General features: G+C 37.5%; 2 protein-coding genes, 1 long non-coding RNA gene and 1 pseudogene across 8 annotated transcripts; 1 reads left to right on the top strand and 3 right to left on the bottom strand.

Annotated features, from left to right (window-relative positions):
* Positions 1-50,019: 50,019 nt before the first annotated feature.
* Positions 50,020-79,605, bottom strand: LOC132489060 (pseudouridylate synthase TRUB2, mitochondrial-like; annotated as a pseudogene).
* A 30,866-nt stretch (positions 79,606-110,471) lies between these two features.
* Positions 110,472-127,709, bottom strand: LOC132487111 (uncharacterized). 4 transcript variants are annotated; one of them, XR_009531516.1, is made up of 6 exons: positions 127,538-127,709; positions 119,455-119,593; positions 115,487-115,564; positions 113,654-113,729; positions 113,251-113,570; positions 110,472-112,069 (listed from the first exon to the last, which is right to left on the bottom strand). It is a non-coding gene; the product is annotated as an uncharacterized LOC132487111 (long non-coding RNA). The 4 variants fall into 4 exon arrangements; XR_009531514.1 differs by lacking the exon at positions 113,654-113,729 and adding an exon at positions 115,216-115,253 and having other exon boundaries at positions 127,546-127,709; XR_009531513.1 differs by having other exon boundaries at positions 127,546-127,709.
* HPGDS (hematopoietic prostaglandin D synthase) lies at positions 127,005-156,566 on the top strand. Its single transcript, XM_060094780.1, has 5 exons — positions 127,005-127,137; positions 134,807-134,899; positions 138,898-139,007; positions 144,289-144,387; positions 156,402-156,566. Exons 1-5 carry the CDS (start codon positions 127,005-127,007, stop codon positions 156,564-156,566), a joined length of 600 nt encoding a protein of 199 aa, XP_059950763.1.
* A 4,645-nt stretch (positions 156,567-161,211) lies between these two features.
* On the bottom strand, positions 161,212-232,909 carry SMARCAD1 (SWI/SNF-related, matrix-associated actin-dependent regulator of chromatin, subfamily a, containing DEAD/H box 1). 3 transcript variants are annotated; one of them, XM_060115172.1, is made up of 24 exons: positions 232,787-232,909; positions 231,941-232,179; positions 216,307-216,484; positions 208,667-208,838; positions 205,579-205,645; positions 200,723-200,826; positions 193,479-193,580; positions 192,425-192,506; positions 190,517-190,908; positions 181,288-181,487; positions 175,632-175,722; positions 172,787-172,886; positions 172,007-172,066; positions 171,825-171,900; positions 170,947-171,082; positions 170,044-170,181; positions 168,773-168,868; positions 168,559-168,676; positions 168,237-168,358; positions 167,016-167,204; positions 166,330-166,448; positions 165,242-165,424; positions 164,002-164,111; positions 161,212-162,499 (listed from the first exon to the last, which is right to left on the bottom strand). In XM_060115172.1, the coding sequence occupies exons 2-24, from the start codon at positions 232,128-232,130 to the stop codon at positions 162,438-162,440; spliced, it is 3,087 nt and encodes a 1,028-aa protein (XP_059971155.1). In that variant the 5' UTR covers positions 232,131-232,179; positions 232,787-232,909; the 3' UTR covers positions 161,212-162,437. The 3 variants fall into 3 exon arrangements, with proteins under 3 accessions (XP_059971155.1, XP_059971149.1, XP_059971164.1); XM_060115166.1 differs by lacking the exon at positions 232,787-232,909 and adding an exon at positions 232,454-232,643; XM_060115181.1 differs by lacking the exon at positions 232,787-232,909 and adding an exon at positions 232,454-232,643 and having other exon boundaries at positions 200,723-200,823.
* Between the last annotated feature and the right edge of the window lie 2,316 nt (positions 232,910-235,225).

The raw sequence follows: 235,225 nt of genomic DNA, 5'->3' as shown, positions 1-235,225 counted from the left end.
ACCACTGAAAATGTAGTGCCCAAACTGAGCTATAATTGAAGTAGATTTTGAAGACTTATTATGAAAAATATAATGTAAAATGTAATAATTTTATATTGATTACATGTTGAAATGATAAAATTTTTATATTTGGTTAAACATATAATCAAAATTAATTTTGCCTGTTTTTTAACGTGGGTAAGGAGACATATTTTATTTTATTTTATGTGCAGTAACCATTGCTGTCTTTTTTTTTGAAATTTTGAATTTTATTGACTTTTTTATACAGCAGGCTCTTATTAGTTATCCATTTTATACATATTAGTGTATATATCTCAATCCCAATCTCCCAAATCATCACACGACCAACCCCCGACACCCACCACTTTTCCCCCTTGGTGTCCGTACATTTGTTCTCTGCATCTGTGTCTCAATTTCTGCCATGCTGACCAGTTCATCTATACCATTTTTCTAGCTTCCACATATATGCGTTAATATACGATATTTGCTTTTCTCTTTCTGACTTACGTCACTCTGTATCACAGTCGCTAGGTCCATCCACGTCTCTACAAATGACCCAATTTCATTCCTTTTTATGGCTGACTAATATTCCATTGTATACATGTACCACATCTTCTTTATCCATTAGCCTGTCGATGGGCATTTAGATTGCTTCCATAACCTGGCTATTGTAAATAGTGCTGCAATGAACATTGGGGTGTATGTGTCTTTTTGAATTATGGTTTTCTCTGGGTATATGCCCAGTAGTAGGATTGCTGGATCATATGGTAATTCTATTTTTAGTTTTTTAAGGAACCTCCATACTGTTGTCCATAGTGGCTGTATCAATGTACATTCCCACCAACAGTGCAAGAGGGTTCCCTTTTCTCCACACCCTCTCCAACATTTGTTGTTTATAGATTTTCTGATGATGCCCATTCTAACTGGTGTGAGGTGATACCTCATTGTAGTTTTGATTTGCATTTCTCTAACAATTAGTGATGTTGAACAGCTTTTCATGTACTTCTTGACCATCTGTATGTCTTCTTTGGAGAAATGTCTATTTAGGTCTTCTGCCCATTTTTGCATTGGGTTCTTTGTTTTTTAAATATTGAGCTGCGTGAGCTCTTTATATATTTTGGAGATTAATCCTTTGTCCGTTGATTCATTTGCAAATATTTTCTCCCATTCTGAGGGTTGTCTTTTTGTCTTGTTTATTGTTTCCTTTGCTGTGCAAAAGCTTTGAAGTTTCATTAGGTCCCATTTGTTTATTTTTGGTTTTATTTCCATTACTCTAGGAGGTGGATCAAAAAAGATCTTGCTGTGATTTATGTCAAAGAGTGTTCTTCCTATGTTTTCCTCTAAGAGTTTTATAGTGTCCGGTCTTACATTTAGGTCTCGAATCCATTTTGAGTTTATTTTTGTGTATGGTGTTAGGGAGTATTCTAATTTCATTCTTTTACATGTAGCTGTCCAGTTTTCTCAGCACCACTTATTGAAGAGACTGTCTTTTCTCCATTGTATATCCCTGCCTCCTTTGTCATAGATTAGTTGACCATAGGTGCATGGGTTTATCTCTGGGCTTTCTATCTTTTTCCATTGATCTGTGTTTCTGTTTTTGTGCCAGTACCATATTGTCTTGATTACTATAGCTTTGTAGTATAGTCTGAAGTCAGGGAGTCTGATTCCTCCAGCTCCGTTTTTTTCCCTCAAGACTGCTTTGGCTATTCGGGGTCTTTTGTGTCTCCATACAAATTATAAGAATTTTTGTTCTAGTTCTGTAAAAAATGTCATTGGTAATTTAATAGGAATTGCATTGAATCTGTAGATTGCTTTGGGTAGTATAGTCATTTTCAAATGTTGATTCTTCCAATCCAAGAACATGGTATATCTTTCCATATGTTTGTATCATCTTTCTTTCATCAATGTCTTACAGCTTTCTGCATACAGGTCTTTTGTCTCCTTAGGTAGGTTTATCCCTAGGTATTTTATTTTTTTGTTGCAATGGTAAATGGGAGTGTTTCCTTAATTTCTCTTTCAGATTTTTCATCATTAGTGTATAGGAATGCAAGAGATTTCTGTGGCATTAATTTTTTTTTCCTGCAACATTACCAAGTTCATTGATTTGCTCCAGTAGTTTTCTGGTGGCAATTTAGGATTCTCTATGTATAGTAACTTGTCACCTGCAAACAGTGACAGTTTTACTTCTTCTTTTCCAATTTGTATTCCTTTTATTTCTTTTTCTTCTCTGATTGCCATGGCTAGGACTTCCAAGACTATGTTAAATAATAGTGGTGAGAGTAGGCATCACTGACTTGTTCCTGATCTTAGAGGAAATGCTTTCAGTTTTTCACCATTGAGAATGATGTTTGCTGTGGGTTTGTCGTATATGGCCTTTATTAAGTTGAGGTACGTTCCCTCTATGCCCACTTTCTGGAGAGTTTTTATCATAAATGGGTGTTGAATTTTCTCAACAGCTTTTTCTGCATCTATTGAGATGATCATATGGTTTTTCTTCTTCAATTTGTTAATATGGTGTATCACATTGTTGATTTGCGTATATTGAAGGATCCTTGGGATGAATCCTACTTGATCATGGTGTATGATCCTTTTAATTTTAATATGTTGTTGGATTCTGTTTGCTAGTATTTTGTTGAGGATTTTTGCATCTATATTCATCAGTGATATTGGTCTGTAATTTTCTCTTTTTTGTAGTATTTTTTTCTGTTTTTGGTATCAGGGTGATGGTGGCCTCCTAGAATGAGTTTGGGAGTGTTCCTTCCTCTGCAATTTTTTGGAAGAGTTTGAGAAGGATGGGTGTTAGCTCTTCTCTAAATGTTTGATAGAATTCACCTGTGAAGCCACCTGGTCCTGGACTTTTGTTTGTTGGAAGGTTTTTAATCACAGTTTCAATTTCATTACTTCTGACTGGTCTGTTCATGTTTTCTATTTCTTCCTTGTTCAGTCTTGGAAGGTTGTACCTTTCTAAGAATCTATGCATTTCTTCCAGGTTATCCGGTTTATTGCCATAGAGTTGCTTGTAGCAGTCTCTTAGGATGCTTCGTATTTCTGAGGTGTCTGTTGTAACTTCTCCTTTTTCATTTCTAACTTTATTGATTTGAGTCCTCTCCCTCTTTTTCTTGATGAGTCTGGCTAATGGTTTAGCAATTTTGTTTATCTCCTCAAAGAAGCAGCTTTTAGTTTTATTGATCTTTGCTATTGCTTTCTTTGTTTCTATTTCATTTATTTCTGCTCTGAACTTTATGATTTATTTTCTTCTACTAACTTTGGGTTTTGTTTGTTCTTCTTTCTCTAGTTCCTTTAGGTGTACAGTTAGATTGTTTATTTGAGATGTTTGTTGTTTCTTGAGGTAGGATTGTATTGCTATAAACTTCCTTCTTAGAACTGCTTTTGCCGCATCCCATAGGTTTTGGATCATCATGTTTTCATTGTCATTTTTCTCTAGGTATTTTTTGATTTCCTCTTTGATTTCTTCAGTGATGTCCTGGTTATTTAGTAACGTATTGTTTAGCCCCCACATCTTTGTGTTTTTTACGTTTTTTTCCCTGTAATTGATTTCTAATCTCATAGCATTGTGGTCACAAAAGATGCTTGATATGATTTCAGTTTTCTTAGATTTACTGAGGCTTGGTTTGTGACCCAAGATGTGATCTATCCTGGAGAATGTTCCGTACGCACTTGAGAAGAAAGTGTAATCTTCTGTTTTTGGATGGAATGTCCTATAAATATCAATTACATCTATCTGGTTTATTGTGTCATTTAAAGCTTGTGTTTCCTTATTAACTTTCTGTTTGGACGGTCTGTCCATTTGTGTCAGTGAGGTGTTAAAGGCCCCCAGTGTTATTGTGCTATTGTCAATTTCCTCTTTTATAGCTGTTAGCAGTTGCCTTATGTGTTGAAGTGCTCGTATGTTGGGTGCATATATATTTATAATTGTTATATTTTCTTCTTGGATTGATCCCTTGATCATTATGTAGTGTCCTTCCTTGTCTCTTGTAACATTCCTTATTTTAAATTCTATTTTATCTGATATGAGTATTGCTACTCCAGCTTTCTTTCGATTTCCATTTGCATGGAATACCTTTTTCCATCCCCTCACTCTCAGTCTGTATGTGACCCTAGGTCTGAAGTGGGTCTCTTGCAGACAGCATATATATGGGTCTTGTTTTTGTATCCATTCAGTGTCTTTTGGTTGGAGCATTTAATCCACTCATGTTTAAGGTAATTATTGATATGTATGTTCCTATGACCATTTTCCTAATTGTTTTGGGTTTGTTTTTGTAGGTCCTTTTCTTCTCTTGTGTTTCCCACTTAGAGACGTTCCTTTAGCATTTGTTGTAGAACCGGTTTGGTGGTGCTGAATTCTCTTAGCTTTTGCTTGTGTGTAAAGCTTTTGATTTCTCCATTGAATCTGAATGAGATCCTTGCCAGGTAGAGTAATCTTGGTTGTAGGTTATTCCCTTTCATCACTTTAAATATGTCATGCCACTCCCTTCTGGCTTGTAGAGTTTCTGCTGAGAAATCAGCTGTTAACCTTATGGGAGTTCCCTTATATATTATTTGTCATTTTTCCCTTGCTGCTTTCAGTAATTTTTCTTTGTCTTTAATTTTTGCCAATTTGATTACTCTGTGTCTTGGCATGTTTCTCCTTGGGTTTATCCTGTATGGGACTCTCTGTGCTTCCTGGACTTGGGTGGCTACTTCCGTTCCCATGTTTGGGAAGTTTTCAACTATAATCTCTTCAAATATTTTCTCTGGTCCTTTCTCTCTCTCTTCTCCTTCTGGGACCCCTATAATGTGAATATTGTTGCGTTTAATGTTGTCCCAGAGGTCTCTTAGGCTGTCTTCATTTCTTTTCATTCTTTTTTCTTTATTCTGTTGTGCAGCAATGAATTTCACCATTCTGTCTTCCAGGTCACTTATCCATTCTTCTGCCTCAGTTATTCTGCTATTGATTCCTTCTAGTCTAGTTTTCATTTCAGTTATTGTACTGTTCATGTCTGTTTGTTTGTTCTTTAATTCTTCTAGGTCTTTGTTAAACATTTCTTGCATCTTCTCAATCTTTGCCTCCATTCTTTTCCCGAGGCCCTGGATCATCTTCACTATCATTATTCTGAATTCTTTTTTTGGAAGGTTGCCTATCTCCACTTCATTTAGTTGTTTTTCTGGGGTTTTATCGTGTTCCTTCATCTAGTACATAGCCCTCTGCCTTTTCATCTTGTCTATCTTTCTGTGAATGTGGTTTTTGTTCCACACGCTGCAGAATTGTAGTTCTTCTTGCTTCTGCTGTCTGTCCTCTGGTGCATCAGGCTATCTAAGAGGCTTGTGCAAGTTTCCTGATGGGAGGGACTGGTGGTGCGTAGAGCTGACTGTTGTTCTGTTGGGCAGAGCTCAGTAAAACTTTAATCCACTTGACTGCTGATGGGTGGGGCTGGGTTCCCTCCCTGTTGGTTGTTTAACCTGAGGCGACCCAACACTGGAGCCTACCCCAGGCTCTTTGGTGCGGCTAATAGTGGACTCTGGGAGGGCTCATGCCAAGGAGTACTTCCCGGAACTTCTGCTGCCAGTGTCCTTATCCCTTGGTGAGCCACAGCTACCCCCTGCCTCTGCAGGAGACCCTCCAACACTAACAGGTAGGTCTGGTTCAGTCTCCTATGGGGTCACTGCTCCTTCCTCTGGGTCCTGATGTGCACACTACTTTGTGTGTACCCTCCAGGAGTGGAGTCTCTGTTTCCCCCAGTCCTGTTGAAGTCCTGCAATCAAATCCTGCTAGCCTTCAAAGTCTGATTCTCTAGGAATTCCTCCTCCCATTGCCGGACCCCCAGGTTGGGAAGCCTGACGTGGGGCTCAGAACCTTCACTCCAGTGGGTGGACTTCTGTGGTATAATTGTTCTCCAGTTTGTGAGTCACCCACCCAGCAGTTATGGGATTTGATTTTACTGTGATTGCACCCTTCCTACCGTCTCAGTGTGGCTTCTGCTTTGTCTTTGGATGTGGGATATCTTTTTTGGTGAGTTCCAGTGTCTTCCTGTTGATGACTGTTCCGCAGTTAGTTGTGATTCCGGAGCTCTTGCAAGAGGGAGAGCATGTCCTTCTACTCTGCCATCTTGAACCAAATCTGAGACATTTTAAATTATCTATGTTGACTGGCATTATTATATTTTCACTGGATGGCTATAGTTCACAGTTTTCTTCACATTCTCCAAAAGATTATGTTGGAGGGAAGGGTTTCCTAGTGGGAGCTGGTTTATAGAGTGCTTTAATATATGTCATCATGTTTGATATCTCACAAAAATAAATAAATAAATAAATAAATAATAATACCTGCCATTTATAATACCTGCCATGTGCTAGACAGTGTAGTAATCCTTACAATAACTTTATAAAACAAGTGTCATCCCATTTACAGTCAAGAAAATTGAAGTTGCAAAAGATTGCAGCTTGTAACAGTTCCACAGGGCAATGACTGGAATTACCCCGTAACAGTTCCATCTCTGCTTCTCCTCATCTGTTTGATGCTAATACAGTTAGAGCCTGAATGAATCCAGGTTGACAAGACATCAAGAACTGCAGGCACTGTATAGAGGTATCACTAGAGGGTGAGCATCTTTAGGTAATGAAGAGTTGAGAGTGTTATTTACCTATGCAAATTAGTGTTATCCTACAGGCGATAGCCTCCTCTGGATTCTCCTCCTCCTCTGACCACAGTTTAAAGCGGGGGGTGTAAGGGAAATGAACCAAATTCAAGAATGATGCATAGGTTGATATTTATTTAAGTGCCCTCCAAAGAACCAACTGTATCAAAATGGCACAGACAGCTTGTTAAAACTGCAATTTCCTGGGCTCCAGACCCAGGATCCTTGCAGATGGGCCCCAAGAGTCTGCCTTTTAAACAAACGACCCCTCCAGGTAATCATTCAACTATAATGCTTAAAAACCACTTCCCTAGAAATATCCCTATATCCCCAATTTACTGTGTCCTGTGCTTCAGAGAAAACCATGCATCCCAGATAGCAGCAACTTATCTCAGTTTCCTCATCTTAAAAGAAATAACTGTAAATTACCTTTTGAGGTTATCATGAGGAGTAGAGATAATATATATATAAAGCATGCTTGGCACTAAGTAGGCGTTAAATAAATGGTAGCCTCAAATGTAAAATAGCTAGTGGGAAGCAGCCGCATAGCACAGGGAGATCAGCTCGGTGCTTTGTGTCCACCTAGAGGGGTGGGATAGGGAGGGTGGGAGGGAGACACAAGAGGGAAGAGGTACGGGGATATATGTATATGTATAGCTGATTCACTTTGTTATACAGCAGAAACTAACGCACCATTGTAAAGCAATTATACTCCAATAAAGATGTTAAAAAAAAAAGGTAGCCATATGAAACTTTCCTAACCAATTGCTTAGATTTATTTATGTATCACAAAAGACAATTAGAGAACTTTAGCATTTATTATGCAGGTACTATTTCTTGACTTATGTATATTATTTTATTCTTACAACCATATAAATTAGGTATTTTTTTCCAAGGAAGAATCAGAAAGTTGGAGATTAAGAAATTTAACCAAGGGCACACAACTAAATAGTGATAGAAGTAGAGCAGGGGGTCTGACTCCAAAAACCATGCCCTTTTCATCTCAACACACTGCATCTCAGTAAATTCAGTAAGCCATCCAGCTGAAAGACGAGAGAAAGAAGGTGGAAAGCTATAGCAACTAACATTGTTGAGGGCCCTAGAGGTGCAATCTGTAGCAAATTAAATAAATGCTGAGTTACTTCTAAACAAGAGAAGACAAAACTCCTAAACCACTTTTGGTAGGGCATCTGCCTTAACTTGCTTTAGACTGAATTGACACTGAGCCATTCTGACTCCCCTACTCTGTCTCCCTCATGACTAACATTTATGAAATGGTTGGCCATGGTTTGAGGGTCAGTCTGTGACTACAGACTTGCAGGAAGATAACTGAACCATTGGGAAATCAGACCAATGTCCTTAACCTCTTTAACACTATGGCCTAAGCAATGAGGCACTCACCACAAAGAAAACCATATTAGCATCACTTTATCAAAACCAGTGCACAAAAAGCTAAATTAGAGGGGCTTCCCTGATGGCGCAGTGGTTGAGAATCTGCCTGCCAATGCAGGGGACACGGGTTCGAGCCCTGGTCTGGGAGGATCCCACATGCCGCGGAGCAACTAGGCCCGTGAGCCACAACTACTGAGCCTGCGCGTCTGGAGCCTGTGCTCCACAACAAGAGAGGCCGCGATAGTGAGAGGCCTGTGCACCGTGATGAAGAGTGGCCCCCACTTGCCACAACTAGAGAAAGCCCTCGCACAGAAATGAAGACCCAACACAGCAAAAATAAATTAATTAATTAATAAACTCCTACCCCCAACATCTTGTTTAAAAAAAAAAAGCTAAATTAGAAAAGTAGATCAAAAGATTCACTAATTTAGCAGGAAGAGTTTTTAAGAATATTCCACCTAAACAGTATTTACCTCCATGTATAACTGTTTGCTCCAACATTTTATTATCCAATGTATGACTCAGAATCCTCTTGCAGTACTTCAAAAATAACAGAAACTTTAAATTATAAGATGGCATGGCTGTGATGAGCTTTTGCAGTTGCACCCAATAAACTATAAAGTGCCAGACTTTAAGAAGTTCCTACATTACTCTAAGTCAATTTACCTTTTAAGTCCTAATCCTGAAAGATAAATAAACCACTCATAGGTGTGAGTATTTAACGTTTGATATCTGGAATGGAGAGGAAGTATTAACTATTTTAATACCTAAAGAAAGGCATACTGTCATTCTAAAGCTTCCTACTGACTCCTGGGAGAAGGGTCAGAGCTAAAACAGGCCCAGAGAGTGGAAAGAAATAAATGGATGAGAAAGACTCTAAGAACAGATCCATGAAGCTTCGGTAACTGAGTAAAGGTATGCTTGAGGAAGAAGTTAAAAAGAAGTTTAAACTTGTTAAAACTAGCTTTCAAGTTTCAAGTCTGGGCTTTGGGGGTGGTATTAATAACTGACTGATATTGAAGAAAGAGCAGCAAGTATTAAAATGAATATGCATTTCACTGGCAATTTCCAGTAAGCAAAACAATCCAATTGGTAAGTGAGGGGTATCAATAAGAAGGGTAGATAGTAAAGATACTGAAAAAAGTCCTTAGGAGCTCCAAGTTTGAGATTGCAGAAGGGAAGGAATATTCCTCATGATAAGATCCAGGTTTAGCTAGTCTGATGTTTTGCTCAGATAAAATCATTTCTTTAAGGAGTCTGGGGGAGTTTGAAAGGATAGACCAATATATGATTTTGGAGACGAGATAGAAACAAAACATGTAGGTCAATCACTGAAAAAGCTGAAGAAGAACGTTATTTGAAGAAAGCCAAGAAAGTAAGAAATGGGCCTGGAGCATAACTTCCCTATTAGTTGGTACTACCAAGAAATCAATCTCCCTGGCCTGGGAGGCAAGACAGGCTGGGAAGAAACCTTATTCATTTTCCTATTTCCAATTTACCTTCATGTAAAAAGAGTTTAGAAGAAGTGTCTTAGGAAACCAAAAAGAGATAAATTTGAACATTGTCAGCTTTCCATATATAACATCTTGCACATTTGTACTAAATGAGTTAAGGAAAATGTGAAGAAAGAAGGTTTAGAATGCACACTGAGTGCTCACTTAGAAAGATTTTACTTATAAAAGGTATTAGGTCATTTTTGGAGAATACACTGTGCCTACACCTCTATACAGTGTCCCTTTGTTAAGTCATTTTCAATTAAATACCTTTGAGGGTACCATCTGTTTCCTCTCAGGATACTGACTGATAACATTGTTGGTGATTCTTTTTATCATCACCACCCTGGATAAATCATTAAAATGCTATGCATGCTTACTTATTGAGCATTTACCATGTCTCATATTCTGTTCATATAAGTGATTTTAAAAGCAAACTCATTTGGGGGAAAATATTAGATTTTGCTTTTTGGATTTTTTTAATGGATGACTTTATATTAAGCATTTTCAGTTTTTTAGAAGTATTCCCATTATTAAAATGTTGTGTGATGACTCACTGTCACTTAAAATCTGGAAATAAATATTTTCTTTCTATATTGTCAATTTTCTAACCAGTAAAAGAGCTAGTAAAAATTGCAATTATTTATCACAAATAAAATACTTCTTAAATCAAGATCTTGTCTATGTATATATAATAAAGTATATACAGTGGTCATCTTTGGGAGATGGGATTATGAGGCTGTTATTTTTTTCCTTTATAATTTTCTAAATTTCAGATTTTTATGGAATATTTAATATATCTATAATGAAAATAAAGCAGCACACGCTTGTTTTTTTTGAAACTACATGAATTAACTAAATTCATAATAATAATATAAACTTATATTAGCCCCAAATTAATTTTAATTTAATTGGTGTTTAAATCTAAATTTCTTTAAGTATGGTTTTGTCCCAAACCACTGATGTAATCTTTACTGATCCATTAGGTAGTTTTTCACATTGTCTGGGTTTAGAATTTCTCATGCTTTTCCATGTGTCTCTCCCATCAATGGTGGAGCTATGAGGACATAATTATTAACAAGACTAGTGTACAAATAAGGTCATTTAAGCAAGTGGTATTTTGGATTGGAAAGATCCTTGCGGAAATCTAATCATAGCAAGCTTTATTTACAGTAAAATCTCTCCACCCAAAAAATAGTACCTCTACTAAGTACTTTTAAAATCCATTTACATACTCTGGGAAAAGCAAAGAAACCAATATTTTCATTGGAATGTGTCCACATGTGTAGTCATAGTGGAATACATGAAAGCATGTCATTCCTAGCCAAAATGTAAGGGCTGCTGTACTAAGAATGATGAATCAATTCATCAAAAATCTGATTAAAGCATAGAATTATTTTTAAGATAAAGAACGATATGAAGGAATAAATATGGATCAATAACATAAACCAAAACTATACTTAATTCCACTGAAAATGGACTATACATCACATCAAATTCTGCCAGTATGTAATATTATGCACATATTTATTGGCATTTAATTTCTAAAACTAATTCTAGGAAATTACTCAAAGCCATTTTCTGCCAACTGTGGAAAGGTTAACTAATGAAGAAAGTAAACAAGACATTTAAAAAAATCTATGAGATGTGAAACTGGAATCTTTAATTATCTTCATAATCTGATTATTTCATACGACAATATATCTTTAAACCATTCTTTAGCCAAAGTTCAATGCCTGCTTCATCTCAGAATTAAAAGCTTTAACAAAATAGCTGCAGTTTTTGATATATAAATAACAAAATTCATCCATTTTTGACTTAAATATTATTACTTTAGACATTAAATCTTATATTTTAAAAATTATGGAAAAAGTATAGATATAAATGCTATCAGTGGTTGCCTCTGGATAGTGAAACTTGGCGTAATTATATTTTACTTTTATTTGCTTTTTGTGCTTTTCAAATTTTCTCTGAAAACATTTTACTTTTCTAATAAACTGAAAATTAAGAGTAGCATTTTTTGTATATATTAATACACATAACATTGTTATATACATTGGCATATACACATAACAAATATAGTTGGAACAAATTAAAATTATGAACAATAACTCTTACTTATTAAATACTAGTGGCTAGATACTCTTCTGAATCCTTTATATGTATTTCATCCTCATAGCAACCACAGGAGTTAGGTACTATTATTTTCAGATAAGGAAATGAAAGTACAGAGTTAATATAACTTACAGTCATACAGCTGGCTAGTATAGGCAGAGCTAGATTTTGAGACCAAAATATTTGACTATAGAGCACATGTAAAATAAGTGGGTGCTTTTACAGAGTCTATTATGAAAGTTTGTATCTCTGAAAATTTCTTTTCAAGCAAGTCTGATTCAGCTCAGTGTGGGTCTAATTCAGTTTGTAAACTTGATGATTTTTATGTCTTCGCATAACTATTAGGTGAATAAGTTACAATAAGATAAAAAGATTGATCATAATAAAAGTCATTTCAGGATTAAGAGAGAAAACTCTAAACTTGATCATGAGGAAAATTTTCTTCAAATATTTTAATCTGAAACCATTATTTCTATGAAGATTTATAGCTTTCCCTACAGAAAAAGGCCTCGTAATAATAACATATCTTTCAATATGTGAAAAAGAGTTTAAAAAACGTCAAATTAAAATCTCCACAGAACCTAAATGAATTTCTTCTAGGTGAGACAGGCTGGGACCCAGGACGCTCTGCTGCAGTGCTTGCACCTGGACACACCTCTTCTCGAGCTACAAAATACAAGGAAACTATATGGGACTAAAAGTAACTGCATGCATGCACAGTTAGGACAAATTCTGGACAAAAGACACAAAGAGGCCAAAAAACCCAGCTGCCACCTTGGAAGAGCCTGGAGCAAAGCAGGGTACTGCGCATGCCCCCTGCACACAACACGACCTAAGGGGTGGGCAAAACACCTAAGCCACTCCTCCCTGGGGAAAGCAAGCAAGGGAACCTGTTGTTCTCACTCCCCACTGCTGCAGCAGGGGCCCCAGTAAAGCCTTGCCTGAATTTCTTATCTGGCCTCTGATCAATTTCTATTGATTAAGGAGGCCAAGAACCCTGGTCAGTCCCATACGTTGTGGCGCCCAACATGGGGCACTTGTCCCATTCTGGGGAGAGGCTCTGGGCATCTCCGGGACCACCGAACGCAGCTTCCTTGTGGGTGACAAGCAGCGGCCTGAACCTCTTGTTTCAGCATTACCACTTTTCGTTAAGTCCACCTTCCTGGCCCCTGTGGGGCTTCAGTACCCTCATTCGGGCAACACTTCCCCCTCCCCTTTGTCCTCACCATTTTCCCTTTCCCCTTTGTCCCTTTCCCTCTCCTGAAATCTCTCTACTTCTCTGTCCTCTCCTCTCTCTGTCCCCTCTCACTTCTGTCCTGTCCTTCCGAGAGAGGGGACATCGGGCAGCTACAGCATCGCTCCTCTCAGCTTGTGAGACCTGCTCCCTCTGGCCGGCAGTGGCTCACCTTGACAGGTGACAAGCAGAGGCGGGAGAGGCTCACCTCACATGGTGCAGACCTTGGTCCAGCGGGCTCTTCTTGAGAGATTTATGAGAGTGATAGAGGTTCAAACCTCATGTCATGTAGTAGCTGGAAGGCCGATCATTCCAGTAGTCTCACCTGTATTTTCCTGCCACCAAGAGAAGTCCCGTTGGGAAAGGGCTGAAACGGCAGATTTCTGTATACTGGTGTACCCGTGGGTGAGGGTCCCACCTGTTGCTTGGGGACCCACAGACAACTTATAACTGGCTGGTTTCTGGGCTTGATCACCCCGGTGGGCAGTGGACAGGGTGCTTTATCCTTCACTGGCCCTTTCTGGAAGCACGCAGGTTGGTGCCTAAATAGACACCCGCAGGGGAGGGGTTGAAAAGGCAATCTCTCTCTTTCTGTCTCTTTCTCTTTTCCAGTCTTTTCTGTCCCCCCTCCCTTTACCTCTCCCTTGGTCCTTGCACCTGCACTCCCGTTCCCTTTATCCTGAAAACTTCTTGCGTGTGTCTTTAAGTTTTGTGATTGGCGTCTTTGTTTGTGTTGTAGTTCTGTCTGTCCCACTGCTCGTGCAAGTCTCTGCTGACATTATGGTCATGGTGGAGCACGTCAGCCTTGAAATACAAACGCAGCCCGCATTGTCTGAGACTCCAGCCTTGGGTTACTTAGTGGGATTTTAAAGAACAAAAAGAAAAGACAGGAGCTTGCATTCTTCCTGCCTCTGCTCTTGCAATATAACTATTCTGCCTGAGCTGGAGGGGCTTGCATCTCTCTCCTCCACCTTTGCAATGTAACTATTCTGCCTGGGCTCTCAGGAACTACCTGATTCATCTGCAGTCCCCAGACTGAGGAAAAAAAAAAAAGGACCATTTTAAATTCAAGCGAGGCGGGTGGAGGGGGGTGGGGGGGAAGGCTTCCCTGGTGGCTCAGTGGTTAAGAATCCGCCTGCCAATGCAACAGACATGGGTTCGAGCCCTGGTCTGGGAAGATCCCACATGCCGCAGAGCAACTAAGCCCGTGCACCACAACTACTGAGCCTGCACTCTAGAGCCCATGCGCCACAACTAGTGAGCCCACGTGCCACAACTACTGAGCCTGAGCTCTAGAGCCTGCAAGCCGTAACTACTGAGCCCGCGTGCCACAGCTACTGAAGCCCGTGCACCTAGAGCCTGTGCTCCGCAACAAGACAAGCCACCACAATGAGAAGCCCGTGCACCGCAACAAAGAGTAGACCCTGCTCACCACAACTAGAGAAAGCCCACGCACAGTAACGAAGACCCAACACAGCCAAAAATAAATTAATTAATTTAAAAAAGATTTTTAAATAAATAAATAAATTCAAGCGGGAAAACTATGAGATCTCTGGTTGTATAGAAATTAACTTGTCTAGGGCTTCCCTGGTGGCGCAGTGGTTGAGAGTCCACCTGCTGATGCAGGGGACACGGGTTCGTGCCCCGGTCCAGGAAGATCCCACATGCCGCGGAGCGGCTGGGCCCGTGGGCCTTGGGCGCTGAGCCTGCGCGTCCGGAGCCTGTGCTCCGCAACGGGAGAGGCCACAGCAGTGAGAGGCCCGCGAACCGCAAAAAAACAAAACAAAACAGAAATTAACTTGTCTAGCTTAAACTTGTGGATTTAATTAATACAGACCTGCCTTTAGGGTCATCAACATAAAGTACAATACTTTCATTGTACCTAGGGTTCCTGGAAGTCAATAAGTACATATTGTTTCTGTTATAAAATCTGTCAACAGGGAAAAAAATCTGATATGATTACATTTTTAAGTAAATGTAACTGGAATAAGAACATTTTGGTAAACTCTATAGGAATAATTATGTTTTGGAAACATCCATCTAAACCAGTCTCTCCAAATTTTGGTAATTTGAAGCTAAATTAAGTCAAATGATAGGAATTAATTGAATATCCAGGCCATATCAAATAAGATAAAATGTTGGAACATTAATTGCTAAACAGGTCAAAATTTACCTACTTTTGTCTTCTTGTGAGAGAGAAACTAAAACCGTTTGATGCTGCCTTGAGATGTTCTCTACCAGTTTACGGAATGTTAATGTAAAAGACAAGAGAAAAAGAGTGATTTTGTCCTAGAGCTGGCTATTTCTGAATGGGAAAAGAATAAGGGACAAAGTATGGCTACAGAAAGTTGTGGAAGGTTTGTGGAAGAGGGACATTGAGAAAAGAATTTTGTATGTGGTCAGGATTTTCTAGGGTTGGATTAAATTTAATTAGGTAAATGGATTTTATTAAAAGTAGGCTGATGCAAGACTGGATTTGGTTTCTCTCTCTCATAAGGGAACAAAGTTGTCCTGGAATGCTGCTTTTGATAACAGATTGTGTGAGTTTCCGTGCCTTTAAGTGATCTCTTAACCTGGCAGGACATCACGGTTATTCTGGCCCACTGTTGCACCCCGGATGACAAGGAGCACATACTGAGAAGGGCCAGGGAACACCTAGATGACCTCCTGGCTGCCAATCTACACCACCAAATTTATCAGGTGGGTGGGGATGCTATCCAAGAACATGACCCACGCTGGGACTGTGAAGATCATGTAGGCCAGGCTAGGATGAGACATTATATTACTTGTCTATCCAAAGGAATGAAAAGGTGTATAGTGAAGCCTGTAAATTATGATACGGTCTGAGAGGTTACACAGGAAAAAGATGAAAACCCAGCAGTCTTCCTGAGCCGGGTGACAGAGACATTTAGGAACTACACCAATACAGACCCTGAGTCCACAGAAGGGAGGGCACAATTGGCCATACATTTTATCACCCAGGCTACTCCTGATATCAGGAGAAAATTACAAAAGCTTGAGGTTGGGCCCCAAACTCTGTTGTCAACATGGGTAGAAGAGGCCTTCAAGGTCGATAACAACCTGGACTTAACAGAGAAAGCCAATAAGGATAAGAGGCTAATAAAGAAAACAGCTTTTCGCAGCTCGGATTCACCCACCATCTTGAGGGCACCCTGGAGGGCCAAGAAGCCTGGACAGACCACCAAGAAGCTGCCTGAGCCCGAACCAGCCCGAACCTTCTGTCGGAAGGAGGGCCACTGCGAGGGGGAATGTCCTGAGCGCCCTCCTGTGGGATGCCCGAGGGGCAACCCCAACCGGCCCCAGTTCCTTGACAATCTCTCGGATGAGAGATTCCCCTACACTGACTGATGGGGCCCGATTGCCTGTCCGGCTCCAGGTCCCGCTCAGTCCATCCTCATTAATCCAGCGGAGCCTTGGGGCACCCTCAGTGTGGCAGGTAAGAGAGCTGAATTTCTGATAGACACTGGAGGCACCTGCTCTGTTCTGACTTGGCCAGCTGGCCCCCTCTCCAACCATGACTGTACTGTGACAGGAGTTGATGGACAGCCAAAGGTAAGGAGATTTACGTCTCCCCTTGCCTGCAGAATCAGGCCCATTATAATTACTCCTTTTTGTATATGCCAGAATGCCCTGTCCCTCTCCTTAGGAGAGATTTGCTAAATAAGTTACGAGCTAGTATATTCTTAGGAGAGGGTGAAGTCCAAGGAGGTAAAGGATTCAGACAGAGAATGCATGTCTTAGTAGCCCCAGATGACCCACCTGTTGGGCATCAGAATATTCCCCAAGACATCCCTCAAGAAGTGAGAGAACAAGTAGATCCTGCAGTTTGGGATACCTCAGTGCCAGGAAGGGCAAAACGTGTTCCCCCAATAAAAGACAAGGTTAAGGCATGGGGAAATTACCCCTGGAAAAGACTATATCCTTTAAAGCCTGAGGCCCTAAGGGGAATCCAACCGCTGCTCAGCAAATTCCTAAAACACAGACTCATTAGGCCCTGCCAATCCCCTTGCACCACCCCGATCCTCTACATTCAGAAGCCTAATGGGGAGTATCGGTTTGTGCAAGCCTTACGAGCAGTGAATGAGACAGTCATCCCTAGTCACCCACTGGTGCCAAACCCACACACATTCTCACCCAAGTGCCAGGGAGCACCCAGTATTTCTCTGTTTTGGCCCTCAGAGATGCATTTTTCTGTATTCCCGTCCATCCAGACTCTCAATACCTTTTTGCCTTTGAATGGAGGGACCCTGACACCCTGAAGGCTACCCGATATGCGTGGACAGTGCTTCCGCAGGGTTTTCAGGACAGCCCCCATCTTTTTGGGAATGCATTAGCAAGGGAACTGAGGGAATTGAGCCTTGAAAAGGGAACTCTGCTACAGTATGTTGATGATTTATTGATAATTAGTGAGACCAAACAAGATTCAGATCAAAATAGTTTAGGGTCCTAAATTTTCTGGCTAAAAGGGGATATAAAGCCTCTACTTCCAAGGCTCAGATCTCACAACAATGGCTTCAATATTTAGGATTTGTTTTGACCCCAGGGGCACGGGCCCTGGCCATAGATAGGAAAACAGCCATTAGTGCATTACCATCTTCAACCACAAAGAGGCAACTCCGAGGCTTTCTTGGGCTGGCTGGGTTCTGTCCTATCTGAATTCCAAAGTATGGCCTTAGGGCAAACCCCTATATGAGGCTCTAAAGGGAGGAGAAAGGGAACCCCTTCAATGGAATAAGGACCGCCAGCAGGGCTTTGAGACTCTAAAGCTTGAGTTGAGTCGAGCACCAGCACTGGGGCTTCCAAATTTGGACAAGCCCTTTACACTATACGTTCACGAGAGGTCAGGGATGGAACAAGGGGTCCTGACCCAAAAGCTGGGACCGGATCAGAGACCAGTGGCTTACTTTTCAAAATGACTGGACTCAGTGGCCCTGGGATGGCCAAGCTGCCTGTGGGGAGTAGCAGCCACAGCCCTGGTGGTTAATGAGTCTTCTAAGCTCATTCTGGGACACTTAGATGTGTGAACCCCTCATCAGGTACAGTCTGTGCTGGAGGTCAAAGGACATCATTGGTTGACTGGGGGAAGGTTAACAAGATATCAGGCCCTCCTAATGGACACCCCCGACATTACCTTAAAGGTATACCAAACCCTGAACCCAGAGACTCTACTTCTGGCAGTCGAGAGTGGAGACTTACTGCATCAGTGTATAGAGACCATAGAACAAACTTGCTCCAGCAGGACTGCTCTAGATGAGCCTCTTGATAGCCCTGAGGTCAAATGATTTACTGATGGGAGCAGTTTTGTAGAAATGGGAACCCAAAAGGCGGGGTATGCCAACAGTTAGTCCAGATGAAGTCATAGAAGTCAAGACCCTGCCACCCCAGACATCAGCCCAGGAGGCTGAACTAATTGCATGAATGAGAGCTTTGCAATTAGCAAAGGATAAGAAATTAAATATTTTTACTGACTCTCAATATGGGTTCCACGTGCTACATGTTCACGCTGCCATTTGGAAAGAAAGAGGAATGTTAACCACTAGAAATTCCCCCATAAAACATGAAGATTTGATTCTGGCTCTTTTAGAAGCAGTGCAGCCTCTGACCCAGGTGGCAGTAATCCACTGTAGAGGCCATCAGAGGGATGGCTCTTTTGCGAGCCAAGGGAACAGCAAAGCTGATCAAATTGCAAAACAGGCAGTTCGACTGCAGGAACCTGCACAAGTTATGGCTCTAGTAATTGGCCCCCCTGAACTCCCTAGCCTTTCCCAGTATTCCCCACAGGAACAAGAAAATGCTGAGAAGTGGGGCTATGAGAAGGGAAGCACAGGCTGGTATAAAAAGGAGGATAAAGTTCTAATACCTGAAGCCCAACAATGGAAACTCACTAAGAGTTACATGATGCCACCCACTATGGGGGGATGCACTATGGGACTTGATGCAAAAGGCTTTTTCAGGGAAGGGGCTTGAAAGGACAGTAAAACAAATAACGCTTGCCAGTGATTTATGTGCCATTAATAACCCACAGACCCATCCAATCCCTCCTTCATTTCTCAGACCAATTCAACACCGAGGGACATATCTGGGGGAAGAATGGCAGTTAGATTTCACCCAAATTCCCCCACAATCAGGTTATAAATATGTTCTGGTGTTTGTTGATTCTTTCACAGGATGGGTTGAAGCCTACCTGACCCGATCTGAAAAGGCTATGGAAGTCTATAAGTCCCTCTTAAAAGAAATAATTCCTTGGTTTGGACTTCCAAAGTCCCTGCAGAGCAATAACGGGCCCTCTTTTATAGCCAAAATCACACAGGGGTTCACAGTGGCCCTAGGGATAGACTTACAAGCTACACACCTCTTGGCACCCCCAGTTTTCAGGGAAGGTAGAGAAAATGGACCATACTTTAAAGAAAACCTTAGCAAAGCTCTGCCAAGAAACTCATGAACTCTGGACCAACTCGCTTCCTATCACACCCTTCAGGGTCCGTGTAGCTCCCAGAAGTGGTCCGAGACTTAGCCCATTTGAAATGACCTAAGGGAGGCCTTTTCTTACTACTGACATTCTACTGGATGAGGAAGTGAACCAGGCTCTGAGATATATTATTAATCTAGGACAAGTTCAGAAGGCAATCCAGGACTATGCCCACAAGGAACTGCCAGCTCCCACTAAAAATACAGAGGAAGGAGTATTCCCTTCACAAATAAACCCCAGGGACCAAGTTCTTCTTAAAACCTGGAAAGAGCCCCCCCCCACCAAGACCAACTATTGCCAAAATGGAAGGGCCCCTATAAAGTTATTTTAACCACCCCTACTGCTGTCAAACTGTAAGGGGAATCTAGTTGGGTACATTTGTCCAGACTAAAGCTTTTACCTCCAGAAACCCCACAGGTCACAACAGAAGAACAATACACCTCTGAGCCAGTGGAAGATCTGAGATACGCATTCAAAAGACAGGCACCCTCAACAGATAAGTAAAATGATGTAGTGGGTTGGTCCCTATTTGAAGCCCTAAGGGGACTTGGGACTTCTCTTATTTCCTTGGCTGATGTGGTTCTTGACAATTGTCTGGCCCTTGAGTACCTTCCGGCAGAACAAGGTAGAGTTTGTGAGATAGTTGATACTTCCTGCTGCACTTGGATCAATGGGACAGGACAGGTAAAAGTTAATATGAAGGAAATATATGCCCAGGAAGTGTGGCTTCACAATTTTGGTGGGGCGATATCGCCTCCCTTGTCTGGTCAACAATTAAGGAAGCCCAAAGTTAACCTGGTTCCTTCCCTTTCTGGCCCTTTAATGGCTATTGTTGTTCTCCTTCTTAGCCCTTCTTTGTTTAACCTTTTGGTTAAGTTTGTGTCTTTTAAGCTCCAACAGTTTGAAGTAAGGCTCATGATGGCCCAAGAAGTTCAGCCCATTCCAGTGGAAAGTGGCCCAGGTCCCTACAGGTCCTTGGAACAGTCAGCGAGGGACTTCCACAGCTCTAGGGTAGGCTAGGGTCTGCAGCCCCTGTCCAGTAGGAAGAAGTTTCAGAAGAGACCTTCGGCCCCTTACCCCTTAAGAATAAGTGTGTAGAGTCTCTCATAGGGTGATGAGATAGGCTGGGACCCGGGACCCTTTGCTGCAGTGCTGCAGTGCTTGTACCTGGACACACCTCTCCTCGAGCTACAAACACAAGGAAACTATATGGGACCAAAAATAACTGCATGCATGTGCGGTTAGAGCAAATTCTGGACAAAAGATACAAAGAGGCCAAAAAACCTAATGGCCACTTTGGAAGAGCCTGGAGCAAAGCAGGGTACTGTGCATGCCCCCTGCACACAACACGACCTAAGGGGTGGGCAAAACACCTAAGCCACTCCTCCAGCTGACCCCTGAACATGCCCCTACCCTCACCCCACATAAGGAACAAGCTCGCCCCTCCGCCCCTGGGAGTGCCAACAAGGGAACCTGTTGTTCTTACTCCCCTCTGCTGCAGCAGGGGCCCCAGTAAAGCCTTGCCTGAATTTCTTATCTGGCTTCTTCTTTTTTCTTTTTGTAGTCTTTCAAATTTTGTTCTTTTATATTTATTTATTTACTTTGGCTGTGCTGGGTCTCAGTTGCAGCACGTGGGATCTACGTTGTGGCATGCAGGCTTCTTTTGTTGTGGCATGGGGTCTTCTTAGTGCGGGATCTAGTTCCCTGACCAGGGATCAAACCCAGGTCCCCTGCACTGGGAGCGTGGAGTCTTACCCACTGGACCACGAGGGAAGTCCCTTGTCTGGCTTCTGATTAATTCTATTGATTAAGGAGGCCAAGAGTCCTTAACATAGGAAAATGTTGGTAACATAGGAAGAAAAATTTGAGAACATGTATATGGTTGTTCCATCAATACAAAGTCAAACATCCAAATTAAATCTGAAAAATAAAATATTCACAAATTTTGTTTAGATAAAACCAAACTTTTAGATATTTTTAATATCTAATTTTATTTTATTTTTTAATTTAACCAAGGCACTTGATATAGGTACACCTTAATCAATTTTAATAGAGCCATCTTAATCAAAGCTACATACAACAGTAAAAGAAAATGTTGATAATTTTTTAAACAAACACATTCAACATACCATAGTATTAAAGTAATATGACAAAAAATACTGTGAAAAACACAGGCAAAATGAAAACCACAATGAGATAAACGAGGCACATTTTCCAAATTAACATCAGTTGAACATCTTTAATGAAATTTATTAGGCTGATAAGTCTTTCTACATAGGATTTAATCTTTAGGGGAAAAAACAGGGCATCTCTAGTTTTCTATCTGGTCAGATTTCTTGAAAAGTGCTTGGAGCCTCACTGTTATATTTAATATAATTTTATATTACTTAAAAGTATATTATTTATACTATTTATTCAATTTATACTGAACTTATACAATATTATATAGTATAATATAATATGTGAATTGTACATATAATAATTAAATTAGTGTCGTCATTTCCGAACTTAGCCTCTGAAACACTTAAGCATTTCTGACCTAACGACAAGAGCATATTTCAGTTTTGAATAAGAGATCCTGTTGCTGTACAAGGGGACAGAGACCTTAGAGTACAAGGAGAACGTCTAGTTATTTTAAGAGAAAACAGAAACACCCCTAGGAAAATCAAAATCCTATCTATTTCACAGATAGTTTATCTATTTCACAGATAGCTCAATGTGATCCACAGGAGCAAACAAGTATGAACCTCTCCTGGAAGAGAAATGAGTCGGTTCATTCCACCTTGAGCCAAAGTATCACCTGTTACAGACAAATCCAAATATAGTACCTCCTGGCAAAGAAAGAGCAGAGGCAAAGCTGGTGGACGCCTGAGAGCACTGCCCCAGCAACTTGAGCTCAAGTTTTTCTTGTTATGGAGACAAATACACTGAAAATCCAGGCAGTGAACAAATCATGTTACCTCAATTTTAGAGAGTTCTTTGAAGATGAATTGAAATCTCCTGATATGTCTTTTTGTTTGTTTTTGTTTTACTTTTTATTGTAGAATATTCAAACATGCACAAAATAGAAAGAATAATATAAAAAATTCCCAGTGTATCCATTACCCAGCCTCAGTGATTACCAACAATAATATAATTTTAAAGTTTTACATATAGTTTTAAACAAAAATAAGTTTCATACATGATAAGATTTCCCAAACTATTTTTCAGGTTCAGTGAAAGAATGTGAATTTTAGTTCATCCATGTTACTCTTAAAGAGTTAGTAAAAAAAAGAAAACAATTGCAGGTTTTTTCAGATTGAAACTCTCAGGGTAAATAAATCTTCGTGAGGTGGCCAACGATGAAACTGAGCATGTTTAGAATTCACTTTTATTAGTCCAACTATGGAACGGACAGACTTTCAGGGACACATTCGTGCTAAAAGTAATCTCACTAGAAGCTGATGAAAAACCCAGAAGTTCAGTTTATTAATTTATAATAAAGGATACTTGTGAAGCAATCTGGAAGGTCCTGGTCATTTCACTTCTAGGAAAGTCTAATTGAAAAATAAAATTTAGGTTAGAAGTTTGCTCAACAAGAATTGGGCTTCCCTGGTGGTGCAGTGTTTGAGAGTCCACCTGCCGATGCAGGGGACGTGGGTTCGTGCCCCGGTCGGGGAAGATCCCACATGCCGCGGAGCGGCTGGGCCCGTGAGCCATGGCCGCTGAGCCTGCGCGTCCGGAGCCTGTGCTCCGCAACGGGAGAGGCCACAAAAAAAAAAAAAAAAAGAATAGAATCAGAGTAAAATGAGGTGAATGAACTTAGGGAGAGCCTCACCCTATTGGGGTGACCAGATGGACTTTTCCCTTGCTGGGGACTACTTCAGTAAGTCACTTATGATGCTCATATCACACCTTCCCCAGTCCAGGGTGGGAGAGCACTAACAAAGACTTGCTTTCAAACTTCCTAAAGCGGAAAGTTACTAATTTCCGCTTTTTTTCCCATTACTAAAACGCTTCACTATGAAGATATCCAATTTCTAAGCTTGTAGCTTACCTACCTGAGTAGCATTTTAGATTAACGTCTTCCAGTGGAAGGAAACTCCTAGCCCCGTTGCTGACGTTTAGGAAGCAATCTACTTAGAAACTATTGACTGCTGGGTGTGCCATCTACCACCCCTCAGGTCATTTAGACGACTACAGGCAAAACACAAATACAGATTTTTCCTGTTTTTCCAGCTTTCAGAGAAAGGACTCTGGCTTTTTTCTGGGATTGTTAAAGAAAGACTAGCCTATAACTCAATCTCTATGGGATGGCTTCCCAAAGAATCAAAGTTCTCGCTTAGATTTTCAACTTGAACACCCCCAAAATTTTTTTTCTCACCTTTTTACAAGCTTATTGATTCTATTAATATTTGTTTGTCTATAACATTAATAAAACATACTCTTTGTTTCTCCTTTGTGCATGCACTAGCTATCAGTTTGTTATTACTATCTTAGCTTTTCCTTATCAAAGGGTTGAGAATTTAAACAATCTCAAAGAGCTCTCAGATAATAGGTTTAGACTTTCTGTTTCATTAGCTCTCTGTTTCTCACAGTAAGTAACAAATGAGACACTTTAGTTAACAGAGCCAGAGGTTTTGGACTTCTTTCATTTGTTCTAAGTAGCTTCCTTTCTAACCCAACCCTAGCCAATCCATAAGAATTTGACTAGATCAAACAGCCTGTCCACTGACTTTTTTTTTTTTTTTTTTTTTTGGCTGCGCCCCGCGGCATGTGGGATTGTAGTTCCCCGACCAGAGAGTGAACCCGTGCCCCCTGCATTGGAAGCACTGAACCGCCAGGGAAGTTCCTGACATGAATCCTTAAAAATCAATTCCAGGGCTTCCCTGGTGGTGCAGTGGTTAAGAATCCGCCTGCCAATGCAGGGCACACGGGTTTGAGCCCTGCTCCGGGAAGATCCCACATGCCGCAGAGCAACTAAGCCCGTGCGCCACAACTACTGAGCCTGCGCTCTAGAGCCTGCAAGCCACAACTACTGAAGCCCATGCACCTAGAGCCCATGCTCCGCAACAAGAGAAGCCACCACAATGAGAAGCCTGTGCAGTGCAACGAAGAGTAGCCCCCGCTCTCCGCAACTAGAGAAAAGCCCGTGTGCAGCAACAAAGACCCAATGCAGCCAAAAAAAAAAAAAAAAAAAAAAAATCAATTCCAACCCAAAGAATAATATTGGAGAGCACTCCATTGTACCCTTAAGGGTTGCCAACACATTCTGACTCTGGCATTTATAAAGAGCAGTTTCCTTCTCTGCTAGTCTGTTCCAAGATGGTTGGCTAGTAGACCATGTAGTAACAAATGGTGGAGATGCTGAGGAATTTCTTGGGCTATAGCATTATCAGTAAGAGCTCCAAAATAATGACATTTGGTTATCTTTATGCAAATATAATGTTGAATGTAAATAATTTCACCAAAAATAATTCACTTCTTAGTTTTGAAGATAAAAAAATACCCTGGTGAGTTCCACAAAATCTAAAGCAATCTATTCTTTTTTTTCCTTCAGGTTTATTTACCTGTGTTTATTTTCTTATCTATATAACTATAACCACGATTTGCATTGGATTGACAAATAATTTCTTTGAAGAGCCCACCTGCAAAATAACAATAACATTATCTGACAATACCAGAGCATAATATGTTTAGCTCAGACTGGCCTACACATTGAGCATAAATGTAGTGCTTACTCTTCACATTTTTTCCCCTTAAAAAACATAAGTGCCACCATGTGAGTGGGAGGATACTCTCTTGCAAATGAAACCTTGCAAGTAGTGCATGGGCAACATGAGGAATGACCTTTCTATGTTATTTGTTTGACAAGTTTGCTATTGTTCTATGTAGTTATAACAACTGATTATAACTGTTAAGGTTTTTATTGAAAGGCATTTTTTCTTCAGGGAATTTTAATTAACGATTGTGTTTTTGTGGGATGAAGCAATAGAAAGCGGAAAGTAGAAGGAACAGGGAAAAGAGTATGAGAGAGAAAGCAAAGAAAACAAAGGAGAAGAGATAAGGAAACTGAAAAAGAAAGTGTGGAATGGGGGAAGGCAGAAATTTGCTTAGGAAAAAGAGCAAGATGGAGAAAAAACATTCTGAGAGAAGAGGAATAGTTTGGTTGGTTCTCATGGTAGTAAGATTATTTCTGGCAACAGGACCCCAAGCACGCTCAGAAGATAAAAGACTGCCATGTAGCTGCAGTGATAAATTTTCAGTTCCCATCATGTCCTCTTTACACTTGTTAACTTTTTTTTTTTTTTTTTTTGTGGTACGCAGGCCTCTCACTGTTGTGGCCTCTCCCGTTGCGGAGCACAGGCTCCGGACGCGCAGGCTCAGCGGCCATGGCTCACGGACCCAGCCGCTCCGTGGCATGTGGGATCTTCCTGGACCGGGGCACGAACCCGTGTCTCCTGCATCGGCAGGTGGACTCTCAACCACTGCGCCACCAGGGAAGCCCTACACTTGTTAACTTTTGCTCGTATTAATTTTTTCCATTGCTGCTACCAAAAGCTGCTGGTGTTTTCTTTTCTCTCACTTTCCTTTCAATCTTAAGATAATGAGACACCTGATCTTTTACTGTCATAAAGCCAGAAAAGAGGAGCAAACAGATGTTTAGGTGAAAGAAGAATGAGGTTTCAGGAACCTTCTGACCCTAATCCGTAACATCAGGTCATCTCCTAAACTAACAGTGCTGCTCTGCTAGGCTTCTGTCATGCAAGGCTTTTGTAAGTAATACCTCCAAGGAAGCAGTAGTTTAAATGCCTTGCCTATGGCTCCCCAGTGAGCAAATAAGTCAGAAATAGAACCCAGACCTCCTGACGTCAGATCCAATGTTCTTTCCATTTCACGATGCCTAAAAATACAAACAAATAAAAAACTCCCCAAAGCAAATAAAACCTTATCCACTTCCAAGTTGCGCCTTAGAAGCCTGGCAAATAAAACCTTATCCACTTGCAAGTCGCACCTTAGAAGCCTGAAATTTAGTAAGATTGAGTTTTAAAATTCTAGCTTTTTAAATATAAGACACCTGACTTTGTAACAAATCAATCCATTTAAATGTATTTTCCTAATAAAATGTTCTTAATATTCATGTTTAGTCTAATAATCTAGTAATACCCTATAATAATAGTTTCCAACTGTAAGGACCCTGAGGAAATTTTCTCCTATCACTTTTAAATAAAAATGTCTTCAGCGGAAATGAGATCTTTTTTGTGGCTTTATTTATACATTTGAATGACTTCACTATATTCTGTCAGTGTCACCCCTCCAAATCTGTCTTGTTGACTCTAGATCTCATTTTAAATCTCAATTTCCTGGGGCAGCATTCTCTGACTCTTCAGAGTAAGTTATCCACCTCCTCACACTGCATTTGTTACTTCTAAAGCACCTGCACTTCCCATTCACAGCCCTTGTTATGATAGTAGTTACACAATAATATGAGTAATTATTGTTTAATGTCACCCTTGCCTTCCAGACCATAAGCAGCATGAGGGCAGAATTTGTCTTGTTCACCAATATATCCCTAGCACCTATCACAGTGATTGACACATAGTAGGTGTTCAATAAATATTTATGTAATAAGTGTATTTCTCTTATGGGATGGAGCAATAGAAAAGGGATAAGTGTGTTTCTCAGTATAATTGCATGAAGTTTTTGCTTACTTAGTTTAAGAAGAATAACAAATAATAATAATCCTCTTTCTTCTGTGCCTACTGCTTACAATGCACTAGGTTAGATGTTTTGTGTGCATATTCTCTCAACAACCCTAAGAGGCAGCAACAATTTTAAATCATACTTCTGATGAGGACACAGATGTTTAGAAAGATTAAGTAACTTGTTCAAGGTTACCTAGCTAGTGGTTGAAGTTTGGCTGATATACGAACTTAGGAAATAAAAATGCAAAGAAAACATTATGCCTTTTTTTTTTTTTAAAGAGTAATCTCTTCTTCTGTTTTTGTTTTGTTTTGTTTTGTTTTTTAATTGAAGTATAGTTGATTTCTCTCCTGTTTTTTCATTAACATTATACCAACACTGGGGAGGTGGTGGGAAAGGGAAATGCCCACTTCCGTTAATAATCATTCAATGTCAGATTTTTCCACTTTGCTTCCTGTTTAACAGATTCCAAACTTGTCATTCCTACCTTCATGTATTACCTATATAACTATTCAAAATGGTATCTGAGGGAATTCCCTGGAAGTCCAGTGGTTAGGACTCAGCGCTTTTACTGCCATGGCCCAGGTTCAATCCCTGGTCGGGGAACTGAGAACCCGCAGGGCACTCAGGGCGCCCCCCCACCAAAAAAAGAAATGGTATCTGAAAGAAGATGTGGTACATATATACAATGGAATACTACTCAACCATAAAGAAGAATGAAATAATGCCATTTGCAGCAACATGGATGGACCTAGAGATTATTATACTAAGTGAAGTAAGTCAGAAAGAGAAAGACAAATACCGTATGATAACACTTATATGTGGAATCTAAAATATGACACAAATAAACTTGTTTATGAAATAGAAACAGACTCACAGACATAGAGGACAGACTTGTGGTTGCCCCAGGGGGTGGGGGAGGGAGGGAGTGGAAGTTTGGGATGAGCAGATGCAAACTATTATCTATAGGATGGATAAAGAACAAGGTCCTACTGCATAGCACAGGGAACTATATTCAATATCCTGTAATAAACCATAATGGAAAAGAATATGAAAAATAATATATCTATGTATCTATATTTATATCTATATCTAAATCTATATCTTTATCTGTATATAGCTGAAACACTTTGCTGTACACCAGAAACGAAACAACATTGTAAACCAACCATACTTCAGTAAAAAATAAATTTTTAAAAAATGGTGTGTGATGTTGGCAACCCCCAGACATGGGAGTGAAGGGGCTTCCAGATGATTCCAGTGCCCAGCCAACAAGCTTTCCCAGCTGAGGCCACAGACATGGTAGAGAAATGACAAGCCAACCCCACTGTGCCCTGTCTGAATTCCTAACTCACAGAATCTATGAGCATAACAAAATAGCTCTATGGTAAGTCACTAAGTTTTGGAGAGCTTGTTACAAAACAATAACTAAAACAGAGGGATTGCTAGATGGATAGAGGTCTGGAGAAATGACCAGATACGTGATAAAGCAAGTATAGTAAAATATTAATTGGAGCATCTAGGTGGAACATACATGGGTGTTCACTATACAATTTATGTGTGTGAGGACCTGTGCCACGCACTTCTATGTTCATTATCTCACTTAATTTTCTCAGCCCCATATTACTACTTTCTGGTGCTATTATTTCCTCCATCTTATAAATAAATCCGAGGCTCAGAGGTTAAGTCACTTTTCTGTTGTAACAATGCTTGTAAATAGTAGAGGTGGAATTCCAGTTTGGGTACGTGTGATTCCATAAATGACGCTCTTAACTCCCTCAGATTTAGAGCACTGCTGTTCCAGTCTACCCTCCATCCATTTCTTTGATATAAAGATAAAGTTAAAACTACTCAAAACAAACAAATAAAATGGTACGTGAATTTCTACAAAGAGATAAATACTTTTGCTGCTGTTTGTTTTCTCCTAAGAGTACAAAGAAAAAGAGAGAAGGAATTAATAATAGTGAATGAGGTTATAGGGAGAGCCAAGAAGGCGGTTAGGAACCAAGGAAAGTGTTGTATATCTTTTAACAGTAATATACCAAATTATAACAATGGTGATTGGTTTATAAAATTAGTTTATAGTGTAATTACTTTTACTCACACGGAAGAAGAAGCATTTTCATATTTACCCATAGGTGCCTAAATAAACAACAATAAATACAGTCATGAATAGACTAAACCAAATTTTTCTTTATCTTTCAGACTGATTCCTTTTTCTGAGGCCTGCCCAAGAATTCCAAGTCATCCCCACTACTTGATCTCTATAAACTGTGAGATCCCTTGAGATACGAAGAACAGTATAACCATGTTGAAAGAGAGGTAATGTGCTATATGGTGGAAAGTAGCTATTTATTTGGCTAAACATGAGTGCTTTTCTGTATGGAATTACTTTTTATTTTTGGTTAGGAATTATTTTTATTCTTCAAAATAACATTGCCGAGAATCTCTTAAACTCTACCACTCCACTACTCACTGAGTAATTTTTCCTTTTATTTCCTTTGAAAGTTATAAACAAGTTCTTAATGAAAGCTATATATGCAGTAACAGATACTCAAGGATAAAAGCTTTTCTACATGTGCTATTTATTTCATGGTCCTGTCTAGCAAATATAAGACAATATAGAATCCAAACCTGAATACAAGCATCATTTCAGAAATTAGACAACATGGCATAAAAATGAAAGAAAATTGAATTTATTGAGTGCCTACTGCATGCTTAGCTCAGGGAGAAGCCCTTAATTTTGTTACAGTTTCATCAAAACCCTAGAATATTTTCCCGTTTAAAGAACAGTCTACGTAGGTCACTATCAGGAGAAAGATGATTAAAGAAGACATCCAAGCTGACCTCGCTACAAATGAGAGGACTAAAGAAGTACAATAGAACTTAGTTTTAATAAGGCCTATTATTACATGGATCAATTGACAATTCCACAAATATAACAACTATATCTGGAAAGCAGTCTGGTATTTTTTAATTGACTTTTAAGGCGATTATGGGTAATCCCCATGGATTTTCAACCATGTCACCTTGTTTCCCATCAGTACCATCACAATCGCCACTTTAGACAGATTTCATTATATTTTAAACTCAAGATAAGTTTATAATCCAATTTTTGGTAAGTCCATTTTTTCTGTTCTAGTCCCTTCCTATCTAAGGGTTTCAAATATTATGGATTTATGTCAATACCTGATTACTAGATTAAATTACTAGCCTATTTGAGACTTTATTATTTTCCTGATTAAATGAGGACCACTTAAGTGTGTGAAACCTACAAGCAACATTCAAATCAAGACATCTTTTCATTAAGGCAGGCTTAGCAATATTTTAGACTAATGTCCTAAATTTATTTTAACATCATCTGTATTTCACTGGAAACCATGAACAGAGTAAGATTTTCCCCTTTAATTGGCTGTTTTACTTAATTACTAGATACTCTCTTGCCAGATGTATGATGGGACCAGAGAAATGGATTAAATTGTTACATATGCTGGGGGAGCAAACTGAGGGTGCTTTGGATCTCATTTGTTTAAATTGGGGGATGTAAAGAGTGATTCAAATTTTCCTTTTCGTTGTGTTGTGTATTCCTGTAGATGTAAATAGATAGAAACCATCTATTAACAATGTTGTCCAAAGTTAAGAAAGATCATCATCTCAGTCATGAAGAACACAAACTCTCAGAGAATACAGTTCTACCCTGCAATTTTAAAAAGGCCTTTGAAGATGTCCCTAGCTTTGGCAGTATTCCAGAACCAGCTGGATCAGAGTGATCCAGCTTAATATAGAACACTGCAGCCCTGAAGACTCGTGAAAGCCAGTATAGTGTCTGGAGCAAATGAATGTGTGATTAATGCTGATGAATCCAACCTTCACTGGGAGACATCTGTCAAGACTTCTTGAGGAATGAGATTGTGGGTCTAAAAAGAATAGATCAAATAACTAGCCTCTGAAATACATAAACGTTAACACTATTTTTTCATTTTTTTCTTTACCTTGAGGCAAAGATCCGAAGACATAATTAATCACCAGTCTAGTGTGTTTGATTATTGATAATATATTAAAAGTCAGCAATGGACTTAGTTCAGTTATTTTTGGTTAGCTCTTTTTTTGCATCTCAGATAGAGAAAAACAACAGATACTTCTAATTGATCTGTACTTGGTGATCACAGTAATTATTATATTTTAATGAAGTAGGAAGAATTTCATTAAACAATCTAGATAGCTAAGATGCTGAAGGTTCATTAATTCATTCAAAAAACATTTATTGAGTGTCTGTTCTATGACAGACACTGTTCCAGGTAGAGATGTAACTATTGTTAAAAGTAAACTGTCTGTTTCCTCATGGAGTTAACGTTTTAGTGTATCTGATGGGCAATAAAACTGGTACATACAGTATTTCAAGTGGTGATAAATGCCATAGAGATTGATAAAGCAGGTAAGGATAAGTGAGTAATGACATGATGGGATGGGGTAAGAGCTTTTGGAGGAGGTGACATTTAAGTAGACTGCTGAGTGATACAAAAGAGTGAGCCACACAAATATCTGAGGAAAAGAATTTCAGGTAGAATAAAAAGCATAAAACAAACAAAAGAGATCTTGAGACAGAAATGCATTGAATTTGTTTTCGGAACAGCAAGGAGGCAGGTTTTACTGGAGTGAGATGAACTAGAAGGAGAGAAGTCTGATGTGAGATCAGGGAAGTAGCCAAAGGCAAGATGACAGGCTGTATAGCCCACAAAGAAGTCTGGATTTCATTCCAGTATTCAGAAAGTCATTGGAAGGTTTCTAATATGGGTCGGACATAATTCCATAAGTTACCCAAACTTTAAAAGGTAAAAGTAGAATCAGGGAAACCAGTTAGGAGAAGATGGTGGCTTGAATCTAGGTGTGATAATGGTAGATACAGTAGGAAGTTGTAGAATACTGCAATAATTTAGGAGTGGATCTGAAGGTATTTGCTTGTGGCTTAAATATGGAGTGTAATTTTTAAGATAAAGAGGAATCAAGAATGATCCCAATATTTTTGCCTTAAGCATATGAGTGAGGATGCTGTTAACTGAGATGCAGAGGGGGTCAAGGTAAACAGGAGAGCAAAGGTTCTTAAGGAAAATCAGAGTGATGCTTGATGATATAAATATGTATAGCATGAGAAATAAGAAATCTCTAAATCTTAAGTGCCACAGCATAAAGATCACATTTATACAAAAATCGGGAGACTTTAACATTACTTATGTTTCTAGAAGGGAATAGACATGAGTAATGGGAAGAGATGGTTTCATTTTTTAAAATACATTTCTGTGCATGTTCAAGGCTGTTTTTAAAATCTTGTTCATGTATTATTTTTATTTAAAATTTTTAATATGTCAAAAAGTTAATAAGAATTAAGTAGTTAATGAGAGATTATATGGTAAACAGAATGAAAATTCAATTGCATTTACCTGCTTAGAGAGATTTTAAAACTATCCAACCTCTAAACCCTTTAATGAGCCTTAGAAGCAGACAGGTGCATCTTTGGCTCTCCCTTCTAACTTGACATTTGGCATTAACGTCACATTGCTCCTTAGATTAAAGTTTGCTTTCTTTCCCAGCTATGCCTTCTGCTGTTCCACTTGTAGTATGATATGCCCTGCCTCAGGCTCTAAAATGGTTTATACACATCTATCTCAAAAGCATTTGTCATCTGTCCTAATCCAGTGCCTGCTTAAGACCAAAACCAGCTGGCCTCAATTAGTCAAATGAGGCTTGTTTGTTTGCTCTTTGGAGCTAGGTAGAAAATACAAGGGTATTCCAACTTGCCATATTACCTGATGCTTCTGACATGAAATCAGTTAGCATAGTAGCTGTCATGAAGTCACTCTTTCTGTTTAGATAAGAGAGTTGCCAAAGCTCTCAGGGACATTTTAACAGATTTCTGTAGAGAAGGGATTAGGGCCTCTATTAATATACTCAGTCCCGGGATTCCTGGAACATGGGTTATTCTGCTAATCTTTTCCACTCACATTCTTCCAGTGAGTTACCCTTCTCTCCACAGTGGGGTCTTATTTCAAGGGCGTTCACTAGCTCACTTATAATGTCAACTTACTATTTTTAAAATGTGATTGTCAAATCATTAATTCACTTTAATGCCAGCTTTATTGAGGGGTAGCTTTAAAAGTACAATTCAACAAGTCTTGACAAATATACACAGTTGTGAAACCACTATCACGATCAAGATATAGAACAATTCCATCACCCCCTAAAGGTTCCTCCACTGCCCCTTTGTAGTGAATCCTCATCCTGACACTCCAGCTTCTGGCAACCACTGATCTGCTTTCTGTTGCTGTATTTTTGCCTTTTCTAGAACTTCATATAAATGGAATCATATAGTGTGTAGTTTTTTCATGGATGGCTTCTTTCCCTTAGCATAATATGTTGAGATTCATCCCTGTCTTTGCATGTTTAAGTAGTTTTTTCCTTTTTAGTGTTGTATTTCATCATATGGATATACCATGTTCTATTTATTCATTCAGCAGTTAATGGGTATTTGAATTGTTTCACTTTTATAAACTTATAAAAAGGTGCTTACAAATTTTTGTGTGGACATATGTTTCTGTTCCATTTGGGTGGATGCCAAGAAGTAGGATTGCTGAGTTGGATTTAAATCTACTACTTTACTATTTGTTTTCTATTTGTCCCATTTATTTCCAGCTCTTTCACCCCACCCTGTCCCCTGCCCCTTTCCTGCATTCTTTTGGATTAATTATTTTTAGTATTCCATTTTGTCTCCACTATCGGTTTATTAGCCTAAGCTTTTTGTTGTATTTTCTCATGGTTTCTCAAAGGATCTACAATATGTTTTTAAACTTATCATGGTGTTCATTCAAATACTGTTATACCACTTCACACGTAAGAAACTTAAAAACAGGGCCTCCCTGGTGGCGCAGTGGTTGAGAGTCCGCCTGCCGATGCAGGGGATACGGGTTCGTGCCCCGGTCTGGGAGGATCCCACATGCCGCGGAGCGGCTGGGCCCGTGAGCCATGGCCGCTGAGCCTGCGCATCCGGAGCCTGTGCTCCGCAACGGGAGAGGCCACAACAGTGAGAGGCCCGCATACCGCAAAAAGAAAAAAAAAGAAGAAAAAAAAAAAAGAAACTTAAAAACAGTATTCTTCCATTTCCCATTTTTCTTTGTGCTTTTTTTGTCATATACCTGACTTCTACATATATTATACACTGTGCAATGCACTATTGTTATTTTTGCTTTAAACAGTCCATAGTCTTTTAAAGGGATTTAAAATAAAAGAAAAATACCTTTTATATTCCATCTTTTACCCATGTCTGGGCATCTTTACTTTTTGTGTGAATCCAAATTTCCATCTGGTCTCATTTTATTTTTGTTTTTCCTATTACTTTTTTTTTTGTAGTGTAGGTCTGCTGCTGATGAATTTTCAATTTTTATTTGCCTGTATTTCACCTTCATTTTAAAAGAGATTTTCACTGAATTTCAGTTCCAGGTTGGCAGGGGTTTTTTTTCCCCCCCTTTCAGTACTGTAAAGATATTGTTCCCTGTCTTCTGGTTTGCATAGTTTCTGACAACAAGTTCCTGTTGTTTTTGGTTTTGTTCCCCTGTATTTTCTTTTTTTCTCTATCTCAGGCTGCCTTTAAGATTTTTGTCTTCATCAGGACTTGTCAGCAATGCATTTATGATGTGCTTTGGAGTGGTTTTCTTCATGTTTATTTTGCTTGGGTTTTGTTGATGTTCTTTGATCCATGGGTTTATATTTTTAATTAACTTTGGAAATTTCTCAGCCATTGCTTTTACAGTTTTTTGTGCTTCTCTTCCCATTCTGAGACACAAATACATGTATGTCAGAACACTTGATACTGTCCTTTCTGTCATGATGCTTTCTCTGTTCATTATTATTATTATTATTATTAATTTTATTTATTTATTTATTTTTGGCTGTGTTGGGTCTTCCTTTCTGTGCGAGGGCTTTCTCTAGTTGTGGCAAGCGGGGGCCACTCTTCATCGCGGTGCACGGGCCTCTCACTGTTGCGGCCTCTCTTGTTGCGGAGCACAGGCTCCAGACGCGCAGGCTCAGTAGTTGTGGCTCACGGGCTTAGTTGCTCCATGGCATGTGGGATCTTCCCAGCCCAGGGCTCGAACCCGTGTCCCCTGCATTGGCAGGCAGATTCTCAACCACTGCACCACCAGGGAAGCCCCTGTTCATTATTTTTTGATCTTCTTTTCCTCCATGTTTGTCATTTTGGATAGTTTCTATTGCTGTGTCTTCAAGTTCACAAATCTTTTCTGTGGTGTCTAATCTGCTTTTAATCACACCTAGTACAATTTCTATTCAGATATATATTTAATCTCTAGAAATTTCATGTGGATCTTTAAAAATATTTTCCATTTCTCTCTGCATCATGTTCATGTTTTCTTTTACCTCCTTGAACATAGAAAATATGTTTTGATCTTCTTATCTCTTAATTCCATCATCTCTTTCATTTCTGGGTCTGTTTCTGTTGATTGAATTTTCTCCTGGTTATGGGTCATATTTTCCTGCTTCTTTGCATGCCTAGAAATTTTTGATAGGATGCTGAACTTTGAGAATTTTACACTGATGGGCACTATATTTTGTTGTATTCTTTTAAGTAGTATAGGAATTTGTTCTGAGACACAGTTAAATTACTGGGAATTAGTTTAATCCCTTCAAGCTTGCTTTTAAAGCTTTGTTAGGATGTGTCCAGAGCAGCCTTTAGTCTGAGTTCTAAGTTTTCTCACTCCTAAGGTAATATCTTTCCAATCACTCTATCCTATCTGTATATTACAAGATTTTTCTGCTCTGGCTGGTGGGAACACAAACTATTCTCAGCTCTGTCTGAATCCCAGGAATTATTTGGTTTGCTGCTTTCTGATGGTTCTTTCCCAAGCTATGAGTAAGTAGTTTCTTCTCACACATGTGCAGATCAGTAGCCAGCCAAAAGTTCAGGAGAGCCTTCTGCATATCTCTGGAGCTCTCTCTTTCTCTGTGCAGCTGACTCCTGTCTTGTAAATTTAACTGCCTTGACTTCCCAGAACTCTGATCTCTGTTTCTTCAGTGCATTGAGAACTCTGGGCTCTCCTTCGGTTTCACTCCCTGTGCTATGGTGTGGAAAACGCCTCCAAACCTTAGGGTGGGGCAATTATAGGGCTCTCCTTGTTTGTTTTCTTCTGTTGGGATGACAGTGTTACACTGCCAGTTGTCCAGTGTTGAAAGGCATTGTTTCATATAGACTGTCCATTTGTTAGTTAAGATGGAAAGTAAACTTGGTCCCTGTTACTCCATCGTATCCAGAAGACTAAATCCCATTCAACCTTTTATTGTTATAAAATAATTCAATACATTTACAATTAATATATTTACAAGTCATGTGTAAAAGAAAAACCCTGCAATAATCAAGTACAAAACAGGTCTTTATACTCTTTCTGAAACTCTGACAAACTCAAATATACAAGCCTGTGCACATATACATGGCCCTTGTGCATTTCATTATTTTGAAATTAGTTTGTGGCTCCCTCACAGTATCTAAAAAGCAAAAATTAAATGCTGCAAAAGAGGGGAACATTAACAAGAATAAGTAAAGAAAAGAGAATTAAAGATAATGGTGGCTTCACTTTGTTATACAGCAGAAACTAACACACCATTGTAAAGCGATTATACTCCAATAAAGATGTTAAAAACAAACAAACAAACAAACAAAAAGAGATAATGGTGGCTTAACTGTGCAAGTGGTTAATAGTTTTTCTTTACCAAATAGCTGATGTACTTCCAGAACACCAAGCCATAGCACCAAACTTGGTCTCTTTTCTTTTTTTCTGATCACATGTCTAGACTATTTCTCAGCCTCCCTTGGAGTTACATGTAACAATGTGACTGAACATTTGCCAGTGAAAAATGAGGAGAAGAGATAAGTGCCACTACCAGGCCCAGGCCATGCAAACCTCCCATACACAACCCACTGTGTCCTTCCATTTGTTGGGGTGTCCCTGAAAGTCACATATGGAAGATGGCAAAGGCACAAGAAGGACGGAACCAAATTACCACTTGCAGTAAAGCTGTAAAGTTGTCCACTTATCAGAAATCCCTATTTTGACTTTATGTGAGCAAGAAAATTAAAACAAAACACATCATATTAAAGACACTGATTTGGGGGAATCTATCTGGCTTAAAAAGTGTTCTATTATGCCTCAGATATGCCATCACTAAAGAGTACCTGTAGTTTAAAATTTTTTATTAATCATTTCTTCCTGAAGATATACCAGAATATTTTCTACACAGATTTTAACAGGGTTAAATTTTAGATGAATCATTAGTAATGTAAAGAAATAAAATCTCCTTTCCATAGAAACCCCTAGGTATTATCAATTTTAAGATAAAGAGGAAAGTTCAGAAGTATTCATAATCCTGTGGTTTGCAATCTGACTTGTGGTTCAAGGCAGAGGATAACTTAAGCCCCCAAAAGTCCACCTAATCTTGTCAGAGAAGATATAACCAGAGTGAAGAAGTGTTTTTTTTCTGTGCCTTCACCTTTAAGTTATACTGCTACTAATGTGTCTTATCTTACAGATAGTCTGCTAAAGTGCCTAGTATTTAAGATTAAAGTCCTATGGGATGTTTGAAAACTCCAGATTAGAGTTAAATGGTCCTAATATTTTTCTAAACTCTCTCTCCAATTGAGCTTTGTGTCTAGGCCTCCAGTCCCACATTAAAAAAAATGGTTTTTAGTATCAAGCATATAACTCTGTTCCTATCAATCACATAGTAAAAGGCTCGTTTCATTTCAATCCTGGACCCATTCCTCAGTGACTAGAGGAGGCATCAAATTCTAAGCTAATGAACTAGAGTAATTATTTAAGCCACTTTCTTACTTACGCTGAACACCACACAAAACAGCTTAGAAGGAAAATTACAGCCTTGTCCTTGGCACGCACATACATGCACATAAGTGCTTTTAAATGCTGCTATAAAGTTTTTATTTAACTATTCCTTGAGACTTGCAAATGAAAAACAACTTAGTTACATAGGTTATAAAGTAAACAAATCGCACCAGAAGGAAAATGCAGTTTTGAAAGGATATGCTCTGAAGATAAGGTTAAATTCAGGATGTGACTTTTTCTTTTTGGGGCGTGGGAGGAAAGAGGTTGGAGGGAGAAAATAAGAGAGACTGTGAATGAATTATAAAGGAATCACATCCTGAAAATATGTTACTGAAAGAAAATAAGAGCACACTGAAGATTACATCCTTAATACTGAACACAAATTTCCTATAACTCCCGTATGGAGTGAATGAAATACTAAATTAATCAACTAGTAACAATGGAAAATTATGTAATTTGGATTCCTTTGTAGTACACAATAATTAGCAAGGCTGAATAAGATATCCCTACCCCCAAATAATTGGGGAATCATTCAGATAAATCAGCAGTTAAGTAGATTTTAAAATTTTAATATTACATTTTTATCGGACTGATCTCATCTATTTTCAACTATCAATTAAACAGTTATATATGTTTAAAATTTTATAAAGTAGTTCAGACACGTGAGTATAAGATTAAGAAAACTCACCAATCCAGGGTAGGCCCAACCAACTGTGTAGAATGTTGCTGTTTAGCAGCATAGAAACAGGATTTTATTTCTACCTTCTCAGACATTAAAGTAATTAACACAATTCTATTGACTGATCCTAGTTGTTTTAACCTCTACTTTATAATGTCAAGCAATCCCTTTGCTTTGAACTCCTGTTAGGAGGGGAGGAGAGAATCTAAATGTTTCAAGATCTAAGAAAAAACTTTAATTTTATTTCATTAAAAAAAACATAAAGATGAGAGTAAACAGAGCTAATGAGGTTCCCAATTTATGAGTATTATTGTATAAAAAATTTAGGAAACCATAAGTATATTATCTTATATTCTTGAAGAGTTTCATTTTTAATTTTTTGATTGGGATTTGTCTAGTCTTCATGTTCCAAACAACAATTTTTAATAAGCCGTAAAGTAAAGGAAATAACTGGTCTTTTATCTAATTTGGACTTCAGAATGCTCACCATGAAAGAACAAGTTCCATGTCAAAACTTGCTTATCAGTAGGAGGAAATGAGTACCTTGAAATAACTACAAAAGGAACTAAATCATAGGTTGTTGAAATTGGAGATGCTGTTTCAACCTGAGATTGTAATTTGATCAATTATCTGCATGAATGCACAACTCCCAAGTAAAAGATATCTAATTTGAAAAATTAACTACAAAAGCTCATGTGGCAATCAAACCTGGAAATAAAAACTGCAAAGTGAGTGGGAATAGTTGAGACTTGCTCAAGAAGAAAAAAACTGAGTGCAATATTTCCATTTGGGACAAAGAGCAAAGTCAAAATACAGACAAATAGATTAACTATTTTAGAGGAAGGGCATAGTGAGTGAAAAAAGAACTTTTCCTTTTAAAATGGACTGCTATACATTGACAGCTAAAAATCCTAAATTATTTCTACATTTTAGTAGACTTAGATCACAACAGATCAGTACAAAAATTGGGTTTCTAGAGTGTTCATTATGTGACTAAATTGAAATATGAATATCCATTGCTCAGCTGCTAAGTATTATATTTAAGTTGACCGCTTGAAAACTAAAGTTCAAAGTCATTGTTCCTGTGAACATCTAAGACCTTTCATCTCAAGCAGTAGGTTATATCATAAGGTAATGTAAATAATGTCTTTACATTTTAAGGGAATGATAATGAAACAGTTTCCTCATGAGAAAACCTAAGGATCTCAAAAAAGAACCTCATTTCTTCATGGAAGCACATAGATATAGCTTGTGTTAGTCAGGGTTCTTCAGAGAAACAAAAGTAATAGGATGTGTGTGTGTGTGTGTGTGTGTGTGTGTGTGTGTGTGTTTATTATAATGAAGTGGTTGACATAATTATGGAGTCTAGTAAGTCCCAAGATCTGCAGGGTGAGTGAGCAAGCTGGAGACCCAGGAGAACTGACGGTGTAGTTCCAGTCCAGAAGCCAGCAGGCTGGAGGCTCAGGAAGAGCCAATGTCCCAGTTGAGACAGGAGGAACTCTCTCTTTCTCAGGGGCAGGGGCAGCCTTTTTGTTCTATTAGGCCCATCCATATCAGGTGGGGCAGTCTGCTTTACTCAGTTTATTTAAATGCTAATCTCATCCAAAAATACCCTCACAGAAACATCCAGAAAAATATTTGACCAAATATTTGGGCACCCTGTGGCCCAGTCAAGTAGAAACATAAAATTAAATCATCACAAGTATGATGATTGGAGTCATTGGTCACACTTTCTCCACTCAAGGGTCCTCTGCATTGAAGAGGTAGTGCGTGGGGGAGTTATAACATGGGCTAAGTGTCAACGTGCCTGTGTTAGAATCCTGTTTCCATAACTTATTCCCTGTGTGACCTTGAACAAGCTAATGTTATGTGCTTCTGATTTTTGATTAGCAAATTAGGGATAATAATAGTCCTTAATTCAAACTGTTATTATTGTTGTGAAGATTAAATGAAATGAGATATCACATGTAAAGCACCTAGAAGAATAACTAGAACACAGTAGGAATTTGCCAATAATATATTACACAAAATTCCTTGAAATAAAATTCTTCTAAAAATCATTCCTTCATGTATTTTTCCTTTTCTACTTGACTTTTTCAGTTGCATACATAAACCCATGGTTTTCACCTACTCCAACTGCTTTTCCTGTTAAGTGTTCAGTAGCACATATCATAAAATTTTGCTAAACATTTTGACACAATCATAACACAAGTATATCTCATATGTATATTGATTAACCAGCATTGAATGGTTATTAACTGCCATTAAGAGAATAAAAGAAAAGTAAGAAGAGTAAAATGTGTTCCTTTTTCTCAAAGAATCTTTAGCCCAATTGAAATAAAATAATAAATGGGACTTGAAAAAAGATAAAAAACAATTCTAGATGTTATTATAGTACAATGGGGACAAGAATTCCCGTTGTGTTAGAGGGGAACAAGGATTCCCAGCCTTCTCTCTTCCTCTCCATCTCAGAAGAGCAAAACTGTTTGCAAAACTGAATTTTGGGTTTTGTTTATGTACAGTAAGGAGAATGAGTAAAGCCAACAGAAAACTTTAAAAAAAAAAAAAGGCAGACAAGTTGGTAGATCAACATAATAAAGAGGAGGGAAAGGGACAAAGAAAGAAAGTGAGGAGAAACAAAATTCTTTGGGCTGAGTGTTCTGGGTGAGTGGGTAGTAGTGAGACAAGGTTTAGAGTTGCTATAAAGTGCAGGGTATTTATATGGATAGGCTGGCTATTCTTTTAAATTTCTTCCCATCTTTTCCTGCTTTTGGTTCACCCCTTGTTTCATCCTACTCTTTGATTTTGCCAAAGCCTGAGCTCAGGTTTTGAGACCTTGCTCTACTTGCATTTGTCCCCTCATTTCTTTGAGCAGGCTCCTGGCCGGACTCCCTCCTGGCCCAGAACTGTCACTGATCTGTGTTATTGAGTGAACCATCTCTGCTGTGACCCCAGAAACAATCTTCTTCTTATGACTCCTTCTCTAGGGCCAACAGCCTGGGCTGGGAGAGGAGTGCTCAGCCCTCACCTGCCAAGCTGTGGCCTCAGGTGTGTTGAGTGTCAGAAAATAAGAACAAAGGTTAGCTGGTGCTAATTACTTAATACAATTGTACAAACTTTTCTTACGTATTACTATGAGGCAAGTAGCATTTAGGGTGATTAAAGGGGAGAGAAACCGAGGGGCAAGAGATTATAAGAGTCAACTGGTGAATTACAAAGGCTTGTAAAAATAACTGCTTTGAGTCAAAGAGATGCCTAAAAAGAGAACCAGCAAGCTCTGGTAACCACAAAGGTAAGGGAGGCAAAATATAATTGGGGCAGTCAGAGTGACTTTGAGATCTTATTATGGGATAATGTGGCAGGACAGTCATGAAACTGTCAAATGTGATGGTAGAGAGTGGTAGATTTGAGGGGTAGACACTGATACAACAGCATTTGTGTTTGCCAAGGTCAACTTGACTCAGAGATGGTAATATCTTGCTGAATTTGAGTTATGTTGGAGATGGGAAACAAGACAATATTTCTGAGTATCTTCCTAAATGTTCGTTGAAACTATAGGATGAAAATTGCTCCCTTGATAGAGAGAAAGTGAAAACAATTTAATCACATCAATGCAATGCCTCTAAAGAGACATCCAAACAATTCCTGATTTATGAAGAGCTACATGAAGACTTTTTTAAAAAGCTATGATGGTTTCTAAAAAAGGGAAGAAAGTAAAATTAACTCTAAGTTGACCTTTTTGCAGGTACTGTCACATAAATGTATTTCTGGACTTCTTAGTTGAAGGCAGTTTTCTTGTTTGTTTTTTGTTTGTTTGTTTTTTTTTATAAAGGAAACGATTGGCACTTACTGTGTGAGTTAATATTTACTTTTTATCATATTTCAAGAATAAACTTCTGCTCATGCCTTATAATGTCTCCTACAAAGTTCAATAATCTACGTTGGGGAAGGATCAATTTCACAAACTAAGTCAAAGTTTCTGCCAAATCAGGACCAACTTTTCTGAAGTGCTGAAAATGATTCCGGGCATCACAGGACTGAGTAAACTGTGTGTTAATTAAGGTAAAAACTTCAAGAGTTTAAATCTTGTACTCGGGTTCCAGAGCAATATGACAGTAGCAATTTTATTTTTTTTCTGTTTTTTTTAACATCTTTATTGGAGTATAATTGCTTTACAATGGTGTGCTAGTTTCTGCTGTATAACAAAGTGAATCAGCTATATGTATACATATATCCCCATATCTCCTCCCTCTTGCGTCTCCCTCCCACCCTCCCTATCCCACCCCTCTAGGTGGCACAAAGCACCAAGCTGATCTCCCTGTGCTATGCGGCTGCTTCCCACTAGCCATTTATTTTACAATTGGTCGTGTATATATGCCCATGTCACCCTCTCACTTCGTCCCAGCTTACGCTTCCCCCTCCCTGTGTCCTCAAGTCCATTCTCTATGTCTGCGTCTTTATTCCTGTCCTGCCCCTAGGTTCTTCAGAAACTTTTTTTTCTTTTTTTTAGATACCATACATATGTTAGCATATGGTATTTGTTTTTCTCTTTCTGACTTACTTCACTCTGTATGACAGACTCTAGGCCCATCCACCTCACTACTAATAACTCAATTTCATTTCTTTTTATGGCTGAGTAATATTCCATCATATATATGTGCCTTATCTTCTTTATCTATTCATCTGTTGATGGACATTTAAGTTGCTTCCATGTCCTGGCTATCGTAAACACAGCTGCAATGAACGTTGTGGTACGTGACTCTTTTTGAATTATGGTTTTCTCAGGGTATATGCCCCATAGTGTGAGTGCTGGATCATATGGTAGTTCTATTTTTAGTTTTTAAAGGAACCTCCATACTGTTCTCCATAGTGGCTGTATCAATTTACATTCCCACCAACAGTGCAAGAGGGTTCCCTTTTCTCCACACCCTCTGCAGCATTTATTGTTTGTAGATTTTTTGATGATGGCCATTCTGACTGGTGTGAGGTGATACCTCATTGTAGTTTTGATTTGCATTTCTCTAATGATTAGTGATGTTGAGCATCCTTTCATGTGTTTGTTGGCAATCTGTATATCTTCTTCAGAAAAATGTCTATTTAGGTCTTCTGCCCATATTTAGATTGGGTTGTTTGTTTTTTTTGCTACTGAGCTGCATGAGCAGCTTGTAAATTTTGGAGATGAATCCTTTGTCCGTTTCTTCATTTGCAAATATTGTCTCCCATTCTGAGGGTTGTCTTATGTCTTATTTATGGTTTCCTTTGCTGTGCAAAAGCTTTGAAGTTTCATTAGGTCCCATTTGTTTATTTTTGTTCTTATTTCCATTCCTCTAGGAGCTGGGTCAAAAAGGATCTTGCTGTGATTTATGTCCTAGTGTGTTCTGGCCTTACATTTAGGTCTTTAATCCATTTTGAGTTTATTTTTGTGTATGGTGTTAGGGAGTATTCTAATTTCATTCTTTTACATGTAGCTGTCCAGTTTTCCCAGCACCACTTATTGAAGAGCCTGTCTTTTCTCCATCGTATATTCTTGCCTCCTTTATCAAAGATAAGGTGACCATACATGCATGGGTTTAACTCTGGGCTTTCTATCCTGTTCCATTGATCTATATTTCTGTTTTTGTGCCAGTACCATACTGTCTTGATTACTGTAGCTTTGTAGTACAGTCTGAAGTCAGAGAGCCTGATTCCTCCAGCTCCATTCTTCTTTCTCAAGATTGCTTTGGCTATTCGGGGTCTTTTGTGTTTCCATATATTTTGTGAAAATTTTTTTTCTAGTTCTGTGATAAATGCCATTGGTAGTTTGATAGAGATTGCATTGAATCTGTAGATTGCTTTGGGTAGTATAGTCATTTTCAAATGTTGATTCTTCCAATCCAAGAACATGGTATATCATTCCATATGTTTGTATCATCTTTAATTTCTTTCATCAATGTCTTACAGCTTTCTGCATACAGGTCTTTTGTCTCCTTAGGTAGGTTTATCCCTAGGTATTTTATTTTTTTGTTGCAATGGTAAATGGGAGTGTTTCCTTAATTTCTCTTTCAGATTTTTCATCATTAGTGTATAGGAATGCAAGAGATTTCTGTGCATTAATTTTGTATCCTGCTACTTTTCCAAATTCATTGATTAGCTTTAGTTTTCTGGTAGCATCTTTAGGATTCTGTATGTATAGTATCATGTCATCTGCAGACAGTGACACTTTTACTTCTTTTCCAACTTGGATTCCTTTTATTTCTTTTTCGTCTCTGATTGCTGTGGCTAAAACTTCCAAAACTATGTTGAATAAGAGTGGTGAGAGTGGACAACCTTGTCTTGTTCCTGGTCTTAGAGGTAATGTTTTCAGTCTTTCATGATTGAGAATCACGTTGGCTGTGCTTTGTCATATATGGCCTTTATTATGTTGAGGTAAGTTCCCTCTATGCCTACGTTCTGAAGGGTTTTTATCATAAATGTGTGTTGAATTTTGCCAAAAGCTTTTTCTGAATCTATTGAGATGATCATATGGTTTTTCTCCTTCAATTTGTTAATATGGTGTATCACATTGATTGATTTGCGTATATTGAAGAATCCTTGCATTCCAGGGGTAAACCCCACTTGATCATGGTGTATCATCCTTATAATGTGCTGTTGGATTCTGTTTGCTAGTATTTTGTTGAGAATTTTTTAATCTATGTTCATCAGTGATACTGGCCTGTAGTTTTCTTTCTTTGTGACATGTTTGTCTGGTTTTGGTATCAGGGTGATGGTGGCCTCGTAGAATGAATTTGGGAGTATTCCTGCCTCTACTATATTTTGGAAGAGTTTGAGAAGGATAGGTGTTAGCGCTTCTCTAAATGTTTGATAGAATTCACCTGTGAAACCATCTGGTCCTGGGTTTTTGTTTGTTGGAAGATATTTACTCACAGTCTCAATTTCAGTGCTTGTGATTAGTCTGTTCATATTTTCTATTTCTTCCTAGTTCAGTCTCAGAATATTGTGCTTTTCTAAGAATTTGTTAATTTCTTCCAGGTTTTCCATTTTATTGGCATATTGTTGCTTGTAGTCATCTCTCATGATCTTCTGTATTTTCCAGAGTCAGTTGTTACTTCTCCTTTTTCATTTCTAATTCTATTGATTTGAGTCTTCTCCCTTTTTTTCTTGATGAGTCTGGCAAATGGTTTATGAATTTTGTTTATCTTCTCAAAGAACCAGCTTTTAGGTTTCTTGATCTTTTCTATTGTTTTCTTCATTTCTTTTTCATTTATGTCTGACCTGATCTTTATGATTTTTTCCTTCTTCTAACTTTGGGATTTTTTTGTTCTTCTTTCTCTAATTGCTTTAGTTGTAAGGTTAGGTTGTTTATTTGATTTGTTTCTTGTTTTTTGAGGTAAGATTGTAGTGCTATAAACTTCCCTCTTAGAACTGCTTTTGCTGCATCCCATAGGTTTTGGGTCATCATGTTTTCATTGTCTTTTGTTTCTAGGTATTTTTTGATGTTGTCTTTGATTTCTTCAGTGATCTCTTGGTTATTTAGTACTGTATTGTTTAGCCTCCACGTGTTTGTATCTTTTACAGATTTTCTTCCTGTAATTGACATCTAGTCTCATAGCGTTGTGGTCAGAAAAGATACCTGATACAATTTCGATTTTCCTAAATTTACCGAGGCTTGATTTGTGACCCAAGGTATTATCTATCCTGGAGAAGGTTCCATGAGCACTTGAGAAGAAAGTGTATTCTGTTGTTTTTGGATGGAATGTCCTATAGATATCAATTAAGTTCATCTTTTTAAATGTTTCATTTAAAGCTTGTGTTTCCTTATTTATTTTCATTTTGGTTGATCTGTCCATTGGTGAAAGTGGGGTGTTAAAGTCCCCTACTATTATTGTGTTACTGTTAATTTCCCCTTTTATGGCTGTTAGCATTTGCCTTATGTATTGAGGTGCTCCTATGTTGGGTGTATAAATATTTACAATTGTTATATCTTCTTCTTGGATTGATCCCTTGATCATTATGTAGTATCCTTCTTTGTGTCTTGTAGTAGTCTTTATTTTAAAATATTTTGTCTGAAATGAGAATTGCTACTCCAGCTTTCTTTTTATTTCCATGTGTATGGAATATCTTTTTCCATCCTCTCACTTTCAGTCTGTATGTGTGCCTAGGTCTGAAGTGGGTCTCTTGTAGACTGCATATATACAGGCCTTGTTTTTGTATCCATTCAGCCAGTCTATGTCTTTTGGTTGGAGCATTTAGTCCACTTACATTTAAGGTAATTATCAACATGTATGTTCCTATTACCATTTTCTTAATTGTTTTGGGTTTGTTTTTGTAAGTCTTTTCCTTCTCTTGTGTTTCCTGCCTAGAGAAGTTCCTTTAGAATTTGTTGTAAAGCTGGTTTTGTGGTGCTGAATTCCGTTAACTTCTGCTTGTCTGTAAAGGTTTTAATTTCTCCGTCAAATGTGAATGAGATCCTTGCTGGCTAGTGTAATCTTGGTTGTAAGTTTTTCCCTTTCATCACTTTAAATATGTTCTGCCACTCCCCTCTGGCTTGCAGAGTTTCTGCTAAAAGATCAGCTGTTAACCTTATGGAGATTCCCTTGTATGTTATTTGTTGTTTTTCCCTTGCTGCTTTTAATATTTTTTCTTTGTATTTAATTTTTGATAGTTTGATTAATATGTGTCTTTGCGTGTTTCTCCTTGGATTTATCCTGTATGGGACTCTCTGTGCTTCCTGAGCTTGATTGACTATTTCCTTTCCCATATTAGGGAAGTTTTCAATGATAATCTCTTCAAATATTTTCTCAGTCCCTTTCTTTTTCTCTTCTTTGTCTGGGACCCCTATAATGTGAATGTTGGTGTGTTTAATGTTGTCCCAGAGGTCTCTGAGACTGTCCTCAAGTCTTTTCATTCTTTTTTCTTTATTCTGCTCTGTGGTGGTTATTTCCACTATTTTATCTTCCAGGTCACTCTTGTGTTCTTCTATCTCAGTTATTCTGCTATTGATTCCTTGTAAAGAATTTTTAATTTCACGTATTGTGTTGTTTATCATTGTTTGCTCTTTAGTTCTTCTACATCCTTGTTAAATGTTTCTTGTATTTTCTCCATTCTATTTCCAAGATTTTGGATCATCTTTACTATCATTACTCTGAATTCTTTTTCAGGTAGACTGCCTATTTTCTCTTCATTTGTTTGGTCTGGTGGGTTTTACCTTGCTCCTTCATCTGTTGTATGTTTCCCTGTCTTCTCATTTTCCTTAAGTTACTGTGTTTAGGGTCTCCATTTCGCAGGCTGCAGGTTCATAGTTCCTGTTGTTTTTGGTGTCTGCCCCCAGTGGCTAAGGTTGATTCAGTGGCTTGTGTAGGCTTCCCGTTGGAGGGGCCTGGTGCCTGTGTTCTGGAGGATGAGGCTGGGTCTTGTCTTTCTCGTGGGCAGGAATGCATCCAGTGGTGTGTTTTGTGTGTCTGTGAACTTATAGTGATATTCAGCAGCCTCTCTGCTAATGGGTGGGGTTGTGTTCCTGTCTTACTAGTTGTTTGGCATAGGGTGTCCAGCACTGGAGCTTGCTGGTCGTTTAGTAGAATTGGGTTTTAGCATTGAGATGGAGATCTCTGGGAGAGCTTTTGTCATTTGATATTACATGGAGCTGGGAGGTCTCTGGTGGACCAGTGTCCTGAACTTGGCTCTCCCACCTTAGAGGCACAGGCCTGACACCCAGCCAGAGCACCAAGACCCTGTCAGCCACACAGCCAGTTGGGCCCCGAAGTCTCTGGTCAGGACTCGGTGGCATGGCAGTAACTTCCACTCACTCCCCCACACCACCTCCCTGCAGCAGCAGCGGGGGTGGCTCCTTGGTTCCTTTCAATTATGAGCAATTTTATAATGGAGAGTCTGTTGCTGGGTTTAGCTTTGAGTTATTTATTTTCATGATCTATGACATTCATAAAAGAATATCCATTTTAAAAGATTTTCAAAATGACCTTTATTACATGTCCCTATGTGCAAAGCTTTGTTGGGTACTTTTGCCAAGGGGTGTTTTTTTAAATACCATTCTTTCACAGTGTAAACATGAAAGATTTGGAGTGGGTAGATTAGTCAGAGGATGGAACTGGGGAAGTATTGGGGGATGGAGGCTTATCATGGAAGTATAAAGTGAGAAAAATGACATTTCTTGGCTCAGTTCCCAGTATTGTTTGCCAGACATGTTTTGCCTGTTAAACAAGCAGCATTCACACCCGATAGTACCACTTTCTAATCAACTGGTAGTGAATTTAAGCTTATAAGTGACAGTGTTTTGGAAATTAAAATTCCAAAGGATTAATTAAAGTTAACCTTTGGTACACTTGCCAAAGGCAAACAAAGAACAGAAGCAGCACTGAGGAGCCTCACTAGTTTCGCTCCTGTCATTGTGTAAGGCGAATAAGCTTTGCCAAAAGCAAAGTTGTCCTTACTCTGTTTTGAAGACTAACACAGCTCACTCTAAGACAGTGAATGTGTCCCAGAATAACTGGCAGTGAGTTGTGAAATGGTCTTCTTCAACGGGGTAAGGGTCATCTGGGCAGTGTTGCCAAATCATAAGGCTAGTTTTCCATGTCCCTAGACCTCAACCTTTTAAAGTTAGGATACAGAAGAAAAAAAATGTGGGAAATAAATTAAATCCAGCTGTGATCATTCTGCATACCTCTACATAACCCTAGTGGTGTTTAAGAGGCTCCGGGGTTTCAAGGAACATGTTAGAAAATCACTGCAAACTCTTTCTTGTTTACATTGAAATTCTCAGGAAGAATTTGAAACTTCAGTAACTCTGAGGAAAACAGGAAAAGGGGCCTTTGGTCAACACTTAACCTCAGTTGTTGCTTTCAGTGGCAGAGTATCAGAAGAAATGACACGGGTCATCTGTTGGAAGAATTTGGGGAAGGATGTTTTTATATTAAAATTTAACATATTCTCTAAAATTGCTAGCTAAGAGGACCTCTATTGTAGTAACTAGTAAAGAGCTGTGAGAGTGAGGGGCATAGACATTGGAATGTAAGAGAGAATCGGCAAGTTTAATAACTTAAAAATTCTGTTAGTGAGGACAAGAAGGTACACTTTTAGACATGGGAAAATACTGTCTGTGTCTAAAGAAAATCTACATGAGGTAGCTTTTAAAAATCAAAAGACTAGGGAGTTTGTTCACATTAAGCCCTGATCCTGATTCTGAACTCCAGCCCTGTTCTTCTTTCTGTTCCTTGTTTCATTCCCAAGCCAAGGCATAAATGAAGGGTTAAAGTGATTCTTCTAAATTCTTCACATGAGGGAGTTGAAACACCTAAGACTTTGATTTAAGAAACTTTCTAATTTTTAAACTTATAACCAGTTAGGTAACTGTCCAATTAATTGGTTTTTCATATATATAAATATTTATCACTTTTAATAAGTTAGAAGTCACCATGAATCAGACTGTCTTTCTGAAATATTGTCGGAAATGTTTAACATGTTTCCTTTTCGTTTTTTCTCAAACTGACACGGGAGAAGGCTATCAGAGGGAGGTTCCAGAGTCTTCCCCTCGCTCTCAGGGCTGCTACTGAATGAGGAGGAGCTGCCTTGACCAAGGACCGTATTCCTTACATGGACTTGAGCAGCGTGCTCTTCAAAGATCTGTGCTTGCTTGTATTGTGCCAGCTCAGCATTGGCTGTTCTCAAGGGAAAAAGTTGTGAAACCTCACAAACCTGAGTTAGGATTAGAGATCATAGCAGCCAAGTCATAGTTCATGGTCGAGTGCAGACAGCTGACACTCAGGAAGTCAGGATGGAGGGCATCTTATTGATATGGATTGCCAGTGTAAGAAAGAAGAAGTTCTCCCTCCCAACTCACCACACCCATTTAAAAAGAAATTGATTGGCACTGAAGATTTGAAATGCAGAAGAGAAAGTTGCTGGGATAAGGTTTAAAAAAAAATCCAGGGCCTCCCTGGTGGCGCAGTGGTTGAGAGTCCGCCTGCCGATGCAGGGGATACGGGTTCGTGCCCCCGTCTGGGAGGATCCCATATGCCACGGAGCGGCTGGGCCCGTGAGCCATGGCCGCTGAGCCTGTGCATCCGGAGCCTGTGCTCCGCGACGGGAGAGGCCACAACAGTGAGAGGCCCGCGTACCACAAAAAAAAAAAAAAAAAAAAAAAAAAAAAAAAAAAAAATCCACACTTTGGAACAGAAAATAAATAAAACAGTTAAATCAGTGATGAATAAAAATAAAATTGGGGGGCTTCCCTGGTGGTTCAGTGGTTAAGAATCCACCTGCCAATGCAGGGGACACAGGTTCGATCCCTGGTCTGGGAAGATACCACATGCAGCAGAACAACTAAGCCTGTGAGCCACAACTACTGAGCCTGTGCTCTAGAGCCTGCGAGCCACAGCTACTGAGCCCAAGTGCTGCAACTACTGAAGCCTGTGTGCTTAGAGCCCATGATCCACAACAAGAGAAGCCATCACAATGAGAAGCCCATGCACGCAACGAAGAGTAGCCCCCACTCACCGCAACTAGAGAATGCCTGCACACAGCAATGAAGACCCAACGCAGCCAAAAATAAATAAATAAGAATTTATAAATAAAAACATAAAACTGGGGATGAAGAAAATCTTATGATGTGAAAATGGAGGAAAAAAATAGAAAAATACAACATAAGAGACAAGGTAATGCTACAAACTTAAAAACTGCAGTAATTCCGTTTCTTATTATGTTTGCCTTTTAAGTATTAACTAAATTTGAAATATTTCTAATGATGGTCAATTTAATATTTTTACTGGCAACTTAAGATCTTGGCTAAACTTCCTAGAGCTATTTATATACAATTTTCCCTTGCCTGCCTATAAAAATACATCACTGTAGTATTTTTAACAGCAAAGCCTGTATGAGACAATTTACTTTCATGACCTGTCAGATTCTTATGGCTGCTTCTAAGTAGGCTCATTTGGAGACCCTTGTTTGTGGATTTTTTTTTAGTCCCAAATTGGTGTCATTTTTTACTAAAAAAAAAAAAATGTAGTAGTGTATTCATTAAGCATTCACTACATACAGCTACAACTTCATTTTATATAATTTCACACCACTGCAGGTATTTTGGTTACTTCCAGAAATAATTTTTAGATCTAGGTGACCCTGAAGAAGGATCTGCTTTCTCTGTAATACAAACCAAAGCTGCTGCTATGTTATTTTTCTTTAAGCTTCCACATGGTTTATAAGTAACAAGAAGTAGGGAGCAAAAAAAGAAAATCATTTTTTATAAAATGAGCTATAGGGAGGGGGTGTTTTTGAGAAGTTGTAAAATACCATTCTTTACCTCCAACCAGGAATATACTCACATCATATAGATCAGAAATGGCAACTAAGTTTCCTTGCATGTGCCAATCAGTTGTAATTGATCACTTGCTAGTTGCTGCTTGGAGAATCATATGGAGAAGAGTTTAGAAGTTTAGTTCAGGCTCAGCAAGAGAAAGTGATGTGATTTTGAAATCTTCAAGAATTTTTTCAAAAATGTTAATGAGTTCAGAGGAATTATGGTTATTTTTGGCAAGAAGAAATGTTCTTTTCAGTAAGCAGCACAGAGATGCTTACCTCCACCCACTACTACTACTAGAATACTACTAGTATTCTTCTGGATGAATAAACTAATTTTAAAAAAATTAAAGATCTCCAAGGCATTTGGAAGAGCACTATATTAGTTGCTCATAGCTTAGCGGTAATTAATTAAATAATCTAACCCCTAGGTGAGGTCAGTTGAGCTGTGGGAATGAAATGGAACTTGATTATGGGAGAAGAGAAGGAGTGATAATTTGTGGGCAGGAGACATCAGAAGACTTCCTAAAATGTAAAGTATTTTTGAGAGATTTTGGCTCTCTGGGTTGCCAATGTCTTATCTAGGTCACTGATGAAAATGTCAAATAGAGCCAGGCCTTGGTTTGACACCTGCTAAACATTATTTATGTCTTAAGACCACATCAAGCCATTTGTAACCATTCTATTTATAAGTTTCCTCAGCACCCTTCTGAGTTTCCAGATATAAACTATAGCAGTGTTCTTGGCACTTAGTTGATAGATTTGCCTGAAAATACAGTTCTCTGATTTAGCATAAGAATCTTCTTTTCATGGTTTTACTTTCCTCTGTAATTCTGGGATGGTGGAAATTGTATGTGACAAAGTTTGAAAAGACTTGTATTTTAACTCGAGAGTCCTAGCTCTAGTTAATTGTGTAATTTTGTACAAACTGGTTAATCTCTTTGGACCTCAGAAATGAACGTTAGCCCAGATCAGCATTTCCCAACTGATGGGCCTCAAATTCCAGAATGTCCTATCTATTGACAAGGGCCTGCAAATGCATATGCAGTCCAGAATTGTCTGACTGAGTACCGCAACCACATGAGAAAGGTTGTGGAATTACTGTCTCCAAAGAAGACTTTTGAAAGGGGTGGAAAACACTGCCATAGATTATGAACAAGCTTCTCTCTCTCTCTTAGCTTTTAACTCATGGACCCCTCCTCTATATTTGACAAGGATAAGAATAATCACTTCTATTTTATAGTAAAATAACCTTGAGGCATAGAAAAGTATAATCAATTAAGTTCTCCCATATTATATGATGGCTTTTTCATTGATGTAGGAATTGAATGCTGTATTTTGAGTATGTTTGTTTTCCTCAGCTAAGTACCACATATGATCTTTACTATATTTGGTTCCTTTCTCTGATAATAATTAAACAAGCATGGATTTGTGATTACATACTTGATTTAATTAAAATGTCCTCTGGGTGATAGATTCCAATGAGAAGCAGAAGCAGAGTATGCAATGAGTTACTTTCATAAAAGATGCAATTTGACTTTTGCCAGAATTGACTGGTGGAGTTTCACTGTCAGCTAACATGAGCTATGGAAACTTGGCTCTCTGCAGAGCTAGCCACATGGTGCCAGATAGTCTTTTCACAGTGCCAGGAGACATCTATGATGTCAAAACTTACAGGATAGTTGAGCTCAGAATGTAGGCTATGTACTCAGTAGGACACCAAAGAAAGTTGCTTGCGTCATACAGACAAACTGTATTTGGAATTGACGTCTTTGAGAGATCAAACTTCCACTGATATTTTAAAAACTTTAAGCTTAACAAATCTTCACAGGGAGAACACATGTCGGGAGCTACAGACACACTTACGTCGGGTGTCTTAATTGATGAATGCCAGGAATTGTGGCATTTCTTAATTGTATGTAGAAAGATACACATTTTCCATTTCCAAGAGTTGGTGAGGTTAAAAAAAAATCTAACCCCAAAAATATGATGTTTCCATCTTAAAAGTGGAGGTTTAGTGGGATAACACATAAATTCAATGATTCTCTTCTTCCAGAACCCAGACCTTATGCTACAGGTAAGGAGTACACTGTGTGTTTACTTCAAGGGATTCATGAACTTGCTTAGGCAAAGAGCCTTAACTGTTGGCTGATTAAATAATATATTTTGTGTATTTGTACTGCTATGTACACTACTGTGGCTAATACAATATTAATTCATTAAAAGGTATTATTGACATTATATCTTTTTACAGTATTGTTTTTATGTTTATATGTGTGTGTGCATATATATATATTTATTTAATCTACTGATCTTAAGAGTTCAAGAGTTATCACATGGGGGTCTATGATATTTTGCTTGTAAAGGGCCCTCACTTTGAAAAGGTTGGGATCCACTGTCTTAATGGATTTCAGGTAGAGTGACAGGCTGATGGAGAGGTATTTTTGGCAAAGGGGCTCTCTGGCTGTAGCTGCCTGTATGCTAGGATAAAGGGCAAAACGTGTCTAGAGAAGAAGCAACCTTAACTAGTATTCTACAGGCCACAGAATAAATTTTACTTGTAAGAATAACGCTTAGTGTGAGAAGTGATTTCTCTCCCAAATCCAAGATGTCACCTTATTTCTAAGTTATGGGACCAAAATAACAATAAAAACAACAGATTCTAAATGTTTTATTCGATCTCATGCTCCCAGGTATTATACCTCTAAATCACTGGTATTTTAAAGTTAGTTCAACTACATAACAGATATTTTCTGTAAGAGGAAGAAAATGATAAAGTATTAGTTAGAAGAAATATTAAACTGCTATAGGTATAGGGGTTATGCTTGAGTGAAGCTAGTTATGGCAAGTGAGATGGCTGCCGCCCTCTAGTGGTTAGTGGCTCTCTCTCTCCCTCTCTTTCTAGATGTCTCTCTCTCACCTCAAGTGCCCTAGACATTTCCCTGAGAAGTTTCCTGTTTCCTCTTATTCAATCAAAGCACCATAAAAACAAAAAAGAGTTTGCAGTCTATTGCCACTCTCATCTTCAAATCCCAAGAGATTTTATCCCCCTGGCTTAAAGGCACACTCATATATATTCATATATATATATATTCATATATATATAGATAGATATAGATATAGATATAGATGGGTTTTGCTTGTTGCTATCATGGATTTTTACATTTAACCAAAAATATTTGTTGAATATCTACTACCTGTATGCAAATATTCACAGAAAAAGTATGAGATAATTCTTACCCTGAAGAAACTTTTAATATAGGAGAGGATATGAACAAACATGAATTTTTTTTTTACCATGAAGGCCAAAGAGTTTTATTTACTAGAAAAACAATTCTTTGATTTTATATGCTTGACTCACTGGTCATTGAGATAAGATGATTTTCAGGGTTTAGCAAAATTTTTAAAAAGAAAATTATAGTGCCAGAGGATGCCCATGTTACAAAAATTGGCATAGGTGTGTGTGATGGGGGAGGATGAGGACACAGTCCTAGCTGTGTCCCTTAGTTACACCTCTTCTTAAACCATCATATTTACTCGTTGCCTTGCTTGTAAGAAGACGAAACATTGGTAAGACATTGCCAATAATTTTCATTCCTTTTCCAGGTCAATAAAGGACATTATAGGACTAATTGTCACCCTAATGCCGTACTTAGATGTGAGCACATTGTCTTGTGCATGAGTATCCAGAAAATGTCTAGCCTCCCAGTGCATTTATACCTCATGATTTCAGGTTCCTTGCTCTCTAGGGATAAAGTTGTATGTTAAGAACAGAAATGGAGGTCTTATAAACGTTTCTATAAGTATGTTCAGTAAATTCTTATCATGCACATAAAAGAATATAATTTGTACTAAACATTGCATTTGATTGTGGACCCACACATTATAGGACTATGTAATGGCAGTCAGATAATACTGATAAAAGGTATTCTTAGAGATTTAAAATTATTCCTAAAGATTTTTAAAAGTTTGCCCATGAGTAGAATGAGTCTCTTTTAAATTTTAATAGGCTTAAAAAGTTTTCTTTTTAAAATTAAGACTATTTTGGGGGCATACCTTTAAAAATATTTGAAAAAAAATTGATTTAGAAGATAACCTGACTTTGAATGCCCTCATGTAAGACTTCTGAGGAACTTAGTTGATTTTATAGTATAAATATGAACAGATCATATGATATCACAGGAAAAATATCTAATGAAGACATCAGTTGCATTAATATAAGTATGATATTCAGATCAATACTGTTCTCTGTCCTGGGCAGGTACATGTGAGATACTGTGCTCTATTCTGGGTATCAGAGTTTAATGATGTCAACTAATCACAGAGTTTTCAGAAGCAGGAAATTTTGGAAGTTGTATGGAGAACAGCTAAACAAACTGGGGCAAAACACTAAAGATGATATTTTAGCTCATTTTAAATGTATGTAAGACTATGATGTAGAAGGAATGGAAATGGAAGAGGAAACAGATATTGAGTCTAAACCTATAGTTTAAAAATTCCACTTTTTTCTATATAAAATATGTATCAAATTCATACCTTTCTTTCTTCTCACTTAATATGTCTCCTAGATTTGGCCCAGTCTCTTTATTCTCAATGCCATTACTTTAATTTGGATTATTGTAATAAATGTGTATCTGTTTTTTTTTTTTTTTTTTTTTTTTTTTTTGCGGTACGCGGGCCTCTCACTGTTGTGGCCTCTCCCGTTGCGGAGCACAGGCTCCGGATGCGCAGGCTTAGCTGCCATGGCTCACGGGCCTAGCCGCTCTGCAGCATGTGGGATCTTCCTGGACCAGGGCACAATCCCGTGTCCCCTGCATCGGCAGGTGGACTCTCAACCACTGCGCCACCAGGGAAGCCCTGTATCTGGTTTTTACAGCTCACCCCTGACCTCATCCATCTTAATGCTGTTACTAAGTGATTTTTCTTAAAATATTGTTGGTGTCATGGAACTACAATTCTAAACTATGGCTGACCTTTAAATGGCCCCATTCATAGTTTATGCTGATTTCACCCTGATCTTATTTTCTATTATTTCTGATGGGCCATCTACTCAACTTAAGTTTGTTCCTCCACTATCCCACATATATGTCATGCTCTTTGTCAGTTCCATAACTGACAAAGTTATATCTTTCATTTACCCACTCCAAACCCTCTGTCCATAAATTTCTCCCTATGCATCCAATTCTTACCTATTCTTTGAGAGCCATTACATGTCATTCTTTTCTTGAGGTCTTCTTAAACTATTCTAACCATAATAATTTTGCATCATAATTCCCATAGTGTATTTTGACTGACATTTAATACTTTTAAAATAAGGCATAGTTACAAAATAATACTTATTCCATGATATTGCTCATCATTTCACCCTAGTCAAATTTTATACTGTCGAGATAGATTTTTTCAGTGATGACCCTGATTCATCCATGCCTCCTTGTACCTGTGGCCTTGGAGAGACTCCAAATGGATTTGGCCATTTGACATTTGGCCAAAGAGGCAATAAGCAAGTGCAATGTAAAAAGAGACTTGAAAAATGTTGTGCACTGGAGCTTGCCTTCTCTTGCTGCTCCTTGGCACCCTGAGACCAACCATGTGAAAGAACTTAGGCTACCTTGATGGAGACATGTGGCCCGGTCATCCTTGCTCCCTAATCCAGGGTCAGTACCAACTAAACACCAGTATCAACTGCCAGACATATGAGTTTGGCTGCCCTAGAGCCACTAGCCACCAACCAACCCAACCAACATATTGCAGCTGCATGACTGAGCCCAAGTAAGACCAGTAGAAGAACTGGCCAATAGGCATTGCCAACTCATAGAATTGCTAGGTAAAAAAAAAAAAAGATTGTTGTCCTAAGTCACTACTTTTAAGGGTGGCTTGCTTTGAAGCAAAAGCTGATGGATATATCATAATAGTTCTTTATCAGGCAATTTTTTTTTTTTTTTTTTTTTTTTTTTGCGGTACACGGGCCTCTCACTGTTGTGGCCTCTCCTGTTGCGGAGCACAGGCTCCAGACGCGCAGGCTCAGCGGCCATGGCTCACAGGCCCAGCCGCTCCGCGGCATGTGGGATCTTCCCGGACCGGGGCACAAACCCGCGTCCCCTGCATCGGCAGGTGGACTCTCAACCACTGCGCCACCAGGGAAGCCCTATCAGTCAATTTTTACTTGGGTTCTAGATTTGCCTCAGCACTTATACTGAGTTATCTGAGAGCAAGAACCATGAAAACTTTTCTGAAATCTTCAGGATTTTAGCTAATTGACAATGTATAGACAATTTGATTAAAATTTTCCTCAAATAATTTTAATTTTTTTTTGCATCATAAGGATGAAATTACCAATCTTTACACACAATATTACCTGCATTTTCTAATTTTAGGTAGGATAAAATTGTTTTAAAATATAAAATTCATGATAAGTATAACCCTGGATTAGACCTTAGATTTTTTAAAAATTTCTATAAAGAATGATACTGAGACAATTAGCAAAATCTGAATACGGACTGTATATTAGATAATAGCAATTTATCATTGTAAAATTTCCTCGATTTTATAATTACATTATGGTTATATAAGAGAATGATTCAGTAAAAATAGTAGTATGAAATTTACTATTACTAAATAAGTATATATGGAGAGGGGGACAAGAAGGGTGTGAGACAGAGATGGAGAAAACAGTTTGGCAAAATGCCAAGAGTCTGGTGAGTCTTAGATGAAGGGTAAAATGGGATTCATTACACTATTCTTGTATCTTTTTGATATATTTGTAATTTTTATTCAAAAAAAAGAGGTAAGAGCCACTGCTCACCAAGTAAATGTTTTAACTTATAAAAGATATAGGTCACTGCTGTTTAAAATGGAAAGTCTGTTGGACACTAAGAATAAGCTGACAGTTACTCCATCAGCTCCACTGTCATCACTCATTATCCTAAAGAATTTGTTCTTTAGTCCGTGATGAAGGATTGGAGAAGGAACAGCAGATCGTGTGCAATGAATGCTGTAGATTGAGTGGCTAGAAATAAGCTTGGGGATCTTCAGGCTTACCAGATCTTGTAATATATGCAAAAGTTACCAGTAGGTTCTAAAAACAAATGCTTTCCAACATTATTCCTAGAAATAGTGTAGCACTGACCTACTATTCTACTCTAAGAGCATGTCCCACTGCAGTGGAGAGCTGCTTACTTTGCAATTAATAAATGGTAAAAGAGGAGAGAGATTACACTACAATTTTTTTTCCTTTGGGTAGGAGATACAGAATTGAAACTTAAACCATTTAATGATTTCCTAAATGTTCAGAGTCCTTTTCTCTGTAGACTGAGCTATGGGATCATCAGGAATTTAACACAATGACCCCTGTTAAAATTTACCTGAAATTCCTTGACTTCTTTACTATTGTATATATGTATAAATAATAAAAACCTTCATTTGCTGGAAAAACTTTGGAATGCTACCGACTAATTTGATATGTTTACTATTTCAGGAAGATTTTTTACAATAGGAACTTTAATCTTTAATTACAAGATGTTATAGATACTGTTTTATTGAAATACACAATGAAAACAAGTGAAACAGTCTGAAATTAAACTCCAAATGTTTAATTCCAAATGCTGTATGAGGGTGAATATTTCCTTTAGGCATTTTAGGCATTGATTTAAACATCTTTTGCAAAGTATTGATTTTAGTAAGAAGTATATTTTAAAAAGCTGAACTAATTTTATGTTTATGTTAGATTGGACTCAATTAAAAACAGTGGCCTTTTTCCTAGATATTCTTAGATAAAAGAATTGAATTAAAACAAAGGGATGTTGGGACTTCCCTGGTGGTCCAGTGGTAAAGAATCTGCCTCCCAGTGCAGGGGATGTGGGTTCGATCCCTGGTCGGGGAACTAATATCCCACATGCCGTGGTGCAAATCAGCCCACACACCATGACTACTGAGCTCACACACCTCAACTAGAGAGCCCGCTGCCACAAACTACAGAGCCCACGCCCTCTGGAGCCCGCGCCACAACTAGAGAGAGAAAACCCGCACGCCATAACTAGAAAGAATCTGCACTGAAGAGCCCATGCACTGCAACAAGCACCACAACAAGCACCACAACAAAAGATCCTGCGTGCTGCAATGAAGACCTGATGCAGCCAAATAAATAAATAACTATTAAAAAACAAAAAAACAAAGGAATGTTAAGCTTTGCTGCAATTGACACTATTTGGGAATAAGAGATAAATACATAGGCCAGTAGCCAAAGTATGGGTTAAGTAAGGATTAAAGAGAGAAGACTGTGATTAAAATAGAACTTTCTTTAAAAGCATGCTATGGTTTTCATTACTGATGGAAAATAAATTCACAGCCAAGATAAAATCTCCCTGTTCGTTATCATCTACACAGTGTGCTAAGTTCAAAGGCAAATGGCCCTAAAAGTGCTGGAATCATTATTTAGCATTCATTAACAAAATCATCATCAAGACATACTGGCATGAGAACCCCTTTAATATAGACAAGTCCAAAATACATAGCTCTAGTAAGAATAACAAAGAATTAGTGTACAAAGAGTAAAGCTCCCTTAAGAAAAAAATAAAGTTTCCCACTTAGATTGTAAAAATATTTACCCTATAACTTGAACTGCGGTAGAGGCAAAAAAAAATATTTCTCTTGAAATGCTCAAAAATCCAATTTCTTGTATGGTTTTGTGATATTTTTCCCCTTGCATAAATGAGATAACTGGGCCATAATGCTTATTTTAAAATACATTTTACCTTTTCTAACTGAGCCCAGATTCCACATACTTAACTATTCCTCGTTCAACTCCATTCCTTAGCACTCCATCTTGTCACTGGTTGGAAGTGATGAGGTATGCCCTGGTTTCTTCCTATTTATAGAGCAGAGACAATGACCTGAAATGACAGATGTGGCTTATGTTAGTTAGGGTTTAAGTGAAAGTCCTATGCTCTAGGCTTGTGTGTGAACCTAAAGAACGAGGAGTGGGCTCTTCACTAACTTCTCTTCTCCTTTGCTTATCAATTTTGATTAATCAACCATATATATACTTAGGAACTGGCAAAGGTAAATTATCTTCTCTTACTTACTAAATAAGAACTTCTAAATAACTGTAAACCTCTAAATAAATGAAGCTTAGCACATCCTTGTATCTGTTATTCAGGAGCTTTTTTTCCTCCATGCAGCCTGAATCATTAATTGTACAGGTTTTTAAAATTATTTTATATATATATATATATATATATTTATTTATTTATGGCTGCATTGGGTCTTCGTTGCTGCAGGCGGGCTTTTTCTAGTTGTGGCGAGTGGGGGCTACTCTTCGTTGTGGTGTACGGGCTTCTCATTGCAGTGGCTTCTTTTGTTGTGGAGCACGGTCTCTAGGTGTGCAGACTTCAGTAGTTGTGGCACGTGGGCTTCAGTAGTTGTGGCTCGTGGGCTGTAGAGCGCAGGCTCAGTAGTTGTGGTGCATGGGCTTAGGTGGTCAGCGGCATGTGGGATCTTCCTGGACCAGGACTCGAAACCTCGTCCCCTGCATTGGCAGGCAGATTCTTAACCACTGCACCACCAGGGAAGTCCCAATTGTTCAGTTTTAATATTTTATATTTACTTAAGAAGAAATGGTGACCTATTATCCTCTTTAAATTTGTTCATATCTTACTGGGCTTAGAATACCATCCTTTAAATGAAAGAATGTGGGTTCTATTCATCTCGATTGATTATAAATCTTAAAAAGGTCAAGTTGGTCTCTGGATTATGCTATTCATTCATTCATACAACAGATATTTCTTGAGTATGTGCCACATGCCAGGCATTTACTGGCACAGCAAAGAATACATAGTAAAGAATACACATTCCTCACTCCTATGGGTTTGATATCTTATGTAGGATAAAACCAAGTGTGTAGACAATTATGATACAGCACTATAAAGAAGTATAAGTTCTAGGATGAGGTTAAGTTACAAGGTGCTATGAAAGCATATAGAAAAGCAATACAACTCAACATCTGACACCAGGAAATTCCCCAGAGAAAGTAATATCTGAGATAAAAACTGAAAGACAAGTAGGAGTAAGGATCTGAAGACCAAATGTGAAGGAGGGGAGGGGCAATAGAAAGATGGAAAAGCATTTCAATGAGAGGTACCAGCATGAGCAAGGCCCCCAAGGTTAGAAATAGCATAATGTGAGCCTAGACACTGGGATGGAATGAGAAGAGATGAGTTTGGCCATGTCAAATATTGAAGATAATTTCCATCCTTGTTAGGATTTCAAGCTTTGCCATGAAAGCAATAAGCAGCCATTGTCGACTTTTAAAGCAGGAAACAGACAATATAAAAATCACACTGTCTGCAATTGGAAATGGATCAGAGCTGGGAAATACTGTTAAGAATATGATTAGGAAGATGTTACAATGATCCCAGCAAGAATGATGGAGATTTAAATCAAGGGATGGAGAGAAGTTGATAGATTTGGGGGAGATTAGAAAGTGGACTTTAAAAGACTTGGTAATTAACTGGTGAGAGAAAGGGAGAGAGAAAGACAGAGAGAATTAAAAAATAATATGCACAATTCTTGCCAGGGCAACTGATGGATGGTAGAGATATTAATAGTTATAAATGTGATATGGAGCACAGGAGAGAAATTCACCTTCCAGATTAAGATTTGGAAGTCATCAGCATATAGACTATAATTAAAACTGTGAGCTATGCATATAACCATGTGGGGTATATGTAGGTGAAAAGAAGAGGAGGCCTGAAACATAACCATGAAGGAGACCAACATTAAAGGAATCAGTTGAGTGAGATAAACCTGCAGAACAAACTGAGATGGATAACCCAGAGAGACATGAGGAAAATCTAGGTCTGTGGTGTCAAGGAAATCAAAAGAAGCCAGTGTCACCAACGCCAATATCACACGGGATTAAGTCGTATGAATGCCAAAGATTATCTTTATGCTTATTAATGGCTAATACCTTGAAGATATTGCTTTCCCAGTTTTTCCCTTTGACTACCCACTTGGCCACATCTTAAAAGAAATATTGGAACCTAAAAACTACATATTCTATTAGTGAGTATATTAATGATGTCACTGTAATATGTGTATTGTTAGTTTAAAAAAATTGTAGTACTAAAAATAGAGCTACCATATGACCCAGCAATCCCACTCCTAGGCATATATCCAGAGAAAAGCATAATTCAAAAGGATGCATTCACCCTGATGTTCATTGCAGCACTATTTACAACAGCCAGGACATGGAAGCAACCTAAATGTCCATCAACAGAGGAATGGATAAAGAAGATGTGGTACATATATACAATGGAATATTACTCAGCCATAAAAAGGAACGAAATTGTGCCATTTGCAGAAACGTGGATGGACCTAGAGACTGTCACACATAGTGAAGTAAGTCAGAAAGAGAAAAACAAATATCATATAATACTGCTTATATGTGGAATCTATAAAGTGATACAGATGAACTTATTTGCAAAGCAGAAATACAGACACAGACATTGAGAACAAACGTATGGATACAAAGAGGGGAGGGGTAGTGGGATGAACTGGGAGATTGGGATTGACATAAGTACACTACTATGTATAAAATAGATAACTAATGAGAAACTACTATTTAGTATAGGGAATGCTACTCAATGATCTGTGGCGACCTAAATGGGAAGGAAATCTAAAAAAGAGTAGATATATGCATACATATAACTAATACACTTTGCTGTACAGCAGAAACTAACACAACATTGTAAAGCAACTCTACTCCAATAAAAATTAATTTTAAAAATAGTAGTAATCATTTTAATTTCAGCAACACATTTCCCTTCCCTTTCCAGATCTAAAGTTGTAATCAGGGGTGCATAATATATTAAATTGTTAGTTAGGAGTTAATTTGGTTATGAAACAGAGGGGAAAATCCTTGTGTGGAGCAATAGAGTTATTAGGCTAATTATTTAGAACTCAGATTTTGGACTCAAAGAGAGGTGGATTTGAATATATTGCTACACATTTTGTAGTTACGTGACATTGGATAAACATCTTAAGTTCTCCAGCCTCAGTTTCCTCACCTGAAAATTGGAGATAATAACAGTATGTATCTTTAAGTGTTTTTGTAAATACTAAATGTGATAATTTATGTAACATGATTAATACATTAATTAAATAGTTATTTCTTAGTAACATCATTGGCCTTATTAACAGATTATAACTGATTGAGCTAAATATCAAATACTCTGGTGATTTTTTGCTCTGGTGCTTGTGTTTCATAAAAATTACAAAAACATTTGTATGAAAATCAGTGAGGAAACAGCAGACTTGTACAAAATATAGATCAGATATGATCAGGCGTGTTCAGGGTGGTATGGCCATAGACAACAATATAAATCAAAGGACCTAACAGACATATTCAGAACAGTCCAACAGCAGCAGAGTACACATTCTTTTCAAGTGCACATGGAACATTCACCAGGATAGAACATGTCAGGCAGCAAAACAAGTCTTAACAAACTTAGGAAGACTGAAGTCATATCAAGTATCTTTTCTGACCACAATGGTATGAAACTAGACATCAGTGATAGGAAGAAAATTGGAAAATTCATAGATATATGGAAATTAAAAACCCACTCTAAACAACCAATAGGTCAAAAAAGAAATCAAAAGGGAAATCAAAAATATCTTGAGATAAATGAAAATGGAAACACAATATACCAAAATCCATGGGATGCACCAAAAGCAGGTCTAAGAGGGAAGTTCATAGCAATAAATGCCTACATTAAGAAAACAGACAATCTTAAATAAACAAACTAATTTTACACCTCATCGAACTAGAAGAAGAATAAACTAAACCCAAAGTTAACAGAAGGAAGGAAATAATAAAGATCAGAGTAGAAAGAAATGAAATGGGCCTAGAAAAACAATAGACAAGATTAATGAAACTAAGAGTTGGTTTTTTGAAAAGATAAGCAAAGTAGACAAACTTCAGTTGGACTAACAGAGAAAGAAAAAGGGAAGACTCAAACAAATAAAATTATAAATGAAAGAGGAGACATTACAGCCAACACCACAGAAACACAGAGGATCATAAGAAACTATTATGAACAATTATATGCCAACAAATAGAAGAAATGGATAAATTCCTAGAAACATAAGACCTACAAAGACTGAAGCATGAAGAAATAAAAGATCTAAATAGACAAATAATGAGTAAGGAGTTTGAATCAGTATTCAAAAATCTCACCAAAAATAAAATCCCAGGACCTGATGGCATCACTGGTGAATTCTACCAAACATTTAAAGAAAAATTAATACCAACCCTTCTCAAACACATCCAAAAAACTGAAGAGAACACTTCCAATATCATTTTACAAGACCAGACTTAGTCTGATACCAAAACCAGACAAGGACACTACAAGAAAACAAAATTACAGGCCAATATCCCTCATGAACATAGATGCAAAAGTCTTCAATAATGTACTAGCAAACTGAATTCAACAGCACAGTAAAAGGATTATACAGCATGATCAAATGGGATTTGCTCCAGGGATGCAAGGATGGATCAACATACATAAATCAATAAATGTACTGTACCACATTAAAAGAATGAAGGATTAAAAATCATACAATCATCTCAATAGATACAGGAAAATCATTTGATAAAATTCAACAGGCTTTCATGATAAAAAAAACTCTTAGCAAGACAGAGGACCTTCAAGATGGCTGAGAAGTAAGAAGTAGAGATCACCTTCCTCCCCACAAATACATGAAAAATATATCTACATGTGGAACAACTCCTACAGAACACCTACTGAATGCTGGCAGAAGACCCCAGACTTCCCAAACAGAAAGAAACTCCCCATGTACCTGGCTGTGTGGCTGACAGGGTCTTGGTGCTCTGGCCGGGTATCAGGCCTGAGCCTCTGAGGTGGGAGAGCCGTGTTCAGGACACTGGGCCACCAGAGACCTTCCATCCCCACGTAATATCAATTGGCAAGAGCTCTCCCAGAGATCTCCATCTCAACACTAAGACCCAGCTCCAATGAATGACCAGCAAGCTCCACTGCTGGACACCCCATGCCAAACAACTAAAAGAGAGGAACACAACCCCACCCATTAGCAGAGAGTCTGCCTAAAATCATACTAAGTTCACAGACACCCCAAAACACACCACCAGACATGGTCCTGCCCACCAGAAAGATCCAGCCTCATCCACCAGAACACAGGCACCAGTCTCTTCCACCAGGAAGCCTACACAACCCACTGAAGCAACCGTACCTACTGGGGGCAGACATCAAAAATAACAAGAACTATGAACCGGCAGCCTGTGAAAAGGAGACCCCAAACACAGTAAGTTAAGCAAATGAGAAGACAGAGAAATACACAGCAGATGAAGGAGCAAGGTAAAAACCCACCAGGCCAAACAAATGAAGAGGAAATAGGCAGTCTACCGGAAAAAGAATTCAGAGTAATGATGGTAAAGATGATCCAAAATCTTGGAAATAGAATGGAGAAAATACAAGAAATGATTCACAGAGACCTAGAAGACCTAAAGAGCAAACAAACAATGATGAACAACACAATAAATGAAATTAAAAATTCTCTACAAGGAATCAACAGCAGAATAACTGAGGCAGAAGAATGGATAAGTGACCTGGAAGACAGAATGGTAGAAGTCACTGCCACAGAACAGAATAAAGAAAAAAGAATGAAAAGAATTCAGGACAGTCTCAGAGACCTCTAGGACAACATCAAATGCACCAACATTCGAATTACAGGGGTCCTAGAAGAAGAAGAGAAAAAGAAACGTACTGAGAAAATATTTGAAGAGATTATAGTTGAAAACTTCCTTAATATGGGTAAGGAAATAGTCAATCAAGTCCAGAAAGCACAAAGAGTCCAATACAGGATAAATCCAAGGAGAAACACCCCAAGAAACATATTAATCAAACTATCAAAAATTAAATACAAAGAAAAAATATTAAAAGCAGCAAGGGAAAAGCAACACATAACATACTAGGGAATCCCCATTAGATTAACAGCTGATCTTTCAGTAGAAATTCTGCAAGCCAGAAGGGAGTGGCAGGACATATTTAAAGTGATGAAAGGGAAAAACTATAACAAAGACTACTCTACCCAGCAAGGATCTCATTCAGATTTCACAGAGAAATTAAAACCTTTACAGACAGGCCAAAGCTAAGAGAATTCAGCACCACCAAACCAGCTTTACAACAAATTCTAAAGGAACTTCTTTATGCAGGAAACACAAGAGAAGGAAAAGACTTACAAAAACAAACCCAAAACAATTAAGAAAATGGTAATAGGAACATACATGTCGATAATTACCTTAAATGTAAATGGTTTAAATGCTCCAACCAAAAGACATAGATTGGATGAATGGATACAAAAACAAGACCCATATATATGCTGTCTACAAGAGATCCACTTTAGACGTAGGAACACATACAGACTGTAAGTGAGGGGAGAGAAAAAATTCTCAGTGCAAATGGAAATCAAAAGAAAGCTGGAGTAGCAATTCTCCTATCAGACAAAATAGACTTTAAAATAAAGATTATTACAAGAGACAAAGAAGGACACTACATAATGATCAAGGGATCAATCCAAGAAGAAGATATAACAATTGAAAATATTTATACACCCAACATAGGAGCACCTCAATACATAAGGCAAATACTAACAGCCATAAAAGGGGAAATCGACTGTAACATAATCATAGTAGGGGACTTTAACAACCCACTTTCACCAATGGACAAATCATCCAAAATGAAAATAAATAAGGAAACACAAGCTTTAAATGATACATTAAACAAGATGGACTTAATTGATATTTATAGGACATTCCATCCAAAAACAACAGAATACACTTTCTTCTCAAGTGCTCATGGAACATTCTCCAGGATAGATCATATCTTGGGTCACAAATCAAGCATTGGTAAATTTAAGAAAATTGAAATCGTATCAAGTATCTTTTTCGACCACAACATTATGAGACTAGATATAACAATTAGAGGAAAAAAAAACTGTAAAAACTACAAAAACTTGGAGGCTAAACAATATTCTATTAAATAACCAGAGATCACTGAAGAAATCAAAGAGGAAATCAAAAAACACCTAGAAACAAATGACAATGAAAACACGATGGTCCCAAACCTATGGGATGCAACAAAAGCTGTACTAAGAGGGAAGTATATAAAAATAAAATCCTACCTCAAGAAACAAGAAAAATTACAAATAAACAACCTAACCTTACACCTAAAGCAATCTGAGAAAGAAGAACAAACCCCCCCCCAAAGTTAGCAGAAGGAAAGAAATCATAAAGATCAGAACAGAAATAAATGAAAAAGAATTGAAGGAAACAATAGCAAAGATCAAGAAAACTAAAAGCTGGTTCTTTGAGAAGATAAACAAAATTGATAAACCATTTGCCAGCCTCATCAAGGAAAAAAGGGAGAAGACTCAAGTTAATAGAATTAGAAATGAAAAAGTAGAAGTATCAACTGACCCTGCAGAAATAAAAAGGATCATGAGAGATTACTACAACCAACTATATGCCAATAAAATGGACAAACTGGAAGAAATGGACAAATTCTTAGAAAAGCACAACCTTCCGAGACTGAACCAGGAAGAAATAGAAAATATAACCAGACCAATCACAAGCACTGAAATTGAAACTGTGATTTAAAATCCCAACAAACAAAAGACCAGGACCGATGGCTTCACAGGCAAATTCTCTCAAACACTTAGAGAAGACCTAACACCTATCCTTCTCAAACTCTTTCAAGATACAGCAGAGGGAAGAACACTCCCAAACTCATTCTCTGAGGCCACCATCACCCTGATACCCAAACCAGACAAAGATGTCATAAAAAAAGAAAACTACATACCAATATCACTGATGAATATAGATGCAAAAATCCTCAACAAAATACTAGGAAACAGGGCTTCCCTGGTGGTGCAGTGGTTGCACTCTGCCTGCCAATACAGGGGACATGCGTTCAAGCCGTGGTCTGGGAAGATCCCAAATGCCGTGGAGCAACTAGGCTCATGAGCTACAGCTACTGAGCCTGCGCGTCTGGAGCTTGTGCTCCGCAACAAGAGAAGCCGCGACAGTGAGAGGTCCACGCACTGCGATGAAGAGTGGCCCCCGCTCGTCGCAACTAGAGAAAGCCCACGCACAGAAACGAAGACCCACACAGCCAAAAAAAAAAAAAAAAAATACTAGGAAACAGAATCCAGCAGCACATTAAAAGGATCATACACCACGATCAAGTGGGGTTTATCCAAGAATGCAAGGATTCTTCAATTTACGCAAATCAATCAATGTGATACACCATATTAACAAACTGAAGGAGAAAAACCATATGATCATTGCAATAGATGCAAAGAAAGCTTTTGACAAAATTCAACAACAAAAATTTTATTTATGATAAAAACTCTCCAGAAAGTAGACATAGAAGGAACTTACCTGAACATAGTAAAGGCCATATATGACAAACCCACAGCCAACATCGTTCTCAATGGTGAAAAACTGAAACCATTTCCTCTAAGATCAGGAACAAGACAAGGTTTCCCACTCTCACCACTATTATTTAACATAGTTTTGGAAGTTTTAGCCACAGCAATCAGAGAAGAAAAGGAAATAAAAGGAATCCAAATTGGAAAAGAAGAAGTAAAACTGTAACTGTTTACAGACGACATGATACTATACATAGAGAATCCTAAAGATGCTACCAGAAAATTACTAGAGCTAATCAATGAATTTGGTAAAGTAGCAGGACACAAAATTAATGCACTGAAATCTCTTGCATTCTTATACACTAATGATGAAAAATCTGAAAGAGAAATTAAGGAAACACTCCCATTTACCACTGCAACAAAAAGAATAAAATATCTAGGGATAAACCTACCTAAGGAGAAAAAAGACCTGTATGCAGAAAAATATAAGGCAGTGATGAGAGAAATTAAAGATGAAACAAATAGATGGAGAGATACACCATGTTCTTGGATTGGAAGAATCAACATTGTGAAAATGACTCTACTACCCAAAGCGATCTACAGACTCAATGCAATGCTTATCAAATTACCAATGGCATTTATCACAGAACTAGAACAAAAAATTTCACAATTTGTATGGAAACACAAATGACCCAGAATAGCCAAAGCAATCTTCAGAAAGAAAAATGGAGATGGAGGAGTCAAGCGCCTGAACTTCAGACTATACTACAAAGCTATAGTAATCAAGACAGTATGGTACTGGCTCAAAAACAGAAATATAGATCAATGGAATGGGATAGAAAGCCCAGAGATAAACCCAGACACATATGGTCACCTTATTTTTGATAAAGAAGGCAAGAATATACAATGGAGAAAAGACAGCCTCTTCAATAAGTGGTGCTGGGAAAATTGGACAGCTACATGTAAAAGAATGACATTAGAACACTTCCTAACACCGTACACAAAAATAAAGTCAAAATGGATTAAAGACCTAAATGTAAGGCCAGACACCATAAAACTCTTAGAGAAAGACATAGGCAGAACACTCTATGACATAAACCACAGCAAGATCCTTTTTGACCCTCCTCCTAGAGAAATGGAAAGAAAAACAAAATTAAACAAATGGGACTTAATGAAACTTCAAAGCTTTTGCATAGCAAAGGAAACCATAAACAAGACGAAAATACAACACTCAAAATGGGAGAAAATATTTGCAAATGAATCAACTGACAAAGGATTAATCTCCAAAATATACAAGCAGCTCATGTAGCTCAATATCAAAATAACAAACAACCCAATCCAAATAATGGCAGGAATCTAAATAGACATCTCTGCAAAGAAGATATACAGATGGCCAACAAACACGTGAAAGGATCCTCAACATCACTAATCATTAGAGAAATGCAAGTCAAAACTACAGTGAGGTATCACCTCACACCAGTCAGAATGGCCATCATCAAAAAGTCTACAAAGAATAAATGCCAGAGAGGGTGTGGAGAAAAGGGAACCCTTGCACTCTTGGTGGGAATGTAAACTGATACAGCCACCATGGAGAACAGTATGGAAGTTCCTTAAAAAACTAAAAATAGAATTACCATATGACCCAGCAATCCCACTACTGGGCGTATACCCTGAGAAAACCATAATTCAAAAAGAGTCATGTACCACAATGTTCATTGCAGCACTATTTACAATAGCCAGGACATGGAAGCAACCTAAGTGTCCACCAACAGATGAATGGATAAAGAAAATGTGGCACATATATACAATGGAATATTACTCAGCCATAAAAAGAAACAAAATTGAGTTATTAGTAGTGAGGTGGATGGGCCTAGAGTCTGTCATACAGAGTGAAGTCAGTCAGAAAGAGAAAAACAAATACTGCATGCTAACACATATATATGGAATCAAAAAAAAAAGGTTCTGATGAACCTAGGGGCAGGACAGGAATAAATATGCAGACGTAGAGAATGAACTTGAGGACACAGGGAGGGGGAAGGGTAAGCTGGACGAAGTGAGAGAGTGGCATGGACATATATACATTACCAAACGTAGAATAGATATCTAGTGGGAAGCAGCTGCATAGCGCAGGGAGATCAGCTCAGTGCTTTGTGACCACCTAGAGGGGTGGGATAGGGAGGGTGGGAAGGAGACACAAGACGGAGGGGATATGGCAATATATGTATACGTGTAGCTGATTCACTTTGTTATACAGCAGAAGCTAACACAAAAATGTAAAGCAATTATACTCCAATAAAGATGGTTAAAAAAAAACCTCTTAACAAATTAGGTATAAAAGGAATGTACATCAACATAATAAAGGCCATGTATGACAAGCCCAACGCTAACATCATACTCAATGGTGAAAAGCTGAAAGCTTTTCCTCTAAGATCAGGAACAAAACAATGATGCCCAGTCTTGCCACTTTTTCTATTCAATATAGTGGTGGAAGTCTTAGAGCAATTAGGCAAGAACAAGAAATAAAAGGCATTCAAATTAGAAAGGAAAAAGTAAAAATGTCACTATTTGCAGATGACATGATATTATATATAGAAAACTCTAAAGCATGCATAAACACCGTTAGAACTAGTAAAAAATTCAGTAAAGTTGCAGGATACAAAATCAGCATATACAAATCAGTTGCATTTCTATACACTAAGCATGATATATCAGAAAGAGAAATTAAGAAAATAATCGCACTTACAGTAGCATAAAAAATACCTAGGAATAAATTTAATCAAGGATAGGAAATATCTGTACACTGAAAACTATAAAGTACTGATGAAAGAAATTGAAGATACAAATAAATGGAAAGATATCTCATGTTCATGGATTGAAAGAATTAATATTGTGAAAATATCCATACTACCCAAAGCAATCTAGATTCAATTCAAATCCTATTAAAATTCCGATGACGTTTTCCACAGAAATAGAAAAAAATTCTAAAATTCTTATGAACCACAAAGACCACAACTAGCCAAAGTAATCCTGAATAAGAAGAACAAAGTTGAAGGCATCACACTTCCTGGTTTCAAAATATTCTACAAAGCTATAGTAATAAAATATAGTAATTTTATGCCAACATGATACTGGCATAAAATCCGACATGTAGACCAAAGAAACAGAATAGAGAGCCCAGAAAGAAATCTACTCACTTATGGTCAACTGATTTTCAACAAAGGTGTCAAGAACTTACAATGGGGATATGACAGACTTTGCAATAAGTGCTATGAGAAAACTAGTTTTCCACATGCAGAAGATTGAAATTGGACCCTTGTTTCACTCCATACGTAGTTAGAAACTTAAATGTTAGACCTGAAACTATAAAACTATTAGAAGAAAACACAGGGAAAAAGCTTCTTGACATTCGTCTGGGCAATGTGGTTTTTTTTGTATATGATCTCAAAACTACAGGCAATAATAATAGACAAACGGGATTGCATCAAATTTAAAACCTTCTTCACAACCAAGGAAACAGAGTGAAGAAACAACATATGGATTGTGAGAAAATATTTGCAAACCATACATTTGTTAAGGGGTTAATATCCAAAATATGTAAAGAACTCAAACAACTCAATAGCAAGAAGACAAGTAACTTGATTAAAAAATGGGCAACAGACCTAGATAGACACTTCTCAAAGGAAGACACACAAATGGCCAAGAGATATATGAAAATGTGCTCAACATCTCTAGTCATCAGGAAATGCAATTCAAAACTACAATGAGATATCACCTCACTTCTGTTAGGATGTCTAGTATCAAAAACACAAGAGATAGCAAATGCTGGCAAGGATGTAAAGAAAAGGGAATCCTTGTATACTGTCGGTGGAAATGTAAATTGGTACAGTTATTATGGAAAACAGTATAGAGACTGCTCAAAAAATTAAAACAAGAACTGCCATGTGACCCAGCGATCTTGCTTCTGGGTATATAACCAAAGGAAATGAAATCATGATCTTGAAGAGATATCTGTATTCCTATGTTCATTGCAGCATTATTCACACTAGCCAAGATATAGAAAAAACCCAAGTGTCCATTGATGGGTGAAAGGATAAAGAAGATGTGGTATATAAATACAATGGCATATTACTCAGCTATGAGAAAGAAGGAAATCCTGCCTTTTGTGAAAACATGTATAAACCTGGAGGACATTTTGCTAAGTGAAATAAGCCAGACAGAGAAAATCAAATACTGTATAATCTCACTTATATATGGAATGTAAAAAAAAATGTTGAACTCATAGAAGCAGAGAGTCAGATGGTGGTTGCCAGGGTCTGGCAGGGAGGGGAAGAGGTGGGGGAAGTGGGAAGATGTTGGTCAAAGGGTACAAAGTTGCAGTTACATTGGATGAATAAGTCTAGACATTAATGTACCGGCGTGATGACTAAACTTAATAATACTGTATTGAACACTGGAAATATGCTAAGAGAGTAGATTTTAGGTGAACTCATCTCACACAAAAATGGGAACTATGTAAGGAGATGATATGTTAATTAACTTGACTGTAGTAATCATTTCACTATGTATTTGTACATCAAATCATCCTGTTGGACAGCTTAACTATATATGGTTTTTATTTTATATTTTTTTCTTTTTCTAATTTAATTTTTGTTGGAGTATAGTTCATTTACAATGTTGTATTAGTTTCAGGTGTACAGCAAAGTGAATCAGTTATACATATACATATATCCACTGTATTTTAGATTCTTTTCCCATATAGGCTGTAACAGAGCATTGAGTAGAGTTCCCTGTGCTATACAGTAGGTCTTTCTTAGTCATCTATTTTATATATAGTAGTGTGTATATGTCAATCCCAATCTCCCAATTTATCCCTCCCTCCCTTGCCCTCTGGTAACCATAAGTTTGTTTTCTACATCTGTAACTCTATTTCTGTTTTGTAGATAAGTTCATTTGCACCCTTTTTTTAGCTTCCATATATATGGAAGCTGTTTAATATATTTTCCAGACTAAATCTTAGTTAACATACAGATAGCATTTTGATATTTAGATATCATAAAGGAATTTTTTAAAACCTAAGTTTAAGAATGGAAGGTTTTAATGTCTAAACCTTCATAATGAAGTATAACTGGGAACTCATAACACTGAAGAAACGTTATATGATGCTAACTCTAAGCATTACAGCCTGATCCAAAAGCTCTAAGTGCAGGAGTCTAATAATGATTTATATTTATCTTGTTACTAACCACAAACTACAGGATCGAATAACTAATGTAATGCATTGCACAAAGGCATTTTATGGTTTTACGAAGATTAAGATTTGGACCCCATGCAGCCACATTGTTGTAATGTTTCTTTAACAATGTCTATATAAAACTTTTGTTTGTAGGTATGACAGGCAAACTACAAACTACAAATCACTGGAGTTTCAAAGAGTAGCTGCATAAATATTTGTTGCATGAATGTAAGTCCTAAGTAGGTAGGTAGATAGATAGATATAATTGAAACAATTTCTAGTATTTTAGGTCTGTTTATATTTTCTTGATTTCTTCATTCCATTTTATGTTGTTCATTACAGTGAATTTATGTTTCATCTTTTTCTGCTAGTGAAGTAACTTTTAACATCCTAAAGACAAGTGCTTTTGAAAATGCATTATTAGCACTGCTTTTCCTCCTAATGCCTTTTATTTTTCATATCAGAGCTTGCAAATTATTTTTTGTGCTTTGATTTTTAACAACTCTATTGATAAAAGTAAGCAATATATTGTAAGTTCCATTTTATAGATAAGGAGACAGATTCAGAAATATTAAGTGAGATAAAATTTCATTAGAACCAAAATCTTCTGATTCTCAGACAAGTTTTTTCCTAATAACAATCTAGGTCAGCATTTCTATAAATTGAATTATGATGACGCTTCTATTGGGTCAGCCAAAAAGTTTGTTTGGGTTTTTGTAACACCTTACGGAAAAACCTGAATGAACTTTTTTGGCCAACCCAATATATATTCCTCTAAGATTTTCTAGGTAGTCATAAGAGAGCATAATTTGGATGAAAACCAGTAGATTTATATATATAATAATTTTATGTGTAATTAGAAAGCAGCAAAGATATTGATGCAGGCCTTTTCTTAAACCAGGAATAAAATGTCTTTAACCACTTCTATTTCTTTTAATTAATTAATTAATTAATTAATTAATTTTTGGCTGCGTTGGGTCTTTGTTGCTGTGCGCGGGCTTCCTCTAGGTGCGGTGAGCAGGGGCTACTCTTCGTTGTGGTGCATGGGCTTCTCATTGCGGTGGCTTCTCTTTGTTGCGGAGCACGGGCTCTAGGCATGCGGGCTGCAGTAGTTGTGGCTCGTGGGCTCTAGAGCGCAGGCTCAGCAGCCATGGCTCACGGGCTTAGTTGCTCCACGGCATGTGGGATCTTCCAGGACCAGGGCTTGAACCCGTGTCCCCTGCATTGGCAGGCAGATTCTTAACCACATACGTCGTCTTCTCCACCAGCCGCCCGTCCTCACAGAAGTCATCTGTGGCTTTGCCCAGGAGGCCGTGTACTGTGTAATCCTTTGTCCACGTCCCACGCCGAGCACAAGCACCCCAGGCGCCTGGGCATCCAGTCGGTGCCCCATGCCCATCTTCAGGCTGGTGAATGCTGGTCCACGTACCAGCGGATGGTCGATGAGGGTGGGCACACTGGTGGCCGTGAGGGTCAGCTCCTTCTCTTCACTGCCTTCCACAGGGCCCAGCAGGAAGCGAACACGATGTTCAGAGGCACGATGCTTCCCAGCATTGAGACCTTTCAAAAGCTGCAGCTCCACGGTATCACGCAGATGCTTCCACTTTAGCCCCGGGGGCTTGTAGGCGGCGAAGAGCCCGTGCGGCCGCGCCAGGCCGGCTAACCCCGCGCCTGAAGCCCCCGTCCCGGACTCGCGGAAGAGCTGAACCCGCAAACCCTTCTATTTCTTTAAAAATTAAAATTCACTTATTTACTATATTCAGCTCCTCCTTCCTCTGTGCTAGACAGCATGCTACAATGTAGACACATACACACACAACAATGAGCACGCGCACACACACAGACACACCAACGTATCATACAGTTTCCTTGCTCTCTTACTTCAGAAGCTGGCCTGTTACCACATCAGAAAGAGGCAGACGGGTGGGTGCTGAACGGAGCATCAAAAGAACCTGATTAAGAAAATGGTAATGGCGGGCTTCCCTGGTGGCGCAGTGCTTGAGAGTCCGCCTGCCGATGCAGGGGACGCGGGGTCGTGCCCCGGTCCGAGAAGATCCCACACGCCGCGGAGCGGCTGGGCCCGTGAGCCATGGCCGCTGAGCCTGCGCGTCCGGAGTCTGTGCTCCGCAACGGAAGAGGCCGCAGCGGTGAGAGGGCCCCGTACCGAAAAAAAAAGAAAAAAAGGTACTGGAAAAGGAGATCTAATATCATAAGCCAGTCTGCTCTCCTGGCGTGGTATAATTTCTGCTCAGGCAAACAGTCAACAACAGCAGACAATTCAGGTTGAGGTGACAGATGTGCAGGAGAGCCGAGAGATAGAGAATCAGCCGTAGGCAATATTCATGTGATCCCTGCAGGCGTTCCCTAGAGGACTAAAAGAGATTTGGGAAGGATACGGCCTAGTTTTAAATAACAACGAGTTTTAAAAAAAATTTAACTCCCATATGAGGAACTGTTTAACTTCTGTGTTGTGGGCTTCTTTCTCCCTGAATCCACACCCCCTAATTCTTTTACATATATTTCTTTTCTTCTCAAAGTTAAAGAGTTATTTTTATAAAAAAGATAAAAATCATTTACTCACGATTGAAGAAAGCTACTCCAAAGGCTTCCATAAACAAGGTATTTCTCTCTCTCTCTCTCTTTTTTTTTTTGCAGTACAGGGGCCTCTCACCGCTGCGGCTTCTCCCGTTGCGGAGCACAGGCTCCGGACGCGCAGGCGCAGCGGCCATGGCTCACGCGACCAGCCGCGCCGCGGCACGTAGGATCCTCCCAGACCGGAGCACGACCCCGCGTCCCCTGCATCGGCAGGCGGACTCTCAACCACTGCGCCACCAGGGAAGCCCCAAGGTATTTCTCTTTATCTGGTAGCAGCAACTTGATTTCTAGGCATAAATTCTCATATAATGGTAACACAATATACAAAAGTTTTACTGTTATGGCATTGATTGTTGGGATATTGTTTAAAATTCTAACTACATGCGAATTCTGCTTAATGAGATCCTGTGAGAGATATTTTAATCCCCAGTTCTAGGAAAAGATGTACTTGAACTAATCAACCAGAATATTTAAATCTCATGGACACTGAATTTTTTTTTTTTAATGGCCATCAACACACCTTTAATATACAACTCTCACAAAACAAATAGCACTAAAGTACAGTAGACTGATCTGGGCTGGGTGGCGGACCCGGCTTCTCTGGTAGTAATCATGTAAGTGGAATGGAGCCTGCCAGGCACTATTGAACACTTTTGCAGCGCATCTGCACCATTCATGGACACTGAATTTTGAATTCATCATATCTAGCTCTAGGAAATCAAGGAATGTTGTGGCTAAACTCCAGCATTTGAGTAAGAACCTAAGGTTTCCAGTAATTAACTTCATCTTTGCCTTCATCTTACTATCCTACTTTTTCTTGCCCTGATTTTTTCTATTCATTTTATATTCCATTGTATGCATTATTTCTGCAAACAGTGTCAGTTATTTTTAATGATATTGTGTGTGTGTGTGTGCATATATACAAAATTAAATTCCACTGCAAATTTGTGGGATAATAATTATGTTCATTTTATAATAAGGAAATTGAAGTCCGGACTTGCTGTATGTTTCGTATGAACTAACTAGTTTCTAGAGAGCAATACATTCTTATTTCAGCAACAGTAAATGTTTAATAGAAATAGCCTCAACTTAGTTCTTCAATGTGAGAAACTCCTTTAGGAAAGATGAGGACACTAAACAGAATATTGGTGGTAAATTATTTGCCCTCCATTCCGCCCCCACCTCCCACCTCTCCAATTATGCAGCCCTGAAACTGCTGCTCTATCATCGACACAAACTTCTCTTCTCCAAGCATTGTCTCCACCTGACTTATTGCAGCTCTGATGCTCCCTAGCAGCCCAGCAGAGCCGTGGGTATGATTCTTCCAAACCTTATAAACTTTACTCTCTAGAGGCCAGATTTGAAGTCTTTCTGCTCCTCATTATATCTCCCAGATCATTACTGTATCCACCCACGGTCTCACAGAAAGTAACTCTACTCCTTTGAGGCTTATGCCATTTGCCCTCTATGACCAGCTCATTTTCTTTGTCAGTGTCATCTATCACTTGACCACTCTCCGTTGTTCATCAAACACTGTGGCACCAGACTCACAGTCTTCTCTCTGTTCCAATTCCTGCCATCATTGTAGATGGCTTCAATATCCACAGTGTTCTTTCGGTACTCTGGCTCTTCAGTTCCTTACCCTCCTCATCTCGATGCCCTTTTCTACTCCACCTCAGCTACCTCTTCCCATGGTCACACTGTGGATTTTTTAATCAACAAAATCACTGATACTCCAAATCAATGACTTAGACGTTGAGCAGTCGCATTCCTATCTCTCACCTTTCTGGCTTGCTTTTGCAACTATTCCCACCTTGGTAATCCCTTGACCTCTTTGGACTCTCCAATAAAGGACCAATCCCCATATCTATATCTTTCCCTCTAGGTTTAATTTTCTTCCTATTCAGTTTATTTTCCATGGTCGATAATTTTAAGAACAATCTTGTCAATGCCATAAACTCCTGTTGCTCTGTCTTATCTCTTCTATCTGGCCAAAACCCTGCCAGTGTAATCCAACTCTTTACTTTTTCCATATATTTATATGTACAACAGAACAATTGTGGGAAAAAGTCACAAGACAGGACATATCAGTACCACCAGAAATTTATGATCACCAGCTTCAGCTGGGCTCTCAGCATGGCCCTGAAATCCTAGTGAGTTTTCCTAGGCAACTTGCTTTCTTGTTTGCTTAACTATTTCACATTTCTCAGTCTCCTAAATGCCTGTTATCCCATCTACCCTTTCAGCTCAGGTAATATCAAAACTATCACCTCTCTGTTACCTCCCAACCCTCACCTCTCTCTCAGCATTCTTACCTGATGCATCGGAAGAGAGTCCTTTTTTCTCATCTTGGCCAGTTTTCCGTGCCCAAGAATCCTCTTGCCTTTCAGCAATCTTACAGAATGCATTCTCCCTCTTCACCTGTGTCTTCAACTGCTACTCTTAATGAGGATTTCTCATCAATATTTCAATTTGATCTACTCTTTCTCAGCTTAAAAGAAAATACCCTTTCCTCAACTACATGGCACATTTTAATATTAACATTTTCAGTATCATTAACAGTATTACTATCAGTACAATCTATAAAACTTTTTGAGGTACAGCCTCATCAACTTTCCTTTTCCTGTGTGCTAGAATCGAATTGCATTGTAAAATAGTTTCAGGGTTACCTAGCACCCTACTGGCAGCAGGCGGCTCTGTGTCAAAAAGGGAAAAAGGAAACAAAAATACGAACTGTGAGAGTATAAGCTAAGATTTGGACCCAGGTTCCTGTCATTACTACTTATTCTAGTTGTATCTTAATAGTTACCACCTGAAAGCTTTCTGTCATTTCTACTTATTTTGTTTATACCTCAGTAGTTACCACCTGAAAGCTGTTTACTATCCAGTGAAGAAGAGGATATCCATGAAGGAACCAACAACTAAAACACTAAAATAAATCAACAGTTCTTTCAAGGAGATTTCAAATGCACCCCAGATCTATAATGAGATGTTGGCTTGGGCTTGAAAAAAATTGTTTGTATTTTTTTTAAATTTAATTTTATTTATTTATTAATATAGTCAAAAAGGTAAGAGGGGAAGAAAATGGCAAGTACCTGAAAAGAAACTATTGTTTTACCTTGATTTTCTGGAAATAGGGCAGAAAGAAAGGCTTTGAATATTACTCACATGTCCAGCAAACATTGACATATATTATAAAATTAATATCTGTGCACACCAACCATCCCAACAAATAGAACATTATCCAGCTCTTGAAGGATATGTGAACAAATTTCCTTTTTCCCAGAGGTAATGTTGTTCTGATTTTCATGTTTATAATTTCTGTCATTTCCTTTCTTTTTTTTTGCTTGTTTTTTAAATTTTTGAATTTTATTTTATTTATTTTTTTATACAGCAGGCTCTTATTAGTCATCAGTTTTATACACATCAGTGTATACATGTCAATCCCAATGGCCCAATTCAGCACACCACCATCCCCATCCCCTGTGGCTTTTCCCCCTTGGTGTTCATATGTTTCTTCTCTGCATCTGTGTCTCAACTTCTGCCCTGCAAATCTGTACCATTTTTCTAGGTTCCACATACATGTGTTAATATACGATATTTGTTTTTCCCTTTCTGACTTACTTCACTCTGTATGACAGTCTCTAGATCCATCCACATCTCAACAAATGACCCAGTTTCTTTTCTTTTTATGGCTGAGTAATATTCCATTTTATATATGTACCACATCTTCTTTATCCATTCATCTGTCAATGGGCATTTAGGTTGCTTCCATGACCTGCCTACTGTAAATAGTGCTGCAATGAATACTGGGGTTCATGTGTCTTTCTGAATTATGGTTTTCTCTGGGTATATGCCCAGTAGTGGGATTGCTGGGTCATATGGTAATTCTATTTTTAGTTTTTTAAGGAACCTCCATACTGTTGTCCATAGTGGCTGTATCAATTTACATTCCCACCAACAGTGCAAGAGGGTTCCCTTTTCTCCACACCCTCTCCAGCATTTGTTGTTTGTAGAATTTCTGATGATGCTCACTCTAACTGGTGTGAGGTGATACCTCATTGTAGTTTTGATTTGCATTTCTCTAACAATTAGTGATGTTGAACAGCTTTTCATGTGCTTCTTGTCCATCTGTATGTCTTCTTTGGAGAAATGCCTATTTAGGTCTTCTGCCCATTTTTGGATTGGGTTGTTTGTTTCTTTAATATTGAGCTGCATGAGCTGTTTATATATTTTGGAGATTAATCCTTTGTCCGTTGATTTGTTTGCAAATATTTTCTCCCATTCTGAGGGTTGTATTTTTGTCTTGTTTATTGTTTCCTTTGCTGTGCAAAAGCTTTGAAGTTTCATTAGGTCCCATTTGTTTATTTTTGGTTTTATTTCCATTACTCTAGGAGGTGGATCAAAAAAGATCTTGCTGTGATTTATGTCAAAGACTGTTATTCCTATGTTTTCCTTGAAGAGTTTTATAGTGTCTGGTCTTACATTTAGGTCTCGAATCCATTTTGAATTTATTTTTATGTATGGTGTTAGGGCGTGTTCTAATTTCATTCTTTTATATATAGCTGTCCAATTTTCCCAGCACCACTTATTGAAGAGACTGTCTTTTTTCCATTGTATATCCCTGCCTCCTTTGTCATAGATTAGTTGACCATATGTGTGTGGGTTTATCTCTGGGCTTTCTATCCTGTTCCATTGATCTATGTTTCTGTTTTTGTGCCAGTACCATATTGTCTTGATTACTGTAACTTTGTAGTATAGTCTGAAGTCAGGGAGTCTCATTTTTCCCTTGCTGCTTTCCCTTCCAGCTCCGTTTTTTTCCCTCAAGACTGCTTTGGCTACTCGGGGTCTTTTGTGTCTCCATACAAATTATAAGAATTTTTGTTCTAGTTCTGTAAAAAATGTCATTGGTAATTTGATAGGGTTTGCATTGAATCTGTAGATTGCTTTGGGTAGTATAGTCATTTTCACAATATTGATTCTTCCAATCCAAGAGCATGATATATCTCTCCATCTGTTTGTATCATCTTTAATTTCTTTCATCAGTGTCTTATAGTTTTCTGCATACAGGTCTTTTGTCTCCGTAGGTAGGTTTATTCCTAGGTATTTTATTCTTTTTGTTGCAATGGTAAATGAGAGTGTTTCCTTACATTCTCTTTCAGATTTTTCATCATTAGTGTATAGGAATGCAAGAGATTTCTGTGCATTAATTTTGTATCCTGCAACTTTACCAAATGCATGGATTAGCTCTAGTAGTGTTCTGGTGGCATTTTTAGGATTCTCTATGTATAGTATCATGTCATCTTCAAACAGTGACAGGTTTACTTCTTCTTTTCCAATTTGTATTCCTTTTATTTCTTTTTCTTCTCTGATTACCATGGCTAGGACTTCCAAAACTATGTTGAATAATAGTGGTGAGAGTGGACATCCTTGTCTTGTTTCTGATCTTAGAGAAAATGCTTTCAGGTTTTCCACCATTGAGAATGATGTTTGCTGTGGGTTTGTCTATATGGCCTTTATTATGTTGAGGTAGGTTCCCTCTATGCCCATTTTTTGGAGAGTTTTTATCATAAATGGGTGTTGAATTTTGTCAAAAGTTTTTCTACATCTATTCAGATGCTCATTTGGTTTTTATTCTTCAGTTTGTTAATATGGTGTATCACATTGATTGATTTGCGTATATTGAAGAATCCTTGCATCCCTGGGATAAATCCCACTTGATCATGGTGTATGATCCTTTTAATATGTTGTTGGATTCTGTTTGCTAGTATTTTGATGAGGATTTTTGCATCTATGTTGGTGTGTGATATTGGTATGTAATTTTGTAATTTTTGTCTGGTTTGGGTATCAAGGTGATGGTGGCCTCAAAGAATGAGTTTGGGAGTGTTCTTTCCTCTGCAATTTTTTGGAAGAGTTTGAGAAGGATGGGTGTTAGCTCTTCTCTAAATGTTTGATAGAATTCATCTGTGAAGCCATCTGGTCCTGGACTTTTGTTTGTTGGAAGATTTTTAATCACAGTTTCAATTTCATTACTTGTGATTGTTCTGTTCATATTTTCTGTTTCTTCCTGGTTCAGTCTTGGAAGGTTATACCTTTCTAAGAATTTGTCCATTTCTTCCAGGTTGTCCATTTTATTGGCATAGAGTTGCTTGTAGTAGCCTCTTAGGATGCTTTGTATTTCTGCAGTGTCTGTTGTAACTTCTTTTTCATTTCTAATTTTATGGATTTGAGTCCTCTCCCTCTTTTTCTTGGTGAGTCTGGGTAATGGTTTATCAATTTTGTTTTTCTCAAAGAACCAGCCTTTAGTTTTATTGATCTTTGCTATTGTTTTCTTTGTTTCTATTTCATTTATTTCTGACCTGATCTTTATGATTTCCTTCCTTCTGCTAACTTTGGGTTTTGTTTGTTCTTCTTTCTTTAGTTCCTTTAGGTGTAAGGTTAGATTGTTTATTTGAGATTTTTCTTGTTTCTTGAGGTAGGCTTGTATAGGTATAAACTTCCCTCTTAGAACTGTTTTTGCTGTATCCCATACATAGGTTTTGGATTGTCGTGTTTTCATTGTCATTTGTCTCTAGGTATTTTTTGATTTCCTCTTTGATTTCTTCAGTGATCTCTTGGTTATTTAGTAACGTATTGTTTAGCCTCCCTGTGTTGGTGTTTTTTACGTGTTTTTCCCTGTAATTCATTTCTAATCTCATGGCATTGTGGTCTGAAAATATGCTTGATATGATTTCAATTTTCCTAAATTTACTGAGGCTTGATTTGTGACCCAAGATGTGATCTATCCTGGAGAATGTTCCATGTGCACTTGAGAAGAAAGTGTAATCTGCTGTTTTTGGATGGAATGTCCTATAAATATCAATTAAATCTATCTGATCTACTGTGTCATTTAAAGCTTCTGTTTCCTTATTTATTTTCATTTTGGATGATCTGTCCATTGGTGTCAGTGAGGTGTTAAAGTCCCCCAGTATGATTGTGTTAATGTCGATTTCCTCTTTTATAGCTGTTAGCAGTTGCCTTATGTATTGAGGTGCTCCTATGTTGGGTGCATATATATTTATAAGTGTTATATCTTCTTCTTGGATTGATCCCTTGATCATTATGTACTGTCCTTCCTTGTCTCTTGTAACATTTTAAGTTTTAAAGTCTATTTTATCTGATATGAGTATAGCTACTCCAGCTTTCTTTTGATTTCCATCTGCATGGAATATCTTTTTCCATCCCCTCACTTTTAGTCTGTATGTGTCCCTAGGTCTGAAGTGGGTCTCTTGTAGACACCATATATATGGGTCGTGTTTTTGTATCCATTCAGCAAGCTTGTGTCTTTTGGCTGGAGCACTTAATCCCTTCATGTTTAAGGTAATTATCAATATGTATGTTCCTATGACCATTTTCTTAATTGTTTTGGGTTTGTTTTTGTAGGTCGTTTTCTTCTCTTGTGTTTCCCACTTAGAGAAGTTCCTTTAGCATTTGTTGTAGAGCTGGTTTGGTGGTGCTGAATTCTCTTAGCTTTTGCTTATGTGTAAAGCTTTTGATTTCTCCATCGAATCTGAATGAGATCCTTGCTGGGTAGAGTAATCTTGGTTGTAGGTTATTCCCTTTCATCACTTTAAGTATATCATGCCACTCCCTTCTGGCTTGTAGAGTTTCTGCTGAGAAATCAGCTGTTAACCTTATGGAAGTTCCCTTGTATGTTATTTGTCGTTTTTCCCTTGCTGCCTTCAGTAATTTTTCTTTGTCTTTAACTTTTGCCAATTTGATTACTCTGTGTCTTGGCCTGTTTCTCCTTGGGTTTATCCTGTATGGGACTCTCTGTGTTTCCTGGACTTGGGTGGCTATTTCCTTTCCCATGTTAGGGAAGTTTTCGACTATAATCTCTTCAAATACTTTCTCTAGTCCTTTCTCTCTCTCTTCTCCTTCTGGGACCCCTATAATGTGAATGTTGTTGCGTTTAATGTTGTCCCAGAGGTCTCTTAGCCTGTTTTCAATTCTTTTCATTCTTTTTTCTTTATTCTATTCCACAGTAGTGAATTCCACCATTCTGTCTTCCAGGTCACTTATCCGTTCTTCTGCCTCAGTTATTCTGCTATTGATTCCTTCTAGTGTAGTTTTCATTTCAGTTACTGTGTTGTTCATCTGTTTGTTTGTTCTTTAATTCCTCTAGGTCTTTGTTAAACATTTCTTGCATCTTTTCGATCTATGCCTCCATTCTTTTTCCGAGGTCCTGGATCATCTTCACTATCATTATTCTGAATTCTTTTTCTGGAAGGTTGCCTATCTCCACTTCATTTAGTTGTTTTTCTGGGGTTTTATCTTGTTCCTTCATCTGGTACATAGCCCTCTGCCTTTTCATCTTGTCTATCTTTCTGTGAATGTGGTTTTTGTTCCACAGGCTGCAGGATTGTAGTTCTTCTTGCTTCTGCTGTCTGCCCTCTGGTGGATGAGGCTATCTAAGAGGCTTGTGTAAGTTTCCTGATGACAGGGACTGGTGGTGGGTAGAGCTTGGTGTTGCTCTGGTGGGCAGAGCTCAGTAAAACTTTAATCTGCTTGACTGCTGATGGGTGGGGCTGGGTTCCCTCCCTGCTGGTTGTTTGGCCTGAGGCAACCCAACACTGGAGTGTACCTGGGCTCTTTGGTGGAGCTAATGACAGACTCTGGGAGGGCTCACACCAAGGAGTACTTCCCAGAACTTCTGCTGCCAGTGTCCTTGTCCCCACGGTGAGCCACAGCCACCCCCTGCCTATGCAGAAGACCCTCCAGCACTAGCAGGTAGGTCTGGTTCAGTCTCGCCTGGGATCACTGCTCCTTCCCGTGTGTCCTGATGCGCACACTACTTTGTGTGTGCCCTCCAAGAGTGGAGTCTCTGTTTCTCCCAGTCTTGTCGAAGTCCTGCAATCAAATCCCAGTAGGCTTCAAAGTCTGATTCTCTAGGAATTCATCCTCCCATTTCCAGACCCCCAGGTTGGGAAGCCTGACGTGGGGCTCAGAACCTTCACTCCAGTGGGTGGACTTCTGTGGCATAAATGTTCTCCAGTCTCTGAGTCACCCACCCAGCCGTTATGGGATTTGATTTTACTGTGATTTTGCCCCTCCTACCATTTCATTGTGGCTTCTCCTTTGTCTTTGGATGTGGGGTATCTTTTTTGGTGATTTCCAGTGTCTTCCTGTTGATGACTGTCCAGCAGCTACTTGTGATTCTGGTATTCTCACAAGAAGGAGTGAGAGCATGTCCTTCTACTCCGCCATCTTGGTTCCTCTCCATCATTTCCTTTCTTGTCACTATAGTTTTGCTCTCTCTATATTACACCTAAAAATATATTGTTTAGTTTTGGTGTAAATGTACCATACTATGTGCATTCTTCTGTGACTTAATCATTAACATTTATATTTGTGAGGTTCACGCATTTTGAGGTATGTATTCCATTGTGTAAATATACCACAATGTATTATTGAACCATCACATCTGATTCATAAGGAACTTAGACTAACTGAGTGCAACCAAGGGGAAGAAGAATGTAAAATGGATATTGGAAAAAGAAGTCACAAATTTTGACCATTGATCAATTGCAGAAATGGGGAGTTGTCCATATTTCATCTTGTCTTATATAAATGCTGTATGTATATGTAACCAATTACATTTTTTCTTCCTTTCTTCCTTCCCTCTGTTGTTTTGTGTGGCATTGTTGGTAGTGGTTTGCTTTACAAATTGGTCTATATGGGTACAGGTTATGTCAAGAAGTGCAAAGGGTATGCGATTTACCCTACTTGCAAGTTAACCTGACAGTTTCATGGTAGAAGACACAAGGCACTGGGTCAGAGATGAAGGACAGTTTATTACTCACATCAATAACCATAGCCAGAAAATCAGCATTTTTGGTACTGGTCCCTGAGTCTTAATTTCTACAGGGCACCTCAAAGACGGCCAGATGATGCCTGTACATGCAATGGGTTGTCTTCCAGGAAAGGAACCTGAATCTTTTATAATGAGCAGAAAGCATGCCTACTTTTTCCTCCAGAAGAGACCCTATCTCTATCTCCCAAGGCTGTTCACTACATAAACATTCATGAAAACAATACACATTAGAGATTATACACATTGTACTAAATTCTGACCCCTACTTGTGACATAGAGACATTTAGGTACCCCTGAGGAAGTATTACTAATGTATAATTGGGTGCTAGTGGTATATCCATATCCACTAAGAACCTCTTTCTCTCTTCAGACATCAAAACACTGTAACTTAATAATGTCACTTATAGCAAAAAATGCAGCCCAGAGTCATACCTTGTATTGGTTATTAAGTCTCTTTAGGTTCTTTTAATCTGGAGCTACTCCCAATTTTTCCTTGACTTTCATGGCATTGACACTTTTGAATATTAAGGCCAGTTATACTGTAAAATATCCTGCATTAAAAAAGTCTTTCCTCATAATTAAATTCAGGTATTTTTGGCAGGATTATGACAGAATTGATACTATGGTCTTCTGATTGGAAGTGGGGGAAGGACAAGGGAAGAGGAAGAGGCAGCATTAATTTTGTAAAGTTTATGGGTAGAGAATATATTCTCTGAGATAAGGAGTTCCAGGTAAATTCAGGATTTCTGAGATGTAGTTCTGAATTCTCCAGTTACTAACCATGTGAGCTTAGGTGAATTATTTAACTTATTTGGAATATACTTAATAAAATAGAAACTTACTAGGTTCTCAAAGGCATTAATATGGTAATAGGTATGGAAAGTTCTAGTAGCCAATATTAAACATGACATTTTTACTTCAGCAAAAAAATTCACCACTAATGTTATAGATTATATAAAAACTCATTTGTAAAAACAGTGACAACTATAGCCAATGTATATTGCCTCCTTAGGAAATTTAGAATTGGACAGTAAATGTTTAATTTTCCCTGTTTACACATATATGAACAATAAGGCTTATACTTACCTTGTCTGATTTACCCATATAAGAACAGATGCACAAATTCTAAGAATTCTACATTCTTATGCCAGGGACATAACATAGTTTTAATTTTTATTTTCAAATGAAAAATAAAGGCTTAAATACATGCAAAATGAAGATAAAACACCACTGTTCTTATAATACTGTGTCACCCTCAAGCATCTATTTTGTTGGCAATCAAAATATTTTCACCATGTGAAAATAGACTGATCTAGGTTCTCCTAGAAACAGTGCTCTGGCTATAGGGTGATAGAAATAATGGGGCAAAAACTGTCAGATCTCATAACATCTCCTCTTGAGTGATGAGTAAGGCAGTATTTAATTGTCTAGAAGTCCTACAAGGCTGAATTGCTTTTAGACACCAGTGAAAATGAGCCACATATATATATATATATATATATATATATATATATATATATTATATCTTTATTGAAGTATAACTGCTTTACAATGTTGTGTTAGTTTCTGCTGTACAACAAAGTGAATCAGCTATATGTATACATACATCCCCCTATCCCCTCCCTCTTGCGTCTCCCTCCTACCCCCCTATCCCACCCCTCTACATTGTCACAAAGCATGAAGCTGATCTCCTTATGCTATGTGGCTGCTTCCCACTAGCTAACTATTTTACATTTGGTAGTGTATACATGTCCATGCCACTCTCTCACTTCGTCCCAGCTTCCCCTTCCCTGCCTGTGTCCTCAAGTCCATTCTTTAAATCTGCATCTTTATCCCTGCCCTGCCACTATGTTCATCAGTACCGTTTTTTTTAGATTCCATATATGTGCATTAGCATACGGTATTTGTATTTTTCTTTCTGATTTACCTCACTTTGTATGACAGATTCTAGGTCCATCCACCTCATTACAAATAACTTAATTTCGTTCCTTTTTATGGCTGAGTAGTATTCCATTGTATGCCACATATATTTTTAAATGAAGTAGAGGGAAATGATTTTACCTTCTGTAGAAAAATGTACTGGGGTCAGTAAAATTCTCAACTATTAAGACATCACTTCTCAAAAAGCAAAACAAAAACAAAAATTCCCTCTAGCAAAAACACATGGAAGTCTGCCTGGGGGGAAACATCACATCTGATTGTTTTGACTCACAACGGATTTTGAGTTCTCGAGTATTCTCTGTAGCTCTACCCTGCACTCGTTGCAGGCAAATGGTAAAGCACTTTATGTTCTTAAGAGATATCGAAGGAAGGAGACTCTATAATGCCTCTCAGGAATTTGTTCAGTACTTTACAACCTTTGCTGTCAGGAAACTACTCTTCATATTTAACTGAAATCCCACACGCCAGAGATTAGACCCATTTCCCCTGATTTAGTCCTCAGTGGAGATGGATAACAGCTGATAACCATCTGCCTAATATTCCTTTATAAATTGGAAGGCTGAGGTCATTCCACAGTCTTCCCTTCTTCTGGGTAATGATCCCATTCATTTAACCTATTCTCATATCACCTATTTGCAAACCCTTAATTACCTTAGTTCATGCCTGGGAATTCAAAGTTTTTCTTATCACTGATACGTTGTATACAAGACACTTTAATGTACGTACCAGAGTTGAGAGTAATTTCATTCCTCTGTTACAACTAAGTTCTTAAGATCCTGTATCATATACACTTTTAAATAATATCCTGCATTTCTACTACGTCATTGTCTGTGTTCTCTGTGATTACTCTCTTCTTTTTAGCTACGCCACACATTCTTAAATTTAGTGTACTTTTTCTTCTGTATTTGGATCACTTTATGAACATGAATCTTTAAACTGAATTCCATTTTTTCTGGCCAGGACAAAATATCTTATTGTCATGGCAAATATATTATTCTAATTTGAAATTACCTATGATTTTAATTTATATGCTCTCTATTCCATTAATGTGATCATCAAATAAAATATGAAAAAAACCCAACTAGATTAGACATAAACTCTATAAAATATCTGGCTTCTAGGTCAGTGTTACCTTTGAGGACTGTTCATTTTTTCCCTAGGAAAATATTTCCATTGGGCAATAATATTAGCTAGGCAATCTTTGGGGGCAACACACATACATGTTCTGTTTGTGGGGTTAATCTGCTTTGCTGCTGCACTGAGTTTGTTCCTCAAGCATCATTTTCTTTGCCTTCTGTGGACAGATGAGAAATGGCTCACTGTGAGCTTTTGCCATTTGGCTTTGGTGTATGCTGGCCTGCTGTGCAGCAGGGTTTTGTCAGAGTATCTTACTCCTCTTGTGTGCCACCAAACTGTGGCTACAAGCTGTCGCCAACAAAATTCTTACCATAACCACAAAAAGCAATATGTGCAGAAAGCTCGCCTATAGTCTGACAGAAAAATCACTGAAAGGAGGAGTTGACGTTCATGCCAGACTGTATTTTTCTGGGGTCATAATTTCCATTCCCACAGTGATCCTATTCAAGTCAAGATAAATTACACCTATTCTAACTTGTTCTGTCATTCTGGTCTCCAGAAAAGCTAGATTGGTCCCACAGGCTATTTTTCCACAAAGCCATGCTTCTTATTATTCTTTTGTTCCTAAGGTGTTTGCCAGTTGATTTTCTAATGATTAAATTTAGCTCTTTGGAGGGAAGAGTTGTTGAACTTTTAAACCTGCAGTTTCTAAGGGGTACTTGGAAGGAAGAGGCATTAAACTCTTTACTTTATAATTTCTAAAGAGCCCCTTTCTTTTGTAGAAAGACAGGCACTGCATTGACTCTTACTGACAGGATTTACAGTTAACCCAAAATACTAAGATTAGCATTTTAAAACCAAGGCAATAAATCAATCCTTGATTTTTATCTTTAAAAAACATATAACCACGGAATATGAAACTTTCCAGGGAAGTTCTCTTCTCTATTCCAAAGGCAGACTTACAGAGAATGCTCTATTTTAAAGTGATCATGAGTTAGAGCAATCACCTCATTGCTCTGAGTTGAAAAATATTCTGTATCTCTTAGTGTTCATTCAGACCTACATTTCACAAAATGACTTAAAGCAGTTTCCAAATTTAACACTGTTGAATTTTTAAAAATGAAACCATAATTTGAGGTTACAAGGTTTTCATTTAGACATGTCTCATTTGAACTTACAGCTCCCTTATGAAATTGAAAATCATTTGTATCAATGGTTTTCAAAGTTGTTTGCTTGCATAGCCCCCGAGGATTTCTGTTCATTTATTTAACAAATTTTTATTTTTGAGCAGCTTCTATGGACAGGTGCTATTCTGTGTTTTTGGGGCACATCAATAAACAAAAACCAAGATCCTGCCTTCAAGGAGTTTACAGTTTAGAAACAGATAATAAACATAATAAAGAAATTAAATAGTATGTTTGAAGGTGATGTGTGCTATGGAAACAAAAAGTAGAAGAGGAAAAATAGAGGTCAGGAATGCAAAAGCAAGGGAATGCATTGGGAATTTTGTAATATTAATATGATTTGAGCTATGCGTTAAAAGAGGGGAGAAGTCATGAATTCCCTGGTGGTCCAGTGGTTAGGACTCCATGCTTCCACTGCAGGGGGCACAGGTTTGATTCCTGGTCGTGGAACTAATATCCTGTGAGCCACGTGGCATGGCCAAAACAAAAAATGGAAGGGGGAAATTGGAAGATCACTCCAGACAAAGGAGAAATCCTGTGCACAGACCCTAATATGGGAGCTTGCTGGGCATGTTCAAGGGTGCTGGTGTTTCTGGAATATGGTAAGGAGTAGGGACAGGTAAAAGAGGAATTCAGAGAGGCAATGGGAGGCCAGATCCTGAGGGAACTTGGCAGCCATTATATGGACTTTGGTTTTAACTCTGAGTAAGATGGAGGAAGAGGGCACTGGAGGGTTTTAAGACAGGAATAACATGACCTGAACTGCATTTTTTCTTCCAGGTTTACTGAGATATAATTGACATACAGCACTGTATACGTTTAAGGTGTACTGCAAAATCATTTTTTTTTTTTTTTTTTGCAGTTCGCGGGCCTCTCACTGTTGTGGCCTCCCCCATTGCGGAGCACAGGCTCTGGACACGCAGGCTCAGTGGCCATGGCTCACGGGCCCAGCCGCTCTGCGGCATGTGGGATCCTCCCAGACCGGGGCACGAACCCGTGTCCCCTGCATCGGCAGGCAGACTCTCAACCACTGTGCCACCAGGGAAGCCCCTATAAAATAATTTGACTTACATACCTCATGAAATGGTTATCACAGTTAAGTTTAGATAACATCCATCATCTCATAAAGATACAAACATATTTAAAGGATCATTGTGGTTACTTTGTTGAAAATAGACCTTATAGCAGCAAAGGTAGAAGTAGGGAGACCTCTAAGAAGGGTATTGAACAATTCAAGTGAGACATGATGGTGTCTCAGAAAAGGCTAGTGAGAAGTCTGATTATGGACTTTTTGGAAGGTGAGTCACAAGATTTCCAGATGCATGGAATGTGCAACAGGAGAGAAAGGAAGGAGTAAAGGATGGCTCAGGGCTTTTGAGGTAAATAAATATATATACACAACATAAAGTTTGTAGATAAGCCTGAAGTTCAAGAGAGTGGCCTGGGATAGCAATGTACAATTGAGAGTCATTGGTAATATGATAGACTATGTTATTTAAGGCCATGCGGTTGAATGAAATCACAAAGGGTGTGTGTGTTGAGAACAATCAAGGATCAAGGACTGGGTCACATGGTGGACCAACATTTTGAGGTTGAAGTGAAGACAAAGAAAAAACAAAGGAGACTGGGAAAGAGAGACCAGTGAGGGAGAAAGAACAGCAAGGCCATATGTAGCTAAAAGAAAAATTTATATCAAGGAAGAAAGATTAATCAGTTACTATATTAAATCTTACTGATAGATCAAGGAAGATGAAGCCGAAATGATCAATGGATTTAATAACTGTGAAAGTTATTAGTGAACTCTATAATAAACTTTTGGTGTAATGTTGGGTGAAAGCCTAACTTTGTAGCACTTCATAGGTTAAGGAGAGAATTGGAGAAAAGGAGTCAGGGGAAGCGAGTATAGACAATTTTTGAGGAGTCTCATTAGAAATGAGAGCAAAAAATGGATAGTAGTTTTCAGAGTAAGGTTAAAAATAGGGTACTTTAAAGATAGAAAAAGAAAACCTCAGCATGTTTGGATACTGATAGGAAATTTTGTAGATAGTAAAATCTTGATTATGTGAGAAGAGGTGGAATTGCTAGTCTCAGTTCTTGATAAGGGAGAGAGAGGATGGGAGCTATGCCCAAAGTGACGGAATTGGTTTTCCACCATAGCATGATAGTTATCTATACTATCAGGTGGGAAAGCAGAGGATATGGTTACATTTATTGGTGGGTGAATTTGTATGGTAGTGGGAGACTGTGGAGGTGTTGCAGTTACTGGTAATGACAAGGTCTAATCTATGATCCTGGAAGTTAATGGCTAAAATAGGATGAAGTGCGAGATCATTGGAGGAGTTTAAGAAACTGAATTCACTGACTGGATGAAATAATGTACTGTCACCTTTGGTAGGCACTACTGATGCTGTCTTTGCTTGTTCTCATTGCACTGTCCCTCAGATGAAATACACTTTTGTTGCCCATAATTAGGGGAGAGAGAAATTATCATTAAACAAAAAAAGTCATCACTCTAGCTACTCCTACTCTACAATATATCTAAATTCAGAACATTCCAGCATGGGCCAAAACCTGTATTTCTAATACCACTCACAGAAATATATATAAATCAGGGATACATAAAGTCCTACTGTGGATTTATGGTGCTTTGCTCATATAATGCTTCACTGACAGCAATATTTTCAGCCTTTCCTATATTTTGCACTCTCAGAGATGTTTACACCCTGGCACAATGTACATAGTAAAATTCAGTATGGCTGAATTGCTCACCTCACTTTTATACTGTGAAAGGGAAAGTGGGAGAGGAAAATTGGCATGACTCCTTGAGGCAGATCAGTTTTAAGGACAAATACATATGAAAGTTGAGAATAAGGAAATTGATTCCCTTAAAACTTTCCATGTTCACACCCCACATGAGAAGTCTTTGTGTGCCCTCGTTTTCAGGTCACCGATATAGATAGTTGAAAATTTAAAACAATTTGGTTCATTAACACTCTGTCTGGAAAAAAAAACGTGTCACAGCTTAACATATTCAAGATGAATGGTTAGTTCAATTAAAGCAGAGGGCAAATGAAACAAAAAACAAGTTGTATTTCTCCAGAAAGAAAGGACTTTATTTTCTTAAATGAATAACTATATTATCTTTTAGACAACATTTCCACTGGGTGTTCATTCTTGAAATTTTACGACTCTGTATGGTGCTTGAATGGCTGGAACAGTAAATCCAAGGATGGCAATAAACCCATATCCAGAGCAGGAGAGACTCAAGGAAAGTCGCCCCAACAGTAGTGGTTGACAACACAGATTTACTCTTGCAGAAAAGCCTGTATCCAGGGGTTTCAATGGTCTTCAAATACAGTTTAAGCAAACACCAACATGGGCATTAGTACAAACTGAAGTACCTGAGTATCCCAACAGGTTGATAGAGGCTGCAACACAGATTGAAGCAAGGCTATTTAGAATCTGAGTCATAGAGATAATCACCAGGAGGGAAGCTTATCCATGGGTAGCTGAGCTTCCAGTCAACAAAGCCAACAATCTGTAACTTGACTGAGAACTTATCTCTGTGGCTATTATCAAGATATGTCTTTCTGTAGAAGGAAAGGATAACAATTCTCACTGATAAATGGAGAATATCAAATGGAGACTATTTGCTTCAATTAAGAGATTTCTGGACATCCCAGGGCATATCTGCCTTCAGCGAGACCAGCTCCTTCTCTTGCTGGACCCTGGTAATGGGTCTAATGCACATTCCACTTGAAAGTAATTGATGAACAGACAGTGGCAAGAACCACCATGAGTTTAGCAACACTTGGACATTTTACTACTTTTAAGAGCATCTACATAAATCTGAGAATTACTAATACATATATTTGTACGATATTTTATTTATTCTGAAAAAAGTTAGTGTTTGATAGACTCCTTACTTAATTTCAAAACCTTCTATTGTCAAGTGGGTTAGAAATGGAAAGTCACTGTTCTAATCTAATTCCTTCCAACCTTCTTGTATTACCTTGATTCAAGGAAGCCTTATTCCCCAATGGTCAGTATTGAAGTATGTCATCTATATTCATGATTCTAAAACTGAGCTTTCTGAGAGATTTATAAGGAAACCTCTCTACGTATCTTGAAATGTGGTGGTCAGCACATGGGCTCCTTGTAAACTTGATCTGAAGTTTTCATTTCAGAAAGAGACAATATGAAATTTGTGAAAACACAATTCTATGAAATGTTTAATCTTTGTATTAAAAAGTGTTTTGTCGTTAATCCCTGGCACCTTCACCAAATGTAAAAAAAAAAGTGTTTTGTCAAGAGTTTCCAAGATAAGATTAAGACCTGAATGTAAGGTCAGACACTATAAAACTCTTAGAGGAAAACATAGGCAGAACACTCTATGACATAAATCACAGCAAGATCCTTTTTGACCCACCTCCTAGGGAAATGGAAATAAAAGAAAAATAAGCAAATGGGACCTAATGAAACTTAAAGCTTTTGCACAGCAAAGGAAACAATAAACAAGACCAAAAGACAACCCTCAGAATGGGAGAAAATATTTGCAAATGAAGCAACTGACAAAAGGTTAATCTCCAAAATACACAAGCAGCTCATGAAGCTCAATATCAAAAGTACAAAGAACCCAATCCAAAAATGGGCAGAAGTTGTAAACAGATGTTTTTCCAAAGAAGATATACTGATTGCCAACAAGCACATGAAAGGATGCTCAACATCACTAATCATTAGAGAAATGCAAATCAAAACTACAATGAGGTATCACCTCACACCGGTCAGAATGGCCATCATCAAAAAATCTACAAACAATAAATGCTGGAGAGGGTGTGGAGAAAAGGGAACCCTCTTGCACTGTTGGTGGGAATGTAAATTGATACAGCCACTATGGAGAACAGTATGGAGGTTCCTTAAAAATCCTGAAATGGAACTACCATATGACCCAGTTATCTCACTACTGGGCATATACCCTGAGAAAACCATAATTCAAAAAGAGTCATGGACCACAATGTTCATTGCAGCCCTACTTACAATAGTCAGGACATAGAAGCAACCTAAGTGTCCACTGACATGAATGGATAAAGAAGATGTGATACACATATACAATGGAATATTACTCAGCCATAAAAAGAAACAAAATTGAGTTATTTGTAGTGAGGTAGATGGACCTAGAGTCTGTCATACAGAGTGAAGTAAGTCAGAAAGAGAAAAACAAATACCATATGCTAACACATATATATGGAATCCAAAAAAAAAAAGGTGGAAAAATGGTTCTGATGACCTAGGGGCAGGAGAGGAATAAAGACGTAGATGTAGAGAATGGACTTGAGGACACAGGGAGGGGGAAGGGTAAGCTGGGATGAAGTGAGAGAGTCACATGGACATATATACACTACCAAATGTAAAACAGATAGCTAGTGGGAAGCAGCCACATAGCACAGGGAGGTCAGCTCGGTGCTTTGTGACCGCCTAGAGGTGTGGGACAGGGAGGGTGGAGGGAGATGCAAGAGGGAGGAGATATGGGGATATGGGGATATATCTATATATATATGTATATATATATATGTATATATATCACCTTGTTATACAGCAGCAGCTAACACAACATTGTAAAGCAATTATACTCTGATAAAGATGTTAAAAAAAAAAAAGAAAAGACATGTATGTCAGGTCCACGAAGTATTTAAGCTTAACTTACAAACAGTGCTTGTGCAGGAAAACCTGGCTTAAAATGCTGAGGAGAGACATTCCCTTTTCCTTCCAGCTGCTGATCTTGAGACCTTTTCCTTATGTCCCTCCACCCTCCCTCCTGCCTTTCTCTGAGACCAGGTTCTTCCTGCCTATTCTCCCAGCAGCACTTTAGTGTAAAATCTATGGCAAGAGAAGGGTGAGGGCCAAGGAAGAGGGAAGCCACTCCCCAGTAGCCCCCCTCGTCCTCCTCCCTGTCTCACTACCGGGCTCATCTGTCTGCAGGATCTCCATTGCTAAGTCTAAGATCTCCTGCATCATCCAGAGCCTCCATCTTACCCTGCTGCATAGCTTCTACTCTAACTCCAATGGTGAAATGCCAAAAGGAAATGTTGGAGGAAAAATTTTGAACTTTCCTTTGAAATATAGACCATCTTACCCCAGTCCATTTTGAACAGTACCTAAAAGGCCAACATTATCACTAAGTGGTCTTGTATTTCCTTAGAGTGTAAGTAAAAAATACATAAGGGGCAGAAAAAAGGCCTCTTTAACCCAAAGAAGGGGCATAATTAGTAAAATTAAGAGTTGTAGATGGGTTAGAATAATCACTTCAGATAAAATAAGAAATGGTTAAGTTACTTTGTACATTATTTCTTTCCTTCATTCCTTCATTGTCTTAATAAATATTTACGCAGATGTACTATATACCAGGCACTGTGTTCTATTCTAGGTTTAGAAAGTTAAAAAGGAAAGAATTATGCTGCATTGATCAGAACATAATTTTCAATAGCTTAACAGAATAATGATGCATTTCTTGCTTATGTCTATGTCTGATGAGATGTTTTGGATGTGCTGATTCAGAGATCAGAGTCTCCTTGAAATCCACGCCTGGATACACCACACTTAGCAGGCTCATAGGCAAAGAGAGCAAGGCAGAAGAGGATACCACGGGATGTTCTGTGCCCAGGCCTGGAAGTAGTCTACTATTCCACTTGCCAGAATCCAGTTGTGTAGCCCGACTGCAATGACAAGGGAAACTAGGAAAAATAAGCTCCAGTATGTGCTGGAAGAGAAAATGAAATTGCCAGAAATTGCCAGTCCCTGCACACAGGGAATTTGCAATGATATATATAATCATAGGACAGTACAAAGATTAGTTCCAGGCTCCTAGTATTGCTTTCTATAACTCTTTGTTGGGTGAATAAGTGAATTCAGAGAGGGACCAGGAGATAGGGTTTGGGGAGGTGAGATGAAGAAAATAGTGGGAAGAGTTGTAAGAAGAAGTTGGATAGGTTTTCAGTGTTTTTCAATGGGGGACTTTCTTAGAAGTTTGGGTCAGGCAATTCCTCATTATCTTAACTCCCCTTTGCATTACAGGACATTAGCTCCAGGGTGCTATAATAGTTATACTTCCATTGCACTTACTATGTGCCAAGCATTGTTATGAATGCTTTCTGTATACTTAACACATGTAATCTTCACAATAATCTTATGAGATAAATATTCTTAGTCCCATAATAATGAGAAAATCAAGGCACATGTTAAGTAACTTGCCAGTCACACTTCAGTCATTGTGACAATGAAAACACTTGCCTGCATTTCCAAATGCTGCATAAGGATAGAGTTCTAACTTGGTTGACGAGAACCAAATATAATTCCACTGTCATCTGGCTTCAGTTATTGAAGCTGAGAACTCAGTGGATCATGTATATTAAGGTGATGTGGCTACTTTTAAGATCTTGCCTTCGGTATTTTGAAATTTCACTACCATGTGAAATTTGGTAGGAATGTATTTCTTAAGGAATGTATTTCTTTTTATATATTCTTCATTGGATTCATTGGTCTTCTGAATCCTGAGGATTGATATCTTTTTATCATTTCCAGAAAATTTTCAGCCATTATCTCTTTTAAGTTCCCTCCCCTATTCTCTATATTTTCTCTCTGTGGAACTTCCTTTAAATGTGTGTAGGTTTTCTCCCTCTACCTTCCACGTTCCTGATCTTTGTCTTTGGTATCCTTGTGTCTCTAGTTTGCATTTTTGAGTTTTTTAGCTCTACCATCTCCCAGTTTACTAATTTTCTTTTCAGCCATTTCCAATCTGGTATGTATCCAAAACACTGAGTTTCCAATGTCAATATTATATTTTTCATTTTTGAAATTTATTTTACTACTTTTCACAAATTTGCTTAATCAATTATTCTTTTATCATACTTTGAATTATTTTATATCTTTAAACATACTTAATTCTCCCTTATTATCAGTTCTAATATCATAGTTTTAAAGAAGTGAATATAGTAGTTTGTTGTTTCTGTTGACTCTCACTCCTAGTACCTTGTTTTCATGTGTGTTTACTAACTTTTTATTGTGAGCTGATTCTCCTTGGAGCTTTCCTTGTGAGATTTCTTTGACAACCAAGTTCAACTTGTTTTCCTCCAGAGAGCACAGCTATCTGGAATTGCTTTAAAGTAAAAAACTTTTGAGTGGGTGTTGGGGGTACAAAAATCATGTGAATGCAGGCTTAAGATTAGGAATTATTAGAACTTTTCTTTTTTTCTGTCTTCACAGAGTGTGACAGGTATATCTCTCTGTGAGAATGGTTAATTTTTTCCTATGTCACCTAATGAGAATATTGTCCTTTTTAATTTTTAAATAGATCTTTATTGGAGTATAATTGCTTCACAATACTGTGTTAGTTTCTGTTGTACACCAAAGTGAATCAGCCATATGCATACACATGTCCCCATATTCCCTGCCTCTTGAGCCTCCCTCCCACTCTCCTTATCCCACCCCTCTAGGTCATCGCAAAGCACCGAGCTGATCTCTCTGTGCTATGCTGGAGAATATTGTCCTTTAAGTGTCCAGATTTTATGCCAAGGTTTAAACATCTACCCTAGTCAGGGCCCCAGTTTTTTCTCTTTACCACATGGGTGGTCCATTAAAACCCAGTGCCCACTTTCCATCTTCTTGGGGTTTTTTTGGCCTCTGAAGATTCCTTAATTCCTCTGCCAGCATTAATCAGTAATCCTTTTTGAAAAATATTTTATACAATATTGTGAGGTGTGTCCTACTAGGAAAGGTTCCTCTGAACCTCAGACTGCCATATTTCCAGAAACAAAAGTCAACGTTGAATGTTTTTTCAGAGACCAGACCTTAAATCTTTGCATGCTGTACATCATATGCCTGTTTATGTTAACTGGTGGATTATATATTTCAGACTATTATAAATGAAAAAGCCACAAAAAGATTCCCTACAAAGGAACCGTAAATATAAAATATTAAAATACAAGCACAGGCAGACAAAAGGAAATTACAAAGCTGACTTTTCCCCTGCCCTTCTTTGACAACTATGTTAGAAGGTAAAAAGCAAATGATAATCTAATCACATACGAGAGGAGGAGGTAGTCTAATAAAATTAGTCAAACAATCAGGAAGGCCACTTGAGACATTAATTTAAGCCATGATGTTTAGCAATAAACTCTGTGCTATGAGAGAATTATATTTTAAGGTATTAGATAATTATAGTAACACACTTAGGTAATTTTATATGGAGGGAATACATATTTACATGCTTAGTTTTCTTTCTTTCTTTCTTTCCTTCTTTCTTTCTTTCTTCCTTTCTTTCCTTCTTTCATCTTGCTTTCTTGTTTTCTTTTCTATTTAAGCATAGCTAATTGTAAAAAAAATCTTGGAGACCACTGCTATAATCAGTTGTCTTACATTTTTGTAGACGGTAAAGAACTACTAAAGGTTTTGAGCCAAACAGTAACATAATTATATTGCTATTTAGAAAGATTAATTGTAAAATTTAGGGTGAATCTTAAGGAGCAAGACTGGGGGCAGGAAGACTGGTTTCTGATGATCTAACTTAATGTTCAGGACAGCTTCCTCTTTCTGTGTCCTCAATTATAGCTTGATGATAATTTCTAACCTAAAAAGTGTGATTGACAGTTAAATTGGAATTATCATCAGTTATGTTATGTTAATGAGGTGACTTCCTTTACTGTGTTTTAAAAATCATGACCCAAAATAATTTATATTAAAAAATTAACTGTGATTCATAGTCATGACCAAAAACACTTGATCAACTGTTCAAACAGAACTTTTAAAAAATTATTGTCAGTAAGTCTGGCACACAATACAGTGTAATTAATTGAATATTATCAGTAATTTCACTTTAAGGTTATAATTGCTGTGGCCAATGTACTGTGGTTCAAACTAAGAGGATGAAACTTCTAGCAGAAAATTTTGTAATTTTTTTTTCAACTTTATTGGAGTATAATTGCTTCACAATGGTGTGTTAGTTTCTGCTTTATAACAAAGTGAATCAGCTATACATATACATAAGTTCCCATATCTCTTCCCTCTTGCGTCTCCCTCCCTCCCTCCCTCCCTATCCCACCCCTCCAGGCGGTCACAAAGCACTGATCTGATCTCCCTGTGCTATGCGGCTGCTTCCCACTGGCTATCTACCTTACGTTTGGTAGTGTATATAGTAATTTTTTGTTTGTTTCTTTCTATATGGTATGTTTCATATTCATTCACAAGATTTTGTACTCTTATTCCTTTCTTTTGAGGAGATTAAAGTCAGGAGATTAAGGGCAAGTTTACCATATTTGTTCTCACAGCATCGCAGTGAGGTAAATAAATACATGTTCAACATCACAGTGTTGGACCTTCTTCCACATTATGATGCTCTTTTCCTCAGAGCAGCCCACGAGAGATGTAAGGTTGCATTGCTTTTACTGCCATGGTGCTCAGAGACTACATGTGCTGCTAAGGACCTCTGTCTTTTCTCTGGGAGAAAAGCTATAATTGATAGAAGAGTTTGAGTTGGAGAGATAAGAGAAAATAAAGATACTAAAAGGAAATGCCTCTAGAATTGATTAATTTTTATTTTTTTCTTATAAATTTATTTATTTATTATTTATGTTTGGCTGCGTTGGGTCTTCGTGGCTGTGCACAGGCTTTCTCTAGTTGTGGCGAGCAGGGGCTACTCTTTGTTGCGGTGTGCAGGCTTCTTATTGCGGTGGCTTCTCTTGTTGCGGAGCACGGGCTCAGTAGTTATGGCTCGTGGGCTCTAGAGTGCAGGCTCAGTAGTTGTGGCACACAGGCTTAGTTGCTGGGCAGCATGTGGGATCTTCCCGGACCAGGGCTTGAAACCGTGTCCCCTGCATTGGCAGGTGGATCCTTAACTAACGTGCCACCAGGGAAGTCCTGATTTTTTTTTTTAAGATAAAAGAAAAAGGGGCCAGTGAAAGAGGTCTTGGCTTGAGTAAGCATGTTTAATGTGGTAACAATGAGGGTGGTCACATTCTTGGTTAGTCATTAAGGATTTTGGAGGGCTAAGAATGAACAAAAGCAAACACAACCAAGGAAATCAAGAGGATAATTTACTCTCCGGAATGCATACACACACAATGTCAATGATTCTCAATCAATTAAATACACCCAAACATGTAGATCCAGGTCCTAAAAGCTAAGAGTGTGTTATACAAAAGAGTGAAGCTATAAGTAATACTTTCTGGACTACCCAGAAAATCAATGATAAAAATTTTTAAAAAGCTTTCAAGGTCTAATAATGGCCCTTATTTTGGAAATCAAACTAAGTGATTATGGTATGTATTAGCTAAGTAATGTGTGTGATTTTTCTTTCCCCAGTTTCAACCACTAAGGGTTATGCCCTCTGTGTGTTCTGTGGGTAGGTTGTCTTTATTAGGAACCAGAAGTGAATGATTTAATCATTATTTCCTGCTAACATGTAGGCAGAAACCATATTTAATGTGAGTTTTTTATCTCTAGAGCCTAGGACAGTACTTGACACCCAGGAGTAAGTGCTGAATGATTTTTCTTTAATGAATGATAACTTTTCATTACAATATTTCTCTCAGCCAAAATAATTACCCAATAGGTATGTTTTACTAACCAATTCTTTATAAAAAGTTGAGTATCTTTGTAAAGGGTCTTTCTTTTTAGAGAGATCCTGTAAGGTCTCCATGCAGACATGAGGAATATAAAGACTTTACCTAATTCTGGCAGTTCATATGAATGAAAGGAAGAGGTATGGTGTGTTTATTCAGGCAAAACAATAATAATTGTCTGAAAAAATTAACCTCATAATAATTTTTTAAAAGAGGAAAATAACAAAAGTCAACATTAATACACAATTAATGATAGAAGAGCATTCTGTTATCTTTCCTAAAGAAACTTATTCTTATTTTTTCCTGTGAGGAGATACAGGATCATCATGCTTGAATCCTAGATCAGCCATTTTCTAATTGGTGACCTTGGGTAAGTTACTTACTTTTTCTGTGCTTTGATCATGTGTCCCATAGAGATTATAATAGTTCCAACTTTCTGGGGTCCTTGGAAGGATTAAATGAGAAAACATATTTGAAATATTTAGAAGACTGGACAGCCTCACATGTAGTAGATACTCAGTAAAGTTAGCTACTGTTATTATTCCTGAAACAACAATTTAGATAAACTTACCAATGAGCATTATTCATTAGAATCAAATGCCAAAGGAAACTTTTGAGCAAGTTAGTGCTTTACCATTTATGCAAATTCTTTTTTTCAAGGACTGAGAATATAACTTCACAGCACTGCATCAGATTAATTCTGCACAGAGAGAACTGACTACCCCATCATGCTCTGGACACAATGGCATAGTAGAAGCTATGATTCTTTCCTTCCCTGAACTCCTCATATATCTCTTGCCTCCTCTGCAAACTATAAATACCTGGGAGACAAAGATGGGCTTGATTTAATTCACCTCTGAATTCCAGAGCCTATCACAGTGTCTGGCACTTTGTAAATGCTCACTAGATGTTTACTGAATGGATGATTAACCATCACCCCATTTTAGCTCTCTTTTGACTGTTCTCCTGAGCTCCAGAGGCACAGAACCATATACCAACAACATGTCTCCACTTGGATGTCCCATCTACCTCACCTCACCAAGGTGATGCCTAGAGTGTTCCTCATTCTGCATTTCTGTCTTGGTGTCATGTAGCAGACACCTACAGCATGTGTTTTCCAAAGTATCACTGTTTCTTCACTGTCTCTGGAACTTGCATTTTTCTCTCCATTGCATTGCAAGTTTCCTTGTCTCTTTGTGCCCTTGCATTCTCCTGCCAGAGTATTCTTTCTAAAATGCAGAGCTAACTGCAATGCTTCTTTGTATAAAATCTTCCAATGTCATCCCAAGAAGTTAGGCTAAAATTTTAATTCTTTAGTATGGCATCGTAGGCACTTACTTTTTCTCCTCTCGATATCTAGCGTCCTCTTTCCCACACTCCAGCTTACCCAGACATTTGGGTGACTTGCAGTCTCTGAACAGGTTCTCTACTTTCACAGATTCAAGATTTTTATATATGCTGTTGTCACTGCTGGGGGCATTCTCCCCTTCCCCTTACCTGGTCATCTCTAAAGTTCTGTATCGTCTCCTGTGGGAAACATTTTCTACTCTCTCCATTTGGATTCCATTTCCTGTGTGCTCACCTCTAACACATTCCCAATTGTATAACTGTCTTTTTACTTCCCTGCACCCAGTGTTAGACTGAATTCTTGAGGTCAGAATGAAAAGAACACTAAATGGGGAGTCAAAAGAAGTAGCCTCTGCTCTCAGCCTTGCTGTCAACTCTCATCTTACTATAGACAAATTATGAATGATGCTGGACCTCGGCTTTTATTGTATTTATTACAGTGTTCACCTAGATTATCTTTACATAGAATTGCAATAATTCCATAGGGAATACTTAAAAAATACATTTATGTTTTTGGTTTTTTTTTCGGTACGCGGGCCTCTCACTGCTGTGGCCTCTCCCATTGTGGAGCACAGGCTCTGGACGCGCAGGCTCAGTGGCCATGGCTCATTGGTCCAGCCGCTCCACAGCATGTGGGATCTTCCCGGACCGGGGCACGAACCCGTGTCCCCTGCATCGGCAGGCAGACTCTCAACCACTGCGCCACCAGGGAAGCCCTATGATATATTTTATTCTATTCATTTCTGCAAAAGCTGATTTCTGTAAGGCAAAGCCACCTGGGCAATCCTTATTGACTGTTAGTCACAACTGACAAGGAGACCAAGACCCAGCAACTCAGAGCAAAGCAATGTAGTCAGGAACATTCTTCTGCTCTCTGCCATATAATTTTCACCAACTAAAATAAGTATTGTAAAGGCCAAAACCAAACCAAACAAAAACAACCAAGAGCCTTATAATATATGAGCGTAAGGTACAAACAGGCAAAGCCAAGAAAGGAAGCTAGATACAGGCAGAAATTTATCAGGAAGTGCCTGTATGATAATTTAGGGATTAAGAGCAATACTTTTAAAGACAGACTTCCTGGGTTCAAATCCTAACTCTTTTATTTATTAGCTGTAACATATGGACAAGTTCTGAGCCTCATTTTCCTTGCTTATCAAATAGGGATAATAATAATAAAACATACCACATAGTGATGTTGTGAGGATTAAATAAATTAATTCATATGAAGTGTTTATAAAATGCCTGGTGTGCCAGTAATTTATGAAGCTATAGGTATTAAGAGGAAATAAAGGACAATAACTTAATCAAACCATAAAATGAAGCCACTGCATTTCAAAACAAAAAGCCAAACATGGTTTTCTGAAGAATTAATCTATTTAATCGGAGATTATTAGATAATACTGATTGAAATATTGACCAGAATCATCATTAATGTTGGCTTTCTGCATAGCCTTCAGTAGTTATATGTTTGCCATAAGCTACATTACAGAAGAGTGTAATATTTGGAAAACAAAAAAAGAAGAACCCTTAAGATAAGTATCACTGACCAAGAATTGAAACCTTACTTCTGCACCAAGCCTTTTGAATTTAGTTGGATAGTAATCACTTTACGTATGATCAGAATTAAAAATACATTTACATTAATAAAAATACCTGTAACCTGCTGGAATTATATTAAATTGTTCATAACAGAAAATTGTTCAAATAAAAACAAAATCAAACTAAACTTTTCAGCAATGTATTAACTTAGACTTATTGCAAAATACCTTATGGCCTATCATGAAAAAATCTCGGAAAGCAACATTCTGAGTTGGTGACAGATAAAAGTTGGGGTCAGTTTTACATTAAAAACATACAGCTGGTTGGTTTAAGAATCTACTTGAGGTATTTGACAATAATCTCCTGGATCATAGGACCATCAACTCTGTATTGAGCATTGATCCCAATGGACTAGAAATGAACATCATTTCAGCTGTGTACATACCTTGGCCTGAACATGGACATTGAACCATTAACCAGTTTTCCATACAAATATTTTTTTGTAAGATTTGGACATCAAATAAAGTCCAACATGTTTCAATTGAAACAGTCATATGGTATCTCTAGAGTAATAGTTTGGCAAATACAAATGTAAGTATTGAACACATATGCTAGAAAGGCAATAGGCATTTTCTTGGAGCTAAGGATATGAGTTTTAATTCAAAACTGAGCTCAATTTAGGCAGTTTATTTATTCATTTATTTTAATGAGTCAGTAAGGACAAGAGTTATATTTTATGTAGCCAATAAATCTTATCCTTCAAAACCAAGCCAAAGACACTCAGAAAGATTTTGGCAGGAACCTAAGAACCACTGGTATGGTAGTCTCTCAAGACTCAAACCAAATAACATATGATGAAAGTTCAAACTCAGTCTGGAGAATATTTTCAAGTTTGGTTTTATTCAGGATGAACTTTCTTTCTTTTCTTTTCTTTCTTTTTTTTTTTTTTTTGCGGTACGCGGGCCTCTCACTGCCGTGGCCTCTCCCGTTGCGGAGCACAGGCTCCGGACGCGCAGGCCCAGCGGCCATGGCTCACGGGCCCAGCCGCTCCGCGGCACGTGGGATCTTCCCGGACCGGGGCACGAACCCGTGTCCCCTGCACCGGCAGGCGGACTCTCAACCACTGCGCCACCAGGGAAGCCCTGCCCATTTTTAATTAGCTTTTTTTCGTCGTTGTTGAGTTTTATGAGTTCTTTAAATATTTTGGATATTAATCCCTTATCAGATATATATATATATATATATATATATATATTTTTTTTTTTTTACCACAAAAAGAAATACTTTAAAAATTCATCCTGGGCTTCCTTGGTGGCGCAGTGGTTGAGAGTCTGCCTGCCGGTGCAGGGGACACGGGTTCGTGCCCCGGTCTGGAAAGATCCCACATGCCGCGGAGCGGCTGGGCCCGTGAGCCATGGCCGCGGGGCCTGCGCATCCGGAGCCTGTGCTCCGCAACGGGAGAGGCCACGGCAGTGAGAGGCCCGCGTACCGCCAAAAAAAAAAAAAAAAAAAAAAAAGGCAGAGGGCCTGAATAGACATTTTCCCAAAGAAGACATACAGGTGGCCAACGGGCACATGAAAATATGTTCAGCCTTGTTAATCATTAGGGAAATGCAAATCAAAACCACAAGAGATATCACCTCATGACCATTAGAATGGCTGTTATAAAAAAGGCAAGGAATAACAATGTTGGGAAGGATGTAGAGAAAAGGGAACCCTCACACACTGTTGATGGGAGTGTAAATAGGTATAGCCACAATGGAAAACAGTATGGAGACCCTCAAAAAATTAAGAATAGAACTACCATATGATCCATCTATCCCACTTCTGGGTATTTATCTAAAGAAAATGAAAACACCAATTCAAAAAGATACATGCACCCTTATATTCATTACAGAATTATTAATAATAGCCAAGATATGGAAACAACCTAAGTGTTGATCAATGGATGGAGGAATAAAGAAGATGTGGTACATATATACAATGGAATTCTACTCAGCCATAAAAAAGATGAAATCTTGCCATTTGTAACAACATGGATGGACCTTGAGTGTATTATGTTAAGTGAAATAAGTCAGACAGAGAAAGACAAATACCATATGATTTCACGCATATGTGTATTATAAAAACAAACAGAAAACCAAAATAACTGAATTAGCCAAACCAAACCAAAACATGTGGGTACAGAGAATAGAGTAGTGGTTACTGAAGAAGGGGTAGGGGAGGAGGGAAAAATGGATAAATGGGATCAACTGTATGGTAATGGGTATAAACTAAATTTTTGGTGGTGAGCATGCTGTAGTGTATACAGAAGTAGAAATATAATGTTGTCCACATGAAACCTATATGATGTTATAGACTAATGTCACCTCAATAAAACATAAATAAAATTGAAACAAATAGAAACATATCAATTTTTAAAAAGGGCAAGACTAAGCTATAGTTTTTAGACATGCCTAGTTGGATAATAAAACCACAAACATATGCAAGGAAGGATTGCTATAAAAAGTAAGGATAGTGGTTACTTTTAAAGGGAAGGAGTATGTTAAGGGGAAATTACAGGGGTTGGCTGACAAAGTTGTATTTCTTTTTTTTTTTTTTTTTTGCGGTATGCGGGCCTCTCACTGCTGTGGCCTCCCCCGTTGCGGAGCACAGGCTCCGGACGCGCAGGCTCCGGACGCGCAGGCTCAGCGGCCATGGCTCACGGGCCCAGCCGCCCCGCGGCACATGGGATCCTCCCAGACCGGGGCACGAACCCGCATCCCCTGCATCGGCAGGCGGACTCTCAACCACTTGCGCCACCAGGGAGGCCCGAAAGTTGTATTTCTTGATGTGTTTAGTAGTTAGGACTGTGTTTACCTTATTATAATGCACTAAGATGTACATTTGTTCTGTGTGGTTTTCTGTGTTTGTATTTTACTTTACAATAAAAAGATTTAAAAGTAAAAAACAAAACAAAAACAACTATGAGATGTTTTTACTCATAAGATTGAAAAAGAATAAAATAATTAACATTAACTCATATTAGCTGGAGAATGAGTTTGTGCAACCTTTGTGGATGTCAGTCTGGCAATGGGTATTATCATTTAGAATGCATATAACCAGTTACTCAGCAATTCCCCTTCTAAAATATTTTTTAAAATTGTTCAAAAATTTATGTACCAAATATTTACTACGGGAGAAAAGAAAAAACTGGCCAAACGAATTGAAGAAAAATTTTTGGTGTCTTGCTTTTGCCTGAATATTATCATTATATACATGGCAGAGCTAAATTGATCATTTCATCTGTGGTATATAATCACAAATTTTGCACAGTGACATAGTAGATTAAATTTACCAATAAAGTAACAAATTTACCACCACCAACATAATGAATTTCTTTTTCACACTAAAAAATGTGCTTTTACTATGAAATGTTAAAAAATATCTCTACAGGAAGGAAAAAATGAGATTAAAAATAAAGATAAAACAGAAAAAATGAAAAACGGAAGGTTATCAGGCAACTCATCTTAACAAACTTTTTGGGTTTCATTGTGGGCCTTTGAAAAGGTTGACTTTTACAGCTTTTTACCCAGAGCTTGCAAACCTTAGCACTTAACACACTTTGTCAGAATCCTGTTTAGCAGATATTATGAAACTAGCATGGAAGGAAAAGATGTGCAGCATAATTGATGTTGAGCATTTTCCAGAAGTTTCTAGTAAAAAGTGACCTGAGGTGGTCGACGCAGGCTCATAATTTTGAGGGTCTTCCCAGTCAGGCAAGCATGCAGTGGGGTGGCGGAGGAACAGCTTCCCAGTTGCTGCTAACAGACTATGGAGGCTGGAGCATGTTCAAGGACCTCAGCTCCATCCTTAATGTCATCTGACTTATGCCAGGTGACACTGTCCCTCCCCCATTTGCATACGCTCTTCACAAAGCATTCTTCCCCATGTTTACGGTTGTTCTCGATAGACTTTTCATTATATTCAACCTGCCTAAAAATGCTGGATGAGACAGATGGACAAAAGACATGATGTAAAGCTTTTCCTTCCATATCTTCCCGCAAATCCAGGCCTGCACCCACCCTACTCAATTCTCCATACCCCACCTCAGTCCAACTCTCTTGAGGGGTGGCTCTGCAGAATCACCTACTCCTATACAGAATCAATATGTGATTATGCAAATTGCTATTTGAACAACCTGACAAAGGTCAGTAAAGAATACAAGGGCTTTCCTGGTGGCGCAGGGCTTCCCTGTTGGCGCAGTGGTTGAGAGTCCGCCTGCCGATGCAGGGGATGCGGGTTCGTGCCCCGGTCCGGGAAGGTCCCACATGCCGCAGAGCGGCTGGGCCCGTGCGCCATGGCTGCTGAGCCTGCGCGTCCGGAGCCTGTGCTGCGCAACGGGAGAGGCCACAGCGGTGAGAGGCCCGCGTACCACACACACACAAAAAAAAGAATACAAAAAATATTAAGCTAATATTTAAATGGGTAGAAATCATATTAGGTACTTTGGTTTCAATTATTCACCACAGGAAAACTTCCATCAGAAGAGGAGTTTAGAACATAACAGGCACAGAGAAAAACAAGTGTCAGAGGAAATGACTAACAGAAAAAAAAAAAACCAAGAAACACTGGGAAGGATTGACCCACATTGTTCAGTTTAATTTGCAGTTCTAAATTTAATTTTGTGTATTTGCAGCTTCAGGGAAAAAATAATATTCAACAGTATTTATACCAGCCTTTACATTTCAAATTCATCAATCTAATTAAACAATGAAGTAATTAGAAGTTCTAAAATTGCAGGGAATATTCCATTACACATCTTTCTTTATCCTGAAGAATCTTCTCTTTGTTCAGAGTCATTGTAAACCAAAACTTTCTGAAGCATTTTGGAGTAGTTGTAAGAACATTAGGCTTGTAATCAACAGCACTGAGTCTGAGTACTAGGACCACTACCTAATAGCTGTTTGATTTTGGGTAAATTGCTTAATCTCTGTAAGGCTTAATTTTCTCATCTGTGCAATGGGTCTGATGTATTACAGACTTGCTGTGTGCCTTAAACAGCCCTACAACTCTCACGATTATGAAATAAGCATACCAAATACTTGAACTGATTGCAATATTCTCACTTTCAATTTTTATGGAAATTATTTTCCAAATCTATATATCATAAAAATATTATTCAGTAGTTAGAATACTTGATTTTCTGTCTCATACCTTGCATAGCCTCTGTTTCCTCAAGATTCTCTCCACTCTTTTTCTTTTAAAGACAGAGGAGTTGGTGGTGGGCAGAGGTGGTTGAGAAAGAATAAGGCAACCAGGGCTCTAATGCTTTCTCTGCTGGCTTTTGACCAATCCCCTTTTTTCTGCCCTGAATCTCAAGTTCACTTTTGTGGGTCCCGGGATCCTAGGGTCTCATGGGTTCTTCAGGGTTATTGGGATGGCATCCCCTCAGTATATGTCCTCCTCCCCACCTTTAGGGAAACTTGGGTCATTACTTAACTACGTGGATTGAATCAAGTGCCCCTCCCCCAACTTGCTTCCTGTCTGCCACAATATTTTTTGAAATGTTTCCTATATGCTTGACTCCTCCCCTTTTTCTTGTCCTTTCTGACTATACCTTCTGTATACTTGCGCTGTCTTTTTAGTCGGGCTTGGGGATATTCACAAGTGTTGTTAATATGTCATGCTTAACCAGCTGTTTGAAAGAACAAGTCTGGAAATTGAAACAATAGGATTCAAACTAGACGTGAATAATGGAAAAGAGAAAATTTTTAAAACTTCAAGTAAAGGATGTATAAGAATTTTGATTTTTCAGTTTCTGAAAAGGCGATCAATCCATACATTTAATTTGAGCACATCCACTATACAACTTTTAAGACAATGCACGAAAAAGCTTCAACACTTGTTTTTTAAACGTTTCTTTCTTTTTGTGGTGGTGGTGTGGCAGTGGGTATGGTGGTGGTGGGACACATTTCTTTTAAAAGCACATTTTTCAGGAGTTTTGCTATCCTGATTCTTTAAATTTATAAATAGGGCTTAATGAATAGGATCCAAAGAATGAGAACTAAAACTAAACACTCAACTAGCTTAAGTTCAAACTTCACTTTTTGAAGTTCATAGGGTGTTAAAAGATGCCTTTGACTTCGGTAAAAGATAAAAGATGGCTTTGATTTTTTTTTTAAAGAATGTAATACTTTGCATCTGCTAAAACTGATAAAATGAACCATGAACAGTGACTTAATCTTGGTAGCTGATATTCATCTGAGCACAGTTTTGCTTGAGCTGTGGAACTGAAGAGGCTTTGCTGTTGTCCAGAGCACACGTCTCTCATCTGCTGTTTTAAAACGGAAAACAAGTAGAAAGTTAAAACTGAGGTAGGATTACCACTACATTCAAAGAAATAAAATAAAAGACAAAGATCTGATTCTGAACACTTACAAAAACATAGTAGCATATTAACATGAAGTTTAAGTCAATATAACATAGCTTCATATGAATTTCTATTTATTTGTAGAAAAGAAACCTGGCTTTTCAAACTGAGCCTCACCAAATGTCTGCAGTTAGCAAGTCTCCATTAATTTAAGATCTGCTCCTTACTCTGGGCTTTTGGGAAATGGAATTAGGTCACTCAATATTTCATGAACCACTAAAAACCCAAAATATAATTTATTAGAATATACTAAAAATACACTTGCCAAATAAATCACAAAATTGCTGTCAGTTGTTTAGCAAATCTTTCCAAGTGTTGCATCAAATTATAGAGAACTGGGTCCTTTTAACAAATAACATAACAAGTAGAGGGATAAATTTGCATGGGAAAGGGAATACTTGCACCTGTCTATCAAAGCATCTTTTATCTAAGATAGAGAAGGAAACCTGAAAATTGTCTTACAAGGTTTTTTCTTTTAATGTTCTTACCAGACACCCCAAAGCACATGTTATATAAAAAAAAAATCTTTACAGGAGACATCTAATAGTGCTGGTACCAGTGTTCAATACATGTTGGTTGTGTGAATGTCAGTTGAGTGATAATCTCATGTTAATTACTCATTTCTTTGTGCTTTTCATTCCTTGGTTAAACACAAGTATTTGATTGAGGCAGTTGCTCTCTTTGAAAGAAATAGAACTTTGAGACGAAAACAAATGGATTTTGAAAAGGAAGTGAATAGCCAAATGGTCAAAACCACCCTTGCAAGCAATTAAACAAAAATGCTGTGATCACAGCACCATGGTGTCTGACATTGTTACATGGGACATAGGGACCGTTTTAACATTTAGGAAGCATTCAATTCTTTTCAGAATCACATTTATCTATCTTCTTTCAGTTGTGACATCAGTCTACAGATGTCAAATTTTTACCATTTATATAAATTCTTCAAAACCCCAGGCCTTAGAGACAATTCTGGATCTTTTCCTCCAGACTATGGTATTTCATCCTAATTGAGGCCTGTAGCTTCCCATGAGCTATTGAAACTGTTTATATTAACAAGATGTACATACTGCCAGGAAACATACCATTTCCAGCCTTTGTGGACTAAGTTCCAGCATTTAACAACTGATGTTTTCTCTCCACATGGCTCAGGCTCATGAAGCGCCAAAGTAGTCACGTAGCAAAACTGTATCTTGGAGGCCAGAAAAAATTTTTTAGCATAACTTTGTTTATTGTTTTCTGGATCTTTCTGTTCCTTCACTATAGATGAAAACTGCTTCTCCTTTGCTTATAAAAACTGTATTTATGTTTATATTCTTGTATAAGTCTGTGCTCCAAGGATTGAAGCTTCATCTAATTTCTGTATTCATCACTTAGAATTCTCCTTTCACTGGAGCTGTTTCCCCTGTAGACACAGGACAGCAGATGTTAGTTGTGTCAGCAAAACCAAGATTTCCTGATTTCCTTCGTTCTAAGCAATTTCCTCACCTTGCATTACAGGCCAGTCTGAAAGATTCTGTTAGAAATCCTACATGTTTCATACAAAGGCATGCAAAATCAATTTCTAGAATGAAATGGGAAAACAAAACAAAACAAAAACATGCTTAAGAGAAAGAATTTAGATCAGAAGTTTGCTTGATATGTATGGCCAGGCTAAAGATAGTTAAATAATCCTAAGAAATAGTATCAGCAAATTATAGAAGCCTGATAGAGTAAGAAATATAAATAACAAACAAACAAATACATAAGTAACATACACAGAAATATTTTAAAAATTTATTTAATTAATATAAATATAAAACTGTATTTCTAATATATTTATAAATACATTTATATTTATATTAAATAATACTATAATAGAAATATATTTATTATAATATATATTTATTATATATTTCATTCTAGTGATGTACTTATGAGACCATATAATGCAGTGATTAATAGCAAAGACTCTGAAGGCACTCTAGCTGGCTAAAATATTGGCTCTGCTGCTTTCAGAATTTGACAAATTAAAACATTAGTACTAGGTACATGATTAGCACAAATAATCAGTGTTTGCTGTTATTAGTCCTTTGTAGAGTCCTGGAAATTTTTGGATACATTCTTCTCCAAAATCTTGTTTTGATAGATTTCATGAGAAAAACACACCTCTCTGCATTAATATATTTTCAAAATATGTAAAAAATCCAAATATGCAAATCATTTTAATAGATACAGCTTGGCTGCTTGCTTCTCGGTAAGTTCTAGGAAAGGGTTTACTGTCACCAAAAAATTCTCCCGAAATTACACTCCTGTCTGCATTACTTTAGTGCCTATAAATAGGAAATCCATCCTGGGATTATCAGAGAGGGTGACCTACCTTTGATCTGAGTATCTTGTCTTTGCTGCTAGATTAGAGGACAAAATAGCTTATGTCCTTGTAACCCTCAGTCCAGAACTTTGTGTCCTTTTGGACTTAGTTTTCATGTAAGACAGAGAAATGTCTTCAGGGGAAAATTATATCATTGAACAATAGAGCAGAAAGTGACTTTGGAGCTCAGGGGGCCTACTCTTACTTTCCTAGAACTGACATTCTGAGAGGAGGTGAACTGCTTTGTGTTTACATGACAGGGTGAAGGCAGAGGTGAGATTTAATGCATCGTCCTTCCTCTTACAGTGTGTGTTGTGATGATACAGAGGAGACAGGAATTAAATCTGGAAAAATCTTGAAAAACAATTTAACTTACTCTGTTTTAATGCTTATTGTCCCCATTCTTGACAAAAGAGTAAACATGCAATCTCATGAATAAAATTCAAATGTTTGAGAAATTTTACATCTAGAAATACTTTCATGACAAGCCCTAGTCAGTTATGTAACCACAGTCAAGTTATGTAACTATTTGTGATGTTCTTTTGTGGGCATTAAATGAAGTAATACATGGTAAGCCCTTTGTTCAATGCGGGCCCGCAGGAAGCAATGAACAAATATTAGCTATTTTTATTACTATTATTCGCTTGTATCTGGGAATCCTCTTTCCGCCAAAAGGCTAGGCAGTAAAACATTTACTCACATTCTTGGCGATAATTACTGTATTATTCTTCACAGTACCTAAAGAGCCAGGTAAGAAAAATAGTGCTATCACTGTGGAAATCTGGGAAAACACAGACGCTAAAAATTTGCAAGCACATTTCAATTACCCAAATAGGTTAAGGAGGAGACAAAGAAACATTCTTCATTTCCTGCCTTCTCAATCCCAGGTTTAAATACTTTAGTTTTAGATGTTTTTAGTTTCTCAAATAACTGACTGTGAAAAGGAAATTGTTCGATTAAGTAAAATATACCCAAAAGCTTTAGAAGCTGAGAAGGAAGCTCTGTGGTCTTCTTCTGGAGACTTCCTTCTTTTTCCATCAACAGTGCAGCTAGAAAAGTAGAAATGGGTTTGGTTGAACACTTCCCCTTTACCAAAATAAATAAAGAGGAACTAATATGTGAGCTATTTTTAAAATATTATATTTATTTTTCCATTATTAAAGAAATATGTAATAACCAGTAATATTTATCAAGCAGAAACCACTTGCCAAGCAATGCAGAGTGACTTGAATATATTAACCTGTTTAATCCTTTCAACTCTGAGAAATAAGATTTTTTTTTTTTTTTTTTTTTTTTTGCGGTACGCGGGCCTCTCACTGCTGTGGCCTCTCCCGTTGCGGAGCACAGGCTCCGGACACGCAGGCTTAGCGGCCATGGCTCACGGGCCCAGCCGCTCCGCGGCACGTGGGATCTTCCCGGACCGCGGCACGAACCCGCGTCCCCTGCATCGGCAGGTGGACTCTCAACCACTGCGCCACCAGTGAAGCCCAAGAATGATTTTTATATCACTGTTTTATAGAGGAGGAAACTGACGCTGAGGGATCTGCCTAAGGTTCCAGAGCTGGAAAGAAGTAGGGCTGGGATTCCAAGTCCAGGGTTCCAGCCGGCAGTACTCCAGCCGGCAGTACTCCAGACCTGAAGTCTCATTAGTACTTTGTATGACCACACTACTACCGAGGTTGGAGAATAAGGAAAACAAGAATAAAATTGGACTCTGAGTTAATGTTGGGTTTCGAACAGCAGTTGGGAACTTGTGAATTACATCACAGTTGTAAGAGTTTTCCAACATAGGAACCGCTAGAGAAAAGGAAGATATATTCAATCAAATTGTAATAGCCCTTCCAGGGACTGTGTGGACATTGTGTAACAAATTGTCACATTTATTCACAGTTATTTCTCATATGGTCCAATCTGGATGCACAGGGTGTCCATGAAGGGCACGTGGCTTGAAGAAATAACTGCCCCACGGGGAGAGTGTGAGATGGTGACCCACACGGGGTTTTCACCCTGCATTTCTCACCTTTCTCTTCCCTCCATTCAAACAGAGAGTTGTCTCCGTGCATATTTCCTTGGGAGAGGATGAAGCAGCATGAAAAATAAAAGTGGCCCAGCAACTGCTTTTCTTCCTGGCTCTTCGTCCCAAAACCTAACCACGGAGAGGGCAAGAATCCGTCAGCATAGGCTTGAAGGAAATCAATCCTCCCTTCAGACAATTGCTAATGATATTAACAATCGCTAACACTCACAGATCTCTATGCATTAGACACCTCTTGAAGCACATATGTATGTACTCATGAAATGCTCTCAAAACCCTATGAGGGGGCTTCCCTGCTGGCGCAGTGGTTGAGAGTCCGCCTGCCGATGCAGGCGACACGGGTTCGTAACCCGGTCCGGGAAGATCCCACATGCCGCGGAGCAGCTGGGCCCGTGAGCCATGGCCGCTGAGCCTGCGCGTCCGGAGCCTGTGCTCCGCAACGGGAGAGGCCACAACAGTGAGAGGCCCGCAAAACCCTATGAGGGAGTTACTACTAATATCGTAAGAATGCTCCATGCCGGAGAGGACTTTTGTCTGCTTTTGTTTACTGCTTTACCTCTATTATCCAGAACAGTACTTGGCAAAGATTAGGTACTCAATAAATATTTGTTGTGGAGGAAATCTGCATCTAAAGATGAAGGAATCGAGGCACAGACAGGTTAATAACATGCCCAAAGTACCACAGCTGGTAGTAGGCTAGGAGATTCTTCAGTATCCCCACCTGGGTTGGGGATAGAAAGAGAGGGAGGGAAATGTGTGGTTCCTGAGCAGAGGGATGCTAGGACCCTACTGTGTTGCCCAGGAGGTGGCAAGACCACATTGAAGGGATAGTTGTGTTGGGTGGTGGGCAGCTGGAACCTTAGGCAGCATTGTTGGTGACTGAACTGCCACATTGGAGCAGAATGAGGACAGGGAAACAGCAGAAGCAGCCGGGTGCTGCTGGTACGAAAGCCACACACACAAAGCCAGCGGGCAGACTCCAGGACAGGCCGTGTTGATCAATGACCAAGGATCAAATGGCCACCCCTCCCCTGACGGATGATTTGTTTTCCACCAGCCAAGCAGAATGGGTTGTAAAGCAGAGAATTGTTACAGAAAATGAGGAAAGTGCTATTTTTTTTGCATATCTGATATTTTTTCCACCGAAGCATTATGTAGGGAAAGAGTATTAAATGTGTCATCAGAAGGCCTAGGCTTTAATCCTAGCTTATCCCATCCCAAATTCCTGGCCAATTTATCTAATTCCCTTGTATCTTGTATCTCTGTTTCCTTATCTTTAAAATGGGGATTAAAGATAATCGAGGTGAGGACAGAAAGTCTTTTTTAAAGGGTAAGTTAAAACTCAGTGAAAGATAACAAATACAGTGTGTTCATTTTGTATAGCTTCCATTCCATTTGCACTTGATTTTGAGTTACATGTATCTTTTTGGCAGGTAAGGGGCTGTACTTATGTCTTCTAAATTAGACTTTTTACAGACTAATATATTTAAGTTCATTTCTTATATTTACAATAAATGGATGAAAAGACACTTTTCAAAGTTTAAAGCACTTAGAAGAGGAAATATTACGTGATTTATAGGTTGCTATTCTTGCCTATGAGTGTCATTTTCTGGAAGTTGAAAGCCAGACTGTCATTAAAATGTTTCATGGATAATTTGCAGGTTCAATAATGCCCAGACAGGTATTTCACTGGATCTTTTCACTGTGCTGTTCTAATATTGTAGCTGGAATTAATTCCTGCACTAAGGACTGAAAAAATAAATTTCTAAAACATTTAGGCCTGGGCTTCCCTGGTGGCACAGTGGTTGAGAGTCTGCCTGCCGATGCAGGGGACGCGGGTTCGTGTCCCGGTCCGGGAAGATCCCACATGCCGCGGAGCGGCTGGGCCCGTGAGCCATGGCCACTGGGCCTGCATGTCCGGAGCCTGTGCTCCGCAATGGGAGAGGCCACAACAGTGAGAGGCCCGCAAAAAAGGTACAGCAAAAAAAACAAAACAAAAAAACAAAACATTTAGGCCTTTGTTACTAATCTGTATTGGATTATCAGCAAGATGTAGGGGAATCTTCCCCTCCAGGTTTACTTTAAACCACAGGATCCTGAAAACCAAGCGAAGGGCTCATGTGCCCACAGCACAGAAAGCCAAACACTGACAGTGGGAATTTGCATCAGAGGAAGGATTTATTGCAGGGCACCAAGCAAGGGAGTGGGAGACAAGCCTCAGATCTCTCCAACTTGGTCTTTGAGTTAGGGTTTGTATTGTTTAAGGGGAAGAACAAAGAGGCTGGGATTAATTATTAATTAATAATTTTGATGAATTATTTTATAATAATTATAATTATAATGAATGCCATTTCTGTGGCATTTTTTAATCGTAGTTTTGGGAGTCATAGGACGTGTCTGGCCAGGTGGTCCATGCTCGGGGGTCTGTTAGCTCACCTTGCCCTTGAAAAACAACCTTCGTTTGTATAATGATGATATCTACGATAGCCATTTTAGTACATTCATGATGTTATCGACAACAGCAATCTTAGTCATCTGACTCCGGTTGATGAGTGTTCTGTTAGAACAGCATTGAGGTCAGGGGGTCCAGAAGGGGAATACAGTTTTGGATTGAGAAATTAATTACAAACTCAGTCAAGGAACTTGGTTTTAGGCAGACTTAGTTTCAGCCCTTCTAAGAAAACATAGTAAGTGAAATATACTACCAGCAATGAGAATTTAGAGAGTCCTTGTAAAAATATGAATTGTGGGGAAATATACATTGGGGTCATTCATTCGTCAAATATATATTAGTGCTTATAATGTGCCTGGCACTCCTGTGGACACAACAGTAAACAATGAAGTGCTCGCCCTTGTGGAGCTTACATTCCACTGGGGGAGGGTAAAAACAAACAAATAAAATACCTTATGTTGTCAGATGCTGTGATGGATGACCGAGCAGGTAAAGGATGAGTCTGTCTGAGGAGAGCTCCAGTGAAGAGGTGGTCAGCCAAGGACTCGCCAAGCAGGTCTAGTGAAGTGAGGAAGCCAGCCATGTGTGTATCTGTAAAGAGATACACTCACGTTTTCTTTCTCTCCTAGGGCCTGTGGTTCTAAGACTTTAAAACTAAATGAACATGTAGCTATAGGCACACTTCAGCACCTATAACTTTGACTTTACCAACTGTATGCAAATACCTTAGGTTATTTCTACACAGAGATCCTATAAAATGCCAAGAATAACTAGAAGTCTTTGCGGACTTGCACTTTTTGGCAGGCATATTTCAACTAAGCAATGAAGGAAGAGACTTAGGCGGCAGTAAGTCACCTCTTCTCACATTGGCTTGTGACCGTAACTTAATCATCATATAAACCCAAGATACAGTCACGTACAAGAGCATAGAAGATACTAGAGACTCCACAGAGACACAGCCTAAGTAAGTGATCTGATTGAACTGTACAAAGATTAGAAATGAGATAGTCTTCACCCTGCATTTTAGGTTTATTTTTATTACTGTCATATGCTATACTTGTCTGAGTGACTGTCTTATAATCTGTTATTGGATTGAATTGTAAAATGGTTAATACTTAATTCCTTATTTGTAAGCTTTCTGTCCATCAAAATGACTCACAAAATTCTATCCCTTTTTTCAATTACCTGCTGAAATCTTTAAGGTGCATAACGAAGTATTTGAACATTAGCCTCCTTTGCCAGAGAGTTGAATTTGGATTGTAGTCACTTCTCTGGCAGAGACACTAGAATTTTTGAGACTGTGTTTTACTGTGCTCTTATAGCAATATACAGATTAAAGGCTTAGCTAAAATTAAATGGTTTTATTAAGATAGTTTGTATGTTCATTGACTGCATGAAAATTGCTTCTGGGATTAAACATTCCTGTGTTTTGTTTTTGTTAATCAGCTGAAATGTATCCATGTTATATAAAGTAAAAAGAGCCACAAACCTAGGAGAAAGAAAGGAAATACCCAAGGTAGAATTTTTTGAAAACACTATTATTTTCTATGTAAAACATTTAATTTCTAAACTAGTTTAGCATATATCAAAAGCTATATTTTCTTTGGTACTTAATGACTACATTCATATGAGTTCATATGTGGAAGTTTCTATCCAGGGTATTTGCTAGTCATATATCCATATGTTCCTTAAGAAACTGTATACCTGCTTTTTCTTTTTTTTTTTTAATGATTTATTTTATTTATTTATTTTTTGGCCGTTCCACGTGGCTTGTGGGATCTTAGTTCCCTGACCAGGGATCAAACCCATGCCCCCTACAGTGGAAGTGCAGAGCCCTAACCACTGGACCACTGGGAAATTCCCTATATCTTATTTTTCAAAAAGAAGTCTAAGTCAGCTTTTTATTTATCTGCTGAATCAGGAACTTCACATGGTTTGCTTTAGAGTGGGAGGAAAACAGTGGTTAGTTTTTAGATGTAAAGGAGATCCTTAAGCACGATCAGACTTTTTCCTTCTTATTTCTATATCATTTCAGGAAATAGACACAGCTTCCCCTACATGGGATTCCTAACACAGAATGACAGTGGCAGGGCTCAGAAATGAAGCTAACAGGAAGTAAGAGACCAGCATGACACTGGAATTTGCATAGGCCAATTAAGTCATATTCAGGTCTATAATCCACTGGGTGTTATTTCTATGTATTATGGGAAGTCAAGGTCTCATTATGTGTATTTTTCCTCTTCTGTCTCCAAACCATTTTAGTCTAGTCCCTTTATGCCCGCACTGTAATATCTTGTCTGTCGTATATCTGAGGTTCTGTTTCGAGACTTCATGCACCTCCCTATATCTAGTCCTGAACAAACATCACATTACCGTAATTATGTGGCTTTATATATGTCTTGCTATCTGGTAGGTCAAGTCTTCTCCTTCTGTTCTCTTAATTTTTCTTGGCTATTTTAGCCCTTAGCATTTCCATTTGAAATTTAGGATCAGATTTATCTGTAGAGTCTCTTGGATTTTGAATATAGACAATCATTTTTATTGCAAATAAAAGGACAATTTTGTCTCTTCCTTTCCACTCCTTGCGTGCGTTATTTGTTGTTGTCTAATCTTGTTGAATTAGCTAGGCCATCCAGGACCATGTTAAATAGTAGGGGTAAGAGGGGTTTCTGGTTATTCCTCACATTAAAGAAAATGCTTCCGTTTGGTTCCCCATTATGTATGACATTTGCTCTGTTTTTTGTAGCGACTCTAATCTATTAGATGAAGGAAGTTTTCTTTTATTCCCAGTTTACTAAGAGCTTTGGGTGTTTTGTTTGTCTTTGTCTTTTGGTTTTTTGAGAGTTTTGATCACAAATGAGTGATTAATCTTATGCTTATTAATTAAGCATTTATTTAGCATCTATTGAGAAGACACTATGGCTTAGAGTTTTTCCCTTTTAATCTATTGATGTAGTATATTATACAGATGAATGTTTTCGAGTTGAAAGATCTTGTATTCCTGGGATAAGCCTCATCTTGTCATTACATGTATGATGAAACTACTCGAGATCTTTGTACATCCCCTTCTCGACCAGGCCCCACTTCCCTCACATGACTATCCAGTTCTCTTAATTATACAGCTTAATCAGAAACTCCCTAGGTGCTTGCCCCCTGCCCCTGCTGCTGGTTTCCCTGGTAACTGATGAGCCCACCTGTTGTCAATTCCCCCTATAAATGGTAGCCTCCTTCTCCGCTGAGTAGCAAAGATCGTTGCTGTGTCCTGTTGCCGTCTGCATTACATCGTGGGATGTTTCTCCAGGACCTTTTGCTTGAGACTTGTAAGATCCTCTATTCAGTAACCATTGATGTCTCTGTCACTGACCCCGGGCTCCTTCTTCGGTCTTGTAGAGGCTGGGTAACTACAAGGCTTGCAGGCCTACAGGGTGCAGCCCAACATTATATTTAATATCTTTTTATACACTACTAAATTTGATAAGCTAAGAAGTTATTTAGGATGTTTATATCTATGTTTATAAGTGAGCTTAGTCTATAATTTTCCTCTTTTAACATCTTTGCCCTCTTTCCATTTTCTATTCTTTGAAACTACTTGTAAAAGATAAGGATTATCTTTCCCTTGAGGATTAAGCAAAAATCCACCTGTAAAATCATCTGGGCCTGGTGTCATTCATGAGTGTGACTAATTACCAATTCTGTTTCTTTACTCCTTGTTAAATGCAGGATTTCAGTTTCTTTCTTTCTTTTTTTTTTTTTTTGGCCATACGAGGGCCTCTCACTGTTGTGGCTTCTCCCGTTGTGGAGCACAGCCTCCGGACATGCAGGCTCAGCAGCCATGGCTCACAGGCCCAGCCGCTCCGCGGCATGTGGGATCTTCCCGGACCGGGGCACGAACCCACATACCCTGCATTGGCAGGCGGACTCTCAACCACTGCGCCACCAGGGAAGCCCTCAGTTTCTTTTTGGTTTGATTGTGTTAGTTTATGTGTTTCTCAGTGTTTCCATTTAAGTGTTCAGAGTCAGTGATAGTTACTGGTAGTGTTAGCTTATGATTTTTAATCTATTTTATCTGCTATTATGACCCCTTTGTATTTCTAATTTTAATTGTCTGTGACTTTTCATATATTCTCCTCCTTATCAGTTTTGCTACAGTTTTGCAATTTGACCTTTTACGTATTTTATATAAAAGCCTGCCAGGCTCTAGTTTCAAGCAGTACGACCCTCCAACCTGCCATCTTGTATGGAGGGTTTTTATTCCCCTTTATTCTGAAGAAGCTAAGCTCCTGGCTGCCCCCTGCCTCTCTCAGAATGCCGCGTCCTGCTCACTGTATTTTGTTTCTGTTCATTTGGTCCAGGTAAAGTTTATCTTGCTCTTAATTCTAACTTTGTATCTTCTTTTTATGTAATTTTCACTCTTTATGTCCCTACGGTACTTTACACACAATATTTTCATTACCATCTTACGGGTGAGGAAAGTAAAGCCAGGAACAAGTGACCTGCCCAAGGCCACTCAGATAATAAGTGGCAGGGGTAACTCCAGAACTGGTCATTTCTTTCCATCACCTGCTCTACCCTGAGCTTGATCCTCACTGCATCCCTTGGCGGGGGTAGGGATATGTTTTAACTTCATCCTTGTAGTTCATGATCCTTATGAAATAAAGGCTTTAGCAAAGTGAGATTTACTGTTAACAGATATACTGCTAAATGCTATGAGGGACAAAATATGTTCTTGTACTTGTCTTTAGACTTTACTGTAAATTTCCTTATGTTTTGATTGGCCATTGAAACATTTACTTGGAATTCCTCCTGATAGTTTTCATGCGAAAGCTTATAAAATATAGGACCTTTAGAGTCAGTAAATGTTTCCAACAGTGTTTACCTTTAGTACTTATTTTTTTTGTGTTATACAATGTGCACTTATATCCTAAAAAAGACAAAAGTCTTCAAGTTTGGAGTTTTCTACGTTTAAAAATCAAGAAACCAGACTTTTGCTCAGTAGAAAATATAATTATGCAAGTAACTACAGAAATGTGGTGTGCAAGTACAGCTTCATTAATGAGTTATGGCAGTTGAAGGATGTTCTTGAAGGAGAGATAAGCATTTGCCAGATGTCCACTGGCCTGTGGTAGATCTTAGATTTAAAGATCTATTTGCAGAGAAATAGAGACAGCTACCAGCCTGTGCTAGGAATTCTTAAATGTCTTCTTTACTTGAATGAAATACAGTATAAAATAACATGCCTTTGCAAATTAACAACAAGCAACAGCCCCTTCATTTTCATGCAGAATTATGTGGTGTTTGACCAAATGGGAAAAGTTATGTTTAATTTTTAATGTTGATCCTATGGACATATATGAATCTATATACACACATAATATTTATAAGAAATACATAATTTCTTTGGAAGCACTAACAACTTAAAAAACTCAATTAAAAAATTGCATAAAATGCTTTTCAAATAAAAACTCCAACTCAGAAGGACACTTCCACTCTGAAAGCTATTTTTGTTCTTTCAAGCTTTAAAATAGATAGACCAAGGAACAGTAACAATTACGTTTTTTATTTCCTACATAAGAGTGTTCCCTTTATTCTGATTCTGTAAAATGTTTTTTTCTGAAGGAAACTTATTACTTTACATTTTTTATTGACTATTTTTGTGTTCTCACATCTTTCCCACTATCTCTAAGCTCAGTATTTCCAAGAAACTTGGAAAACAGTCTCATTGTTCTGATGGGCACTTCATTTAGTGCCCCAGATGTGAATTTCCTATATACATATTTCTCCTCCAAAGGAATCTGGGGCCGTAAATCTTGGAATTTTCGTTAGTTTACTCTAGTGAGTTCTTGACAGAGAACATCCCCTCACGTACTGATGTGTGGCCTGTGTCATAGTTCACTTGGGTGGTGACAAGACTAGCTAATGGAAGTGGACAGGACATGGAATGTTAGGGTGACTCTGTCTCTAACAAGGTGCACCCGCTCCACAGTATCTACACACGGAAAACCCGGGCCCAGAGAAACGGATTCGCTAGGAATCACCATCGCCATCATTTCCTGGATCCTGAGGGGGTCTAGATAGGCAACCGGTTATTTCTGGTCGTCCTTTCCGCAGACACTTGAGATACACATGTACTTGAGATATGAGCTTAGCAATCTAGATTTTTATGATGTGTGTTTGATCTTTTATGTGATGTGACCGCAGATGGAATTTTGTTTTGCGACTTGAGCTCAACTTTTTTTTTTTTTTTTGCTGTACGCGGGCCTCTCACTGCTGTGGCCTCTCCCGTTGCGGAGCACAGGCTCCGGACACACAGGCCCCGCGGCCATGGCTCGCGGGCCCAGCCGCTCCGCGGCACGTGGGATCCTCCGGGATCGGGGCACGAACCCGCGTCCCCTGCATCGGCAGGCGGACTCTCAACCACTGCGCCACCAGGGAGGCCCTCAACTTTTTTTTTTTTAAGAAATTTATTTATTTTATTTACTTATTGCTGCGCACGGGCTTTAGTTGCAGTGAGTGGGGGCTACTCTTTGTTGCAGTGCGTGGCCTTCTAATCGCGGCAGCTTCTCTTGTTGCCCAACATGGGCTTCAGTGGTTGCAGCACGCAGGCTCAGTAGTTGTGGCGCACGGGCTTAGTTGCTCTGCGACATGTGGGATCCTCCCGGACCAGGGCTCAAACCCGTGTCCCCTGCATTGGCAGGCGGATTCTTATCCACTGCGCCACCAGGGAAGCCCTGAGCTCAACTTTTAATCTAATATTCCGTTAATATCTCTGAAAGTCTTCCTTAGTAGAGAATAAAGTATTTAATCTCACCTCTTTAAATAAGTGTTATTTATGATTTTTATTGAATTACTATAATTATTAATTTTTAGTGTGATGTAATCGTGGTGTTTATTCTTGACTATGGAATGAATTCAAAGTTATTAACAGCTAATAATTAAGTGTTTAGCATTGTGCTAAATGCTTCACATGTGTTACCTCATTAAAACCCCAAATCCATATTAGTATCTCTGTTTATAAAAAGTGGACTTTGAAATTCAGAGAGATTTTGTTGACTAGCCCAAAGATACACAGAAAGTAAGCGGAAGAACTGAACTTCAAATGAAAATGTTTTTTTCTCAGTTGCCTAATCATTATAAGATTACAATACATTCTACTATTAGTGCTTAAAATCATTAACTGTAAAACTTATAAACAATGGAAATGAAATAGTACAAATCACAAACTCACAAAATTATAATGACCTCCATCTAACCAATATAGCCAGTTTTAGCAAACTTTCTAAAATGTAAGAAATGTTTGCTTTCTTTCTTCCTTGCTCCTCTATAGAGAGAATAAAGAAGTATGCTCACCATTGTCCCATCCCAACAGAGGTCCCCAAGATGGGGTATGTTTGTATGTGTAAGCAACCCAATAAAACCCAGCAGCATGGATGCAGTAAAAGAAGAGAGAAATATTTCCTCAAGCCTTTTTGATTCCCTGAGGGGAAAGCAACAGGGGAGGGAAGAGAGGAGATGACAGGTTGACATGGCTGGTTTTACATGCCTTGTGTGTGTATCCTGCTCTTGCAATCCTTACCCAGCTGTCCTCACAAACTCAGCTGTGTCACCAAAGCAAACAGCAAACCAAATGTCGATACCATTCATTATATGTCTAAAGGCAGGACAAAAAATTCTTAAAATGCAGTTTTTGACTCCATTCTCTGAAGTTTGGTATATAAATACCCTACTACTCTGATGTCATTTTACAAATAAAACTTGAATTTGATTATTTCACTGGAATTTCCATCTAGTTCTTAAAGAGAGTCAAGATTTTATTTCTATCAAGTTTTCTCCATATGTTATTGGGGTAGTGATTTATAATTCTAGTTTTGAAATATCTTCTGATATGTCTGGTTATCTCAGAAGATGCCAAAATTTTTCGAAAAGTCCTCCAAGAAAAATGTTGAAACGTCTCTAGAGGGCTGTTAAAATAATTCCTCTATTTTTCTCCTTCCAGAATCACACCATGCCAAACTACAAACTCACTTATTTTAATATGAGGGGGAGAGCAGAAATTATTCGTTATATATTTGCATATTTGGACATAAAGTATGAAGATCACAGAATAGAACAATCTGATTGGCCTGAAATCAAGTCAAGTAAGTAGCACAAATGTAGTTCATGGAAATGTATGTAGAGAAAATGTTTCCAGAACCTTTTGTCTTTCCTCAGGGAAAGGAAAATAGAAAGGTTTTTAAATCTCATGTAGCTTTACACTGAGAAGCAGCAGTTCAGGCAAGTTAAATAAATGTTATGTGACCCAGAAAATTTCTTATTGAGGTGAAAACACAAACCTGACAGAGGGAGCATATAAAAATAACACAACATGAAACTTTATCAGAAGAACTGAAATGGAGGAAATACTGAAGTCAAACTTTTGACCAGTGGACTAGCCTGGGCTTGCTCAGATATCAGTAATATTTGGATGATAGATAAGATAAGCTGCTGTAACAGAAAACAAAACTCAAATGGCTTGAATAACAAGGAAATGAATTGTACCACATAACTGAAAATCCAGAAGTAGGCCAGGTTTCAAAGGATGGCTTTATCCATTTTTCCTCCTCAGTGTGTTGGCTAAATCATGAAGCTGGTAGCAATATGTTTGCTGCAATTCCAGCCTCGCAGCGTTGAAAAGCAATTTTGAGAGGCTAGAGGAGAAAGCACTGCTTCCTTAAGTGTTCCCAGAAGAATGAGGAAAAACTTCCAGGAGACCTCAGCAAACCTCTCATGTTTCACTGGCTCAGATTGGGTCACGTGTCCATCTCTGAACCAATCAATGGCAAAGGGGGTGGGAGGAACCTTAGAATCACCTGGTCCCCCTCTGAAGTAGGGGATGGAAGCAGTTTTCATGAGGCTTTGTGACCATATGAGAGAGGGGTGGGTACGTGAACAAAACTGGGGTCTGTCTCATCAGAGGAAAGAGCAAATTTACAAATTGGGCAGGTAACACAATGAAAACATGCTGCTTAGCACTCAGGACAGTGAGGAAGAATTAGAAATATTATTAAACAAAATGTGTGGTTTTCAGTAAAGTTGTAAGTCATCCTTTAGATGCTTGCCATGTTCCCTGGAAATACTAAATATTGAGTGTCTAAAATTTATATTTTTATGCTAGATTATTAAAATTTCAGATGAAGATGAAGCTGAAGAAAACAACTCTATAGCATTTGTAGGCTATCAGAAGTGGATAGTGTGCAGACCCAATTTCATTTAATTTCTCTAACACGTCAACATGGGATGTATTATTGTTTCTATTTTATTGTTGAATGAACTGAAGCACACAGAGTTTAGGTATTTTTTCCAAGTTCACAGCCCTAGCAAGGTACAGCTGATTTTCAAACACAGGTCCATCTAGTACTATAGCCCAAGTTATTTGCACTAGATAATGCCAACAAAAATAATACCATGATAATTGATGTATTCACAATAAATATTGCCACTTGACTTTTGGAAGCATGAGTTTCTCTGAAGTCACTGCCCCTGTAATTACTCTTTTTCTTATCAGAGAACTCTTCTCCGATGGGATAGAATATCTTATTTCCTGTTCTTCTGAAACTTTACCTTTAATATCCAAGCATTTCTTCTGATATCAGAATTTGTACATGAGCTTCTGTGGACATAAAATAGGTGAATATTGGGCCTCCCTGGTGGCGCAGTGGTTGGGAGTCCGCCTGCCGATGCAGGGGACACGGGTTCGTGCCCCGATCCCGGAGGATCCCACATGCCGCGGAGCGGCTGGGCCCGCGAGCCATGGCCGCGGGGCCTGTGTGTCCGGAGCCTGTGCTCCGCAACGGGAGAGGCCACAGCAGTGAGAGGCCCGCGTACAGCAAAAAAAAAAAAAAAAAAAAAAAAAAAAAAAAAAAAAAAAAAATAGGTGAATATTAAATTTATCCATTAAATAAGTCAAGATGAATAGCAAGTTGTGGAGGTATTACATATAACAAATTCTGCCTTTTAGTTTTTAAATATAAGTTCTTTATATTCTTTATACCCTATTCTACCTTAACTTTTCATTATGTTATTAAAAATGGAATTACTGCATTTTCTTAATGTTTTCACATATTCTTAGAATTGAAAGGGATCTTTTTTTTTTTTTTTTTTTTTTTTTTTTTTGCGGTATGCGGGCCTCTCACTGTTGTGGCCTCCCCCGTTGCGGAGCACAGGCTCCGGACGCGCAGGCTCCGGACGCGCAGGCTCAGCGGCCATGGCTCACGGGCCCAGCCGCTCCGCGGCATATGGGATCCTCCCAGACTGGGGCACGAACCCGTATCCCCTGCATCGGCAGGCGGACTCTCAACCACTTGCGCCACCAGGGAGGCCCTGAAAGGGATCTTAAAGTTAGTGATGGTTAAGCTACAGTTTCAAATGCTTTAACATACACCCAACACAAAAATGTCTTAAAAGAGGATAAAAATGTATTTCTTTTGCATAAAAGCCCAAGTTAGGATAGCAGCTCTGCCCCATGAAGTTGTCAATGATGAGGCTCTTTCATTTCTGTTCATCTGCACCCGTAGTGGGTTCTTATTGACACAGTGTGAATAGTTCACCCTCCTTCCATATTCCAACTCACAGAAAGTGCAGAAGAGGGAAGAGAACACACCTCTTCCTTTTAACTGCCTGACCAGAAAGTTGCACACATCACATCAGTTATATCTGTTTGGCAAGAAATTAGTCACGTGGTCGTTCATTACTGCGAAGGAAGCTGGGAAACGTTGACTTTATTGTGGACAACCATTTGCGCAGCTAAAAATCCAGGATTTTATTCCTTTGAGAAAAAAAGCAAAGAATAGATATTGAAAAGCAGTTTCTATTACAAATTGTATCTGGTATCATCTCCTGTCCAATTTAGGGATGCTCTCTGGTGTTTGAAACTCGCTGTGACCATCCCCTCTGCTATAATCTAGAATATCATTGGATATTTCTATTAAAATTTTCTTCCTGGTCAAACCTGGTAGATTGTACACATGTGTTTAATCTCTCCTTTAATAATATTAAAGTACTTTAAAAAAAGTCACCACCACCCCCCGCCAAGGACAAAGAAATCAACCTTGAATATGATAGCACAAAATTCTGGAAGCTAGAAAGCCAGTCAAAGAATGGTAAGGTAACTTACCATTAAGGCCAGTGATGCTCAAATATAAGCCTGGAGGAGGAGAAGGCAAGCTAAATCACTCCAGAGATCCTCCAAAGGGTAAGGAATTGGTTGCAAAAGATAACTTTAAGAGCTGAGTTGATACAGGGTTGCCTGGAAGAACATGAAGAAGCAGTATGACCACAAGTTCCCTCTCTCTCCCTGGAAGAAGCATGGAGATTACTTTCAAGAGGATGGACCAGAGGATTCTAGGACACCAGGCATGTCTTGGACACAATGCTATAGTAAACATGGCATTCAGTGGAAGTCTAGATACTAGATAGTGGGACCAACAGCCCTTTCCCCGGCTCTGCAATCAATGGCAACCAGGCTAATATCCCTCACACAGGAAATGGGAGGAATTCTCTCTGGGGAAACTGACCAGTCTAAGAAAAATGTCTAACAGATACTGAACAGATGGGGATCCCTCAATGAATTTGCCTAGCCCAATCTGTGGGCAAGCCCCTCCTACGCACACTGAGATTCTTTTTTACTTTACAAAGTACTTTTACTTTACAAAGATTCTTTTTTCTCTTTACAAAGAGCTTTTACTTCTTTGCCCTTTTATTTATTTATTTATTTATTTATTTTTATTTATTTATTTTTTTTTCCTTTTTGCGGTATGCGGGCCTCTCACTGTTGTGGCCTCTCCCGTTGCGGAGCACAGGCTCCGGATGCGCAGGCCCAGCGGCCATGGCTCACGGGCCCAGCCGCTCCACGGCATATGGGATCCTCCCAGATCGGGGCACGAACCCGTATCCCCTGCATCGGCAGGCGGACTCTCAACCACTGCGCCACCAGGGAGGCCCTGCCCTTTTAAATAGTAATGGCAAGTCAAAAGTTAACCCATATTTGGGAAAAGTCTCTAATATAAAACAGACCTAAAACCAAACACCTCTGGAGATGTCAAGATGGTATAGCAAGAAAACAAGTTCAAAAATATAAAATCCTCAGAGAAAAGAGAAGATATTCTATACAATCTAAAAGGAATGTACGGAGACAAAAAGTTCTTGGAAATTAATGTCTGAAACAAAGAAATCAATAAAATGATGAAAACTAAGTAAATCCCCCAGAAAGCACAATAGGAAAAAAATGAAAAATAAGAGAAAAAAGATAAGGAAAATTGAGAATGAACCAGTTTAGGAGGTCCAACATCTCCTTGAAATTCTGGGAAGGGAGAACAAAGAAGAGGGAGGAAAACTTAAAAGAATCTTCCTTAAAGAAAATTGAAATTATCTCCATGTGGCTTTCATACATTGGTCTTGGACTTACCATTTTAATCCATGGAGAACAAATGATTTTTTCTCTCACATCCAGTTATTATAAGACATTTAGTATCTTTAAGTTATCATAGAGAAAAAGCCATTGCTGTATAGTCAGCTTAATGAAAATGCTCTGAAGATAAAGAAGGTCTTTGGCTGAATTCAGAATTGAGTCCCTAGGTAACTCATTACCTGTATCTCTATTTAGATGTCAACTTTTGGAGCTTCCTTGATCGTTTCTCTGATCATCATTGTGAAATTCAGTCCACCCTTCCCACCCCTGACTCTACTTCTTGATTTAGGTACTGTTTCCTATGGACTGTCTGAGATCTGTAATCACATCTAGGGTCAAAGGACAACCCTCTTCTCTTCCTGGAGTGTTCCATTTATTTCCCCTGGTTTGGGTTTTCTCACCATCCAAGTAGAACAAGCTTCTGTTAGACTCTGTCTGCTATTTTACGTGTAGTGCCTGTGCCTACAAGCATACGAACAGCACAGAGCAGAATGGGACCATCACTCCTGGCACAAGTGTGGACATTTTTCTAAGACGTTTTACCAAGATCACAGTAGCTATGTTGGCAGCCATATCATACTGAGGCCTTGCATTCAACACCACTAAATCTCTTAAAGCTTTTTGACAGGTGCTCCTGTTAAGTTACAACTCCAACATCATGAAATTCTTTTTTTCTGGAACCAAATAAAGGACTTAGCATTTGTCTTCTTAAATTTCTTCTTATTAGATGCAGCCCATATTCCAGTTGTTGGCAATTATTCCAAGCTTGGCTAAAATGCTTCCAGTAGCTGAAAGCTTACCACCTCATAAGAAAACACATTCCATTGTAGTAGCTCCAAAGGTAACAGAATTATTCTTCATTTTGAGTTAAAATATGCCCTTTAGGACTTCCCTGGTGGTGCAGTGGTTAAGAATCCGCCCACCAATGCAGGGGACATGGGTTCGAGCCCTGATCCGGCAAGATCCCACGTGCCACGGGGCAACTAATCCCGTGCGCCACAACTACTGAGCCTGCACCCTACAGCCCGTGAACCACAACTACGGAGTCCATGCTCTGCAACAAGAGAAGCCACCGCAATGAGAAGCCCGCACACCGCAACGAAGAGTAGCCCCTGCTCGCCGCAACCAGGAAAAATCCGGCACGCAGCAACGAAGACCCAATGCAGCCTCCCACCAAAAAATTAATTAATTAAAATATGCCTTTTAAAAATTTCTTCTTGGTTCTCATTCTGCATTTTAGAGATAGTCCAAATAAGTAAGAATTTTTTCCATTTGATAGCTATGCCATATTGGAGATGGTTTTTATGTTCCACTTCGTTTGTTCTGTCTTTTTCAGTGAAGAGTGGTAGGAGTTCTTCAGCCAATCCTTATATAATGTGATTTTCAGACCCTCTGTAACTTGGATACTGTCCTCTGGGCTTGCTCCGATTTTTAATGTCTTTCAAAAACATGGCTCTTAGAACTAGAAAACAGCTGAGCAAGAGTTCCAACTGGGGCCTCCCTGGTGGCGCAGTGGTTAAGAGTCCGCCTGCCGATGCAGCGGATACGGGTTCGTGCCCCGGTCTGGGAGGATCCCATATGCCGCGGAGCGGCTGGGCCCGTGAGCCATGGCCGCTGGGCCTGCGCATCCGGAGCCTGTGCTCCGCAACGGGAGAGGCCACAACAGTGAGAGGCCCGCATACCGCAAAAAGAAAAAAAAAAAAAAAAAAAGAGTTCCAACTGGATTTCACCTCTCACTTGGCTCTCACCTCTACCAGGTGTGTGATCTGGACTATTTCTTTAACCTCTCTTCATCTCATTTCCTCATTTATAAAATGAATGGTAGTTAATATCTACTTCATAGGGTTGTTGTAAGTACCAGAAGACTGAATGGGCATGTTAAATATTTAGTACAATGCTTAGCACAAAAGGAAGCACCCCTCAAAATGTTAGGCATGTTAATTCCCTCTTGATTACATACTTTGCTTCAAATAAGGTATCACAGTTTGTATCAGTTTTATCTGGGACTTTGTTTGGCTCACTGCAGTATCTCAAACACCTGGAATAGTACTTGGCACACTTATTAGGTAAATGTTCAAAGATGTTTTTATTCCTGATGTGAACTGTAGTTCATCTTGTACTTATTCAGTGCATATGAAAGACGCTTGAAGGTTGATTCTAGTAGCTGTGTTACAGTCATGGGATTATGAGTGGCACTTTATTCTTTTCCCTCTTTCCAAAATATGTGTCCCAACCTAAGATACTGGTTGGGAAAATTGTGATTAATTCATAAGGCAAAATGTATGCTTTAAAAAAGATGATGTTTCATTGATTTAGAAAGATTTTAAAAGGTATTATCAAATTTAAAAAAGTGGTTTACAAACATATATACATTATGATTTTGTTTTGATATATATATGGGAAAGCAATTAAAATATTAAAATGTTTATCATTGTGTGGTAGAATTATTTTTATTTATCTCCAATTTAGAATTTTTCTATAATGAAGAATAATAAATTATTCTCTGACAAAAATATAGTAGGTTTAGATAAGAAAACAAAGTAGGATTTACAGATAAATATTAATACACCTGCTATGAGTCTGTCCTATATTTGTACAAATATGCTTGTTGCTTACTATATACTTCAAATGATCAATAAGAATTTGGCTAAGTTCCTTACCATAACTCAATATCAAACTCTTCATATTCCTCAGACTATGGTTTTAAAGAATAATTAATGTAATCTCTGAGGACTGAAAATTTAATAAGGCTTTAAAAGTTTAAAAATAATTATATAGTAAGTATGCAAGATAATATATAATATATATCGATAGTATCACTGTAAACTTGGGGTTTAGACCCAGTTCTGTCACTAACTCTATAGCAGCTCTTCTAACAACTCTTCTTTTCCCCTTTTCTAAAAAAATTGAGGTATAGTCGTGTTCAATATTATATAAGTTGCAATGTACAGTATAGTGATTCACAATTTTTAAAGGTTATACTCCATTCATAGTTATTATAAAATATTGGCTGTATTCCCCATGTTGTACAATATATTCTTGTAGCTTATTTTTTACCTAATAGTTTGTACCTCTTACTCCCCCACCCCTATCTTGTCCCTCCCCTCTTCCCTCTCTCCACTTGTAGCCACTCATTTGTTCTCTATGTCTGTGAGTCTGTTTCTTTTTCTAACAAGTCTCTTTTTTTAAGCTTGTAAAATGTAAAGATTCCACTAGGGGATGCCTAATGTCCCTTCTAGAATAAATATTCAAAAATTCTGTAACGTTACTATCATGTGTTATTTCCGCAATTATCGGTAAAATGGAAGTATTCTAACTTGATTTTGTTCTGGAAGTTGATTCTTTGCTCATTTTATTTTAAGCTCTTCCATTTGGCAAAATTCCCATTTTGGAAGTCGATGGATTGAACCTTCACCAGAGCCTAGCAATAGCAAGATATCTGACCAAAAACACAGGTAATATGTTTATTGTGTGTACAGTTTTTGATAACTGAAAAAAAAACACATGGCATATATTCAATATTCATTAAGTAACTTTATTACTGAATGGGATTAAAATATAGTGAAAAGGAGAATGGGATTCAGTGCCAGAGAAGTATAAATATACCATCTCTACCAGTTTAATTTTCCCTGAGTTCCCTAGACAATTAATTTTATACTGCCTGCAGTCTCTTCTGCCCCACACTTCCTTGTCCTCAATCCCTTATTGGAATTTAGCTGAAAAATTAGACAGATGTGTCTGAACCCAAACTTTCGCTAGCATGCATATCACAAGTTATCAAAGCAGATTAATTAATGGGAAATACATGTGGCATAGGGAGGCTGAAATGACTCATACTATTTTTTTTTTGCGGTACGCGGGCCTCTCACTGTTGTGGCCTCTTGCGTTGAGGAGCACAGGCTCCGGACGCGCAGGCTCAGCGGCCATGGCTCACGGGCCCAGCCGCTTCACGGAATGTGGGATCTTCCTGGACTGGGGCACGAACCCGTGTCCCCTGTATTGGTAGGCGGACTCTCAACCACTGCGCCACCAGGGAAGCCCCTGTAGAGTTGTTTTTAAATTGAGATATAATTGACATATAACATTACATTAGTTTCAGGTATATGACATAATGATTCAGTACATGTATATATTGCTAAATGATCACACAGTAAATCTAGTTAACACCCATCACCTCTCATAGTTACAGATTTTTTTCCTTGTGATGAGAACTTTTAAGAACTACTCTCGGGCTTTCCTGGTGGTGCAGCGGTTGAGAGTCCGCCTGCCGATGCAGGGGACATGGGTTCGTGCCCCGGTCTGGGAAGATCCCACATGCCACAGAGCGGCTGGGCCCGTGAGCCATGGCCGCTGAGCCTGCGCATCCGGAGCCTGTGCTCCACAACGGGAGAGGCCACAGCAGTGAGAGGCCCGCGTACCGCAAAAAAAAAAAAAAAAAAAAGAACTACTCTCTTAGCCACTTTCAAATATATGGTATTCTTAGCTATACTCACCATGCTGTACATTACATCGCCAGGACGTATTTATCTTCTAACTGGAAGTTTGTATCTTTTGACCACTTTCACCCATTTTACTGCCCCTACCCCTGCTTCTGTCTCTGGTAACCATCTGTTCTCTGTATCTATGAGTTAGTTATTAGCAGTAATTTTTAAAGATTCCAATATGAGTGAGATCTCACAGTGTTTGTCTTTCTCTGTCTGACTTCAACTGTAAATTTTTATCTGGAAAAGCAACATAACCCTGGCTATGAGCTTAGGAAGATTATTCTGGCCATACTTTGTTTGGCATGACTGCAGGGGTGCCTATTTGGGAAATATGAGAAAGTTTGTAAAGATAGAATCGTCCTAGGGTTAGAAGACATACTGGCATGTGGAGGGCAGTCTATGTGAGCAGGAGAGTCAGGGCCAGGCACACGACAGCTTGGACATAGTTCCTTATTCCCATAGCTCCTTTGCCTTATCCTCTTCCTCCTCCTCTTCTTAAAAGAAAAAGTTCCAGGCTTCCCTGGGGGCGCAGTGGTTGAGAGTCTGCTTGCCGATGCAGGGGACACGGGTTCGTGCCCCGGTCCAGGAAGATCCCACATGCCGCGGAGCCGCTGGGCCCGTGAGCCATGGCCGCTGAGCCTGCGCGTCTAGAGCCTGTGCTCCGCAGCGGGAGAGGCCACAGCGGTGAGAGGCCCGCGTACCGCAAAAAAAAAAAAAAAAAAAAAAAAAAAGAAAAAGAAAAAGTTCCTTAACTTGCAATATCCTTTCCATTGTCTGTCTTTCCCAGTTAGCCTTAAGTGCCATGCAGGCAAGGAATTGATCTCCTTTGTTCACTGCTGTAGCGGGGCCGACCCAAAAGGATACACAGAGAACTATCCAAAAGGAAGCTGAGAATATGGTTCTGGAATTTAGGACTAAACATGTTGAATGAGTCATCTGTATAAAATTGACAGCTGAAGCCTTGAGTGTAGAAGTCAAAGTAGGGATGAAAATGAGTGAAGAGAACTTAGGATACAATTCGGAGGGATTTCTCAGGGTCAGAAAGAAGAATCAGCCTTTGAACATCACACACGTGAAAATATAGATAGTTTACAGAAGAACGCTAATTACTAAGGTATTTTCTTTCACTTTTAACAGCTTTATTGAGGTGTGATTTACATACAGTTCACCCATTGTCAGTATATACAGTTCCTTGATTTTTAGTAAATTTATACATTTGTACAAAAGCAACCTATTTTATATTTTTATTTTTTATTAAAGTTACAAGTTATAGGCGTACAATATAGTGATTCACAAGTTTTAAAGTTACACTCCATTCACAGTTATAATAAAATATTGGCTATATTCCCTGTGTTGTGCAATAAATCCTTGTAGCTTATGTTATAAATAATAGTTCGTACCTCTTAGTCCCCTACTCCTATATTGCCTCTCCCCCCACACACACTGGTAACCACTAGTTTGTTCTCTATATCTGTGAGTATGCTTCTTTTTTGTTATATTCACTAGTTTATTGTACTTTTTAGATTCCACATATAAGTGATATCATACAGTATTTGTTTTTCTCTGTCTGACTTATTTCACTTAGCATAATACCCTCTAATTCCATCCATGTTGCTGCAAATGGCAAATATTCATTCATTCTTTTTTATGGCTGAGTAATATTCCATTGTGTATATATATACCACATATTCTTTATCCATTCATCTGTTGATAGACACTTAGGTTGCTTCCTTATCTTGGCAATTGCAAATAATGCTGGTATGAACATTGGGGTGAATGTATCTTTTTGAATTAGAGATTTTGTCTTTTCCATATGTATGCCCAGGAGTGGAATTGCTGGGTCATATGGTAGTTCTGTTTTTAGTTTTTTGACAAACTTCCCTACTGTTTTCCACAGTGGCTGCTCCAATTTACATTCCCACCAACAGTGTAGGAGGGTTCCCTTTTTCTTTTTCTCCACATCCTCGCCAACATTTGTTATTTGTGTTCTTTTTGATGATAGCCATTTTGACAGGTGTGAGGTGATATCTCATTGTAGTTTTGATTTGCATTTCCCTGATGTTTAGCGATGTTGAGCATCTTTTCACGTGCCTGTTGGCCATCTGCATGTCCTCTTTGGAAAAATGTCTATTCAGTTCTTCAACCCAGTTTTTAGTTAGATTATTTGTCTTTTTGATGTTGAGCTGTATGAGCTGTTTGTATACGTTGGATATTAATCCCTTATCAGTCATATCATTTGCAAGTATTTTTTCCCATTCAGTAGATTGTCTTTTCATTTTGTTGACAGTTTCCTTTGCTGAAATGCAACCTATTTTAGAATGCTTCTACACTGAATCATTTTAGAATGATTCCTTAGCAAAATGATGGTCAGCGAATGGCAGTAAAGAAAATAAAGAACACTTCTATTATTTTAAACTTATAATTCCCAGGAAGCAAACAAATGCTCCTGACAAAAAATTATCTGGACATGTAACAGTAATTCTTTCTACAAGATAAATGATAATGTATGTACAAGTTATTTATTGTGGTATCACTTGCACTAGCAAAAGACTGGAAACAAACCTAATCAGTTGAGGCTAGTTAAATAAATTGTGGCACTTCCACTTAAAGGAATCCCATGTACCTGAAAAAAGAGCAAGGATGCCGTTAAGGGACTTATAAGAAAAGACCTCTAGGATATATGGGGGAGGTGCGTTTTGAGTGGGATACCTATTCTTATTTTCATTAAGAAACAATGGAAGAATACAAAATAAATGAATGAAAATGGTTACCAATATGGTAGGTAGGTAAGGAAGCAAAATGAAATGAATGGGTCAGAGGTGGAAGTTAGTCTTCACTGGATACTGTTTTATATTGTTTTGAATTTTTGAACCATATTAATACATTGCCTATTTTAAAAAAAGGTTTTACTATAGTAAAATAAATTGAGCATATTCTTGGGCATAAAATGGCCTGTCTCTATTCCATAGATTTGGCTGGAAAAACAGAATTGCAACAATGTCAAGTTGATGCAGTTGTGCACACATTGGATGATTTCATGTCTCGTTTTCCTTGGGCAGAGAGAAAACAAGATATAAAGGTAATATGATCAGTTTGCTGTTACTGCTATTAATTATATCCACTTGCCAAACATTATGTTAGATGCTTTTAAAAGTTCCTTTTTATCAAAGTAAGACATACATCTAGTTTTAAAATATCAAATTATATTAAAAAGTTTAAAACAAATTACTGCAGTGATTCCCAGCCTTACCTCTTCATATTAACCCTTCCTCAGATGCAACCCTCATTTTAACACTTTTAGCTGTTTCTTTAGGATTTATATATCTCCATATTTTCTATAAGATATGTAAATATAGCTTTCTTTGATTCAAAAATTTTAGATAGTTTTGATAGACTTATTATAGTAATGAGAATTTATCTCTTACATAGTCATTCTCTCTGCTTCCCTTCCCCCAAACTCCTAATATAATATTAAAATTTTGTGGTGAGGGGGCTTCCCTGGTGGCGCAGTGGTTGAGAGTCTGCCTGCTGATGCAGGGGACACGGGTTCGTGCCCCGGTCCGGGAAGATCCCACATGCTGCGGATGCCGCGGAGCGGCTGGGCCCGTGAGTCATGGCCGCTGGGCCTGCGCCTCCGGAGCCTGTGCTCTGCAATGGGAGAGGCCACAACAGTGAGAGGCCTGCATACTGCAAAAAAAAAAAAAATTTGTGGTGAAATCTATATTCAGTCATTACATTAGTATGCCTATGCAGATATTGTACAAAACTGTGCATTGTGCTATACTTTGATTATATTTCCTTTCTCACTTTCCTCCTCAAATTAGTAGTTGTCTTTTTTTCATTTAATTCTTTTTTACTTTTATTGCTGAACCTTCGCATACTATCCAATGGCCTGCCAATGCAATTTTTCACAAAGTCAATGATGTCAGATAATCTACTGTTTCCATTATTTTCTTGGAGCTATCGAGTCAGAGATTTCCATTCTCCTTTGTAGAGCTGTCTAGGTTTTTGCACAGCTGTCATTACTGGACTTTCCTTGACTGCCATCCCAGAAACGTCTTTCTCTTGAGCTGGAGTTCTGTTTCCTGGATGACGTCCTCTGTTTTTATTTACTCCCTTGTTTACTTGGGGCACGTCTCCAGTATTCATATCTCTTATCCTCAAGACTTCTTCATGTAAAATTTTGGAAACTGTTGTTATCCTCATTTTCCAGATGAAGAAATTGAGGTTCATGTAGTGTAAATAACTTACCTAAGGTTACTTAGCTGGTAAGTGGTACACAAGGAATTCAAATCCCAGACACTCTGGCTCAGACTCCATGTTCTTAACCACTGGATGTAATGCCACAGGGGTAGCAGCCATTCAGAACAGCTGTGCAGGAGTATTTATGTACATGTTATGGCTTAAGGCCTGTATCCAAAAGCTACAGCACAGAACAAATAGCAGTCTTATCAACTTACTTAAGCATATTTATTCTAAATACTGTTTGTTTAATTAGGACCCTCTGATTTAAATAGAGATATTTGGAACATAAAAGTATTCACATTTACCGATTCCTTGACATAAATGTAAGGTGTGTGGGGAGACACACACAGATACGTATATATACAGATACCTGACTAACCAGAACAAAGTCTTAAATAAAAACTCATCTTTGAGGATAGAAATACATTTGGGCTCTGGAGTCAGACTGCCAGGCTTGAATCCTAATTCTCTTTTTACCAGTTGTCACTTAACTCCCTATCAAATTTTCACATTCTATGTCTGTAAAGTAGGGATATCATAGAATCTGCTTCAAAGTATGTTGGGAGGATTAAATGGTAGCATAAGTACCTACGGCTAGGTGGAAATTGTTCACTAAATATTAGTTATTATAGTGCTTTTATATAATTCAGTGCTTATTGTTTTTCCTTTTATTTGTCAGACATGATATCTATATTTCACATATCCTTATAAATGCAGAGACAAGTAGATGCATAATCCTCAATTTAGAAAAAAGTATCTAAAGGTTTTTGTTCCATGTGGGCTTGCCCTTCTCTACTTCTCTATTTTTCCATTCTCCTTTTCTCCCAAAGGAAAATGTTCTTTGAACATTTATGATAAGGGGAACTCTACCTTTGTATTAGAATAACAATGCTCTTACATGCTACCTACCTCAGAAAAACAAATTCACAGGACATATTCCAAGTTCATGAATAAATCATATGAAGGGACAACATGTTGCAGAAATAATTGCAAATAGCTAGACTATCTGATTAATAAGCAGGACCTGGCCAGAATACAATGAAAAATACACAGTTCTTTTGCATCTCATTACTTAGTCTCTCCGTAGTGGTTTGCATTGCTGCCACCTTGTGGTCAGATAAAATTTTCAAAAGCAGAATATTGATACAGTAAAGATGGATGAACAGTGAAAATAGTCCTCTTCTTATATGTTCTTTAAAAATCTATCAAGTACACATAACTATAAATGTTTCATGCTAAAAATTCCATTTCCAATTTAAAATTTAAAAAAATTAATTTAAAGGCAAAATATGTCTCTGAGCATTGGTCACACTGATAATCCTTGAATTTATCACTAGTGTTTCTGTGGTTTTCAATGCATCTGTTTCAGTTTCCTCATCTGAAGAACAGGGCAGGGAGTTGGGGGTGGGAGGGTGATGGATCAGCAGGACTGAAGGAACATCAGTGGCCCATTTCCAATCCTAAACGATTTGGGCAGTGTGGATTTTAAAATGGTGCTTTGGAGAAATATGCAAACCTCTCTAAATCCTCTAAATGTCATTTGATAGAATACAATAGCAATGACTTTTTTTTTTTTTTTTTTTTTTTTTTTTGCGGTACGCGGGCCTCTCACTGTTGTGGCCTCTCTCATTGTGGAGCACAGGCTCCGGACGCGCAGGCTCAGTGGCCATGGCTCACAGGCCCAGCCGCTCCGTGGCATGTGGGATCTTCCCGGACTGGGGCACGAACCCGTGTCCCCTGCATTGGCAGGCGGACTCTCAACCACTGCGCCACCAGGGAAGCCCAGCAATAACTTCTCAGTGTGTAAAAATCTCCTTCCTTATAATTCTCTGGGGGAGGTGGGAGGAAATTTCTGAGTCCGCCAAGTATAGGAATGGCTATCTAGTGTTTATCAGAAAATGCATTTTAAAAAGGATATGTAAGAAAATTTTATCTTCTTTAGGTTATTTTGGTGAGTATTCTTTAAAATGACTCTTAAATACTAATGGTTATGCTGTTTAGCAATTTACATTTCATTAGACTGATATAATTCTCACCAAACACATAAAGAGAACCTGGGCTAAAGAACTCAAGAGCGCAGAGATAAGGTGTTTTTTTTTTTTTTTTTTTTTGCGGTATGCGGGCCTCTCACTGTTGTGGCCTCCCCCGTTGCGGAGCACAGGCTCCGGACGCGCAGGCTCCGGACACGCAGGCTCAGCGGCCATGGCTCACGGGCCCAGCCGCTCCGCGGCATATGGGATCCTCCCAGACCGGGGCACGAACCCGTATCCCCTGCATCGGCAGGCGGACTCTCAACCACTTGCGCCACCAGGGAGGCCCGATAGGGTTTTTTTTTTTTTTTTTTTCTTTTTGCGGTATGCGGGCCTCTCACTGTCGTGGCCTCTCCCGTTGCGGAGCACAGGCTCCGGATGCGCAGGCCCAGCGGCCATGGCTCACGGGCCCAGCCGCTCCGCGGCATATGGGATCCTCCCAGATCGGGGCACGAACCCGTATCCCCTGCATCGGCAGGCGGACTCTCAACCACTGCGCCACCAGGGAGGGCCAGAGATAAGGTTTTTATCTGGCACTGCATATACAAAGCATTGGTGTACCTTAAGCTGTGGAAATGCACAGTAGAAAAAGTAGCAGAATTACCCAGGTGAACGCACAGGAGTTTTTGGAAAGCTGTACAGCATCTACATCCTGTTCCATTTAACTCCCTCCTGTTTCTAGCTATTCTAGGACAGCCAAGCTGGTTATTACCTCTCCAGCTGATGCTGATCTAAGCTAAGCTATGGGAAATGTCACGTGTTTCTGGGCCCATTGCCTCTTAGCTCACAAATTCTGTGGAAGGAGCTGAAGGATTCACACTATTTTATTTAGAACTATGAATATATTAACCATAAACAGAGAACCTCATGTACAAAGGTGGTATAGAACCGTGGAAAGCACATAAAGTCAAAATAATGACAAACTTCCCAACCTTCAGTTCCTGAAATGTGACAAACCTATGTAAATCTGTAATGATGCTTTTGCAAACTGTGCCCTACAAATATAAGGCATTATGTTATAATAATCTATATTACCCAGCTAAGTCATAATAGTAACAGGAAGTATATCAGTAAATTGTTGAGGAAGTTATCCACAATTTGACTTACCTTAATAGAGGCTGGATTTTATTATAGATTTTATAATATTCATTCATTTATGAATATTAATGATATATGTATATTTTATAATATTTTGAGTTTGGCTTACATTTCATATCCACAATACAAACCAGCCTGATTTTCATATATAAACAAATAAATACCTTTTACCAAGAAAGAGGCCATGAATAAATTATTTGGTCTTCAAAGATTCAAATAAAAACACAAAGATAATTTTTTAAAATGGATATATCTGTTATTTTTTCCCAAGGATTTTATTTGGTTTGTAATAATATCTTACATATTATATCAAAAGGGGGCACCTTGGATTGATTTTACAGATGATAGTCAAGGCAGAGAAATCTCACCCTAAGGTACAATGTCAAGCCAAACAGAGGAAATCTGCCCAAGAACATTACTATTCATTATGGATTACTTCCGTTAAGTGTAACTGTGAGATGAAAGACTGCTAAACTGGAGGAATCTTACAAAATAATAATATTTTATTAATAATAATCTTACAAAGTAAATTTTATTTACAAAATAAATAAATTTCTTTACCTTTAGTTAAATTATTTCACTTTAAAGGGAGTGAGCCTAAAAAAGGGAGGGAATTTTAGAAATGTAAAAACATAATGGAATAATTTTCATTAACAAAAATTAAGATAAAAACCATGAAAAAATTTTATTGATGAAATATTTAGTCATTATATATATATATAAAGAAACAATAAGAACTGATGACAATATTTATTTTTTAATCCATGAGTAACAAAGGGAAGAATAAAATCTATAGAAAATCAGACCTGAATCTCCATGCCATACATTTTAAAAAACAAACAAACAAGCAACAACCACCAATAACAGGTAGCTACTTCCTTTTTGAACTCATATGGGAGAAAGAAGATGGAAAAATCTACTTCCTCTTCAACTCACTTGTTTTTCTTCTTATTATGCTTAAAGGAATCTTTTTTCTCCCTCTCTTAGGATCAGATGTTTAAGGAGCTACTTACATGTGATGCGTCTCATCTTCTGCAAGATTTAGACACATACTTAGGGGAAAACGAGTGGTTTATTGGTAACTCTGTGAGTATGTTTTACATCTTAAAAAATACATGCATATACATATATGGATAAACCAAAATCTTTATTAAAATGTATTGAAAAAAGTGTTACTCATAGGGAGGGAGTAGGTTAGAGAGCAGGGACAAAAGCTAAACTTCTTTGAATAAAACTTTTTCAGTGGAGTTAACTTTGGAAACATGAACTAAAATATTTTATATAATTATATAACAACAACAAAAACATTTTAAAAAGCTATCACTGACAAACTAAAGCAAAGTGAAACAAATGAACTTGTGTCAAATTAGTGCACAGGGTATGTGGAGAAGTACCTGTGGACTCTATTAGTGAAACACTATCTTAAGAAACATCGTCATTTTAAAAAACACAGTGATTTGACTATACATCTCATTATAGATATTTTCTCGGGACAAAAAAATAATAATTGTACACCAGTTTCAGTTCATGATGTACTTTTTCTTAAGGTAAAGAAAACAAGCATTTTCTGTCTCTTTTTCTCGAAAAAATGACCAATCTAGTTGTTCTGGCCACCCTTGGACCCAGATTCTGGTCTCTAAATACTAAAAGTAACCAGAACTTCTTGGAGAAATAGCTCATTCTCAGTTTGGGACAGGAAACGTAAAACATGAGCCGGGAATACTTTGACATAATAGAACCAAATAAATTATCACCCCCCCCCAAAACACCAGAGTTGTGTCAGAAGGACTTAGCAGTCAACTTGTAGAGGCTCTCACTGGCCAAAGATGAGAAAATTCAAGCCACAATAAGAATATTAACTGCAATGGATTGAAACAATTCAAAATGAATGAATCCATGAGTTTATGACAACCACCATCACCAAATACACACACACACACATACACACATACACACACATCCCTCAAAACCAAACAAAGCTTCATTGGTGACTTTTAGAAGATGTTATGGAGCCAAATTATTACAGATTTTCCTTGACTTATGATGGGATTATGTCCCAATAAATCCATTGTAAATTGAAAATATCATAAGTCAAAAAATACACCCAACCTACTGAACATCACAGCTTAGCCTAGCCCACCTTAAATTTGCTCAGAACACTTACATTAGCCAACAGTTGGGCAAAATCATCTAACACAAAGCCTTTATAATAAAGTGTTGAATATCTCACGTAATTTATTGAATATTGTAGTGAAAGTAAAAGACAGAATGGTTGTATGGGTACAGAATGATTATAAGTGTATTAGTTGTTTACCCTCCTGATTATGTGGTTCACTGCCACTGCCCAGCATCATGAGAGAGTACCATACAGCATATCACTAGCCTGGGAAAAGATCAAACTTCAAAATTCAAAGTGCGGTTTCTACTGAACATGTGTCACTTTTGCACCATGGTAAAGTCAAAAAATTGTAAGTTGAACCATCATAAGCCAGAGACTGTCTGTATTCTGAAAACTGTTAAAAACAAAAAAGTTGAGGGGTTTGAATAAAGCATTTATCGTGCCATTCCTATGCCAATTATACCTCAAGATAAAAAAAATGATGGACAAAGTTTGTCTACATAAAGGTATTCTAGTTAATAAGTAAGGAAAGAGGACTTCCCTGGTGGTCCAGTGGTTAAGAATCTGCCTGCCAACGCAAGGGACATGGGTCTGATCCCTGGTCTGGGAAAATCCCACATGTCGCAGCGCAACTAAGCCCATGCAGTACACCACAACTACAGGAGCGTGTGCACTGCAACTACTGAGCCCACGTGCTCTGGGGCCCTCGTGCTGCAACTACTGAGCCTGTGTGCTGCAACTACTAAAGCCTGCGTGCCTAGAACCCATGTCCACAACAAGAGAAGCCACCTCAATGAGAAGCCTGCACAACACAACCTAGAGTAGCCCCTGCTCGCCGCAACTGGAGAAAGCCCAAGTGCCACACGGAGACCCAGCGCAGCCAATAAATAAATAAATAAATAGATAGATAGATAGATAGATAGATAGATAAATAGATAGATAAATAAATAGATAGATAAATAGATAAATAGATAAATAAATAAATAAACAAGGAGAGTTTAAAATAAATCATCACCAGTCTCCAACCCATGATGAATCAATGGATCTAAGCATTGACTATCAACAATTGTTAATATCACAAAAAAGGAGAGAACCAGATATTACGGGCCTACTGACAGAGGAGTGCACTGCCACCTATGAAGTAGTCTTGCCAAGAGAAAATCAAATCTAAATCTGATTTAGAAGCTGTGGTAAGTTGGGGTCCCTGCCTTCAAGGAGACGCCATTCTAGGAGACAAGATATTGCTTTTTGCCACGCTCTTATGACTTATTTTAATCACTGTCTGCTGAGTCCTGAGGAGACAGAGAAGCAAACTTGCCATATCTTTTATGTTCCTTTCTCTGCCCTTATTGATTGAACAATTTCTAAGAATGTAAAATATTTTTTTCCTTCTGCTTTTTATTAAAATTCCTTTGTAACCTCTCTCCTAACCCCATCTCTTAGTGCTCTCTCCCTTCCTCAAAGTGTTCCAAACACTCTGGTGTTTTGGTTTTTCCTCAGACACAAGTCATACTCCCACCTAAGAGCCTTTACACTTGCTCCTCCTTCTGCCTGAAATGTTTAATTCCCAAATCACTGCATGTCTGGATCTTTTTTTCATCATTCAAGCCTTAGCTTAAATGTCACCTCTTAAAGGACTTCTCTCCCTACCACTTGAGAATCCCTCTCATCACTCTACTTTGTCTATATCACCTTTATCACTTTTTTTTAATTGAAGTATAGTTGATGTACAATATTATATGTCACTGGTGTACAATATAGTGATTCAAAATTTTAAAGATTATACTCCATTTATAGTTATTATAAAATATTCATTATATTCCCCATGGTGTACAATATATCATTATAGCTTATTTTATTTTATTTTATTTTTTATTTTTTATTTTTTTTGCGGTATGCGGGCCTCTCACTGTTGTGGCCTCCCCCGTTGCGGAGCACAGGCTCCGGACGCGCAGGCTCAGCGGCCATGGCTCACGGGCCCAGCCGCTCCGCGGCATATGGGATCCTCCCAGACCGGGGCACGAACCCGTATCCCCTGCATCGGCAGGCGGACTCTCAACCACTTGCGCCACCAGGGAGGCCCCATTATAGCTTATTTTATACATAATAGTTTGTATCTCTTAATCACCTACTCCTATATTGCCCCTCCCCCTTCCCTCTTCCCACTGATAACCACTAGTTTGCTCTCTATATCTGTGAGTCTGCTTCTTTTTTGTTATATTCACTAGTCTGTGCTATTTTTTAGATTCTGCATATAAGTGATATCATACAGTATTTGTCTTTCTCGGTCAGACTTATTTCACTTAGCATAATATACTCCAAGTCCATCCATGTTGCTGCAAATGGCAAAATTTCATTCTTTTTATGTGATATTAACAATTGTTGATAGTCAATGCTTAGATCCATTGATTCATCATGGGTTGGAAACTGGTGATGATTTATTTTAAACTCTCGTTTATTTATTTATGGCCAAGTAGTATTCCATTTATATGTATACCACATCTTCTTTATCCATTCATCAGTTGATGGATAGGTTGCTTAGGTTGCTTCCTTATCTTGGCAATTGCAAATAATGCTGGTATGAACATTGGGGTGAATGTATCTTTTCAGATGAGAGCTTTCATCTTTTCCAGATATGTACCCAGGAGTGGAATTGCTGGGTCATATGGTAGTTCTATTTTTAGTTTTTTGACAAACCTCCCTACTGTTTTCCACAGTGACTGCTCCAATTTACATTCCCACCAACAGTGTAGGAGGGTTCCCTTTTCCTTTTTCTCCACATCCTCGCCAACATTTGTTATTTGTGTTCTTTTTGATGATAGCCGTTTTGACAGGTGTGAGGTGATAATCTCATTGCGGTTTTGATTTGCATTTCCCTGATACTTAGCAATTTTGGGCGTGTTTTCATGTGCCTGTTGGCCATCTGCTTGTCCTCTTTGGAAAAATGTCTATTCAGTTCTTCTGCCCATTTTTTAATTGTTTGTCTTTTTGATATTAAATTGTATGAACTGTTTATATACATTGGATATTAACCCCTTATCAGTCATATCATTTGCAAATATTTTCTCCCATTCAGTAGGTTCTTTTCATTTTGTCAATAGTTTCCTTTGCTGTGCAAAAGCTTTTACATTTAATTAGGTCCCATATTTTAATTTTGCTTTTATTTCCTCTGCTTTAGGAGACAGATCCAAAAGATATTGCTACGATTTATGTCAAAGTATATTATTCTCTGTTTTCCTCTAGGAGTCTTACGGTTTCTGGTCTTACATTTATGCCTTTAATACATTTTGAGTTTATTTTTGTATATGGTGTTAGAGAATATTTTAATTTCATTCCTTTACATGTAGCTGTCCAGTTTTCCCAGACCCACTTATTGAAGTGACTGTCTTTTCTCTATTGCATATTCTTGCCTCCTTTGTTATAGATTAATTGGCCATAAGTGCGTGGGTTTATTTATGGGCTCTCTTTTCTGTTCCATTGATCAGTGTGTCTGTTTTTGTGCCAGTACCGTACTGTTTTGATTACTGCAGCTTTGCACTATAGTCTAAAGCCAGAGAGTGTGATTCCTCCAGCTCTGTTCTTCTTTCTAAAGATAGTTTTAGCTATTCAGGGTTTTTTTGTGTCTCCATACAAATTTTTAAATTGTTTGTTCTAATTCTGTGAAAAATGCCTTGGTATTTTGATAGAGGTTTTATTGAATCTGTAGATTGCCTTGGGTAATATGGTCATTGTAAAAATATTAATTCTTCCATCCAAGAATATAGTATATCTTTCCATCTGTTTTTGTCATCTTCAATTTCTTTCATCAGTGTCTTACAGTTTTCCAAGTACAGATCTTTTGTCTCCTTAGGTATGTTTATTCCTAGGTATCTTATTCTTTTTGATGTGATGGTAAAGGGGATTGTTTCCCTAATTTCTCTTTCTGATAACTCATTGTTAGTGTATAGAAATGCAACAGATTTCTGTATAATAATTTTGTATCCTGCAACTTTACTGAATTTATTGATGAGCTTTAGTTTTCTGGTGGAGACTTTAGGAATTTCTATGTAGAGTGTCATGTCATCTGCAAACAGTGACAGCTTTACTTCTTCCTTTCCAATTTGGATTCCTTTTAATTTCTTTTGCTTATCTTACTGCTGTGACTAGGACTTCCTAAACTATGTTGAATAAAAGTGGCAAGAGTGGGCATCCTTGTCTTGTTCCTGATCTTAGAAGAAATGCTTTCAGGTTTTCCCCATTGAGTATGATGTTAGCTGTGGGTTTGTCATATGTGGCCTTTATTATGTTGAGGTAGATTCCCTCTATGCCCACTTTCTGGAGAGTTTTTATCATAAATGGATGTCGAGTTTTGTCAAAAACCTTTTCTACATCTATTGAAATGATTATATGGTTTTTATTCTTCAATTTGTTAATGTGGTGTATCACACTGACGATTGATTTGTGGATATTGAAAAATCCTTGCATCCCTGGTATTTTGCTAGTATTTTGTTGAGGATTTTTGCATCTATGTTCATCAGTGATATTAGCCTGTAATTTTCTCTTTTTGTAGTATATTTGTCTGGTTTTGGTATCAGGGTGATGGTGGCGTCATAGAATGAGTTCAGAAGTGTTCCTTCCTCAAGAAATTTTTGGAATAGTTTGAGAAGGATAGATGTTAATTCTTCTCTAAATTTTTGGTAGAATTCATCTGTGAAGCCATCTGGTCCTGGACTTTTGTTTCTTAGGAGTTTTAAAATTACTGATTCAGTTTCAGTACTGGTAAAATTTTAAATTAATTTTTATTGGGGTATAGTTGCTTTACAATGTTGTGTTAGCTTCTACTGCACAGCAAAATGAATCAGCCATACATATACATATATCCCCTCCATTTAGGACACTTCAGTGCATTAAGTAGAGTTCCCTGTGTTATACATTATGTTCCCATCAGTAGTCTATTTTATACATAGTATCAATAGTGGATATGTGTCAATCCTAATCTCCCAATTTCTCCTACCCCACTCCTTTCCCCCTTGGTATCCATAGATTTGTTCTTTGTGTCTCTATTTCTGCTTGGCAATTAAGGTTATCTATACTATTTTTCTAGATTCCACATATATGTGTTAATCTGTCATATAGAGTGAAGTCAGTCAGAAAAACAAATATCGTATACCCGTACTGGTAATTGGTCTGTTCATATTTTCTACTTCTTCCTGGTTTAGTCTTGGGAGATTGTACCTTTGTAAGAATTTGTCCATTTCTTCTAGGTTGTCCATTTTATTTGCATATAGTTGTTTGTAATAGTCTCTTATGATCCTTTGTATATCTGTGATGTTGGCTGTAGCTTCTTTTTCATTTCTGATTTTATTGATTTGGGCCCTCTTCCTTTTTTTGTTGATTAATCTGGCTAAAGTTTTATCTTTTCAAAGAACCGGCTTAGTTTCATTGATCTTCTCTAAATTTTTTGGTCTCTATTTCATTTATTTCTGCTCTGATCTTTGATTTTTTTTCCTTCTACTAACTTTGGGTTTTGTTTGTTCTTTTCTCTAGCTCTTTTAGGTTCAAAGTTAGGTTGTTTGAGATCTTTCTTGTTTTCTGAGGTAAGCTTGTATCACTATAATCTTCTTAGAACTGCTTTTTCTGCATCCCATAGGTTTTGGATTGTCGTGTTTTTGTTTTCATATATCTCTAGGTATTTTTTGATTTTATCTTTGATTTCCTCAGTGATCCATTAGTTGTTTAGTAGCATATTGTTTAGCCTCCACATGTTCGTGGGTTTTTTTTTGCAGTTTTTTTCTTCTAGTTGATTTCTAGCCTCATAGCACTGTGGTCAGAAAGATGCTTGATATGATTTCAATTTTCTTAACTTTACCAAGGCTTGTTTTGTGGTCTAGCATGTGTTCTATCCTGGAGAATGTTTCATGTGCACTTGGAAAAAGTGTGTATTCTGCTGCTTTTGGATGGAATGCTCTATAAATATCAATTTCTCCTTTTATGTCTGTTAATATTTGCCTTATGTATTTAGGTGCTCCTATGTTGGGTGCATGGTGCATATATAGTTACAATTGTTATGTCTTCTTATTGGATTGATTCCTTGATCACTATGTAGTGTCCTTCTTTGTCTCTTGTAACAGTCTTTATTTTAAAGTCTGATATAACTATTGCTACTCTGGCTTTCTTTTGATTTCCATTTGCATGGAATATCTTTTGCCATCCCCACACTTTCAGTCTGTGTGTCTTTAGATCTGAAGTGAGTCTCTTGTAGGCAGCATGTATGAGTCTTGTTTTTGGATCCATTCAGCAACTCTGTATCTTTTGGTTGGAGTACTTAGTCTATTTACATTTAAGGTAATTACTGATATGTATGTTTCTATTGCCAATCTGTCAGTTGTTTTGGCATTGTTTTGGTAGGTCTTTTTTCCCCCTTTTTCTTTTCTCTTGTGATTTGATTACCATCTTTAGTGTTATGTTTGGATTACTTTTTTTTCTATTATAGATTTTTTGTTTGTGATTACCATGAGGTTTTTATATAGCAGTCTCTCTCTGTATATATTTATGATTGTTTTAAGCTGTGATCTCTTAATTTCAAATGCATTTTAACAACCCTGCAATTGTACTCTCCTTCCCTAATGATTACTGTTTTGGGTATCATAATTTGCATCTAGTTGTTTTGTGTATCCCTCAACTGCTTATTGTGGACATAGATGATTTTACTAGTTTTGTCTTTTTTTTTTTAAGTTTTTTTTTTGGCCACACCCCACAGCATGTGGGATCTTAGTTCCCCTACCAGGGATCAAACCCACACCTCCTGCATTGGAAGGCAGAGTCTTAACCACTGGACTCCCAGGTAAGTCCCCACTACTTTTGTCTTTTAACATTCCTACTAGCTTTGTGTGTGGATGATTTCCCACATTTATTGTATGTTTGAAACCAGTGAGCTTTTTTTTTGTAATTTTCTTGTTTCTAGTTGTGTCCTTATCTTTTTTGCCTAGAGAATTTACTAACGTTTGTTGTAAAGCTTGTTTGATGGGGCTGAATTCTTTTAGCTTTTGCTTGTCTGTAAAGCTTTTGACCTCTCCATCACATCTGAATGAGAGCTTGCTGGGTAGAATATTCTTAGTTATAGGTTTTCCCCTTTTATCTATCTATCTATCTATCTATCTATCTATCTATATGGGATTTATATATAATGTGCCCCTCCCTTCTGGCCTGCAGAGTTTCTGCTGAAAAATCATCTGACAGCCTTATGGGCACTTCCTTGTATGTTATTTTTCACTTTCTCTTTGCTGCTTTTAATATTTTCTTTATTCTTTTTGTAATTTTAAATACAACATCTCTTCATGTGTTCCTCTTTGGGAACACACATCCTGTATGGTAGTCTCTGTGCTTTCTGGACTTGGTAACTGTTTCCTTTCCCATATTAGGGAATTTTTCAGCTATTATGTTTTCAAATATGTTCTCAGCCCCCTTTTCTCTAGCTTCTCCTTCTGGGACCCCTATAATGCGAATATTAGTGTACTTGATGTTTTCCCAGAGGTCTCTTAAACTGTCCTCATTTTTCTTCATTCTTTGTTCTGTTCAGCATCAGTGATTTCCACTACTCAGTCTTCCACCTCATTGATCCATTCCTCTGTATCATTTAGTCTACTGTTTATTCCTTCTAGTGTATTCATTTTAGTTATTGTATTCTTCATCTGTTTGTTCTTTATATTCAAACTCTTTGTTAAAAACTTCTAACTTCTCTGCATCGATTCTCCTGAGTTTATTAATCATCTTTATGATCATTACTCTGAACTCTTTCTTGGGTAGATTGCTTATCTCCATTCATTTAGTTCTTCTGGGGTTTTATCTTGTTCCTTTGTCTGGAGCATGTTCCTCTGCTGCCTTATTTTGTCTAAGTTGCTATTTGTATTTTTATGTATCTGGTAGGTTAGTTACATTTCCCGTACTTGGAGAAGTGGCCTTCTGTAGGAGACGTCCTATGCATCCCAGCAGGGCACTCCACTTTTGTCACCCAAGCTATATGCTCTAGGGTTTCCCCAAGAGGGCTGTGACAGTCTTTCTGTTGTGGCCGGCAGGCTGACTATATGGGTGGTCTGGTAGGCTTGGTTTGTTCCTAGTCTTATTGGTTGCCAGGCCCTACCTTGTATGGAGGCTGCTGACTGCTGGTTAGTGGGGCCTGGTCACAAGAGGGATGATTTCAGAACCCCAGGGGGTCCTGGGGCTAGTGCTGGCTCACTGGTGGATGGAGCCAGGATCCAGAAGACTCCGTGGCTGTTCCTGTCCACTGGTGGGTGAACCTAGGTCCTGGGGTTAGTGCTGGACTATTGGCAGTCACAACTGGTCCTGGAATGTGGGAATCTTGCTGCAGGGCCCAGGAATCCTAGAGCTGGTGTCAGATTGCTGTGGAGGTGGGGAGGCAGTTCTTTTTTTTTAATTTGTTTTTTTTAATTTTTTGCTTTATAACAAATTTAGTCAGTTATACATGTACATATGTTTCCATATCCCCTCCCTTTTGCGTCTCCCTCCCACCCTCCCTATCCCACCCCTCCAGGCGGTCACAAAGCACCGAGCTGATCTCCCTGTACTCTGCGGCTGCTTCCCACTAGCTATCTACCTTACGTTTGGTAGTGTATATATGTCCATGCCGCTCTTTCACTTTGTCACAGCTTACCCTTCCCCCTCCCCATATCCTCAAGTCCATTCTCTAGTAGGTCTGTCTTTATTCCTGTCTTACCCCTATGTTCTTCATGACATTTTTTTTCTTAAATTCCATATATATGTGTTAGCATACAGTATTTGTCTTTCTCTTTCTGACTTACTTCACTCTGTATGACTGACTCTAGGTCTATGGGGAGGCAGTTCTTGACACAGTTGGGTATGGGGTCTGGGGTGTCCCACAGCTTGTGTTGGCCTGCTAGTGGGCAGAGCCAGGGCCCAGCTGGCCTCAGGGCAGGGTCTGGCCTGCTGTGGGCAGGCTGGGTCCACAAGCTGTGGAATTGTGATTTTCTTGCATCTGGTGTCTGCCCGCTGGTTGGATGAATCTGGTCTAGAGGCTAATGCAGGCTTCCTGAGGGCAAGGCCAGCGCCTGCCTATTGGTGGCTGGAGCTGGGTCTTGGCCCTCTAGTGGGAAGAGCCAGGTCTAGAGGCATGTCTCGAGTGGCTCTGGGCTCAGGCAGTCTTTAGGTAGCCTGTCTGTTGATGGGTGGGGCTGTGTCCCCCACCCCCCGCCCATTTAGTTCTTTGGTCTGAGGCTCCCCAGCAGTTGCCTACAGGCTGTTGGATGGGGCCAGGTCTTGGCACTCATGAGCTGGAGGGAGGATCCTACAGTGGTGCCCACATGGTAGAAAGCTGCCAAATACGGCTACTGCCAGTTTCTATGTCTCTAGTTTGAGCTGCAGCTGCCTCCTTGACTCTCCAGAAGACTCTAAAAGACCAGCAGGTAGGTCAGGCCCCTATTAAATTGCTGCTTTTGCCCTGGGTCCTGGTGTGAGATTTTATGTGCACCCTTTAAGTGTGAAGTTTCTATTTCCCCTAGTTCTTTGGAACTCCCCAAATTAAGTCCTTCTGGTCTTCAAAGCCAAATGCTCTGGGGTTTTTTCTTCTTGGTGCAGGCCCCTGGGCTGGGGGGCCTGACATGGGGCTTAGAACTCTCACTCCTATGGGAGAACCTCTGCAGTATAATTCTTGTTTGTGGATTGCCCACCTTGGGGTAAGGGACTGGATTATATTGTGAGTCAGCTCCACCTACCCATCTCATGTGGTTCCTTCTTTATGTCTTTAGCTGTAGAAGATCTTTTCTGGTAGATTCTGGTCTACTTCATCGATGGTTGTTCTGCAGACACTTGTGACTTTGGTGTGCTTATAAGAGGAGGTGAGCTCAGGCCTTTCTACTCCGCCATCTTGGCCGATCCCCCGTACCACACTTGACGTTTGTCTTCCTGCTTCTGAAGTAAAATCTGCACCAGAGAAGGGGCTTGCATCACATCTTGCTCTCTAGTCAATCCCAGGAGCTAGACCTGTACAGGGCACATAGTAGGTACTCCATAAATATTTGTTGACTGAACTCTGAATCCTCTAACCAGTAGACTCTACTAGTTGACAGGTGTTTAGTAAGCAAGTTCATAAAACACTAGAAATCAGCATTATTAAATTCCAAACAAAAGGAAAACTAAGCATAATCCATATTTAAACTTCATTCTTTGACTGATTTATATGGAGGCAAAGTAATGTCATCCAGATTAGTATCTAGTCATAAAAGAACAAAACAAGTGTACAAATTAAAAAAAACAGGTATACAAGAGTAGGCTTATGCTGCCATCATCCTAATACTGTCCAGTGGCCAATCTTAGGGTTACACTAATGGTCAGACATATGTCTTCTGATGTGATTCAATATAATGTATGTTAGCCAAAAATATGTAACTTGAAACTATGAACTCTCTAAAGATAACTTGCACTCTCTTCCTTTTTACTCTGCCATATAAAGGAACCGATGAAATAATCATAAAAATCCCGAGGACAGGACATTCTGCAGGACTAGTGTGGAATCTTCAATAATTCAGTGACATGGGAAAAAAAAAGGGTACTGTTCTGAATTGAGAGTTAAAGGACATAACCAGGTGAAATGCATGGTCCTGGAATGGATCCTACTTTATCCTATAAAGGACGTTTTTGGAACAGATGGAAAAGTACTGATGGTGTGTTAAATAAGATGAAAATGTATTGTCACAGGGAGATGGAAATTGAATCAAGTTACAAAAGAGCATGTACTGTAAGATCTCATTTTAGTAAAAATACACACACATGCATAAAAAAATACCATATACAGAGGTGTTAATGTGAGTAACCTCTGTGTGTTGGCAGTATGGTGTTATCTATAATTTTCTATAATACACGCATTCTGCTTTTGTAATAACATTATTTTGAATTAAAAAGAAACCATTTTTAGATTAAGAAGTTAAGCCTTTTATGTTCTAATGAAAATTTGCTTCCTTTAAACTAGGTAACTTGGGCAGATTTCTACTGGGAAATTTGCAGTACCACACTTTTGGTCTTTAAACCTGATTTGTTGGACAACCATCCCAGGCTGGTGACGTTACGTAAGAAAGTCCAAAGCCTTCCTGCCATCGCCAACTGGATAATGCGAAGGCCCCAAACCAAACTCTAGGTGATGCCTGCTGCCTCCAAACTTCGTTATTCTTCACAGCATCACTCTCATCAGATAAGAAGCTACATCAGCATGCTGCATAACCTGCACACTCCCCTCCCCAGCTTCATCAAGACTTTCACTCCTGCCATATTCTGCTTATCAAAAAAAAGGAAAAAAGGAGGGGGGAAGAAAAGGGTTTTGTTTCCAGTATCCTTTTTATTCAGAATAGCTTCACATTATTTATAACTGAAGAAAAATAGTTTCCAATACAGGCAGCCTTCGCTTTGCACTAGTTCTGACATGCATGAATTTCAGTCACAATGGTTTAGTTACATAACACATTTTCCAAAAAAAAAAAAAAAAAAAAAAAAAAACCCTGAAAAGGTTTGGACTTCATTTTCCATGCTATATTAACTGTAACTGCATAAAGTATAAACTTTGCTGCTAGCTCTTCAGTCCACAAATCACTATGTAAATAACATAGATATATGAGCAATCATGCCACTTCTTTCAAAATCTGTTAGTGACTGGTTACTGCACATCTCTCATGGGTGCACAGACAGCAAAGTGTTGTTTCTCAGTGATAAACCCACTTGACATTTTACAGAAATAGATAATTGAAAAAGGGAACTCACCAACAAAGATTAAAGTTCAATAAAGAAATGAAAAGTGTAAATGGAGTGAAATTCAAATTGAACATAAATGGAAAGAGCTGGCTGTGAGAACGTTGATGCTGTTGCAGTTCAAGAGGCTCTAGATATGCAGCCAGAAGAACCTGGTGAAGGCAAACTTATTGACATAAATGAGGAAACTGGTTGTGACAAAGAAGATGAAGATATCCCAGAGGAGGTGAGACTGGCAAAAAACCCTTCACGTTAAAAGAATTGAGATCAAAAGAATGAGAAGACAATGTAAAGCAACTATACTCCAGTAAAAATGAATAAAAAAACTAAAAATTGTGAATTACTATACTGTACACCCGTAACGTATATGATATTGTACATCAACTATACTTCAATACAAAAAAAAAAAATGAGAAGACAAGCCACAGACAGGAAGAAAACATTTGCAAAAGGACTTTATCCAAAATACACAAAGAACTCTTAAAAGTCAACAATAAACCTGATTACAAAATGGATAAAAGACCTGGACAGACACCTCACCAAAGATATACAGATGGCAAATAAGCATATGAAAAGATGTTCAACATCATATGTCACTAGGGAATTGCAAATAGGAACAAGGAGATACCATTACCTACCTATTAGAATGGCAAAAATTCAAAATACTGACACCACCAAAATGTCCCATTCTGGTGGAGCCCCAGGAACTTTTCTTCATTGCTGAAAGGCATGCGAAACAGCACATACACCTTGGAAGAGAGTTTGGCAGTTTCTTACAAAACTAAAATGCTCTTACCATATGATTCAGTAATCACACTCTTTGGTATTTGCCCAAAGGAGTTGAAAACAGGTCCACATGAAAACCAGCACATGAATGTTTGTGGCAGCTGTATCAACAACTGCCAAAACTTAGAAGCAACCAAAATATCCTTTAGTAGGTTAGTGTATACGTAAATTGGGGTACATGCAAACAAGAGACATTATTCAGTGCTAAAAAGGAATGATCAAGCCATGAAAAGATATGGAGGAAACTTAAATGGATTTTTAGGGCAGTAAAACTATTCTGTATGATACTATAATGGATTCATTTGTCAAACCCATAGAATGTACACCACCAAGAGTGGAGCCTACTGTAATCTATGGACTTTGGGCGATTATGACGTGTCAATGCATTTTCACTGACTGTAACGAATGTCCCATTCTGGTGCAGGATGCCGATAGTGGGGAAGGTGTGTCTGTGTGGGAGCAGGGGTACATGGGACCTCTCTGTACTTCCTGCTGAATTTGCTATGAACCTAAAACCCCTCGAAAAAATAAAGTCTATTTAAAAAGAAAAAAGAACAGGGATATTTCATGACATTGGAAGAGCAATAAAATGTTAGAAGCTGATCCAAATTTAGGATTATGACTATTTACCAAGAGACAAAAAAAAAAAAAAAATGTGTGCTTGCAAGTTTTATAGGAAGGTACTGTTCAAACTACTCTGATAAATTTTTTACAAAAATGACTTCCTCAGTGTTTCTAGTATTTTACAGTGTACTGAATATTAGTTTTACTATTTTGTTCACTTACACATTTATAATGTGCTGACAAAATTTTTAAAGGTCATGGAAGAATCATTTTCCCCAGTGATTACACACTTTCAACTTGAATAATTTCTACAGTACCACACTACTGTGCAAGAACTGCCTGTATAAACAAGCCATTTATATAGAAATCTTCCAAATAACTATATATTTAGATTATCCCAACCTGTTTTAAACCATAACTATATTGGAACATCACATTTTAGTTCAATTTACCTGTTAATACTATTAATATTGAATAGTCTAATCTTAGTATGTCATGTTGTATCAGGAAACACATTAACAAAATAGATGGCCTTATCCGTGAACTGCAGGGCAAAGGAAGGAGAATGTAGTTGAGAAGCAAAAAGTGGGGAGAGGTTGTGGGGAGGAAGAAAGAAAAGTCAAGTCCATCTAAGTGTGACCTTGTTGAAGGTGCTTCTTTCCTCCCAACAATCATCTATGAAATTCAGGAAAAGGAAGTTAAATACTGTACACATTATTAAGGATTACACAGAAAAACAAAGTGTATTTCCCAAGTACCTTGCTTCTTTGGATTACATTTTCTTACCGTTGTTAGTGGCTGTTAAGAAATGACAATAGGTTATAAATGAGTCTCATTTGCAAAGTGCTGAATCATGTCATCAAGGAAGTCTAAAGAAGAAAACTTACCTTTCACAGAAGAAATTCAAATAATACTCTAATGAAGGTAGAAACTTTTCTTCCCTCTTAGGCACGTTCATTTTCCTCCACATAATTACATTCTGACAAACTTTAATGAAAACATAATTTAGTAAAACTGATAGATACAATGTTTATCTAAATTATGAAAAACTAAGATAATCAGCCCCACTTGTTTACATATCATAATTATCATAATTCCAATAGAAAATGCAACCACAGCAGGTTTTATAAGGAAGTATTTCAATCATAGCATCATCATAACCTTTAGGTCATCTTTTTTTCACTGAAAGGACAACGCATTCCATTACCCCATCCTACATCTAAATTAAACATCTCCTCACTGAGCAAGTAAGCAAGTGTGAGAGAACATGAATTAATCAGAGCAGAAATGGAACTGCATATTATAATCAGAAAAATAATCATACCTTTTGGGAAGTTAAAACCATCAATTCCTTAATTTTACGGACCATTTAAGTGTCTTGCTTAAGGTCACACAAATGGAAACCAAGTCTCCTGATACTCCTATCTAACCACTCTACAATAACACCAATAACTAGGAGCAATATTAATGTTTCAACATAGATTATCTATTGGTATAAAGTTACAAGTCTATGGGGTGAGAAATACAGTTATGAAAACACATACGTCTTTTATCTGTGTGTGACCTGTATCAACAAAAACATAAGTTGCTTCAGTCGGCCAAGATACTACAACAACTGTGGCTTCATAGACTCTTTACTGACAATGGATTATGATGTTTACTGACATCAGTCCAGTAAAGGGACTGAGAATACACCCAAAGTAATAAGTACCAGTTTACTGAGAAAGAGATGATATTAAGCACACAGTATCATCTCTTTTGTGCTCAATATTATGGGTTTTTTTGGGTCTTTGTTGCTGTGCACGGGCTTTCTCTAGTTGTGCTGAGCTGGGGCTGCTCTTCATTGTGGTGCGTGGGCTTCTCATTGCCATGGCTTCTCCTGTTGTGGAGCACGGGCTCTAGGCACCTGGGCTTCAGTAGTTGTAGCACATGGGCCCTAGAGTGCATGGGCTTCAGTAGTTGTGGCACGCAGGCTCAGTAGTTGTGGCGCACGGGCTTAGTTGCTCCGCGGCATGTGTGATCTTTCTGGACCAGGGCTCGAACCCTGGTGTCCCTTGCATTGGCAGGTGGCTTCTTAACCACTGCACCACTGGGGAAGTCCTTCCATATTATGCATTTTTAAGGGTAAAGGGATGAAAGTTTAGAAACTACTAAGGGTGTGAAAATACAACTTATGATCACAGATATTTTTATTATGCCAAAAACATAATATGGCATTACAGGGAGAACCCAACTACATTCATTAAAATAAAAATATGGATTTAACAACAACAACCAAAGAAACAGCCTATCGTTGAAGACACATTAGTACAGGAAAGTTATGAGAAATCCATTATGCGATTTTTAGAATATTCTCAACATTTCACTAAGCGATTTGGGTACTGTGATGCAGAAGGAGGTATTAATACTATTTGCAGGTCCCTTCAGCCCATTACACTAAAATATGTTGAGTATATTCAATACACTTGCAAGATTGGCTAAGTCTACTGACTCATCAGCTTTCAGAGTCTACAGTATCTGAAGAATCAATGTAAGAGCTTCATTAACCTTCTAAGTCGAGGATTATATTACCTTAAAAACTTAGGAACTCAGGAGGTCTTGAAAGTATAATCTCCAATAATTAACAGATCTTTGATTTATAAATAAGTTTATTTATAATAATATTTACATAATAAAACAAAACACATGAAACTCACAAGTTATACAAAGAAACTGATGTATAATAAAACAGCAATATAGACTGACAGGCAAAAATTTAAAGAAAGACTTAATAAAGAGTTAAATATCAAGTAGACAACTTTACCTCTTCTAAATTTCACTTTGTCACCCACACTGATTTGGAATTGAACAATGGCTCTCTCTTTAGGAGGTCCCATACTGGAAATTCTGCAAACTGCTAAGTTATATTTTGATAAGAATTTAAAGTTAATGACCTATTTCCATGCAGTACCTAATGCTGCCTTGAAATGAAGTCACATTCAGTCTGCTTTGAGGTGAAACAGCCTGTTAATCTGTTCTGCCAGGCTAGAAAAATGTCACCAATATTTTGCTGATGTGCGGAGATGTGGCAGGAATAAACTACTATTTAGAGTAAAGAGAACTGGAGCAGAAATGACTGGGCAACAGTTTCAAGAGAAGCAAAAGCCAGGAGAGGGAAATCAATGAAAACATGCACAAGAATAGGCAGAGTAATAAGCACAGTTAGTGCAGTTGGGAAGTGAACAGAAGGAATTAATTCATGGAGCAAGATAAGGGCTTCTTTAGTTACTATTCACTGGAAAACAACTTAGTGCCTAGCCAAACAAATCTGTTTTAACAGAAGTACTTGGGAGGACCTGGGGGTGTTAGTATATGGAATGCCACCTTTAAATTCAGGTTGAGTTCTTGTTGACAGTGGTGAACATCTGTTTCAAATAGCAATAAAATGAAAGCTATATAATCTATACAGCTGCATTCTTTAACATAATAAAAAAGAACTTCAAATGAGACGAGCAAAAACAAGACGTAAGCATTGTCAAATAAGGCACATGTAAAAATCTACACATATTATCCAGTGAAAGACAATATATATATATATTTGGAGGTAGAAATAATTACAAAAATACTGACATTTCTAAAGCATTAGCGTATTTGTTACAAACAATCACCAACTAATCCCCATTCAGAAAACTGTTTTGTAAAATGATTATTTAACATCTTCAAGACTACGTATCTGTGGCTTTTTTTTGAAATTTCACATGTGAGCATCTGGAGAATTCAGTTAGTGGCAAAAAAGTTGTCCATACTATGAGAAATGTAATATGGAAATTATAAAAAGTTATAAATGTTCATAAACCCCATGGTCATCATAATGTAAATGTCCTTGAGTGCACCAAGTTGGTATTTCGTCATCAGTTAGGAATTAACAATTCTTATTTCACAGGCCCATTGATGTTTTTAGTAATGTGGCTATATCTGCTGGCATACTCCCTTCATCACCTGCAGGTCAGAAACTGGTGTTAAAATTCTGATAAACGTATTTTATGAAACGTATTTCTTCTCTCTAATTTTCTCTACTTTTGGTGAATTCTTAATAATCTTTCAAGGCCCAGTTTGATTCAGTGTCACTCCCTGTTAAAAATATTCCCGAATTCCTACATATGTTAGGGCAACTTCCTCTGTGCTTGTGTTCACATTGCCAGCACAGCAGTCTACAGCTTCTGTTTTTGATTTGACAGAGATATGCAGATATAGTTTGGATCATATCCTATTCATACAGCACATAGTACTTACTCCTCAGGTTCACTAAATAAAAACATTTACCAAAAAATTCAATGCAAGATGTAAAAGAGAATAAAAGTATACAAAAAAAAATTTTTTTATGTAACAATCTGAATAGTGAAAATAAAGACAAAACTCCCAAATCCAACCAAACAGAAATCATTTCATCTACACTTATTTTCAGTCCAAAGATAAAATCATTGTTTAAAAAAAAATTTTTTTTTCAATTAAACAAGACCCCAGTATCTAGACACTTATCCAGGTGTCTCTCTCTCGCTCTCTCTCTGTGTCACCACAGAGACCCCAGTTACAGTCTAAACTTAAGAGACTACTTTTATCTACTCTTCTCCTTTCAGTAAAAAACACGATTAGGAACAAAAACTACTGAATAACTCTCAGGGAATTCATTGACATGCTTGCCTCTAAGCTCGTCCATAGATTTGAAAATAGCCCATGAAATCTAAACTTAACATCAAACAAAAAAAGCAAGATGCAGAAACAACTAGTCATTCACTTAAAAAAAAACCCTAATGTGTCATGTTTCTGGGGAAGCTGGGTGATAGGGTGAGAAGGAGGCTTTTGTTTGCCCTTTAATATCTTAGGAATTTTGAACTATGTGAATGTATTTTATATATATATATATATATATATATATATATATATATATATATATATATAATTTAAACTTTTAAAACTTTAAAAATTATTCTCTTGAAAAAGATGGAGGAAATGGAGAGGATTCTCTTATTTGACAATTGTTTCTAGTACCCAACTGCTCTTTAATCTGAAATTATTCAATTTTTGAATAAATGCATTTTATTGCACTCTAGTGAAATGAGTATTTGGCTAGTCAAAATGAAATTAATATAAATGTGAGAGTTCTTAATAACTTAATATTATGCCATGTACTTTAAATCTTTGGATTCATAAATATTACTTAGTAAGTAAATCATAAAACTGTAGATAGACCCAATTTTAATTTATTTTTGGGATATTTTGAGGTCAGAGACAGAATTTTTCAATATCAAAGTGTTTGTAGCAGGTCTGGCAAAATGATCTTAGTTATTGTAGTACTTTTGAAATAAGTATGCTTATCTTCTCCCACGTTATCCCTAAACTGCACGCCAAGTTAAGGACTCAAATCATCTTTATTATCCCCTTGCTACTGCTAAGTTGATGCCTTTTCATATAAATAAAGTTTATGCTGACAAATAACTTACCTTCATCTACTGTGGTCATATCTTGTTCTAGTTTCAATTTCTGTTGATTAATTTTTAGCATGGATTCTTCGATTGTCCCTTGACCTATTAATTTTATAACTAGTACTTCTCTAAGGAAAATACAAGATACGTCCATTGGTTACATAATATATAATTACTTAATATATATAAACGACATAACTCACCTTAGAATGCAATAAGAATAATTTGAAAATTGTTTAACAAATACATCCATAAATTTAAATTCTTTCATTCAAACTACTTGAGATTGACATTTTCTGAGCACGTCACTTTTAAACATCCTCTCCTATTGATTCAAGAGATGAGAAAAAGATATCTGTACTTTAAAATTACTGGTAGAACTGTATTACAACAAACAGTTCTGGGTTGAGGTAGGGTATTCTATTTTTAAAAAGAACATGCTTTGCTTATCAGGTTCCAAGAAATAATTTAGTACATAAAGTAAGGAAGTGTAGTAAAGTATAAAGATTACATGGGAGGTTTTAGTTCCACCTTTAAGTACTGATAAATATTTGGTTCATAAATGAACTTACCAATGTCTTTTGGAAATACAGTAAAATACTCCACAAAGAAAACACTGATTGTCTGCTGTTTACATGTGAGAATAGAGCTGAATTATAGGTATTTTCACCTCTTTATGTCCTGTGACCAATGTCTAATTTAACCTTCACCTAAAATATCTACAGCTCACATAATCTATTTCCTATGAGGTAACAAGGTAGTAATCGTATGCACATTATCCAGTCTATCTGGCTCTTACATGGTGTGACAAGCAAGTTACTAATTAGTAATTACTAATTACTAATCTTTTTCAAAGGGGCTGGACCACTGGTAATACTTAGTTTTCATTTGCTGCATAACTACTTGGACTGGGGGTGGGAGGTGGTTTCCTTTTATTTATTTTTTATTGTTTTGGCCATGCCACATGGCTTGTGGGATCCTAGTTGCCTGACCAGGGCTGAACCTGCACCCTTGGCAGTGAAAGCACCTAGTCCTAACCACTGGACTGCCAGGGAATTCCCTGTTTTAATTACTAGAATATGAATAGATTACATGGTGGAGTTCATATTCAACACTGGTTGGTATAAAATACAGCAGAAGCCATGCTTTGCTGAAAATATAAAAACTAAGGCAGGACATCTGACAGATCATATTCTAATGTTCTATACAAATTAAACTGGCATTTGATTACAAATAAATTTCAACTGCAAACACTTACTTAGTCTGGCCTACTCTATGGCATCTATCTTCTGCTTGTTTGTCATTGTAAGGATTACAGTCAATATCGTGAAGTATAACAACATTTGCTGAAGTCAGGTTTATTCCTAGGCCACCAGCTTTTGTTGACAGCAGAAACACAAAGATATCCATATCGGTATTAAACTCGTCAATTAGATGAATCCTACAAGACAAATATATTAGGTTAAATCTCACAAAAAGGTATATAATTAAGACTGAAAACAATCACTTCACATGGAAAATAAACGTGAAGATGTAAATACATGCTCTTGGTATTCTAGTTATTTTTCCTGTAGCTATTTTATTGAAAAGACCTATCCAATTCACCAACTTCTTTTCTATACCATTTATCTCCCTACTAACTCTAACTTTTAACTATTCAGATTTGATTAATTGCTAAAGGACTGTTTTGTCCTTTGTTTAATGACTTCTGGCTTTTCTAAATTCTGCACATGGCTTTTCAATCTTTAACCTTCTCCCAGTCTGCCAGCTGTGACTCATAGACAATATACCCGATGAACTAAGAATCTCAAAATCAGACTATAATGATGTATTCTCTTTTAGCAAGACTTCTTTCCTTACTCTAATGCAGGAAAAAAAAATTTACTCTGGCTGATAAAAAAAAATAAACCAAAGATACGATGCAGTTTAAACACACTAGAAAAAGCATTCCAACTAAGACAATTTTTTAAACTTTGGGAATTAAAAAAGAAAACAAACAAACAAAAAACCAAACTCAAACTTACTCAATTACCCTTAAAATATGAAAAGCCCAAGATTTTAAGATAACCTTGGTTTAAAGATAAAGTATTTTAGACTTAAAATGATTTTTAAAGAGAAAACACTGACATATATATAATTCTCTTAGTTGTTTCAAAATATATTTGTATAGGATTCAGACCAAAAATTAAATTTTCTTCATCTTAAGTTAATGAATGATTTAAAGTAACCAAACGTAAGACTCAAAGCAATACAATTCCATCAAATGCCCTAGACATTTAAAATTCTAACATTTACTCTTATTTGAGGGTAAGGTGGAGAGATTTTCTGAAACTAAAGTATACCAACCTTTCAGAAATCTGAGTCTTTCCATCTAGTCTGAGGTACCTATGCTGATGATGTTTTAAGAGAACCTCTAAAATATCCAGCATCATGGTAAATTGGCTAAATAATACAACTCTATCACCCTGTGGAAATACATATATTAATTAGACACATAAAAAATAAAATTATAAGTATCTAATGAAAAACTGCTTCTTTAATAATAATAAAGTAATCATAGCTAAGGTAAGTTTCTTATTTTAGATTACATATAAGTAAATTATCTTCTAAACTTTGACCTAAAATTGATTTTTAAGACTAATTAATGGGAACAGCTACTAAAAGTACTACTTAGATTGTGATCTTACAAATCTATTTCACATATAAATTGTAGTATTAATTTATTTTACATAGTATCAATATCTTCAAGATATTAATTTTGAAGCAATTATATAGATTGTCACCTATGAAATAATGACAATTAAAATTATTAAAAAAAATCAATATAGATATATTCTACTAACTTCTGTTAGGTGGAAGAGTTATCAGGAAAATATATGCCCAAATATATCCAAAAAATGCTCAAACACCAGTTTCTAGAAGAATGTAGAACAAAGGCTAAAGCTACAAGAAAGTCAAATCATGCCAGAACTGTTTCAAAGAAGTTGAACTAACTGGGGAAACATATAAGGAACAGTATTCTTCTTTAGTACCTTCTGTTTCAATTCAGACAAGATGCAGCCTAAAACTCGAAATTTTCCAGAATCTAAAATCAAGTCCATGTCTAACTGGAAGTTATTAATGTGTCGATACTGTTTACAAAGTACATGTAATTCAAAGTCTGTCATAACTTCCATATCTTCAAAGATCAGGTCAGGGTTAGCCTCACAATGTGTAGGTTCCTCAAAACAAAACAAAACAATATATACTTCAAAATGAAGATAATTTATAATATGATTAGAACAACCTAATAAAATTGTTTACATCTGATAAAATATCTAAATCATAAAATATTTTAGTGCAACAGATTTACCAAAGGAAATTAATATTCATTTTTTTAGGTACAATAAAGAGGAGAAGTTCTTATTGTTTTAGAGACAACACACTGATAAATTTACAGATGAAATGCCTAGAATTTGGTCCAAAATGATCCTGGAGAGGATTCTAGGTGAAACAAGAGAGAGCAGTGTCATTCCAGATGATAACTGTAGAAAATGGGTGAAGGTTTCATATGCGTAGAAGATTTCATTATACAATTCTCTCTACTTTTACATGTCTGACATTTTCCATAAATATAAAAAATTTTAAAAAGGCAAATGGTTGCTCTAAACACAATGATCTGCAAGGAGAAATAGGGGTAGGTTAAGGGAGAATGAGGCAAAAATAGAAAGTAACAGCTAAAACTGTAGACAAAATAAAGAAGTAAAATGAAGAAAATAAACGGAGAAAAATGTCTCATAATCCAGGACATATAATCTGATGAATCTTTTTGGTGAAAAATAAATAAAAGAAGTGCATTACGGAAGTCCAGACCAGGAGTTGGCAAACTTTTTCTGTAAATATTTTAGGCTCTGTAGGCAAAATAATCTGTTTTGCAACTACTCCACTCTGCCCTCGTACCGAGAAAGCAGTCACAGAAAACAAAGAAACAAAAGGGTGTGGCTGTGTTAGAACAAAACTTTATTTGTAGAAATAGCTATTGTCATATTTGGTCCTAAGGCCATAGCTGGCTGACTCTTGATGTAGACTGTCAGTCCTTCTTGGCTCTTATGTCCCCTAAATTATTTTGAACTCTGTGTTAAAAATGTTTTTCTTAAATTCGTGGTTAATTAATATGCTTACTAGGTTCAATGGTCTGATTTTTAGACTATCAATGAACCTCATGTTTACTAGTGTTAATAAAGCTTAGTGTTAGCATAATACAAAATCCTTACCTTTAGCATAAGCTGAGACATTTCCTTGAGTTTTTCAGCTGTGTAATATTGGCGATGTAATAAAGGATGATTGGCCATTTTTCTCAACTGCATCATGACATTGCACATTTCTGTGTTTTTTTCTGTGACACATTAAAAACAACAACAAGCTGATAGCTGTTTGTTGAAATACATCTCAATGCAAACAAAAGGTTTTAAAACTATTTCTTCAAATTCCAACTAATTTTAAAAAATGAGCAAATCCCACTATCATAGGACTAAATAAAATGCAGCCCTAGTACAGAATTATTTTTCATATAAAATTGTGAAAATCAGGTTATACCCATGTTATTGATAGATTTTTTCAATCTGTTGAAAAGACCCAAATAGAGTTGCTCCTGCTTCTCTGACATTGCACACAACTCAATTCGATCTTTCTTGGGGGGTAGCTGCTTGAGAACCTGTGAAAGGAAAACAGTTGAAGCAGATCATTCAAATAAAGAAGAAAACAGATTTTAAAAAAACAATCAGAATAAAAATATGCAGCTAAGAGTTACCTCTTCTTTTACTCTTCTGAGAATAAACGGTTTTATAATTTGTTTTGCATGTGCTATTCTCTCCTTTTCATATATAGTTTGCTCATCTGCTGGTTTCTAAGTAAAATAAGAACATGACCTTTTAAATTATTCATTTAAATGATCACAATAACAGTATTACACAACATGAAAATCTCCCTCACTACAATCTGAGTTATTTCCCATAGAAACTCAATTCATTCTAGATGGACTTGAATTCTGGGCTGTAACGTATTTCTTAAAGCTCCACATGTATTTTGAGGTTTTGTGACATGTAATTGTGTACTCTGCAGAGGTAATGAAATTGAACTGCACTAGGATGGTGTTCAGAAGTAATTAACTGGTAAGTCATCACTGATTACATAGATAACTCTCTTGAAAAAATATGTGTGTGTTTAAGATAGTTTGGGTGGAGGGGAAGAGAGAGATAAGTAGAAAACTTGTATTTATTTGTGGAAAATGGTCCCAAAAGAAAGCTAGTGCAGGTCCACAGAAATGGGACGGTTCCTAGCCAAAACCTGTTAATTTTGGAGAAGAGGAATGTTATTCTAAGAAATCCTCCACATCCTATGATCTGCTAGGCCATCAAGTGGGATGGAATACATTAGTGAAAGTTAGAAAGGCAGTCAGTTTACAGTAGAAGATTATCACAGAAAATTCTCGCAGAATACATGTGATTTGGGTGTGTCAAGAATCTATATTACCATTGCTGTACTGGAAAATGGAAGTTCTTGAAAACTACACTCTTACTTTTTCTAAGCAATAGGGAAAAAAATAACCAGATTTTCTTTGAAATACGATTTCTTTCTTGTGACTTTTAGAAATTGTTACTTTTTAATTTATGGAGTTTTAATTCAAAACATATTTCCCAGTATAGGAATTTTCTGGATATTCTACTTTTGTCCAGTTTTATAGTTTACCTATTAAAAAATGCTAATTTACCTGATTTTAATAAAGAAGATGATAGCTCACATATATATCTGAGCTACCCACTAATTTAAAATTGTCATTCTTCAGAAAATTAGGATATTAAAAACCAAAACTTTTAGACAATGATTATAGAAGCCACCAATTTATTTCCTACTGTATTCTGGCTGACTTCCCAACTCATCCGAACATAGGGATATCAACTACTTAAACTTATTTCATAGCACATATGCTACATGAAAACAAGAAAAAGAGACAAAATAGAAAAATGGTCCAGGTAAAACGCAAAGTAAGATAGTTGAGAAAAAATATGAATTTATGCTTACTGTCTTAGAAGAAAACATTCTTCGTATTTCACTGGTGCTACTACTGAACATGTGAGGCATAACAAAATTCAACAGCGACATGAGTTCTAACAGGTTATTCTGCACAGGTGTCCCGGTGAGCAGCAAACGGTTATTTGCCTGTGAACAAAGGTAAATTTTAGATTAGTATTTTTTATTTTTTTAAAGATCCACATCCTTCTTGTTTTTTCCCTCAGTGAGGGAGAAAAAAATTAAAACCATTATTAGTAATGTAACATTGTCATAAAAGATAAGTAATTTAGAAAAATTATCATATATTGTACTTTAAGATAGAATGTGTAAAACTAAGTCTCATTTTATTAAGTAGGTAACTTGTGTTCCTGCATTACTTTTTTTTTTTTTTTTTCTTTTTGCGGTATGTGGGCCTCTCACTGTTGTGGCCTCTCCCGTTGCGGAGCACAGGCTCCGGATGCGCAGGCCCAGCGGCCATGGCTCACGGGCCCAGCCGCTCCGCGGCATATGGGATCCTCCCAGACCGGGGCACGAACCCGTATCCCCTGCATCGGCAGGCGGACTCTTAACCACTGCGCCACCAGGGAGGCCCTGCATTACTTTTTGATGAGGCAATGGAAGAAGACAGATTATATCTGATATTCATAAAGTTTGTCCTATAGAACAAAGGTTGGCAAATTGAAGATCATGAGCTAAGAATGGTTTTTACATTTTAAAAGCGTTGTTTAAAAAAAAAAGAAAAAGCAAAGAACAAGTGACAGAAGCTGAATGGCCCACAAAGCATGAAATATTTACTTACCTGGTCCTTTACAGAAAAAGACTGCTGGTCCCTGATATAAAATACTATATATATTAAAATACATAATCTGAAATTTTATCATAATTGGACAAATTCACAGAACACTCTCTTACATTAATTGTCATAAGGTGCTGGTAGCGGATGGAGCCCATATTCTTCAGCATATGGCCCTCATCAAAAATTGCATAATTCAATTTCAGCCGACGAAACAGACTACGATCATCAGAACTGCTGATTGCACAATTATACCTGTTGCCAAAGAAAAAACAATCTCTAAGATCATACCTTTAAGAGCATGGACTCGTGAGATTTAATGTTTTGACAAATTATTTTTATGTATATATTTCTAATAGCCAGTAGCTAAAAGGTAACACTAGACACAGTTGATACTCAAATAAATATTGATGTACTTATATCCAAAATTACTGATGTACATGTAACCAAGTTACAAAAGCTGCAATATGCAGTTAAAAGACAATTCATATGTTATAATGTAATTAGACAACTTCTACACATCTAGGAAGAGGCCAATTTGGGTACAATTTATATGTAACCTGCAATTATTACACCCTTTATGAACTGTTATATTTTACGAGGCAGTAGAAAAAAGAACATGAAGCTAAGACATTTCTGTTAAGAACATAACACCATTTTATTAAACTAGTAGAGTGAAACCAAGAAATAACAGTTAACAGCAACTAGCAAGACTATATATGAAAATGGAGTCCATTTTATTAAGAAAAGATGAATTTTGGATGAATTCTTTTAATCATGACCTCCTATAGAATTAACAAAAGACTGCTATCATGGTATTATACACCAAACTGAAAAATGCCTGAATCTTCAACATAACTCATTCTATTGCTTTTGTTGCATAGTTCTTAGCATAAACTATCCTTTATTTTACTACTAATATTTTTTAAACATTTTTAAAAAATTTAGGTGGATGTACAAAATTATTTTTCCAAAAAAATTTTTTCTCAATACTTACGTGGTCACGATTACATTGTATTCTTCGTATCTACTATGAATGTTATATCTAATCTGTTTACGTTCTTCTTGAGAACCTAGAATTTAAAAATGACACACACACACTGATTGTATTTATTGTACTTTACTGTATGCTAAGATTTTAAAGAAGTCTCCAAAGTTAAAAGCATGACATATTCTTACCATAGTAACAGAGCACCTTTAAAGTGGGACACCATAAATTAACTTCCCTTAGCCAGTTATCTATGAAACAAAAGAGATATTACTTGCACCTGCTACAACAGGTAGACGTGTGCACTGAAATGAACACTAAAGTCTGAGAAGTTCTACCCAGAAATTATTTTTATAAAATAATAGGAGATAATTTTTAAAAATCACAGACTCTTCACAATTTTACTCTTGATGATGAAAATGACTTGGAGATTTTGAGGTGGCATCAAAATGAAGAGCAGAGGGCCAACCATTATATTTATAGGTGATTACTGATTTCCAATTTAAAGAGGATTTTTTTTTTGGTACATTCATACATGCATTCTCTTACTCTAGTCTACATTCAATCAACTGAGAAAGAATGAAAGAGTAATTTGAGTGGGGATGAACTGCATACATTCTTTCTTAATAAATTCAAAAGTGTTTCTCTTAAATTACTCATTAAAACAACTTAAAAGTATTATGAAAACAAATGATCTTTTCAAATGGTACATGATCTATAATAATTTATAGATAATCTATATAATAAGCTGAATAACTGACTTATATTAGAGTTATTTTCTTTAAAAAGACTTCCAGTATAATCAAACACACATATGCAAAGGGGTGAAAAGTGTAAGGAAACCAAAGAAATGAATATTCACCTTCACAAACTAAGAAATCTCACACACACACACACACACACACACGATTTTTCTTCCCCTTGTATAAAATACTACTGAGTCAAGTAAAGTTGTCCACAGTATTACAAACCTATAGTTGACGCTGGAACAACAATCAAATGAGGACCTTTATTACCCTCCTGATAGAGGTACGCTAGGAATGCAATCGCTTGAATAGTTTTTCCCAGGCCCTAAAATGAAAAGTTTAAAAGACAATATACTAAATTTAAAAACAAACAAAAAACCCAAATAAATATTGGGAAAATGAAAGGAAAAAGAATATTTCTGGTTTTATTTATTTATGATTCCCCATGCAACTCTATGAGAATTTCTACTATATTCTTAGTTCTCAGTAACACATAAAACAGATCATAATCTCCAAGTGATACTATAACTTAGTTAAGAGTAGGAATGTATTTTAACTGCTAGTTAATACATAATACACATTGATATGGAAGACCTCTGCTTGCATATAAAGGATATAATTTTGGTAACTGTTAATATAAAGCAACTATTTAATACATACTGGCTGGATGGAGAATGAGGTTCCAATGACTAACTGGAGCGGAACACATACCTATCCTATTACCCAGCAATTTTACTCCTAAAAATATATTCAAGAGATATGAGAGCATATGTCCACAAAAAGACTTGGGTAAGAATATCGATGCAGTTTTACTATAATAGCCACGCACTGGAAATAATCTAAATTGCCATCAACAGGAGAACGGATAAACAAATTGTAGCATATTTATACTATGAACTACCACAAGCCAATAAAAAAAAATAAAAACCAAACTACTGATACATGTAAGAAGACGATGAATCTTAGTAACTTTATTATGCACCAAATGAACCAGAAACAAACAGTATATACTGTATGGATCTATTTACATAAAGTTCAAAATCAGAAAAAAATTATTCTGTAGTCATAGGTGTCAGAATAGTAGTGGTGGTAATGACTGAAAAGGAGCATAAGGGAACTTCCTGGGATGATGGAAATGTTTATGTCAGAGACAGTCAGATGGGTGTACATATATGTAAAAAGTCACTAAGCTGAAGATTTGTGCATTTTATTTCAAGTAAATTATACATCAATAAAGTATTGCATTAAAAAAAAAAAAGCTCCTGAGGAAGTGTAGCTCCTTAGGAGAGCTAAACATTGCCAACTGTTAGTAAGTGAATTGCCTCCAACCCCAAACATGTTGAAGCCCTAACTCCCAATGTTGAGGTTTATTTGGAGATAGAGCCTCTAAAGAGATAAGTAAAGTTAAATAGGGTCACAAGGGTAGGGACCCAACTTCTATCATAAAAGAAGAGATGAATGTATCTAGAGAAAAAGCCATGTGAGGACACAGCAAGGTGCCCATCTGCAAACCAAACAGAGTAGCCTCAAGAGAAACCAAACCTGCCAACACCTTGATTTTAGACTTCCAGCCTCCAGAACTGTGAGAAATAAATTTCTGTTGTTTAAGCCACACTGTCTTTAGTATTTTGTTAGGGACGCCCTAGCAGACACTACCTTATCATAAATATTGTACTTTACAGGTTACAAAAACAGTTTCACATAATATACCTCATTTGATACCAAATATAATCTTATGATACAGGAATTACCTATGTTTTATTAATATTGGCTCTGAGAGATTAGGTCATTTGGTAAGGATTACACAGCCCACCAAAGGCAAATTTGGTACCCAGAACCCAGATTTGATTTCCAAGTCCAGTTTCCACAACTGTACTACTCTATATTCTATATGTAATTTCTAACTATTTTGAAATTCTGCATATATTATTCACTTTTCTATTAGATAAATAGCATCTCTGTTTTTTTTTTTTTTTTTTTTTTGCGGTATGCGGGCCTCTCACTGTTGTGGCCTCCCCCGTTGCGGAGCACAGGCTCCGGACGCGCAGGCTCCGGACGCGCAGGCTCAGCGGCCATGGCTCACGGGCCCAGCCGCTCCGCGGCATATGGGATCCTCCCAGACCGGGGCACGAACCCGTATCCCCTGCATCGGCAGGCGGACTCTCAACCACTTGCGCCACCAGGGAGGCCCCAGCATCTCTGTTTTAACGACAGTATGAGGTATGTGTGGAAACTGTCTTGAAAAACTGAAGATTATTTTACTAGAAGCTAGCTAGAGAACAAGGATTATTATCTTTGTTAATTTTTATTTTGGAAATCTAATATACAATGTAATACATATATTCAATAAACATTTTCTCCATTGAACATGACTCATTTTTAATAAACACTTTTTAAAAAGCATGGCTGGAGGAAGGAAGGTAAAAGTTAGATTAAAGGTCAAGTTTCTACATGAAAATACTTGGACTATTGGTTTTAATGAACTTCCTAAGCTTACCTTCAAGCAAAATGTGATTTGGAAAAGAACAGAAACTCAGAAACATCTAATAAAAGTAAAATGACTGAAATGATGGTGATGATAAACGTGTAGATTTATTTACTAACAAGGACAGGTATCTATGATAAATTTTAAAGGGAGCTATAGAAAAGCACACGTAGTAAAATCTCTCTTTTAATATGACATATATATATGTGTATGTATATATGCATACACACACACCTACCAAGGAAAATATTCTGGAAAAAGATATATACCAAAATAGTACTTACTTTAAGATGGCAGGATTATGTGTGATTTGGGGTTTTTTTTCCTGTGTATTTTTATGTAACATCTAATTTTAAAAACACATATATTTATTAATTTAATGAGAAAGACAAAAAAACCATTTTCATTTTTGAGGAGGAAGTAGGGAGGTTAGAACTAAGATAAGCAACAGAAAACTGAGAGGAGTGAGAGGGATTATACCTTGGTAAGAGCAGTAAACTAACAGGGTCAAGGGAAATTTTCATCTTTTGAATGACAGCAAGGATGCCTATTAATGATAAATCCTAGAAATTGAGTACTACTTACCATTTCATCTGCCAAAATGCCATTAAGTCCATGTTTATGTACCAATGCCAGCCAATTCAAACCAACCTTCTGATAGGGCTTGAGTGACAAACTGGTAAAGAGAGAGTTACCAGATATTATAGATTTATACCTCTATTAGTTTTCTCTACTAGTTTTCTGAGAAAAGGTTTAGGTTTACAATGCACAAAAAAACTGAAGTATCTAGGTCTAGTCTTACCTTTTAACTTACTGTTAAAAGCTATTTACACTTACTTAAGAAAATGAACCCCAAAACATAATACATTTTAAAAAACCTCTCAAATTTTATTCTGTATTTGTTGTTTCTGGCAATAAGAATTACAAAAAAAAGTTCATATTCAGTCATAATGAAATGCCACCAAATTAATTCCATAAATGATCAGAATATTAACTATGATAATGTATTACTAATATAATATTTATACTCTAGAAAAATGTATTGTACTGATTTGAATATTAGCACAGTAAGGAACTTAAAGTATTAGAACAAAAACATATGCATAATTTGCTACTTTGCCAGGCTGATTTAATAAAACTTTCTGACTGAATGCCTACCACCTCTAATATCACTGGTATGTATAATTCTGGAGGATGTATGTATGTATGTATGTGTGTATTTATGTTTGAACTACATATAAATGTAAATTTGCTAGGCATCAATAAATACCAGTGAGTAGAAAGCAGCAGGCATGTGTCAAAAATCTTATTTAATTTGTGAACACATAAACAGACTAATCCCTGGGAGTAACTTGCTTGGATGGCAACATGGAAGGGGTCTAATGGATGAAATGGTTAGTTTTTTCTAAAAGTTCCAAGTGGTTAAAAACTAATAGCCGTTATTTACTGAACATCTATTATATACAGATATACAAAAATATCATTTTCTAGCATCACCTCATTCAATCTTTTAATATTCTGTTAAGGTAGTTATTTTTTAACAGATGAAAAAACCCGAGGCTCAGTAATTTGCCTGAGGTTGCATAGCTACAAAGTCTTATGGCTAAGATTTTAACTCAGAAAAGTCTATCTCATGCAAAAGCTTATTCTTATACTCACTAGGGAAGCATAAACCCCACATTAACATAAAAACTTAGGACAAGGCCACGCTTCTCACTCTACAGCTTTTATCCTATCCCCTTAATTTCCTGTTACACAGATCCTATCTGCACATGGAGAAGGGGTCTGATAAATGGTTCTGATAAATGGCTCTGATAAGTGGTTAAGGGGTCAAATTCTGAAATCAAGACACTTTAATTAGAACAGGGATCAAAGAGGTGAGGTAGAAAGATATCCATCTTAAATCAGAATCTATGTTTCAACTGTGGGGTACGCAATCTATAAAACAATTCTCATTTGAAAAAATTAAAAGTATAGGTAGGAAAAATCAGCAGTATTGCTGAAGTCTTTACAGTTCATTTTTAAAAATGTCTTTGCCTTCTTAGCCAATATAATTTCTATGCCACTATGAAAGTAATAATAAATAGAATATTATCATAGACATTTTAAGTTTCAGGTCCAAATAAATTCTACTATACTGGTAGAGTAAATGCTAATATTGGAATTCTAGACACTATACTTTACATGCGTGGGCTTTACATGCATTATTACTTTATTTAATCTAAATTATAAAGTAGATACTATTATTATCATCTCCATTTAGAAATGAGAAATGCTCTCTGGGATTCAGAGAAGTTAAGTAACTTGCCCAAGATCACAGCTATCCAAATCCATGTCTGCAGTGGCAGAGCTGGTACTCAATCCAGTTCTGATCCAGAGCTCAGCCCTTAATCACTAAACAGCAAACATGAAAGTTTTCTCTCTGACCCACCCACTCTACAGTCGACACTTTCTATTTTTAAATAGAATTTTCATTATTTTCCTGAGTCCTTCCTACTGTCTTAGTCATCCCCCACACATTAAGGTTCACATTCCATGAAAATGATGAAACTTGATACGGTAGGCACATTACATTACTTATAAATGTATCCCAAGGGCCAACATGCTACCCCAATGTAAATTTATCACAAATAGCCAAGAAATATTCTTAACAAAAATTACTGAATATATGTATCACCAACACATGTTGAGAAACGAGTCTAACTATTAAAATAGTCTTCACTATACATAAAATTTTAAAAAGTGATGAGGAAATTGAGAAGCACTGAATTTTTCATTCGAATAAAATTGTTTCATCCACATTCACAAAGCAGCTATGGTAGCTGTTTTGATCAGGACATTAAATACCTGTTATATTGAAGTATTTGTTTTAAAAATATAAGTGTGTGTGTGTGTATACTTGCTCCTCTGCTAGATTTATCTAAATTACAAGTAACTTTCTGTTGCTTAGTGTCACAATAGTGCTGCCCATAACGCATCCTTTCTTCAGAAAGCCAGAGGAGCACTGGAAATGTAGTTCTGGCAAACAGCTTTCCAATTCCCTTGTTAAGACAAGTTTTAAAACAGGGCAACTATATTCTTTCTCTAGCAGGCGCTCATATATTTAGCTGCTATACAATCATACCTTCCATTACTTTTGACATTCAACAGTTTTCTAAAAATTTTTGTGATTGCATATGAACCCCACCCACTAGTTTACAAATAAGAATGTAATCTGCTCAGGGTAAGAACTATAGCCCGGGCCTTTTGAATTAGGTAAGTGATCTCTTTTCAAAAGGGGACTACAAATATCTTTAAACTGAAGGTTTTCTCACCTCCCAATACGGAAAAAAAGTGATTTTAAGATTTTCTGAGGTCATGAAAGAAAATGAGGTAGCATGTTATTTTAAAGTTCCTTGTTTTGTTGGGGGAAAAAAAAATCCTTCCAGAGAGTTACTATAATTTCTTTTCAGAGTGAAAATTAAATTGGGTTTAAATTTCCTGTCAGAGAAAACTAGTATCAAAATTATTCTGAAAGGTGAGAAAGGCCTGAAATAGAAAACTGGAGTATATACAATGTGCTAAATTTAAGTTTAAAATGCAGAAATAGAGGGCTACAGAAACTTTTTCAAGTAGTTCATATGAAACAGATTAGCGACGCTAGTTGACCAAAAATTTATGTCCCTTAAGTATGTCATGAATGTTGAAAATACTACCACAATAATAGTTTGTACTAATAGTAGTATCCAAACTACTAAAATATTTATATCATAGTACTCTGAGTTAGTCATCACATCTGCACTATTGATTTGCATTCACATCATTGTCAAATGGTCTCACAGCAGCTGTTTAGAAACAGGATATGGAATCATCCTGTCAAGCTGAGGATGAACAAGATCACAAGAACCTTAGTAGATTTAGCCCAGAAAAAGACAGGACACACATAATTAAATATTATTTTATACTGAACATGTGAGAAACCTTTTCAGTTAAAACAGTTTAAAGCTGATAAATTTTAGATCAACAGCTAAAGCTTGAGAGATGGCTACATCTATGATAGGAATAAAATAGAAGAAATACTGAAGTTTTTTTTTTTTTTTTTTTTTACTTTTTCCTCACTGTATTATATTTTAACTTAAGGTAATTTTAGTTTTGACATTTTAACATAAACATTATGAATGTAATGGTTTTGAGATACATATGAGAATTTTTTCCCTTGCAAAGACTTTATTTTTAACAGGGAGTTATACAGCATGTGTGTATTTCTTTTATCTCTAAAAGGCTATTTTTCTTCTGTTATAAGTCTTAAAAATTTCTAATAGGAAAACAGTTAATATAATTTTGCTTCAAAATAAACTTTACTATAAAGAATTTGTTCTGTTAAGCAAAAGCACAACAGCTTATTCATCAGGATAGTTTAATATTTTCCTCTGTGCTAATAAATCCTTTCCCAGGGCAAGGAAAGTACTTTAAATGTTTCTATACTAAGCAGCCATTATGTTTGGCCAGTATACCAAGTAAAAATCTGCAAGTTGCTTGTGCAACTTACATTGGCTAAAAACAAAAACCAGGACAACAAATTTCACCCCCTAAAAGTGCATTTAAATAAACTCCAAAGAGACTATCTATACAGGTTTTCAGAAGTTGTACTTTGGGACTAGATCCAAGAAGTACCTAAAAAAAACCCCAAACTATTTTTCTCACCTGTTTAATATTTCATTTAAAAAATACTCAGTCTAATGAAAAGGATAGCTTTATTACCTGATCATACTATTTACAAGTAATAGGACTTTGTGGATGTGGGTTTAAGAGAGAAATTTTTTAAGTGATGCAATAAAGCACTTGATTTTTTAAACTCCAAATTATGATAAAGTAGACTCAACTGGGTAAGCCTTGTAGAGTGAAGAACTCCCCATATCCAATGCTGTAGAACAAGAAGGAGCAGCTCCAACTACACTTTTAGGAGATGAATTTGCTGACATGGTCATAGTTCTTTCTATGCAACAGAGAAAAGAGCTTCTTTGTGGGAACTGCATCACGTTTCCCTACACCATCCCATAGCACCCTAGAAGGGCACAGAAAAGATTGTAGCTTACTATTAAAGGCCAGTAACCATATCTTGATTTTTTTTTCATACCTTGACTTTTAATTAACCAATGATCAGCAAATATGCTTTGATCATTAACTTAGAAAAATATCAGAAGTATATAAAATCACCAAGGTAAATAATTTTAATGAGACCCTAGTGCTAATCTTATTAAATACCTATCAGAAATATTTTGAACAGAAATAATTCATTTTAAAAATTACATAACACTGCAGACTATGGATACACCATAAATCATGCTAACTAGTCTCGGATCTTAGCAACTTCGACTATTTCCATGTTATTGCCTCTGTATGTATTATCACAGTAAACAATTTTATACTTTTTTAAAAAAAGGAAGCATTCTGAACAGTTCTGAGTTCCCAGACAACTTGAAAATAAACTTTTAAAAGAAGTTCAAAACAACCGCCCACCCGCCATATCCCAACATCATGCAAAGGAGGGGTGTTCACAATTACAAAACGCTGTTTTCATACATTCTGGTTGTTGGACAAATTTTTTAGTGAAAATAATTTAATGTTTATTTTTTGCAAGAACTTGGACAAGGTATTTTACTGACAGTAGCAGTTTGGGGAATATACTTTTTAAATATATACTTTTAATAATTTTTCCTTATATAATCTATTTAATAAAAGTGTCCTTTTCAATTTTTATGTGTTTTTACCTCAAAAAGATTAAAAATTTTGGGCTTTTGAAAGCATTTAATCACATATATAGGTTACTTCAATCATTTCACTTATGATCAAAAAGAAATTGAACTAAGACAAATTTTTACATTGATGCAGTTGAGCAGCTGACTCTCTGAAGCACTAAATTAAGAGGTAGCTAAAACCACCTTTTCAGTTTCTGTGATTATATATGAAATTATATGTCATCAGACAAGGAAAACATAGGTTACATAAGACCATAATATCTCCTCCCTCTAATTTACAATGTGATAATGGAGTAAAATATCCTGATTGGGGGGTGGCGATCAATGAAAAACAATTCATATACCACTTACGTGCCATTATAGGAAACCCTGGGTTTCCCTTTTAAACATTAGTTTTCCTACCATTTGCACATTTAAGTTTCCTAGGCACAATACAGGAATACATTCAACATTTTTATACAACTGAGATAAAATAATGAATAGGTACATACAATAAGTATTACCTTTGGTTTAGAATGGAGGGTTGTTCTATGTTCCATCCACCTCCATTTCCAGTGAGCATGGTAACTTGTTTCGTCAATTTATTTGAAATGTCTTCACATTTGTTCATAAGCCTTATAACTACATCCCTTTCTTGGATCAGTGTTTTACAGTTCCATATCAAATCTTCTGATAAGCCATTCGTTTTGGACATCTTTGTGAACTATGGCATGAAAAGAAAAATAATTTAACAGTTCAGATCTAGTAAATAGGGAGCCAATTTCTTTCTCTGTGAGGGAAAAAAGTTTGTTAAACTTTTACTAATGACCTTAATCAAATGTGAAGAGAACCTGCATTTGCATTCTCACGTTTCACTTTGATAAATCCCACTGTTACCTCAAACTCATCATGTTGAAATAAAACATACCTTTCTCCTTAAAACGCACCATCCCAAGCTTGCTACCCTGACCCTGGTAGCTGTTCTCTTATGGGAGAAACTCTAAAGTAATTGTTAATGTCTCCTATCAGGTTTTGTCTTCAAAACCTCAGATTTATGACTATTACCAAAGGTAATACTGCCAAATATAAAAACTGCATACTAATCTCTTGCCTCCATTTTTGTCACTTCCTATGAATATAAGATTAATTTTCCTAAAACATACTTTGCTCTATGTCATCACAGTACAACCCCTCAAGCTTTCAAAACTCCAATTATTATCTGTCACTTGATATTTTACTCTAAACTGAGACCACTACTACTTGGAAAGATATTGTGTGAATCAAAAGTATACCGTGACCAATTCCATAATTTCATAAAACTTAAGAATAGTATCAATTTCAATACAAGACTTGTATAAATAGGTTTGTATGAAAACTCAGAATTTCTTTCAAAATGTATTTGTATTTATTTTTCTAAAGGAGACACTGACTGAATACTTTACAAGGTAAAAGCTGTAACAGAATTAGAATTTTCCCAAATAGATAGCTGAAAAAAATATATCCTGAAGAACTGTGCAAAAAAATATTTTTAGTATAAACGATTAGAAAAAAGCCCAGTAGCTATTTGAAAGCTGTTTTTTGGGCAACAAGAAAAATACCATAATCCAGAACAGAATAAAGGAAACTAAACTAAAACCATCTGTTAGAATAAAGCCACACGTGGTTTTGATTCATGGTATCGTATTTAGCATATTCTTTCAAGTTATGACAAGAATCCATTAACAGCTCTAAATAATCCCCATGAACACAGTATTTCTAAGTTCACAGAGAAGCTCAAGCAATAGAAATTCAATACTTAGAGGATATACTAAGAAAATTTCATTAAAAATGCAGTTTATACTAACATGTATTTTTCATATTTAACCTAGAGTAGGTTGGTAGAAATGAAACTTACTCATCTATTCCAAAGCCATGTTATTACTGTACCGCAGGAATAAAAAAACAAAACAAACCAAAAACTTAGCATGCCACAAAATGGCATTGTGAAATAAAGTTATTTGTACACTACTTTATATTTTCACAAGGACAACATTCATAATCACAATGTAATCTCCCACTCTGTACTTTCCAGGGAAAAGATTTACACATAAAGAACAGGATATGTAAGAATCAGTGCCTTGAAGATTTTAATGAGGTTCTACTAGAACTTTTAATTAAAATATTTTTATTTTTAAATGGAACCCCAAAATTATAGGTCAAAAAACCAATCTCATGTCTACTGTGGGGTAGTGTGTTTGCGATGTGTGTGTGAGAGAACCAACGAGAATAACCAGGAAAAAAAAAAGAAGGAACATATATTGTGTGCTTTGTATGTGCCAGAAACTACTAGGTGTCTTTTATTCACTAACTCATGAAGTCCTCACAACTGCAAGATCAGTCCACCAGTTCTGGATGAATAAACTAAGATTCAATTTCCAAGGTCACTAAGCAGGATAAAAGATTCCAAAGTGTATGCTCTTCTCTTTTCACTAAAACTAGTACTTCCCAAAACAAAACAAAAAAAACCTTAAAAGTTAAAAAACACAGGGGGGAAGGGTGGGATTGACATGTACACACTGCTATATTTAAAATGGATAACCAACAAGGACCTACTGTATAGCACAGGGAACTCTGCTCAGTGTTATGTGGAAGCCTGGATGGGAGGGGAATTCAGGGGAGAATGGATGCATGTATACGTATGGCTCAGTCACTTTGCTGTGCACATGAAACTATCACAACATTGTTAATCGGCTATACTCCTATATAAAATAAAAAGTTAAAAAACAAAAACCCTTTTTTCTGTAACCAATTGCCATTTATTGTGTTGGTTTTTTTTCTTTTCTTTTCTTTTCTTTTGTAGTTAAGTACTACCCTGGCTGGTGAAAGTACCTGGTATACAGACATAGTCCCTTGTCCTCGTGTGGTTTATAGTCATTGGGAAAGACATGCGACATACAATTTTAAGCCTTAACAACTGGTATTATAAGGGAAAAACCAAAATTTCATGGGTACTTTTCACACGGAGAGTAATATAATCTAGGATTTAGGAAGTCCAGAAATCAGAAAGAACTGTTTTGACTCAAGTAAGATCAATTCAGTATTGTCAGAACCTAGAGAAGTAAGAGAGAAGCATACATTAAAAAAAAAAGAAACAACCAGCCATTACCATTTCCTGATGAAAGAACATACCACCAACCATGTAATAGTACTGATGGGAGCATTTAATTCTAATCCTTATTCCACAGAAAATATAACCAGAAAAGCCCAGACTGGGAAGCTATAGAACAAATGATCCAGTTTCTTCACCAAAGATATTACAGGAAGGGGGGAGGGGGAGGGATGGAGAGAGAGAGAGAGGGAAAGGGAGACGGGGAGGAGGGAATGGAGAGGGTAGATGAAACAAGATCAGACATAAGCTGGTAACTGAACCTGGTTATGAGTACATGAGGGTTCATTTAGCATTCTCATTTTTATGTTTGATATTTTTGTAGGGGCCATGAAGGGGTGTGCAAAGAGCAACTCTTACTCTTTTTTTTTTTTTTTTTTTTGCGGTATGCGGGCCTCTCACTGTTGTGGCCTCTCCCGTTGCGGAGCACAGGCTCCGGACGCGCAGGCTCAGCGGCCATGGCTCACGGGCCCAGCCGCTCCGCGGCATGTGGGATCCTCCCAGACCGGGGCACGAACCCGTATCCCCTGCATCGGCAGGCGGACTCTCAACCACTTGCGCCACCAGGGAGGCCCGCAACTCTTACTCTTACTTCATGATGCCGCAACAGTTTGATCGAGACTTTTAATGAACTTGACATTTTGGTTATTTCTGAAGTCAAAGTTTCAACTTAACTCCCCGAGGCTTCCCACTCTCTTTACCCTCTTTCCATACAAGCCAACCAACATTACAGATGATCCAAATTATTGCTGCTGGTTTAGAATTTAGATCTAACTAGTAGTGGTACACTGTTCATGAATGCACGACATCAGTAGACAGATTTTTGAGGAAAAAGTTTCATTGTTTGATAAATTTGCTAGAATTAAGTTCAGCTGTGGCTGACAGTAAACCCAAAACATCAGGGGTTTAACTAAAACATAAGTTTATTTCTCTCTCATATAAATGAAGACCCCAGGGGGCAGTTCAGATCTGGTACAGTGGTTCCAAAATCAAGAATTCTATTTTAGGGGGCTTCCGTGGTGGCGCAGTGGTTGAGAGTCCGCCTGCCGATGCAGGGGACGCGGGTTTGTGCCCCGGTCCGGAAGATCCCACATGCCGCAGAGCGGCTGGGCCCGTGAGCCATAGCCGTTGAGCCTGCGCGTCCGGAGCCTGTGCTCCGCAACGGGAGAGGCCACAGCAGTGAGAGGCCCGCATACTGCAAAAAAAAAAAAAAAAAAAAATTCTTCTTCTACTTTGTTGTTTCAATATCCTCAACATGTGAGTCCTCATCACACTGACATCTCAACCAACAGGAAGAAGAGATCCTTTAAGGCCGCTTTCCAAAAATCGTGGTATACTTCTGCTTACATCTCTGGACAGGAATTTGTCAAATTACCAAAGGGAGGCTGAAAAATGTAGTCTTAATATATTGTGGGTAATATATAACTGTTTCTTAACATTTCACTAATAATATATACAAAACTTCCAACACAAAATATTGTGGATATCTGCAGCTAACATTTTTTAAGAGACAGACAATTGAACGGGCACTTACTTTATTTAATCCTTAGCCTTCTCCAGAGGTCAGTATCATAATTACATCCCACTTAGAGAAGAAATACAGGAACAGAGAGAGAACTTGCTTAAGGTCTTGTAAGTTGCTAGAAAATGTCAGAATTGGGACTCAAAACCAGGCCATCTAGCTCCACTATATTATTTACCCACCCTCAAGTACGGTATTTATAAAACCAAGGGAATAAATAAAGAGGCATGAATGGAATTCCGAAACAAGAGAACCAACACAGAGAGAAAAACAACATTCCTCAGGATATTGGGGAAATGAGATTCCAATATCACAGCTGTTCCCCTACCGTAGGTCATAAGACTCCAGAAGAGACTTTTTCAAGAAGATGAAACCGACAAAATATCTGAAGTGTCTAAAAACTGAGGGGAAATTTAGACAACTAGGGAAGAATTTAGAGCTGAAGTAGTAAGTATATACAAAACTAAGAAAACAGAAAAACCAAGACAACTAATAAGTAGGGAAAACAAAATGCTGAGCAAGGAAAAAAAGTAATCATGTAGTATATTACATGGCTCAGCTATAAAAGGCATTTGCATAGTCTAACAATGTAGATACTAAAAAATGATTTTCAAAATTACCACATTATTAACATATTGATAGGACTGGGGAATGGGAAATGGGCATGTGAGGTGAGACAGACAGCGAGAAGAGAGCTAATCCTACCACAATGCTATAATGCCTATGTCATATCAAAAGATAAGGCCTGCAACTGAAAAATTTTTAAAAAGCATTATCTTTATATTCCTAGATATGGAAGTGATAAGAATCAGACAGAAGATGTAGAAGCAGTTATCTGTGGTACAGGAAATAGGCTGGAGAAGGGGATGGATATGGATTTTCAGGGAGAACAAGCCTGTAGAATTTTTTAACTTGATCTAAATACAAGCATAAATAATAAAAAAATAAAAACATTTAAAAAAGCCCAACATTTAATTCCAAAACACTTTTATTAGGTGTGTGTGGGGCAGGGAAAATGGGTGTCTGCCCCTAAGGAAAGGTGTAAGAACACTCTACTGTTATGTTACTGCTTTCTGAAGACAAAAAGCATTTAACAATCCTGTAAGTTACTTAGCTTCACTAAAACAAGACCTAAGAAATACAAAGTACTCTGTAAATGCGGGATCCACTAGGAAATCTAAAGTTATTGATGAGCACAGCAAATACGATCCTAATTACATAATATGAAATATACAAACATTCATAAACGGATGCTCAATAAAGTCTTAAGTGGGGAGTATCTTTGGTAGAATTTTGGCTAAACTTGATTTTCTTCTTTGTTCTCGCATGTACTGTTTCAATTTTAGACAAAGAAAACAAATCGTTCTTCAAAAAAATGATAAAGCTATTTTCTGAGGGATAAAAGAGAAAAAAAGTAATTGCTACTTAACTGGATAATTACATGATAAAAGAGCATCAACATGGCCCTGATTACTATCTCTTTGATTAAAAAGTCAAGTATTACTTTAAGGTCTTTATCTTTTTAAAAAGGTCACAGACTGAAGTACCTACTCTTGCCACCATGTGTCACTCTTACAGTAAAAATAATTTTGAATTTCTGTAGGAAGGGGGAAATTGTTTAAAAGCAGATTTAATTCCCCACCTAAGGAGTAACATTATTGAGGACAGGAGTCTTAAATACTATAAATACCTGGGAGCAGCCTACAAAGTACTCAAAATGCATTTATAGTTTCAAAATAAATATCAAACTCAACAAAAATGAAAACAAAGCCTGAATACAGTAATCACACACTTTACTGAAGCCACCCTATTAGGAAGCAGTATGCATTACAATTCTTCGAGTCACAAATTTAGACAGACATTTTACAATAAAGCAAAAAAGAAAACCTGTGGTCTAAGTTACTAGTGGGAGCAGCACAATGACGAGAGTAATGTTTCCACATGAGGTAAACCCGGGCTGCTTGGTTAACAATCAAAGAAAACTGCATTTATGCTGATCTAAATGTTAAGGAAGTAAATGCACATATGAAAAATTTTTAGATTGAGCTATTTATGAATGAACTATTCATGAATCTTGATTTGATCAGTATAAACTACGATTCTGATTAAAGTACAAAGATGCAACATAATAAGATTATCATAGACATAATAGCATCTCCACCCTATTTTGCACAAAGCTAGATAAAAATTCAGTAGGTGGTTGGTGAACTGAAGCCATCAAATGTGTGAAATCTGGCAATAAAAGCCCCAATTTTAGCACATTAACAGTACACATTTTTAAACTAATGACATTTTGGCTGGCTTTGTTTCCAAAGTCTACATGATTTAATGATGTGATCTCTTACCATAAGCACATACTTTACTGCTATGGAGCAGAAAAATAAGAGAAATGGAAAAATTATGAAGAAAATCTGACAAACACTATTTAGATTTTGATTTTTAAAAAGGGTATAAAGCTGCAAACATAAATACCCTTAACATAAAGAACTTATTTCGTTAAATAACCAAATTTTCTTCATGTAAATAAAATAAGGGTGACTAGACTATCTCAGAGCATTTAAATTTTTTAAAAGTGTAATTCTTTGACAATGAAGTCATAATCATAATGTACAACTTTTCAGCTTTTGTTTTAAAAGGCACTGCTAAAATAATTTTCACATTCAAATTAAGTTTATAATAACACAATGAAATACCAATGATTACATTTAACCTATCAATGTTATGGAGACTTCTGTTTTAGCAAAAAGTCATAATTAAAATATGTGTTTACTTTGATTTGTTGGCTCAGTATGCATTGTAATGAAATATTAATGAGTTTTAAAGTTCTGCCAAATTCCCCAATCCTGAAGACTAAACTAATAAGATTCAACAATAATGTTAAGAGTTTATTAGACATTTGCACATTGTTCTTAATATATAATGCCTTGTAATTTTCATTAAAGTATGACTGAGGAACAAAATTAAAATTTCAATTAATTCTCTTAAGAATTTCTAAAAACAGTAGCCATGAAAACAAAAGTAAATGCTTTTTCTTTTGTTTAATTCTGAAGTAGTTCACAGGTACATTAGCAAGCCTCTCTGATTAATAGGGAAGAAGTTAATTATATAATTTTTTTTTACCAAAATGTACATAATACTGACCTTTCCTTTGATGACTTTAAGACATTAAATTGATCTTTAAATCAGTCATATTCAAAATTCTAAAGTAAATGAAAGTAGAAGCTGAAAGTTCTAAACAAATTAAAACTCAAAGCTCATATACACTGACTTGCTAAACTGTTCATTTCCAGGAACTTGTGTTCACTAACTTTTTCAGAATAGCTAAGCCCTGTATTCGCTAAACTCAAGTGGCAAGTTTACTTTTTAACTGTTACATAAAATAATCAGCATTTAGATGAATGGCTAGCAAAAATTGTCTCTGTATTCAACTTTCAGAAAGAGGACAAGATGCTATAGGAGGTTTAAGTAGATAATGCATAATCTCCAAATTCATGTCAAGACTAATTTAAACTATGCCAATTAATTAGTAGGGGAAATATGCTTTCTACATGTTAAGTTACTGAATATTTTTAAAAGCATCTGGCACATATAACTGTGGTATAATTCACTTTTTACTATAAGATATGTGGGCAAGTAGTCACAGTGACTGAACACACTGGTGCAGATAATTGCATTCCTTATTAAGTAAATTAAGAATTCCAACAAGCCCGAGCAACCCAACTCTGTAATGACATAGGAGACCATTAAAGATTAAAAGAAAGAAGAAAATGAAGAAAAGAAGAACAAGAACGCCCTTCAGCAAATACTTTAACAAATAAATCACTTAGGCAAAGCCGAACAAGTTTTCAAAGGGCCTGCTTTGACAGATGTTCTCTGGAAAAGCAAAGGCTTTAGGCAAAACGAATATCTTTATTTATTTATTTATTTTTAAAGCCATGAAATACTAGTAATGTTGTTTCTATATTTTTCAAATATTTTAATTTTTTAGAGAATGCTATTTACAATCATTGTTCAGGGACCTTCCCACCTTGCCACTTCAAGATACTCATCAAAGGGAACTTAGGTTCACATAGATTTGTCCCAAGTATAAGATTAATCACAAAGCAACTTTACTCCCTAAGTTAGGGAATAAAACTTCCTAAAAATTTATAAAACATCAAGAGTCACTATTGATGTGACTTCACATTCTAAAGCTGTAAAAAATCATCCATACTGCTTTCACAGGAGGGCCTGTTTAGAATCCATGCTATAAACCCCCACATTTTCACAATATGAAGCAAACTTTAAAAGACAGAGTTCTTACATTTCTCTGTATGAATAAGATTTGCTGACTGTTGACATTTATGAAACTCAAAATACAGGTATTTTAGATAAAACTTGTTTATAGCAAATGAAATTCCAGAAAATGATCATGCAAAGTGTACTTACCAGTGCTTATGCCTTCCCTTCACCTAACGCTTGAATTCTAGGCTTCCACACACTTTTCTATCTTTCCAATTAAAAACGCTGCAGCCTGCTACACTCCATAAAATGGCCGTATTGTTTAACCAAGAAAAACATGTTAGAGATTGAGCTGTCACTTTTAAAAGAAAAATAAGATAAACAATTGCTTCTTCTGTGGTGAAGCATAAAACACTTAGGCTGGCATTTTAAATCATGGAGCTCCCCTGGACCATACTGCTCTTCAAGTAGTTGTAGTAAAACTTCCACCACATTCTTGCTTTCTGCATTGTGTCTCAGTAGTAACAGATCAGAACAGGCTAGCAAACAACTCCTTCCTAAATGTAAGCTCTAATTTCTTCTTCTGCAGTGAAATGAACCAAGTTTCTATGCAAAAGAATGAGTGACAGTATTCCCAGCCAATCAGCTTGGGGTTTTTCAGGAAAATCACCCCTTAATTCATTCAAAATTAGGTCATATGACACTATTTGAAATACTATTGGCTTAGAATGAAAGTAATGTTTGACTCTACACAGGATAAGGCCACCCATCTATGCTTCCCTGGGCTGAAGATACCTTGACTATAAACAGTACTGTGAATTAAATACACACACACGGGGGGGGGAAAAAAAGAATGTAGCCTTACCAGAGCTTCCCAACTATTAAAGGGCCGGAGTTCTGTTATCTTCTGAGCCTTTTTCTGAGAACACTGAGGAATCAAAGTAAGTTCACCAATTGAAGCGTCTTGAAGGAAGTGAAGAATTTTACCTTTATAGCCGTCCTCCATCACTTCTTCTCCACTACTATAGTTCTCGTCTAATGAACTACCGACATCAGAACCTGAATCATATTCCGAGTCTTCAATAACTCTTTTAGGATTAAATACATTTTTCTTACGTTTCTTGTTAAAACCATTTTGTGGTTTCATGGAACATTTCTGTTTCAGTTTTGTTTTAGCTGCGTTTTTAGGATAATTTTGACTTCTTGAAGAAACTTCTTTTCCATTTGGAAACTCACTTGGTGAAGCATATTGCATATCTGCGTACAAAGAAAAAAATAACTACATTAGAAAGATATAGATTAAATATAAATTAATATAAATTAAATAACTACATTGAAGATAAAATTAAATAAAACTTCAAGTAAGAAAATTATTTATACAAGTATTCATGCTTTTTTTTAATACAGAATTCAACTATAATTTATTGTTAAATCTTGATATACTTTAAAGAGAAATACTGAAGTAGAATTTGAAGTTATACAATGAATTGAAATAGTTTCAAAAATAGGTGACAACTTTTAAAAACGAATTAAATATAAATCCTCATTTTCTGTCAAAGATCCTGAGAATATAAATGGCAGCTGCATATATATAAGATGTCCCAGATGTTATTGAGCAGCCACACCCCCAGGCCAAAACTGATGGGTGTAGCAAAAATAATGCTCATCCTAAATTAAAACTATCCATAGTATGACTAATTTTTCCATCACCCATCCCCACTATTCTAGGTTCATCATTACCAAAAATCATTTAAATATGTTATTAAAAAGCACCACTACTTCATCACTGATTATGCTATCATATTCCATGGATTTCTAAGATGCCTGTGATCGAAGGTACACTTATTTTATGTACTAGTAAGAAATATTAAGTTACTCTTTAACACAGTATTTTGTTATTTAGAATGTTTATGTTTTACTCAAAGAGCTTTTAGACTTGCATATTATCATACATTCATTCTTGTACACATATTAAAAGATAAGCAAAATAAACTGAATATTCTCAACATTTCTTCACATTCATAATCTTTCCCTTCTGAATCTTTTTTCAGACTCAGAATTGGTGATATTGGTGGTTTTCTTTTCTCCACCCAATATCATTCTCTGTGCCATCGAGAGCATTTGTTGTGTAGCATTTTCTAAAATAATTCATTAAAAATGGACAAAAAACAACAAAAAACCTAAAGCCATTGTGTTGGCCTTTTAAAAAGCTGGCTTTGCAATTAAGAAGAGCTAGTCTACTTGATTTCTTCTTAAGGATGTTACTAAACATGTGTGATTCAACGCCTCCCCACTACTTCTCTACCCTTTGGTTCCTAACGTTAAAAATGTTCCACTATGGGATCAGGGACTTTCTTCCATGCCAGTGATAACCATCTTATAAGTTTCTGATACTGGTGCTTTTGATATTCATGTAAGTGCAGGCTAGGACATCTACGTTATAGTGATTATAAGACACCAGCAATTGTAAGATCTTTCCTAAGAGGTGTTAAAATGTAAAAAAAAAAAAAGTTTCTTTTGTACTCAATAAAACATGGTAGTTTATAAGTAGTCTTAACTATCAAAAAAAGTTAGCCGAATAGAAAAAAATGTTTATTGTTTCATTCTACACTGCAGTAAAGAACAGGCCAAAACATTTGGGAACTGGTTTCTAACATCTCGTGCAATCCCATTCTCCGGTTATTAGCTAATAGGTTTACTATTTTCTTATATACTAAGATATAATATATTGGGAAGTATGAATTTTCTGTAATGACATAGAACAGATAATTACCTTGGTCTTCCGCAAACACTTTTAAAGATTCTAAAGCCTCTGTGTACATCCATTCATGTTCCTTGAGTACTTCCCTTAATTCCTAGAAATAAGTCATTGATCTTTTTATTAAAAATCTAAAATTAACAACTTGTTGAAAACTTTTATGCTCTTTTAAAAATAAGTAAATCACCTGAAAACTTAATAGAATTCATATCTGATTATTTCACACTTGTTTTTATGTTGCTTTACAAATGCTTTCTGTATATTTAATTTCACTTTTGTAAATTTCTTCAAAGGGAAGGAAGCTTGATAGTTTTTGCATTTCTACTCTTGCTATGAAGTGCTCTGAACACTAGAGTATGAAAAAATGTTTGCTCAATTAAACTGCAACATGCAGCTAGGCTTTTATAAACTGCCAACTTCAAAACATGTAATTTGAACATGTGCAAAGAACCACTATAGCAACAAGACTTTGCATTCAGCTCATCAGAATTTAGCAGATGTACTATCTGAATAAATCAATACAAGTGTAAATGTATTCCCAATGTTAAACAAATAATGTGTTTTCAAGTACAATAAGGTGATTAAACACAGGCATTTTTAGCACTGGCATGCTTGGCATGGGTCTTTACTGACCCTGAAAGTATTTTTACTATCTAGCAAATACACCAAAGCTTATTAAGACACTGAAATATAGTATTACATGTTAAAATGCTTCAGGAAAAATTTAAAGGATGAGAATATGAAGAAAGCTAAAACAAGTGACTTGGGATTATAGATGGCTTTGTAGAGGATCTGCATTTTATATGAGATGACAGTTGTTACTACAGTTATGTTTGTTATGATTATATGATGTTACCATTATAATGCTGATACTATAGTTAGCAAATAAGCTAAATAAATAATGTAAACTAGCAGTACAAAGATATTTTATAATATTGATAAATAAGAATATTTAATCAGAACAGTGCAAAACTCACCCTAAGCTTTTCACATGGTTGATCTCAAAAGACTATTTTGTAATACAAACATTTAGTACATACTGATTAAATTTCTGCACATGATTACTCACCTCTTTATCAAAATTAGGAAATTCCTTTTGCAATTTCAACACAATACTTTCCTGTTTTTCCCAATTACTGCTAGATTCTGCAGACTCATTTGATTCTTCTCCCTAATGGGGAGGTAAAAAAAGAGAACCAATTTAAGATATCATCAATAACAACAGTCTTAAGACAATCACATTTGTATTTTGACTTGATTTGGAAGTTTTCACATTCGATCAAGAAGAATCCAAATATGTTTCTTTTTGTTCAAGTGAAAATTGACAAATTTATATCTTAAGGATAAAAAATATTACTGGTTTTAGATCACTCAAAAGACCTTGACTACATATCCAATAACTCACACTTCACTCATACAACGCTCAAAATGAGCTAAATCTGCTAAAACAACTAGAATGATCCTCAAACTGACTCGAAATAATTCAGGTATACTGAAGTCTCTCCAAGCTAATGGCAAAAACCGAACCGAACCAAACCAAACCAAAACACCTCATCCATGCTGACAATTTCATATCCTCTACAAATTTCAAATACTGAGAGAAAAAAAGTTTACTTTTACTTCAGTCTTGAATGGTTTAAATATTAACTGCTCAGTCACAACAAAAGTGACACAGTGACAAAGAAACTTATACAAAACTAAATAATATATAAATTAAACATTAATTTGGGAACTGTGGCTACTTATAAACACTATCTCTTTCCTCTGTTACTTAACTTCATTTGAAGAAACTGGTTAAAATTCCACATTTAAACAAAAAAAGATTCCTTGGGTTCATATATAAGAGAAATCTTGCATTTTAGTCAATCTAAAAGCATTTATCTACTTTGCTAGGAACTGTACCACATGCTACACAAACATGAGAGAGAAAAGCACGGTTTCATACTTTCTCTTTTACCTCCTTTCTTATCCAACAACAATACTATTTTTTTCTTTCACTAAGAGAGAAATATCTAAATTGTGAGTGATACCTTTCTTGCACACAGGAATAAGATGAAGTTCCACACGACAGAGACATAAGATGGTATGTAAGTTAGGAGTAGGAAGAAGAAAACTAGATGTGTTTTTGTAATAGTAAGTGGCCTGTGTCGGCTGGAGCACAGAGACCGTGGATATGCTATAAAGCTTAAAAATTAGACCAGCGCTAATATTGCTTAAAGGTCTGGAGTGCCAAACTGAGGTCAGCCTTTACTCAGAAAGCAAGAGGATTTTGAGCAGGGGAATAATAAAACATTAATATTTGGAGAAAGCATTTCGAAGCCATCAAAAATTCATACCATAATTCTCGCTTTGCAGATGAAGACACTGAAACTCGAAGAACAATCCTTTTAAAGGTCACAGATGGGTAATAACCAGCTGAGGTACAAATAGAAACTTAGGTGTCTAACCCTAGATCAGTGTTTTTCCATTATCTAAGTGTTTGCTAAACTTTAGTCATTCACATAGCACATTCATGAATTGAAATGAGTCAGACGTCATCAAAGTATGAATAAACAAACTGTAGTATGCACATAAAACTGAGTATTATCAGCCCTAAAGAAAGGAATGAAGTCCTGACACATGCTACAACATGGATGAACCTCAAAAATATCAAGCTAAGCGAAAGAAGCTAGACACAAAAGGTCATATATTTTATGATTACATTTATATGAAATACTCAGAATAGGTAAATCCAGAGACAGAAAAAACTGACTGGTGGTTGGCAGGGGCTAGGGGGAGAAGAGAATGGGGAGAAACTGCTTAAAAAATACAGCATGCTATTGTTGGGTGATAAAAATGTTTTGGGACTAGATAGGAGTGGTAGTTATACAACACTGTGAATGTACTAAATGCCGCTGAATTTTTAATAGTTAATTTTATGCTATGTGAATTTCACCTAAAGAAAACAAGTTAAAATATTTGGAAAACAGGGGCTTCCCTCGTGGCACAGTGGTTGAGAGTCCGCCTGCCGATGCAGGGGACATGGGTTCGTGCTCCGGTCCGGGAAGATCCCACATGCCACGGAGCGGCTGGGTCCGTGAGCCATGGCCGCTGAGCCTGCGCGTCCGGAGCCTGTGCTCCGCAACGGGAGAGGCCACAGCAGTGAGAGGCCCGTGTACCGCAAAAAAAAAAAAAATTTGGAAAACAGTAAATATCTTTTGGGAATTAAATATGTGACAACACAAATTAAACATTCAGTAGGTCGTGTGCCGATTTGCTCTTTGCTCTCAGACCCCACACTTCTATCAGCTCTGCTAATACCTGGTGACTGAAAATACCTTGCAGTTCAGTGGTGATGCTCGAGCTTTACAGTAGCCAGGTGATACACAACCTTTGGGCTCAAATCGTCTTAGTGGGTCCAGGGGTTATGAAGCAATCCTGTGTGGTTATTTTTCTGGTTTCAGAATGCAACTGACAAATTTGTTACTGCCAGAAATCCCACATTAGCTCCTTGACCCACGGATTAGGGGCCACAATTGTAGAAAATACCAATTCTAAGGCACTAGCACTGTCCCTCTGAAGAAGCAGCAGCAGCAACACCATATTTCTGACATAACTGCAGAGACTGACTCCACCATCCCAGATCTCAGGGTAATGTGCCTCCGTGGCCTATACAAAAGCTGAATGGGTCATAGAGAAGTAGATTATCATAAACAAACAGGTGACGACCCCAACTGTAGCTGCTATTTTTACTAGAGAAAAATCAATATAACTATGAGATTATTACTCTAGCAGTAATTAGAAAAGACTAGTAGAAGCAATCTGCTTTTGTCTGGGCAGGGTCAGTGATGGATACACCTTCACTGTTTTCAGAGCTATGGTAAATCTCCATCTCTCTTTCATAAAACAGTATTCAAGGACTTGGATAGTTTTGTGGACTCTGACAGTCCACAGTATATCACTTTGATCCTCTATACTGAAGACGTCACACAGACTGGACTTGATAAGCAGGAAGCAGTGGCTATTTTTAGATGGCCTTAGTAAGAAACATGCATGCTAGAGTAGAAAATAACCACCCTCAAATCCTGGGCCCACCACTTTCATGAATTATACAGGGGTCCAATCTGGAGCATGCTGCAAATTCCACTCTGGGGGAAAAAAAAAAAAAAAAAAAGACAAATGGCTGGCACTGGCGCCTCTGAGAGAGAGGCACAACACTTCAGTGGGCTTCTTTGGATCCTGGAGGCAATGTATACTTCAGTACAGTGTGTGCCACTCTGATCGGTTTATGAAGAGCCCTTAAGCCTGTCAGGAATGGGGCCCAGATTAAGACAAGGCTCTGTAGCAGGTCCAGGGTGCAGTGCAAGGTCCTTTGCCACTTGGGTTTTGTGACCAGTAAGTAAATGCAGTGATCCCCAAAGAATCTGTGGCTCATAAGGATGTTGTATTGAAGTCTCTGGAAATCCCCAACAGGAAAATCATGGCAGAGATCCACATGGCTTCAAAGAAAGGTCCTGTCCTCTTCCGCTGACAACTACAATCTGTTCCGCTATAACATGACACATCCATTTCCAAAAATTATTGCACGTGCAAAATCATGAAAATAAAAGCTACCGTGTTTGAGAAAAATTGTGTTAGAGGTATAACATTTAAAAATTTCATTAGTGACACATTTAAAAAAAGGAAGAAACCTTAAAAGAAGGGTAGCATAATTTTACACATTAAATGGTTAAGAAATACGTAAATACTACAATAAATATGAACTCAAGTTTGCTTGGGGATGTTAACATTGGAAGAGTTGTAGCTTATGAGTTACTATGAAATGGTAGATGAATGGTTATTTGAAAATGAACAGTTATGGAAAGGCGTGACTCACTGTCCTTGTGCTATCTCTGCTGTATGGCTGAAAATATAAATATTAACTTAAAAATAAACAAGTAAACAAAATCAATAAATTTCTGCTAACTTTGCTAGCCTCCTCCTCTCATATTAAAGCTGCCTGGGATTTCCCTGGTGGCACAGTGGTTAAGAATCGCCTGCCAGTGCAGGGGACACGGGTTCAAGCCCTGGTCCAGGAAGATCCCACATGCTGTGGAGCAACTAAGCCCGTGTGCCACAACTACTGAGCCCACGTGCCACAACTACTGAAGCCCGCGCACCTACAGCCCGTGCTCTGCAACTGCAACAAGAGACCGCAATGAGAAGCCTGCGCGCTTCAATGAAGAGTAGCCCCGGCTCACCTGGACTAGAGAAAGCCCGCATGCAGCAATGAAGACCCAACGCAGTCCCCCCAAAAATGGATAAGATAAATAAATTTAAAAATATATATATTTAAGAAAAAAATAAAACAAATAAAGCTGCCCGTTAGGTTCAAGATTCAACTGGATGCCATGAACAACTCTCCTACTATGTTCAGCATTAAAGCCACTATCTTCAGTAAAGACAAGGCTGAAATAAAGAGTAAAACTGTTTTCAACAACATTTAAAACACCTGATAACTTTATTGTTAATCTGTCATGGTGTAAACTTTTGATTTTCATTATCACTGTCATCATCATCATCTGCATCCACATGGCTGTCAGCAGCAAATTGTTCCAAGTCTTCTGTGGTTAGATCATCAGGGTGGGATTCTAGCTCTCCAACATCTTTATTTTCTATCTCCTCAAATCCAACTTGTTTTCCTAAACCAACTGCTTGTGAATTTTAAAAAATTTCTCTGAAGCTTCAAGTTCTTCAAAATCAAAAATCAAGCCAAGAAAAATTTTCCACGATACATAATGCAAACACTCTTTTGTTACATCACTCCAGGCTTCTAAAATGGTGATAATGGCCGCTCCAATGTTAAATCTCTTCCAAAATTCTATAACCATGTCTGCATTCTCACCTTCAATTACAGTAATTGGTATCTTAAATGTTCACTTTAAATAGTAAGCCAGAAATGCTGCTAACACATTTTTACCAAGAGACTGTATGAGAGAGGCAAAAGAAAAAAGCCTCCTTCAACCAATATCTATTGCACTTTGCAGAATTCTTTATGATCAGATAAAGTGGGAGAAAAACCTTGAACTTGTTTTACAGAGTTTACATAACTGTTAGAACCAGGTGAATGTGAACAACTGCTTACAATATAATCCCATTTAAGACGGCAGCACTGTACACAACTTCAGGCAGTACAACTTACTGTCCATTTTGTATAGAAAAGATGGTTAGAGGTACAGATCAATGACTTACCATGGACAACAGCCAAGGAGAAGAACAAGTGGAAGATCAGGGAAGAGGTACACTGTTGGACTTAGAAATTTTGCTGAGAACAGAATGTAAGGGTAAGAGCATCCCATATGAATGTTTGGCAAATGTATCTATTGCACAGTTTTTAATAATCACGTGGACAAGATGATTCATTCTTTGAACACCAAAATAAGACTGTGGATGCATGCTTGGATGCACTTGGATGCATGCTCAATGTGTCTATATACAAACGGCCATGGCAACATGGACTAAGTCTGTGCACACAGATCAACAAGATAAGACTTTCTCACACCAACACTTATCTGGCTACTGCTACTGGTGAGTACTTGACCTGCCAAGAGCAGAGGCCAACAATGAGTTGCCATGACAGCACCATTCCTTGGGAGATGTAGTCAGCTGTCTGGTAGCAAGTTGATTACATTCGACCCCTTTCATCATGAAAGGGACAGTAACAGAAATCTACTCTGAGTATGGACTAGCCTTTCCTACCCCCCTGGATTTGGCAACACCAGTTACGGATTGAATTGTGTCCTTTTAAAAGTCTTATGCTGAATAATGCCCAGTACCTCAGAATATGACCTCATTTGGAGACAGGGTCTAACGTAATTATTACTGAGGTAATCAAGTTAAAATGAGGTCATTAGGGTGGGCCCTAATCCAATGACCCTATAAAAAGTGTCCCTATAAAAAGAGGAAATTTGGAGATAGACAAGCACACAGGGAGCATACACTGTGAAGATAAGGCAGAGATCTACAAGTCAAGGAAGACCAAAGACTGCCAGCAAATCAGAAGCTACTCAGAGAAGGATGGAACAGCCTTTAGGAGGAACCAACCCTTCTGATGCCTTGACCTTGGACTTCTAGCTTCCGGAACTGTGAGACAATATATTTCTGTTGTTTAAGCCACTCAGTTTGTGGTCCTTTGTTACACTGCCCTTAGGAAACTAATGCATCATATACATATATATAGAAAGCTTAACTCAGTCACAGTACACTGTGACACAACAATCAATGTTTCTGGCCAGGGGAGCTCATTTCACTAGAAGAAAAGTCCATCAATGGTTTCATGCCCATGGAATTCACTGATCTCACCATGTGCCTCAATACCTAGAAGGAGCTGGCATACAGAACAGTGGTATCACAATGAAAATTCAGAATGTAAACCTGTTGATAACACCTTACAAGGTTAACATGCCGTTCAACAGATGTAAAAGCCAAGTAAATGCTTTGAATCAGCAATCAATATGATGCTATTTCTTCTACAGCCGTTATGCGTAGGTCTGTAAACTAAAACGTGGGCCTAGTCTCTTATACTAGTAGTTCCTCACACCTAAAACTCACAGAATTTCTACTTCCTATCGTTATTAGTTCTCAAGGCTAGAATACTTCTATGGAGGGACACAATAACTATCCCATTAAATTAGGGTACAGATTGCCATCTGCTATTTAGGGCTTCATGTATCACTAAATCACAGGCAAAGGAGGAGGTTACTGCGCTAGTTGGGGTGACTGATTTTGATTTGATTACCAAAAAGAAACTGTGCTGTCATGAATGCAGACAGGGAGGACTATGTCTAGATTCACTGGGAGGCCTCTTAGTACATCTACTCCATAAAGTAAAAGTTAATGGAAAACTAGAATAACCCAGTAAAAGCATAACCACTATTATTTTTAGATAAGCAGTTAAATATCAAAGGAGTCATCTATAAGAATTATAAGTAGTTGTCACTGAGGAGTAAGAAATGCTGCTGGTACTGGTAACAGCTATTTTACGTAAGTGTTGTTCAACCATATGTATCTATTAAATTTTATGAAATAAAATTTAAAGTATATTTTCCCCAAAAGGTACTTTACCACAACACTAGAATATTTTTTAAGTCAATTTTATAACGCAGAGATATGCAATTAATACTGGATAGATTAAGAAGAAAGCAAAATCAGTCACAAATGAGATGCAACCATAAATTTTCTTAGTTGTAAGAGAGAAGACTGATTCACTGAGGTGTATTTTTAGCACGTCCACAGACTCAACAAATTCTGTGCTTAAGCAACTAATTTTGATGTTGCAATTCAAATGTAACTCACTTGATCCAATCTCTTCTTTTTCATAGATTGATCATCATTAAATTCATCTTCCTCAAATGGCTCTGAAGAAGAAGATAGTTTTCTTTTCCTGGGTCCACCACCTTCTAGAACAGAGAAGGAAATTCAAAGTTTGCACATACATTATAAGAATCATTAATGCAAAACAAAGGCAAAAAGGTTATTATAATGAATATACTTGTAGACAGTTCTCTTGACATCAGGCCCAATGTTATTTCTTCTACATATGACATGCATTCAATAAATGTTAACTGAATTGAAGGAAAAATAAACAGAGCCTCTTTTCAGTCTTTCAGAAGTAGAAATCACTGTAAAAATGTACTTATTTGTAAACCATCACATTATTTAATGCTAAAAATACACAACTTTAAATTGAAAGTAATTCTATAGTAGGAAGAAGAGGTTCTCCCCAATGCCTGAATGTTCCGTAGTGAAAAAAAAAAAAAAAAAAAAAACTGAGCCCATCAGCTTATCTGAATAGCATCAGATAATTGTCAATAATTAAGTGTCTACTATGTACCAGGCTTTGCAGGGGGCTTTTATAAACTGCTGTTTCATTTACTTTCCACAACAAACCTACGAAGTAAGTATATACTCATTTTACAAATTAGGAGGAACTGAGATACAGAGAGCTCAAGCGATTAATGCTCTTAACATAAAAACAAGAAAGTATAACACAAGAGAGTGCTGTATGACAGTAATAGGAAATCTGCACATTCTGTTATGACTGAGAAAAGACCTCAATCTACATGATCTGGAGAAGCTATGCTGTGTATTTTTTATTTTGTATACATTCATATACTTCTTCAGTACCTTCGCTTTCAGAGAGCAAATTCCAGAGACATACTGCAGTGCTAGTATGAAAGCATTTGCTGAAAGCTTACAAAGGTTTAAGATTTCAGTATTAATTATATCAGTACCCTAACTATGCAGTTAGAAATAAAACTTTTAGAAATATAATATTCAAAATAAATACAGACATGACAGGTTTTAAGCTGTAAGCATGAAAATTTCATAATATGGCTATAACAAAATTGAATGCCATAAACATTTCAATGTATAGTAATTACATGCTTTAAGTATGCATGCTTAAATTTTTCCCCCTTTATTTCATAAAGTAAATGTGCATTCTGCATATGCCAACTAATTGCCAGCATCCACTTTAAAAAGGGGAAAATATAACCACCACTCTATCATCTATATATGCTGGGGTTAAGTGAATACCATTAGTAATATTCTAATATTCAAAGTCTGAATAAAAAGCTTCAAACTAGGTGATTTATGCCATTTTACCTAGACATGTTTAATCCTTTCTTAGAAAGAACAAAAGCTTTTTCTTGGTCAATAAAGAATTCTTCAGCCCTAATTATCTGTTTATATATCTTTCTGTGGTTAATATTATGGCATCAAATTTTTACATGTATATAAAATGGCTACAGGCATAAATCAGCAAATATGTGGGAGAAAACACACAACTAAAAATTTAGTACAAAAGGTTACATAAGAGCACACAATGCTTAGTTACCTACATATAAATTTATTTATAATTATTAACCAAAAATTGTGCACATATCTAAAGAAAATAAGTTAATATTCTATGTTAAATACCACTTCCCAATTACGTGTCTCATACATTCCCATCTTTTTGGGGGTGCACCCATCATCAATTTCAGGAAGAAAAAAAGTAAGTTAGACATGTACCTCACACCCCAAATAAAAATATATTTTACTTAAATTCAATATTTAAAAATAAAAAGTAAAACATGAAACTGCAAAAAGAAAATATGAACAAAGAACACAAACAGGCAGTTCAACAGGAAAAAAAAAGAGAAAAGATGGTCAACCTCATTAATAACTAAAGACAGGTAAAATAAAGTACGCCTTTTTTTTTCATCCTAAGATTAAAAGGACAGCTGTAGCAGACTGTGGGCAAACAGCCACTTTTAAACATTATGAATTGTTACAGTCTTTCTGGAAGGTAGTCTAAATAACACATCTCAGAATTTTAGATGTGTATTTCTTTCAGTCCAACAATTCTTTTTCTAGGAATTTATTTACAAAACTGATGGAGAATGTTTGCTTAGGCGTACGTAAAAAATTTTTAACTAAGTAAGTGCCCATTAATAAGCTATTAGACAAATCAGGATACACTGTTATAAAGAACTGAGTAGACGTTTAGAAATAAAAAAGGTTACAAAACGGCAAAAACAGGATGATAGTCACACAAAAATATTTTGCCTACTCTTATACATATATAGAGAAATGGAAGAGATAGCTAGATTCCTGACATCAGTAAATTCATATTTTTACCTTTTAAAGCAGGGTAAAACTTCAGATACACATTTTTGTTTTTATAACTTAGTATTCATAAATGAAAACTTTCAGAAGGCGATGCAAAAAAGATACCTTTATTGCTTAACATGCAGGATGATACTATCTATAAAAGATTGTAATTTGTGGTAAAACCAATGTCCAACATCAAGATTTGTGGAACTGTCCAAGATGTCTTACAGGCCTTTTGTTGGTGAGACAAAGCTGTCATTCTACACATTACCTCAAAAGTGTACTATTCTAGGGGTTTCCCTGGTGGCGCAGTGGTTGAGAGTCCGCCTGCCGATGCAGGGGATGCGGGTTCGTGCCCCGGTCCGGGAAGATCCCACATGCCGCGGAGCGGCTGGGCCCGTGAGCCATGGCCGCTGAGCCTCTGCGTCTTGAGCCTGTGCTCCGCAACGGGAGAGGCCACAACAGTGAGAGGCCCACGTACCGCAAAAAAAAAAAAAAAAAAAAAAAAAGTGTACTATTCTAAAGATAAGGATGACTGATATATGACTATCCTGTCCATTCTAAGAGGAAGCATGGAAGTTTACTTAAAAAAAACAAGAAAAACCTGATTTTTTCTTTCCTTGTAATTTGCCACTTAACACTAAAAAAAAAGAAATTATATCAAAGTCTAGTATAAGAATGATAATAAAAAAAAACTCAGCTTAAGTTCAAATTTAATAAGGACTGTAAACTTCATGAGGGCAGAGGTTTTGTCCATTTTGTTCCGGCATGTACCCTCAGTGCCTAAAATAGCATCTGGCAACCAGTAGTAGGTGTACAATAAATATCTGTTAAATTAATGAATAAAGTGGAATGATATAAATTGCTCAAGAGAAAAAAGATTAGACACTGCTGTGGAATAAAGTTATTCAACAAATTTTTCATTGGAAAGATTCTGGAATACTGAGGTATTATGAAGACAAGAAAGAATATGTAAAATGCCCCAAACCATTTAGCAACTCAACAAGTGTTAACTGAGCCTACCATTTTTCAGGAACTTTTACAGTAGGGATACTGTAATGAAGACACACTCAACCTTCTCCTGTACCATTTCCTACTATCAGATGGCCCTTAAGAACAAAGAAATGCTAACATGTACTATGTACTTACTATGTGCCACTCACTATAAGAAATTTAGAATAACTTTATCACTTCTTCATAACAATCTAAGAGTTTGATACAATTATCATACTATTTTCCTGCAATGGAGACAGACAGAAAAGTTAGGTCACACTGCCCAAGGTTATACAGCTAGTAAGTAAAGGAAAAGGAAGAATTGTAAGATTTGGTTATGAATGAGAGATCATGTGGATAAAATATCATCATCTTTGGATCCACTCCAATACAATCCATTTAGGGGGGTAAATATGAGGTAGATAATTGTTCAAGAAAGATGATGGGCCCATGAGAACACATTACAGTGTTTTCTATTTTTGTATAACTACCTACTTAGATAAACGTGCGCGCATTCACACTGTCGATGGATGCATAAATTGGCAGAACTTTTAAAATTAACACTGAAGTGCATGTTCAATTTTAAAATGTGCATACCCTTTGATTCAGCATCCTAGTTTGAAGTTCAGCCTATAGAAATAATAACAAAGATTTACTTACAAGGCTATTTACTTTTGTACTATAGTTAATGAAATAATGTAACCATAAATGCTAATTAACAGAGAAACAGTTAATAAACTAATCCTATGAGTAGTCACAGAGGAATGTTATGGAGGCATTTTTTCATTAGATAAATCTGATTGCACTGACAAGTTATCCATGGTAAATCATCATATGATTTTTCTTAAAATGCAAACCAATACTATAATCATATTTTGTAATCTAATGTGTGTGTGTGTTGTATAATAGTGTGTAGGTTTGCTTTCATTCCTTAAACACTTTATTTGGTAGTGAGATTATAGGTTATTTTTACTTGTTTGGTATGTAGAAAAAAAAATCTAGATAGCGTTTACTAAAAAAAACTGGAGGTGTTTTTTATAATGCAAGCTCCTTTAAATGTATTTTTGTATTCTAAGCCTGGATTACAGAGTAAATATTTACTAAATGTAGGAATGCTGATTACCAGCTAGGACGTTCCTTAAGACATTATGTTCCTGACTCAGATTTATGTAAATAAAACTATAATGCAATTAGAAAGGACACTTAAGAAAGAACACATACCTCCCAAAACTTCACTGATATGAGATTTGATCTGTAGAGAACAAGCAAAATTACCAATGAAAAAACTGCCCCCTTCCCTTTTTTGGGGAAAAAAAATCAACCCAGAAAATCCAGTTCCCAAGTAGCTGTATGACCTCAGGTAATTCCCTTAATTTTTTTCTTTTTAAACCTTCTTAATCTTCACAATTTTCATCTAAAAACCCTGAAGCTGTTAATACCTCCTAAGGTTCCTATAAGAATTCATGAAGGAGCTTGGTAAATTAAAGAGTAATATTAAAATGAGAAGATATTTATTATATAACTAGTTAAGTCAGCATGGCTTGAAACTAAGTCAGGCATACCTGCATCACCAAACATCAGCAAGGCAGCAGCAATTGCTCCATCCATAGTGCTCGTTGATTCAATTAACTAACAAAATAAGAAAAGATTAATGTTTTAAAAATAATACTTTAAGAATTATTTTGCAAAGTTACCAAATATTGAAGAACGAATATATTAAATATACAGAGTGGAGAAATATATACATATTAGCTTAAGTTCATTAAATCCTATGATAAATTTTCAGAAAATCTGGTTTATCTAAAGTCTGAACTTACCTAAGCATATCTTAAAATATATTAGATTTACTTATCACCACTTTAAAGCAAAAAATAAAACACAGTCTATGTACAGTGTATTCAAGGTTTTGTTATTTTAATTGCAAGGCTGCGCACTAAAGTCTCAAAAACTTCCTATGGTGGGTCCAGGCACTGTGTGTGTGTGTGTGTGTGCGTGTGTGTGTGTGTGTGTGAGAGACAGAGAGAGAGAGGGAGGGAGGGAGGGAGGCAAGGAGGGAGAGAGAGAGAGAAAGGGAAGGAGAGGGAAAGAGAGAGGGAGAGAAAGGAAGGGAAGGAGACGGAAAGAGAGAGGGAGAAGGAGAGAGGGAGGGAAGGAGGGAGAGAGAGAGAGACACTGACAGACATTTAAAAGAAACCACAATTCTGGTATAATTTTTTTTAAATCTAATACTTCTTGAGTGGGATAAAGGACTCTTGAAATTTGCTCTATTTCTAAATTGCTCTAAATTGCTTGAATTTGTTCAAGAACATATTAATATATGGCTTACATAATTAACAGTTTCAAAATACTATTTTTTATACTGTTCTGTAACATTTTGGATTTCAGAAAAAACTAAATATCCCATATTTTTCTCTTGTTATAGTTTCCTGTATTTCCAATGAGCTACTTGTTTCAAAAAGATCTCACTTTTTAAAATAAGCTATTTTTGTATTAAATTAAATAGCCTCAAAACAAATTGATAATGCTCTTTTCTATACTAGTTTTCCTTATCTTGGATCATCAGATATCCTGTAAGCCCCTCTTCATTTTCAAAATAGTCAAAGCATATTCTTATCAAGCCTAGGACTAAATTTATATTTTATAACTTCTTAAATTATTTTATGTGGGTCTAAAAGCCTTTGAAGAGTAACCTATGTCACCTTTAAATCTTTTGAAATGATGGGAGATCACTTGAAATCCAGATTACTTCAAGAGAGTGCTGTTTTGAGCAAGTGATAGGCTAAATACCCCAAATTTCAGATACTACTGAAATATATATACAAAGTTCACCTATTAATACCAATCCTATTTTTCCACTGTAATTATAAAATTAGAGATAAATGTTTCTATAGGAAATAAATCCCTTTGAACTACCTGAAATGAAAAACTGGCAATCAAGCTAAAGTATTTTTAAACTGAGATTTGTTTCTTTACGTTGAGTATTTTACTACTCCATCATGTTTATTCTGCTGAAAGTTCTTTCCAACGCTTTGAAGTGTTGCTACTAGTGGCTACATCCGTTCCTTCTTTTTCTAGGAAAAAACCCCATTGGGAGGCAAATTATGCTACTAGAAGGGGAAACTGTAGACCCAAGGTACCATTAAAGTTTCATTTAGCTAACAGTAAGAAGGTATCAAAATGATCTGGGAAAAAAAGATTCATATTAAATATACCAGAGAACAAAGGAAGAATATAATCTATACTTAAAGAGTTCAAACTAGCAGGCCTAGGACCATTTTTGGTTCAGACATGTTTCGCTTGACCTGAATGGTATTTCTGGTTTTGTCTTTCTTTAGTTACCATAAAAAGGAATGAAGTTCCGATACAACATGAAAGAACCTCAGAACCTTATACTAAGTGCAAGAAGTCAGTCATAAAAGATCACACGTTCTATGTTCCCACTTATATGAAATGTCCAGAATAGGCAAATCTATAAAGACAGAAATTAGTGGTTGTCTAGGACTGGGGGAGGGAAATGGAGAGTGACTGCTAATAGGTACAAGGTTTCCTTCTGGAATGATTAAAATGTTCTAAAATTAGATTATGGTGATGGTTGCATAACTCTGTAAATATACTAAAACCCAATAAAGTATACACTTTAAATAGGTGATCTTTACGGCATGTAAATTGTATCTCAATAAAGCTGTTAAATTGATGATCAACACCAAATAAAAATCCAGCCTTCTCACTTTATTTGAAAATCTGAATTATTCGATGAAAACAGGCTGTCATTGATTTCACATGGTCATATCTTACCGAAGCTAAGGAGCAGCTACCCCTCTTAGAAAGGGTATGTGCCAATGTCCACCACTTCAGAGTTACCTGCCAAGCCCACACAGATATGGTACCTCCTATGCCTCAGCTTGGGGAAGGGGAATTGTCGGGGGTGGTGGGGTGGTGGTGATGATAAATACAAAGGGGAAAAAACTATGCACCTATAATTAAATGATTCTCTGAAGATCATTCAATTACTAAGTGGCAGAGCTAGGGATAAACTATTTACTAACCTTCAGAGATTTATTCTCTATCTAAAACTTAATGGAATGGTGAGTTTTTATTTGCTCTTATAATAAGACATAGATACCTATAACAGTCCAACTACAGCCACTTATTTTGTTTCTATAGTTCAATCAATATTTCTCGGCAAGGGTGCTATTGGCAGGCAATTCTTCTGTTATGCAGGACTGTCCTCAGTATTGTAGGGTGTTTAGCATCCCTGGTCACATGCACTAAATGTGAATAGCAACTCCTTGTTATTTCGGGGGAAAAAAAGAAAAAAAGCCTCCTGACATTTCTGAGTTTCTAGTGAGAGGTGGGGGGAGGAAGGCTGTCCCCATTTTAGAACCATTCAAACACAAAAAACTTCACAACCTATGTGAGATACAGAGAAGCCCAGATTATACTATTTATAGGTGAATAAACCTCAGCTACTATAAGACTCAACAAGTAAATCTCTGGCATTTGCCTTTATTAAATATTAAAGTTAATCATTATCTTCAAACATAAGATATCTTTAGAAAAATGACTATCCACTAAATACAGCACTGGATATAGGAGACATTTTAATCATCAATACAACTATAATAACCAATTACTATAAAGGAGTATAACCTTAAGTAAATCACTGTCACTTCTCTGTGGAAAAAGTTCCTTCAAGGTCTGAAGTTTAGCATCTTTAAGGTCTTCCAATTCCGAAAGGTCTTCCAATTCTGAAATATCATTATTATTTCTACCTGCCATGGTAGGAAGGCCTTGGGACTCTTCATCTTCCGATGGCTCAGAACTGAAAATATTTTCAGAGGGAAAAAAACAGTGTTTTAATGTATTACTAAAGTGACTTCATTATAATTGTATATATGTGTATACATAAAATACAGTATATTTGCAGTTCTTTTCTTTAGTTTGTTTTTTTTTTTGCGGTACGCGGGCCTCTCACTGTTGTGGCCTCTCCCGTTGCGGAGCACAGGCCCCGGACGCGCAGGCTCAGTGGCCATGGCTCACGGGCCCAGCCGTTCCGCGGCATGTGGGATCTTCCCGGACCGGGGCATGAACCCGTGTCCCCTGCATTGGTCGGCAGACTCTCAACCGCTGCGCCACCAGGGAAGACCTGCAGTTCTTTTCAATAATAAATGCAATCTATACCTGTCAAAGATTAAAACGACTTTTTTCATTTCAGTACAGTTGTGCATATAAATCTACATTCCCAAAGTCAGCATACTTTGAACGTATCTCAAATTATCTGGCCTGGGATAGAAAAGAACAGCAAAAACCTGCACTTATTTTGTTAAGATCCATACTCATCCATTGCACACCCACTTTCTCTTTCCTACTTTTTCACCTGTACCCTGAATAAAAGATGAGTGTTGTCATGTTGCTCCCGAGAAATTCTGAAGCATACACTAGTACAAAGATAAAAGAATTTTCATACCCTAGCTAGGTGATCAGAATCTAAGTGCCAGAATCGGAATGGCCCCATTCAATATCAGACTGTCTACCAGGAACAAAACACTTCTTCCACAGATGGGGAGCATTTATTTTATATAAGGCTTCATGCAACAACTAAATTAATCTCATTACATTTCACTCCATATGTTAATCCTATATAGAAGACATTGTGCGCCAAATTTCACTCGTGTATTTCCAAACAAAAAAAAAATCTCATTTTGAAATTTTGATTTTCTACCACAGTAAGCATTCTGAAGATCAAAAAGCAGAAGTATAACAAATGGGCAGAAGTTATAAAAATCAAAGAAAGAAATATAGTTAAGTATATCCCTACTGCTGGAGAATGCAGACTTTGCTATGCAGCTAATTCTATTTTTGGACAGCTCTCTTAGACACATATCCAGGACCTGTATTTTAATAACTTCTCTATACTTTATTCATGTTAGTTCAGCTGTACCTGTTAGGGCACCGGTTATGCCTAAGAATCCCCTGAAAACATATAAAAACAGATTGTGAAGGATGAGGAATATGTATTTTAACAAGATTCTAGGCTGACTTCTTGAACCTTGCTCTGAAAAACCGTTCTAAAGCAACAAGGTAAAATAAATCTCTTCTTTTAACACCCCGTCTGGCCTTCAATATTTGAAGACAATTACATGTATCTCCCTTTCCATTACACCCAGCCTTTTCATTCCTTATGTACTCATCTCTGAATTTCACTCTGCCTCACTACATTCACGCTCCCTAACTGATTCTGTGTCTTAGTTCACTGAGAACATGAAAGCTCTCAGGTTTGAAGCCTTTTCCATTCCTGTACTGGACAACCACTTTAAAGGTCCTGCTCTTCTGACCATCACAACCTTAACCAAGTGATCAGATTCATCACCATTCCATGGGACAAACTTAGGTGCCCTTGATGTAGTTAAGTCTTCATGTTGACAATGAATCTTATCATGCCTTGGACTTAATGCCCAATTTATAGGAAATACAAATAACAGAGGAATAAATTCAATACCATCATGAAGAAACAATCAGAAAAGTCTATTTTGTCTAAAAGACTTGACCTCTTCAATAAGTTAAAATCCTTAAAAAAGAGGAGAGGAGGGGAGTGGACTATTTTAAGATCAAAAGATAGTTAAGAGTCATGACATCCAAACGCAGTAAATGTACCTTATTTGGATTCTGTTTTGAAAAACTAGCTACAAAACACATGAAATCTGAATATAAATTGCGAATTAGATGATGTGGAGAACTGTTCACTGATAATAGTACTTGTTTTTTTGGAAGTGGGATGTACAGCAAGTATTAAGGGAAGAAATGCTGGGGTATCTTTAATTTACTTTAAAATACTTCAGCTAATAATAATAATTAATGAAATAATGAAACAAGGGAAAACATTTAAAATTGTTAAAAGGTAGGTGGTATATGTAAGTGTTTATTAGCTATTATTTTATTTTCTTATACGACTGAAGCTTTAAAAATAAAAGAAAAAAATCTACAAGAACAAGAATGACCCTTTTGTGTTCTTTCATCTGGTCTCAGATCAAGTTACTCCCTTCTGTTGAAGTCCCTTCTCAGTGCTAAGGGATTCATTCTAGCCCTTTGTACTTCCCTACAGGGCCCTGCTGAACTGTCTACCCTCTTCCTTCCTGAATCTTTTCTCTCCTTAAGCTCTTCCTCCCAAGCCTACAATGCACTCAAGACTGCATTTCATTCAGTGTGCCAGGGGTTCTAGGCACTGTGGACACAGCAGTGAAAGAAGCAGACTCTCCTCTCCTACACAGTTTTATAAGGCTGACTTTCTATTTCAGCGTTTCCTATATTGTTCTCAACTTACTGGTTTATATCTTCCGCCCCGTCACTTTGGTGAAACTGTCCTAAGGGCAATAATACCCTCTAAAATGTCAAACGTGATTTAAAAACACAAACCAGAACACCCAGAACCTTTCACTGGTTGTCTTCTCCTCTGTGTTCCCATCACTGTTGCTCTTTGAAAAGGCAGCCCTACCCTAACCCTCACCCCAGGGGTTCTGCAGCATCATTACTTCTGATTTTCCCTTGATCTCTTAGCCTGTCCTTGATCTCTGTAGAAGGCTTTCTTCCTTTTTTCACCTCCTTGAACTGCCAGTATTACCCAGGATTCCGTCTTCAGCTCCTTCTTGTCTATTAATGCTTCCTGAGAGATTGCAACAATTGCCAGTTTCTATCATCTATATCAGTGGTTCTCAAGAGGGGGGGCAATTTTGCCCCCAGAGGACATTTGGCAATGTCTAGAGACATTTTGATTGTCTTGACTAGAGAGGTGCTACTGGCATCTAGCTGGTAGAGATCAGGGATTCTGCTAAATATCCTACAACGTACAGGACAGCCCCTCACAACAAAGAACTACCTGGTCCAAAAGGTCAACAGTGTCAAGGTTAAGAAATCCTGATAACCAAAAAGGCCCGTGCATGGGTACTGACTGTAACTGTGGAACGTGCACACAATGCAGTACTATGGAATTGTGAAAAAGAATATTTTTATGAGCTGACATGATTTCCAGGATATATATATACTGCTAAGTTAACAAAAGAGAGAATAAATGTACATATATATGTACATTTGTATTGTGTACAATACAAGACACAGTGCTATCTTCTGTGTAGGAAACAAGAAGAAAAGATAAACGAAAGAAAAACAAATTATGACTAGAAACTAAACAAACTGGTTGGTTCTGAGGGAGGAGGAAGGGGTCGGAAGGAGAAGGACAGAAAGTTAATACTTCTCTAAGCACACTGCACATGAGTTTTAATTTTTGGAACTATGTTAATATTTTAAATATTTGAAAGTAAAATTTTTTTAAAAAGGGACAAGGGAAAAACCCTACAAGGAATACAAACAGAAATTAATGAACTGAACTATATTTCAAGTCAATAAAAAAGAAAAATTTAAATAAATAAGCCAAGTACTGTAACGATATACCCTCATCTAAAGACAAAATAAAACTTATAAACAAATCTTAAACTCCTAGTGAGCTTAATGGTCAAGAAGCACGATTACAGCAATTCTGAAACTATTTTATGTACGTTGAGTGATTGAACAAATTAGCAAATATAATGATATTGGTGGAAGCAGAGTTCTCACTGTCAGAGAAAGAAATATAGAGAAGAGGCAAGGAGGAGCCTTGTAGTAGTAGATTAGAATGAAATATATTATTATAAACTCATGATTTAAAAAACAAACAAACAAACAACATTCTCTTGTTCTCTTATATCCTAGCCCATTCTTGCTAAAAGGGCAATGACATAATCCACTGCTTCACCCAATAGCAAAGAAAGGACACAACTAGTCCACACATTTCCAAATACCATTCCTTTAAAAAGGAACCAGTGCTACTTGGAGAAATGGCTAATTCTAATTTCAGGCTTGGAGTAGGGAAAACACTAGTCTGCAACATCTTGCGCCAGAAGGGAAAGGCTCAAAAAATGATAGGAACCTCTCAAAACCAGAGGCTATGTAAAGGGGCCCTCACCTGCCCAAACTGAGCAATTTCAGCATCAAAATGAGTAATTAGTAGTAGATTATAATCAGTTGAGCAAAAAAGCACCTATAATTCCATTTTTGTATTTACTGTGCTCAATAAATATACAAATAAGTAAGGAGAAAAGGGAAAACTATCTATAGTAGAATAGCAAATAATGAAAGTATAAATTCTAGAATGCTAGTTAGAATACCACATTTCACAACTACCAGTGTAATAACGGATTCAGGCAAGAATCATCAACAGATGCTACAACTATTGAAGGGAAGTCTGCTAAGGAAGAGGATCCTTACCCAATCTTAAAGTATCTCATCAGAGATTACTTAATCATTAAAAACGGGAAAACGGTTAACTTTATAGGAGAAACCTGGCAGCCTTCTGAGTGGTTAAATTCACTTCACCAATAATGAGACAAACTGGTTATCAGTGTGCCTCCTAACATAACACACTGAGGAGGACACAAAATCATTTATGTAACTCTTATCACTTAACCTAAATTTAATCATGAAGAAACAACAGGGGTGCAGAAATTGAGAGACATCCTAAAAAACCTGGCCTGTAACCTTCAAAGGCCAATTATCATGAGAATCAAAAAGGCTGAGAAACTTTCAGATTAAACGAGACTAAAGACACATGAAAAACTAAACCCAATGTATGATGCTGGAAAAAACTTTACTATGAAGTATTACTCAAAATATGATCCATGGACTGACTGCTAGTCCTCAAAATGAAACTGTTTGTTATCTGTCCATGACAGGAACTTAAAACAGAAGGAAAAACAACTACATTGCTAAGCACATTGCTTAGTTCAGTTTTTTTTTTTTTTTCTTTTCATTACAAGACTTTCTTGGTGAAGGAATGAGTACATTGATTTACATTCTAGGGCACATTCCTTACTGATAAACCAGTACTCTGAGTAGCACTACTATAAAGAACATTATTGGGATAACTGGTAAAATTTAACTACGGACTATATATTAGATGATATTACTGCACCAATGTTAATCAGTATTTGTGAATTTGAAATGCTGCTTTTGGAGGGAATTCCCTGGCGGTCCAGTGGTTAGGACTCAGAGCTTTCACTCATGGGGCCCAGCTTCAATCCCCGGTCGGGGAACTAAGATCCTGCAAGCCACGAGGTGTGGCCAAAAATAAATAAATAAAAATAAAATTTAAAAAAAAAGAAAAAAAAGAAATATTACTCTTGTTATGTAAGAGAATGACCTTGTCCTTAGGAGATAAACGTGAAATTATTAGAGGCAAAGGTTTCAGTAATAATTCTAATTATTATTTTATGAAGGTGACAAGCAAATGTGGGGAAATGTTAACAATGGGTGAATCTTAATCTTTTTAAAAGGATGTGGAAATTGATTATTCTTGCAACTTTTCCGTAAGTTTAAATTCTTTTCAAAATAAAAAGTAAAATTTGGAGTGCTAATATATCAGTTTTCCTCAGGATTTACCCGCACAGGATCATCGCTATTTTTTGTTTCAGAGTGAAGTTCAGGATAAAGCCATGTTCATCAGGGCTTATGTACACAGAGAAGTTCATTTCAAGAGGAAATCCTCATCTTGGGAGTGGACAGTGTTAACCTCTTGCGCCTCTGCCACACTTTCTTCACTTAGCTTCTGATCACACAGCCTTCTGACTTTTTTCTTACCTCAATGACTGCTCCTTCTTAAGAGTCTCCTGTAAGTTTCTTCTCATCTCCTGTTCCTAAAATCCAGAGTTCTCCTGGCCTAAGCCCTTCAACTAAGAGATCTTCTGTTTTCCAGCTACACTAGTGTCTCTTACTGATTTCATCTAACCATGTACCTCTTAATATCAAGTATCCTGACCACTCATAAATTCAGACGTGGAACCTTGACCTCTCTCCAGAACCCGAATGTCACAAATCCAACTGCCTACCTGACAAGCCCACTTCGGATGCCTAAGAGTCTCCTCAACCACAGCACGTCCGAGACCGAGCTGCTGATCTTTCCTTCAAGAGGCGCTCCCCCACTGCACCCAAGGCAGCATTCCTCATCCCAGTTAGGCTTGGCTCCATCCTTCCAGTTGCTCAGGTCAAATATCTTAGGGTCATCCCTGACTCCCTTCTCTCCCATTCCATTTGAAATCCATCAATAAATCCCCTCTGCTCTACCTTCAGAGTATATTTAGAAGCTAACCACTTATTATTCACTCCCATAGCTACTAGCATGGTTTAAGCTTCCACCATCTTTTGCCTTGGTTATTACAACAACATTCATCTTCTACTACGACTCCCCTATAGCCTTAAGAACTTTTAAACGTATAGATCACATCATTTTACTCCTCTGCTCAATATGTTCCTTTAGCTTCCCATCTTGTTCAGAATAAAAGCCAAATAGCCTATGGGCTTAACAAGATAAAGCTCTTTCCCTATCCCACTCCTCACCTTCTGACCTTAGGTGCTTCACTTCGCATCATTAGCCACCACTACCCCCAACCGCCCCCACTCACTTTCCTCAAAAACAGGCAAAATACTACTTCAGGGTCATTAAACAGGCTACTCCCAATGCCCCTCCCACCATATCCACATGGTTCCCTTTCTTAGCTCCTTCAAGTCTTTGCTCAAGTATCATCTTCTTAATGAAGCCTTTTCCAACCATGTGCTTTAGAAACCATGCCCTCACCCCGGCCCCAAACCCTGTATTTCCCTTCCTGTTTGCCCATCATATGTATTATTTGACATACTGCATTTTTAATTTATTTACTGTTTTTCTATCTAACATACAAAGCTCCGTGCTAGCTCAATGAATGTGTCCCCAAAATGTAAAATTATTTGACTCTAGGATTCAAGAACAAATCAGAAAGCAGTTACAGGGGACTGAAGGTACTTGTGAAAATAATTTCTCTATCTATGGAGAATGAAAAACTTAAATATTTGCTCTCACTGAACTTTTCATTGAAAATCAGAACCATGGGAGTTCCCTGGTGGTCCAGTAGTTAGGACTTGGTGCTTTTACTGCTGTGGCCTGGGTTCACTCCCTGGTTGGGGAACTAAGATCCCACAGTGCATGGCCCAGCTGGAAAAAAAAAATCAGTTATCCAGAGTCTCTCTCTCTCTCTCTCACTCACACACACACACACACCCACACACCCACGCACATCTCTCTACATCTCTTAAGTTAGGGAAAAATGATGAAGATGCAGTCAGGAAAAGGCAAAAAAGGGGGGAAGACATCAAAAATTTTCAGTTTAAGTAACTTTTTCTCAAAAAAAGTCTTATACATGCAAATATAATGAATCTATTAAGTTGCTTACACTATAATCACTGTGTCTTTGATGAATTTTTTCTCTTGAACTGTACTGGAGCAATCTGGGGAAACAACATCTTCACTATCTGAAGACAAATCAATATACTGAATTCCTCTTTGATTCTTGAAATATGATATACTTGATTTTCTTTCATTTTCTGGGGTTTCTGGAACACTAGAATCTTCTGCAAAAGAGAAAAAGCAGAAAGGGATTTTGAATAACTTGAAAATAAAGCAGATTTGTTTTTGATAATTACAAATCATGTGCTAAAAATCTTTAGCTTCATTCACTGTTTCCATCCCAAAACCAAAAATCCCTCCCAAGTTTTAAAGAAAAAATTAATAGTCAACCAGGGGTGGCATTAAATGATTTTCCAATTCACAGGTTACTTACTAGCAAGAACTTAGTGGACGCTGCAAAACAGGTTTGTATTTTATATTTTAACCCTTTTCTCTCTGTGCTTTTGCTTCCTAGTACCCAGTTCTTGCCTAAGAGAACATGGCCACTAGAGCCCAAACAACTTGAATTTCAATCCCATCTCTCAGCTAAGTTACGTAACCTCTCTAAGTCTCTGCATCCTCAGATGTAAAACAGAGATGCCAATAATCACACGGCTAATGTGCATATAAAATCAGAAGACATGTATTAAGCACTTAGTTCAGTAATTGGCACACAGCCAGTATTCAACAAACATTAGCTCTTACACAAATGTTGGTGTTATGGACAAAATTATGTCCCCTCCAAAATTCCTATGTTGAAGTTCCAACCCCCAGTACCTCAGAAGGTAATGTATTTAGAGATAGGTCCTTCATAGAGGTGACTAACTTAAAATGAGGCAGTTAGGTTAGTGACCTAATCCAAAAGGACTGATGTCCTTATAAGAGACACCAAGGATGTGTGTGCATGGAGGAAAGGTGATGTGAGCACACAGCGAGAAGGCGGCCACCTGCAGCCCAAGGAGAAAGGCCTTACAAGAAACTGAACCAGCCAACACTTTCATCTTGGACTTCTAACTTCCAGATATGGGAGAAAATAAACGTCTGCTGGTTAAGCCACTCAGTCTGTGGTATTTTGTTACGGGAGCCCTCACAAACTAATGAAGTTGGCATCACCCGTCTATGGAAAACAAATGAGTATAGCATTCTATTGAGGTCTCCTCTCTTCAAAGGGCTGAGTTCTAAAATTATTCTCCGTTATACACTTGAGGAGAGATCAGATTTAAGAAATTCATATTAAAGTAAAAGTAGTCAGTGCCTTGATTTAGTGAATACCATCACCCCTCAGTATCTGTGAGGTTTGAGGGGACTGGTTCCAGGACTTCCCTGCCCCCCACACCAAAACTGGGGGATGCTCAAGTCCCCCCTAAAACTCTTGGCCTCGCCCCCCATTAACTGTCATGAAATGATAATTATCATTATCATAAGGCTCCTGAGTCATATTTGTAAATAACATTAACCAAGGCCTATATAACCAATCGCCTGGAGTGAACTAAAAAATACTTTACTTCCTGCAATGAAGTCCTAGCAACATTACTGAAAAGCAAATCACAAAATTGTTCCAAAAGAACAATTTTATAAATGTTGAGTGTGCCTTAGGTGAAAAACTCTGCTCTGGAACAAATCACAGCTATGTTAACTGTCATATATGTATGGAGACATTTACAAGTTCTGATAATTATGTAAAGTAATAAAATTATAGTCCAATTCCTGTAAAATAAGTATAAAGGTACTAGGGACACTGCTTTTACATAGTATTCCTGATACGTCACAAATCACACATAAAACTAAGAACTTAGATCTTTACTGTATCAAAAATTTGACCTAAACTTAATGCATATCATTTTAACAGTTTAACAAAAGTGTCCTGCTTTCTCATACTTGAAAAGGGCTTTCGCAAAACGATTTGGATTGTCTACTTTTCTTTAAAAAGCTTCTTTACTCAGGGACTTCCCTGGTGGCACAGTGGTTAAGAATCCGCCTGCCAATGCAGGGCACACGGGTTTGATCCCTGGTCTGGGAAGATCCTACATGTCGCGGAGCAACTAAACCTGTGTGCCACAACTACTGAGCCTGCACTCCAGAGCCCGCGAGCCACAACTACTGAAGCCCAGGCACCCTAGAACCCGCGTGCCGCAACTACTGAGCCTGCATGCCTCAATTACTGAGCCCATGTGCTGCAACTACTGAAGCCCATGCACCCTAGAGCCTGTGCTCCGCAACTAGAGAGGCCACTGCAATGAGAAGCCCATGCACTGCAGTGAAGAGTAGATCCTGCTCGCCGCAACTAGAGAAAGCCCACGCACAGCAATGAAGACCCAATGCAGCCAAAAAAAAAAAAAAAAAAAAAGCTTTTCAAACTGGCCATTTAAATGTATTACTGCATGGTGGGGGGTGTCTAAAAATTCTATTAATGAGTACTAGGAGAACTAGAGTTTCTTGAACTAGATTGTATATTCATCTTATTAAAAACTACTGCTTCATCAAGAACATTCTTAAGTGAAGCTGGTATTTAAAAATTTTAAGGATACAATGACAGTTTAGAACAGTTTGGAATCTTGGCCTTGATTCATGCTAGGGCACTAGCAGTTTTACCTACCACTGCTTTTGCACCATCAGTGCAAATACCAATATACTGAAAAAGGCAAGTGATGTCTTAATATTATGAAATAGTTTTGACCTTATGGACACCCTTTTAGGTCTTAGGGACCTCAAAGGTTCACAGACCACACTTTGAAAACTAAAGGGAAACGGTAAGAGCTTATTTATATAAAATATCAATTTTCCAATATAGTCAATAATCTGGAATTAGAATAGTGCTGAAATGCTTAGATTTGTTTGGACTATTTTTGGAAGTAAACAGCAGCAAAAATATCTAAGCCAATGGTCCAAAAGATACTCCTGATGCAATGATGCTTTGTGACCCAAAGCAAACAAGCACTTGTAAGCAGCACCACAAAGGAGACAGGAAGGAAGCAAAAAAGAAAAATATAGAAATGAAGGAAAGAACGGTGACAAGTAGAAACAATATAAAGACACGGGTTACTACGTAATTCTGACTTTGCTGAATGCCTGCTGTATTGAAGGCACTGTGCCAGGACGTGGTGGGTATTGAAGGAAAATAAAGGCCAGTCACAGTTCCACTTGCCCTAAAGAAACTAATAATAGGAGCCAAGTAGCCATGTACGTAAGTAGCAATGTCGTGAGTCGTAATCTGTGCCATGCGAGAGGAATAAACAAAACGCTAAAGGAACATGAGGGAAAACAGCTATCCTTTCAAATAAAAACAATAAAAAATCCTATGTTTTAGAGACAGAAAATGATATTTTCTCTACCAAAGGCAATGGGAACCTACATCATTACCATATGCAAGAAGATTCCAAGGTTCCAGGGGGTAATTCCAAATGAAATTCCCCATTAGTGGTATGCATGAGAAGATAATTTTATATCCCAAACTCTTCCAGTATATTTTTACCCATTCTCATATCTAAGTCTACCATGAAACAAAATGAGGATTTAAACCTGCCACTGATTCTACCTTTCTAAGTGGTCCAAGATCAAGAACCACTAAAAAAAACAAACAAAAAAATCACTACTGGGAGATTATGAAAGGTCATCCATAAATAAAGGTGATCTCCCAAAGCAGAATGAAAACACTTAAACCTTTATATCTGGGACTTCCCTGGTGGCATAGTGGTTCAGACTCCGCGCTCCCAATGCAGGGGGCCCGGGTTCGATCCCTGCTCAAGGAACTAGATCCCACATGCAAGCCACAACTAGGAGTTCGCATTCTGCAACTAAGGAGCCTGCGAGCCGCAACTAAGGAGCCCGCATGCTGCAACTAAGGAGCTGGCGAAACACAACTAAGGAGACTGCAAGCCGCAACTAAGAGACCCCGTGCAACCAAAGAAAGAAAGAAAGACACCCAGTTCTCAAAAACAAACAAACACACAAAAAAACCTTTATATCTGTCCTGCAGACTTATGTAAGTGTGCCATTTTTGATATTCTAATTGTATATGGCTCTACATGGTTCAATTCTCCAACATGGCAACTGACTTTCAAGGCAGTTCTTTTGAATACCTAGTAAAGCACATCATATATTTGCCTCCTTGAAAGGTTAATTACCAAAATAATAGATTATAAAATCTTGACTGTTTTAATTTGAATGCCATAGTAGATAGGGAAAGACATTTAGCATCTCAGATAAGTCAAACTACCTCTGATGAAAGCTCTTGAAAAAGACAAAGTATACACTGAATAGAAGATTGAAGGGTAGTTTCTAATACACTACTCTAAGATAAAATGAGAAAGAAGAAACATTTCAGGTTTAGGCCAAAAGAAAAGATAAAGATAAAAAGAAAAAATGTAAAGGAAGGAAAGTCATGCTATTAATAATGGACAATGTCAAAGTGTTAAACCTAAAAGGTACTTTTTAATAACAGAATTTATATCTACAATAAAAATATAACTAACATGTACAACTGCATTCTAATAATGAAATGAATAAACAATGCAGGATACATAAAGCAGAAAGTCAATAGAGACAAATATGAGGCTTTAACTCTCTTGTCTAAATTCTTAATAGAGAAGAGAGAACAAAAACAATTAAGATACAGAAAGATGTTTTTCAAACATTTTTGATTGGAACCCACTGTAAGAGACCCATTGTAGATTATGACCCTAAACACATCGATTGCTAGACAGACATATATAACTGAAACAAAGGTCTCAGAGGCTTTATTGTAAGTGATACTTTGATAATTTTCTATTTATTCTACTCCATTAAAAAAAGTTATATGCATTTAGTCAGGATACAAGAAACTGACTTTATGACATGTTTGTGATCCAGTTTGAAAAAAATGATATAAATAATAAAACGTTATTATTTGACATATAATTAAATCTACAGTTAGATTATGTCTCTTTTCAAGTACACTTAGAACTTTTACAGAAATTGTGTAGTAGGCAGAAAAGAAAATCTCAGTAAATTCATCAAAGAAGAAATACTACAGACCACATTCTCCTATCACAAAAAGTGAAACTGGAAGTAAATGTTAATAAGAACACTGAAGCAAAATTTCAGTCACTTGGAAATTAAAAAAACAAAAAAGAAAAGAAAAAGCAAAGAAACCACTTCTTTAAACTTTCAGGTTAAACTTTCTTCAACATTTTACTGAAGAAAAAACAACAGGGCTTCCCTGGTGGCGCAGTGGTTGAGAGTCCGCCTGCCGATGCAGGGGACACGGGTTTGTGTCCTGGTCCAGGAAGATCCCACATGCCGCATAGCGGCTGGGCCCGTGAGCCATGGCCGCTAAGCCTACGCGTCCGGAGCCTGTGCTCCGCAACGGGAGAGGCCACAACAGTGAGAGGCCCACGTACCACAAAAAAAGAAAACAAAACACAACAAAAACATACCAAAATCTACACTACAGGCATACCTTTTTTTACTGCACTTTGCAGATATTGTGCATTTTACAAACTGAAGGTTGGTGGCAACCCTGCATTGAGCAAGTTTACTGACACCATTTTGGTAGTAATTCTTGCAGTGTTTCTAACTTTTTCATTATTGTGATATCTGCTATGGTGATCTGTGGTCAATGATCTTTGATGTTACTACTGTAATTGTTTTGGGTGCCCAAACAGTGCCCATATAAGATGGCAAACTTAACTGATACACGTTATGTGTGTTCTGACTGTTCCACCAACCTGCCACTTCCTTCATCACTCTCCCTCTCTTCCAGCCTCCCTAGTCCTTTTTTTTTTTTTAATTTATTTATTTGGCTGAGCTGGGTCTTGGTTGTGGCACACAGGATCTTCTTGTGGCATGCAGGATCTTTAGTTGCAGCATGAGGAATCTTTAGTTGTGGCATGCGGGATGCAGTTCCCTGACCAGGGATCAAACCCGGGTCCCCTGCATTGGGAGAGTGGAGTCTTAACCACTGGACCACCAGGGAAGTCCCCAGCATCCCTATTCCTTAAAACACAACAATAAATTAGGCCAATTAGTAACCCTGCAATGTTCTCTAAGTATTCAAGTGAAAGGAAAAGTTGCACATCCCTCTCTTTCAAAAGCTAGAAATGATTAAGGTTAGTAAGAAGGCATGTCGAAAGCCAAGACAGGCCAAAAGCCAGGCCTCTTGCACCAGTTAGCCAAGTTGTGAATGCAAAGGAAAAGTTTTTGAAGAAAATTAAAAGTTCTCTTCCAGTGAACACACAAATAAGAAGCCAAACAGCCTTTTGCTTATATGGAGAAAGTTTTAGTGGCCTGGATAAAAGATTAAATCAGCCACAGCATTCCCTTAAGCCAAAGCCTAACCCAGAGCAAGGCCCCAACTCTTCCATTCTATGAAGGCTGAGAGAGGTGAGGAAGCTGCAGAAAAGAAGTTTGAAGCTAGCAGAGGTTGGTTCATAAGGCTGAAGAAGCTGTCTCCATAACATAGAAGTGCATGATGAAGCAGCAAGTGTTGATGTAGAGGCTGCAGCAAGATATCCAGAAGATCTAAGATAATTAATGAAGGTGGTTACACTAAAGAAGAGGTTTTCAATGTAAACCAAACAGCTTTCTAATGGAAGAAGATGCCATCTAGGACTTCCATAGCTAGAGAGGAGAAGTCAATGCCTGGTTTAAAGGACAAGTTGACTCTCCTGTTAAGGGCTAATGCAGCTGGTAACTTTAAGTTGAAGTCAATGCTAATTTACCATTCTGAAAATCCTAGGGCCCTTAAGAATTATGCTAAATCTACTCTGCCTGTGCTCTATAAATGGAAAAAAGTCTGGATGACAGCACATCTGTTTGTAACACCAAATACTGAATATATTAAACCCACTGTTGAGACCTACTGCTCGGAAAAAGATTCCTTTCAAAATATGACTGCTCATTGACAATGCACCCGGTCACTTAAGAGCTCTGATAGAGATGTACAATGAGATTGTTTTCATGTCTGCTAACACAACATCCATTCTGCAGCGCATGGATCAAGGACTTTTGACTTAAAAGTCCTATTATTTAAGAAATATTTTCCATAAGGCTACAGCTGCCATCAATAGCAATTTTTCTGATGGATCTGAGCAAAGTCAATTGAAAACCTTTTGGAAAGGAGTCACCATTCTAGATGCCATTAAGAACAGTTGTGATTCATGAGAAGAGGTCAAAATATCAAGCTAACAGGAGGTTGGAAGAAGCTGATTCCAACCCTCATGGATGACTTCAAGACTTCAGTGGAAGAATGAACTGCAGATGTTCTAGAATTACAAGTGGTGCCTTGGGACTTCCCTGGCAGTCCAGTGGTTAAGACTGAGCTTCTACTGCAGGGGGTTTGGGTTTGATCCCTGGTCGGGGAAATAATATCCCAATACTGCATGCAGAGCAGCCCCCTCAAAAAAAGAAAGAAAGAAAGAAAAAAAATTCAGGAGTGGCCCCTGAAGATGTGACTGAATTGCTGCAATCTCATGATAGAACTTTAATGGAGAAGTTGCTTCTTATGGATGAACAAAGGAAGGAGTTTTCTTGAGATGAAATCTACTCTTGGTGAAGATGCTGTGAAGACTGTTGACATAACAACAAAGGATTTAGAATACTACATAAACTTAGCTGATAAAGCAGTGACAAGGTTTGGAAGGACTGACTCCAACTCTGAAAGAAGTTCTGCTGTAGGTAAAATGTTACCAAACAGCACTGCACGCTATAGAGAAATCATTTGTGGAAGAAAGAATCAACTGATGCGGAAACGTCACTGTGGTCCTATTTTAAGAAGCTGCCATGGCCACCCCAGGCCTCAGCAACCACCACCCTGAGCAGTCAGCAGCCCTTAACATCGAGGCAAGACCCTCCCCCAGCAAAGACATTACAACTCACCAAAGGCTCAGATGATGGTTAAAAATTTTTAGCAATGAAGTTTCTTAATTAAGGTACGTACATTGTTTTTTTTTTAAGACAATGCTACTGCACACTTAAAAGACTATAGTATAAACATAACTTTTATATGCACTGGGAAACCAAAAAATTCATGTGACTTGCTTTACTGCGATACTTTATTGTGGTGGTCTGGAACCAAACCCGCAATATCTCTGAGGTATGCCTATAATGATGACATTTCAAATATAAGAAAAAGGATTTGTCAATAAATGGTTCTGGGATAAGTGACTAGTAAATGATAAATAATGAACAAAGGAGAAAACCGTATCACCTTTTCTTTAGCCCTTATAACAAACTCCAGATGAAAGTTAAGGTTTAAAAAAATTAAAAAAAACAACTCATATCCATCAGTGTGGCTACAAAAAAACACCCCAAAAAACAAAACAAAAAAACAGAAAATAACAAGTGTTGGCAAGGATGTGGAGAGAAACTGGACCCCTTGTGCACTGTTAGTGGGAATGTAAAATGGTGCAGCTACTGTGGAAAATATATGGTGGTTTCCTTTATGATCTAGCAATTCCGTTTCTGGGTGTATACCCAAAAGAACTGAAAGCAGGGTCTGGAAGAGATATTTGTATACTCATTTTCACAGCAGCATTATTCACAATAGCCCCAAAGTGAAAGCAACCCAAGTGTCATCCACAAATGAATAATAAAGAAAATGTAGGTATACATACAAGGAAATATTCTTCAGCCTTAAAAAGTGAGGAAATTCTGATACACGTTACAATGTGGATGAATCTTGAAGACATTAGAGAAAGTGAAATAAGGCAGTAACAAAAGACTGCCACTTTTTGGCATGATTCCACTTTTATAATGTACCTAGGGTAGTCAAGTACATAGAGACAGAAGATGTAAGGGTGATTGCTGGGGGTAAGAAGGAATTGTTTAAGGGGTAAAGAGTTTCAGTTTTGCAAGATGAAAAGAGTTCCAAAGATTGGGTGTACAACAATGTGAATGTACTTAACCCTCTTTGACCTGTACACTTAAAACTAGTTATTGCATATTTTATGTGTGTACATTTTACTACAATTAAGAAGAAAATTAACACAGATGTGATAGAAGAAAATATGGATGAATATATTTATAATGTGGTGGTAGGGAATGGCTTTCTTTTACCAAATCTTTTACCAGGTCAGATCAGGACCTAAAACCCATAAGCCTTGAAAAAGATGAACAAACTGACCATATAAAAATGTAAAACTTCTCTGTCACAAACAACAAACAGAATTAAAAGAATAAAAAAAATGTATAAATCATTTATTAGAAAATGAGAAAAAGGAACACAGAAAAAGTTCAAATTGCTAATAACATTTATGAAAACATACTTAACCTTTAAAATAAAGAATAAAAATAATGCAATTTAATTGCTTATTAGCCCTTTAAAGATTAAAAATGTTTGCAATATTTTAGCCTGGTATGAAAAAGCAGACATCTCAAAACCAAGCTGCAGTGTGGTGCAAACTGGTAAAACTTCTGTGTAGGGTGATTTGGCAGTTACTAAAATATTACTCATATTCCCTCTAATTTGACAATTCTATTTCCCAGAATTCTTCCACAGATTGTACAGAGGCAAAAATATTTATTCAAAAGGATGGTCACTACAGCATTCTTTTAACAACAAAAAGAAGAAATAAACCAAAACAACCAATGTCTATAAACAGGAAACTACATGAATTATAATACATCTGTGTATAATAAGATACACTGTGGTCACTAAAAAAAATTGAAGTACAGTATATTTTATATGAACTGACATGGAGAGTATAAAAAAATCTACTTTTTAGTTAATAGTGAGTTGCATTACGATATGTATGTACATAATACTATTTTATCTAAAAAAAAAAAAAGCTAGAATATATACAGGCCGGAAAAAAATACAAAAGAATAAATACCAACACTAAACGAGGATTACAGAAGAGTCTCTCTTCATTACATACTGTTGTAATCATTTAATTCTTTTATATAACATTTTATTTTGAAGAAAATAGCCAAGCATGGAAAGTAAAAAGGTAGAGAAGGAAAACACAAACAAAAAATGTACATTTAAAATGTACTTAAGGGTTTCCCTGGTGGCACAGCGGTTGCGAGTCCGCCTGCCGAAGCAGGGGACACGGGTTTGTGCCGCGGTCCGGGAGGATCCCACATGCCGCAGAGCGGCTGGGCCCGTGAGCCATGGCCGCTGAGCCTGAGCGTCCGCGGCCTGTGCTCCGCAACGGGAGAGCCCACAACAGTGAGAGGCCTGCGTACGGCCAAAAAAAAAAAAAAAAAAAAAAAAAGTACTTAAGACATTTAGACTCACTGTACTTTCTATTAGAACAATCGAGCACTAACCCTTTTACCAATTATTGTTTTTCAACTAACACTAATAGAAACCAAAATTTCTATCCAAAGATATAATGATGATTCACATCTTGGCCACACACACTTTAAAAGGACTGAGGAATACCTGATGGTTACAGATCATAAGGCTAAAATGGTATATTCAGCTTCATCATTCAAAGGATCTTATCCATTTTACAGCTTGCAAGGACTTCAGAGAACATCTAGACGAAGGAAGTGAAATCCAAAAACGATAATGTCTTAATCAAGATCATACCATCCGTAAGTGGCAGAGCATTGCTCTCTGGAAATCTTTTTTGATAACAGGTATAATTTAAACCTTTTTCTCTCACTTATTAACAATGGCTACTTTCTACATGACAACCACATCTAAAGAGCAACCGCTTTAGAAGACTGAATATATTTTATCAAGAAAAGAAATTCTTCAAGCATATACTGAAACTTTCCTCCAACCCAACCTCATAATAACCTATGAACCCATCTATTTTTCTCTTTCACTCCCCCTCCCCTGGATAAAATGTGTCTTTATTCCAAGTTAAATAGTCCAGCTATGTGCACACTCCCATCCCCTTGATGTCTTTCTTCAGATACCTCCCTTCCCTCATCCTTTTCCTCTCCCCTAGCTTCTTCCCCTTGGATGCTCAATTTTCAACATTCCTCAAACATCTTTTCTTGATATTGCTTCCCCGTCAAGCTGTTTCTCTCTTTCCCGTCTTGGAAGAGTAGTCTTCACTTCCTCAGCTTTCTACTGAAACTGCTAAAGGTCAACAGGAACTTTAATTTCCAAGGAAAGTGGTCTCTCATCAGGTCCAACTGGACCTCTCTGCAACATCTGAAACGGTTCACTATACACCACCCTGGACACTCTCCTATCTTCCACTTCCAGGGCATTATCATTTTCTAGGACTGTTCTAGTCATCCTTCATATCTTTCATTGGTTCCCCTTCCTCTGTCCATCATTAAATATTGATGCTTCTTACCACGTATCTTGCTTAGGACATTTTTTGGTAACTACCACAAGGATGGCTCCCAAGTTGATTTCTCAGATTCCGACCACTCTCCGAGCTCCAAACTCCAATGTTCAACCCTCTACTAGACCTTGCTACTGACATATAAGAAGTAACCCAAATTCAACATGCTTTGGTGTCTTCCTCCTAATCCTACTGCCTAATTCAGTTGACAGTGCCAATCATTCAGCTGTCCAAGCAAGGAACATGTGAGTTACCTTTAAATCCTCCACATTTAACTGATCATCAAATACCATCAAATAAATATCATATAAAACTTCCCTAAACTGCCTCCTTTGTCATCCCTACTGTCATTTCCCTACAGTTAGGCTTCAATTATGGCAACATCTTCATTAATGTTTTTCCCATACCGACATGCTCTGTATTGTGTGCCAAATAAAGTCCATCCTCCCTGGCACAGCATATATAGGCCCCTCCCAACCCAGCAGTTTTTGTTTCTAAATCTTTTCAGCTTCATCTATACTGCCCTACACCTCCTCTTCCCTAGATAACCTCACCTATTCCATTTACATACCACACTCCAAGGCAACATATATTGCCATCCCTAGTTCACTGAATAAGCAATGAGTCATTGCTTAGGGTCCACACAAAGTCATCTCTCTATGACTTTTCCCGATCCTCTACAGAAGGAAGGGATAATTTAATCACTGTGAATCAGACTGTGGTTCTACACTGCTTAATATCTTCCCTTATTATGAGTTACCACATTGTGCTATTTTACCTATATATATTTACATGTCCTTTCTTCTTGGTATCCTTTGAGGATCATGCTTAGCTCAACTTTTTATTCTTTACGCATAAAACATAGCAGGTTCTCTCCTCTTACACTCATTTGTCATTGCTTTATTCTCTCCAAACCTGCTATGCTTCCAGAAAAGTCAAATAAAAAAAGAGAAATAAAGTGTAAGTAATAACCATTGATAATTCTGGGCACTGTGAGAGTAAAATAAATCTAGGCAGGGGGAGGTGACCACAGGTTAAGTGTATGCCCTCATATCCAAAGGCTGGATTAAGGGAGCCTGGCCTATATCAAAAGTAGTTTCAAGTATCCATGGCTAAAGAATGACTGATGGCTACGGCACTGTTTCAAGATCATAAAGAGGAGGAGGAATATTTTAAAAATGTGTACAAAGGACTAATACCACCTAATCATCATCCAAAGCACCTTCTTTCAACACATATTTACTGAGGGCCTACTATACACCAGTCAGTCACTGTTCTGAGCAATGGGGATGGATAGATGAACAAGGTCTTTGCTCTTACAGATCTTATATTCGAATAAGGGAGACACATATATAATGCAGTGTATATAGAAAAATACAGTACAGTAAAAGGGGGGGAGGGGGGTGGTTGCTACTTCAGAGAGTGGTCAAGAAAAGACCTTCTAGAAAAGGGTAACACTTCACTAGGCCCTAATGGAACAAAGCAGAGTCACAAGCAGATATCAACAGAAAGCGTCTTGGAGGCAGATGGAAGAGCAAATGGGAAAAGGAACGACTGAATGGGGTTTGGCGTATTCAAGGAACAGTGTATCTGTGGCACAGTAACTGAAGGAGAGGGGTAGGAAATTAAATCTTAACTCATATTAGGTAAAATAATAGGATTAACTGAAAAAGAGTGATTACAGGTAATTTTAACCATATACAATTTCTGTCCTATAAGCTGACTTAGACCCTAAAACTATTTTAAATAAACAAATATAGCATCATCCCACAAAATAACAGAATAAGTTACTAGTTGATGATAAAGAAAGTAAGGTCAATATTCATATCCCACTGACAATTTCCCAATGTCCATATCCAGTGTAATCTTAAATCCAACTTGTGTCTTGACCTCCACACAGGCCCAATGCGCAATTCAGCATCTCCCTCCCCCATGCTAAGTTAAGCTGCATTTGGTCTACTGCTAAATTGAGGGCAGGACCTTTGATTCTCATTTGAATTTTTATTTTTTCCTTTTTTTTTTTTTTTTTTTTTTTTTTTTGCGGTACGCGGGCCTCTCACTGTTGTGGCCTCTCCCGTTGTGGAGCACAGGCTCCGGACGCGCAGGCTCAGTGGCCATGGCTCACGGGCCCAGCCGCTCCGCAGCATGTGGGATCCTCCCAGATCGGGGCACGAACCCGCGTCCCCCACATCGGCAGGCGGACCCTCAACCACTGCGCCACCAGGGAGGCCCCTCATGTGAATTTTTAAAGGCATGCCCAACGTCTTACCTATTCTAATGTACAGAACTACCTTTTTTCCCCCTCAATCACTTAAACTAAAATTCTTAACATGCATTTTTATCTCACTCCTACACAACGACCTAATTGTAAAATCTTGCCCTTTCTTACTGTGATCTCTCATACCTCGTTCTTCTCTATCTGTACTGCCATCATTAAGTCTGGACTATGAGAGATTCCTAAATGATTTCTCTCTCTTTAAACTCTACCCTTTAACAATACATAGTACTCATAACTGCTAGACTGATTGTTTTTACAGAACAAGATTCTTTCATCATTTTGCCCTTCTACTTTTGCATGGATCTACAATGTAAAGTCTCAACTTTGCCTTCGTTTTCAAGATTCTCAAAAATCCACAGGATCAATTACAATAATCTTTTCCAAAAGCAAGGCTCTCTATTCCTGGTAGGATGAACCCTCACCATTCCTGAAAAAAACCTGACTTCCATATTTCCCAAGTGTCATCAAGACTGACCATAGGATTTCTAAAGACAATCTCAATTTTAAGAGTAATTTATGTATGAAAAGTCCCAATAAAGAAAGATGGAGTGAAGTCTCCTTAGGAAAAAAAGAGGAACGCAGAAAAACACCTTCTGATTTGAAAAAGCAATTAAAAATTTCACATTACTAATATTGATAAATAACTAAAACATTTCATTGAATTCCAGTTTACAAAGTGCTTTTATTTTAGAGGTGAAAAAATTGTGGATCTCAGATAATCTAAGTGACTTGCCCAACGTCCCATTTAACTAAAATGACGAAGCAGAGGCTTCCAAGGACTCAAAATCCCATGCCTACACCCTGGCCTTCCCTGCCCTAACTACATAAGAAACAGATTAAAATATTTACTGTTAAAATATTAAAGTACCTGGATGTTTAGACATTAACCACAGCACGTTATGCAAACCAAATATCTGCTCAAAGAATGCACACAGGGATGTCACTCCAGTGCTTAAATCCTCCAGTGGTTTGAAATCAGGTAAGCTCAAAACTCTTCAGATAAACAAAGCCTCTCACGATTTGACTTCTAATTATCACTTAACCCAACCTACCAAATTGTTCCACCATGTTCCAATTACACCAAAGTATTTAAAAATATTATTCTAATGATTACTTGTAGGGACTCTGCCCTCACTGCTACATTTAAGTAGAAGAGTAGCAGACAAAATGGGGATATCAAAGGTGAAGACATATATTACCAATTCTGAAATTTAAAAGCTGCTTGTGAAATACTGAGTTTTGCACTAAAAAAAGGTATTACTGAATTAAACACTAAAATATAACTTGGAATTAGACTGCTTGGATTTGAGCTCTGGTTCTACGAACTTGCTAACAATTTAACCTCCCTGGGGCTCACTTCTGCAAAATGTGGATAATAATATCTTATAAGCTTGTTGTACAAATTAAATGAGAGGATGTGAAGCACTCACCGCTATGCCTAAAACACAGTAAAAGATCAAATATATTCTAATCGTTAACTGCTCGAAGAACATAGATTAAGATGGGAATGCTAATATTTGGCTCCTTCTCCAACCCTACTGTCCGTGACAACTAGCTGAAGAGGTTTAAAATGGTTCATTCACCATGAAGAATACCAATTATTCATTTGCACTTTGGAGAGCTCCAGGAAGTCAGGTGGTTGGCAAAATCTGAACGTGATCTGCTCTTCATCTGCTCATAGAGGCTGTGTTCAGGCACCTTGAATAAAGTCTAACTCACAGCAGGTGATCAATGTTTTTTGGAGAAATACTGGAATGAATGTAAACGTCTGGCAGTAACATCCTCAAAGTGTATCATAGGACTGACTCACCGAGTTCTTCCTCCCTTAGCTACCACTCTGACCTAAATTCTGATTTTAGCTTCCATCATTGGGCCATAATCTAAGAACTCCCAAAAAAGCGGAACAACTATGGAAGGATAATCAGTTGGAGGTACATGGTGCCTTTGGCAGTCCCAAAGCTGTATGTAAAAGGGCATGGTGAAGGACAATGCATCAGTATGTATGACATCAAGCACAAAAATTAGAAGCTCTTCTGCCTTTCTTCTTAAAAAAACAAAAAAGAAAACCTCAAAAAACAAACGAAAAAACCTCTCTATCTCTTGATGCTGTATCAATTTGCAACACTGTAACTCACCTGTTTTTTCAGTTATATCTGAGTCAGGGGTGCCTGCCCTGCTAACTTCCCCTTCAGCATTCTCCTCTTCAGCACTAAGAGAAATTGGTGAAGAAGGGCCAGGCAGGGAGGGCTGAGGGGTTGCTTCGGGCGCCTCCTCAATCTTATTCCTTTTCTCAAAGCGAAAACGGTCCAGGTTGAAAAGATTCATATTGGTAGAAACCACCACCTCGTGGGGATGGGAGCTTTAAATGAACTATCTGCAGGGAGAAAACAAAAAGAGGCCATGAAATCAATATAAAATACAAAGCCACAGCAGTTCATCCCGAAGGCAATTAAGAGCCCGCAAACATGTCAGTGGCTCAGGATGACTATTATGGCTGCGCCTCATTGTTAGGCCACAACAATCAGGTGGACACGGGTATCCTTTTAAAATTTTCCATTGCTCTTTTCACTCCCCTTCGTTTCCCACCCCCCCCACCTCGCCCCTCCTTCCTCGAACCACACGCTGATCCTCGTGCAACCTCCTCTTACCCCAGCACGCGCAGGCACGTTCCCCACGCTAACCCCCTGCGGGCGGCGCGCCCGCCCACAGTGAGAGGCTCCCTGCACTACGATGCTCCCTGCCTCGAAAAAGGACGTGCCAAGGCCCGTGCCTCGACACTGCGGGGACACAAAGGGGCCAAAGGAGGGGAGCGGCGGAGGCCGTGCTGGCGGGCACCCGCCCGGAAGTTGACGCGGCGCGATCCCAGCTGAGAGGAAGCTGATAGGATCAAGCAAACACAGGGAAGGTTCAGAAGTGGGAGTGTGCTGCGGCACCTCTTTTAACGCTCGCTCGCTCCTTATCACTCTTCCCTTAGTACTTACGGTCTTGCAGCCTCGGTGCACTGTAACAAAGGTTGAAAAGCGAAAATAATTCCTGGCGCGGAGCGACGGTAGCCGGGCCGGGACCTTCTAAAACGGAACGGAGAAGCCTAATGAGCGCGTAGTGATGACGGAATACGCAGCCTAAGCTTTTCTCTTCCCCAGCGACGTGTGAGTGGAAAGTGTCTAGGCGCGCGCTGTTGTCATGGTAACCAATACCCGCCTCTTTGCCCTGGGAGCTTGCTTGCGGCCTGTTTCTTCAGGTTAGCCAGAAAGTTGTTAAATAGAACAATAATAAATAGCACAATGACAATATATAGCCTAATAAGAATATTTAATATAATATATGATATATTACAATCTATAATATTTACATAATGTGTCGACAGTATAACACCATTGTTCTAAAGCCTTTACGTATAATCTCAAGAAGGCTGTTTTTATAAAATAAGGAAACTGAGGCCTGCAGATGTTAAGTAGTTAATTTAGTAATGAGGAAAACCCAGGTATGTTGAGCTTCAAAGCGTATGAACTGCCTCCGCACTGTTGGCTGGATTGTTCCTAGAGTGGAATATGACAATTAATTCCCATATCTTTTTTTTTTTTTAAGATGTTGGGGGTAGGAGTTTTTATTAATTAATTAATTTATTTTTGCTGCGTTGGGTCTTCGTTTCTGTGTGAGGGCTTTCTCTAGTTGCGGCAAGCGGGGGCCACTCTTCATCGCGGTGTGCGGGCCTCTCACTATTGCGGCCTCTCTTGTTGCGGAGCACAGGCTCCAGACACGCAGGCTCAGTAGCTGTGGCTCACGGGCCTAGTTGCTCCGCGGCATGTGGGATCTTCCCAGACCAGGGCTTGAACCCGTGTCCCCTGCATCGGCAGGCGGACTCCCAACCTCTGCGCCACCAGGGAAGCCCCTAATTCCCATATCTTAATGGAAATATTACATGAAGAATATTTCCTCTCTTTGTTCTAACATTAAACAGGCAATTTTTTGAGTCATAATTTGATCCACTGGTTGGCATTTACCTTGAAGAAGAACTACTACAAGTAATTATTCTGCCAAATACATTGGTCACTGTAAACTCAAATTAGCACTCTGTTTATAAATCAGTGTTTTGAATTGCAGAACACGAACCCACAATTTTATCACATGTGGGCATGCTTATAAAATTAAATGTATAGGCCCATAAAATTCAGGATCAACGATTGAACAATTGGGATTTACATTGTACCTATCTTTAATATCCCATGAAATGCCCTAGATTTATGCATGCATGTTAAATTATGTGATCAAAGGATACATCAACTTATAAATAGTAAAGTATTTTTGGTATTGAAAAATATTTGCTTTAAGATCTGCTCCCTTAGCCACTTTCAAATATGCAATACAGTATCATTAACTGTAGTCACCATGCTGTACGTGTAATAGAAAAAAAGGAATATTTGCTTTATATTCAGAAAGATCTGGCATTGAAAATGGATTCCATTAGCTGAATGACTTTGAGCAAATTGTATATAACATCTCTAAGTCTCACTTTCCCCATCTTTTAATTGTGGTTGATGATACGGTTGACCTCTTCTCTTAGGGCAATTTTCTGCAGCACTCCTAACTCCTTGACATTTTGTAGAGCTGGGACAAGAGTGGAAATGGAGACCCACATACCATATATCTAAATGTTTAAACATTATAAATACAAGAGCTAACAAAATGTAAAATTATAATATGTTCATTCTATCATCCTTATTTGAAAATGACCTGGAAAGCAAGGCTGAGTTTAGAATTCCTATGTGTCAGAATGTGGGAAATTCAAAGAGCATTGGTTGGCACATGTATCCTGTCTTCCCTGTGTCACCTCCTCCCACTTAGTTTGATACCATTGGAGGCCTTGTGTTCATGCATATGGACACCCACCTCAAATGTCCAAATCTGACCCTGCCTAGGGTTGGCATATTTTGTAAAATGTATGCTGTGTTAAATTTGAATTTTAGATAAACAACTAATACTTTTTTAGTATAATTATGTCCCATGCAATATTTGGAACTTATTCATACTGAACAGTTATGTGTTGTTTGTTTGAAATTCAAATTTAACAAAGTATCCTGTATTAAATTTGGCAAACCTACTCCCACCCCACTGCTCCGTCACCTCTTTGACCTAGGTGCCTTTTTGCTACATGTTGGGTCTAAGGATATAGATACTAGAAGCAATATTGGCCCTCAGCAGAAAAGACCTGGGGAAAAAAATCACTGTTAGCCATTTTGGAGCCTTATGAGCAGAGAATTTTGAGAGCCAGGTACTCAAAAGCATTCACCCCCTGCCCCAGGAACTGACTTTATTATTTTAACAAACCTGTATGTTTATTTTAAGGAGTAAAATATTCATTAGGTATGTGAGTTTTGCTGAAGTTTTTGGTTCATTCTCACCAACTATGGTCATGACTA

The sequence above is a fragment of the Mesoplodon densirostris genome, chromosome 1, assembly GCF_025265405.1.
Source record: "Mesoplodon densirostris isolate mMesDen1 chromosome 1, mMesDen1 primary haplotype, whole genome shotgun sequence".
Classification (NCBI taxonomy): Eukaryota; Metazoa; Chordata; class Mammalia; order Artiodactyla; family Ziphiidae; genus Mesoplodon; species Mesoplodon densirostris.
Note: the sequence above shows the minus strand (reverse complement) of the source record. Positions and strands in the feature narration are given on the sequence as shown.

Excerpts from the sequence above, each read along its gene's own strand:
- SMARCAD1 (XM_060115172.1), bottom strand. The coding sequence starts at position 232,130 with ATGAATCTTTTCAACCTGGACCGTTTTCGCTTTGAGAAAAGGAATAAG. Across the intron at positions 205,646-208,666 it reads GTGACAGTGATTTACTTAAG|TTAATTGAATCAACGAGCAC; the intron begins GTTATACTCCTT and ends TTATTTTGTTAG. Across the intron at positions 171,901-172,006 it reads AAAGGTGCTCTGTTACTATG|GTTCTCAAGAAGAACGTAAA; the intron begins GTAAGAATATGT and ends TTTAAATTCTAG.
- HPGDS (XM_060094780.1), top strand. The coding sequence starts at position 127,005 with ATGCCAAACTACAAACTCACTTATTTTAATATGAGGGGGAGAGCAGAA. Across the intron at positions 127,138-134,806 it reads TTGGCCTGAAATCAAGTCAA|CTCTTCCATTTGGCAAAATT; the intron begins GTAAGTAGCACA and ends TTTTATTTTAAG. Across the intron at positions 139,008-144,288 it reads AGAGAAAACAAGATATAAAG|GATCAGATGTTTAAGGAGCT; the intron begins GTAATATGATCA and ends TCCCTCTCTTAG.